Below are 248,819 nucleotides of genomic sequence, written 5' to 3'. Positions count from 1 at the left end.
CCGGACATCCGGCCGCTAGCTAGCAGGGACGCAAATGGCGGCGGCCATAGCTGCCGCCGTTTGCGTCCCTGCAGTCAGCCGTGATAGGCTAGGTAAATGTTTACGTAGCCTATCACGGCTGACTTAAAAAAACACAAAAAAACAACGCACATACGCAAATGGCGGCGGCCACAGCCGCCACCATTTGTGTTCCTTATTTTGGCACGTCTTAGTCTATGTAAACATTTACGTAGACTAAGTCGGCGAAAATAAGGGGAACGCAAATAGCGTAGCATCTATGCTATTTGCATTCCCCTTATTTTCGCCATCTTAGTCTACGTAAATGTTTACGTAGACTAAGACGTGCCAAAATAAGGAACGCAAATGGCGGCGGCCGTGGCCGCCGCCATTTGCGTACGCACTTTCTTTTTTTTTCTTTTTTTTAAAGTCATCCATGATAGGCTACGTAAAGATTTACGTAGCCTATCACGGGTTTTTTTTTTAAACCTAGCCGTGATAGGCTACATAAATCTTTACGTAGCCTATCACGTTTTTGTTTTTGTTTTTAAACTGGAAATGATGGCGGTGGCAGCCGGTCGGAAGACCTGCCACCGAACCGCCGCCAGGAAGATCCGCCCAAGGTAAGTCTTGCCCGGGGGGGGGCGGGGGGCGGGCCGTTCCGCCACCGATTTTGGGGGGCCGAATGCGCTGGCATTCGGCCTCCCCGAGATCCATGGCGGAATTTTCATACATCCCTAGTTTGTTTATTAAATGTGGGCTGAAGCCTCTGTGCCTGCAAAGATTCAAAGGGCAAATAGTTGGTACTTTGATATTCGTAGTCAGTTGCATTACAGCACATTACGGGTGTCTTGCCATTCAAGCCTGATATGGTATTCATGGATTACCTCTATTTACATATTGGCCCAGCCAATATATACATATGTAATATACATTTGATTGTGTTGATTTAGTGTAAAGGGCATCCCTAATTCCAAATGGATTTGTACTCTCAACAACCCAGAATGTTTATGGTATCTCTTGTGTATAAAGATTTGCTCATGGCACTTATCCTTCCAATTTATGAGGAGGAGGGGTCCTAGGATTTGCTTCTAGCTTCTACTTAAATAGAAAGATACCAGGCTTGGAGGTTGACTCCACATGGATCAGTATTATTTCTAACGGGTTGGATCCAGACTTTGCATTCCACAAAGAAAAGGGCCTTTAAATCCATGGAAAATGTTTCTCCTTTTTTCAGAAGGTTTAGGTGGCTGCAGAAGGAGGAAGAGGAGAAATTTGCAAACATTGCTACCACCACCCTCTTCTAGCAGGATCATAATCTAGATCCAATCTGATGACTAGAATGTACCTTATTCAGATCTCTATCCACTTTTAGGAAACTCGATAAGTTTTCTATATCTGTGCAAAATAGATTTTGCAACAGGTTTTCAGGTTGAAAGCAGGTTTTTCTAGATTGTTTTTGTACTTGCCTACTGAGGTCTCAGTGGATTCTCAACACTTCGAAAGAGCATTTTGTTCCTTGAGGTTATATAGTATCCATAAGGATTCAAGGCAATTCAAACAGTTTTAATGCAGGCTTTTTATTGCAGGCTTTTAGGAAGGCCCTGAAAACACTACTTTACTCTGGCATTCTCCTGGTTGTGTTTTATCAGATTGTCACGTTCCCTTAGGGCCGCGGTGGCTTAGTGGTTAAGACACTGAACTGCAGACTGGAAGGTCGGCAGGACAGGAGTTCGAGACCTGAGTGCTGCGTGACGGAGTGAGCTCCCGTCTTCAGTCCCAGCTCCTGCCAACCTAGCAGTTCGAAAGCAAGAAATTGCAAGTAGATAAATAGGTACCGCTTCAGCGGGAAAGGTAACAGCGTACCGTGCACCTTGGTGTTCAGTCATGCCGGCCACATGACCACGGAAGCGTCTTCGGACAGCGCTGGCTCTTCAGCTTAGAAACGGGGATGAGCACCGCACCCTAGAGTCGGACACGACTGGTTGGGGACACCTTTTTACACGTTCCCTTGGCCCCCTCCTTCCTCATGCACACACACACACACACAAGAAGAGAGGCTTCAGTCTCATGCCTTTAATTCACTATCAACAGGTTCATTACAGATGCAAATCCTCGAAGACTGTCAGGCTACAGAGGAATACAGCTGCTTCATACATTTACGAATGGCAACAGGTAATCCAAATGGGAGCTACAATGTTGCCAGCAGTTAGAAACAAGAACTTGCTGGCTGGAATAATTTAGGGAGGGATGCCCCTCCCTTCCAGTGACGCTCCCCTATGTCGACTCTCAAGCATAGCCAACCGGGTCGAACGTCTGAGCTCTGTCTCTAACTTTTCCCTCTTCGCTCTGTGCCGCAGTCTAACATCCCTCAGGTCACACCCCACACTCTCCTCCTCCTCCTGGGTTCTCACGGAGGAGGGAAAGCTGGGGGCTTCAGGCCCAGCCATCTGTGTGTTAGTATCCTGAGAAGCATGCCTATCCATATCTGAACTCGCTTGGGAAGATGCCTTCCCCGGTTCTGGCTGTTCCCCTTCTGAGTCTGAACTACTAACTATCTCCATATGCTCAGAATAAATCCTGACACAGACTGGGTTTATTTATTCACAATATTTATATACCGCTCCACATGAAAAGATTTTGGAGAGATGAACAGCAAAGATAAAAGAATAAAACACCATGTTAAAACAGTTTAAAAAGAAACAAGTTCTGATAAGACCAAATTTAATAAACCACAGCTGGTCACTCAAGGAAAGCTTCCTGAAATAACAATGTCTTCAGGAGGAACCAGAAGCAACACAACATTGGTGCCTCCCTCCGAAGACAGGGAGTTCCACAAGAAGAGGGCCACCACACTGAAGGCTCTTTTCCTGGTGGACTCCAGCGAGGCCATGGGTCCATGTGGAACCACCAGGAGCATGCCCTCTGATGACCTCAGTGACTGGGCAGGTTGGTAAGGAAGAAGGTGCTGTCTCAGGTATCCTGGTCCCAAGTTGTTTAAGCCTTTGTACACTACTCGTACCTTGAAGCTGGCCTAGTAGCGAACAGGTAACCAGTTCAGTTCCCTTAGCAAAGGAGTTACGTGCTGAAAAGGGGCAGCTCCTGACAACAGCCAAGCTGCTGCATTCTGCACTAGCTCCAGTTTCCAGACCAGCCTTAAGGGCAGCCCCACATTGCAGTAATCCAGTCTTGAGGTTACTAATGCCTGTACCACCATGGCCAAGCTATCCCTGTCCTTGAGAGGCCGTAGCTGGCAAACAGGCCAAAGCTGGGAAAAGGCACTCTGAGCCGCTGCAGCCACTTGGGCCTCCAGCAACAATGATGGATCTAGGAGTACCCCCAGACTATGGACCTGATCTTTCAGACGGAGTGCAACCCCATCCAGAACAGGCAATGTGCCTATCTCCCGGACCCAGGAACCACTCACCCACAGGGCTTCCATCTTGCCAGGACTCAGCTTCAGTTTATTGGCCCTTGTCCAGCCCATTACTGAGTCTAGGCACTGATCTAGGACTTGCACAGCCTCTCCTGATTCCAATGTCACAGGGAGATAAGAGCTGCATGTCATCAGCATACCGACGGCATTTAGCTCCAAATTGCCTAATGACCACTCTCAGCGGCTTCATATAGATGTTAAACAACACTGGGGACAAGATGGTGCCCAGCAGAACCCTATAGCTCAATTGCCAAGGGGCCAAGGAAAAGTCACTGAAAGTTATTCTCAGCATAGTGCCCCTGATACCCATTCCACAGAGGCAACCCAGGAGGATACTATGGTTGATGGTATCAAAAGCCAATGAGAGGTCAAGCAGAATTAACAGGGTTGCACTCCCCCTGTTCCTCCCTCGATAAAGGTCATCCCTCAGGACGACCAAGGCTGATTCAGTCCCATAACCAGTTCAGAACCCAGACTGAAATACATCTAGAAATTCAGTATCCTCCAAGAGTACCTGCAATTGCTCTGCCACAACTCTCTCAAGTACCTTCCCTAACGGGTTTTAGCTGCAGTTGTGTGTTGTAGATTTCTTTTTATGCTGTTGTTTGTTGTTTTTTAGAACGTTTGCTGCTATTGGTGTTTCTAATGTTTTTATTATCAAATTGGTTTTTATTATGTGAGTTGTATTGCTGTACACCGCCTTGGGAGAACTCCTGTCTTGAAAGGCAGCCAGGAAATATTTTTAATTAAATAAATCTTTACATAGAACAGAGTAAAGTATTATATTTAGAAAAAATTAAACGGCATGATTTAAAATTCATCCTGCATATTCCCTATTTAAAAATGCTTGTTCATATCTGGAAGTTGTTTGTTCTTTCTCTTTCTCAACCTCCTCCCCGCCCCCTGAAACTGAGGAATACTCAGCAGGACACTTCTATGGGTCTGGGGCAAATATACATTTCTCAACACTAAATGCACACTACCCAGGGTCTAGTAATTAGGAGGGTGCGATGGGATCATATACTCCTGATCTCCCTGTGCATTTTCTCTGGTACTGAAATTTACCTCATTTTCCTTAATTGTGGTGTGCCATTATATCTGACCACCTGATCATCTTAATTATGGTTATGGATGCTCTTAAACCTCTGTTTGGAAACAAGCTTTAAAACCTGCTTTGTAAGTGATTGGATATATTGGGTGGGTTCACACAACACAACAACCCACCCTATGAATAAGCTATGCAGTGTGATGCACCCAACAGACATTCAGGCTCACTGTGGGTTGTTCTCCCACTCCTTCCCCCTTGGTCCTCCACTCGGTATCCCAGTATTCTGTGCGGAAGAGCCTGTCTTGTCTGCCCGTCCTGTCCCCCTCCCTGCTCCAATCATGACCCCTTTTCATTCCCCAGCTTTTATTTATTTGTTTTTTTGGACCCAGAAATTTGCGCAAATGAGGCCATAATTTTTTAATTGTTTTTAATAAAATAACCTATATGAAGTCATACCTTGTCAATTTCCTTGTATGTTTCCCAGTACATTTTGCTTCCACAGCTGAAGCATACAAGGACATTGACAAGCCAAGGCTATATATATTGGACAGCCATAAGTGCACATTTTCGCCTCTCCGAAAGACTGACACCCCCCCCAACAATTACAGCCCTATTTGCGCAAATTTGGGGGGCTGGACATTTTAAAAAGGGAGCTGGTGAACAAGTGACAGCTGCTCCAAAGTGCTGTTTGGGCATCATTGGAAGGGCAGTCACTGGTGAGGGAGGCTTGAGGCAGCAGAGGCGGGTGCAATCAGGAAGAGCGGCTCTGTGCCTGATTGCTGCAACCCATGATGGGTTGGCTCTGCTGGGTTCAGATGACCTGCCAACCCATTGTGGGTTGAACAACCCCAAGAACAAGCCATGGGTTGTCAGCGTGGCTCGTTGCTGAAAAAGAAGCCACTCTGTGGGAGGCAGTCTGAGCCTGCACACCATGACAACCCTACTTACCCATGATGGGTTGTTAGATAGGTAATTTATAACTATCCTTGAAGAAGAACATGTAGACAAATGTTATAAAATACATTATTAAAGTAATCCTTTTAGAATGGTGACTCAACAAAACTGTATTAATATATAATGATACCCATCCAAGCAGCAAGAAACTCCCATCTCCTTTTCCACTTATTTTTTCATGAACATAAAATAGCCCACTGTTAAATTATTGGCTTCAGCATTATAATTGCTGATTATAAATCATACATCAAAGCATTCAGGAACATGAACCTCCCTATGGATTTTTCTAAATAATTTTGCACCTGCTCTGTAGCTGCAATAGTTCTCTTGTCTCAACCAAATGGAAAAAGCTACATTGGCATCAACTGTTCACAGAGATAACAAAAATACAGATTTGCTTTCCAATGAGGTTTTAAATACCTCTGTTCAAAAAACCTAATTATCTCTATAGCAGTGCCTTTCAGTAAGATTGCGGGTCTTTTGTGAGATGTAATAAAACAGTTATTTTAGTAATGTTTAAATTGTTTGTAACTCTAGATGGTGTCTACTGTAATGGGGAAGGGTTATTGCATTCCGAGCATGTTTTTATTTCCTACTATTCATTGAATCTCTCCACTGAGGTATTCATTTCACTGGAATAAAAGAGGAGGAGGGAAGGGAATAAAGAGGCTGATTAAGGTTTAACTAAAGACTTCGTTCTCTCCCTTATTAGAGAATGTGTGTTTATAAACCAGAGCATATCAGATCATATAAAAAGTGAAATGATCCTAGCATATTATTCCCAGTATGTGTTGTTACGGTTTCAATTAGACATTTTCCTCATTTTGTAAATCTCTTCATATACCTAGAAAAAAGTGTTTTTTATGATTTAGCACTAAACCAGAAGTAGTGGAAAGCAATATCTGAACACTGCTGTTGCACAACTATTTGTAAGCAGTATTGTTTTTTCTCAGCTTCTGTCTGCCTTTGAACTAGAGGTAATCAGCACAGCTTGCAGGTGTCAATATACAGAATCAGCATGCCTGAAACAATGAAAATACTTCTTTCTTCAAGCATAAAGAAGTGTTTAATTACAAAGAGAGCAATCCTATGGCCCCTAGACAGCATCTGGGGGGCCATAGTATAGTTCAGATTCCTGGATCCAGGGCTGGAGGCAGCGCTCCACACCTCGGACCCAGGAGTTCGAGCTCCCCACCCCTTCCCCCTCCCTACCGGTGCAGAGACAACCATGCTGGCTACCTCTCTGAGGTTGCAAAAGTGAAGGGGGAGTTCCTGTAGGCAGGGAGGGGACTGAGGAGGCCAGCTTACAAGGAACCCTCCGGCCTCCCCAGCCTCCTCCCCTCCCCCTCCCCGACGCCTCAGCTAGACGGGCGAAAATGCCTGTCTAGCAGAAATGCAGAGGGGGAGGAGAGTAAAGGTGAAGATTGCCTCTGTGCTCCTGCTGCTCTGCATTGGATGCCCATCAGTCTAAGAGTTTGGAGGCTGATGGGCATCCAGATAGGATTGCACCTTAAAGAGGGGCTGAGCCTGAAGTCAGCTGGAAGAAAACCAGACCATAAAACCAGTAATTTTTGGCAGGCTTGTATTTTGCTTCACAACCATAGTAAGATTAGAGTAGTGGTGGTGATTGTGTCACAAGCAGAGTGGGCCTTCCAGATGTTTTGGCCTACAACTCCCATCACCCCTAGCCGGCATAGCCAACGGTGAGGGACAATGGGAGGTCAAAAAATTGGGGGGTTCCAAAGTTGCCCATCCCTGGTATAATGCGTGCTTCAGATTAGACACCTATAGTCTACAGCAGGGCAAGGCAACCTGATGCCTTCAAGATGTTTTGGGCTACAACTCCCAGAATCCCTTACAATTGGTTCTGCTGGCTGGGACTTATGAAAGCCGCACTTTAAAACATCTGGAGGGTGCAGGTTGCTACCCCTGTTCTAGAGCACCTTTCCCCAACCTGGTGCCCTCCAGATTTGTCAGGCTGCAATTCCCATCATCCTAGCCAGGATGGCCATTGCTAGGGAGTTGTAGTCAAACACAGTTGGAAGGTACCAGGTTGGGGAAGGCTGGTCTAGAACAAATTATATGTCTGGTATTACTGTTGAAGTAAGTCACTATGGATGCTACAAACAGGCATTTCTCCATTTGTTAAGAGGATTTTTTTAGCATTCACACATTATCTTTAGCCTATGGAAAATGATAAACCACTGTTTATGCATTGAGACTTGAGTCTTTTGCCCCGAACTTGTCACATTACCTGTGCATATTGATATTGCAAAACATATTGTCACCACCAACTGCATTCACTTAATGATTTGAATTCACTGGCATATAGAAACTTGATCACATTGCTGTGCCCTTTAAATATTGACTCTGCTGGTTTATGTGCCATATTTCAGAATGTTCCTTCCAATATGATCAAAGGAAAAAGCAGAAAAGTTATATCAATTGTGCATGCATGTTCATGTTTTCATGCAATATAGTATCTCTTTCTCTTCTTTTTTTTCTGGAAGAATGTCCCCATTTTCTGACCTTTTTGCCAGTGCTAGACTAGCCTAGCAGCAGAAGTAAAAATAGCCGGTGTAGTCCCGAGATGACAAAAGAGATTTCCTTGCATAAACCCTGCATACACACTAGGCCTAAAGCAGATGAAGTGCATTGTGTCTGCAGTCAAAGAAGATTATTTCTACCAGATTGAGTTCATACCATTTATAGCCATTACCCAACAGATAGCTGGAACTCTGCAGTTTGTTTAACATACATTTATATTCCAGGTTTTGGCTGCATTATACATTTATGCCAAAATTTGAGCAGTAGTATCATTAACCATAGATTAAACATGTTATCTATAATGTCTTGCAACAAAAATATATTAAGAACTTGACAGTAATTATAGCACACCTTTCCTGGTCTACCTGGTGGACTAGGCTAATGGCGATTTCATTGAACTAACACTTCTTTCCTGATTTTGAGGGTGAGTTAAGTGATCTTCCCTCAGGCGACAGAGAAATGCTTCTGCCACATACGTGGGGAAACTACACGAACCAAAATCCTCCCTTGGTTCAGAGGAATTTTGTCATCAGCAATAACTTCCCCATAAATTTGCTTGATTTTTAAGACAGTTATTATTATAAGAAGCCTATTAGCTCCAACCGTTCTGTAATTTTTTTCTTGATCTTCAGTTGTCACAGTCCAACTGAAAAGTTCTTCCCCACGTAATTATCTCAGCAGCCAGAGGAGGCTGTTGTGGGGAAATGGGAGTTTCTCTGGGTATCTGTATATGACAAATGTAATAATTCACATATGTTCTTTTAACTTCTTGGGCAGAACCCAACGGGGTGGTTACACTCCTGCTGATTCTCTTATGCCCTGCCAATTCCGTTGAGCAAGCGACCCCCACAGCTTGCACAACAGCAATATAGTGCTTCTGAAGCAACCCAAAATGTTTCTGAAAGGAGGCAGGTCAGCGGAGATCGCGTAAAGAAGCTCCACCAACCCCCCCCCCTTCCAGAAATGACCATTTTTTCCACTCCTTTCGGAGCTTCCCCTAAGACGCACTAAATCTGCCATGCGTTAGCAGTGGGTCCTGCTTATACAACAGAATCAGTGGGACACACTGCTTACAGATGGAATCGGCAGGGCGTAAAGGAATCGGCTGGGTTGTAAATGCCCTGCTGGATTCTGCCCTTTGAGTTTGTTTATTATTTTACACTAATAGAACATAATGAATAAATTCAATACAAACAGGAAGAACCAGGGAAGAAATGTGTGTCAAAGGGTAGAGTAAAGAAACGAGAAGTTTAAGTGTCATGGCTTCCACAAAGGATCTTGGGAACTGTTGAAGATTTCCCCTCACAGAACTTTCATTCTTAGGTTTATCCATGAAGATGAGGGAATAATTATTAAACCAGTAATGCAGGGCAGATATAGGCTGCCTTCACATTAAAGAAAAAACATGCAGCCCTACCGTTGTGGAGCATTTCTGCATTTACAGCAGGTTCCCAGACAGCGACCACAAGAGAGGGGAAGCTTTTACTTTTCAAGGTTCCATAGAACTCAATGAAACAGCGCCAACCAGTGGCTGTTTTAATTGAGAAACATTCTGGCTTTAAAAAAATAGTTCATATGTTCTGGATCTTTTTGAGATGGAATAAGCAGGAAAAACCTCTGGATGTGCCCTGGAGGTTAACAACATCATAAAAAGGATTGCAGCTTGAGATCGATAGGCATATGGTCAAGGAACACCTAATTACTTTGAATGAGTTCAAATCTCCAGGGCCAGATGAACTGCATCCTAGAGTAATAAAGGAACTGGCAGAAGAACTCTCAGAACCACTGTCTAGTCTCTTTGAGAAATCATGGAGGATGGGTGAAGTGCCAGATGACTGGAGGAGGGCTGATGTTGTCCCTATCTTCAAAAAAGGGTAAAAAGGAGGAACCTGGGAACTACAGACTAGTCAGTCTGACATCAATCCCTGGGAAAATTCTGAAGCAGATTAAAAGCAATCCATCTGGAAGTACCTTGAAAACAATGCAGTGATTACTCGAAGCCAATATGGATTTGTCAAGAACAAATCCTGCCAGACGAATCTGATCTCATTTTTTGATTAAGTAACCTCCCTTGCGGACTGTGGGAATGCTGTAGACATAATATACCTCAACTTCAGCAAAAGCTTTCAGCAAAGTGCCCCATGATATCCTGATAAGCAAACTAGCTCAAAGTGGGCTACATGAAAGAACGATCAGGTGGATCCACAGTTGGCTACAGAATCGGACTCAAAGAGTGCTTATCAATGGGATCTTCCCAAACTGGGGAGAGGTAACGAGTGGGGTAACGCAAGGCTCAGTCCTGGGCCCAGCGCTCTTCAACATTTTTATTAATGACTTGGAGGAGGAGGTGCAGGGAATGCTGATCAAATTTGCAGATGACACAAAATTGGGCGGGCTAGATAATACTTTGGAAGACAGAAACAAAATTCAAAGTGATCTGGAGCGTTGGGCAGAAAACAACAGAATGACATTTAATAGGGATAAACACCAAGTTCTGCACCTACGAAAAAGAAACCAAATGTACAGTTACAAGATGGGGGATACGTGGCTCAACAACACTACAAGCGAGAAGGATCTTGGAATTGTTGTCGATCACAATCTGAAGATGAGCCAACAATGTGATGTGGCTGCAAAAAAGGCAAATGCTATTTTGGGCTGCATTAATAGAAGCATAGCTTCCAAATCTCAGGAAATACTAGTTCCCCTCTACTCAGCACTGGTTAGGCCTCATCTGGAGTACTGTGTCCAGTTTTGGGCACCACATTTTAAGAAGTATGCAGACAAGCTGGAGAGGGTTCAGAGGAGGGCAACAAAGATGATGAGGAGACTGGAAACAAAGCCCTATGAAGAGATAATGAAAGAACTGGTTATGTTTAGCCTTGAGAAGAGAAGACTAAGGGGAGATAGGATAGCGCTCTTCAAGTCCTTGAAAGGTTGTCACAGAGAGGAAGGCCAGCATCTCTTCTCTATCATGCCAGAGTGCAGGACATGGAATAATGGGCTCAAGTGACAGGAAGCCAGATTCCGGCTGAACTTCAGAGAAACCTCCTGACTGTTAGAGCAATATAACAATGGAACCAATTACCTAGGGAGGTGGTGGGCTCTCCCATACTGGAGATAGTCAAAATGAGGCTGGACAGCCATCTTGTCAGGGATGCTCTGACTTGGATTCCTGCATTGAGCAGGGGGTTGGACTCAGTGGCCTTGTAGGCCCCTTCCAACCCTACTATTCTATGATTCTATGTCCCGTAAACTTCCATGAGTGAGCAATCTCAATAGCAGGATAAAAGCTTCATGTGAAGGAACCCATACTGTCAGGGTTCATCAAAGAAGATACCCCTTGCCTTAGGGGCAAATAAAATTTATAGTGCAATCCTATACATCAGGGTAGGAAAGCTCAGGACTGGGGGCCAAATCCAGTTCTCCCAGATGTCTGAGCCCCCTTCCACTGTCCCCACCCTTTCCCCCCAACCACCAATCTTTTGGTGATTTCCTGGCTTTTGTGCTTCCTGGCCCAACTCCCTTGCCTTTGACACCACTCACTACTGGAATGCGGCCCCTGAGAGCTTCTCCATAATGGAATTTTGCCCTCAGGCTGAAAGAGGATCCCTCTTACTTCTGTTTACTCAGAAGTAAGAGGCAGTGTGTTCAAAGAAGTTACCTAGTAAGTGTGTTTAGGACTGCTGCCTTTGGCTGCAATCCTATTCCTACTTACCTGTAAGTCTTACAGTAGGACTTACTTCTGTGTAGACATGTATAGAATTGCACTGTTAAATGTTTTCAGTTCTAGGAAACATCTTCCTGAAGGAAGACGTCAATTTTTAGGAAGGTATTTGGTATCTTGGTGGCAATTGGATTTTTTTTTTTTTTTTCATTTCTCTACCGCCCAATAGCCGAAGCTCTCTGGGCGGTTCACAAAAATTAGATGTCAAATGCAGATGTGAATGTTTGATGCTGAGCTTGTTTTGTGCATGTGAAAGGCCTCTGTGAGCTTGCCTTCTACACAGGGTATGATTCAGCCCCATTTTCTTAGTACCCATCAGTGGGCGGATGCTGTGTCTGAGTAATTGTTTTACACAGAACATGTTGCTGTCACAGCTGAAGGCAGTGACCTTACTGCTCAGCTGCAGTGATGTGAGAACATAACGACAGAGGACACAGATGTCGAACAAAGGGGGAGATGAGAAACAAACACACACAAAATGGTGTGAGGAGGTCCTGCTCTAGGTTTACACCAGAATGCAACTGTAATTTTCCATTTTTATGCATGCAGAAAGAAGAAAAATGGGGTGGGGGGAAGAGACAATAAATTCTCCTGATATTAGTTATGAGATATGGGTATTGTAATATAAGAATCCCCTTCAAAGAGGTGGCATATGCACCTGCAGTCTTTGCCAGCATCCCAGAGGGATGAAGCCTCTCCTGCTTTGCCTGCATGTAATATGGTAATGAGTCAGCAACATTTACCCGCAGGATTGATGATAAGCTAGTCTGTGTAATAAAAACCAGAGGTTGGGATGGATAGAGAACATATGTAAGTCGTAGCAAGAGCATATTCAGGGACTTGTGAAGGACACCAAGGTATGCTCATATGAACTAATCTGGGTACCCTCTTTCAGCTGTTTAATTTCTCTCCACCACCCCATTCCCACCACATTTTGGAATACAGCGTGTGAGGAGTCCTTTCTTTCTTGTCAGAAATGTTGGCTTCAGAGAGGTTTCATTTTGTTGGCTGTTTGCTAGAATAAACTGTGTGTTGTCTGCAGAATTATATCCTCACTGAGTCTACTGTTATGAGCCCTAAATGCTTTTTGATCCAGGATCTTTAAAAAAAAAAAAAAGCAACTTCCTCTAAAAATGGAACTTACTTTATTATTTAGTTCTTCAATTTACAGAACACTATAGAGTGCAGTTTATTTTGGACATTTCTGCTTCCTTGGTGTATTGCTGTTCCTCTGTCTTTCGTGTTTGTAGCAATCCCAAGTTCACCTTCCAAGGCAACGGTAAAATAGTCCCTTGTGGATCTCAGGTTGCTTGTAGGTTACAGTACCAGCCACTTTGGCAGGCAGGTGCTAGCTAAAGCCCACAAATGACTTTAAGAGAGTAGAAGGATAGCAAGCAATTGGTTGATGTCTTGTTTAAAAACATTATGAATAGGGCAAGACTTCTAAATTTCTTATAAAGCAGGGCTCTTTAGCAGGGCCCCATCTACATGGCACCGCTTTCACCCCCCCCCCATCCCATCGCAACTGCACAACAATGTGGCTTCAAACTAGCATCCCCTATGATACACTTGCAATTTACTGCAGGCTTCCCTAACAGACTCGCAATGCCCTTTTTTCCGCCATTATACTTTACCGCGCAGCTGTGCAGTCCCGTGAGCGTGTAGGTCAAACACTTCATTGGCTGTTTTGTATTTTAGGGGTTCTGTTGTGTCTTTCCCTCCCTCTTTAGTTAAAAATTGGTTGTTCTGTGCTCCTTCATTTCCATGCCATCTGTTTGTCAGTTCCCCAGCCTGAGACTCTCGCGATGGTTCGCGCTCACAAGCATGAGCGGTACGTGCCTACCCATCGCTCTGGCCCAGACAAACGTGGTGGTGAGAAGGAGGAGAAGATGCCACTGTCTACTTACTCACTGGCTCTCTGCCTGTCAAGTAAGCGAGTGGTAGCAATGATGGGAAAGAGGAGATGAGGAGCAATAGTAGCTGGAGACAATGAGAACAGAATTCACCGAGGGAGGAGGCCCATTGAGGGTGTCTTGCCCAAGAGCTCTGAAAAACCTGGAGCCAGCACTATTTAGAGTTTCAGTGTTTAGCTGATGAATCAGCTAGACTGATACATTTGTTAAACGTTGCTTAAAAAGCTCCCTGCTCAATTAACCTGGCAGTATATTTTAATGTTACAACAATCAATTTGAAAAATAATTTTAAAAACAAGTACTTACGTTGATGTCAGATGTCATTTTAGAAGGGGCATCCCCCCTTTCTCTCATACCTGGGGAGGAATGGCTCTTCTAAGATGGTGCCAGCTACAACATGAGCATGCATAATTAAACATGTTCTTTCTTCTTCAGAACAGTTTTTATTCATATGCAAATGTATTCACATTTTATTACTCAATTAACTCAAAGTCAAAACTGATTTCAGTACAAAGCCAATTCTACACATGTGTCTGGAGAAGAAACATATCCTTCAGAAAGTCTGTGTCTGTGTGAGGCTACTTGGTCCCAGTAGCCTCTTTCCTCTACCATTTAAAACAGTCTTCCTGACCTGGTGCCTTCCAGACATTTTGGACTACAACTCCCAGCATTCCTGACAATTGGTTATCCTGGCTGAGGCTGAGTTGAATCCCAAAACAACTGGAGGGCTCCAGGTTGGGGAAGGGGGTTTTAGTTCTTTGCCCCCTACGCAGAACCCAGGCCTGACCTCTACCTCTAACCAGACCTTCCTTCCTTCCTTCCTTCCTTCCTTCCTTCCTTCCTTCCCTGCCCAACAGCCAAAATTTCTTTACTTTACTTACTTTATTTAGTAATGAGAACTTACTACTGCATCGCCTCTAATTTGGCTTCAAATGGCATCTGAAACATGAGGCCTGATTAGAATCAGTTGTGTACCAAGCCCTCTGGATCCGGGCTGAACCCAGGGACAGCACTGGAGGGAGGCTATACTTGCTTGGTGAGCACCTGAGGGCCCCAGACATTGAGAACTAAGACTGCTCCTATTTATATAGCCCCAATCTGGGTTTTAGTAGTTGGAACCACCACCACCACCCCATGCCTAGCCTGAACCCTATTATCATGGGGAAATCAAATTGAGGCTAAATTGTAAATTTTGTTTGAGGATACTTATGGAAACTTATTTTCCTGTAGGTGTGAAACTATTGTCCAGATCCTGTGGGATTGGCTCCAGCAAATCAGAGAAGCATTGTGGGAGCAGAACAAGAAACATTCTGAACAAGCAGTTGCTGGCCCAGGCCAGTCTGAGAGTATGTGCTTGTGTTGTTTAAGGAGTGTGTAAAAATAACTTCACATTCATAACTGGCCCTGCAGATAGCAATCTCCTCTGTTATGCTGAGAATTAGACAGGAAAAAGACTCCTCTTTCAGGCTCTCCTTTTTTGTAGTAAATCAGAACTCAGTTGGCCAAAAATTAGAGGGATTTTGTTGTTGTTCAGTCGTTCAGTCGTGTCCGACTCTTCGTGACCCCATGGACCATAGCACGCCAGGCCTTCCTGTCCTGCGCTCTCTCCTGGAGCGTGCTCAAGTCCATATTCATTGCATCAGTGATGCTATCTAGCCATCTCATCCTCTGCTGTCCCCTTCTCCTTTTGCCTTCAGTCTTTCCCAGCATCAGGGTCTTTTCCAGAGAGTTTTCTCTTCGCATTAGGTGGCCAAAATATTTGAGCTTCAGCTTCAGTATCTGTCCTTCCAATGAGCACTCAGGGTTGATTTCCTTTAGGATGGACTGATTGGACCTCCTTGCAGTCCAGGGGACTCGTAAGAGTCTTCTCCAGCACCACAGTTCGAAAGCATCAATTATTCGGCACTCAGCCTTCCTTATAGTCCAGCTCTCACAGCCATACGTTACTACTGGGAAAACCATAGCTTTGATTAGACGGACCTTTGTTGGCAAGGTGATGTCTCTGCTTCTTACTATGCTGTCTAGGTTTGCCATAGCTTTCCTCCCAAGGAGCAAGCGTCTTTTAATTTCATGGCTACAGTCACCATCTGTGGTGCTCTTGGAGCCCAAGAAAATAAAATCTGTCACTGCTTCCATTTCTTCCCCTTCCATATGCCAAGAAGTGAAGGGGCCAGATGCCATGATCTTAGTTTTTTTAATGTTGAGTTTCAAACCAGCTTTTGCACTCTCCTCTTTCACCCTCAACAAGAGGCTCTTTAGATCCTCTTCGCTTTCTGCTACTAGGGTGGTATCATCTGCATACCTGAGGTTGTTGATAATTCTCCCGGCAATCTTAATTCCGACCTGTGATTCATCCAACCCAGCGTTTCTCATGATGTACTCTGCATATAAGTTAAATAAGCAGGGTGACAATATGCAGCCTTGTCGTACTCCTTTCCCAATTTTGAACCAATCGGTTGTTCCATGTGTGGTTCTTACTGTTGCTTCTTGACCCTCGTACAGGTTTCTCAGGAGACAGGTAAGGTGGTCTGGTACCCCCATCTCTTTCAGAATTTGCCAGAGTTTGTTGTGATCCACATAATCAAAGGCTTTAGCATAGTCAATGAAGCAGAAATAGACGTTTTTCTGGAATTCTCTTGCTTTCTCCATGATCCAGCGAAAGTTGGCAATTTGATCTCTAGTTCCTCTGCCTCTTCGAAACCCAGCTTGCACTTCCGGTAGTTCTCGGTTTGCATACTGCTGAAGCCTAGCTTGTAGGATTTTGAGCATCACCTTGCTGGCATGTGAAATTAGCGCAATTGTACGGTAGTTTGAACACTCTTTGGCGTTGCCCTTCTTTGGAATTGGAATGTAAACTGACCTTTTCCAGTCTTGTGGCCACTGTTGAGTGTTCCAGATTTGTTGGCATATTGAATGCAGCACTTTAACAGCATCATCTTTTAGGATTTTAAATAGCTCGGCTGGAATACTGTCATCTCCGCTAGCTTTGTTGTTACTAATGCTTCCTAAGGCCCACTTGACTTCACTCTCGAGGATGTCCGGCTCAAGTTCAGTGAGCGCACTATCATGGCTATCAGGGACATTCAGATCTTTCCTGTATAGTTCTTCTGTGTATTCTTGCCACCTCTTCTTAATCTCGTCTGGTTCTGTTAGGTCCCTGCCTTCTTTGTCCTTTATCATGCCCATCTTTGCACAAAACGTTCCCTTGAGATCTCCGATTTTCTTGAAGAGATCTCTAGTCTTTCCCATTCTGTTGTTTTCCTCCATTTCTTTGCATTGTTCATTTAAGAAGGCCGTCTTGTCTCTCCTTGCTATTCTCTGGAACTCTGCATTCAGCTGGATATATCTTCCCCTTTCTCCCTTGCTTTTCGCTTCCATTCTTTTCTCAGCTACTTGTAAAGCCTCATCAGACAGCCACTTTGCTTTCTTGCGTTTCTTTTTCTTTGGGATGGATTTCGTTGCTGCCTCCTGAACAATGTGATGGACCTCCGTCCATAGTTCCTCAGGCACTCTGTCTATCAGGTCTAATCCCTTAAATCTATTCCTCACCTCCACTGTATATTCATAAGGGATATGATTGAGGTCACACCTGAATGGTTTAGTGGTTTTCCCTACGTTCTTCAATTTAAGCTGAAATTTTGCAACAAGAAGCTCATGATCTGAGCCACAGTCAGCTCCAGGTCTTGTTTTGACTGACTGTATAGAGCTTCTCCATCTTTGACTGCAAAGGACATAATCCATCTGATTTCGATATTGACCATCTGGTGATGTCCATGTGTAGAGTCGCCTCTTGTGCTGTTGGAAAAGAGTGTTTGCTATGATCAGCGTGTTCTTTTGGCAAAACTGTATGAGCCTTTGTCCTGCTTCATTTTGTACACCAAGGCCATGCCTGCCTGTTATCCCGGTGATTTCTTGACTTCCTACTTTAGCATTCCAATCCCCTATGATAAAGAGGACATCTTTTTTTGGTGTTAGTTTTAGAAGGTGTTGTAGGTCTTCATTGAACCGATCAACCTCAGCTTCTTCGGCATCAGTGGTTGGGGCATAGACTTGAATTACTGTGATGTTGAATGGTTTGCCTTGGATTCGTACTGAGATCATTCTATCGTTTTTGAGATTGTACCCCAGGACTGCTTTTCCCACCCTTTTGTTGACTATGAGTGCTACTCCATTTCTTCTAAGGGATTCTTGCCCACAGTAGTAGACATAATGGTCACCTGAATTAAATTCGCCCTTGCTTGTCCATTTTAGTTCGCTGATTCCCAAGATGTCGATGTTCAATCTTGCCATCTCATGTTTGACCACCTCCAGCTTACCTTGATTCATTGATCTGACATTCCAGGTTCCTAAACAATATTGTTCTTTACAGCATCGGATTTTCTTTTCACCACCAGACACATCCACAGCTGAGTGTCCTTTCGGCTTTGGCCCAGCCACTTCACTCTTTCTGGCGCTACTTGGAAATACCCCCTGCTCTTCCCCTGTAGTATATTGGACACCTTCTGACCTGAGGGGCTCATCTTCCAGCGTCATATCTTTTAGCCTTGTGATATGTTCCATGGGGTTTTCTTGGCAAGAATACTGGAGTGGGTTGCCATTTCCTTCTCCAGTGGACCACATTTTGTCAGAACTCTCTGCCATGACCTGTCCGTCTTGGGTGGCCCTGCACGGCATAGCTTACGGCTTCACTGAGTTACGCAAGCCCCTTCGCCACAACAAGGCAGTGATCCATGAAGGGGATTAGCGGGGTACATTTTATTAAATGTATTTATAATTTATTACATTTACATTTTTTTGACAGTAGAATCAAAACTTTCTAGTATGGCCTAAGTCAGATATCACAGCCAAATCATAGCTGGATGATCAGGAATGTGGTCTGGAGTTGGTTGCCTCAATTCCCTCCAGTACCTCCCAGTTACTGTGAACCTTACTTCAGTGTTTCTCAAACTGTGGGTTGGGACCCACCAGTGGGTCTTCAAGTGGGTCTCAGTGCTTCAGGCTGTCCAGTGCTGTCCAGTTAGAGAGCAAGGCTAATATTTTTAATAATTTTAATATTTTTTTAAACTGGGAATAAAGAGGAAGGGGATAATAGAAGAAATGAATGTAAAACCAGTAGGAGAGAGGGATGAACAAAACTGACAGTTGGGCATAGGGTACAAGTTAAGCATGAAAGAAAAGGAGGAGAAAAAGTGACAGGAGATGGATAAGAAGACTTTGAGGGGCGTGTGGGAGGAGGAGGAAAACAATATAAAAGAAACAGTTTTCTCTACTTAGAGCAGGAGTCTTCAACCTTTTTGGGTTGGTGGGCATATTTGGAATTTTGAGAGTGTTACAGGCACTCTCATAGGGTGGCTCCTAAAGAGGGGCTTGCTCTCATTTATAAAATGGCTGCCATGGTGGACATGGCTAGTTACAGAAGGCTAATCGGCGAGACTAATAGAAAGTAACTAGTCCAAGAAATGAAACTAAGTACAAGGCAGAGGTGGGAGTCTGAGCTCCAAATACAAAATCACTCTTTTGAACCCAAATAAATATTTTGAACCTAAATAAAGGGCAGCAATTTGCTTTGCAGCATAGCAATCTTCCAGTTAAAATAATTTATATAATCTTAAGAAACCAAATTAAAATCAGGAGAGGCAGGGAGTCTGGTGGGCACAAACAGAGGTGTCCGTGGGCACACTGGTGCCCACAGGCACCACACTGGAAATCCAAAGTTAGAGCCTCTAGATCAGCAAATTCTTTTTGAAGAATAGAGCCAGGGCCTGCAGGGGAAAGTACCATCACCACTGGGGAAGAGGCGGGCCTGCTGCTGCTGAGCCTGCTGCTGCTGCTGCCGCCGCCGCCACTACCACCGCCGCCACTACCACCAGGCCTTCCCTGTAAACTTCTGCCTGGCAGACTGCCAGTCCCTGCAGGACCAGGCCCCCAGGTACCGAGCCAGCTGTGCTGGTCCACCTGCCCCTCCCTGGAGGGGCTACATAAGCTGGCTGGCTGAGGTGGCCTGGGAGAGCCAGGGCCTGCAGGAGAAGCTGCCACCACCACCACCGGGGAAGAGGCGTGCCTGCTGCTGCTGGGCCTGCTGCTGCTGCTGCTGCTGCTGCTGCCGCCGCTGCCGCCACCAGGCCTTCCCTGTGGACTCCTGCCTGGCATTTTAAAGGGGATTTTTAATTGTGTTTTGTTGTTTTGTTTTGTTTTTCTGGGGGATTCTGTTGTGTTTTTAGGGGTGGGTACCCTGCCTGATAGGCAGGAGCGAGGGGGCATGTGTCCACCTGATGGAGGCAGTGGGGGGAGTGTTGGGGGCCAGAACATACCGAGGCTGGGCGGCAGGCGCTGGCGGAGCGCTAGGGGCAGGCCATGCCAGGTAAGGGGAACAAGGGAGAGATGTGTAGTATCTGTCCCCTGCTCCGGGCCTGTCCAGGGCCAAAGGATGGCTGGGGGAGGCGTGACCCCATCTTCTGGCCTTCGTTCGCTGCTCTGCAATGCCAGGTCTGTTACCCAGAAAACCTCCCTCACCCATGACATGATCCTGGATGAGGGTGCAGACCTGGCATGTATTACGGAGACCTGGCTGGCCGAGGCTGCTGCTCCAACCCTTGCAGCCATGTGTCCAGCCGGATTTTCGTATGCACAGCAGCCGAGGGCTGGGATCGGGGAGGGGGAGTGGCTGTTATCTACCGAGAGCCCTTGGTCTTCACCAGACCCCCTCTCCGGGAGACCAAGGTTGCTGAGTGCATGTACTGGAGGTTGGGCCCGAAGGGCAGTCTGGGGATTCTGCTCATGTACCGTCCACCCCGCTGCACGACTGACTCCCTGGCCGAGGTGCCTGAGGCGGTCTCTGATGTGCGTGTGCAGTCCCCTAACTTATTGGTATTGGGGGACTTCAACGTACATTCGGAGGCCATCCTCACAGGAGCACCTCGGGACTTCATGGAGACCATGGCCTCCTGGGAGCTGCACCATATTCTAACTGGGCCCACCCATGTAGCCGGTCATGCACTAGACCTTGTGTTTGTTTCTGGAGAAGCGGGGAGTGATCTGGAAGTCGGGGGTATATCCCCCACCCCCTTGTCATGGTCAGATCACTATCTGGTGACGTTGGACTTCTCGGTTCCACAACCCCTCCGCAGGGGTGGAGGACCCATTAAAATGGTCCGCCCCAGGCGTCTTATGGATCCAAATGGATTCCTGAACGCGCTTGGGGATTCTCTGGGGCATGCCAACAGCCACTCGGTCGAGACCCTGGTGGGTGGCTGGAATGCCGCAATCACTGGGGCATTAGATCAGGTGGCTCCGAAACGCCCTCTCCCCCTGAACAGGGCTTGGACTGCACCATGGTTCAATCTGTGGTTACGAGCCCTGAAACAGGAGGTGAGACGGCTAGAGCGCGGGTGGCGGAAGTCTCGCTCCAAAGATGATCAGACACGGGCTAGAGCTATATCTTCAGCCTATCACATGGCGGTGAGGGCAGCAAAAAAGGAATATTATGCTGCCTCTATCGCGTCTGCAGAGTGCTGTCCCAGGAGGCTGCTCCAAGTGGTCCGGAGCCTGGTCGGTCCTGTGGCTCCGGAACCACTGGAGCATTCTAAGGCCTCCTGTGAGGCCTTGGCAAGGCACTTTGCAGATAAAATTGATCAGATTAGGTGTGTTACTCTGCACGCTGTGGATACAGTTAGTGAGCAAGAGGCGGCCTGTGGCAAACCGGTTTTGTGGGATTGGTTCCAGCTTCTTCCTCCTGATGAAGTGGACAAGGTGCTTTCATCTGTATGGCCGACCACCTGCTTACTTGATCCTTGTCCATCTTGGCTCCTTATGGGCTGCAGAGAGAGAGTGGGTGAGGGAATCAGGGCGGTGTTGAACGCCTCCCTTGAGGAGGGAGTGATGCCATCAGCCCTCAAGGAGGCAGTGATAAGACCGCTCTTAAAGAAGCCCTCCTTGGATCTTCAAGTTCTGAACAACTTTCGCCCAGTCTCAAATCTGCCATTTTGGGGCAAGGTGATTGAGCGGGTGGTGGCGGTGCAGTTGAAGGCACACTTGGAAGAAACTGATTATCTAGACCCATTTCAGTTGGGCTTCAGGCTTGGGCATGGGACAGAAACGGCCTTGGTCGCCTTGGTAGATGATATGAGGGGGGCTCTGGATAGGGGTGAATGCTCCTTCCTTGTTCTCCTCGACCTCTCAGCGGCTTTTGATACCGTTGACCACGGTATCCTCCTGGACCGCCTGGAGGGGTTGGGCATTGGAGACACCGTATTGCGGTGGTTCCGGTCCTTCCTCTCCAGCAGGTACCAGAGGGTAGCACTGCGAGAGGAGGTTTCGGACCCGTGGCCACTCACTTGTGGGGTGCCACAGGGTTCCATCCTCTCCCCGATGCTATTTAACATCTATGTGAAGCTGCTGGGGGCTATCATCAGGAGGTTTGGGGTGTAGTGTCATCAATATGCGGATGACACGCAGCTCTACCTCTCATTCAAATCTTCACCAAGGTTGGCCGTAGAATCCCTATCCAAATGTCTGGAGACGGTGAGTGGCTGGATGGGGAGGAATAAGCTGAAGCTCAACCCTGACAAGACTGAGGTACTTTTGGTGGGAGACAAGAGGAGGCTGGGGGATGTTGACCTGGTGTTGAATGGGGTACGGCTACCCTTGAAAGACCAGGTCCGCAGCCTGGGGGTCATTTTGGACTCCCAGCTGTCCATGGAGGCTCAGGTGTCAGCTGTGAGCCGGACAGCGCTGTATCAACTCCATCTGATACGGCGGCTGCGCCCCTTCCTTCCCGACCATCTGCTCCCATCGGTAGTACATGCCCTGGTCTCCTCTCGTTTAGACTACTGTAATGCGCTCTACGTGGGGTTACCCTTGAAGAAGGTTCGGAAACTGCAGCTGGTACAGAACGCGGCGGCTCGCCTGATTAAAGGCAGCCGCCGGCGAGATCACATCACTCCAGTGCTGAAGGAGTTGCACTGGTTACCAGTTGTTTTCCGGGCCAAATTCAAGGTGTTGGTTTTGACCTTTAAAACCCTATATGGTTCCGGCCCAGCCTATCTTAAGGAGCGCCTCCAGCAGCACCAGACAGGCCGCTTAACAAGATCAGCCTCGGATGGCCTTCTCTCTGTCCCATCAGCCAGGACAGCTAGACTGGTGGGGACAAGGGAGAGGGCCTTTTCTGTGGTGGCCCCCACTCTGTGGAACCCCCTCCCTAGGGAACTCCGTCATGCCCCCTCTTTAATGAGCTTCCGTCATGCATTAAAAACGTGGTTGTTCAGGCAGGCATTTGGGGTGGGTTAGGGTATTTTAGAAAATGTTTTTATTGTAGAATTTTATTGTTTTAAACTGTTTTATTGTATGTTGTACATCACCCAGAGTGGCTGGGTGACCAGCCAGATGGGCGATTAATAAATTTAATAATAATAATAATAATAATAATAATAATTCTTTCCAAAATGAGGAGGCTGAGTAATGATACCTGCAGAGCCACTGTCTGTACTTAACTTGAGGAAAGATGAATTATGGAACTGCTGCAAGGAAATAGCTGTGACAAAGAATTTAGTAATTTTCAAAGAGGGATTAGATATCAGTATAAAATATCAGCAATTGCTAGCTGATTATGCCAAACTCAACCTCCATCTGTCACCATTTTGTGTCTGGTATGCCCCAGTCATTTTTCGCTCTCTCAAACGGGCCCTGGAGGTAGAATGTTTGAGAACCCCTGCGTTACTTGCTTCCAAACTGGAACTGAAAATTAACCAGGAAGCACAGAGGGATATCAGATCATGTGATGAGAAGAAGTGTGAGACCCTGAAGCATGAGATCTTAATGATATAGATACAAATGTTTTAAATAAATAAAATGTTCCAGATGGCCAAGCAACATGTCTATATTTCCTAGTGCTCCAGAGTTTACACCAGCTCCTTATTGCTTTCTGGGCTCAGTTCGAAGTGCTGGTGGTGACCATAAAGCTCCAAACAACCTGGCTCCAGCATATTACAAGACTGCATCTTGTCTGTGTTCCACCACAACCTTTAAACTAGCTTTGAATAGTATCTTAAGCACACCATCTATTAGGGGGGCACAGATAGATGCTCTTAATAGCTGCCCTTCAGCTTTGGAAAGTTGGTTGGTTGGTTGGTTACATTTTTGTACCACCTTTTCTCCACGGAGCCCAAGGCTGTGTACATGATCCTCTTTGTGTCCATTTTATCCTCACAACAACCCTGTGAGGTAGGCTAGGCTGAGAGTTAGTATCTAGACCAAAGTCACCCAGTGAGCTTCATGGTTGAGTAGGGATTTGAATCTGGGTCTCCCCAGCCCAACACTCTACTACAGCACACTGGCCCTCCAAATATTGTTGGACTATAACTCCCATCATCCCTCACCGTTGGCTATGCTGGCTAGAGCTGATGAGAATTGCAGTCTAACAACATCTGGAGGGCCACAAGCTGCCCACCCCTGTCCTAGAGTCTCACGAAAGCCTAAGTCTATGGGCCAGAGCAGACACTACTTTAAACCCATATCTAGCAGCTATGTCTCTCTCCCCCACATTTTTACTCTAGAGTAGGTGCAGATCGCCTGATCAGGGTCTTTACCCCACCCCCACTCCCATGCTTGCATCCTGACTGTGCCCCATCCACCTACTCTAGAGTAAAAATGAAAACAACAAAGCTGCTAGATATGGATTTAAAGTCATGTCTGTTTTGGCCCTCAGTGACTTCTGAAGTGGTGTAAGATGTTATTTGAACTAGCTTTTGGTGGCCAGGGATATTGTATCATAATTAACACACTGTTACCAGACCTGGAGATTGAGAAGTAAATATCAATGTGCAAATTAAATTATTTAAAAGTTAATATTGACTTTAAGGAAGAATTTTCTTTTAAGTCTTCTACCATTGTGAAAATCTGTTCTTGTCAATAACGTTGGTCACTATCATCAGACAAGGATTCTCTGGTAGACTAATACTGTTTTCCTCTTCCCAGGGTCATGACCTCAGTGGAACCAGTGAAGCTTTAGGTATAACTGGGGACATATAAATCAAAAGTAGAGAGGGTTGAGGGGGTGGGAAAGTCTGAACTGAATAGCAAAGCTTCAAACTTGTGGGTGTTTCCCTCTGCCCTTCTCTGTGAAATAGCAATAACTTCCATAGTTGGCAAGAAAATGCAGTCAATACAATTGACAAGAATGTGAAGAGTTGCCAACTTAGTGTCTGGTCTGATCAAGAAATAAAAATTGAGTAGACAGCTGCATCTGGCTTTTAGGGAACCAGTGTGGTGGGGCATTCCTAATCAGCTGCAGTTATTCACTGCTGAGTAAAGATATTCTTCTTCAGTCCCAGTGAGCAGCTTAAAGTATGTAAAAATATAGCAACCTCTTGGTTTTAAACACTCTATGTTTGCTAGCTATCCAGAGGGCACTCTTTTCATTGGGGATATTGTCATCTCCTGGTTGGAAGACAGATTCAGGGCTTCTCCACATGGAGCTTTTATTCTGTTATTGAGATTGGTACTCACAGAAGTTTGCGGGTCCTTTAGATGACATTGTCAACCTCCAGGGTGTCTCCCTCACTAAATGACCTTTATTCCGTTTTTTTAAAGATCAGAGATAATGAGCTATCAGATTACAGTGCTTGAATTCCCTCCGAAAAGACGATAAGCGGCAATATGAGGAGCTAGACCACAGCACCATCTAGCTGCTGTATAATGAAACAGATCGAAGACTCAGATAAGGGAGAAAAGGAGGGGGAAAACATGGGGAGAGGAAGTGTGTGTAAAGGGAGCCCATCGTGATCCTGCATTTAAAATGGAAGCAGAAAGCCCCGTTTTAAATGCGGGATATTAGGCTGGTGCAGAGATGCTCTTCAGTCTCTTGATTTTTTATTGGGGTGGGGGTCTTTACCCTCCCAAATGGCCACTATCTTTAAGGTAGAAACTAGGGTTCCTCTGCAGTATCCAATATTCTGTCCTCAGCAGACTTTCTACAACTCCTCACATGTAGGCAAGGTGAGATAAAAGAGGCTGCCCAAAATCTACCCAAACGGTCTCTCCCATCAGCTCCTCCACAGTTTCCCGCCTAGGGGGAAGGACCAGCTTCTTCTGGTTAATCCTCCCCCTTTTTTGTGGTGTTTTGGACTCCAACCCCAAACTACGGTGATGGGGAAGGGGAAAATTAAAGGAACACAAGTAATTTAAGGACAAGGTTAAAGGTCTGTTGAAGACAGAGCTCTACAAGACCCTACATCAGTGTCTCCCAACCTGGTGCCTTCCAGATGTGTTGGACTGCAATGCCACCATCATTCCTAGCCTTCCCTGGCTGGGAATAATGGGATTTGTGGTCCAACACATCTGGAGGACACCAGGTTGGGGAAGGCTGCCCTGTTTCCTGCCCAAAAGATGGGGCTAGTTTGGGAAGGTGGGGAGCACCTCCTCCTATAAAGAGGATTGATCTGAAATATAAATATTGTTCTCTGGCCACCCAGGAGAATGGGAATTTACGTTAGCTAAAAAGATTCCTTTTTAAGCCTTCTCCAAGGACGAGATGGTATCTGGCCCTGCTCCCAATGCATCCTGGCTGCTACATCTGGAATAGTTGACACTGGCCTCCTGAACAACCTCTGAAAAGGAAGAGAAAGCAAGTTAACCTCAGAGGTGCTAGACAGTACTGTTTTCCTGATCCTAGCTGCTTTGCCTCAGAGCACTATCATTTCTTGCCTTGCCTAAACTGGGAGGTCTACTTCTTGGTCTGAATTCCAGTTCCTGGCAGAACTGGGCCCAAATCTGGTTATGATTTGTCTGTTTAGGGTCCCTTTCTGAAGACAAAGGATCACCTTTCGCCTTGGGGCAATAGAAGTACTGAAGATCTCTCCCAAGAACCATCTTTGAGTCCAGACAGGTGCATTGATTAAGACAATTTGGAAATGGGCCCCAAACTTTTTGCAGCAAAGTACTACTGAGGGCTACTCCTGCTGGTGTAACACCCATAAACTGGTTGGTTTAGCCCAGTAGAGGCAGAGTCATTCAGTGGAGAGCAAGGAGGAAGGAGATAAAGCTTGTTCTGCTGGGGGGAGCTGAATAATATTTCTGGGTTCTAATAACTTTTTATAAGGCAAACTGCAAGTATGTGAATAGCATAGTGAATTAGCAAGGGAATATATATATATCTGGTATTATTTGTTATATCTGTATTGCAGGGCTATATCCTTCAAGCTGCAATTTATAAATTTGTCAATTGCTATTGTTGTCCTTGGGATTCATAGTACAACCCTATGCATGTCTACTCAGAAGTAAGACCCATTGAATTCAATGGGACTTACTCCCAAGCAAGAAGATATTCTACCTTAAAGCTATCTTCAGAATAGTATCTCTGGAATGTTCAGCACTTTGGTGAACTTGGGGAACATTTGGATTGGCTGACTGAAAAGTTTGCAAGCAAAAATCACTATTTCCCCCCTTTGAATTCAAACAGATTGTAGGTTGCATTGTTCTTGCTTTAAAGAGATTAAGTATGCATTTACCTTTTTGTGAGCAATTGCTGTATTCTCTATAATTGTAGTTCCAGCTAAAGACATTTTGTTCAATTCAGATCTTTGCAAGCTTATCCCTTTTAATCTTCATATGGCCCACAAAGCTGAGGTTATACTAGCTTCCCAAACATTGCCACTGTGTCAAGAAATTAGTTCAGAAGATTCACATAACAGGAGTAGGTTATTGATTATAAATCAACCTCCCCAAGAGGTGGCTCTAAGGAGAAGTGCTAATTTAGCAGATCAGGAGCTGCCTCTTAAAAACAACAACATTTATTAGCTGTAAGTCCTGGAGCTGTGGCAGCATCACAGCCTATTTTTAGCCATCATAAGGCTGTTCTGGGAAAGGGTGGAGTCTGATGGTATTTAAATCTTCAGTTGGGAACCAGAAGTTACCACTGCAACAAGCCTTAATCTCTAGACCGTCTCCTACATCTCCTCTTAGCCTAGGGAGCTGCTGTTGTTGATGGGTGCATCTAGGGTTCCTCTGCAAGGAAGGGACCCAGGGAGTAAGGAAATATACTATACAGAGTGGCCCAAAAGTAGGTATACAGTATAGTTTATTTGCATTTTATTACATTGTTTATTAAATTTACATTTGTTTAACACTGTTTAATCTCGTAAGTGCTCGAAATGTATTCCATCAACGTTGCAACATTCCTTGAACCTGTCCAGAACACTGTGACACACAGTACGACACAAATTCCAGTCCGCAACAGTGTCCATAAATGCTTCTGAGATGAACTCTTTTAATTCATCCACTGTCCGAGGATTCCTCTCAAAAACCTTATTCTTTACTATGCCCCCTAAAAAGAAGTCCATTGGTGTTAAGTTGGGTGAACGTGGCGGCCATTCAATGCTGCCACATCGTCCGATCCAGTGCTGTGGGAAGGTGTTGTCAAGATAGTCCCTTACTGCAAAAGCATAATGAGGAGGTGCCCCATCTTGTTGGAAGAGCAGTTCGGTGAAGTTAGCCCTGGTTCTGAGTTGTGGCACTACCACAGCACGTAACATGTTTAGGTAACTGTTACTATCCACAGTTGTATCGAAGAAAACTGGTCCTACAACACCTTCGCTGGACAGTGCACCCCACACTGTGACGCCTGGCTGGTTCAGTTGAGATGTGATAGTCAAATGAGGATTTTCATCTGCCCAATACACACAGTTATGCCTGTTCACGTGGCCTGACAACTTGAAAGAAGCCTCATCTGACCAGATGATCTTATCAAGAAGGTCTGGTTCGTCAGAGATTTGGTTACGCATCATCTCACAGAATTGCAACCAACGGTCTGGGTTGTCGTCCAGAAGACCATGTAACAGTCGTGGACGGTACAGCTTCAATTTCAATTTACGCATTAAGCGTTCCAAGGATGTTCTAGGTATGGATAGCTGCTTAGACGCACATTATGTGGACTTTTTCGGACTGTTCACAAATGTCAGAGCGACTCTCATCTCATCATAGATGTTCTAGGACGTCCAGATTTCGGTGCATTAGCCACCGCACCTGTTGCTTCAAATTTATCTCTAAGACAATAAATTGTCAGACGTGTTGGTGGAGGAGTGTCAGATGCTTCTTGCCACACTGTGCGCACCCGCTTGGCATTTTCAGTCTTCCAGTACTGATTTAGAATCCACTTTTTTTGTTCTTGACTCAAATTCGCTGCCATCATTCACAATATCAGTAAAAAAACCCTAAACAACTAAACAACTAAACCTACTTAAGGGCCTAACTCCCCTCACTCTCTACACTTAACTGATTTAACTGTCACTCCCTGTTCCCAACTGTCATTCTGACTCCACCCACACATCTTCTACTCACACATTTTCTCCCCCTCCCATCAACATTCTAAACAACTGTATACCTACTTTTGGGCCACCTGGTATATACACTGTTTACTACTTCTCCCTGCCTTTTCTTTTCTTTGGCCCCCTACCTGGACAATTTGGACCCGGCTACTCCTGATCTTGGAAGCTAAGCAGGGTCAGCCCTGGTTAGTACTTGGATGGGGGATCGCCTGGGAATCAGGCTTCCTGCATTAAGCAGGGGGTTAGACTCAATGGTCTTGTAGGCCCCTTCCAACCCTATGATTCTATGACCTACACATACCAGCTATAGCAATATCTTGATCCCGCAACACAGAGCACCACTTCTTACCTCCTTGATTTATTTGTAAGTGAGTGGATTAATAGATTAAGGGCGCAATCCTATTGGGATAGGCGGCTGCCTCCGAACTCGGAGGCGACTGCCTATCCCATGCAGAGCGTGTGGAGCGCGGAGGGGATCGTCCCTTTCATGCCTCAGCCACCCTGCATTCGCAGCTAGACAGCCAATTTCAGCTGTCTAGCTGCGGGAAGTTGGAGTGGGGGGGCGGACACCGGATGACGCATAGGAAGTGTCAGAATGGCACTTCCGCCCTCCCCACCCTGGCGCACCCACAGGAACGCCCCGTTTTCGCTGCTCTGTGCTCCCATTCCAAGCGTGAAGCCATTCTGCGCTGCCTAAGAAGCAGCATAGGAGGGGGTGGAGGTTGGTTCCAGGGAACCAACGTATCCTATAGCCATCTAGCCACTGACTAGCGGCCATAGGATTGCACCCTAAGAAACTTGCATGTATAAATATTCAACTATATGAGCAGATATTGGACAGATACAACATTACATGAACACACACTGGTCAACACTGAGCAGATGCCAAATGACATGGGCAGAGATGGAACAGACATAAAGGGACACCAGGTCACACTGAGCATACACCAAGTGGATACCAGATGACACTGGCAGATACTGACACACAACAGATGCCATACCAGATGACAAAGAACAGACCCAAGAGGGCACTGAGCAGAATCACAGAATTGGAAGGGACCTCAAAGGTCATTTAGTCTGGGATTGGTTGTAGTCTGTTAGGAACAAAAGAAGCTGCCTTATACTGAAGCAAACCACAGGTCCATCTAGCCCAGTATTGTCAACAGTGACTGACAGTGGATCTCCAGGCTTTCAGGCAGGAATTTTTCCAGTTCTACCTGGTGATGCCAGGGACTGAATCCGGGATGTTCTCCATGCAAAGCATGTGCTGTACATCTGAGCCATGGCCCTTTCCTGGATGGGGTTGCGCTCCCTCTGAAGGATCAAGTAGCAGCTTGCAATTCAAGGTGCTGGTGCTTACCTATAAAGCCCTAATGGCTTGGGGCCAGGCTATCTGAATGGCCTCCTCATTTTAGATGAACCTGGTTGTAGTTTAAGATCTGTTTTGAAGGCCCACCAAAGGTTGGTGGGAACATGGGACAAGGAAGCATCCTGATTGTGGAACACTCCTCCTTAAGGAAGTTAGACTGGCCCTTTCTTTGTTCAGTTTTAGGTGGGCTGTTAACTTTTTAAAATTCTGAATGGCTTTCGAGTGATTATAACTGTATTAGCTCAGCTCTGTTTTTAAAATTGTTTTCTCCTCTTAGTTTTGCTGTGTGTGGCATTTTAGAGTTTTAAATTGTAAGTCACCTTTGAGGCCCTTTCTGGGGTGAAAGGTGACTCACAAGTATTTTATAGATAAATACAATAAACCCCTTTCTAAGGCAGGAAATCCCTGATACAACATCCCAGATAGATGCCCGTCCAGTCTCTGCTTAAAAACCTCTAACAAAAGAGAATCCATCACCATTTGAGGCAACCTGTTCCACTATTAAATGGCTCATATGGTCAGGAAGTTCTTAAAGTTTACTCAAAATCCGTTTTCTTGCAATTTTAACTTTTTAGTTTGGATCCTATGCTTTGGAGCAAAAAAATAATAAACTTGCGCATCATCTATGGGACAGATGATTACTTAAAATAGTAATAATTAATTATTTAATATATTAATAATTATTTTATTTAATAATTTATAGAAATGTACTTATTACATTTCTATACTGCCCAACAGCCAAAGCTCTCCAGGCGGTTCACAACAATTAAAACTATAGAATGCAATATGATAAAAACATAATATAAGTTAAAAGTAGCATGTAAAACCAAAGTAAAATCCAACAGCAGTTACAACCCAAGGAAAGCCTGGGTAAAATGGTGCAATCTTAGAAGCTGTTTGAAAATTGCCACATTTTCTGCCTCCTGAATTGCACGGGGGAGGGTTTTCCAGAGGGTGGATGCCTCTTCAGCAAAGGCCTGCTGTCAGGATTCTTCATGGCAACATTCCTTTTTCTTTGGAATGATGAGCAAGGCCTCCTCTGATGATGTTAAATGTCACTTGGGTATATATAAAGGAAGGCGACCAGCTTAGTATTCTGGTCCCAGGTTGTTTAGGGCTTTATATGATAACATAACCTTGTACATGGCTCGGTAGCTGATAGGCAGCCAGTGCAGTTCTTTTAACACAGGTGTAATGTGAGCATACCTGGGTGTCCCAGTGAGCACCCTAGTTGCTGCATTCTGCACTAGCTGCAGCTTCTGAACCACGTAAAAAGGGAGCCTCACCTAGAGTGCATTGCAGTAGTCTAATCATGAGGTTATGGACCACTGTGGCTAGGCTATCCCTATCTGGGGACGGGCATAGCTGGCATATCAACTGGAGTTGGCAATGGGCACTTCAGGCCACCTGGGCCTCCAGTGACAAAGATGGATCCAGGAGCACCTCCAAACTATGGACCTGCTCCTTCAGAGGGAGTGCAACCCCATCCAGAACAGGCAAACACCCCAATTCCCAGTCCTGGGAACTGCCAACACATAGGGTCTCTCTTATTGGGGTTCAGCTTCAGTTTATTGGCCCTCATCCAAACCATGACTGCATCCAGGCACTGGTTCAGAACGTGCACGGCCTTTCTTGATTCAGATGTCACAGAGAAGTAGAGCTGGGTGTCGTCAGCATACTGGTGACACTTTGCCCCAAATCTCCTGATGACTGCTCCCAACAGCTTCATATAGATATTAAATAACATTGGGGACAGGATAGCGATCATATATTGCCTTTTAATTGTCTCTTCTCCAAGCTAAACATACCCAGCCCCTTGAACCTTTCCCCATAGGAACAGACACAAGACAACACTGAGCAGACCATTCACCATTTTTGTCCCTTCTGCTGGCAGTGTCAAGTGGGCACAGCATTTATACTGGTCTAAATCAACTATACTGGCATATTTTTGTGTCCATTGTATACAAGGAGACTTCTTATTTCTAAAGAGCCATCTATGTCCATGTTGCTCTACAAAGAACAGGTTTGACAGGTCCCTACCCCATGGGGCTTACATCAGAAAAATAGACACAAGGAGCACAAGGGGAAGGAAATGGAGACAGGGTTTAAATGGGAAGAATGTGCAATTATTTACAGCACAATCCTATGCATGTTTAGACAGAAAAAAAGTCCTACAACTCCCAGCATTCCCCAGACACGCTGGGAGTTGTAGGACTTTTTCTGTCTAAACATGCATAGGATTGCACCCTTAGTTACATGTACTTCAGCTTACTTAGTAGTGATCCTATCTTCCTCCAGCAGGTGTAATTTAGGGATTAAGGGAGCAATCCTATGGCTGCTAGACAGCAGCTAGACAGCTATATAGGATATATTGTTTTCCGGAACCAACCTTGGAGACTGCACTCCGAGGACGGTTCCTGGAGAACTGACCTCCCCCCACTTCCACGCTGCCTCCGAGGCAATGCGGAACAGCCCCGTTCTCCACACTTGCAAGAGGAGTGCGGAGCAGCCAAAAAGGGGCGTGGCTGGGGCATTCTGGGGCAGAACTGCCTGTATGACACATCCTATGTGTCATACAGCAGCATCCTTCCCCACTCCGTCCTCCCTGCTCTGTCCTCCATCCTACCACGGCTAGACAGCTGCAATTGACTGTCTAGCTGAAAAAGCAGGGCAGGACAAGTGCGGAGGGAACAATCCCCTCCATGCTTCTCCTGCCCTGCTTTGAATAGGTGGTCGCCTCCGAGTTCAAAGGTGGCTGCCTATCTGGATAGGATCGCTCCCTAATTAAGGGATTGGATTGCACAATTCGTGATATATCAGCTTGACGTTTGGTTATATAGGGCAGTATAGAATGCCGCCAGTACACCCCACTGCGCTTCCTAAAGCAACTGGAAATGAGCTAAAATTAGGGATGTAGGAAACTCCCCTTACCTGGCTCCACCGGGTTCTGCTGGGGGGGGGAGGCGCTCCGTCCCTCCCCCCGGAATCCTCACTGTGGGGGAGGCGCTCTGCGCCTCCCCCCCAGAATCCTGGCCGGCTGGCTCCGCGGGGATTCTGCGGAGCCGCTGGCTCCGACAGCAGCCGGACATCCAGCCACTGGCTAGTAGGGACGCAAATGGTGGCAGCCATAGCCGCTGTTTGCGTCCCTGTAGTCAGCCGTGATAGGCTACGTAAAGACTTACATAGCCTATCACGTCTAGCTTAAAAAAACCAAACAAACGCGCGTACGCAAATTGCAGTGGCTATGGCCGCCACCATTTGCATTCCTTATTTTTGGCCGTCTTAGTCTACGTAAATATTTACGTAGACTAAAATGGTGAAAATAAGGGGGAAGGCAAATAGAGTCCGCTACGCTATTTGTGTTCCCCTTATTTTCGCCGTCTTAGTCTACATAAATATTTATGTAGACTAAGATGGCCAAAAATAAAGAACACCACCGCCATTTGCGTACGCATTTTTTTTTTTTAAGCCAGACGTGATAGGCTACGCAAGTCTTTACGTAGCCTATCACGTCTTGTAAAAAAAAACAAAACACCCTGACAAGGCTGCAAATGGTGACAGCGGCAGCAGCCGCAGCCGCCCGGAAGATCCGCCCCAGGTAAGTCTCATCCCGGGGAGGATCCGCGGGGTGGCAGGGGGTGGCAGGCTGTTCCGCCACAGATTTCGGGGGGCCGAATGCACTGGCATTCGGCCTCACCGAGATCCGTGGCAGAATTCTCTGCCATCCCTAGCTAAAATGCTCTTTTCCAGAACAGAACAGGCCAGTAGAACTAAGAGAAGGGGAGCTCCTCTGACTTTTCCTGTTCTGGAAATTAGCGGTTTGTTTTGTTTCTAGGGATACTTCAGCTAGCAGTGGGTCCTGCAGGTGAAGATATTTAGTGGAGGTGCAGCAGCAGCAAAGGATACTGCTCATATATTTTTATCCATCTAACTTTTATGGTTTTTTAGTACTTATCTATGCACGATTTATAGACTTAGGTTCATTTTAATGCTAAATGTATTTTAATTTTCTTCCTAAATGAAGTAGATATTGGCTCAAAATGCCTAGGGATCTGGTGTTTTCTACTAAAAAGATAGTTGATAACTCAGATCATTTGATACTGTCACCTTTTTTTCTGGAAGAGCTCCTGCATCTCCTCATGACACTCAGAAACTCCACAGGCAAAGCTTTCCCCAAGATGCGGGGAGCAATGGAAAACCCTTCACCTGCTAAATTCTCCACTAGGAAAGTGTTTGGAGGTGGAGTTGGGGGAATCTGATAGGCTAAAAAGGGGGCAGACTGGAAAACAAACCTCTTGCGATATTCTCCCCAAAGGAAGAAAGGGAAAACCTAGTGGGCATATCCATTCACTTCAATGGGTCTACTCTGTGTAGGAGTACCATTGGACACTGCCCAGTATATCCCAAAGTTCTGGCACCAAAGGCACATTTTAAAATTTGATGTATATCCTGCTCTTCCTCAAGAGTCCAGGGTGGCTAGCAACCTATATAAAACACAATACACCACATACGCAACATCAAAATCACGACTTTAACCTCACAAATATATCAGAAAATACAATAAGGCTATCTATTTGTTTCTGAACCAAAACTGTAAGCTGGCATTTCTTTGCCACGCAAGACAGTTCTTTTTCAAAGATAATTTCTGAAAAACTTTGAATCCGAGGCTGCTCTCTCTGTTTTGCTTCTTGTAGTGTTGATTTAAACAGTTATTTACCGGTTGTCCCGTATATCTTGTTTCAATATTTAATGGTTAGTACTACTAGCCGCCTTGTAGTTTGGTTTTGATTTAAAAAAGGCGGACTTCAAATATCTTAGCTAGGGGGTGGAAAACGTGTGGCCCTCCAGGTTTTTTGGGCCTACAGCTCCCATCATCCGTCACCACTGGCTATGAGGGGTGGGGCTGACGGGAATTGTAGCCCACTCCCCCCCCCAAAAAAAAATATCTGGAGGGCACAAGTTGCCCGCCCCTGCCCTAAATAAATCTATATAGTCGTCCGTGAGGCGAAGGACGTCACGGGGCCTCCGCCGGGCGGCGAGCTCGCCTCGCGGCCACCTGGCTCAGCGCATGCGCCACTTGAGAAAGCCCTCGCGCCCTCTCCCCTTTTCCTTCTCCCTCCGCCCGCACGACCCCCCTGCCGGCCTCGGACAGCAGTGACATCATGTCTTTGGGCGCGCGGAGGATTGTGGGCCGGGAGGGGCCGCCATTTTCGGTGAGGGGCGGGGCGAAGGCCGCTCAGTCAGGCTTGGGAAGGACCTCCCTCCCGGGCTGTAGCGGCCGGCGCAACTGCAGCGGTGGCGGTGGCTCTGCGGAGTCCAGCCTCCGTCCCGCGACTGACAGCCGGCTGTTCCGGCCAGGGCGGAGAAGTCAGAGCTGGGGTGAGCATTGGCAGGGGCCTCTGTCGCGCTCCTGGCCTCGCTGCTCTTCCTTCCCTCATAGACCTCCCTTTCTCCCGCGCCGCCCCGCCGCCGCGAGGCCAGCGGCCTGCCGCCCACCGACACCCCCTCTCCCCCGCTCAGAGATACCGGCTCTTTAAGGCTGACTGACGAAGGGAGGTGGGCGGCGCGGGGTGCTGTGCGGAAGGGCGCCCCCCATAGGAAGGCGCGCCCGCGCATCTTCGGGGAGGGGGCGTGCATTGGGGCGCAGTGCTGGATCTGAGGGGGTGAGTGGGGCGATGAGGGGCCGCTGGCTAACAGCAGCTCAGAAGATGGGAAGCCTCTGGGGGAGGGGGAGGCACTATGCGGGTGGGTGTGGATGGGCTCTGGGTGGCTAATGGAGGCGGGGGCGTAATACTGCCTCAGTGGATCAGCTCAGAAGGTGGAGCACAGGCAGGTGTGGAGAAAGGGGGCCGATATCGGCGGAGGAAGAAGTAACACGAGGTTGACAGCAACGGGGTTGTAGCCCTTGTGCTAAGCGTGTGTGTCCTCCCTTCCGCTCAGTCTCCTTTTCCCATCACCGATTACTCATCCAGAACAAAAGGCTGAGCCAGGCTCCTGCTACCAAGTCCCGGGGTTGGTCCCTGATTGACAACAGCCAGTCCCATTACGCTGCTGATGTTCGATCGTGGATCCGTCCTGAGGAGCAAGTGGCCAACACGACTCTCGGGAAAAGGATGCAAGAGAGGAAGGAATCACTCTGCGTGGAGGGGATGTGCTTCTCTAACACCCACCCGACCCCTTTTCCTTCCTCATAGTTGCCTCTCACCCCTCTGGCTTTTCAGACTTGTGTTGCGGGTTGGGGCCTGACAACACCCAGAGTGAGAAAATCTGTGTAGAGTAATAGGGGATGTGTCTTGCCCCTGTTTTCTTTGCTACGGTTTTAGTTACAGGGTGGATAAATATTTCTGGCTTGTGTGTCTTTGTTTTCTAAGGAAGGAAGACGGGGTAGTTCTCTTCCCATTTTTGTATGTGGTTTGAGACTGTAAAGGCAGGGTCATCAGCCTGGTGCCTGTCTTGCCAATCTTCTTAACAGCTTACAATGTTTTGGTCAGTGAAAACGTTTATTTTTGTAAATAAACTGGATAACCCTGATACAGGGCTTCAATTCAATTCGTATTTCATTTATATTGTTTGTTTTTGTAGGCAAAATTACATGTAGAGATGTTTTGGACTATTAATGTATACATTTTAATGGGTCTTGGAGAAGTTTTGTTGTAGACATATGAGACCAACCCTTATTTATTAATGGGATGTATGCCAAATAGTCTGGATAGGAAACTTAAAAAGAAACTAGGAAGTTCTTCATCTCATTTTTGTATCTTAACTTAAACACTTCTCACATGTTGCTTGCAATTCAAATATAAGAGTATGATAGTCAAATGAAATAAAAACTAACTTAAGACTGCAGTACTATACCTGTTTACCTGAGAGTAAGTCCCATTGAAGTCAGTGAATATTACTTCTCAGTAGACATGTAGAAGATTGTGCTTTAAAATTAAATATTGCCTTGCAAACTAAATAATACAGAAAGCAGGTGAACCACCTACTTATTGAATAGATGCTAGAACTGTGTTCTAATTTTCCTCAAAGTGCAGTAAACTTTTTTATTTTTAAATATCTCACTTGGAAGCTAAATCTTTTCCTAATAATTGTCAAAACTAGACTGCACAATGACTAAAGATATTACAGTCATAGGACTTAAATGCTCTAGAATAATAAATCCAACATTCATCAACAGTGAAGTTAAAGCCGGTCCATTAGGCAAGCCATAATATGCTGTGAGCCAGCATAACTATGTTACAGCAAGCATATTGCTAAACAGGAAACTGTTCTGAAATGATTTCAGACTTGAAGCCTAGAACTGTGTGGCAACAATGCAGACCAATTTAGAAATGCTTAGAAGCCCAAAATTTAAATGGTCAATTTTTTCAAAGTCAGAAATTCAATAACACTTCGGTATCATGCTGCAGTAGTCTGCCGATGTGCCTGTGAATATGAAAATAGAACTAATCTATACAGTTACTGTGACATTGTTAAAGTTATGTACTTGTTTACAAATTCATGTTGTATAATAGCATTAAAATAAAGGAAACTGTAAAGTAATTGAGAGATGTATTAACACTTTACAGTATCCATGCCTGCTTCCTTAGTAAGGCAGAGTGAAAAGCAAAAATGGTTTAAGATGAGCAGGTTAAAAGAGAAATCTAGGTCACTGCCATATGAGTAATAGCATTTGCAACCTCAAAGGAAGCCTTTAAATATTTAACAAGAACATAGAACAATATCTGAACATTAAAAAATGATGATGTGCATTACAATATAAAAATCAGGATAAAGTGCACACATTTTTTTAAATAAGAGAACACTCCCTATTAATGTTATGTTTGAGGAGTTTTCCATATGGTTCTGACAAAATCCTCACCTGCCTCACTCCCTTTGTGCTTTATGGGTTTCTCTTATTCAGTTGGGTGCCCTTGGGATGTTTCATTGTACCCTCTAATGCAGTTCCTGGCTTTTTACTGCAGGCTAAATTCCCTTTGGATATGAGGATTAGTGCAGCTACCCTTCAGTCTCCACCTTTATGATCTGCCTATGAGATATGATTAGCTTAGAATATGTTTTCACTATGAATCCTCACTATATAACCCTGCTACTGTGGCAACATGACTCCTCCATATTGTAGGATTATTTTAACATTCAAAATAACCACTTTAGTATATGAAGCAATATGAATCAAAGCTGTCTGATAGTAATTGCACTTTCATGAAATGGACCCCCCATTTAATTATCCTTAGGGGCATGTCTTGTTTATAAGCTTGTGTGTCAAGCTACATAGGAAATGAAATCCCCTAAGGAAGTTTGACCTTATTACCAGACTGCATTTTCCATGCCTTGTTGCTGATGTGCATGTAAAATCTATTGATCTTTAAAAAAATTTAATGAGACTTTATTTTCAGATGACAAATTAGAGAGGAAATAAGGAATAGTTTTGGAAAACATCTCTAAATAACAGTGTTCATTGTTACAATGAAGGTGGTCTCTTGGAAAATTATATTAAAATTATGTCATCATAGCTGCTATTGTCTACCTTGGAAAATAGTCTCTTGTCACCACAGATAAGATACTGTAGGTTTTTTCAAATCAATGTTGAAATTGTAACTAGATAAAAGTTGAAGCTATTGTAGTGATTAGGATTGTGACATGGGAAGCTTCTGGTTCAAATGCTACTGCAATCATGTACTTGGGCCTAAGGCAAGCAACTATTCTCTCAGCCTCAGCTCCCATTGGTAACACTAAGATATTACTGGCCTATCTTACAGGCCTATTGTAATATTTATTGGGAATATATTTGGAGCACTTTTTAACACTGAAAATGCATGTGTATAAAGGCTAAGAAGAGCATTCTGTGTATATTTTTACTTGAATATTGCCATTCCCTGGGCAAAATAACCAAGTGCCTGCATATTGTCTTTATCGTAATTTTTGCAGTATGCAGACATGTGGAATAACTCAACACAGCATCAGTTTTAAAGGAGAAAAATGGCAAATTAGGGTACCAATATGCATGCTATCTGAAGTTACTGAGGGCACAGTCCTATACATGTTTAGACTGAAAAAGTCCTACAACTCCCAGTATTTCTTAGCCAGCATGTGCTTTAAAGTGCACTAACAAAGTTCTAAGGCAAGTGCTTTCAGGTTATAAAACAACCTTTTACAAGTCCACAAAAATGCTGATGACTTTTAAAACTAAGCTACCCTGAAGAGTCAGAGATTTTAAAATCCGCAAGAGTACTTATGATGTATTCCTTACCCAAATCAAAACTATGTGGATATTCTTGAAAATTTCCTTTATATTACTGTTTTGTTGCATTATTCAGGGAGAATGGGCAGAAGTAAATAGATGAGAATTTATTAGTAGACAGTCACGAAGGTCATTAGCTACATGGATGGCAGTTTGACGCACTGAAGTTGGCCAAATTGAAAACTTGTGTGAAAATCTTATTTTTTAAAAGCTAGCTAGCCCTGAAGGTTAGCCAGACAGACAAATGCAAACATTCATGAAAATCATTTCAATTCTAATACAAGCATTAGAACTGGCAGGGGTATTCTCATTGGAGTATGGGCCTTTAAAAGAGTTTTAACTACTTGAATATCCAAGATAATGCCTGTATCTTAACCCTTTACCATGGTGCCTAACTCTCAAGTCACAGCAATCACCTCTTAGTTTTATAGTGTTTATAATTAAAAATGATGTACATAGATAAACCCTCACCACTAATACTTAAGCTGCAATCCTATACCCATTTTATATGGGAGTAAACCCCATTGAACACAACGGTATTTATTCCTGAGTAGACATGTATAGGATTGCACTGTTAGATATTAAATGGTATTGACCTAAAATGGCTGGTTGTTATATTGAGCAAAACAAAAACTCTTCTAGACTAGTGTGGATACTGACCTATCGTGTTTGTGTGTGTTTTTTTAAAAATAATCGTGTGTGTTTGTGTGTGTTTTTTTAAAGCTTTACTTTATGTGGAATAATTCTAAACAGGTGAAATCTTAACTTGAACACTTGTTTGTGTGCTCCCAATACATATACACAGCTCACTGACTTCATTGGGATATAGATGTATGGCATTTACACCCTGTTCCAGGAAAGGAGAGTCCCATGTAGACGGAGCCTTGCATGTCCGCAGTTGATGAAGATGTGTACTCCCATTCACAAGGCTGTGCTCATTTAGGCCCCATTGAACTGGCCAGATGCATCTTGTGATAGGGAAGTGCATTCTCACCTGGGACCGAGACTAAATATGGATTGGGGCTGTAGGGTTGTTGTTAATTAGCCATACAAACTATATACTGCCTATTTTCTGTAGGTTAATTATAATGGGAACAGGTGGGGTAAAAAATAATCATTGCATGATGCAAAATATTAGTTGCTGGTACATATAACAACATAAGAAGAGCCATGCTGGATCAGACCGAAGGTCCATCTAGTCCAGCATTCTGTTCACACAGTGGCCAACCAGCTCCTCATGGGAAACCCATAAGCAGGACATGAGTGCAGCAACACCATCCTGTATGATATGGAATCACCCATATTCAGAAGCTAGCCTATTCAGCATGAGCAAGGTCTTTAAATGTTAGTGTGAACTTAGTGTTATTGTTCTGCCTGTTCCATAAGATCTGATGGAGAGGCCCTTCTGCCTATTGTGGAGGAATGGCTAGATAGGACAAGAGAGAGAACCTTCTACATGGCTGCACACAGATTGTGGAACACCTTGCTCTGTGAAGTACAGTTAGCTCCCTTCCTTATTATTGAAGACCTGTTTATTTCTGCAGGCCTCTGCATTTTGAGGCAGACTGTTCTTGTGATTTGATTTTAACAGTTGACCCTGTCTCTTGGCTGTTTTATAGCTTATGAAATTGTAACTGGCCTGTTGTAAGCCACCCAGAGTAGTGCATTTGCAGTAGCAAGATGAGAGAAATGCTCAGATAAAGAAGTAAAAATATCCTCTTTTAAAAAGAGGCAGTTTCTCAGATCCTTGGACATATATAGCTTTTGATAATGTGTTGAGTTGTTGGAATATTAGTAATAAACTAGTTCAGATAATGTGATCGGTGGAACGATTTCACAAAATCAAAGTGTCAGACTATCTGCTTCTTCCAATCCTACTTAGTGAAGATGTGCTCAAAATATTCCTTAAACAAGAACTTAGAAAAACAGCTGTGTGTTAGCCTACAATAATGTGCTAGGTACTTTTGTTATTTCTGACTGGTGTGCACTTTGTCAGATTTGGGGATGGCAAGCCTGACCCAGTGTTTAGAAATATGCTATGAGCAGGAAGGGCTGTTGCTGGGATTTATTTATTTACTAATTTATTTTGCATATTTGTATATTGCCCTTCAGCCAAATGGCTGTCTGGGTGGTTCACAATAAAATGCAGACAACAATAAAATCAATACAACACAGCAAAACAAATTGGTCATAATAAAACCAGCAACAAAGCAATAGTTAAAATAGATCATAGGATTGCACCCTAAGGTACAGAACTTTAAAAGCCTGAGAGAAATCTTTCTCTAGCTCTGAACAGGTAAGAGTGGATACCAGGCAGGGCTCCCAAGGCAAGCAATTCCATAAACAGCATGGAGGATTTTGCGTACCTTAAAGCACAGAATTGGCAACTATGGTGTGTATCAGCTGGTTGAAATGAGGGATTCCTGTAACACATGTGCTCAGTTTTTGGTGTGAAATTCAAGCAGCAGTCCGGTAGCCTAATGGATGTATGCTGTGTTAATTTGTGTTTTGCTGTACCTTTTCAAAATTCAGCTGCAGAACACCGCCCCCCCATGTGTGCTTGACTCTGTGGCTTGTGTGAGGATTTATTTTCAGGAATTGCAGGTTAGAAAATGTGACAAGTCTCTCAACTGTTCTTTTGCTTTCAGACTGTTGAGTGCAACGAAGTATCTTGGTATTGCTAATCAAAACTTTTCAGTTCTGTTCCTTCCTCTAGCTGCTACTAAACAAAAGGACCAGAACCAGTTTTTTTTAATTAATTCTACGCAGAGATAATCCCTGTGAAGATGCTGCTTAGAAAATACTGCACAGTCCTATAAACCATAGCTGTTGCTTCATTATTTATTTCCACTTGTGTGTTGCGTTTGTACCTGGTATTGAGTCAAGGAGATAATTGTACTGGTCACCCTGCTGCCCATCAGTCTTCCTGCTGAAGCTGGTTGAGGTGGTCTTGTAAGGGAAAAACCGGAAGCTAAAATTTCAGGGTCCCTGGTACTGAATACCTAGGCACACCTACTTTAAACAGCCTCAGCTTGGCCCTGATGTTGTAGGTGAGGTTCCTTTGGGGACTGAGATAGTGTTCACATTCACTCAGATTTGCTGAAATTCTACAAATAAGGACTAAAACAAAGGCATAAGCTAAATGTGTTTATTAAAGAAAAATAAAGAAAAAGTTTAACAAGCACATAAACCTTTCACTCAGCAACAAAGCAAAGATAAGGCATACTCATACATCCTACCATTCACACTTGTACTTTACCAGCAAGGGGGTCCTCCTTTTTCTGGCAAAGATTTGGAATTTTCTTCACAATACAGAAGCAGTCCCCAACCTTTTTGGGACCAAGGACCGGTCTTGTGGAAGACAATTTTTCCATGGACTGCGGGGGGATGGGACTGGGCCGCAGTAGGGGTGTGGGAACCCCCCTTACCTTGGGTCCACGGGAGGGGAGGTGATCTGTCCCCCTCCTCTGGAATCCTCTCCGGCCCTGGCTGGCTCCGCTCCGCGGAGAGTCTGCAGAGCTGCCGGCCGGCTCCGGCCGCTGGAGGACTTCCAGCCGCTGGAACACAAATGATGTCCGCATTCTTTGCAGTAATAGGCTATGTAAATCTTTACGTAGCCTATTACTGCAAAGAACAGGGACGCAAATGGTGTCCGCTATGTGGACGCCGTTTGTGTCCCAGTGGCCGGAAGTCTGCCAGCGGCTGGAGCCAGCCGGCAGTTCTGTGGACTCGCTGCGGAGTGGAGCCGGCCAGGGCCGGCGAGGATTCCGGGCGGGGGGAGGGACAGATCGCCCCCCCCCCACGGACCCAAGGTAAGGAGGGTTCCCACACCGCTACTACGGCCCGGTTCCTAACAGGCTGCGGACGGGTCCCAGTCCGCAGACCGGGGGTTGGGGACCCCTGCAATACAGAACTTTGGAGAGGCCCTGCATCCAGGAGAAAGGCACCCTTGTCTCATTATGCATGAACATAAATACTCATTCAAACTTGGTGAGCTCTTTCTTATTACATATTCTAAAATCTTTACAACTATTGGTTTATGTCACAGTATAGGTCATCCTGTTCCCAGAAAATCTGTCCTTTTGTCCCCAATATCACATCTCTCCTTGACATAAGATGTTTACTCCTTTCTGAGCCTTAGTTCTCCTTTTATGTGGCCAACAGCCCCTCTTTATCTCCAGACAGGGGAATCCCAAACCACAACATGTTCTTATCTGTGACCCCTTACTTTTTACTCAGTTTCCTTATAAGGAAGACACAGTTGATAAGAGATGTTTTGACAACCTTCCAACCTTATCAGCATCTAGGAAGCTTCTAATACAGTGGATCTTACCCCATTAAACAATTACAAGCACCATCTCTTACCCCGTAAACTCTGTAAATTCCCCATACCCCATATTGTACCCAAATGCAAATGGCAAAGCTCATGAAAATCCTTACAGTCTCTGGCGTGGTGTTGGTTACAACATTTGGGACTGTTTAGCTTAGAAAAGCGGCGAGTAAGGGGAGACATGATAGTGGTGTACAAAATTATGCATGATGTGGGGAAAGTGGATAGGGAGACATTTTTTCCCCTCTCTCATAATACTAGAATCCAACCTGGGGTCATCCCATGAAGCTGGTTGGTGGGAGATTCAGGACAGATAAGAGGAAGTACTTCTTCACAAAGTGCATAGTCAAACTATGGAATTCACTTCCACGTGGCTTTAAAAGGGGATGTCAGGGTTCCCCTTATTGCTGGATCCCCTGAGTGACTCCATAAGGATCTCTTCCCTCCTTAAGAGTCCCCTCTTCCTTCTTTTGAACTTTCCTCTTCCCAATAATATGGAGTTTAGGCTGTAGACGTGGGGTGATTGACACTCCAGACACCTGGGTGTTAACCACATCAGTTTACTGGTAAATTAAGGAAAGCAAATTACAACTAAAGATATTTATAGAATAAAGCTGAGTGATACAAAAGGAATTTAAAAAAAGAAAGGTTGTAAAAATTCAACCTCCTCTACCCTAGCTGCACTTAGACTTCTCCAGGCTGCTTCTTCATGCTTTGGTCTTCCTCCCCCCTGCCCCGCCTCTGGTCTCCCCCTCCCCTCTGGTCTTCCTCTGTCATTGGCTGTCTCTCCCTTTATATCCCCTCCTTCCCCAAACTGGAAGTACTGTTTCAAACTTGAAGAAACTACTCTCAGGGATACCACCTCCCAACAACCCCCCCGCCCCCCAGGCCTCTAGACTTGACCTTTTTACTTTGCCTCTGTAGGCCTCAAGACTTCACAGGGGATTAGACAAACCCATGTTCCCCAGCAACTGGTGTACACAAGCTCATTGCCTCTGGTAATGGAGGTAGCACATAGCCATCAGGGCTATTAGCCATTGATGAAATATTGCCACTCTTGTGTTCAGTGTAGTTCCTATGATCATGGTACAAAGAACTGTGAGCATGTAGATTTACTATAGCCAACCATGAGAAGAGTTGGATTTAGGTTTGTGGATGATGGTTATGGGAAATGCACTTGCTTGCAATCATTAACTGTATTTAGTGATAAATATAAAATTAGTTCCATTTAATCTGGAATAGCTTCAGTGACATCCAAGAATACATTAGTGAAGACTGTTGGAGGTTGCAAACTGATGTAAACTAGTTAATTATTCAGATCAATAGTATTTGCATACCATGCAATAGAACTAGCTTTGACACTATGTGGGTTTGCAGCCTTCCATAGAGTAACAAACAGGGCCTTATTAGGAGGTAACATGTATTGAAACTTGGCGTTAGTAAACTGAAATGTCTCTGCTTCAAATGACAGGCAATGGGGTGGTGATGGCTTCAATTGATTTAATTCTGGAGATAAAAAATGGCTGTCCTGATACAGGCAAAATAAGGTCTTGTGAAGGCAAAATAACCCCCAGTCTAGATCAGTCTCATTCCCATTATTTTTTGAGATGCACTTCATAAAAGCACATCACATGCTATTTGACCCCCCCCCCCCCGAAAGGCTAGATGCTTCTGATGAAGTATCAGCACATCAAGGTAGCTGTTTCATAGTGCTTTAACAAATATACTTCCCTGATTATTAAGGAAACCTGTTACAGCAATTATGTATTTTATTATGTATTTTATTGCTGTGAACCGTCTTGGGAGGGCTTCTGCCCTGACAGGCAGTGAAGAATTTTTAAAAATAAATAAATACATCACTACATCTAAGGCAGGGATGGGGAACCTCTGGCCTGCAGATGTTCCCCATCTGACCCATGGATTTCCCTTGAATTCCTCTAGGGGGTAGGGCTTGATCTCCAAGCCCTGCCTGCTGGAGGGATTCCTTTTACCTTTGGTCAGCAGTAAGTGAGGTTTCCCCTGTGCCCTGTTCATCCTCCCAGCACAGAATTCCTGCTGTTATCTCCAATCATTGACCGAAGATAACAATGAGGATTTGGCTTCAAGTGCTGCATGCGAAGTTGTGGAATCAGATGGCACTTGGAGGAGCCACTTGTTCAAGCACCAGCTGAGTTCTTTTCTCTGTGCAGAGAGAGGCATGGAACTGGAGGACAGGACTGGATGATGTCAGGTATGGGGTGGGGCTTTGGGACAGATCCACGCCTCCTGATGTCATCCAGCCCGCGGGAGGGTAATCTAGACCCCAACAAGTTTGACACCCCTGATCTAAGGAGAACTGGTTTTATTATGGTTATAGAATTGTCATTGGAAGCTTAACAACTTCCTTTGATATTCACTAATGTGAACTAATCACTACTGTAGTCTGTAAGTTGTATCCCACCACCATCTGCTTACCCAATATACACAGTTCTCTCACCTTTGAATGAAGTAAGGCCTCTAGTGTGGTAAAGTAGTTGTCTAAGCTAATACAAGTGAAAAGAGAGTTGAACAAAGAATGGGAGCTTTTCACATAGTGCTTGCTTTTATCATCTTGAGAGAAAACTTGTTGAAGGAACAGGGCCACGTAGGGCCAGAGCACATTTCAAGGTCCAAAAGAAAACAAAGTTTCTTAAAGATTAAAGACTTGGTTTTAATGCTAGTTGTCACATGAAGGGATAAAGTCCTTTGCACTGCAGTGTTTGGGCACAGTTTTATTGACCTTTTGAGTTAGACTGTTAATAGTGTGTGAGCTTTTTCACCATGACAATTCCATGCTGTTGCGGTAAGCATCTGTATTCAGGAACTGTATGGGCAGGGTTGTCCTTCTTAGTCATTTATTGCCTTTCTGTCAAAGCTTATGATGATAGCATATGATAGCCCTATGGGCAGCTGGCTTATAGGCTGTTAGCAGTAAATGAATGGGGCCCCAGTCAAGAGACACTCTGAGGAAGATGCCTGAGAAAATTTCCTGCGAACCTAGAAGAGTTTGTGTCACACGCTATTGATCTATGTTGTTGCATGTGCTGGATAACTTCTGTTCTCTTCCTTTTCCGCTACTTCTACTTCTGAGTTTGACTTGACTATTTGATCAGAACTGTACCCTAATTTCTTCAGTCATTATTTATTTATTACATTTCTATATTGCTCAACAGCCAAAGCACTCTGGGCAGTTCACAATAATTAAAACCTTGAAATACAACATAATAAAATACAATATAAAAGTTTAAAACTACAGTATAAATTAAAAATAACCCCCAAAAACCCCTAGTAGCAGTATAAAGATTTAAAATACGTTAGCAGATTTGAAATAACAGACACCGAAAGACTAAAGTGCCTGGAAAATAAAAAGGTCTTCACCTAGTGCTGAAAAGAGCACAGGTGCAACCCTTTTATTAGGCCTTTTGAAACACGTGAACTGTATTGACCAAAAACATTATGTGGAAACATCCTTGGAAAATCCTTTGGACTCCTAGCTTTATTTAAGTGGAAGAAGTGTTCTATAAAGCATCTTGCTGGCATGTGATACACAGTAGAATCCTATATGTGTTGACTCAGAATTAAGTCCCACCAAGTTCAGTGGGAATTACTCCCAGGTTTGCAGGCGTAGATGTTAAGAATATCTCTGTGTAGGGCCATGCATGTATGTATTGTTTTCCTATTAACTAGAAATGTTATAGTTGAAGCCTACCTGTCATCATCTTAACCTTTAGGTATGCAAAATTTCATTTGCTGCTTAGCTTCTTTGTGTTACAGATGTTTACTTCCAGCAATACTTTATTGCATGAATTTGTAACAGTATACAAGTAAGAAATTAATTGGAGTATTGCTTTCATACTGTGAGCAGTACTGGCCTTTATTTTGAGTAGAAAGTTGCTCAGGAGTTATTGTAAACATCTGCATTCACAGTCTAGGTATATGTGTGATAAAGATTAAATAAAGGTAAATAAGATTTCATATGCCACTTTGGCATGTTACTGTGTTCTACTGCATGGTTTCCCAAATAAGGCCAAGGTGGCTACACATGGGAACAAGAAGTGGGAAGTGGCCAGGCAATAGGAGCAAAGAATAGCTATGAAGGAACAGAACACCTCCCCCCCGCCCCCCGTTACGCTTAAGAAAAATGGGTGTGGTAGGACTGGCTTTCTCTGCACTAGTTTACATTGCTGATTCTTTCCCCTTCTCCATATAGTAATAGAACAAGTCCTGCTTCACTGACTTAGAATCATAGAATAGTAGGGCTGGAAGGGGCCTACAAGGCCATCGAGTCCAACCCCCTGCTCAATGCAGGAATCCAAGTCAGAGCATCCCTGACAGATGGCTGTCCAGCCTCATCTTGAATGCCTTCAGTGTGGGAGAGCCCACCACCTCCCTAGGTAATTGGTTCCATTGTCGTATTGCTCTAACAGTCAGGAAGTTTTTCCTGATGTTCAGCCGGAATCTGGCTTCCTGTAACTTGAGCCCATTATTCCGTGTCCTGCAGACTTGTATGGAGACAGGGGAAGAGTCTGCCATCAGGTGAACTGCTGATGAGAAGGGGACATCCATGCTTGCTGCCACAGCTAAATATCAACCTGAGAATCATTGGGGATTGGCATTACAGAATGTATATGACGGTTGCGTATTTTAAACCCTCTGAAAATACGTGATACTTAGCCTTGGGCTAAAAAACTTAACTGAGCTAGTCATTCTAGTATTGGAGCAAAATTTGACATTGTTTCAATGGCAAGACTGAGTAGTTGTGGTTTGGTGCTGCATGCTGGTACTACATTTACCATGTCAGCATGTAGAGTTGTATTTACTAGTTCATGCCAGGCTTTGCAATATATTATTGCTTACCTTTTTAGATACTTGGAGATCAAGCATTTGTCCTCCTTTATTACTGGGAGGAGTGGGGAGACAGAGGATTCACGTGGTGGTTGCTTTTAGTGGTTTGTGTTCAAGCTATAAATTCCACTTATCCTTAGAAAGTGTGAAATGATAGAACTGTTGGATATGAAATGTGTCCTGATACACTGAAACTAGCTGTCACTCCAATCCTGGGAATCTGAAGCATTTAAGGAACAAGTTTCTAGTGCCTGTGATTCTCCAATACAATGCTCAGTGTGTGTGAGCAGGTTTCCTGAGTACTTAAGGATTTGAGGATCAATATGGACTTCCAGTAGCTGGAAGATGGTGTTTCAGAGATGTACCATTAATTATGGGTTCATCTATTGAGCACTTTATACTGGTGTACTCTGATTTATCATGTACTTACAATACTTGTCAACTAGAATCCTTTGAAATACTGTTTGTATATTCTCTGATGCAATATTTGCAGATGTGGAATAGCCTCCCTAGAGGGACTTGCCTGGCGCCACCTTGATGGTCTCTTCTGTGCCAGCTGAAGACCTTCTTATTCACCCAGGCCTTTTAAATAATGTAATGTTAAGATCTGGGCTCTCAAATGCCTGGTTTGAAATTTATTATATATTTTTGCTGCTGAGCTGATTTTTATTTTTGCTGTCAATATTTTTATGCTCCTGTTTTATGATACTGTATTTTAATATTGCATTTTTGTTTTGGGTTTTTTTTGTGAGCTGCCCAGAGAACATATGCTCTGACTTGGATTCCTGCATTGAGCAGGGGGTTGGACTCAATGGCCTTTTAGGCCCCTTCCAACCCTACTATTCTATGATATGTTGTTTAAATATAACATATACAGTTTAAATACACAAATACATTGCATTAAATTAAATTACATTGGTTTTATTGGCACTTTGTTTTTAAAGAGTAATTTTAATATCATGTTTCATTTTATCTTTTGTTCATTTTATCTCTCGTTGTTCACTGCTCCAGAATCTGTTTAGATGTGGAGTGGTATACAAATATTGTAAATAAATAAATAAATAAAATATGAGTTTGAATACTGAAATAATGGATTTCTTGTAAAATATTTTGTGTTTTCCCAGAATGTATGACAACATGTCCACAATGGTGTATCTAAAGGAAGAGAAGTTGGAGAAACTCACTCAAGATGAAATTATTTCTAAGACTAAGCAAGTGATTCAAGGACTAGAAGCACTGAAGAATGAGCATAATTCCATCCTACAGAGTTTACTGGAGACACTGAAATGTCTGAAGAAAGATGATGAGACCAATTTGGTGGAAGAAAAATCAAATATGATTCGCAAATCTTTGGAAATGCTGGAACTCGGACTCAGTGAAGCACAGGTAAAAATTGTGGATAAAAGCAAGCCTTATTTTGTTGTTGTTGTTCAGTCGTTCAGTCGTGTCCGACTCTTCGTGACCCCATGGACCATAGCACGCCAGGCCTTCCTGTCCTGCACTCTCTCCCGGAGTGTGCTCAAGTTCATATTCATTGCATCGGTGATGCTATCTAGCCATCTCATCCTCTGCCGCCCCCTTCTCCTTTTGCCTTCAGTCTTTCCCAGCATCAGGGTCTTTTCCAGAGAGTTTTCTCTTTGCATTAGGTGGCCAAAATATTTGAGCTTCAGCTTCAGTATCTGTCCTTCCAATGAGCACTCAGGGTTGATTTCCTTTAGAATGGACTGATTGGACCTCCTTGTAGTCCAGGGGACTCGTCAGAGTCTTCTCCAGCACCACAGTTCGAAAGCATCAATTCTTTGGCGCTCAGCCTTCCTTATAGTCCAGCTCTCACAGCCATACGTTACTACTGGGAAAACCATAGCTTTGATTAGATGGACCTTTGTCGGCAAGGTGATGTCTCTGCTTCTTACTATGCTTTCTAGGTTTGCCATAGCTTTCCTCCCAAGGAGCAAGCGTCTTTTAATTTCATGGCTACAGTCACCATCTGCGGTGATCTTGGAGCCCAAGAAAGTAAAATCTGTCACTGCTTCCATTTCTTCCCCTTCTATATGCCAGGAAGTGATGGGGCCAGATGCCATGATCTTAGTTTTTTTAATGTTGAGTTTCAAACTAGCTTTTGCACTCTCCTCTTTCACCCTCAACAAGAGGCTCTTGAGATCCTCTTCGCTTTCTGCCATTAGGGTGGTATCATCTGCATATCGGAGGTTGTTGATAATTCTCCCGGCAATCTTAATTCCGACCTGTGATTCATCCAACCCGGCGTTTCTCATGATGTACTCTGCATATAAGTTAAATAAGCAGGGTGACAATATGCAGCTTTGTCATACTCCTTTCCCAATTTTGAATCCCTCGGTTGTTCCATGTCTGGTTCTTACTGTTGCTTCTTGACCCTCATACAGGTTTCTCAGGAGACAGGTAAGGTGGTCTGGTACTCCCATCACTTTAAGAATTTGCCACAGTTTGTTGTGATCCACACAATCAAAGGCTTTAACATAGTCAATGAAGCAGAAATAGACGTTTTTCTGGAATTCTCTTTCTTTCTCCATGATCCAGCGAAAGTTGGTGATTTGATCTCTAGTTCCTCTGTCTCTTCAAAACCCCGCTTGTACTTCCGGTAGTTCTCGGTTTGCATACTGCTGAAGCCTAGTTTGTAGGATTTGGAGCATTACCTTGCTGGCATGTTGAAATGAGCGCAATTGTGCGGTAGTTTGAACACTCTTTGGCGTTGCCCTTCTTTGGAATTGGAATGTAAACTGACCTTTTCCAGTCTTGTGGCCACTGTTGAGTGTTCCAAATTTGTTGGCATATTGAGTGCAGCACTTTAACAGCATCATCTTTTAGGATTTTAAATAGCTCGGCTGGAATACTGTCATCTCCGCTAGCTTTGTTGTTAGTAATGCTTGCTAAGGCCCACTTGACTTCACTCTCGAGGATGTCCGGCTCAAGTTCAGTGACCACACTATCATGGCTCTCAGGGACATTCAGATCTTTCCTGTATAGTTCTTCTGTGTATTCTTTCCACCTCTTCTTAATCTCATCTGCTTCTGTTAGGTCCCTGCCTTCTTTGTCCTTTATCATGCCTGTCTTTGCACAAAACGTTCCCTTGAGATCTCCGAATTTCTTGAAGAGATCTCTAGTCTTTCCCATTCTATTGCTTTCCTCCATTTCTTTGCATTGTTCATTTAAGAAGGCCGTCTTGTCTCTCCTTGCTATTGTCTGGAACTCTGCATTCAGTTGGATATATCTTCCCCTTTCTTCCTTGCTTTTCACTTCCCTTCTTTTGACCATGTTTGACCACCTCCAGCTTACCTTGATTCATTGATCTGACATTCCAGGTTCCTAAACAATATTGTTCTTTACAGCATCGGATTTTCTTTTCACCACCAGACACATCCACAGCTGAGTGTCCTTTCGGCTTTGGCCCAGCCGCTTCACTCTTTCTGGCGCTACTTGGAAATACCCTCTGCTCTTCCCCAGTAGTATATTGGACACCTCCGACCTGAGGGGCTGATCTTCTGGCAGCATATCTTTTAGCCTTGTGATACGTTCCATGGGGTTTTCTTGGCAAGAATACTGGAGTGGGTTGCCATTTCCTTCTCCAGTGGACCACATTTTGTCAGAACTCTGCCATGACCTGTCTGTCTTGGGTGGCCCTGCACGGCATAACTTATGGCTTCACTGAGTTACGCAAGCCCCTTCGCCACAACAAGGCAGTGATCCATGAAGGGGAAGCCTTATTTACTTTGTGTTAAAATGTTCCCTTTCTTTGATGCAGGATTTTAACAATAAAAACTGTGTAAATCTTGTAAAGCAGTGAGGTAATTGATGTTGACCCTCATATACAGTCAAGTACCATGAGTTCAACAGACAGAATACTTGTAATCTTTGGTGCTTTCTAGGTAATGATGGCATTGTCGAATCACTTAAATGCAGTGGAATCGGAGAAGCAGAAACTACGTGCTCAGGTGCGCAGGTTATGCCAGGAAAATCAGTGGCTAAGGGATGAGCTAGCCAATACCCAGCAGAAATTACAGAAGAGTGAACAATCCGTGGCTCAGCTGGAGGAAGAAAAGAAGCACCTAGAATTTATGAATCAGTTGAAAAAATATGATGATGATATATCACCGTCAGTAAGTAGTTGTACATCAAAATGCATTTTATTCTTTTTAATTTCCCTTCTGTTTGCTAAGGAATGTTGCGATGTAAATATTTGTAATACTTGAGGCAGACTTAATTTTTTATATTTATAGGTATGTGTAAAGGCTGCAGCACATAATGGGAGTACTGCTTATCCCAGTACTTAGTTCCAGGAAAATATATGGTATTTATAGTGACATGATAATCTCGCAAAATGGCTAGATTTTTACTGTGCGTATTTGGCTTTATTCTGGAGTAATCTAGAACTGACCTTGCATGATCACAGCACTATGGTATACTAGTATATTCTGGTACTACTTTTCACATTTACATTTTCCAATCAAAAATTTTGGTTCTTGAAACAGTTTACATAAAAATACACAAAGAAATTTTTAAAAATCGTATCACCTTTCCCAAGTATGCCTGTCAGCTTAGAACCACTATATAGCAGTAAAGCAGTAATAAGTGTCTGTGGCAGTTCTGAAGGATACCATAGTAAATGACATTTTATTTATTACATTTCTATACCACCCAATAGCCAAAGTTCTCTGAGCAAAAACAAAACTTAAAACCATAAGATACAGTAGCACAATAAAATAAAACATAACATACAAATATAAAAGTTTAAAATATAAAACTCGAGTAAAAAACCAAAGTGAAAGACAGCAACAGTGCAAGGATCTTAAAACGCTAACACATTTTTTTAAAACTAAAAAATTAAAAATCATGGCTGTCTGGGGCATGCTGGGAGTTGTAGGCTTTTGTGCCACCACTGAAAAGGGATTGAAAGCTGCTGAGAATTCCAGGTATATCAATAGGAAGTGACACATTGCCAATCTGTCTCCTGGTGCCAGCGTCAAACAGGATGATCAAGGTAGCTTCAGGCCCAAAGTAGGCCAGGAGCCAGATGGAAATGAGTCAAGATAACCCACTTCATCCAAGATAACATGAAACTGACCTCTACTTTGTCATCTTACCCATGAGTGGAATATTCAGGTCTGGAGTGTAGTGCTCCAGACCAGGTGGATTTAAGGAAAGCTTTTTCAAAACGGGCATCCCTATTGCAAGACCTCCGTGCTTGCTTAAGGAGGTGTTGATTGTATAAGAGCTATCAGTTGCCATAGGGCTGTCCCTTATCAAATCCGCTAGGCTATACTTGCACACTAGAATTAGCCAGATTAGGCAAGGATCCAATACATGGTACCAAGCTGCAACAACTGAAACTCATTAAACAAGATGAGGCCATGGAACATCAATCGACTACTGCAAACAACATGGAATTTTAGGTTGGGATGTATGTAAGCAATTACAAAAAATATCTGCAGAATGTCTCACAAACAAGTTGCAGGAGGCTGCTGAAAGACCCCTTCTCCCTAGACCTGGTTTTATAATGTTTTAGACCACATGGGAAAGAACTGCTAATTGATACCGTAGATAATAATGGTGGCAGAGAAGTAAAATGCTTTGATGCCATTATTGCCACTGAGTAGCCTCTCTAAAAATGTATTTCTAGCCAGTGTTTGGTTGGATTTGTCCCGGGTTCTCCTCTACCTACAGCTGTCATGTCTGCTACTTTATTGCGCACCTTCCTATTATGCCATGGGGTGGAACAAGCTCTAGTCAATAGAAAGTACCTTAGAACTATCACACTGACTTCCTGGGTTATCCTCTCTTCCAGGAGTGACCTGAGCTTTCACAGAACAGCTAGAGGAGAGGCAGTTGTAAAATCTCCAGAGGCAGTCTGAAAACCAGTTGGATCCTTAGGGATGGACCATTGAAATAGTTTTCATTTTTTCCCTTCCCCTTTTGGGGATTGATGGAAGTTCAGAGTTCCAGAAACTTCCAAGTAATGGTCTTTTCATAACAAAGGAGTTACACTTATCTTCCTCACTCCCGGATCAATCCTCTTATAAACCTGTAGCGTGAATGAACACAAAAGAAGTATTGAGATTGTTTCATGGCTGCCATAGAGTTTGGAGCTGAATGAGCAAAAATTTTAATTAATTTAATAGATTTATATACAGCTTGCCATATCTAAATAATATCTTTAAAGTAGGGGTCCCCAACCTTTTTGGACCTGTGGGCACATTTGGGAATCTGAGAAACTTCTGTGGGTGCCAGCACCAAATGGCTTCCACGATGGGTGTGGCTAGTCACATAATGGCTGCTGTGGGGGTCTGGCTAGTCAAAAGTGAGTTAGAGGTGTTGGGGAGGGGAAAAAGTAGCAAGCCTAGAGGCTGGGAGGGAAGGGGAAATAGCAAGGCAAATGGGTACAGGGGAAAGAAAGAGCAAGGCTAGAAGCTAGAAAGAGAGAGAAAGAAGACTGCCCTACCATTTTTTAAGGTTTTTGTTAAAACATTTTTTTAAGGGAGCAGGGGGGGGGGAGCTCTGTGGGCGCTGCCGTGCCCACGGGCGCTGCATTGTGGACCCCTGCTCTAAATAGTTCTAAGAATAGCCTCTGCATGCATGTTGAAGGCCCCAGTAACCTTACCCAGATGATTCAATACCAGATTTGAGACTATCTCCACCAGCTCAGTTAGGAAATCTTTCAGGCAATGAGGACTGTACAGATGCAAAATTCCCAGCCTATTCCTAGAACTTCCAAGCCAGGTAAACATGAACTCTGCGGATAGATAGGAAGCCTAGTGAGAGAAACAATCCCTGTATATCCAGGTGATTCCACTAGCCCCACCCATCAGTTCTTTATTGGTGATACTCTAGGAAATTGGATGGATATAATTGAGAGGCCACATAATGAGAAGACAGGATACCCTGGAGAAGATGCTCATGCTAGGGAAAGTGGAAGGCAAAAGGAAGAGGGGCTGACCAAGGGCAAGGTGGATGGATGATATTCTGGAGGTGACGGGCTCGACCTTGGGGGAGCTGGGGGTGGTGACGGCGACAGGAAGCTCTGGCGTAGGCTGGTCCATGAAGTCACGAAGAGTCAGAAGCGACTGACCGAATAAACAAATAATTGAGAGAGGGTAGCAGGTCTCCGTGATGCGCTCCAGGTTGGTGTATTTCATTCAGGATTAAATCCTGGCTAAGTCCAGGTTTGTGAGTTACGCTGGCATTAAACAACAGCCCCTTAAGGGAAGGGAAGTAGTTGATGCATCACCCTAGTTCTGCTGACTAGAGAGGGGCACATGTTCAGTATAACAAGTTCAAATATATATTCACTAAGGCTGCAATCCTGTGTACATTTACTTGGGAGTATGTCCCACTGTATTCAGTGGAATGTACTTCTGAGTAAACATGCATAGGAGTGCACTGTGACATAATGGCATCCCTGTCCATAATTATTAGTGCTGTTTCACTGCTGCTAAAGCAGAATGACTGGGTTCAGACAACACAATAACCCTCAATGGGTTAAATAACCCATGAAGGGTTATTAAAACCATTGTGGGTTATGGTGTTGTCTGCCAGGAATTTTTTGACCCACCGTTCCTTATTTGCCCAAAATAACCGATGCTGATAACCCACGGTCTGCAGTAGGGGTTATTTAACCCACTGTGGCTTATGTCATCTGTCATGCACAGTGGGTTATTTTGATCACCTACTGTTAGGGCTGTTTCTGAGTGCAGGGAGTGGGATAGCAGTTCATATTCTGAAGGAGAACCGCCAGACATGGGGGAGGTGTTTTCCCAGGCTGGACTGCAAGGCAGACAAATCAGTCAATCCTAAGGGAAATCAACCCTGACTGCTCATTGGAAGGACAGATACTGAAGCTGAAGCTCAAATATTTTGGCCACCTAATGCGAAGAGAAAAGTCACTGGAAAAGACCCTGATGCTAGGAAAGATTGAGGGCAAAAGGAGAAGGGGGCGGCAGAGGATGAGATGGCTAGATAGCATCACCGATGCAATGAATATGAACTTGAGCACAGTCCGGGAGAGAGCGCAGGACAGGAAGGCCTGGCGTGCTATGGTCCATGGGGTCACGAAGAGTTGGACACGACTTAGCGACTGAACAACAATAAAGTCCAGATATGAGTAGGCCGGCTTCCCAGGTTACAAACATCCAGCTGGCTGAGGATGAGGGTCTCTCTTCACCCCCCCGTGAGATGCAGCAAACAGGAGGAGGCATGGTCTGGGGAGTATGACCTAATAGATGCCAGATGCAGGTGCAGAGCAAAGAGAGAGATGGCAGGGGCGGAACTACCCAATTGGCCTTGCGTGAAAAGCTGCATTTAGAGGCCTCACGAGAAGAGAGGGACCTCCCCTCTTAAGTTAGGCAAGTCAGACCGCCTCCCTCTTCGAATGGTGGGCAACTCTCTTAACTTCCTTTTGAATCCCCTGAAGGCATTCCTTGGTAGACTGAGAGTCACTGAGAATTTGCATCTGTATGACCCTGTGAAGTAATGGATCAAAAGCTGTAGACTGAAGCCTCTTATCTGTGTATGTTTGGGCTTCGAAGTAAAGTGGGGGGGCTAAAGGAATCCTGACACCTACAGAGTTGCTCAGCAAGAGCAGCTCACTGCCCTTGCTATGATTTTCGTGGGAGTTCTCTGTTTAATGGAGACTCTCTGACAGTTTGCTGTGATGGGGCAAAAAGTGAGCATGTTTCCCCCAATTCCCCCATTTTCCGCATTTTCCTCTCCCTACCATTTAGCGCAATCCTGCTTTTCTGGGAAAGCGCTATATTGCTTTACTGAATGAACGATCTTTCAAATCCTCAGCATTTTACAGCCACCATCCCCTTTGTGCACTTGGGATTTTTGCTCCTCTAGGGTAATTGTGTGGGGTTTCTTGGTGGGATCAGGTGCCTCCTCAGTGTGGGAGGGTGTGTGTGAAGCTTTCTCCCAATTCTGCAGCCCCTCCCCAGCTTTTATTGCCACAACCCCCTTTTTTCTGCACTTGGGATCTTCGCTCCTGGGTGATTGATAGTGTGGGGTTTGGCTGGCAGATCGGGTGCTTCCTCAGTGGGGGAGGCTGGATGTGGCGTTTTCTCCTGATCCTGCAGCACCCCCCCTCGATTTTATTGCCACAGCCCCCTTTTTTGCACACTTGGGATCTTCACTGCTGGATGAGTGATCACACCGGGTTTGGCTGGTGGATCGGTACTTCTAGACTGCAAACATCCAGTGCTTTAGGTGTGAAACAGTGCCATTGCTCGGGTGGGAGGACTGCATCAGGACAGGGGGCGGATGTGTATGTGTGTGAGTCAGATTACGCACTGTAGCTTAATAAACTACTCACAGTAGTTTATTAGCCCATTCGTTTGGTGGGGGATTGTGGACTAATTCACAAATAACCTACTGCAAGTAGCTTATTAACCTACCATGGGCTATTGTGACATGTTAACGCGGCCTATGTATCAGGTAGATGAAAAATAAGACTTAATGGTTCAAGACCTCTGTCAATTAATTAATTAATTTGCGCCTTGGATTTCTACCAAGAAAAATAGCACTCAAAGTTGATTAAACTTGATTAAAACAATAATAAAACAAATGCATTAAAACACAATTAAAAACATAGCATTAAAAGAATAAAAAGAACATCCAACCCAACAGACCTGCTTACATGCTAAAGGCCTGCTTCAGTAAAAAGATCTTTGCCTACTGGCAGAAGGGCAACAGAGAGGAAGCAAACCTAGTCTCCCTGGGCAGGGAATTTAGAATTAGTTCTTTATATCCTTTTAAAGATTGTTCAGTTGATAACAATTTTTGGTATTGGTTTCACAAGTGGAGAAGGGAAGTAGAGAGACTAAAAGCGTTCTTTGCAATTTGTGGGTATGCATGATGTACATATCTATATTGATTCAGTAACTGTAACAATCTGATTTTCTGGGGACTTGTTTAGGAGGATAAAGACACAGATTCTATCAAAGAACCACTCGATGATTTATTCCCCAATGATGAAGATGACCAAGGGCAGGGAAGTAAGTGAAATTAAACACATGTCTTTTTGTGTTCATATATTGAGGGCACCAGCTGATCTTTAATTCCTAGACTGCTGTAGGCCATTAGTACACAGCATCAAAGCCTGGTAGCTGACTTGACCAAAACAGTCTAACTACAGACAGGGGATTGACTTGTAGAAACTTATGACAGACAAGCAATCAAAAGCCCTAAATCATTGTGAAGATTTAGAGTTCCTGGGGGTGTAACCTTTCCTGGTTAGCGATAACTGTGGCTTACCACAATGTCTGAACAGGTGTAACCATAGTTACTACTAACCTTACTTGATACTCAGACAAAATATTGAAGCTGGAATCCACTTCTGAAGCTGAGTACATTACGAATGAGCCTCCCCCGCCCCCCAGGTCAGAGATTGGGAGGAGACCCCCCCATATATTGGCTTGCCAGATGAGAGCAAAACACTTGCTATGGCAACCATAGTGGGTGAATTTTAGAATTCCTGATTTTTCCATGGATTGCTCTACATCCGATATCATTCTCCTGGAAGCCCAGATAGTTTCAAGGCTAACAATAATAAAACAAATATAATATTTCTTAGAAATCATGTGCCAGAATATATTTGAAGTGGCGCATCTGAAACAAGTAGAATCGTTAGATATAATAGCCTCATGGAACTCAACCATATTGAGTTAAAACATTTGGGTGTGTGGTCTTAATGAAGTTCAATTCCTCCAAACTAATTACATACAAATTTAATGCACTTTTTCTCATTGTGGCTTTTCTCCTCCTAGTTCAACAGCCACATAGCAGTGCAGCAGCTGCTGCCCAACAGGGTGGCTATGAGATTCCAGCAAGATTAAGGACCCTTCATAATCTTGTCATTCAGTACGCTTCCCAAGGTAGATATGAGGTTGCTGTACCCCTTTGTAAACAAGCACTTGAAGACCTGGAGAAGACTTCGGGTCATGATCACCCTGATGTTGCCACTATGTTGAACATACTTGCATTGGTATACAGGTTGGTATTTTTAACAGCCTTTTAAAGAGTTTTCTGAAGACTGTTGATGTTACAAGTACAGTTAAATACAGCATTGTGTTTTTTGAGGAGTTATGTTACAAAGTAACAGTGATACCAGATATGCATTGTTCTATAGGATTTCAGTTTCAATACCTGTTGTCCCTTTTTGAAAGTCCTCTCATCTTAGCCTTTTGAGGGAGGTAGTCAACTTCTCCTTGAATTATATTTACAATTATTTGGAACTGGATAACACGAAGTCTTGCTTAAGCCTTGGTTGGCAACTAGCGGCCTAGTAACTGAATCCAACTTTTGGTTTGGCACTGGCTGGTGCCTGTGGTGGCTCCAGATTAGCTTTGGTGCTTTTTTAACTGGTGGAGAGAGGAAGCAGAGCAGGACAAGATTATATATGCTGCCCCATAGTATTCTGTATTAATGCTTCATATGGATGTGGAGGTCAGCTTGGCCCATTACACGTGGCTGCCTTCTAGATTTGGTGCTCTCTTCATTCATGCTCAGCCCTCACCTCTCTTTATTAATGCTCTTCATTAATGCTCAGTATTGTAGGTTCTGCTTCCTGGAACAAACATAAAAAGAGCAGAATCTGCATTGAATACTGACACTTAATGCTTACCAAGATTCCGAAGCCAGTTCTTGCTATTGGCGCTGACTTTAATGACCAAATGCTTAAATAATACATTTATGAATAGGGTGTGTTGATCATGGCTCTTTCCTAATTTAGGGACCAGAATAAATACAAAGATGCAGCAAATTTACTGAATGATGCCTTGGCTATTCGTGAAAAGACCTTGGGGAAAGATCATCCAGCGGTTTGTATATAGGACAGAGTTTTTTGTTTTCCCCTTCCCTGTTTTTCCTTTCTCTGTAAGTACCAAGTCTTTTTCTTTGAAACTCATCTTAATATTAAACTCAACAGGAAGGTTTTTAAATCCTGGCTTATCGTTAACATCATTCAGGTAGGAGATCCTCAATAAAACATTTTGCTCTTTAAATAGTTAAGCACAAATCTCTTTAACAATGTTCCAGTTAAATTACTTTCATGACATACGTGTCTGATTCTGAATCAGTTTGCATGATTTGAATGTACCCCAGGCTCTGAAGGAATATTTCAAAGGTGCTTCTGGATTCCTATTGGAGCTATGCTTATTCATAAGAAATAGTAAAAACATTGGTTCAGTATAAGTGGTTTATTAAGTTGTCTCAAATGTAATGAAGAATAGCTTCACATTATAGAAAGGAAATCTGAAATTACTTGATCTGCTTTCTATTTATGTCTCTTCTGCAAGTAGCATTTTGCTTCACATAAAGCAAATTTGTGAATTTCCTAATATTTTAAGATTCTAGCCCAGTGCTTCCCTTCCTGTATCTTGCAGCTAATCAGTTGTCAAGAAGTCTGTCCCAGTAAGGCTTTCAGCTTCTGGGCCAGGGCTTAAAGAAAAACCTAGTCCTAGTCCTTTGGAAAGACTTATTCCATGCTTGCTGAAGGACTATCACCTCTGGATATATTTCAATTTCTGTGCCTTTAATAAATAGGTACCTGTTGCAGGGTATGGTAGCTATTTATTAGGTTGGTGAATGGAACCAATTAACTAGTATTAATTGTCGCATCCAAAGGCTGGGCATCACTGTGCTACTTAAACATATTCTGTTTCTTGCCTGTAACTTAATTTTTTTCTTTCTGGAATAAACAATTAATGAGTAGTTGTGCATCTGAGCGTCAAACAAATTAATGCACTATTCATGTACGGGCTGCTTATATTTTTCACAAGCATTTCAGCAAGTGTAGTAGTACACATAGTGCTTCTCCTCTTTTACAGGTTGCAGCAACTTTAAATAACCTTGCAGTGCTTTATGGGAAAAGAGGAAAATACAAGGAAGCTGAGCCTTTATGCAAGAGAGCTTTGGAAATCAGAGAGAAGGTAACGCAACTATATTTTTTCTTTTTGCTGACTTTCACTTTCTAAAAAATACCCCTCCGAATTTTCATGATACTGGCAGTGTGTGCATGTGCTGACTAAAGTAGAGATTGTGTGCAAAATTGTTCAATATTTAGGGTTTTATTGAAATGATTTATCTTAAATTAAAGAAATGCCTTAGGTGTACTTTGAAGATGTGCCACAACTTGCTGTCAAAAAACAGGAAAAACTATCTTTGAAACATGACGGGGAGGTTGGGTAACAAGAAATATCTCGTGGCTCCAGATTAGATTTCCTTTTCCCGCAGTGTTGTAAAGCAACTGCAACATATAAAAATAATATCTGAAGACATTAGCATATCCTGCCAGAAAAATTGTCCAAAGCTTTAATACTTAAAAAAAATAGTTGTCGCATAAATACTTCAAACATGTCTATCTAGTGCCATGGTCCCCAACCTTTTTGGGTTGGTGAGCACATATGGAATTTTTAGACAGTGTCATGGGCATTCTTACAAAATGGCTGCCATTGGGGACTTGCCCATCCATAAAATGGCTGCCATGGTGGGAATGGCTAATCACAAAACATTTCCCAGAAGGCAAACTTGTGAGACTACAAGAAAAGTAACTTCCCCAAGAACTTTGGTACAAGGCTTAGATAGGGTCTGTGCTTCAAAACACAAAACCACTCTTTTGAACCCAAATAGGGCAGCACTTCACTTTGAAACATGCTAGCCTCTCAGTTTAAAAAAATATAATTTAAAAAATCTTAAATAAAATGAAAAGGGGGAGCAGAGTCTGGCAGGTGCCAAGAGAGGTGTCCACGGGCACCATGTTGGAGACCCCATGTCTAGTGAATAAGCAGCAATACATTGTAATTCTTGGGAAACTTCCCTTAAGCACAGAATATGCAACTGAAGAGATGAAAGGGGGTTGGTGTTGGGGAGCATTTCCATTTTTGTAAGGCCTTCAGATATAGGATTGGGGTCCATGAGAGTATGGGAGGGGAGTCATGGGGGAAACAGTTACCATGCCATGATGGTGGGCGGCCATGAGGGAGGGGAAGGGATCCTCCTGCAAGTGTTCCCAAAACTATTTCTTTGACCCAGAGTGAGACCCCCTCATAACTGTGGGCGAGGAAGCCAAGAAATGAGCATTGCTAGAGAGCCTTAAATAAAATAAAAGGCAAAGGAAGGGGGAGGCTAAGGATATCTGTGACTTTACATGATCAGGGAGGGAACCAGAAGACTTCATGTAAAAAGAACTGGATGAAATCTTCTGTTCAGTACTCTTGATGGGATGAGATTAGTGTAAATCGCATCGTCTGGGGCCAACCTCTTTTGGTCTGGGGGCTGACTTGCCCCCTGGATTGTACCCCAGACCAAGCCCAGAGGACCAGATGATGTTGAGGAGTTGGGGCCCTGCTGCAAAGCCCCTCCCATGACATTAGCAGCACTCTCACTCATGTTTTTTTCATGCAGAGAGAGACATGGGGTTCTGTGCCTCTCTCTGCATGGAAAGTGACTCAGCTGGTGCTTGAACAATTCCTTCCTGCTCCGCTTGCATTGCGAACAGAGCAGGAAGGGACTCAGTCGGCGCTTGCAGGACGTGGTCCTGCAAGCCCAGCTGAGCACAGGGGTATCCACTTATCTCCAATCAGAGATTGGAGTCTCCTCCCCTTAGGCCATGGGGCAGGGATTGGGGAGTGGACAGGGCTTGGGGATGAGGAGAGGGGCCTCCCCAGGCTGAAATGGGCAACGATGCAGGCTTGATGTTGTCCTCCCCTGGCATAGTTTAACCACTTCAAGTTTGTGCATTACAAATGCACTAGACTGAATTGCTATGTTCAAGTATTCGTTAGTTGCCATAATCCTATAACTATTGGGATGACATGGACACTAATATTCAATAACACATTGCACACCTGTGCTAGGAAATTGTCTAGGGTCTCCACTTAGGTATTTGGTAAACATAAGCACAGAAGCTCCATCTAAGAATCTTACAGAGCCTGCCCAGAATTTCCAAACTGAGGCTGTGTTTGTCAGCCTGCACAATTCTGGGTTTTATGGAGGTATTTTTTTTAAAAATAAGCAATCGTGTTTTTATAAGCACTTGTGTGAAGTTGTGTGTGACAGTCGTAAGGCTTTATAAAAGGAAAGTTTTTACTTGGAGTATCTCCCAGATACCTGTATCATGTGTAATTAATTCTAGCTGACTTTGATTAATTTGTTTGGGCTTGGGATATAAGTAGGTGCTTGAATCTAGTTGAATGAATCCTAGTGTGAATAGTATGGCTGGATGTTTTTTTTTAAATGTAAGAGAAAGGTGTCAATGTAGTCTGCCTTTATTTTTAGGTACTGGGAAAAGACCATCCTGATGTTGCCAAACAGTTAAATAATCTGGCTTTACTATGTCAGAACCAGGGTAAATATGAAGAAGTGGAGTACTACTACCAGCGAGCACTTGAGATCTACCAAACTAAACTGGGGCCAGATGATCCAAATGTAGCAAAGACGAAGAATAATTTGGTACGTCTGAACAGTGGAGTAAACAATAATGAGAAATGAGCTCCTGTATTTCCTACTGGCTGAAAATATGAGATTGGATTCAAAGAACTGGGAGCAGAATGAACATAGTTGCTATACTATCCCACAGGCACCACTGCATGTGCTGGAGCAAGAGCTGGTGCAGTGGTGTTCTAGATGATATTACAGTTTTCGTGCGTCCGCTTGCACAGGTGGAAAGTACATCTTCGGATCTAATTTCACTTCTCTCACACAATCCTCTAGTGCAGAGATGTTGAACCTCAGCCCTGCGAGCCAAATTTAGCCTGCCTCGGATCCCAGTCCAGCCCTCTGGGATTCCCTGGATGACCCATCCCCTTTCCCCAAACCATCCCGTTTTGTTGTTTTCTAGCTTTTGATCTGTTTTTTCTCATTCTAAAACGTTGAAATGTCTCTCCTAAGGCTGGCAGTAAGAGCTTTAAGCTAAAGTACTTTGATATTTCTGGCCCCGTCCCTTTGCCTTTGCCTCTGCGCACCGTTGGAGGGTGGCCCCCAAGAGCTTCTCTGAAATTGAATTCAGCCCTTGGGCTGACAGCGGTTTGACTCCCTTGATGTAGCGTGATGTGTAATGCAGGCCTATAGTGCTGCCAGTCACCGTAGACGATACTGAGCTGGGTGGATTGATGGTCTGACTCTGTGCAAGGGTCTGACTCTGTGCAAGGCAGCTTCCTGGGAGTGGAAGACGCTTTCTGCAAGCAGAAAAGCACATTTGGCTCCAACCCACTTTTTATGTGTTGTGCAAGTGACCATCAGCTATTAAATACATCTGAATACTGAGATGTTCATTTAAAATTTAATACTCTTTTATCATCTCTTTCAGGCCTCCTGCTATCTGAAACAAGGCAAATTTAAGCAAGCAGAAACGTTATACAAAGAGATTCTTACTCGTGCCCATGAAAGGGAATTTGGCTCTGTGGATGGTAAATGTTTGTATTATGAAGGAAAACTGGTTAGAACTGGAGCTAATGAAGATTATGGATTTTTTCTTCAAGTGATGGGATGGATGGCATGCAAGTAATCATTTCTAAAATGATTTTTAGAAATCATTTTAGAAATTCTTGTATGAAGTGCTTAGTTATTTAGCTAGTAAGTAAGTAAGCTAGCTAGCTAGTAAGTTATTTAGCTAGACAATGAAGAATGATTAAAGGCAGCCGCCGGCAAGATCACATCACTCCAGTGCTGAAGGAGTTGCACTGGTTACCAGTTGTTTTCCGGGCCAAATTCAAGGTGTTGGTTTTGACCTATAAAATGCTATATGGTTCCGGCCCAGCCTATCTTAAGGAGTGCCTCCAGCAGCACCAGACAGGCCGCTTAACAAGTTCAGCCTCGGATGGCCTTCTCTCTGTCCCATCAGCCAGGACAGCTAGACTGGTGGGGACGAGGGAGAGGGGCTTTTCTGTGGTGGCCCCCACTCTGTGGAACTCCCTCCCTAGGGAACTCCGCCATGCCCCCTCTTTAATGAGCTTCCATCGAGCATTAAAAACGTGGTTGTTCAGGCAGGCATTTGGGGTGGGTTAGGGTATTTTAGAAAATGTTTTTACTGTAGAATTTTATTGTTTTAAACTGTTTTATTGTATGTTGTACATCGCCCAGAGTGGCTGGGTGACCGGCCAGATGGGCGATTAATAAATTTAATAAATTTAATAATAATAATAATTTGGGGTGCTCATTTACCCAGTGGAACATGGTTTGCAAGCAGTAGTTGTAGTACAGTGGCTTCCTTGCAATGAGTTCATCATGTAAGCAGCATGCATGAGGTGTCAGAGGTATCATTGTGATTAAAACAAGTCTGCATATGTCCTAGCAAACAGCTATGCTTCTGTCAGCATGTGTTACTTGCAATTTGGTTCAAAGCTGACATCAAAGCCTCCTTGAAAGAACATTTTAACAATTTTGTAGCTCGGATTTCTAGTTTCTGTTCCACAGTCTGTACAAATCAAGACACTTCTTTGTAGTATGTCTTAGTTCTGACACAGAAATCCTGTTTGCACGTCACACAGCAGTTCTTGGGTTGTTTAACAACAATTTCCCATGGTTTGTTGTTGGGTTAATTGGGTTGTTTAACCCATGAACAACCCAGAGTTTCCAGGTTCACATATCATGAAACATCCCAGGAATGGGGTGTTCATGGGTTGTTCGTTGAAAATGGAAATGACGAATGCATTGCTTCACTTGTCTCTGGACATTCCTGGGCTAAACAACTCAGGAATTGTAGTGTGTCGTGCAAACCAGCTTGGGGGTATAAGATGACCTTCTGCTGTGTTAAGCTTATTTCAGAAAATTAAGGCTTGCCTAATCCATTAACAAAGAATAGGACTGTAAGTAGCTACTGATGAGTAGGCATGGTGCCTTAGAACTGAGAACAGTGGGGGTGAGTAGGGTGTATGTCCCTATAACTCTCCATAATATCTCCTTAAGCATTCTTCTAGAATGCTGTTCTGGCAAAATGTAGTGGTAACTTTATTTCACATGGTATCCAATATCTCATTTTTACATAGATGAAAACAAACCCATCTGGATGCATGCTGAAGAGAGAGAAGAATGCAAAGTAAGTAGAAATCTGGAGCAGAAATTTTATTCAGTTCTTACAGTACTAAAGATATTTAACATAATGTTCTCAATTTAGGGAAAGCAAAAAGTTGGCACAACCTTTGGTGAATATGGAAGCTGGTACAAGGCTTGCAAGGTTGATAGGTAGGTACATTTTTCTGAAAGCAATGGAAGTGTTAAAAAAATCAAGCTGAATGGGCAATGAATTCTGAATTTTAGGAGAAATCCCCATAGTGAGGAAAATTCATAATTTAACAGTGTAATGTCACAATATTATAGTCTCCGCTTTCTTGTGGAACCTGATGTAGACATGTAATAGGGAATCATGTATCAGATTCAAGAGTCTTGCATACCAGAGAGTTTTCTAACCTTTCTAGGCTGGAAAACTCAGCAAGGCTGATAAGGAGAAATAGAATATGTGGTTTGCATCTTTATCAAGGTTACTGCTTTAGAACTGACCTAGTTATGAAATGGATGGGAATAGCTGTGAAAAGACTTGGTATCTTCTCACAAATTCCTTGTCAAAAAGAACTGTAAACTGGTTGTTGTCATGGACATTTCATCAGCATGCAAATGTTTAACTGACAGTAATAGTATAGTGTTACCAGAAACTAGATGTGAAGTATGCAGCTATCTAGCCTTGTGGCTTTGTGCAGTGTCTTTGTAGGGAGTAACTTGTATATTTGCAGAGCTATTAGGAACTTTTTGTGAGCAATAAATGCCCATTGGCATTGGCTTGTAATGGAATATTCTGCAGTAGTATTTAACAAGATTGTTTCAAGTAGAGGTTGCCACGGCCTGCTGTTAGAAACTAATTGTACTTTATAATTTTATAGTCCAACAGTCACAACTACCTTAAAGAATCTTGGGGCACTTTACAGACGCCAAGGCAAATTTGAAGCTGCTGAAACACTAGAAGAGGCAGCGATGAGGTCCCGTAAACAGGCAAGTGCTTATTCTTCTGTATTTTTCCATTCTTTTTTCATCAAACGTTTCACTTTTAGAAATGATCAAAGAGTTAGAGTGTCTTCCCTACAAAGGCTGGTGAATAATCCTGGTTTGCAGGGCAAATACAAACCATAGTTTGCTGGTTCCAGTGTAATGGCAGATTGTAGTTTGCTGCAAACCAAGGAAGTAACTATGTGCAAGGGAAGGAGGCTGAGGGAAGGAGAGAGCATGCGCGCACAGGGCTCATTCCCGTAGAACCAAACTACATTTTGGTGTGTTTTGTTTGAACTGATCCGAAAGGATATCTTTAGTCTTTAATAAAGTTCGAAACTTTTGAAAAAATATCATCACAAAAATGTTCTTAATTTAAGATAGATAGATAGATAATATTGGATAATCATATGTCTAAAGCAGCATGGGAACAAAACCTGGGAAAACAATTTACAGATCATGTATGGTAATATATCTATTTAGCTACATCACGCATGATTGCAATCAATTTAAAACAATTGTTATAAGGTTCTTTATTGATGGCATCTTACTCTAATGCAGCTGCTTTGTGCCTGCCGTGAAGGGAGAAGCAAACAAACCAGGAAGTCTTTAATTAAATATAGTTTCCTGTTTCATCTGAACTGGAAAACTGTGGTGAACAGCTCTGGAACAAGCCAGGGTATTAAACAAGCTTCAAACCATGGCTTCATATCCTTTTTTGTTTTGAAGCTGTTTCCTCTTTCATCCAGCCAAGATTCCTGGTTCATTTGCTTTGCACGACTGCTCCCTTGTTCATATCTCAGCTTATTAACTGGATATATGATTGCCAAAATACAGTCTATATTGCCCTTCCTGGCCTAGACTTAAAAAGTTTCAAACTTGGCTAGAGTAGGCTGCCAGAGAATGCTATTTTCTTCTTGAATGTATATTATCATTCTCAGTCACGGTACTGACCTCCCTGTTGCAAAGTAAGATGTCTGTTTTCCCTTTACTTGGCTCATAGGGGCTTGACAATGTTCACAAACAGAGAGTTGCTGAAGTGCTTAATGACCCAGAAAGTATAGAGAGAAGGCGAAGCCGTGAGAGCCTCAATGTTGACGTGGTAAAGTATGAGAGTGGCCCTGATGGAGGAGAGGAAGTGAGTATGAGCGTAGAATGGAATGGGGTAAGTACAGTACACAGTGTAAGAAAATAACCTTGATTGGTATACCACCGTAGCAGTTAAGTCGTCATTCTGTTCAGGGATACTTGGCTCATATGCAATAGCAGATTTGAATGAAAGCAAAAGAAATAAGAATTTGTGGGGTTTTTTGTAAGTTCTGACCAATTGGATAACATTCAGCTTAAGTGAGGAGAAATTCCTAGGAATTAAAATTTGGATTTAGGTATGAGCACTTGAATGCTGATTGAATGTCCTGGTTAATGTCTAGGACCTAATCCTAACCAGTGGCTTGTTTCTTTGTGGATGTGATAGGATGGCAATTGGTTTACCTTGCTTGTTCTCTTTATATTTCCCTTTATCTCAAAAGGTTTCCTTTTCTCTGTTTCAGTAGCAAGCACTGCTGTGCAATTAAATGGAATTAGTATGGAAAAATAAATGAAAAGCTCTAAATTTAAGAAGAAAATTACTTCTGTGTAAGAGATACAACCCCACCTGTGCTCCCACCTCAACCTTTGTCCCAGGTGTCATGAGCCATGCAGCAAAGCCTGACTTCTGTATGCAGCATTCATGCTGTTCCATGGCATCGTGATGATGTAAAAATAAAATCCACCCATCTACAGATGATAAATTATTGCTTTCAGTTACCAAAAAAAGCCTGCCAGATACTTGATTAAAGCCAGACCTTTTATACCTTGTTCTACTGCTTAATATAAAATTTGTGCCAGACCACATATAACAAAACATATCTAAAACTGCCATCACTGTTAGCATATAACTGAACCTGCTTTTCTGTTTGTGTCTTCTAAGTGGAGCCAGTTCAAGCTTTTAGTAGTTTACTACTCTTGATGTTACACTGGGCACAAGCATTAGCTCCTCATGACATGCATTTTGCCTATGTCTGCCTTATGATGATTTAGTTCTGTGAAACATTTATTCACATCGCAGTAGCCATTGGTTTTTCTAAGTTCCTCTTGCTTTTGGATGTTTAGGTTACCTTCCATACTAGGGTACTTCTCACATTTCCCTTGCTGTAGCTAGAATTCTATTGTCACTTGGCAGAGCTTTAGGATTCTAAAGGCTCCTGTAGCTGTGCCTTTTTTGTTTTTATGTGGGAAATTCTTCTGTCTCTCTCTGCTTTATCAGATTGGCTTTGGTGTTAGCAGTGCTAAGACAGTCAATCAGCATATAATGCAAATACTACTGCCTTAATTTGTCCCCTTGCCATTAGAACTGTGTACTGTACTCTTCCCTGATTTTTTTTTCTTCTATACTTGGCATGCCTTCAAATTTTCAAGTGGGGGAAGAATTTTTTTCAACTGTCTTTTAACTAAGAAGCATGCAGGTTTGGGATTGACATGGGTACTGACTAAACAGTATTTCTAGGTCAGTGACAGTCCTATTTAATCAAACACTCAAATCTAGTAATCTTTTCTGGAGTGGAATTTGTTTACTTCGAGAAGTATGTGGCATTCATCTTTTTTTTTTCTAGTCCACTTAGGGGGTTGATGTTAGTCTTTTTTCCTTTTGGATTAGTTTGTGTTGTGTTCATGTTTTAAACTGCAGTTGATTTGCTTTCTTCCAGTTTTCCATTCATGCTGGCATTCCTATTTGCTAATTCTGCATGTGCTCATTCTGCTCATCTGTCCGACAGGTTCTACCCTTAAAGGCGGCCTAGAAATAATTTTAGATGGATCTTTGCCACAATAGTAATCTACTTAATACTGAGTAAAATGTAATGCATTTTGTATTCTGCCCTTTCTCCAAGGACCATATGGGAGTTATCCAGTTTTATCCTTTGCAATAACCTTGTGAGGTAGGTTAGGCTTCATGTGTGTGATTGGCTCAATTGCCAGGTGAACTCCTTGGCTGAATGGGGATTTGATCTCAGGCCTCCCCATTCCAAGGCTGGGTTTGGATGATCACAGCAAGGGAAGAAGCCATCGTGGTTGCTCCCCCCCACTCCAATGTGTGTCGTGCGCGTGACCGCCATTTGTATTATTCCCCGTACTGTAGCGCGGGTTGGCATGTCATCTAAACTTGGCGTATGGGGGGTGTGGGCATTGTACCCACCCTACAACCCATGTCATGGAGTAGAGATTGTAGGGTGGGTAAGAACCCCCCTCCGCGTGCTGCACGCTGGGTTCGGACAACATGCCAACCTGCGCTGCAGCGTGGGGAATAATGCAAATGGGGTTGCGTGCACAGCACACACAGGGGCAGGGTGAGCAGCCATGATGGCTTCTTTCCCTGCTGTGATCATCAGACTGTGCCCCAAGCCTGTTACTCTATCCACTACCCCACATGAAAACTCATCCAGGCAACACTGCTTTTCGGAGACAGTATTACTGAGTCTAAGGACAAGCAAGTTCAATGAGATCTGGTTCTAAGCAGGTATGATTGAGGATCAGGATATATATATACCTGGTGCATTAAAATCAATGGGAGTTTTGCAGTTCACTTTGATTCATTCTGGTTTCTCCAGCCACGCTTTGCGGTGGGAGCCATTCAACATGGGTGAAATTGGTAGTTATAGACAATGGGATTAGCTATCCTGGGCACTCTCACCCATTGATGTTTTGATTTTTGAAGCTTTCGATCAGCCTAGTAATCAAGGTTATAACACTTACTCACTGCCCTATCGATTCATAGCAATGTAAGTCATTTGGTTCGAGGGCATGTTCTGAAAGCACAAGATGCAGCAACCTTGTTGAAGCTAAGTCTGTCTGGGTCTAGGCAGTGTTTGAATGGAAGACTGCCTGGGAACCTTATGAATGCTAGCATGAGCTCCATGGAGGAGAAACCGGATATAAAAAAAATATTGTGGCACATCAGGCTGGGGGTGGGGGGAAATTACAAGATATTCTTATCCAAGCTACAAAAAATTGCCCACTTGCTCACTTGTAAGCAATCCTTACTTGCCATGGGTGAGTGGCTATTTACATTTCTGGTTTATATGAGTAGAAATTCCAAGGAAGATGTTAAACTTCATGAATTTTCACAGATCTTCTTGCTGTTTCTAACCATGCAGAGCAGTCTACTTCTTTGGTTGCCTGGGAAAATATTCTAGAGGATATGCAGCCTAAAATACGGCTTCAAATCAGTGACTTGAGTTAGACATTAGGTGAATTATTTAATTGGAAACTGCTATATAATTTTAAAACACTGTTTTCTTAGGGGAGGTGTGGTTCTGCACATCTTTGCCCTTTTCAACATTCTGCTTACCATAAATTGCCTTCTCATTCCCGGGGTTGGAATGAGCTGCTGAAGATGGGGTTTCTTCCCATCTTGTTTCTCTCATACAATTTGATCACCAAACCAGAACTGAAGATTCAAAATGTGAAATTAGGGAAAGCAAGTAACACTTCTTTAGATGGTCTTAAAATGTGACATAAAATGAAACATGTAGAGCAGTGTCATGTGCACTGGGGAGACCTGCCCCACCCCTGGGAACATCTGACATAGCTTCTTGCAAAGGTCTGCCAGACTTCACACCAATAGCCTCTATTAAGCATTGCATCCAAAGCATGGGTTTTCAGTGGGAACACTTCACCCAGTGAACATGGTTGGTGAGATCCTGCTTCCCCACAGGGAATAGGCTGTACCTACGTAAAGCCTTGTCAAAATCAGCCCAAAAGGTATTGGTATAAACTTTTAGATCTGTTTGTTCAGTGCATTCATCATATTATTGTCAAACATACTTTGATGAAGCATGGAGACATCTGTCAATTTGGAAATGAACTAGTCAGTAATACTGTGGTCTCTTAAAATGGTACCTTTGCCTGAAAACATGAAGTAAACTTTAAAATACACATCAAGGTCTGTGTGTTTGTGTCTCCTAAATATAAAGGGTTGTATCCAAAGAAGTGTTTGTGCATGGAGGCACATACAGTTTCTAGCCCCTCTTCCCCACTACAGCACCGCCCCCCCCCCCCCACACATCCAGTCCTCTCCTGAGGGATTCCCGAGGAGGGTCTTTGAGGGATGTGCAGGGAATTGCATTGGGGAGGAATGAGCAGAAATTTCTCTTGCATTTCTTTGGGTACAATCTACAAATACTTGGTGCACACATTCAGAATCCGAAGCACAACTACTATTAGATTTTAAAAAAACACATCCAAAATTCCAAGAAGTGTTTAGTTATTCTACGTAATACCTCTTTTCTCCTTTCACTGGGGGCCTTTCACTGTTTAACATATAGCACCAGTGCTTTGATGGCCACTGTATAGAACCCTCTGTATGTAGGTGAAAGTGCCTTAGCTGCATGCAAAGAGCTCTTGGGATCCTCTCCATGGATAACAATTCTTTCCTCATTAGTAGCAATCATTGCTTTACAATCTTGGATCATCTCAGTAGTCCATTTACATCCTCTAAATTCAATGGTTTTTTTTAAAATCATTACCTTCAAGAAACACTTTTTGTAAGCTCTTCTGTATTAAGGAACCCATGAGCATTAGATGACTCTGTGGTATGTTTTAGGCCTAGGGCACATACTCACTTGATTAGGGGCAGTGGGCAGGCCCACTGAACCTCTGATTCATATGAGCTTTGAATACACTCAGTACTCTTTTGTATCTGCACAACACAGGGCTGGTAGTGATGAGCAAGCTGCCCTTCATGGAAGCTTGTCTGCAGTTACTGATCTCATTAAGGAACCCCTAATCAGCTTCTAAGGAACCAGAAGCGTCTTGGGAACACAGTTTTAAACCCCCTGCTCTAATGAAAAGCTAGAGCTTTGTTATGCAAGTCGGTTTGACAGTGTTTTTATTATGGGTACAACTTCTCACTTACTGGTATATTTCATAAAGCTTAAATTAATGCACCTTGTTATTGATTTCCTTTTATCACTTTTTATTTTGGCTTGTTTACTTTTAAAATTAGTAATTCACTTTCCATAATATGGATCTTTGTTTTAAATCAAAATGTATCTGCCTGTCTTTATTATGCAGAGGAAGACTTTTTTTAAAAAGATTGTTATTAAAGGAAATATACTGATTCTTTAAACTATCTAAAAACAAAGTGCTGTGCAAAATAGAGCACAGAGCAAAAGACAACAGAGCCTTGGGAAGGCTTGCGCTCTAAAATGCCTCATTGGATTTCTTAAGCTGATGTCTCTGCTAATTTATACATAGGCAGTTCACAGAATTAGAGACCCAACATAATGGTGTGATCTAGAAATACTGTTTAAGATTAACAAGCTCAAAATTGAAAACTGTTGAACATCTCCCCACAACAGTTTCATTCAGTTTTTTCTCTCTCCATTTCTGTCCGACAGGCCTAGATGCCTTTTCTGATTCTTACACTGTCTCCTGCATGGCGGGCGTGCAACATCTTCAAGCTCTAACTTCTCTCCACTTCTGACTGCTGTGTATTTAGCAATCCCCTAAGATCCTTGTCAGAGCTACACTGCTTGTAAAAAAAAAAAAAAAGGCCACTTCTCCAGTGTCGGTGTCTCTTTCATTTGGGATAGGGGTTCCTCTTTTTCCTGTACATGTGTAGCTTTGCCAGATATGTATCTAGTCTTACAAATGTGGTGTTAATAACCATTTGCTGTGTAACAGACGAGAGTTAACAAAACTAGGAATGAAGTTTATAAGTAGATGTTTCACTATGATGAAAGATAGTTAAAAGTATTTCGCAAGGTATTAAAATGGCATGGTGGTGACCTTTACATAATAAACCGTTAAAAAAAACAAGTAAGGCATGTGCTCTCAAGTGCTTTAAATTGTATTTAGAGACCTATATCATGGGTTAACATCAATATGGAACTCTGAGTGTCTTCACTTAAGCTTATACTAAAGTAGCAGTGCTGTTTAGTCTTCATGTGAAACTTCAGCAGTTATGCTTTTCTCTGCTAATCTTGGTGTTGGGTGACTTTGTGTATTTGTCTTTCTAACTTCTAATAAACTCACTCCAACTGATGTCTGTCTCTGTCTTCTGAGTAGTACTTTCTTCCTTTCTACATAGTTGCTGTAGGAAAGGAGGTTTTCTAGAAACAGCAAGGCATTATTAACTTGCAATTAAGCATACATGGGTTTTTCAAAGAATGTATACATCAAGCCTTCATGGCCGAAGACCTGTTATCTGGAAAAATAAGAACTAAAACAAATCTATCTTCAATTACATAAATATATATTGATATAACAACTGTAGACTCTCACTGTATCTTTCTGGAAAACAGTTAAGGGTAAAGTTTATGAACCTCAATACAGAATTCTTCAGGCAAGCATATGCTTCTGTTACTGAATAACATATGCATGTTTGCTGCATAGTGGCTAGGTTAGATTGAACAATTTCAGTACATTGAACATTGTTTACTTAGCTCTTTATGGAATGCTACAGCTTGGTGGTGGGCTCTTTGTTGCTATGATTGCATCATGTTTAGCATGGAGTGGTATGGCAGTCTTTGAATTTCTATCTTGCTAATGGAAATGTTAGATATTCTTCAAGAAACTGCACCTATCCATAAAGTTTTGATACACATTTGTTAATTGCACACTTAACTTTAATTTGCAGTTGACTGTGTATTCAGATTTCTGTAATGGCTGGGGTGGATCCAGATTTACACATTTTGTTTCATTTATTACATTTCTTTACCACCCAACAGCAAAAACTCTTGGGGCGGTGTGCAAAGATTAAACCTTTAGAAATAAAATACAATATAAAACCAGTTATGTAGTCATATGGAATAGACCCATTAAAATCAGTGGGACTTACATTAGACTAATTTCAGTTCCATTTGTTTCAATGGGTCTACTCTAAAATATGACTAAATTTGGGTCCAACTCTTCATTTCTTAAAGGTAGGGGGGCACAATCCACCAGGTGCTTCACCTGAGCAAGCTTCATTGAAATGTATGGGAATGGTATAACTTCTCACTGAAGCTGGCACAGGAATAGATCACGTTGGACTGTGTTAAGTAGAATGTTGTGAACAACCTTGGTAAATAATACATTATGCTTTTTATTGATTTCTAGGCTGCTCAGCTCAGAGCCGTTAGGGAGGGCAACAACAGACTAAACAAACACTTCATTAAATTTTGTTTGAAATGAAGTGAAATAATTTTGCCTTTAATCACTTAATGGTTGCAAAACACAAGTACTTGGTCTGTAGTTGTAGTAATTGCTCTACTGTGACATAAGGGCAAAAGCTTTTGCAGTTTTAAATGTGCTCATTTTTTTCAGGATGGCACTGGATCTCTAAAACGCAGTGGTTCCTTTAGCAAACTTCGTGCTTCAATTAGACGCAGCAGTGAGAAGCTGGTTAGAAAGCTGAAGGGAGGAAGTTCACGAGAGAGTGAACCAAAGAATCCTGGGTAATTATTTATTTCTAGATGTGCTGGAACGCGTGGGAATTGAGTTGTGGCAATCATTGTGTGAAATCGCTTTTTATGCTGTATCTGGTGTATGAATTGTGAAACACATTAATCTGACAGCAGTTCTCACAGAAATGTAATACAGTGGATGCAGTGGACACTGAAAGTTGGTCCTAACAGCTGGAAATTTTGATCTCTGTACTTAACAATTTGTAAACAGTATTATGGCTTTGTAAAAGCAAAATTGTTGACATTAAGTAAATTCTAGGGAATTGTCCCAGAAATACCTATTATATATCACCACAAAGGAGAATTGCTGATGCACTTGGCTGCATTTCAGAAATTTCCCCCTACCAATACAATATGAGCATATTAATTTATTCTGAGAATAGAATTAGGATGTATTTGGTTCAAGAGAAATTACATACATTAACAAATATGTATGTCTAAAATGTAATCGTAATAGATTATTGAAATTCTACCGATGTATGTAATTGGATACGTATTCACACTTCTTTCATTAAACATGGTTTAATATACTAATAACAGGCATTCTACGTTCTGCCTAGAATACTTACGAATAAATTTTTTCATGGAAATTCATTAGCCAGTCCTTGCAGTACACAATAGGTGTCCTTGGTACTAGTACCGATCAGACCTCTTTTTGAGTCCTCCGCTCATTCATTCATGGATCACACAAGTGGATTTGTTATGCAAACACATGAACTATACCTGTTCTGTTGTCCATGAATGTGAATATGCAGAGTAAAACTGTGGTAACAGATAAATAACCAATATTCTCTCAAGTTGGCTTTTAAATGTAAACTCATCAGTGTTAACATAGAGTGTTCAACTTCATTGTGTTAGACAAGCATCAAAGATATCACTGGTATACAAGTAGCAAGTCAACACGATCAGTAAAATAACTGATGCGGACAAACTGATGGTCACAATGCAGTGTATGAGCTTTAGTCTTACATAGAACTCCTTCTGTAAACGAAATGTCCAAGAAAAGTCTTCTGAGAAGGAACAATAGTTGTATGAGTTGGGTTGTGGTATTAGGTCCTGATCTGTAGGTTGTTTCAGATTCAATAGTAATGGAAGAAGTTCTTGCAGAATTCATTAGGTTAGAAAGTTGAGCGTTAAGGTTTTAGGTTACACAGAGGCATGCTGGGACAAGAGAAGTGGAGGCACCCCCTTTTGAAAATATAAAAAAACAGAATCCTTTTGACCTCTAGTACTGAATAGAGTGCACATCCCTTATAAGGCAGATAATGGCAATAAAGAAAAAACATAGCCCTTATATTATAAAAAATGGATATTAGTTTTATAATACTCAGAAGTTAGAAAGCCAGTAGAAAACATATTTGGTGGTGGTACTCAGTGGCTGGAGCATTGGATGTGATGTCCCTTTAGACTAGACTGGGGTGGGCAACATGTTGCTTGCTGCCCCTAGTGCACCCCCTGTTGTCCTATTATTTCTTTTTTAAAAAGGAGAAAAAGTTGCAATTTGGCACTGAAATTCAGCAGCAAAGCATTCCAGAAGCTTAGCATGGACAAATGTAGCTTGTTTCTCCTCTCCCTTGCTTTTTTGCAGTGTGGATGTGGATGCATGGGGAGTATGGCCTACACTGGGACTGGGGAGGGCGCACTCCCTCCCACTACACCTGGATTACACTAAGATTTACATCCAGCATTGTATAAGCTGACATCTGTTTACACAACAGAACATTTCCTTTCTCTCCTCCCCTGTACAGCCCTCATTTCTGTCCCACCCCCCAATATGCTCTGCAAGGTCCTCTAGCCCTCAGGAGCAGATGGGGGGGCATGGGGGTGGAAGGTGGAATAGGTTCTGCTGAGGAATGCCATTTCTTTGGCAGATGGGCACTACTGGATACAACTGCAGCCCCATATCTCTAGTCAAGTTTGAAGTGACACTTGTTTTAATAACAAAAAAGTTTTTCTTTAACTTCTCTACTTTGGAACAATACTTTTTCTTCCGTTTTAGTAATTGGGTTAAGCTTTTTTGATAGTACTTCACTTCCAGAGTTTGTCAGTGGACATGTATCTGAATCTACTCTTCCCTATCCTCCTTACCTTTTGATGGGGTTGTTTCCTTTTTCAAATGTTTTTGCTTTTCAAATTGTAGTTTTTTTCCTATTAGTATACTATTAATTAGACTGAGTTGTTTTCAGAGGTCTTCTAAATGTTTGCATCCTTTTTTTCGAACATTTTTATGTTCGTGTTCTAATCAATGAATCTGCATTAGTCATCTGCATTTTCATTTTTTTTAAAGATGAGCTGCTTTTTGACTAAAATCCTCTTGCATAATAGTTTTCGATGCTTCCCAGATAGTAAACCCATTTGTTTCCACAGAGATATTAACTGAAAAAATTACACCAAACTTCTAGTTACTTCCTGAACTATATATCCTCCCTGTGTAACAATAGGTTATTTAAGGTGCAACCCTGTGAAGATAGTCAGCAGCCTCCCACCTCAGAGGCTGCCAAGTATCCAATGCAGGGCAGCTGGAGTGCTGAGGCAATCTTCTCTGCTCTCCAGCCACTCTGCATTTCTGCTAGATGGGCAAATTCGCCTGTCTAGCAGCAGCACTTTGCCAGGGGAGGGAAGGAGGCTGGGGTGGCCACTGGAAATGTCATATGTCCACTGCAGTCTCCTCCCTGGCCCCAGGAACGCCCCATTTCCCCAGCGTGGAGACATAGCCAGAACTGCACTGGCTACAAAGGGGAAGGGAGTGTGGTTTCTGGGTTCTGAGATCAGAGTCCTGTCTGACCTCGGAGCCCAGAAACCAAACAGTCCTGTCCCCCCACAGATGCTGACACAATTGTCTAAAGATGTCTAAACTTGCACAGGATTGCACCCTAACTATAGGTAATCTAAGTACAGTGGTTTTCTTTGAAGTATATTATGGCCACTTACCCAAATCACTTCTGTTGGGGAGTGAAATTCTGTGGAAGCTGTATTATCTTTAGAATAAATGGTTTATCGTAGCGGAGATTACTCAGTTAAACTCTCTTTCTAAAGTCATATCATATTGCCCATAATCTTCCAAAATTGTATTTATCAAAGATGAGCTTTTTACTTGTGTTTGGGGTACCCAAATTTTCTTTAAAATTACATGCTTGATTTTGAGACTGAAATTTCACAAATATATCTCTTTGCAGGTCTTCTTTCATAACACATAAATAATTCATAATTTCATAATTCTCAGTTATGATCTAGACCTAAAAGTGTTTTCAAATGATCTTCCAAAAATCTTACAAGGTCTGTGCTCTGACTCCTCCTGTACTTTTAATATTAGATTACATTTCTTAATCTCTAAATCAATCACTTCAATCCTTTTTAAAACTTTAGTTACATTACCTCTTTGTATGCAGTGGTCTGTTTATTTCTTGCAAATCTACTTTGGGGAACACCCAACATAACATCAGTGGACAAATTTGGAAGAGTGTTGGAACTCTGTTACCGGCTTCTGTTGTGCAAGGAGTTGTGAAAGCATTAGTGGAACACAGGTACAACTGCTGTTAGTGCAGCACTCAGGTTCTGCATGCATGCACACAGCAGTACCTGGAGGAGCATGTTTATATGTATATACGTGCATACATGAACTCCAGCCAAAAGCAAGACAAAGACAGAAAACATGTAAAGGTTTTTAAAATGCCATACTTAACTATACTGTAATAAAATATATAATATAACAAAACATGATAAACATATTCAGACGTGGAACTCTGTGATGGCCAAAGCCATAAGAGCCAAGCTGAATGAAATAACAGCACACGAGGGAGCAAGTGGACTGCGAGGGCAGAGCTGCAGCAGGCGTTGCACATGCTGTGCGCAATGCAACAAGCTCCTTGCTACCCCATTATGCACATGCAACCCTTACTGCAGCACTGGCTGTCCAGTGGTGATGGGCAATGTGTTACACAGCTGTGCCCTTTGCAGTGGCACACTGCTTCGGCAGTCTAGTCCACCTGAGCATGAGTGTTTCTCCTATACCTTTAGCTGTGGTCCTGACCTCTGGCTCTTTCCTCTTCTCTCTGCTCTGCCCTCTCAGACTTTTGATAATTCATGGACCTTGGCTGTCAAGTGACCCATGCATCTTGTTGTCTAGCAGGGCACTTTTTATCACCCTCCTACCTCCCAGTTTGCAGCAAGGGCTCTGCTTCTGTGGGCAGCACAGCTAGGGAATAGCCAACTGACAGAACTAGCAATCCTGCTCCTGCCTGGATCTCTCTTACCCTCCTGTCATTATTGTTCTGGTTAATGAAAGTTCTTTTAAAAATATGGATAGGGGAAGAAACTTTGAATGGCTGTGTTCTTGTATTATCCAATGTGTAACTTGAAGTCTCACATTCTGCATTGTGAACATTAATTTGTCCTAATAAAGGTGGCATTGCACTTGTCCTTTACTAATGTATAGAATTCTATTGTCTGAACATGTTGCTCTGAGGAATTGTAATTAAGTATTTTTGAGGGCACTCCCCACCCCATGGGAGATGCTAAGCCTGTGCAGTCTGCAGCTTTCACAGTTTCCTAAATAAGCTCAATATGTTGGGATCCAAAGAGCTACTTTATGTATACCTAAGGATTTGGGCAACCCCAGTGGGAGTTTTGACTTTCCCTGAGCCATAGCACAGCCTACTTTTGAAATACCTGTCTGTCTTGAGAGGTTTGCCATTTAGTATTGGGAGTTGCTGTTTGAGAAACACAAGTCCAAAGGTGCATGGACCTAGTTGTGTGGTTCTTTGGGAAAGTCTACATATTACCGCATGGGGAAATCAACCCAAGTTGAGGAGTAACCGGAGTAGCAGACTCTGCCCATACCAACACATCTATAATCAGCTATTACTCACTTCATTTTTAATTAGTAGCCCAGTTGTAGTAGTGGTATGATTTTCTGATTAACCACTAATCCTTAAACTTGAAAGCTGTAAGCTGCTTCCCAATTAAGATTTGGACTGCTGCTTTGCTGAACTTGCTTAAGGAAATCAAACTGACTCTTTTTCCATCTAGTGGGCTTAGTGCTATTATCAGACAAGTCTCCTAAAGAAATTCTTTCCTACCTCATTGGTATCTCCTTGAAGGGGATTTCAGATGTGTTGTAAGAATAGTAGTGCTGTTAACCAGTTGTAGATTCTAATGCAAAGGGAAATGCACAGGTAAACTAGTTCACTACAGTCTTGCCTCAAACTTGAAAATGTCCAAGCACACTCGCCAAATTTTGGATGGTCTCATGTATGTGTGTGTGTGTGTGTGTGTGTATATGTATATGTGTATATATATATATATATATATATATGAGAGAAATATTTTTCTAAGAAAAAACGTGGGCATAGTGAAACACTGGGGGGTGGCGGTGGTCATTTTTATTTATTTATTTAGAACATGAGTTTTGTGTGTATGTTCTTTGTCTTGTTCTATGTATTTTTAGTTTAACATGTGTATGCTTTACTGTATTTTTTTGTATAAATAAATAACTCAAGAGGTGTCAACATTGCATGGCTTACTGCTTCTTTGTCCTGCTAACACTTGTGCTGCATTTTAATATATGTGCATTGTAGTTCTTGGAGGCTTTAAATTGTATTGCTTAAATGGAAGCAAAAAGGCACTGATTAGGTAGTCATAAAGATTATGCCCAGTTATACAAGTATGTATGTTTGTTCATAATCTTTACTTTGATTTCCAAATTCCTGACTTATAGTAAAATGTTTGCATAATATTTGAGTATGAAAGATCTTCCTGAGTTCAGTGTTGTGTATACTGTTGGGCTGGGATCCAAAATGCTACTGTAGGCATGCCCACTGGGTTTTTTAAAAACTAGAGCAGCAGACCACCATCACCGCCTCCCCCCCCCACACACAAACACACTTGTGAGTCTCAGTTTAAAGAGCAGTTAGAGAACTGTGGCTTTACATCCTGCACCTGTAGGTGAAGGTTTGTTGTTGGAACTGGCCCTTACCTTTTGGCTAGCCCAGACCAAAGGGACATGCTGTGCCCATCTTCTCTGGATCTACATGTTTCCTTCTTCCCATTTGTCTGTAAGATGAAGTAATTTGGATCACCACACTTTAACTCTGTTAATCCATGGGGGAAAGAGGAAGGGTGCTGCAGGCTAGGTTTTTCAGTAAGTTTCGCTGTCGTACAGCTTACAAAATGACCAGTCAGTGCAAAAACAGTGTAGTGGATAATGAGGTCCAACTGCCTGGAGTTGTTCACCATGGAGATCAGGTTAATGGGACAGCTGCCTTTGCTGTCCTAGACACACAGGGGGAATAGTTGGTTCTATGTGTCTAAAGGTCTGCCTGCAATTATTACATTTCAGGATTATTAAAACACATACTTGCACTAAATAACTGAGCGTTATGATAAAGAAATTGAACCTAATGGTGTAGAGAAATAGTAATTCATGTGTTCCTCCACACTATAGTTAGTGGTTACTATATATTAACCTCAGTCTAGATATTTTTGAGCTTTTTCTAAATTATTATAGATGTGGTTAATGTTGGGTAACTTTTTAAAAATCTTGGAAACCACAGTGGAAATCTCATGTCTCTGTAAAAAATGTGCAGCTGAAACATTCTGTTACTACAGTGACATATAAATGATTAATAATGTCCTCTGAGGATTGAAAGCTTTGATGGACTTCTGTTAAAATATCAGGGCAGAGCTTTCTCTGCCTTGTACATATTGTATCCCACAATCCAGGCATGAGATAAATGGTATTATCTGGTTCATGATCCCTTATACTGTTGAGAATCATGTAATCATACAAAAACTTGCAAAATCAAAACCTCAATTCTATGGAAACTTGCTAAAGTTAAATACTGCTTTTGGTGAGTGTGGTGATCCTATGTAAACAGCTATATCTGGGTAGATATAGCTTTTTTAGAAGCTACAGACCTCTCAGGAGAGGATCACATGTTTTAATTAACTGTTAACACTGATGCAGAATTTGTGTTCTGCAAATTGAATTGCATTTAAAGCTTCCTAGGCGAGTACAATCAAACGCTGCATGTCTTGGTGGCTTAGTGTGAGATACTTTACACATAGGAAAATGCATATATAGTAATTTTTATTATCTAAAAAGAATTTGTTCTTAAAAGATAGTAGGAGTTATATTACAATAAAAGTCTTGTATACGTCATATGTGTTCAAAGCTCTCCGTTTTCAGCCCTTCTGATTGGTTTATCCTTGCATGTTCGCTGTCCAGCATGAAGCGTGCCAGTTCACTGAATGTTCTTAACATGGGTGGCAAGGCAACTGAAGATCACTTTCAAGTAAGAAGCCCTACAATATTCTTACACAAGTAGACGGCGCTAGCAGGGCTTGGAGTGAAGAGCTGTGTATCTGTCAGTAAAATGGTGGTAGTTCTGGGTACTTCTTGGGTCCAACTTCAAACATGCAATCAACTGTGTGGAGGCAGGTCCATATTTTATTTTAGCGATTTATATACTGTTTACTATATCTAAAAAAAAAAAAATCGTAAGTGGTTTACCACAAGCCGTTTGATAAGTTAAACTGTTTGCCACAACACTGTGGCAAACTGCTTTGCACAGTCTCTGCGTGAGGTGAGCTCAATTTTTTAAAGTGGCCACCAACAACTGCTTGCATTTGTGAGACGGTCCTGTTATGTACTGATATGTGCAGGTAATTCAGAGCTGCTCCTGCTCACCTCTGTGTATTATGTTCTAAAGTCCCGGATCAGTCAGCAGGAACAGTACACATCTGTTTGCTAAGGCCTCGTTCATGCAGACAGCAGATGAGATGTTAAAAATGCTCCTGAACAGTACACTTCAGCCTACAGGTGGGGATTGCATGGTTGAATGCTTCCATGTGAAATGCTTCTTATCCTCTACTAGTCCTGTTCATGTTACCATCCGGTGGATATGCATTTCTTGCATATGTCATTTTTGTAGGGGAAAAGCAGGGGATGCATTTTTGTATAAATGGGAATCAGTCTGAAAAGACTCCCATGGAGGTGAACAGCTATGTCTGTACTGTCTGTTGGCTTTGCCTTCGTTCCTTCAGGGCAATACTGCCCTAATGTGCTCATCATAAAGCTGCCCTTAATAAAGGATCAGCGACTGATGTGGGCATGGAATATAGCTACCTGCCTCCTCACAAGTAGGGCTAGGTGGGGCACACCATGCCAGTGTTGCTGTCCAGTGACTTGTATATTAAAAGTGTTAACAAAGACCCATAAAGGTCTTGAAAGCTCGAACCGCATTGCCTGACAGACCACCATTGCTCACTTTATACTGGGCTTTTCAGGACTGTCAAAATGCCTGCTCCAGAATACCATTCTGGTCATCAGCTTTGAATATTAAAGGCAGGTAGAAAAACTGTTCTTGGATCTCCGTCTTCCAATTTGTGAAAAGCTTGAGCCTTTACAACTTCCCAAAGTGTTCTGAGATTGACTTAACTGGGCAGATATTGATGCTTCACTTGGTTATATGCCTTCAATTGGGCCTTTCAGGACTGTCAAAATGCCTGCACCAGAATACCATTCTGGTCCTCGGCTCTTGCCTCCACCTAAAAGGTGTTCCTGAAAGTTGAGGGGACCATTCAGAGCACTGCTTAATCCATCCCAAGGAGCTATAGATGAAAGGGAATACCAACTTCGTCCTTGAGTGAATGCAGAAAACGACACTGGCAAAAGCCTCGTCAGAAGCCAGGCAGTGATTTTAACAAGGATTTCTTTTAAAAGTTCACTTACAGAGAAGTGTGGATGAAAAGAATATTGGGGGTGGGGTTAGGGCACCCTGTAGGACAAGCTGACACCTCAAAACAGCAGCCCTTACATATTGTTCATGTGAAAATATACTCCATGTGCAGTGATCTTTGCCTAGACTTCATGTAACAGCTTTACCTAAAATACCAGCGTTTCATGTTGTGCCTGTTAACTAACGTGTTACTGCAACTAACTCATGTGGAGAAGTAGCAAATGCTTCGGTACTAACCTGCTGTACTTGTTAAAAGGTATAGAGGCATTTCCAGTTTTCTGAAATGTTCTTGCATTAATATAACCCCCCCCCCAATCCACCAAGGTAACCCTTAACTCTACAGTTTTAAAATTTGACATGTTTATAAACACAGCCCAAACATTTTGAGAAATACAAAAATATTTTCTTCTTTGGGTAATCCTCTAGGATTAACAGAGAAATGGCAATAGAATAGCGTAAGGGGTAAAGCCTGAAGATCAGGGGTGGGCAGATCCTTTGGCCTACAGCTCCCATTATCCCCCACCATTGGGGATGCTGGCTAAGCCTGATGGGAGTTGTAGGCCAAAACAGTTGGAGAGCCATAAGTTGCGCACCCCTGCTGTAGATCATGAGAAGGTTTTCTTAACAGTGGGGTTGTAAGCAATAAATTTATAGAAGGCCAGAGCATGGCATAAGAGGGAGAAAGTGTCCACTGTGGCAGCCTGTTCTAGTGCACTCATGGCATGAATGCATTTCACATGTTCCAGTAAGCATACAACTTTCTACACTGAGATGATCTGACTAGAAAACTGTAATGTATGAAATTGCCATCAATGGGAGAAATATTTCACCTCTTGGATCTAATACACAATATATATATATTACTGCTTTAACATTATTTGAGTGACAGCTGTTACCACTTTCAGAATGCAGCACTTTGAATTTTCTGACTTGGCCAAGGTTGCTCTAACTTCATCAATTGCAAGGCATCCGTTTCCCAAGGCAGAGTTATTTCTTTTTATGTATTTATTTATTACATTTTAAAACCACCCATTAGCCAAAGCTCTCTGGGCAGCTTACGAGACAAAGCTTAAAACCATAAAATACAATAACACTTTGCACTGGGACTTTTCTGCCCTCCTCTCCGTCTGCCTGCCCTGCCCTGCCCTGCCCTGTTATGACCCTGAAACAATTCTGAAGACAATTCTCATGCACGTGCGCACACAGACGCGCACGCGCACACACACAGCCTTGGGCTCGTACACTCTCCTCTCACCTCTCCTCTGCTCCAGCGTAACCATGAGGAGATTGTAAGCATCAATTTTGCATTTTGCTTCATTCAAATCTAGACAAACAGTGGTTAGCTTTAACTCTGGTTTGTCCAAACAAGCCAACTTGAAACTCTAGCTTCTGATCCTGACTGGTTCAGATAATCATAGTTAAAACCACCCAGAGTTCATGGTTCAAATGAAGCAACAAACTGGAGTTAGTTGAAAATGGTGTGGGAGGAAGGAAGAATGGATTTGTGTATGTAATGCTAAACTAAACCAGGCCTGGGGAGCTTCTTTTCATGTGTAGGGTTCTTTGGATTCCAGCTTAAATAATGCAACATAGGCATTGATAGAGATGGTAGGAAATTTTCCCACTTTGAAGTGAAACAAGGCCTTTTAAGATGTATAAACTATGTTAATTTTTAGGAACCATCTTGAAACTCAGTTTAAACTACTAAAACTAATTGCAGTTGAGCAGGACTAGTCTCTGTTTTACTTTTATTTTTAATATTTACTTCTTTTTCAATCTGAATTTGTATTTTTAAATGACTGGAATGATTTGGAGTATGCATAAACTCTTTCCATTCTCTTTCCCCATGCAGGGACGAACTAATTGTCTGACAGACTCAAGAGCTCTGAGTGCCAGTCACACTGATTTGGCCCACTGAGGTTCTGGGACAGATGCTAGCTAAAAAAACTCCCTTGTGAATTACGAAGCACTGAGGTTCACAGTTTTGGGGTCCCCCATTACTCCTCTTTCTAGAACCGTCTAGGGTAGAGACGTCGTTGAATGGACTGCTGTTCCTAGGCCTTCTGAAAATAAGTGGCATTTTTAAGAGTGAGTGACTAGCTTCTTTGTGAGACATACAGAGATCATTGCATCACGGCTAGTTATATGGAATTGTGTTACATATCCCCATATCCAAAAGCAAGTGGGGCAGGGGAACTCACAAAATAGAAAATGTACTGAAATTTTAAAAAGTGCAAAAGCATCTTTGGACATACTGTTTTAAAAACTGTTATTAAGAGGGTATGTTAGTAACTGTTTATAAAGTTGGTGGAATGAGATAGATCTACATTAAGTTTATCACTGTATAAAACCAGGATTGTGTACAGTTAAAGGCTTACATTGTTGGCTATCAGAATTTGCACAGAGCTTGTCTGACTAGTGACTGGGCTTCATGGTTTTTATAACCAGTAAACCAATATGCTAATACACTAGAATGGAGCAGCTTAGACACCACTTCAGAGTGTGGCACTTGATGGCTGATTTCTTCTTGCCCTCTTGGGCCCAAAAATCAATGGAAGCAGTGAAATTAATTGTAAACTGGAAGGGAGGGACACAAGGAATAGGCTTAAAAGCCAACCAGCTTTTAAGTCTTTTATCTTTTGTCAGTCACCTGGAGCACTCCATCTTCTCTTCAAGACGGAAATACTGTTACTATTGTCTCTTGAGTTTCAACTTCTGCCTCTGTTCAGAATGGGAACAGGAGAAAAATAAAGTATACTGGATTCTAGCTGCTGTGTCAAAGTGAAAGCATGGTATTGGCAGGCTGTTTGTTTGGGGGTTGGACTCGATGGTCTTGTAGGCCCCTTCCATCCCCACTATTCTATGATTCTTAATCATTCATTTGCTTAGTATACACTTGGGTGATGCACTGTCTATTCTCAGGGGACCAGGTGGGGGAGGGTAAATGTTTCAGCATTTAGGTTTACAGTCGACATTCTAATGAAACATATATAATTTTCAAGGCTGTCCGTTTTGCCAAGCTGTTATTTGTAAACAGGATGAAGAGTGTGTATGTCATAGTTATACAGTAGCAAAAATTAACACTCTGGTCTGTAGGAATGATCAGACAACTAAAAGTGCTTACCTATTTTTTAAAAGTAAGATACTTAAGTTGCATACGAAATGCACCTGATAAGGTTTGTGTGTTGAGGTATATCAGTTGAATCTTGAAATGACAATAGCTGTGGTAATTCTCTGGGACCCAGTGCTGTTAAATGGGTAGAGCTTTTGGGCAGAGCTTTTGGGCAGAATACTGAAGGCTGTTTGTGAACTTGAGAGGATTATACTTGCATATACATAATAGAGATTCTTATGTTCTTAACCATCTTTTGTTAAACTCAGAAGTTTTGCATACAGTCTAAACTGGCTTTGGAAGGTTGGTGGAATGAGAAAAACAAAATGTATTTACTGTCTAAGGTACACAAACACTCCATCCCTAAGATGAAAGTAAGCCTAGGGATGAACAGATGTAACGAACATGGAGTATTATCCCATATTTTTTCTTGATGATGTCTCCATTCAGCATTCCTGCCGCAGACTTTTCCTGCCAGTCTATTCTTTCCCCTAGCTGAGGCCTTTTGGTCCTTTTATGCAGTGATAGGAATTTCACATATCTGAAAAACCTTGTAGAAATATAAAGTAAACGCTGAAAAAAATATGTGGTTGTGACCTGGATGTGGCAGTGACATAGATTCGGATTAGAATTTTACACTATTTCCAGATGCTAAAAGTTTTGTTGATGACAACTAGTAAATAGGCATTACTAAACATATTTTAGAAAGTAGGACTGAATAAACTCTTCAAAATGAAATTCTAGTAGGCTAATGATAGGGTAGTCTATTCTGTATTTGCAGATGGGTATGTAATGGAGGAATAGAGAAAATCTTTCATTGGTCTTTCCACTTGCCTGTCTCCTTACTCCTTACCAGTTAATTGGTTGTTTTGTTTTAAGTTGAGGAGAAGAAGTTGCAGTAACATAGTTTCAAGTGACATACTTAAGGAGGCTTGTCTTTGCTTGTTAACATAGTTGGGAATTACATTGTTGCACATCTTTAGATGCCATTTTGTTTTCAAACGGAATATTCACGCTGTATCTTTTAAATTGGTATAGGATTACAGTCGATACTTGCCATATACCATAAGAACTAAATAAGCTTGGAGTGAATTGAAGATCTGTGTGCTAGCCACAGAGCTGTGTGCGGGGAAACTCCTTAGTGCCTTCTCTTTTGATCCTATAGATATGCCAAACATAACAGAAAACACAATGGTGTATACAGATGTAGTTGCAGCAACATCCTTTAGAAGGAAGGTCCATTCTGTTAAGGTTGCAGTTTGAAAATATTCCTGTCTCATCTCAAGCATTTAAGACTGTGACAATGGCTTATAAAATAATTTGCTACAGGGTGGCAAAAACTGCCTTTTAGGGTGATCTGTAGGAAATACGCTGTGGTGCTGTGCAACAGCTTTGCTTAATATAGGGCTGGCCAGCCTTGCAGATACATCTGCAAATGACTGGGGTGGAGCTTTTCTGCTTTATTGCCTAAAGGCAGCTTACTCACCACAGGCTGCTATTTACAAAGCCTGTGGATGGCTGCTGCTGCTGTGTGGACAGCTTACTACAGGTGAGCTTAGTAAACTATCACACTAAGGTGATGATTTTGAATGCATCATGGATAAATTGCCCCCCATGTGCAGCATAGTGTTCTAGAAACAGCAGGCACTGGTTGTTCACATCACTTTAATCCGTGATACATGCTCTAAAAGAAATAGGCTTCAGTTCAGCATTTTCATTTGTACAAGTGGCCATAGTTGGAATATAATTATGCCATATGTCAAGCACTCCTTTCACTTCACTTGCGGTGGGTGCCTAAGTACCCTCCATTTCAACTTGTACAGCTGTGGTGGACTGTGATCCCTGCCCATCTGCAAATGCTTTCCCATAACAGGCCACAGTGCTTTGTCAGTTGCAGAAGCAGCCTTGAGCAACAACCTTCATCGTTCCACATGAACTCCAAAGCATGATTACTTTTCTCTCTCCAGTGGGCTTCTTCATTGGATAGCCTTTATTTATAATGTATTAAATCACATCTCCTAGAAATATTGTTGAATTACTATTCCCAGTGAGAACAATGGGAGAAATCCAGCTAAATAAGCCAAGTTGCATTGCTAATCTGTCTACCCTCTGCGCAATAAGCATATTCACTACCACAAATACCTATCATGATGGTATATAACTTCTTAGATAGTATTGTGAATGCCCAACTCACAATATTAAATACAGTCATTTCTTTAGTCAGTGTCCTTTATCACCTGTCCCTATGCCCCTTTAGGATGTCCGATCAACACCCTAAGCCCTGCACTTGTGAAAAAAATCTTGAAAAGGAATTGTGTGCGGGATGGAACACTTGCCTCATGTCTTTGGGAACAACTCTGTGGATTCATGCACAATGAAATGTTTGGAACTGGTCACCAACATAGAGTTGTGGAACAGCTTCTTAAGCAAGAGTTAGCAAGAATCTGCTGTCTTGTTGCAGGATCTTCCTAAAACAAGACAACTCTCATGGATGAATAATCTGACAAGCTTTTCCACAAGCATACATTTACAAGAGCGATTCTGTGGAGGCAGACATTAAATCTGGAAAAAAACAAACCCAAGTGTTGTTCCAGTGCAAGTCCCAGTTATGTACAAACACTGAAGCCAATAGGGCTGAAATGTGCCTAAGATGTACTGAACTTTTGTTAACGTCTGCAAGACATTAGAACATACCAGTAGTCAGCAGAGGGAAATGAGATGAATGCAAACTATCATGTTGGAGAAATTTGGGGGATATATGGAGTTAAAACTAAGATTCCATGGACTTTGGGCTATGAAGTATAGTTATATTGTACATATGAGCGGAAAACAAAATGTGCAGTGGTTTACTGAAATTGTTTATAATGTTAAGTTGAAATGTACAAATTTGTTAACCAGGCCACTTGAAGGTTTTTTCTTCCTGAGAGCTGTTGTGCTCAAGTAATATGAATTGTATGCTTGCTGTAAAGCAAGCACCTGGCCACATGGTCATGTGTATACTTTAGTAAAGCCCATTTAAAAAGTCCTTCCCATTTCCGGCACTTGTGTGTGTGTATGTGGGGGGTGGGATGGGGCGGAGATGTCCAAGGGGTGAAAATGGCCCCTGGACCTGCCAAAGCTGCCCGCCCCTGCCATAAATACTGCCCTGTAAGAATATGGAACTTTATTTCATGTGATTTTGTACTACAGAGTTATGTGAGTTCAGAAGCAGTTTATTTTCAAAGAAGTGGAGTAGTTAATTATTTTATTTTTGGGATGCTCAGAGTAAACAAACATAGCCGCAATTCACTTGAAAGCACCGAGGCTCCCTTAGTCAATGAAGGGTTGCCAAGGTAATGAGTTTTTAAAAAGAGAAGTCTTTGATTGGATATAATTACCCTTTGGCTTTAAATTGGAAACATCCTAAAAAAATGGAAATGGGATACATTTGTTTAAATTCATCAAGAATAACAAGATTTTACATGTTGATTTTAGTCAAATTAGAGTTAATTGCTAAAAAAAACAACAGCAACCAAATTTTGAATTCCACTCTTACAGGAAGTAAACATTGTTTTCAGTTTTCTAGAAGAGAGGTCAGTATATGTCATTAACTACTGGAAAAGAAACACACCTCAAGTTCTTGATTTTTAACTAGAATTGTGTGTTCAAATTGCCACGTTAGTTCCCGAAATACATTTTTATTCATAAAGCACCATTCGAATGTAGAACAAAAAATAAACAATGTGTTATGCTACTTTTTAAAACAGCAACCTTTCCCTAGACGTGCATAGCATGTTTCCATTAAATGATTCATGATCTTTTTTTATTTAAACCTGTTACAGAGTTGTGGTCCATTATGAAACTGTTTAACATATAAAGCTTTCTTGGCATTTTCAAATTGTAAAAATAAAATATTGGAACAAACATACAGCTGTGTAATTGTGGCTTCTTTATGTATTTGTGCATGTTTGTGAGTGTAAGGGAGCAATCCTACCGGGATAGGCAGCCGCCTCCAAACTCAGAGGCGACCGCCCATCCAATGCAGGACAGGGGAAGCGCGGAGGAGATTGTCCCCTCTGCACTTAAGTCACCCTGCATTTGTGGCTAGACAGCTGATTTCGGCTGTCTAGCCACGGGAAAGTAGAGTGGGGAAAGTGGCTGCTGGACGACACATTGGATGTGTTGTACCGGCATTTCTGCCTTCCCCACCCCAGCATGCCCCTAGGAACAGCCCATTTCACCGCTACGTACTCCTCTTCCTCTACGAGGCAGCTGGGGGGGGGGGTCTGTTCTCGGGGAACCGACCTTGGAGCACGGGCTCTGAGGTTGGTTCCCGGAAACTGACATATCCTATGGCTGTCTAGCTGCTAACTAGTGGCGATAGGATTGTGCCCTAAGTAAAGCAATTAATCCTTGGGTCATAGTTGTGTTTAAAATCAAACTTAAGGAAACCTAAATCAGTGTGTAAAAAACAAGACTTAAGAGGTTTATTTTGTAAGTGAGACTTCTGAACATTGAAGGAACCTACAAAAAGGGCTAGTTAGTGTAATATAACTCCAAAGCTAATGAAACGTAAGTTGAAATAAAACAGTGGCTTCTCTTCTTGCACAGATTTATGGTCAGGCACAACAGATGAGTCCAGAAACTGTAAAAACTGATTTACAAGATTTAAGCTAAACCTCACCATATATAGGTATAATACCTGGTAATCTTACTGTAAGTTTTAGGATTATTTTTTTAGGGGCACAATTCAGCCAATGTTAAGCATTTGATTTCAATGGGAAATACGCACTCAGCTTTTCCCATTTGAAAGCAATGGGACTCAAAAGTGCTTAACTTTGACTGGATTGTAATTCAGCTTCATGATGATCAGAAAGTTCTGAAGTCCCACGTGACTACTACCAGTCTAGCTGAGCTGCCTTTTTCTTGATTTTCCAGCATATACTTCTGAACCTTTTTGTTGTTGTTGACAGAATAAAACTATAAATGTGTAAATGTAAGCTTAGTCAATCTCAGAACACAATTATGCATCTAATGATGCTGCTTTGCTTACATGATGCTGTCCCAAAATACTGAGTCCTGGTACAGGCATAATGGTATCTGATCATTTAACAATGTTTAGCCCAGGGCAACCTTCATGAGCACCTTTCCCATTTGCATTCTTCTCCCCTTTCAATCTTAACACTGCAGTTAGTGTTCGATTGGCACCTGTTTTTGCTAACCATGGTTATTGCCAGGCCATGGCTTGAAACAGACTTGCAAATAGTGGTACCAGTGTTAACAAAAATGCCACTGAAGACTTAACACAAACCACAGTGCCAAGACTAAGGGAGGAGAGAATGCGCACAGGCCAAGTCCATAGGGGGAAAAGAGCTTCATTTAGAGTGCTCCCAATCAACTAAAGCAGGGACAGGCAACCAAGTCTTACAGGTATTTTGGAATACAATTCCCATAAGCCCAGCTAGCATGGCCAATGGTCAGGGAGTGTGGGAGTTGTAGTCCAAAGCATCTGGAGGGTGCCAGGTTGCCTAACCCTGAATGAAACCCATAGTTTAGCAATCAGTATTTCATTTACACAAGAGCCTAACTAGTGCCTTATAGCTGGCAAAAGTAATAGCTATCCTTACACTGAAACTAGTGTTTGTGGATTTAAACTTGTAGCTGAGCTCTAAGAAAATACTGGAACAGTAGGAAAAGGTTTTGGATTTTCATGTGAGGTGATAAGTGTAATAACCTTACCTGAAGTATCTATTCAAAAGCCTGATAAAGCAGCGTGTTAGACCTTGGCTTTTCTGCAGTCGCCTGTGAAGATGATGCTGGTTCGAAATTAACAATGCATTTTGGGGGGAAATGGTACATTTAAATGTGGTCCTTGCAGTTGCAACACATGACTCATGGGAGATGTGACAATGATGTTGGATATGGTTGTAAAATAACACCCTGACACCTACCAGAGGTGGTAGAAGCACTTTCTTTCAGATGACTTGTATTCCTATTTTCCCACTAACCCATTTTTCATGGTTGGGAAAAGACGTGATGCTCCATTCTTATTCTATAATCAATGCAGAGAATCTAAAAACTCTGTGGTAAATGTTATTTAAAATGTGTAAAATTTATAAATGGGTGTGTTCTCTAATGTATTATGATAAAAGATTATTGGGGAGAAGTGAAAAGGTTACATCTGAGGCTACTTAGTTTGTGACAGGCCTGCTGCGTGCAGCCTGCCAATTGCCAGTAAAAATTGCTATTACAAAGCAGCTCTTATGGCCTTAGTGGTTCACAGTTAGACCTGTCTAATCTGTAAGCTGACAGGATTCAAAAGGTCAAGTTTTGATAGGTCACTTACAAATGTCCTATTGATTCTCATTGGCTTTAGTCATAGGCCAATGAGCTGGCAGCTACTGATGAATTGTAAGTCATTGGTCAGAGGGCCCTAACTGTAAAAAAACTGACAGCTCCAAACTGTCAGGTCAGTTGGAGGGGTGTGGCATGGTGGCCACTGGAGACAGTAGCCAGAGGAGGAGAGGCAGGAGTTTAGCTGAGATAACTGAAGGTGGAAGCGGCAAGAGCTAGCCAAGCTCCTGCTGTGATTCTCCAGGACAGCTTCTGGCTAGAGTGATGGCAGAAAGCAGTTGGTCTTGAGAAGCAGAATGACTTCAAAGGAGGCAACTGTGACACCATTTTGAGGATGACCTGGCCAAGTAACTGACCAGAAGGAAGACTTCAGGAGATGCTGAAGTAAGCCTGATAGAGAAAGAGCATCAGTCTAAATAGCTGAGCAACTGTTCAACCTAGTATCATTTCAGTGAATCCAGGACAGGAGGGTTGACTCCGTATCTTCTCTGTATTGCCCTAGGAAAGCTAACTGAAGGAGCAGTTAAGAAAAGGGTAATTGGCATATGAGTTTTATTTAGGAAAGTGAACGTAGGGTGCAATCCTATGCATGTTTAAACAGAAAAAAAGCCCTACAACTCCCAGCATTCCCCAGACAGCATGGCTGGCTAGGGAATGCTGGGAGTTGTAGGACTATTTTTGTCTAAACATGCATAGGGTTATTCTCTTAGTTAAGAATATAACTGCTTCCTTAAAGTGACAGTCATATCAATAACATATCATAAGCAACATAACAATAACACCTAATCTTATAATATTAGTATACATTATAAGTAAATAAGGTAAATAAGAAATAAGAAAAAATGTTTTAGATAATTCTCCAGTCTGTCCATTGCATGCACAAGGCTTAATGCTCTGGTAATGTAAAATTGCTAGTGTATTAAGAGGAAGTTTTATTAGGGTTTTATGGCAGCAGCAGCAGAATGTAAAGGATAATTTCCTCAGTCTGAATTTATAATCCAGGCTGAGGAAGAATGGGTATTCAGATCCAGTTTGGGAAATGTTTGGTAGGATAGAAACCCACTGATAGGTGGGCATGTTTGCCACATTTGGTTCTGTAGTGGTGGGATTTAAGAAAACAAACGTTCTCCATTTGGTGGTACAAATTGGATATAAGGGTCCAAATTTCCACATTTTGTGGCAGAGATGGGGTAAATGCCATAGTTTCCTACAAGCACAAAAGCAGATAAATAGCAAAAATACAGAAAAGTATTAAAAAGCTGGTGGATGGCATCGAAAATGTAATAGTATGAATACCAGGTGCATCTCCCCAGGCAGTGAACTCCCCAAGGAGCAGTGCTGTGGTAGATAATTAACCACCCACCTAACATCTAAAGGCAGGAGCACTCTTGGACCGGATGGTGTTCAGACCTTGTGGACAAGCTCACATAGGCCTCTACTAAAATATCACTTCAGATGAATTAGATAGTGCCTATTTTCCATACTACTGGGTATTGTAAACACAGAAACCTAACTCATGTGTCACAGTGGCAATTCCTGGGTTGTTTAACCCAGGAATTGCTAGGGACATGTGCCACGTGTAAGCTATTTCCAATTTTAATCAACAACCTAGGAATGCCTCTTTCCTGGGTTGTCATGATGTCTGAACCTGGAAAAAATGGGTGTTTATGGCTAAACAACCCAGACTTAACAATTGCCCATGGTTTGTTATGGGTTAGGTCTGGGTTGTTTAACCCCTTAACCCAGAGTTTCCAGATTTAGACATCACAAAACAACCCAAGAATGGGACATTCTTGGGTCATTAAGTGAAAGTGGCGAGCACCCGCCCTTGGCAATTCCTGGGTTAAACAACCCAGGAATCGCTGCCGTGATCTATGAACCAGGTTAGTGGTTTGGATCCAGATTTATGCTAGATCATCTGCACTGATGGAAGTGGCCTTCCCCAGCCCTCTGAAAATGCTAAAGTCGAGAGACTTCACTGAATGGGGTGAGCTGTGATGTCGGGGGGGGGATCCCCCAAAACCAGGCAGCAGAAACAGAGCCCTTCTTGCAGAAGGCAGATGGTGAGCCAACCTCAAGTGTCTAGTGCAGAGTTAAGTACATTTAATTGCACTGCTCTGATCTAAGAACTATATTTTGAGAAAGTTGTCATGTCTGGCTTCAAAGAGTACTCAATTTAGAAGGGTTTTTCCTGTCAAAATGCTTGTTTAACATATATATGAGTAAACGTGTAACAAAGGGAATTCTTTATTTTACTTCACTGTCCAACCAAGAAATACAAAAGGCATATATATTAACTTCATACTGCTGTTCCACAGGGCTCCCCTCAACAAAATGTTAATGGCCCTGTTCAGACATCACACTAAGCCATGAGGGTTAGGAGTTTTGAGCTAACCATGTTGGCTTAGCGTGATGTCTGAACAGGCACCTGTCCCAACCATGGTGGTTTATTAACCATGGACTAACCACGTTCACTAGCACTTGCTGCAAGATGGTTAGTGGGCTCTACCACGGGTAAGTGTGATGTCTGAACAGCCCCCGTGGTTAATTAACAGCTGCCATAGAGCTCCATGGCAAGCGTGGCCAAAGGAGGAGTAGCTGCTGAACACCAAAATGGCCAGCAGTGCAAAGGCTGCTGGGATGAATGGCTGCCCATCTGGGGGATCGCGAGTTCCTGTGGGAGGAGGGTGGTTAGAGAATGCCTAGTCTGTTTACCTGCACGTGTGGCAGTAGCACTCACATTGCTTAGCAGTAACCACCATGCACCATGGTTAGCCTAACCACCCTTCCACAATGTGTGTCTGAACAGGGCCAATGTGTTAGCTCTCTGAAGGATTCTGATTACCAGCACAGCACTGGTACAACCTATTTGTTTGAAGTTTAAAACAACTCTGCAGTCAGTTTAAAACTGCACTGGTTCTGCTATACTTATTCTTTGTTCTGCTTTCATAGCCTGTGTTGGACTTCAACCTATTCTCTGCTGACGTTTTCCAACTTTTCACCAAGGATGCAGCCCAGATTGAGTAACACGATGGGAGGTTTGCCACTGATTCCACTACAGCGGTGCAGTGGCGATACAGTAGTTAAAAGGGAGAGTTATTGTGGCACAAGTAGTTCCAGGTTTATTTTGTTTAATGATGGCTCTCCTGTTTTTATAAGAAGCAGAAGACTTGTTGCAGACAGGCTTCTTCAGAATCATGTTGGCGTTTCCTCCTTTATGCCTTTCACACCTTCTAAGTTTACTGTGTAGTGGCAAAAAGACTGGGGCAGATGAGGAGCAAAAACAACCCTCATCGTCCGCAGGACACTTCTGATGTGGTGCGATGAATCTCCGGCAGCCTGTGCTCGGCCAACTGCGCGGCTGACCATCAGTCTCATCAACAGCTGATTAGCCCATGTTATTCCAAGCGCTGGAGCAACACTCCTAGTTGTGCAGCTGAAACAAAAGCTTGCATTTACAAAACGGTCTGCAAAATCTGAAGTCGTTGCATTCATCAACTAACGTTTGGGTTTCCTGGCGGGGGGTGCCAAGGCAAACTCCTTTGTTTTTTCAGGCTGTTTTTGTTCTAGGCAATGAAAAAACAAGTTTCAAAAATGGCATTTTCTTATAGCGATGGGTCAATTTACCATGTAACAAGCGCCCTTTCCAACCTGCCCAGACACGGAGGTCATCAGAGGGCATGCTCCTGTCAGCTCCACATAAACCTATGGCCCGATTGGAGTCCACCTGGAGAAGAACCTCCAGTGTGGTGGCCCCCTTCCTGTTGAACTCCCTGCCTTTGGAAGTCAGGCAGGCGCCAACACTGTGTTGTTTCTGGAGCCTCCTGAAAACGTCTTTATTTGAGGAAGGCTCCCTTGACTGAGCAGCCATGATTTAATCAGATTTCTGTTTCTTTTAAAAAAAATAGTAATAATTTTAACGTGGTGTTTTATTCTTTTATGCTATTTTGTATTTTTTATTGTTCACTGCTCCGGAATCTGGTCTAGATGTGGAGCAGTATATAAATGCAAGCAAATAAATAAAGTAAGAAACCATCTGTATTCAACTTCTGCAAGAATGTACATTTGTTTGCACTGAATTGGTTTGTCTGCCTTAGCCAAGGAGAGGCAGGACACAGGCTTTGCGTACAGAAGGGTCAAGGTTCAATCTCCAGCTAAAAGGACCAAGTAGGAAAGGGAAAGGGCTACGGCCACTCAGAAAAGACAATATTGGGCTTGATGGACAATGTGTGGCCTTCCAGATGTTTTGTCCTAAAACTCCCTGCAAAGCCAGTGGTGAGGGATGATGGGAGTTGGAGGCCAAAACATCTGGATGGCCACAAGTTGTCCACCCCTGATACAGTAATTAAACTAAGGGTGCAATCCTGTCCAGAGAGCTGGCAGCCACTGAACTTGGAAGTTGCCAAGTATCCAATGCAGGGTGTGAGGAGAGCGGAGGCTCCACCCTCCAGCCGCCCTGCATTTCTGCCAGACAGGCGATGATGCCCGTCTAGCCGTGGTGCTTTGGAGGGGGCAGGAAGGAGACTGGGGCAGCCACAGGAAACCGCATAAGGCAGCTGCTCGGTCTCCTCCCCACCCTGCCCCCAGGAATGCCCCCTACCAGAGATTGCTGGCACAGTTCTCTTCGCGCTAGCTATGAGGGGGAGGGGGTGGGGAGTGCTGTTTCCTGGCTCCCAGGATGGAGCCCTGTGTCCGACCTTGTAGCCAGGAAACTGAACAATCCTATGGCCCCCCAGACACTGTCTAGGGACCACAGGATTGCTCTCTACATTCTTTAAAGACTGGCACTGCAGCCCTAATTCATATTAACCACTGTTCATACCAAGTTTACACACAGGTCTTGACAAAGTCCTTTGGCAGCAGATGTTACAATCAGCAGACATTAGACACTGTCTTTTAAACCAGCATAATCTTAAAGAAGTAGCACAACTTATTCTTGTGCTTAATATTGCTGAGAGGGGCCACAGCTCAGTGAGACAGAGCACATGCTTGGAATGCAGAAGGTTTGATCCACAGAATCTCCAGGCAGGGCGAGGAAAGAATCCTGCCTGAAACCTTGGAGAGCTCCTGCTCGTCAGTGTTGACAGCACTGCACTAGATGGACCAACTTTGGAGGGGTCTGGGGGCTGTTTTTGTTCCCACAGGCCACACTCCTGTGGTGATGGCAAAAAGAGAGAGCTTGGCAACTGAAATTCAGTGGCAAAGTGCTATGGAGCAATAAATAGGCTTTTTCTTAAGCTAAAGTTGATCTATTTTCTGCTCTGCAGTGGTAAACTGCTGGGAGTTTTGCCACCGTGAATTTCAGCGGTGCGGTAGGTGCTGCGTGCAGCCCAGGTATTGCCTATTCTTGATCTAGTAGCAGCTGTCTACAACACACTCTCAAAGTAGGATGTCACTCCAAATCAGGAAGATCCCCCAAATACACACACACACACACACACACACACACACAGAGGATGAGAAGGGCTATCAAGGGCCCAATCAGGATTCCACCCTCCCTTGTGTGCAGGAACTCTGCATGTGTACATCAGTGTATGCACAGAACCCCTCCACGTGTGGTTGGCAGGGGTGGGGCCACTAGACACATCAGGAGGGCAGCGCTAGCCCGCACAGCCCCCCTCATGCATTTTTTGAATGCGTGACTGGGGGTGGGGGGTGTTGTCTGACTCCCCACCCTTACTGTGTGTGTGTGTTGCATTTCCTCTTGTACTCACCCAGGATTCCTTTGAACAGCACCCCCTCTCTCATCCATTGTGTCCGTTACCTGGATTGCAAAAGAGGGATCACACAAAAGTTCACGTGGTACACTTCGCCAGAGGGAAGTAATGGGGAACAAAACATTTCACTTGAAATAATGGATTTTGGATAAGCTGTACAAGGTTTTGATCCCCATCCACAAACCAAGTTGTAGTTTTTAGTTATTATTTAATAGATTTATAGCCCACTTTCCAGGGCAAAAGCCCTCACAAAGCAGATTACAACAGAACTGAATGCAAAATACATCATCAACCCCTAAAAAAATGCATTCAGTGAACAGATGGTTAAAATAACAAATAGGATATAACATTAGTCTGATGCCACATTTAAAAGCAAATGCTTGGGTTGTATCAGGGATGATGAGCAGAGTATAGCAGGCAGCCCGAGCGCTGAAACAAGATGCAGAAGAGGAGTCCTCCCCCACACCCGGATGCCCCGTTTGGTCGTGAAGGGGCAGTCTCCCTCTACTGTGAAAGGGATCCTTTGGCAGGAAATGAACGGCAAGACACCCTGAAGGCTGGTGCTGCAGTATGCATCCACTCTCAGCACAACAGTGGCTTGCACTGGCCAACACCAAGTGAACCCCAGCCAGCACAATTTAAGCCTCCCATTTTTGCAGGGAGGTGGGGTGCTTCATAAGAATGTAAGAAGAGCCCTGCTGGATAAGACTAAAGGTCCATCTGGAGGTAGCAGATGATGATACTGGAGGTAGCAGATGGCCCTCAGGCCTAGTAGCCATTGATAGCCTTCTCCTCCAGGAATTTATCTAACCCCTTTTAAAGCCATCTAAATTGGTGGCCATCACTACTTCTTGTGGTAGCGAAGTATAAGTTTAACTATGCACTGTGTGAAGAAGTCCTTGCTTTTCTCTGTCCTGAATCTCCCACCAATCAACTTCATGGGATGACCCAAGTTCTAGTATTATGAGAGAGGGAGAAAAAAGTCTCCTTATCCACATTCTCCACACCAAGCATAATTTTGTACACCTCTATCATGTCTCCCCTTACCCACCATTTTTCCAAGCTAAACAATCCCAGTTGTTGTAACCTTCTCTCATAGGAGAGATGCTTCAGCCCCTCGATCATTTTAGTTGCCCTTTTCTCAGCAATATAATATTTTTAGGTGCAGTGACCAGCACCCTATTATTTTCTCACAAGCATAGGGCTAGTAGTTTGCTCTCTCCTCATTAAGTTGCCATATGGGCATTGGTCTGGTTCACACGTCACAACTGCCCATGGCTTGTTTAAACCATGAATAGTTGAGAGCAAGCAAGCATGTCAGGTCCTGCCTGCCCAGTCTCGCTGAGCTCAACAGCCCAGTGATGCTCTGACCTTAGGGTGTTGACTATCTGAACCCAGAGTTGTGATTTGTTGGGGGAGAGGCAACCCAGAGCTGTAACCCAAGAACCATGGGTTACAGCTCTGGGTTCTCTCCCCCCCAATTCAGAATAGCTGGTTTGAATGTCACGATCAACAACCCAAGGACAGGGCATTTCTGGATTGCTTAGCTCTACCCAGCTGCAGTCCCCCCCCCACCATTCTAAAAGTTTGAAATCCTTCTCCTACATCTCCGTTATGGTGTAATGCTCAGACCGAGTCAATTCTGCCACCTTACCTGATTAATGCATACTATTGGGATCCGGAACTTGCTGCTTAATCTGTGAAGTTTGGCTCCGAACATCTGCAAATATTTGGCTTTCAGGACAGAATCCTTCAAGCCAAATTCACATCTGAATAAGGCAGCAATGGAATCGATGACCACTAGCCGCACCATGCCTCTCGAGGCCAGCACGTTAATCCTCTTCGTAATGCACTCATGGAAAGTGTCCTGCAATAAGAAGGCACCTTCAGGCAGTGGCCAAGAGCTACAGAGAGATTCGCCTGTCATCTCCTTTGATCCATTGTACTGGAGCAATCTCGACCCTAAGCATTTTGTGACTGCATTTGTCTGTGACGTCAGCAAAACAACACACTGGTACAGTGACCAAGCAGCGACTTATTGGCTTATCAAATGGAGTGGGGATTAGACTGTAATGCTGCAAATCCGTGCATATTAACTTGGGACTGAACCCCACAGCACCCCACGGAATGCATAATAGGATTGCACTGCACAATGCACACTCGTTACTCAGCTGGTCTGTGTTGAAGCCACTTGAATATATTCCAAGAATACATTAGGTATCTTTTCTGAATTGGAGGGGTGTGGCCTGAGTACTCCCAGCAGCTGACTGGGCGGGAAGCTTCAGTCTGTTTCCCGCCTCCCAGCTGAGCAGAGCAGAGCAAGCTGCTCCAGCTGGTCCAGGGACTACAGAAGCAGGCGAGCTCCCAGAGAGAGAGCGAACAGGGGGAGCAAACAGGAGTTGGCCAGGGGAGTTCGGCAGGGGAGGTCAAGGGGGAGGCCCCTAACATTTTTTTTTTTTTTAACTAACTTTTTCCCATTTATTTGTCTTGTAACACACACTTCCACACCAGTGGGACTCTGCTTTTAACCTCTACTGAGTAGAGGAGCAGGCACAGGCTAGTCTAGAACAATCACAAAGCTAGACACAAAAAGGGAAAAGGGGCTATGGAAGGACAAGACTCTCCAGTGGTGGTGACCTGCAAGGTGTGTGCAATGTTTGTTTTCTTGCCTGAGAACAACATGGCCTACACCTGCAACAAGTGCAAGTTGATCACGCTGCTGGAGGAAAAAGTAAGTGGACTGGAGCGGCGACTGTCAACCCTCCGGGGAATAAGAGAACACGAAGAGTTCTTGGACAGAATGGGGGAACTACAGCAGCAAAGGGCAGACCAGAAGCTTGAAGAGCAACAGCAAGATGAGGCAGAAGTGGGAAATGCTGAGGAGAAGAAAAATGGAGTAGAGGATACTCCTTGGAAAACGGTGACAGTTAGGAGAAGAAGAACTAGACGCCACTCTGCACCAGTGGAAGCGGTGGAGCTGTGGAACCGATTCCAGGTACTTGCAGATGAGACTGGAGGACAGCCTGCAGAGGAAGAATCACAGGGGAACCTGCATGAGAGTGAGCAAGAGGCTAAAGGTCAGTCAAACAGAGGCGATGAAACCCAGGCCTACAAGAAGAAGAAGAGAAGAGTGGTAGTAGTGGGAGACTCCTTGCTGCGTGGGATCGAGACCCAAGTATGACGCGAAGACCCGTGGACTCACCAGGTATGTTGTCTCCCGGGAGGACAGATTAGAGACGTGACTGAAAGGTTGCCTGCACTCATAAAGCCCACTGACAGGTATCCCTTTCTTCTCATCCATGTGGGAACAAATGATACCGCCAAGCGGAGCTACGAAGAGATCACGTCAGACTTTGAAGCTTTGGGAAGGAAACTCAAGAACTTTGGGGCCCAGATAGTTTTCTCATCCATCCTTCCAGTAGTTAGAAGAGGGATAGAAAGGGAACGAAAAATACTCCGGGTGAATGACTGGCTACGAAGGTGGTGCCGACGAGAGAGATTTGGATTCTGGGACCACGGGCTATACTTCCTGGAAGATGGGCTGTTGGCTAGGGATGGGTTGCACCTCACAAAGGCTGGGAAGAATGTGTTTGGCCACAGCATGAAGAACTTCATCAGGAGGGCTTTAAACTGAATCCTACGGGGAAGGGAGATGTAATGTTGGGGGTAACAATGGACGTAGGCGCATGCACTGCAATGGAAAGAACAGCGCTGATAGCGCCCAATAATAGTCTTCAGACACATGTGGGAAGAAAGCCAGACTATGAAGCACATGGTCTTCGATGTCTATATACTAATGCCCAGAGTATGGGAAACAAACAGAACGAACTTGAAGTCTTAATACAGGAGGGAAATTATGACTTGATAGGTATAACTGAGACTTGGTGGGATGACTCTCATGACTGGAATACAGCAGTTGAAGGATATAACTTGTTCAAAAAGAACAGGAGGAACAGAAAGGGAGGCGGGGTTGCACTGTATGTGAAAAATACATATCTCTGCACAGAAATACAGGAGGAGGAGCTTGGTAGCCCCATCGAGAGCATCTGGGTTGAAATAAATGGAGCAAAGAATAAAAGGAACCTGGTGGTCGGAGTCTACTACCGGCCACCCAATCAAGGAGAAGCCAAGGATGAAACTTTTGAAAAGCAAATAGCCAATGTTTTAAGGAAGCATGATGTAGTAGTAATGGGGGACTTCAATTTCCCCGATATTTGTTGGGAGACAAATTCTGCAAAACATGGCCCCTCCAGGAAATTCCTGACTTGTGTGGCGGATAACTTCCTCCTACAGAAAGTAGAGGAAGGAACTAGAGGATCGGCTATCCTTGACTTGATCCTAACCAACAGAGATGACTTAGTGGATAAAGTAGCAGTTAAAGGAACTCTGGGGGAAAGTGACCATGTTGTACTTGAGTTCTTGGTTCTAAGGGAAGCAAAAGCCGAGTGTACTCAAACGCATACCCTGGATTTTAGGAAAGCTGATTTTAATAAACTCAGAACAATGATCAGTAAGGTCCCATGGCAAACAATGCTAGAGAGAAAAGGAGTCCAAGATGGGTGGGAACTTTTAAAAAAGGAAATTCTCAAGGCACAATCACAAACAATTCCAACAAGAAGAAAAGGTGGAAGACAACAGAAGAAGCCAATGTGGCTTCACAAAAAGCTTAGGGATGACCTGAAAACAAAAAAGGACACATATAGGAAGTGGAAAGAAGGCCAAGTAACAAAGGAAGAGTACAGGCAGGTAGCACAGAATTGCAGGGATGGCGTCAGGAAGGCTAAAGCGGAGAACGAGGTGAGGTTAGCGAGGGATGCTAAAAACAACAAAAAGGCTTTCTTCAGCTACGTGCATAGTAAAAGGCAGAGGAAAGAAATGGTTGTTCAGCTATTAAATAAGGATGGCAAAATGATAACAGATGACAAAGAAAAGGCAGAGGTGCTCAATTCCTACTTTGGCTCAGTCTTCTCCCAAAAGAGGGTCTATGACCCCCCTGGCAAAGGCGAAGTACAGGCTGAAGGGGCAGGATTGCAGCTTGAGATCGACAGGCATATGGTCAAGGAACACCTCATTACTTGGAATGAGTTCAAATCTCCAGGGCCAGATGAACTGCATCCTAGAGTAATAAAGGAACTGGCAGAAGAACTCTCAGAACCGCTGTCTATTCTCTTTGAGAAATCATGGAGGACCGGGGAAGTGCCAGATGACTGGAGGAGGGCTAACGTTGTCCCTATCTTCAAAAAGGGTAAAAAGGAGGAACCTGGGAACTACAGACCAGTCAGTCTGACATCAATCCCTGGGAAAATTCTGGAGCAGATCATAAAGCAATCCATCTGGAAGCACCTTGACAACAATGCCGTGATTACTCGAAGCCAACATGGATTTGTCAAAAACAAGTCCTGCCAGACAAATCTGATCTCATTTTTTGATCAAGTCACCTCCCTTGTAGACCGTGGGAATGCTGTAGACATCATATACCTCGACTTCAGCAAAGCTTTCGACAAAGTGCCCCATGATATCCTGATGAGCAAACTTGCTCGAAGTGGGCTAAATGAAACAACGATCCGGTGGATCCACAGTTGGCTCCAGAATCGGACTCAAAGAGTGCTTATCAATGGGACCTCCTCAAGCTGGGGAGAGGTAACGAGTGGGGTACCGCAGGGCTCAGTCCTGGGCCCAGTGCTCTTCAACATTTTTATTAATGACTTGGAGGAGGAGGTGCAGGGAATGCTGATCAAATTTGCAGATGACACAAAATTGGGAGGGATAGCTAATACTTTGGAAGACAGAAACAAAATTCAAAGTGATCTGGATAGACTGGAGTGCTGGGCAGAAAACAACAGAATGGCATTTAATAGGGACAAATGCCAAGTTCTGCACCTAGGAAAAAGAAACCAAATGCACAGTTACAAGATGGGGGATACGTGGCTCAACCACACTACGAGCGAGAAGGATCTTGGAATTGTCGTCGATCACAAGCTGAATATGAGCCAACAATGTGATGTGGCTGCAAAAAAGGCAAATGCTATTTTGGGCTGCATTAATAGAAGCATCGCTTCCAAATCCCGGGAAGTACTAGTTCCCCTCTACTCAGCACTGGTTAGGCCTCATCTGGAGTACTGTGTCCAGTTCTGGGCACCACACTTTAAGAAGGATGCAGACAAGCTGGAGAGGGTTCAAAGGAGGGCAACAAAGATGATCAGGGGACTGGAAACAAAGCCCTATGAAGAGAGACTGAAAGAACTGGGCATGTTTAGCCTTGAGAAGAGAAGACTGAGGGGAGATATGATAGCACTCTTCAAGTACTTGAAAGGTTGTCACAGAGAAGAAGGCCAGGATCTCTTCTTGATCATCCCAGAGTGCAGGACACGGAATAATGGGCTCAAGTTACAGGAAGCCAGATTCCGGCTGAACATCAGGAAAAACTTCCTGACTGTAAGAGCAATACGACAATGGAACCAATTACCTGGGGAGGTGGTGGGCTCTCCCACACTGGAGGCCTTTAAGACGAGGCTGGACAGCCATTTGTCAGGGATGCTCTGACTTGGATTCCTGCATTGAGCAGGGGGTTGGACTCGATGGCCTTGTAGGCCCCTTCCAACCCTACTATTCTATGATTCTATGATTCTGATATTTGGAAAAATGAACATAAGACACTGTTGCAGACCAAACTGGACCACTGATTTGTCTAGCACAGCACAGTCTTCTCTGGGTCCGATTGGCCACATCTCCCCAGTGTCCCAGGCAGGGGTCATACCTTGCCCTGCTGCACTTGGGGATGCCAGGGATTGAACCTAGGACCTTTTGCAGGCACAGTATATGCTCCACTACTGAGCTACAGCCCTTTTCCAAAATAGTTCTGAATGCACCACTCAGCTCCAGAAGATGGATTAAATTGTTTTCTCTTTTGTTGGGAATGTACTCTACCTACCTACCTACCTACAGCATTTGTATCCTGCCCTTCAGCCAAAAAGGCTCCTGAAGCAACTGATTTAAGATCTATAATGAACAAGACAGACCCTGTACACAGAGTTACAATCTGAAAGGCACAACACAAAAGAAAAGTTGGACAGTGGTACACTAAAGGTGGTAACTACATGCCCTCAGCACTTGAAGTTTTTAAAGTTAAACCTTTAGCTCAATTATTATATGGGGTTGTGATTTAGGTTGATGCTTGTTCTAGACCAGTTAGAATTGTTCAGTCTACATTTTTAAGACAATATTTTCTGTTTCATGCTGTGTCCCCGCTGCCTCCTTGCGCTTGGAAGCTGATCTTCCCTCTATCAGTTTACAGGACTGGTGCAGACTTCAGCTGAACTTCACTCTCACTGGTTTGCTCCCCTTGGCTCTGCAGGATCCCCACGGGAGCGTTTGGATGAAGACCAGCACTTCAAAGCTTTATTCTTTTGGCCCATCACAACACTTATTAATTCTGGGGTTTAGTAAAGCAAAAGATCTAATCAGACAATGCCTCCATGATACTGAACAACAGAACAGTTTAGCTACTATAAGAAAACTCTGTCCATGATACGATCGCTTCCCATCTGGTCTCCCAGTATTTTATTTCCAAACTTTACTGTTTTAAAATACAGACAACTGTTTACTAATACAAGACTGAATACGCTGCCATCAGCTGTACTTGTTTTAAAAGAATCCCAGTACAAAATCATGTAAGCCCATGTGGAGATGGCAGTATTGAAACAGTGGCTCATGTATTATTATTTTGTTCTTTTTATAGAGATTTGAGGAGAGAGGTGATTACTCCACTACTGTTATCTGTTCCAGGGCAGTCCATTAATGCTTCTGTGTCTTTTCTTCTCGCAGATCAAGATAAGCTGCGATAAGACTGAATTTTTTTTAGCGGGTGCTATTAAAATAACATCAATCATTTTATCTGAGTCTTAATTTTACACAATTCCTTTGACTTGACTGGCAGTTTATCTGTTTAATTCTTTTATGTGAAAAGGACTGTGTATTAATGTTGGCCTTTGTGTTTGATGAAAATGTTTAGAATTGAACCTGGGTAACTTTAATCAGTTGTAATCCTGCTTTTATTCCTTGTACATTATATTTTAAATGCAACGGCCTGCGGCTGATGCAAAGAAAGGAATCTGAATCTGAGAAGGGAAGGGAAGGGAAGAGAAGATAAAAACAAGCAAACTCCAGCACCAGTTCTTAAGTTACAGAATTCTTAGAATGACCACCATTAGAGTCCTAAAAATCAAAACTATCAGTTTGAAAAAAAGCTTCCAGTCCTCATTGATAGATGTGTAAGTTGAAAAGGTAAAGACAGTATTTGCTTTCCAGAACTTTGCTGTGAATCTGGGCACTGCTGTACTTCAATTCAGCTAAGATTTGTCATGACTAACACTAAAGCAATGGGAGCTGAAGTCAACCAAAAAATTGTTGTGAACTGCCCAGAGAGCTTTGGCTATTGGGCGGTATAGAAATGAAATTAAAAATAATAATAATTCTAGTAAGACCAAAAGAAAAAAAATTAGTTGTTGGAACAAAAGCCACAAGTAACGTGATCTGAATTAGGGCTGAAAGCCATACAATACAAACTAAGTCAAGGGAACACCAGTCTGTCTCTTGGCATTGCATACCTCCTCCTCAAGACTGGTGTGATTTATGATTTCTTTCCTTAACAGAATAATTAATTTGCTCTTGGCAGAATGAAAAGTGAACAATCTTTAGGGTGCAATCCTATGCATGTTTAGATAGAAAAAAGTCCTATAATTCCCAGCATTCCCCAGCCAGCATGGGAGTTGTACGACTTTTTTCTGTCTAAGCATGCATAGGATTATACCCTTAAAGACACAATTTGGGGTGGGGGTGGGGCAGATCATCAATCCACATGTAGCAGATTTTGTACTACAAATGTGACCAATAAAAATCAAAATGGAGCTTAAGAAGGGTAACCAAATGAGAACAAAAGCAAATGAGCTTTAGCAAAAGGAAAATGAAATGTATCCCTCTGTTGTAACACATGCACGTAACGCATGAGCAAGACTAAACCAGCCTTCTCCAAACTGGTGCCCTCCAGATGTTTTAGACTATAACTCCCAGCATTCCTGACCATCGGCCATGCTGGCTGGGGCTAATGGGAGTTGAAGTCCAAAACATCTGGAGGGCTCCAGGATGGGGAAGGCTGGATTAGACCCTCCTTGTTGTGCTCAAGAAGAGAGAATACATGACACAAGGACAGCCTTTTTTTGCCCAGCAATTGACGAAGCAACACTGATTTCTCTTTAAAAGCAGAACCATGCAGCAATACAACAGATATGGTTGGAAAGAAACTACATTATTACCATTGTACAGGGCTGTATGTATGCAGCATCACTATACAACTCAGTCCCCATCCTCTCGGCCCCCTGTGCCATCTTTGAAACATCTGATCTCTTTCTTGTCTTATTCCCATTATGCCCCAAGTCTGTGCATCTATCCTCAGCTGATGGATGCTCTGCCACCCACTAGCCTCTGGCAAACAGACTGATGGAAGCCTGTAGACTTGCACAGTCACAACTCATGACAACCAATGCTGTCCTAGTCCCAGTATGATGTCAGAACTGACAGCTTGTTCTGACATCATAGTGGGACTAGGAAGGCTGCCTGTGGCTTATTGGTCTGATCTCAGAAGGAGAGAGAAAGAGACTGGACAGCTCAGTGCTAAGTAGGACTAGGCAGATCGTAGAATTTGAGGTCTAATATCCGGAGCTTCTTTCAAACTAAAATTGAAGACAACATATACCACATTTGGAAAAAAAATTAAAGTCCTGCAGTCCAAAATTATGCAACTTGGATAAATTATGCATAATTTTATTCTTAGAATGCAATTTTGTATAATTTATTCTTATCATAGGGGGAGGCAAAGAGTCATGCAGGACACTGTAAATCTTGTTCATCCTATCTTTACTCAGAAGAACAATTGCCCATGAGGAAAATGGGTGTAGAACTACACTTCTCTGGCTTGAGATTGCTGGCAAACTTTCAAGCATATCTTCATAGTCCTGTGGTCTAGAAACTTGACTTTTGAAAAGACAAGAACATTCATGAAAGTTCTGGTTCTCAGGAAGCTAAATTCTGCATCCAATGCTGCATCTTAAAGTTTTCCAGCCCTGCCACAATTGCAGCACGCTCAGCTCCCTGGCTGAGTAACCTGAAGTATGAGCGCTGCAGCTCTGGGCTTTCAAGTGCCACCGCGTTGTGTTGTGCACTGAGTTTAACACACTGTTGACGTTCCATGTGTGCTGCTGCCCTTTAAACAACAGAACAATTTTAGTGAAAATTGAGGAAGAGGCTAACTTGATACATTTTGTAAAGTTCTCCTGGCCTTTCCCACCGGCATGTGCTGCAAGACTGTATCTATGGAGACAGATCAGCCAGTGTTAGGAAACCGGAGGTTAAACGTGAATACTCGTTCTTTTAGTTTATTCACTGCCTGCAAAAGTCTCCGCCATTTATGCATATCTCTGTACACTGGAATCAACATTTCCACCTAACTCCGCCCAGGAAGTCACTCTGCCCTCACCAGGTCTGCTGCGTGCTCAACAAAAATACCATTTCCAAATCTTATCTTCTGCACCACATCCAGTGGAACATCACCCCTCAGCCTGGGCTGCTGCCCGATCAGTTGCTGCAGGCGTTTATTTGGGAAAACGTCTTCTGTACAAATGTAAGCAGCCCCTGCAATAAAGGAGAGAATATCCGGAATAACAGGCGTCTCTTCATCGCAGTCAGTCTGGACGATACAGCTACAACGTTGGTTTTCACAGGGTACCTGCAGAGAGACTCCACAGCAGGACTAGGGCGGGCCAGGAAAGGGACCATGATTCCCTCTCCATCTACGAGGCTGCAATGGCCACTGATGGGGAGCGACCACAGCTCAGTGGTGGGGCACATGCTTTTGCTTCCAGGCAGAAGGGTCTAAGTTCAATCCCCAGCACCTCCAGTTAAAAGTACTTCAGGGTGCAATCCTATCAGGATGCCCATCAGCCTCCAACCACGGAGGCTGATGGGCATCCTATGCAGAGTGGGAGGAGTGTGGTGATTGTTGCCTCCGCAATTCCCCCACTCTGCATTTTTCCTAGACGGCCGTTTTTCCCATCTTGCCTGGGCTCTGCGGAGAGGGAGGGAAGGGGGCTGGGAATAACTCATATCCCCACTTTCCCAGTCCCCTCCCCACCCACAGAACTGCCCAGCTTTCTGTCCTCTCCGAGGTCACTTTTACAAACTCAGCCGGCGTGGTTCTCTCCACGCAAATAGCGTTGCCCTTATTTTCGCCGTAGTCTACGTAAATCTTTACGTAGACTACAGGGACCAAAGAAGGAACGCGAATGGCGGCTCCCTATGGGGGCCGCCATTTGCATACGCGTTTTTTTTTCCCCCAAAGTCACCCGTGATAGGCTACGTGATGATTAACGTAGCCTATCCCGGCTGACTTTGCAGATCTAGCCGTGATAGGCTACGTTAATCGTTACGTAGCCTATCACAGGGGCATTTTTTTTTTCTTTTGAAGTTCGCGGCCGGGGAGACGGGGCACTTCTCCCCGGCCTGAACTTCGGGGGGAGCAGCGAAGCGCCTCCCCCCCACCGCAAAGCAAGCTGCGAGACCAGGTAAGTGACTTTCGTGCACCCCTAGAATCCGAACTATCCTATGCCCCCCACTCTGTCTAGGGGGCTATAGGATTGCTCTCCCCGATATGTAAATATTGTATTGAATGCTTTTCCATTATGGTTTTAGTGTCTACACTTTTTACGTTTTTATGGTGTTTTTATTTTAAATAAATTGTGGTTAGACCCCTTTTAAACCTTTTGAGGAAAAGCAGGATAAAAACGTTTTAAATAAATAATTATCAGGAAGCAGATTATAGGAACACCCTCTCTCAGCCTGAGGGCTTGGAACGCTGCTGCCAGAATGAACGGTCCTGAGCTTTCTAGACTTTCAGCTTTGCTGTTTTAAATCTGCATTTTAAATTCCTGCACTGCTGCTAGGTTTTATTGTGGTTGTATTGTTATATTGTGGTTTTAATGTTCTATATATTTTAAATTGTTTTATTGTGTGCTGTTTGGTTTTAATTTTTGTGAACCGCCCAGAGAGCTTCGGCTATTGGGCGGTATAGAAATGAAATAAATAAATAATAAAAAATAGACTGCCAAATTGCCTAAGCTTTATAAGGCAGCTTCCTATGTATCCATCAGTTTTCTTTGGTTTCAATTTTTGTTGTTGTTGTTCAGTCGTGTCCAACTCTTCGTGACCCCATGGACCATAGCACGCCAGGCCTTCCTGTCCTGCGCTCTCTCCCGGGGGAAAAGTCCCGGAGCGTGCTCAAGTCCATATTCATTGCATCAGTGATGCTATCTAGCCATCTCATCCTCTGCCCTTAAATATTATTGTGGAACTGAACTCAGGGCCACATGCATGCCACAATCTTTTGGGACCATAGAAAAAAGCACAAACTGTGGTACTGGATACAGAATCCAGCTTCCTGATAACCCCAGCTTTTTCTTTTTTTTTTAAAGACAAGTTTCTAGCCTTCATGAATATAAAGACAGGCTTGAAAATGTGTGGGCAATGCCCACTTAAATCTCACCCGCTGTCCCTCAAAATGAGTGGAAAAGTTTTCCAAGGTTTGGTTGTAAGGCTTCAGTACATTTGCACAGCCCTTTGATCTTCCCAATGATGAACAAATTCCAAATAAAATTACACAACAGCAAGAAATGCACAATTATGCGACACTGCAGTTGCCGCAGAATTATTCTCAGACCCTCCAGGTACACATGCAGGCGGATATTTCTTACCAGATTCTAGTCCACCGTAGTTGTACGGATATTGCACAGAAAGGCACAGCTGCAAACCAATCTGAGTCTTCCCTGCTGAGCTCTCACCAGCAATTTCAGTAATTCCTGTAAGGGGAACCCCACCTCGGAGCAAGCTGTCTAGAACAGGGCAGCCCAAGGTTAACCTCTGGTGCTGGGTAGTGCTGTGATTTTTGTCTTGGAATAGCTGAAGTGCTAAAAAAATTATTCAGATGAGAAAAAACAGCCTTAACAGCTTATCTAAAAGAAAGCAAAGAACCTGAATTTCTAGTCTTTTTTGGAAATGAAGACATGCAACATTTCTCCACTTTCCCCTCCAAAGAGTGTTGCATTTCATGCAACAGATCCACAAAGAGGACAAGCACAGATTGTATCCAAAGTGAAATCCCCAACGGAGTTGCAAGAGCAATGGTGACCCCTTCCTCAGTTCACTCCAAGGCTAGGCGAAGTTCAGGCCAGTCTAAATGGCTCTACAGCTACATAAACAAGGTGAGGCTTTACTTCTGTTTCAGGGCTGTTATCCTGAGATACCTACACTGGTCTACACAGAACAACACATTCGAGGTTGTTTGTTTATTTCAATATTTATATCCCACCTTTTTATACCTGGGTACACTCGGAAGTGTACAAAGTTTTAAAAGATACAACATGCTAAGCTACTGTATGATCTTAAATAGCAGCAACCCAACCATAAAATACACCAACATTAAGCCATGACACCCAGTAGTCCGAACAAAAAAATGCCCGCCAGAATACAATAGTTTTAAGCGCATGCTTAAAAGCAGCAGAGAAGGGAGAAGATGAGCTTCTCCTTAAAGGATATTCCATCATTTAAGAGCCACATCATTTAAGGTCCTCTCTTTTTGTCCCTCCCAGACCCAGCTCTGCTGGCAGGAGAGAGTAAGGACTTCAGAAACTGAATAAAGTTTGTGTGTAGGTTTATATAAGAGGGGTACGCTGGTCCCAGGCTGTTTAGCTTTTTAAAGATCAGTGCAAGCACCTTGAATTGAGCCCAGAAACAAACCATAAGCCCACAAAGCTGGTACAAGATGGGTGTAATATGGTCTGTCCTGCCCAGACAGAACACTGGCCTCAGCATTCTGAACCAGCTGAAATTTCTGGACTGTCTTCAAGGGCAAGTTAAATGGCTTTTATCGCAGCCAATTTTAACTGATTGTGTGATCGAGTCTTATAACAAAAGGCTGGAAAACCACATTCCACCTCACCTCCACACTACAAGTGCACAGCACAATTTTTAAGGCTTCAACAAAAAACCAACCAACCAGCAACCAGTGGAACTATTTACCTGTAAGGGCAGCATTTTTTCTCAGTGCACCAGAAATTGTTCTTAGCAGGTGCTGTACATCTGGACTGGACAGTTTGGTCAGCCTCTGCAAATCTGCTCCCGAAAACCTGAAGATCTCTTTGATTGATTTTATGTTTGCTGAAATAAGAAAAGTGATTAACTATAACCAGCCTAGATTTGTTCCCCCCTGCGTGAAAAACAGTATTTGCAGAATACAGGGCTTGGGCAGAGATTGTTAGTTTAGTTTCTCAGGCTGCAAACCTACATCTAACATAAATGGGAGTAAGCCCCATTGAACTCAATGGGACTTACTTCTAAGTAGATGCATATGGGAGTTGCCAGTTACTGTTCTGAGATGAAGCTGGTGTATTTACACCTTGGTATCTTCTTCTACACACATTAATTAGAATTACAGCACACTCTTATGCCTATTTACCCAGAAGCAAGTTTCACTATGTTCAGTGGGGCTTCCTCTGTGAAACGCCATGGGATTGCAGCCTTATTCCTTTACAGAGAAGTCTATATGGATCTAGATACACCAAAGCCTGTTGAAATCTATAGGTTCGGGCTACAAGGCTGTAATTATATGCACACCCTGTTGAAATCAGCACAGCAGTTTTGAGTAACCATTAATAGGATTGGGCTGTATGTGCCCAAAACATATATAAGTGTGCATATATCCAGGGGAAACAGCAGCTTATCCGGTCCGAGGACATCTCCCACAAGCCAAATGCAGCAAGAGAAAGTTCGTACGCCCAGTTAACAGTGCTTGCGTGGTGTGCAAATATGAGAACAGGGATATCCACAGAGATCCATTACCTTTCTTAAGAGCTGCAATCACTCTAGGGTTCATGTCAAGCTGATCCCAGTCCATTTCTCGACAGACAATATTCTGTAACATGGCAGACACAGCAAGCATAAATAAGAGAGGAACATGAATCAGGGATAACTTCAGAAAGAAGCTACCAGAAAGTATGTGTGTGGTGGTGATTGGGGGGGGGTAACTTCGCTCACCAGCCTTCCTCCCAGACCTGAGCATCACTACCCCGTTTCTCTTTAAGGTGATGTTCTATACACATGTACCTGGGAATAAACAGGACTGGGTTGCATGTCTCTTGCATCATGCTCCCCTTAGTACAGACTCCTGGTAACCTACCTCTAGTTTCTGGTTAAGGCCGTTTCACATTAAAGTGTTATTTCCCATAGCAAGTACATGGGAAAAGCAGGCAAGATTCCTTAAACATACAGCACACATTTAGCTGCTGTTTACCCTTGTCAAGCACGACATGGCTTTGTGTCTGAACCCTCTATGAGTCAGTGTCAGAAGCTGGAGCTTGTATGACATGTCTGCAGACTCCAGGCCAGGACTAGTCACATTTCCTGCCTGAATGTGAAAATGGTAAATAATACCAGTTATCAGAGGAGTAGCCATGTTAGTCTGTTGCAGCACAAACACTTTAGGGCACAATCCTATCCACGTTTAGAGAGAAAAAAGTCCTACAAATAGCACAATTTGCTATTTATCCTGCCACATCATTTCAAGGGTTTGCAGACTTGCTTATTCTAAGTACTGGAGGTTGAATAACTTGTAGGCTACAATCTTAAAAGACACACTTACTAGGAAGTTAAGCGCCCCGTTGCACTCCAGTGGGTCTTCCTCTATAATAATAAAGGAGGATGTCTGTCTGTCTCTGCCTGTCAGTGCCATAGTGCCAAGACAAGGTTGGGGGTAAAGCAGATGTTTTGGACTTCAACTCCCATCACCCCAACCAGCATGGCCGACGGTCAGGAGTGCCGGGGCTTGTAGTTTGGAGGGCGCCAAACTGCTGGGGTACAGGATTTCAGCCACAGTTAACAAAACTTGCCAATCAGGACAGCTGAAGCAGCTCTCCCACCAATAGAAACCCAAGATGCCCACAGTTACCTGAAGCTATTTTCTGCGCCTACAGAACAACCACGGTGCAGCCAAGCCAATACAGAGGAAGGGAGCCTCCGCGTTCGCAGCCAACTGCGGGCGGAACGCCGTGGCCAGGAGTCATCTGAGCCCGCGCCAGGCGTGAGCCAATCGCAGACCGCTTAGGAGAGTTCATAACCAATCAGAGCCGGGAAGGTGATATACCGAAGCCAATCCCAGGGAGCCTCTCCCGTCCCGTCCCCCCTCAAGAAGAAACGTTCTTTCTTTCTTTCTTTCCCTTTCTGGGCCTGAGGGCCGACGTAAGCCGCGCGCGCGCAGTCCCCTCCCCCTTTCACTTTCCCGTCTGCGCCAGACAAGCCTTAGAGGGATTGGTTGAGGAGCCTACGTCGACGGAGGGGTGGGGAGAACAAAGCCCGGCCCCGTTATCGGGCTGAAAACAACAGGCCCCGCTCCAGAAGGGGAACGTTCGCCGCCTTTCAGTGGCTGGTAGGAACGTCTATCTTTCCTGGAAGCGACGCCGATTGGGGGGCTGCGGGGCGGCCATTGGCTTCCGATTGGAGGGCTGGGGCAGGCTGGGGGTTTGGGCGCGTCGCCGTGTGGCGGCGGCGGCGGCTCTGAGGGGAAGATGTCGGGCCGCGAGGCCCCCGATGGCAAGAAGTTGGTTCGCTCGCCCAGCGGGCTCCGGATGGTGCCCGAGAGCCGGGCCGCGCGGAGCCCCTTCGGGCTGGAAGAGCCGCCGTGGGTGCCCGATAAGGAGGTAACGGCGGCGGGCAGCTCCCCTTCCCTCGCCCCCTCAGTCTCCGGCTGGCCTCCTTCGAAGCCCTCCCCAGGAGCGCCCGGAGCCGTGCCTTCGCCTCGGGATCTGGCGGGCGGGCGGGCGGCGGCCTCGGCCTCCTCCGAACCTGGCTAGACTGGCCTCTCCGCCTCAGCTCGGGCCTTCCGCCTCCGAGTCTCTCCCCTGCCCAGGGCGCCCTTCCCTCTCGGGCTGGCACCGAAGGCCCGCGCAGATCTCTCGAACAGGACGGAACAAAAAGTGCCGTTAATCGCTGTCTCCGTAAAACCTCCCCGCGCGTAGAAAACCAGCACAGCAGGCCGAGGGTGGTGCTAGAACCTGATGTGCTGGTTTTTTGTTGGCAGGGAGGGTCACTGCGGGTCTTTTCTAAAGGTGGCGTTCCAAAGGTGCATATCCTCACTGTAACCTGAGTTTACAGAATAAACTTTTCCAGCCTTCTCTTCTTCCTCCCCCGCTCCGCCTCAATTTGGCGCTGTCCGGATGGGCTTGACTACAAGGCTAGTCCCCAGCCAGCAAGGCCGTTGGCCAACACGTTTGGAGGGCCCCGGGTTGGGGAAGGCTGGCCTATTCCCTTCCACTGCCTCATTCTGCAATGTATACCGAGCCCCCCCATCAGCATGAGCGCTGAAGTTACACCACCAACTGGTCCCAACTGTGCCTCTTCTCCTCATCCTCCCTGTTCAACACGTGCCTGTACTACCTTCATTTGAGGATTGCTCATTTAGCACCCGTTCCCCCTCCCCTCAGATTTGGAATATGCTGAGGAAAGTTGTGAAGTGCTAGAAATAATAATAAAGCATCATTGGTGTTCATGATTCTCTGCAGAGTAACAAACAAAAAAGCAGGCCCCTATGGCAGAGAAATAGCTCTGTGGATAAAGAAACTTGGGCTGAAATGCCAAATACACTTGGGGCACAATCCTATGCATATTTAGGCAGAAAAAAGTTCTACAACTCCTCTAGCAGGGAGTTGTAGGGCTTTTTTGCTTAAACATGTATAGGAGTATGTCCTTAATTATAAATTCTACGCATTTTTAATTCATCCTTTACCTGCTCTTCTCACCGGGATATTGAGATGCTACATTATTTGTAACTCCAGAGACATCAGAAAAGGCAGAGATGATGATTTGTTGGTTTTCCGTCAACAAAAAGCCCTACAACTCCCAGCTTTCCCCAGGCAGCCATGCTGGCTGGTGGTTGCTGGGAGTTGTAGGACTTTTTTTCAGTCTAAACAGGCATAGGATTGTGCCCTTACTTCCTGGGCAGTTAGTGTGTTGCTGTTTTCTTGCTACAGTGGGAGTGCGAGAGAGGGGTAGTGTGTCCAGAGAGGGGTAGCAGACTGGGCAGGGGGATGCCTCTGCCATCACCAATAGCTGAGCTAGCAAAAAACTCAGGAAGACCACCATTTCAAATTCCTCATGTGCACTCACATAATCTACCTGGGACCTCCCACCCAAAGGGTGTTTTTCAAAATTAAGCAGGAAGTCTCTTCTGCAGATAAGTGGTCACTTTATACTTCTCTCTATGGCTAACTGTTGATCATAGCTGTGACTTCACTTATTGGCTAAGGTGGTATCAAGCTCATTTCTAACAAATGATTGTCCATTTCTCATAAAGCTATTGGAATGTGCCTGAACGTTTTGTTTCTTATCTTGGGTTCTACAAGGGCTAAAGACTTGTTCTTTTTTTATTTGAAAGCTGGGAATCTGGGTTAGCTAGCAGGCCCTCCTCAAGAGCATGGGCCAAGGGCTGCAGCCCCCTTAGCCCTGTGGTTAATCCTGCTATGCCAGTTGCTGGGGAATACAAATCAGAGGGTGCTAACATACTCCTGCCCTATTTGTGGGCTTCTCATTGGGGCATTTGGTTGGCCACTTTTCGAACAGAATGCTGGTCTAGATAGGCCTTTGGTCTGATCCAGCACATCTCTGATGTTTGATTGCCTGGTGTCCAGGATGTGATGGTTCATCATCAGGAAATTGTCTTGATATGAGAGAGCTGAAGAGTTGGTCTGAAGTAGCCTGCACATTACTAGCAGTGGCAGCTGCTTTGTTATTGGGTTGACCTCCTTGAGAACGGACTTCTGGAGCCTACTGTATATTGACCTGGAGCAGGACTAATCAATCAGATTCCATTTCTATAGCCAAGCTCATTCCACAACCAGGCTTCTCTTTCAGAAATCCACTTGAACTTGGGACACTTGCTGAGAAGCCCATCCAAGTCAGATGGCCACAGAAATGAGGCTGAGGCTTGTTTAAGTGCTAATATGAGTTATGAGATAATTAAAAGGGACTAATTCACCTGAAGTTTTGGCTTTTGCCATCTGTTAGTGTTTCCCTGTATTTAAACCTGTAATCATGATCTGCTAACTTTCAGTGTTGTACCGAGGAATTAAAGTGCTAAATACTAGTGAAAGTGGTGGTGTTGCATATGCTGCAATTACTATGTGACTGGCAAACAATTTGTATTCAGCCTATATTAGAGACCGCCTTATCAAGTGCTGGAACATTGAGAGGACATTGAGTTGAGAAAGACACAGGATTTATCTCCCATCATGGTCTATGTACTGTGAAACTTTCTGTCTGAAAAATCATGGACAGAAGAGTGTTTATGTAAATATGTTTCAGCAATGTAAGTTCTAACTCCAGTATATTTTGGCTTTGCAAAAGAGGTCAAAGGGATGTCAAAACAGCAGGTAATATCTGGCCAGGTTAGATTGATGCCACTTGTAGCTCAGATTTATTTTATTTATTACGTTTCTATACTGCGCAATAGCTGGAAAGTTCATAACAATTAAACCATAAAATACAGTTAGTCTAGTGTATTTTCCCAGTGTCAAACTTGTTAACTGTCATCACTCCCAACTAGGTAATTGTAATATAGGGCTCTTGAACATTGACTTCCTATCTGCCTTCTTCAAGACCCTGGTTAAATAAAGTTTGAGAGAGATGCATAGCAGCTACACATATTCACTTAGTGTTCCTGTGAGAGAATAAGCTGGAAAGTTCTTGGTGGTATATTGTCTCAGTGTATGTAGATGAAGACAACTTTGTGACCAAGAATCCAGTAAAATGTATTCCTTTGAGTTTGTGTAGTATTACAGCGAAAAGACTGCCTTTTTTCTCTTACTCTATACAGTTGGTGGGTGCATGACTTAATGTATTAACTATCCTCTGCAAACATTCGGTGAGGTAGAGTTATAAGACGGAAAATATTTTGTACTAATTTTAGTCCTTTCCTCTTGCAGTATCTCTTAGTACTGACCCTTTAGCACTATATCTCCCCCTCCCCTGCACACATGTGATGCACATTGCCCTCCCATGCCCCAGTACCTTACTGCTGCTTTGTGGACTTACTCTTGGTAAAGTGATCCTTTGAGTAGTGTTGTGGAAAATGTACTGTAAACGTTAAGAAAAAATGTTTTCATGAAGAACGTTTTGGGTGGGTTGAATGGTTTTTTTAGGAAGCTGACAAAGTACAAATCCTAGGGTTCATTGTAGAAAGCCATAACCATAGAAACTGATTTCAAATAGCTTTAGATTTGTGTTTTAGATGTTCCCCAAGAGAGCAGTTCTTTAGCTGGAACATATTCATTGTGCTTGAATTAGAACTTTGGATTATCTCCCAAACCCTTTCCCCCCCTACCAGTTCCTTTGTTAGAGGTATTACTGTACATGATTTTCTACAGAAAAGAAAAACTACCTAGAAGAAGGAACTGTAGCTTGAAAAGAAAAGTGTATAAATATGCTTATTAAGTGTCTTAAGCGAGAGTTGCATCTTGTAGTTATACAATGCATTCTTTCAGTATTTGGCACAGCCTGTCAAAGCATTACATCTTTTACATTCTTCTAGTGTCCCAGATGCATGCAGTGCAGTACAAAGTTTGACTTCATAACTAGAAAGGTAAGAGGTTGAATAACTGAAATATTAACTTTTTTTTCTGAAGGAACTAAAATGTTCTAAGCAAAGTCACTGGCTGTGACCCAGGGAGTTGTCCATATAAAATTTAACTTTGGGACTGGTTGGGCTTTTGTTGGGGGGTAGTTTTTACTGTGTACTCTTAATACCTAGTGATGCAAGCCTCTTTTTAATTTAAATATGACTTGCCTACCTTGTTTTCAGAGCTGCTGCAGTAAAAACTATTGAAGGCTTTGGATGCATGCATCCTCTATCATAAAATATCAGACTCCTACCTAAGTCAAGTGCCTGAATGTCTGAATTTCACCTTGTTGAAACTTGAAGCGTGCTGATTGCTCCATGCTTTGTAAAAAGGGGGAAGCAGTTTATTGTGCTTGTACTATCACTTACAATGTCTAGGAAGTTTAATTGATCATTAGACATCCAAGAGAAGTAGAGGCGAGGGAGTAGTGCATTATCATCTGCAAATGTAGAGCTTTAAGCCATGTGGAGGTATTGCCTAAATAGAAATTCTTTTTCTCTAGGGTTTTCATTTTGACAATCTGACACTACATTTATCTCTCATCTGTGTTTCAGCTCTGTTCCATGGCACTAGCCATATGCCAGAAGCATCCATTTTAACACAAAGCTCCAACTTTGCTGAGTTGCTTTTTCTTTGTTTGTCTTTTCCTCTTCCCAGCACCACTGCAGGAGATGTGGAAAGTGCTTTTGTGACAAATGCTGCAGCAAGAAAGTGCCTCTGCCTCGTATGTGCTTTGTTGACCCTGTACGCCAGTGCGCCGAATGTGCTCTCATTTCTCAGAAAGAAACAGAGTTCTATGACAAGCAGCTCAAAGTGCTTATGAATGGTAAGTGTTGAGCATGGGGTACCTATAGATCAGGTTTTTACCATTGTTAGTAGACATCTAGAAGGCTAACTTGACTTTAGACTTCTTCATTAAATCTGGCATGAGAAGTGAGAATGTGCTTTACTATTTGATTCTCTGGGATTTTTGTTTGGCTATCTAAAAATGTATGAAACTCTGATTTGGGGTAGTAATACTTAATAAGAGACCAAATAATTTAGAAGACTAAATAATTAAAAATGTGCTAGATATAAATATATGCCTTCACTTAGGAAATCTGCCTATAGTGCCAGATTATGAAAATTAAATAGCAAACCTCAGTCTTTTGGTAGTGGGAAGTTGCCATGATATGTCAAGATTTTTTTTGTGTGGGGATGTTCTTTGATACTTTCTTTTATTTCTGTTCTGTGTGTTCAGCTTAATTTGACTTTCAGAGAGCTATACACGGTCAGTAATCGAGAGCCAGTGTGGCATAGTTGTTAGAGTGTTGGACTGGGATGCGGGAGATCTGGGTTCTAGTTCCCACTTGGCCGTGAAGCTCGCTAGATGACTTTGGGCCAGTCACTGACTCTCAGCCTAACCTACCTCACAGGGCTGTTGTGAGAATAAAATGGAGAGGAGGACTGTGTAAGCCACCTTGGGTTTTTTGTAAGATGAAAAAAAGCGGGATATAAATGTAATAATAAATAGATGTACAACAGACATCTATGACATTTTGTTCTATAATGGGAAGTTTGAATGATTTTTTTTTAATAATACCCCTTCCTGTACCCAGCATGCACAATTCTTGCCCAAATCCTAAAATATACAATAGTGTTTAAAAGTCAGTGTGAGAGAGCTGGTATGGTGTAGTGGGTAGTGTGTTGGACTGGGGCTCAGGAGATCTGGGTTCAAGTCCTCACTCAGCCATGAAGCTCACTGGATGACTTTGGGTCAGTCACTGACTCTCAGCCTAATGTACCTCACAGGATTGTTGTGAGGGTAAAATGGAGAGGAGGATCATCTAAGCTGCCTTGGGTTCCGTGGAGAAAAAATGGTGGAATATAAATGTAATAATAAAGAAAAAAAAGCACTATCAAATTTGGAAAACTTTTGCACAGGATTTTGTTTCAGCTGTTTAAGAATATTTAACTAAATTTTCAGCTTAAATAGCTGAAAGATTTCTTGTTCCTGGACAATGCCTTCCAGAAGAATTTTAATTCTTTTTATTACAAAAGTGCAAATGCTTTCTTAACTTAATTCAGCCAGAAACCTCCTGGTTCTTTTGCTTGATTGATTAAACTCCTAAATGGCTTCATAACAGCATGATGAATTGACTAATCAAACCTGGGAGATAAAATTTGAGTAAGGAGGCTGCAAGGCAGATATCAGTGGGGAGACCAATATAGCTGGGGTTGAAATGTTAGGACACAAAAGGAAAGTGCATGCTGGTGACTAAGTGTGGCAACAATGTAGAAATTCATACTATGTTGGTGCCTTTTTCAGAAAATTTCTACTACCTTGAGAGAGTTTCACGTGTATCATAGTGTATAGTGTTACTTGGATAACCATGTCCTTGTACACAGTATTATGTGAGAGTGGTTTGCTTCCCATTGGTGCACAAGACCAGTCTCCCCCCCCCCCCCCCGAGTTACTGCTGTTTGTGTGCTCAACCCTTGATCTTGAAAGTTGCTTCCTGGGGTGGTGTTTGGGATTCATTGTGAACTCACACCTGTTCTGTGTTGTACCAAAATCTGTTTTAGGGCTAAACCAAACTTTCAAGAAATACCACCAAAACCTACAGATCACCTCTATAACGGGCAGCCAATGCAGTGGGGTGGGGAAATCAAAAGTGTGATGGTATTATAGATGAGAGATACAGGTTTTGGTGGCATCCACGTGTCTCCACCATCATTTTCTTTGAAATCTTTGTCTTGTGCCAGCATTGCAAATCTTCTCTATAGAGAAAGTTGCCAAAAAGTTTTCTCCACTGCTCACAGTGATTTTTCTGATTACTCTTAACTGGAACGTAAGGACAGCAGCTTTCACATTTTGTCTGGCAATTAGGTTGAAGAGCTAGTATTGGTCTATTGCAGCATCCTTTTCTTTTAATGGAACAAACATGGGTGTTCTACAGTGCCACCCTATGCACGTATAGACAGAAAGAAGTCCTACAACTCCCAACATTCCCCAGCCATGGAGTTGTAGGACTTTTCTTTCTAAACATGTGTAGGATTGTGCCCTTAGTCTGCTTTATCATTATAGGCCATGGCATTGTGTCTTTCCCACTTAATGAAAATAGGATTGAGAGAACTTTATTTCTAGGTAGTAAGAAAAGTTTGGGGCCAGATTTTTTCAAGGTTGCAATCTTAGGGTGCAATCTTATGCATGTTTAGACAGAAAAAAAAGTCATGCGACTCCTAGCATTCCCCAGCTAGCATGGCTGGCTGGGGAACACTGGGAATTGTAGGACGTTTTTTCTGTTTAAACATACATAGGATTATGCACTAATAAATTTTTATTTATTTTTTATTATTAAATGTATTAATCGCCCTTCTGGCTGGTCACCCAGCCACTCTGGGCGATGTACAGCATACAATAAAACAGTTTAAAACAATACAATTCTACAATAAAAACATTTTCTAAAATACCCTAACCCACCCCAGATGCCTGCATTTTAATTCTAGGCATTCTAGGCATTTTAATGCATCTTTTTCCTGTTCTTCTCTCCTTCCCTGGATATCGAGGTGCTACATTCTTTGTAACTCCAGGGACATCAGAAAAGGCAGAGATGATGGTTTGTCGGCTTTCCAACAACCAGAGGTAAGAAGTGCGCTGTGTGTTGGCTGCTGGGACTTGCCCATCAGTTTTCCAAAATGTTACAGCTGCTACAGGACTGCAAGTTGTAGTCCATTTCTTATTACTATTTTGATGAATTGCTTCTGCCAGTCTAGTGTTCCAGCTGTTATAACAACCTGATGCCTGGGCTTTTAAAAGTCTTGCCTTGCAGAACATCTCAGTTTGACCTGAGATGTTCTCAGGTTATTATGCTATTTACTGCATAATAGCTTTCTCTACCCATCCAACTGTTATAGGGGTTTTGCAGGTACGACTTTTATGTGCTACCCCACTTTGGACACTGTTCTTTCTGCCTAGAAGATAAACTTACAGCACTGATCAAGTGTAGTATATATGCTAGGTCCTTGTGACAAGAATGTATTTCTGTTTATGGCAGTGTTAATAATTTGAAGGATTTTCCTTACAAAGTAAACAACCAAATAACAAATCTCAAGATACAAACAAATAGAACAGAATAGCATTAATCATTAATGTCTAAGTTCTGACATCAGCATTTGAATATAAAAAAGATGCGATCACAGGTAAAGTTTGCTAATTCATATTTTTTTTTATATTGATTGAGTTGGGTCCTTTGACCTGACAAATCTATTGAAACCTAGAAGTGGATTTCATAGAAATAGATAATTGAACTAGTTTCAGGTTCTCCCGTATCTTCAGTATCCATCCTTTTTTGAAGAATTTGACTGCATCTTTCCCGTGTCTCCCATATACTGTTCTAGCTGTAGTTAATGAGTGCAATGCCACCTCCTAAAACTCTTAATAGTATAGATTGTTCTACATAATTAAATAAGAACATTAATGTATTAGTGGATCAAACATTTCAGAGGTGGTCTGAATGACTAGTGACCAACATTTTATAACTCTTGGGTGCTCCCACCAAATGAAGCCACCTTTGAAATGGTACCAAAGCAGCATTTTGTTCAGTGGTTTATAAATCTTCAAGGAGATTATTGGTGTGACAACTTCAAAAATTTAGTTGTAAGAATTTGTTTCAAGTGTGGGATTTTTGTGGGGAAACTGGGCAGATTGTTCTTGACTGTTCTTAGAAATGCTTTAAAAAACTTTGCTGGGGAGAGAATAGTGAAATAACAGAGCTATATAGAGCTTTGAGGAAAAATTACTTTTGTTTTGGGCAATGGATTTTTTCCATGCTTCTAGATATTTTGGAAAGAAGAATTTAGAAGAATTTCTAGCAATAAGTGATATTATTGGCAAAAATTCTGTGTCTTCCCCCCTTGAAGAAATAGTTGATGGGAGCTTGGCTATGTTTCAGGCTTTCCATCCATCTTTAACCAATGATCAGGTTTCAAATACAGAGTCGGAAGCACAGCACCTTGCGAGTTCTGTGTTGTAACTGATCAGGTTGTTGCTGATATCTGGGCAATACCAGTTTATGCTACAAGTGGGGCTTGTCTGACAAGATTTACCGCTCCTCTATATAAACACATTTCACTGCATATAGCCTTCTCCCTGGTATGCTAGCTTGCTAAGCTAGGACCTTGCTCTGTGACATCTAGTTTTTATATGCAAGATTTCACTCATGAGTCCCCACCTGTACTCTGAAGTGCTACAGCCCAAACACACAGGTTAACCACCTAAGTAACAGCTAGGCCTAAATCTAATGAGCTTTTTGCACACCTTGTCATTATAAAAAGTCAAAACAAGTTATTTTTCTTTCCAGAGTGAATCTTGGTATTACAAGACTTACAAATTGACATATGTGAAAGAAGCAGTTTTCTCCTTCTGTATAGGTACCTATTTCTTGATGGAGAGAGCCATTATGAAATTGAAATTGCACAGATTTCAACTGTCCAGATACTCACAGAGGGATTTACTCCTGGAGGTAAAGTTGCAGTTAAATCAATTGCTCTGTATGTAGCAGCTGGTACTTTTTTGATCTGCAGTGGAGATAAGGATGTCTGTTTCTCAGTGGGCCTGCTAGCACATCACGACATCCAACCATGGTTTACTTTACCCAAGGAGGCTGTTGCATTGTGCTGGGCACCTGGAGGCACCATTTTTGCATGGTGTCTGTGGGCACCCAGCTTGCCATGTCGTACGAATCCAGGTGGCAGGGGTTGTTTGAAGGTTACAGAACCCTCAAATAATCCTAAAACAAGCCATGGCTCATTTGAGGGTTGTCTAGCCTTCAAACAACCCCTCCTCCCTGGGTTTGATGACATGGTAAGCTAGGCGCCTGTGGGTGCCCAGCACTACGCAACAGCTCTTGCAGGTAAATTAAGCCACAGTGCACTGTCATGTTGTGTGAACTGATGTGCTTTTTGGTCCTCCTTGTCCCGTAGGGATGCTGGGTCATAATGCTCCAGTGACAGTAGAAGCCACAACTGGCATAATTCACCTGTCAGGGTCTGGACTCCAGGCCGAGCAACACCGTGTTCCATTGGCTCCCTTTTTTGCTTGCTTCTTTCCAGTTGTATATGTCTCCCTCCTACTTTCTTATTGGCTCCTCCTTTCTTTCAACTCCATGTCTCTATTGCCCCCCTTTTTTTCCAAGCCACTGCTTGCTTTGTCCCACTTTCTTTAGCTATCCTCTCATTTGATTAGCCTTTCTAGGCATCTTTTCCGCTAACATCAATAGTGTACAGCCCTCTTGATGCACTGTGCAGTTTCTGCAGAGCCCCTTCTTGTCTTGATTCCCTGTCTTATCTGCAGCTCCTCAAGCCTCTTTCTCTACCTTCCCTTCCTTTAGGTTCTTTCTCAGTCCATTCCCTAGCTTTCAGTCTTCAGTGTAACACCCTTACCTCTTGAGTTCCATGTCCCTTAGCTTCTAAGACTTCCTCCCAGTCCCCAGCCTGCCTCTGTGTGAAGCTTGAATCCTAGCCGAACTGACAACTCTCCTTTCCTTCACATAATCTGGACTTCAAACTGCTTTGAAGTCCTTCAACCAAAGATTCCAAGCCATCATACCAGCTCAGCCAATCAGTGTTAGAGGCTTCACTGGCACGACGGCAACATGATATAGATAGCATGTATTCTGGCTGTTTCTTTTCTGAAAGCACTTACCTCAGTATTGTGAGGAAGTTGGGAAGAACTGTTGGCCCTCTTAATGGGGATAATAATCCTGAAACAACCGCTCTTAGAAGTATGAGATGTGATTAACTGGTGGTGGTTAGTTCAATAGTGGCTAAATATAGGGCCACCGAGAGCACATGTGACTACAAGGCATTTATCTGCAGCCTGTGACTGCTAGAAACCTAATTTTCATTTAATTTAGAAATTCGTTTCTAGCCCTCATGGTTACAGATTAATTTGATGGAATTTTTCATCAGCTCTTGTGAGTTGTCTGCATATCAGGGTATGTTCAACTGTTAACGTGCGTGTTTTTCTTATTCATGGGAAGGTAGTATTATTGAATAAATGTGTTATCTCCAAGATTATGTTTGATATCTGCCATGTTCAGTTTTGCAAATAAGTTCACAAAAGTTACAAGCCCACAAAATATATGTAAGTTGCCTGCCTGTTTGAATTGTAGAACTACACTTTTGAAAGGAAAATACCCCTCCAGATCTTCTTTGTTTTTCCAAGGCAAAACACACATTCTGTTCATTGAAACAGTTACCTGTTTACAACAAAACTGCACAGCTTGGACAGTGAACATTATATCTCCTCAACTTCAACTCCCTTTCATTTGCATGAGAATTTGCTAGCCATCCAGCCAAAACTTGTCTTTTTTTTTATTCGCGAAGTAATCAAAAGCAGTTTTGCATAGCCCTCATAGAAACACCTTACAAAAATGGCTGCTTTTAAGCGGGGGCAGCTTCAGCAGCAAATGCAAGCCACTTATTACAGTTCACATTTCACTATTATTTGGCCTCGGAAAGGTTGACAACAAGTGCTCCTTCTAAAGTCCACTTTCACAAAGCACAGAGTTCCTCTTCATGTGTTCTCCAGAACTTGGGGCATGTATACTGGCTCCATCCCCACCCACAATGCAGCCTGAAACCAGACTACCTGAAAGACTGCCTTCTCTTAAAATCTTCAGGGGAGGCCCTTCTTCCTGTACCATCACCTTCAGAGCTGCTTTTGGGGTTGATGCATGTGAGGGCCTTCTCGGTGGCTGCTCCCAGGCTCTGGAGCTCCCTCTCTGCTGCCGGGAAGCAGAGGTGTTTTTATTCAAGCAGGTCTTTGGTGTGTATGTTGGTCTGTTGGGTTGAGTTTTAATTTTGTGTTTTTAATTGTCTTCTTAATGTATTTGTTGTTTAAGTCAAGTTTTTCTTTACAATCTTTAATAGTTCCTATGATGTAAGCCACCTTGAATGCCATTTTCTTTGTAGAAGGACAGGGTACAAATCAAGTAAATAAATGTACCCCTGTGCACTGCCCTCCACCCTCTCAGATCCCTGACCTTGCTGCATGGGCAGCAAGGTCTGCAGGGGAGTTCTACTTGCATTCGCTTGGCCCTGCAGGTCCCCAGTTGCATGGGGATTTCTATTTATGTTCAAGTGAATGTGAGTAGAACTGCCCTGCAGGCCTTGCAGCTGAACATGGCGAAGCTGGAGATCTGAGGGGGTGGGGCCCAGCATGCAGGGCCTTGTCTCAGTTTTGGCCTTCCTGCATTCCAAAAAACTTGTGAAGACAGCTAAGCAGTTCAGTGATTGCAAATCATCTTAATTTACTGCGTCTCAGTCTTTGTTTAATGGGAAGAAAGGTAAAAATAGCTATTTGAAAAATAAGGCTGGAGGCTTCTGGTATGGAAGTACTGGCTTGATTATCAGCAATGAACTGAGCATGTCCAATGGGTTTAAAGAAAAACTACAGGGCTGGACTCGTGCTGGGGACTGTGCTGCAAGCCAGGGGCTTTGGGTGCCTAGGGCCAATGTCTAGTTGTCAATAGCAACCAGGTGACTTGCTAATGACAAGCCTGGCAATGTTAATGAAAGCATGTTACACTTAAAACCTCTGGCGCTCCGCCTCACAAAATACTTCCATTTTGGTAGCTGTTGGGCTAATGTAATGGAGATCGAATCAGAACATTATTAAAACTAATTAAATGTTTTTAGCAAGCTCTAAATTGTAACTGGGTCTTTTTAAAAGATGTATGAAAGCCTCAAGTGTGACTGAATGCCACTAAATGAGGGCAGTTTCCATTAACTCAAAACTCTGAAAAATGCAGGTAGCCAGGAAACATTTCAGACTTCTTTGGGGCCTGGTTGAACCTCTGAGGGAGCAATCCTATGGCCGCTAGACAGCAGCTAAATGGCCATAAGATATCTTGCTTTCTGGGAACTGACGTCAGAGCCTGCGCTCCGAGGTCGGTTCACGGAGAACCGATCTCCCCCCACTTCCGCGCTGCCTTGGAGGCAGTGTGGAACAGCCTCGTCCTCCACGCTCGCAAAAGGAGCACGGAGCGGCTGAAAAGGGGCATTCTGGGAGGCGTTCCGGGGCAGGGAGGGTGGAAATGGCTGTACGACACATCCAATGTGTCATGCAGCAGCCTCCTCCCCTGCTCAGCCCTCCCATGGCTAGACAGCCGCAATCGGCTGTCTAGCTGAAAATGCAGGGCAGGAGGAGCATGGAGGTAACAATCCCCTCCGTGCTTCTCCTGCCCTGCATTGATAGGTGGTCTCCTCCAAGCTTGGAGGTGGCTGCCTATCTGAATAGGATTGCGCCCTAAACTGTGGAAGCCTGGTTACATAAAACCAAAGTAGGGTGGAGGATGAAGGAATAAATGTATACTAAAATTTGGGACCAGAGCTTCAAGCAGTGCCTTTCTCACTGGATTTTGCTGGCTTCGTGCACATGTCTGACCTGTGTCTTTCAAATCCTATCTGTTATGAAGTCCTGTAATGCTTCAGTGGCTGTATACTGAATCTTGATTTTAAAATGGAGCACTTTCTTATTCATTTCTTTTGATTGCTCTTTCTCCTCACTGCTTGCCTGCCTCCTTGATGTAGAAAAAGACATTCATACTTACACCAGCCTCTTGGAAAGCGAACACATTACGGAAGGTCAGCACTGCAGCTCAGTTCTCCTAAGCATGCTTTTTGTGGCTCCTGTTCAGTGCATGTTGCCTCTTGCAGACTTCAGTGCAAACTTACTTTGGTTGGGAAATTTTTGCTTAGTGGCTAGATGTTATGATCCATGCATTGTCTGTAACATTACCACGGAAGGCTACACCTGATTTATATTCATCTTGAATGTGCTATAACAAGCACTCTGGTCCAGCTAGCAGTCCAAAGGCTATGTCCAGCCAATCCTCTTTCTTCTCCCTTCTCAGCCAGGCTTGGACTGAGAAGTGATCCTAAGAATCAAAAGGTAGTGATTGGAAGGGAACAGTTATGGCTTAAGTTGGATGGAGTGGGGCACAGTGTCCTCGTTCCCATTAGAAGGGGTCACAAACACCATGCATATCAAGAAACTTTGGACCTCCCCAGTGTCAGAGAACCTGTGCTTTTCCCAGAGTTCCTCTAAAGTTTCATGCTTACTTGTTGGTGTCAATTTGAGATAATTGTTTTTCCTATCTGTTCTGAGAGGGGGGCTATGCAGGATATCTTTTCTTTGGTTGCTTCTCTTTAGCTGAGAAAAGAGGTTATGCCATTGTATAGTTCCAAGTGAGATGGAATGGTGTGGAGAAAAGAACTGGCGAGAACACTGCTGAAAGCTTGTGCCACACAGCAGGGCAGGCTCTTTCTGTTGAATGACACAGGCCCTACAGAGGACAGCTGCTGTGGTAGCTACCACTCTTGTTGGTAGCTTGAAATCTGACCTACTAGAGAAGAGGAGAGAGATGTAGTGGGCTACTTAGTGACACCTCCATTAGGGTGTCCTATGGCTGCCACTACCTATATGAGGAATAGTAAATGGAAAATCTGACGGTCCTGGAGCCATGTTTCTAGATAACTCTTAAGATGTATTGCTTTTAACACAGTGGGTCAAGATAAATAACTTCCCTTTATACAGGGGATGCAGGAGTTGGGAAGGTATACCCAAGCTAGTAAGAGTGTTGAGTAATTTTTAAAAGTGATTGTTTCATAATGTTCAAGAAATGCTGTTTGAAAACAGTAGAGCTTCTGGCTCAGCAAGCAGTGATATCTGACCTGTTGCTCACTGCTGTTTTCTTCAAATGTAGCACTGTGAACTAAGCTGCACTTCCAAGCTTCTGCTAGAGACACTGAGCATTATTTGCATATGAGAATTTCTTTAAGAAACCTCCTCCAGAGTGTAATACATACAGATCAGGGGTGGGCAACTTGTGGCCTTCCAGATGTTCTGGCCTACTCCCATTGTCACTCAACTTGGTTGTGCGGGCTCATAGGAATTGTAGTCCAAAACATCTGGAGGCCCTCAAGTTGTCTATCATGACTAGATTTTCCCTGGTTCTTCTCAATAGGCTAAATCCATCATTATGCAAGTAGATTTCTGCTCACTCAGTTAGAGTTTCCTCCTCGCTCTGCAGCTCCCCGAATATGGAAAAGATTGGGAAGGGCACATAGGGCTACAGCGGAAATTCCATCTGACATTGGTGCCTGTTCTGCTGGCAGAAGGACACCATTGGAAACAACCTGTTATCAATTATGTCGGTCTTCTGGAAAATATTCAATTGCCTTAAATTGGCTATCTGATTTTAGCATATTGATTTGACTTCCAATTAGTAAACAAAATTGAAAACTACACCATGTTCATTTTCCATGCTGTATAAATCTCAAAACTATTTGAATTGAAATGCTACTAAATATTATTTAATTAGGAAAACATCCTGTAAAATACATTTAATGTGGTTCAAAGGTTTACTTAGAACTTAAGAGAATGACCTGGTTCGGATGACACAACCGCTCACTGTGGGCTAACTAGCCCTTGGGCTGCAGCAACACATACCATCTGCCATTATGAATATGCAAAGCCCAGCTGGGGGTTGCTGTGGCTTGTTGTGTCATGCTAACCCAGCTGGTGGGAGTTATTTGAGGGGTAAACAACCTTTGCAGGATCCATGGTTTGTTTTAGGTTTATCAGAGTGTTGTTTAACTCTCAAATAACCCCTGCCGGCCTGTTTCACATGACACAATAAGTGACTGCAACCCCCAGCCAGGGCTTGCGTATTCATAATGGTGGCTGGCACATGCCACAGCTCCTCACAGGTAAATTAACGCATGGTGGGCTGTCATGTCATGTGAACTGGCCCACTAAAAGTTATTAACGCACTGATCTTAGCATGGCCGAAGAGCTGCGCATTAGTTATTGAGAGAGATTTCTTAGCCTTAGTAATCTGAAAAAAGTTAATTACTGTTTTGAAAATGTTCTACATGATTGGTGTTATATCCATTCATTGACCTGGTTCACAAATTGCAACTATCCATGGGTTGTTTAAACCATGGGTAGTTGTGACTGTGTGGGAGTGAGCTGGCTCCTGACCACTTGGCCATTTCCACTTTGTTAAACAGCCCAGGAACCATTCTTCGGTTGTTTGTCGTGATGTCCAAACCTGGAACTCTGGGTTGTTTCTCCCTCAACCCAGCATGCTGGGGTTGGACATTGTTGTGAACAACTCAGCTAAGTTCTGTTTAGCAAAGCAGAAGTGGGCAAGAGCTGGCACACTTTCTTGCTCCCGCGTGGTTATGAGTACCCATAGTTTAAACAACCCATGGGTAATCGTGACATGTGAACTGGGTTATTATATTACTAACCAGTGTTATGAAACACTGCATTAAAAAAATATAGCAGTAGAAAGTTTCTCACCTCGCATCACCACTCATTGCTAAGCAAAAGAACCAGCGGTAACACCATCTCCTCATTCCTGCTAGTTCTTTCTTTTGTTCGCTTGGTTCAGTGTGGATTATGTAATGTGCTGCTGATTTTGCTTAGTTGCTCTCAAATCAGGTGAAACACTATGTTCTGCAACAGTCAGAAACAAGTCAAGCCCTCAAAACTGGATGTGATTTGGTTTCCAGAAGCTGGATATTAATCCAAGCAGGAAAGTTTCTTGTTGGTTCTCTTTAAAATAAGAATCAAATAAGACCAAGAAAGTATAACTTTATCTTGTTTTGGACTGGATCTTTGCTTTGTGGTGACTCTGGTGGTACCAAACAGCCCGTTGAAGTGTAGAATTCAGCAGGTTCAGTCAAATTCTGAAAACGTAAACTTGTCAATGCCAGCCTCCCAAAAAAGGTACAACCCTGAATTAAGAATGCCAAAATATACCCTCTGAAATGCATTTGGTCAACTTTAATAATACCTACTGCCAAATCCATGGTGTGGTTGGGAAGTGTGTGTGTGTGTGTGGGGGGGGTAGTGCTTTTGTACTGTGAGTCAGAGCCATTAGGCTCCTGTTTTTTGTTAAAGCTCTACTGTCTTTGAAATGCAAAAAACAAAATAAAAATGAGCATAGAGTATAACTGGTCTAACCATTATGGTCAGGGTCAGCTCTGCAGTTTATTTATATTTATTTATTATTAATTTTTTTAATTGCCCATCTGGCTGGTCACCCAGCCACTCTGGGCGATGTACAACATACAATAAAACAGTTTAAAACAATACAATTCTACAATAAAAACATTTTCTAAAATACCCCAGCCCACCCCAAATGCCTGCCTGAACAACCATGTTTTTAATGCACGACGGAAGCTCATTAAAGAGGGGGCATGGAGGAGTTCCCTAGGGAGGGAGTTCCACAGAGTGGGGGCCACCACAGAGAAGGCCCTCTCCCTTGTCCCCACCAGTCTAGCTGTCCTGGCTGATGGGACAGAGAGAAGGCCATCCGAGGCTGATCTTGTTAAGCGGCCTGTCTGGTGTTGCTGGAGGCGCTCCTTAAGATAGGCTGGGCCGGAACCATATAGGGTTTTAAAGGTCAAAACCAACACCTTGAATTTGGCCCGGAAAACAACTGGTAACCAGTGCAACTCCTTCAGCACTGGAGTGATGTGATCTCGCTGGCGGCTGCCTTTAATCAGGCGAGCCGCCATGTTCTGTACCAGCTGCAGTTTCCGAACCGTCTTCAAGGGTAACCCCACGTAGAGCGCATTGCAGTAGTCTAAATGAGAGGAGACCAGGGCATGTACTACCGATGGGAGCAGATGGTCGGGAAGGAAGGGGCGCAGCCGCCGTATCAGATGGAGTTGATACAGCGCTGTCCGGCTCACAGCTGACACCTGAGCCTCCATGGACAGCTGGGAGTCCAAAATGACCCCCAGGCTGCGGACCTGGTCTTTCAAGGGTAGCCGTACCCCATTCAACACCAGGTCAACATCCCCTAGCCTCCTCTTGTCTCCCACCAAAAGTACCTCGGTCTTGTCAGGGTTCAGCTTATTCCTCCCCATCCAGCCACTCACCGTCTCCAGACATTTGGACAGGGATTCTACGGCCAACCTTGGTGAAGATTTGAATGAGAGGTAGAGCTGCGTGTCATCCGCATATTGATGACACTGCACCCCAAACCTCCTGATGATAGCCCCCAGCGGCTTCACATAGATGTTAAATAGCATCGGGGAGAGGATGGAACCCTGTGGCACCCCACAAGTAAGTGGCCACGGGTCCAAAACCTCCTCTCCCAGTGCTACCCTCTGGTACCTGCTGGAGAGGAAGGACCGGAACCACCGCAATACGGTGTCTCCAGTGCCCAACCCCTCCAGGCGGTCCAGGAGGATGCCGTGGTCAGCGGTATCAAAAGCCACTGAGAGGTTGAGGAGAACAAGGAAGGAGCATTCACCCCTATCCAGAGCCCTCCTCATATCATCTACCAAGGCGACCAAGGCCGTTTCTGTCCCATGCCCAAGCCTGAAGCCCGACTGAAATGGGTCTAGATAATCAGTTTCTTCCAAGTGTGCCTTCAACTGCACCGCCACCACCCGCTCAATCACCTTGCCCAAAAATGGCAGATTTGAGACTGGGCGAAAGTTGTTCAGAACTTGAAGATCCAAGGAGGGCTTCTTTAAGAGCGGTCTTATCACTGCCTCCTTGAGGGCTGATGGCATCACTCCCTCCTCAAGGGAGGCGTTCACCACCGCCCTGATCCCCTCACCCAGTCTCTCTCTGCAGCCCATAATGAGCCAAGATGGGCAAGGATCAAGTAAGCAGGTGGTCGGCCGTACAGATGAAAGCACCTTGTCCACTTCATCAGGAGGAAGAAGCTGGAACCGATCCCACAAAACCGGTTTGCCACAGGTCGCCTCTTGCTCACTAACTGTATCCACAGCGTGCAGAGTAACACACCTAATCTGATCAATTTTATCTGCAAAGTGCCTTGCCAAGGCCTCACGGGAGGCCTTAGAATGCTCCAGTGGTTCCAGAGCCACAGGACCGACCAGGCTCCGGACCACTTGGAACAGCCTCCTGGGACAGCACTCTGCAGACGCGATAGAGGCAGCATAATATTCCTTTTTTGCTGCCCTCACCGCCACGTGATAGGCTGAAGATACAGCTGTAGCCCGTGTCTGATCATCTTTGGAGCGAGACTTCCGCCACCGGTGCTGTAGCCGTCTCACCTCCTGTTTCAGGGCTCGTAACTTCGGATTGAACCATGGTGCAGTCCGAGCCCTGTTCAGGGGGAGAGGGCGTTTTGGAGCCACCCGATCTAATGCCCCAGTGATTGCGGCATTCCAGCCACCCACCAGGGTCTCGACCGAGTGGCCGTTGGCATGCCCCAGAGAATCCCCAAGCGCGTTCAGGAATCCATTTGGATCCATAAGACGCCTGGGGCGGACCATTTTAATGGGTCCTCCACCCCTGCGGAGGGGTTGTGGAACCGAGAAGTCCAACGTCACCAGATAGTGATCTGACTATGACAAGGGGGTGGGGGATATACCCCCGACTTCCAGATCACTCCCTGCTTCTCCAGAAACAAACACAAGGTCTAGTGCAAGGTCTAGCACGGCTACATGGGTGGGCCCAGTTAGAATATGGTGCAGCTCCCAGGAGGCCATGGTCTCCATGAAGTCCCGAGGTGCTCCTGTGAGGATGGCCTCCGAATGTACGTTGAAGTCCCCCAACACCAATAAGTTAGGGGACTGCACACGCACATCAGAGACTGCCTCAAGCACCTCGGCCAGGGAGTCAGTCGTGCAGCGGGGTGGACGGTACACGAGCAGAATCCCCAGACTGCCCTTCGGGCCCAACCTCCAGTACATGCACTCAGCAACCTTGGTCTCCCGGAGAGGGGGTCTGGTGAAGACCAAGGGCTCTCGGTAGATAACAGCCACTCCCCCTCCCCGATCCCCAGCCCTCGGCTGCTGTGCATATGAAAATCCAGCTGGACAGGCCCAGAGCAGGGGACAGATATTACACATCTCTCCCTTGTTCCCCTTACCTGGCATAGCCTGCCCTTAGCGCTCCGCCAGCGCCTGCCGCCCAGCCTCGGTATGTTCTGGCCCCCAACACTCCCCCCACTGCCTCCATCAGGTGGACACATGCCCCCTCGCTCCCGGCTATCAGGCAGGCTACCCACCCCTAAAAACACAACAAAATCCCCCAGAAAAAAAAAACAAAAAAAAAACCAATTAAAAATCCCCTTAAAAATAATGCCAGGCAGGAGTCCACAGGGAAGGCCGGGTGGTGGTGGTGGTGGTGGTGGTGGCGGCGGCGGCGGCGGCGGCGGCAGCAGCAGCAGGCACGCCTCTTCCCCGGTGGTGGCTTCTCCTGCAGGCCCTGGTTCTCCCAGGCCACCCCAGCCAGCCAGCTTATGTAGCCCCTCCAGGGAGGGGCAGGTGGAACAGCACAGCTGGCTCGGTACCTGGGGGCCTGGTCCTGCAGGGACTGGCGGTCTGCCAGGCAGAAGTCTACAGGGAAGGCCTGGTGGCGGTGGCGGCGGCAGCAGCAGCAGGCCCAGCAGCAGCAGCAGCAGGGCCGCCTCTTCCCCTGTGGTAGTGGTGGTGGTGGCTTCTCCTGCAGGCCCTGGCTCTCCAGGCAGTTCAGTGCTACTTGCAAAAAGTATTTTTAAAAACCCTAAAGATCATGGAATCTGTATGCCAAAGGATAGCAAGATCTGGGATTTCATTTTTGTACTATCCTGTAGTAGGGGATGGGAGAAGCTTGAGCACAAGGCCACATCTTTTAAAACCAGAGTGTTTGGGGGAAACTTCCAGTGGCACATAGTTGGGACTGTTTCACTCCGCACCCCTCATTGTCCATGCTAAGGCCTCGCGAGTCTATCCTTCTACCTTTCTGCTCCTCTGTGATAAACAACATCTTACTGAAAAAGTTGCCACCTGCTTTACAAATTATGGCACATTAGTCCTGTGGAGTGAGGTTAGTTGTACAACAGTTTTGTGCAAAATTCTAGGCTCCTTGAGCATACATCTTTAAAACCAATGTTCTGTATTGTGTATAATCTCACCACCATGTACTCTCCACGATATACTGCCAGGGCACTGGAAATCCAGAATATCCTATCTGTTGGGCATTAATCTTCTTAACTAAAACCCTCAGGTAACAGAATGTGTAACCCTAGAGCTGGGGGATCTGGATATTTGCTCAACCACAGGCCTTCTGCTTGTAGCTTTGCTAATGTCACTACTTCTCAGCCCTACTACCTTAGGGGTTAACACAACATTCTTTGCTATGTATCTGATTAGGGACAGGAAGAGATGTGGGGTTTAACTAGATATTGAAAGCGTCATAGCACCCTTGCATTGCAGTGTAGAGCTAGGGTGTGCACTAAAACAACTTTTTTCTTCAATTGTTACTTTTTTTCTTTAGGAGGCAATACACGTGCTACAGGTATGCTCCTTCAGTACAAGGTACCAGGGTTGGAGGAACTTAAACAGATTAAATTTACTGCCGGTGAAGATTTCAATTCCAACAAGAAGCTACCTGCTACTTGGTTAGCAGCCATGCATAAGGTAACCAGGTGAAAAGTTAAAGCTAGTCCCAGAGATCCTCAGTTATTGGGCGGTCTAGAAATGTAATAAATAAATAAAGCTAGTGTTCTGTGTCTCAAGCCTCTCTTAAGAAGTGCCCTGCCGGATCAGACCAAAGGCCTGTTCGGCAGCCAACCAGGTGCCTATGGGAAACCCACAAGCAGGACATGAGGGCAATAGCCTTCTGCTGCTGCTGTCCCCAGCAGCTGGTGTTCAGAGTCATGCTGTTCTGATCTTGGAAGTAGCACATAGCCATCATAGACTGTTAACCTTGCCCTCCATGAATTTGTCTGTCAATGGCTAACGCCTTCTCGAGAATATGAAGTGAATTGTCCTGTCATGTGGTTAATGTTTACGTTGTCCAACTGCAGTAAGATCAGCAGCAGAAAGAACAGTATGAAGTTAACATGTGCCTGAAAGCAGAAGGTGGGTAGGTGTGTCAGACTGTTAGTGCAGTTTGTTTCTTTGTTGATTGTTAAAAAGGCATATAAGAGCAAGGTAACGAGGGAGAACTGTTTTAGAAGTGTTCATTTCCCCTGTGCTTTCTTGTGAATGGTGAAATCTTGTATTTAACATATATTGATTCTAATTATCTTGATTCCATATCTTGGCAATTTTAACACATTGAGAAATACTCAATACGGCTTCAGTGTGTTCAACACCAGGAGGTTCCAGAAAAAGACCTGGCTTTGAGGATTTAGTTAAAATTAAGCAACTTATTTGATTAGCAATGTTTCTTTGTCTTCTTGCAGGCAGCAAAACTTCTTTATGAATCTCGGGACCAATAACAGCTTCTCTGACTAGAGGGGAAAAGATCAGCTCTAAGAATAAGCTTTTTACTACTTGCTAGGTGACACATGGTAATAAGTACTTGGTAATAGGGATTCTCCCTGCCCTTTTCCTATTCTAAATGTGGTTCATCATGTGAGCACTGGCCAATTACAATGTGAGTATTTGACCTATAAGTATTCACTTATTTAGTGTGCAATATGTATACAGTTTATTAATGCTTTAAATAGAGCCATGCATCTATGACTTTATTTTGTTAAATCTTGTCTGCACTTAACATGTAAAATGAAGTGTGATCTGCACTACTGCTAAATGTATAGCACAACTTTTGTAGTACAGATTATGTATACTGTGTAATTGGTTAAAAAAAAAAAAGGAAACAAACTTCGTTTGATGCTCCAGAAAATAGCTTTTCAGGTGTGTAGATCTCAGGTTTTTTTCTCCTCATATCCAAGTGATCTACGAAATCTGCCTTGGGTATCACTTTATAGGAGCCACTGTTTCTTGTGGTGGGGGTTTGTATCATGAGATTAAACACTTTTTTGTAAAATAAGGTTTACCAAATACCACAAATTGTCCTGTGTTAGTCTATCTTTTTGAATGACGCTTTCAGCAAGACTGACTTTTGAAGTTTTATATTCATGCTTTGTGGTAATTCTAGCTTTGGCTAATAAAAACTTATTAAATACAATATACATCTGTCTGGTGGCACTGATGTTAGCTGGCTGGAATATTGAGCAAACTGGTGCTGCACTAGGTTTCATGTGAGGCTCAAATTGGCAACAGTGTAGACTATCAAAGCCAAGGCAAGCACAAGCGCTTTTCCTACTGCAGGAGGGTATGGTGTTCTGTTAGATTAATTTGGAGGAAAAGCTATGGGCAAAGTTACACACAAGCCACAGTTGGCTAAAATAATTGGTTTTCAAACCCTCCACAAACCCTGTTCCCCATCAACTTGTCTGCTGGCACCCCTGCATAATGCACAGTGTGTTATGGCACATGCTCCATTCAATGTCTGGAGGGCCTCGTTGCTCTACATGAGCCAAGGGCACAATCTAGACCTCTTTCACCATTACTGCAGCACTGAGTAAGCTGTCATTATGGGAAACTTGTCCATGACTATTGATTCCCTCATTAAGGAACTTCCTACATTTCCAAGGGACTTCCAAGGTTCCTGGAGACACCGTTTTGAAAAGCACCATGCTATAAGAAGCAGATCTGATTGTGTAAGCCTGCTGCTGCTGTATCTTGAGACTTCGTATTTAAGTACCACTGATGACAGCCTCAGTTCTGTAGAACACTAATAAGAACTTCTGAATGTAACAAGACAGCCACTTTAAACTGAGTATACCCTACTTTTAGGAAATGTGTAGCATACAGAATAGTATTAATACAGAACATGTTACATTAGATATGCGTAATAAATGCCCCTGATGGCTTAAAGACTTTCAGAGTTCTTTCAGGAAAGAAATACCTGCAAATACAGCCATAGCTTAGCAGTAGTTTATTGTGCACACTGGATTAGCAGTGTATCATAGGCTTTTAACTCACATTCATTTAGCAAATATTCTTTTACAATACCCTTTCACTTCTCATCACCACAATATATACAATTAATGCTAAACAGTAGTAAAAGCAAGTTACAGCACTGCATCAATGGATATAAATTATGCACAACGTGTACATGAATAAAGCCAACTGGCCTACAGTTTACTGGGAGGAAATTATAAAACATGTATGGCTACAACATAATGGAAGTTCAAAATAGACTTCTGTATATAAAATCATGTACAATTAATATTCCAGTGAAGTGCTTCTTTGTGTGAAACTAGAGAGTGGAATAAGTTATTGCATAACTCACCCTGGCACAAGTTGCAGGGCTGCCAAGAACCACAGACACTGTCCCAGCCCAAACAACAAATCATCTTTTCCCTAAGTCTTTTTCTCCCCTTCACTCTCCACAACCAGCTTGGCCTTTTTATTCAGTCCTTCTGTCACCCTCCTACTTTCACAGATAAAATTTAAAGGTTCTTAAAGTGAACCCTTAACTTTTTATAACCTGACTCTTACCCTTCTCAACTATTGCACTTTTCTTCCATATAGACATACAAATCCCTTAAATCTGAATGCAGGTTTGTCCAGAACATGGAATTCAGGGTGTGTGTTCAAGAAAGCGTAATGGAATGTGGGGAAGCTAAACTGGTGCTGTAAGCAGAATATCAAGAAAAAACATCAAGTGAAGGAACAAGTGCAGTTTTGAGAAGTGTGCAAAATTCATTCAGCATTGATGCTTCCCTATTGCGTCAGTAATACCTTTTATACCAGAAGACTGTTGGTAACTCCCAGATGTCAACTGTTGCCAAGATCTTTAAGGATTTACACAGTAAACTCAACACTTGGTTGACAATTTTAATAGTAAAGGTTGTCAGGATAGTTATTGTGGACTAGAACTGATCAGACAGCTTATCTGCATTTTGCAAAGCTTTTAACAGCTAGCACAAGATGTTTTTATATTCAGTTGGCAAAAAATACTGTAGGCTATGTTTGAGCACCTCCCAATGATTGGGCAGGTTAACATGGAACAGACCTCACAAATTGCAGACTGAAAATCTCAAATGCTGTCCATCATATTAAACAAGAGCACCATTTAAAACAAGTATAGCTTTACTTCTGGTGAAATGTAATTGAAAAGGTTTCCAGTGTATACTTTCACCTTCCAGTTGCCAGCAAGATATTGTATTGCCAAATGATGGGATTCAGGCAAGAGTTCGTTGCCTAGGTTTTATTCTTGGGTATAACTGCAATAAAATGAAATCAAGATGAAACACAGGCTTTTAGAGTTGCTAGAGACCTACTCCTAGGTTTGTACAATTAAACAAGTGTGTTCAAAAGCAGCTTTTATGATGAACAATTGTATAGTATCATGCATAGTTCTTGTTGCCTTGACTTCTGCTAGCATCTCTTATTTTCAAACTCCGGAATCTTGGACTTGTTAGAATACAAAGACTCAGTTCGCACATCACTACGATGGTGGGTTCTTTAAACCATGGGTTGTGACCAAGTGGGAGCAAGCAAGTGTGCTGCCTCCCAAGCACTTGCCACTTTGTTTCCACTTGCATGATTTGTTGATGGGTTATAACTGGGTTTTCTCTTTCTCAATAACCCAGAGTGCTGGGTTTGAACATGGCAGCAAATAACATAACAATGGGTCATTCCTGGGTTGTTTAACAAAGCGGAAATGGTGAGCTGTTGGGAGGCAGCATGCTCGCTCCTGTGCAGTCATGAATAAAGCATGGGTTAAACAACCCACCATCGTCATGACGTACAAACTGGGTCTTATAGCTGCTGTACTATGGCATGACACTCTAGTTAAAATTATCTTGAACAACAGCAATACCCAGTCTCCAATAGGACTGTTAAGAATTTTAACTGCAAATCCATGCATTAGAAAATGTTTCACTTAAAGAAAAATTTTCCACGACTATGCTAGTAGTGGAAATACTGAGGATATCTGGGATGGGCAGCAATGCTCTGGATGTTAGAACAGCATACTTGAGGTGAGAAGCAGTGAGCCAAACGAGACCCCCCCCCCCCCGTCTTTAAACTTTAATGCAACCATAGGAGATTACCAATTCTTAATGGAGCAGCAACTGTTTTTCCAATCAGTTTTCTCCACCCCCCCCCCCCCTGCTGCTTTCCTCCCTAGAATGGGAAAAAGCAGTTGGGGGAGGATACCATTCTGACGGGGCAAATGGCCTTTAAGGAAACTCCTCCCTCCTCCCATCAAATTCAGAGCCGGTAGGAAACACTCCATGTGTGTCCAGAATCAAGTCTGTTTGATGTGGAGAATCACCAATGGATCTAGTCTTGAGTGATGCAATCTAGGACCTGCTAACCTAGCCACCTCCATAATGTACAATGTTTTCCCTGTGCTGAAATCAAATAGGTAATTCTCTAATCTGCAGTCTAATGTGGTACAGTCCTGCATTCTATTGGTTCCTATTTGAATGATTCTGAAGATTTCTGCAAAGCATTATATTCATCTTGTCCCAGCACAAGACGAGACATCTGCCAAACTTACCCCAAAGAGATTTTTAGGCACATAGCCTTCCTTATCACTGAGACGAGCCCACCACCAGTCTGTCTCGTTATCATCTTTGCGCCTCAGAATGGTAATTGCATCTCCTTCATGGAATGACAACTCATCATTGTTCTGAGCTTCATAATCCCACAATGCATATACTACACCTTTGTTCATGACTCCCAGCTTCTCCTGTACACCTGTTACCATGAAGCAAATGGGTTTACATGAGATGAACAAATGGTAACCAACATCTGGAAAATAAATCCCGCTCTCACGTGAGATGGAGACCTAATACAGCTTGCCACTGTACTAAGGTGCCTGTTCCTTATCAAATTTCAGCAGTGGATTTGACATGGGGAAAAAGGCAAGAATAGTTCCCTTCCTCACTCAAGACTGTACAAGAAGATTATGCCATTCAGTATATGCATTATGCTCAATTATAAACCTGACCTGAGTTCTCTGCTTTACTAGCACAATGTGAGGCAGGCCAGTTTGAAGAATGTAGAAACAGATGTCCCATGAGAAACGAACTGGCAAAGCCAACCCTGCCTCCTGTAGGCACATAGCTCTGTGCATCCCGATCAGGATCTCGTGGCCCAATTCTATGAATTAATTTAAGCTACACTGGCACAAGCAATAATTTTCATTGCACTAGATGATGCATGATCAAAAGATAACTACTATCCTTTCTGGCAAGTGCACATTTGCATTGTTCACTATAGCTTCTGTGGTCAGGAAAGGCTTTGGGAGGCCACTCCAATAAACTGAATAGGATTCTAGCAGAGCAGCCTGACATCCTTTTGTGGCACAGCTATTTCTGCTCCAGAGAAGTTTAAAAATGAATCCCAGTGATGATGGCAAGGAAAGCAATCATCCCCCAAAGCCATCGGGTGCGTATCTCATTCAAGTGTGGGTGCTTCCAGACAGACAGCTACTAGCACTACCAAAAGGCACTGTGCAGCAATTCAGTCTTTTTTTCCTTAGTTGATTTTTTGTGGAAAAACTGGAGGGTTAAAAAGGAAGATGGCGATGTCTGGACACCTTGTAAATTTCTGTATTCCAGGCAGGGTGATTGCATAATGAAAGGCTACTCTAGAAGCACCCTAAGAAAAAGGTACAAATGAAGACGGGGAAATTTGCAGATGTGTCTCGTAACTTCTCCACTCCTCCCCTCTCACATTGATATACCACTTCTATACACACCAATGTTTTTTCCTAACGGCACATAGTCCCATCTGTCCCTAGTGCTGAAAGATTTTTTTAAACTTCTGAGCAGTTGGGATATTAAACATTTCAGCAGCTGAGATAAGGGACAAAGATTGGTACATTTCAATCAACTGTTGCCAAAGATCTCCCAACCAATGGCTATCAACCTTCGAGGCTTTTCTCCTCCCCCTTTATCTGATTCAAAACATTGTTTCTGCAAATTTGTATGCTCTCCACTTTAATTTTATAGGCTCACTTGTCTCTCTACAATCATGCTAAGTGTCCTAAAAGATTATCCAAAGCTGTTTTATTTTACTAATATATGTGTGGCTGATTCTGTTGTGCTTTGATATTTTTGCAGTCTTCGAAGATTATTTGATAATTGTCATAATAGAAAAGTGGGGTATAAATCTTCACAATAAATAAAATACCCAGGGTTTTGTTTTTGGTAATGTAAGCACTAACACAAATGTAGATCCTGAATTGAATTAAGAAAGGCAGATTCAAACAAAACTCAAACTTCACGTTAATAGATAACATTCTCATAACCTACCATAGAGGAACTGGGAACACTGAATGTAACCCTCTTCCATTTCCTCACACTTATCTGCTGCAGTTTCTATGTCACTTATAGTTGAAGCAAAAATTGCTGCTCCAGATTCAACAAGTAACTTACAGAGGTGAACACTATTGCAAGAGGCAGCACAGTGCAAAGGAGTCCTGAAACAAAGCAGACACAGAAGACTCATCATAAGGCAAAACAAAGCATGTGATCATATGTGCCAAGATGCCAAGTTGCATGAGTAATTGGTTACTAGTTTTTGTTCTGTACCTACTGTAAGAGTGTCCTCTACTTTGTATCTCTTACCATCCATCACTGTCTGCTGCATTCACATTGACACCAAAATCCAACAGGAACTTAACTATATGGTGATGTCCGGCACACACTGCATTATGCAGAGGGGTGATTCCTTCATCATTAGGTTTGCTAGGATCATCCACCTAAGTTAGAGGGAAACAGGAACTGATTGCATGAACTTAAACGGTTTCCATCATTAAAACAGCAGGAGGGTCTAATATTTCTAAGTTTACCTCGTATATGATCCTTTGCACCAGGTCAAACTCTCCCTCAAGTGAAGCATCCAACAACAGGGCCAATGGATTGAACTTGACCCTCAAGCTGTGACCAGTTCTTTCTGAGTTGGGTTTCTTCAGGTTGGTCCTTTTGGTCTGAGTAAAAAGGGGATAGTTATTTTCAAACTGCATCAATATGACAAGATTTTGAGCTGCATTTTACCCAAGGGAAATTTATTCTGAAGCTAATTAAGGCTAACTGTTTTCATTCTAAACCTATCTTCTGAAACTAAGTAATAAGAGGAAACATGAAAACGGTCCTATCTTGGTCTCTGATTTTTCTTTAGTGCACGTAACATGAAAGGAACTCTTATTTGGGCTATTCCAGTACCATAAGACAGTAGTCTTCAATCTTTTCTGACTCAACTCAACATTTGCCAATCCTGCTGGTATGACTAATCTAGGTCATAACCCACCAACTGAAGATCTTCAAGGAAGGCTTTCAGCATCGTGGATCACAAGCTGTGCAGGCCTAGTTAAAAAGTGTGCCTCGCCAAAAAGGATACGTACTGAAACGCATCTTAAATCTTACTTTTGGACCTGCAGACCTGCTATGAGTGACATTTTTGTCCAACGTCAAATACGTATTTCAGATGCACTGGCAATTTCTGTTTAAAATAAAATGAGTATATAGTAAAACGAAAGCATCCAGGGGAGGGGCCTGTTGCTGTAGGAAGTACTAAGACATATAGCCTAAAGTGTATATAAGCACTGACCGATTCCATGATGTACAGACACATTTACACAGAAGCATCACCTAAAAAACAACAACCCCCAAATCACACTTGTTCTGCCACCACAACTTACTACAGGAAGTGGAGGAGGAGGAGGAGGAAGAGCAGGTGGCAGCTGCACTTCTTTTTCTTCTAGCAAATTGCCCTCTGGTGTCGGACTAGGTGGCCGTTCAACAGAAGAGACTACAGCAGGGTTGTTGTTGTTATCATCCTCAGTTGTCTCAGGTGTTTGATTTGTGGTTTCTACACTGATCAACTCCTCAGTTGCAGGAGAAGGTAGTTCGTTATCATTGGCATCTGATGAAGGTTCATCAGGAAGAGCAGTTGTGGGGGACACAGAAATGGGTTCCTCGATATTGCCATTGGTGTTTGTGTTCCCATTATCAACATCTGCCAAGGTGCCTATAAAGTCTTGTGAGTTGCTTGGTTGATAAAAAGGGGCACCTTCTATTCCACCTGCCAGTGTATTAAAGCGCTGGTACAATAGCTTCTGAATGTTTGGTCCACTGGGGCCTTCCGGTTCAGTGATAGAACTTCGCTTCTTCAAGGGCCTGGGAGCGTTGGCAAGTTTCCTGCGAAGAGCCTCTAGATCGGCATCACTTTGGTAGCGAAGGGGCGAATGGACGATGGGCGTGAGCTTGGTGGGACTGAGGGGGCGAGGAATGTTTTCTACATTGCTGTTATCGCCAGAGGGTGTGGTGTTTTCCAGCTCTTGATCTTTCTCGCTATAGTCATTTGGAGGCTGAGGCTGTGATGTATTGGCAGGCAAAGATCCATGAAGGAAGGGCAATGGCGAAGGAGAAGTCGAACCAGACTGTACAACAGGCTTCCCATAAACTGAGAGGAAAAAGTAGTATAGTGAGGAATAGTTCTAAAGTAACACAAAATAACTTGGTTTCAGTGATGCTGTTTCTTTTAAAAATCGTGTAACAATAATGACAATTGTTTTTGTAACTTCTAATGCATGAGGGAAACTACAAAAAAGCAAGTAATCTTTTAAGAAATTGTAATGATTTTGATAGTTGTATCAGTTCTGATCATAGTATAAACGATTCAGGAGGCCATGGTTCTTTAGAGGTCTATGCCAGGAAATGCAGAGATACCTGCAAAAGGAGAGATCACACAGCCAAAAAGCCTAACCATTTTCCCTGTGTGGGATTCTTTGCATTTCAGTCCCCTGCAAATTACCATTTAGAATATATATGTGTTATAAACAGGGAACAGAATAGAACAAGGGGTATCACACCAAAGATGTCCATGAAACACAGCACCAGATAACACCTTGTTGGAAATTAAAGGAATACAATTCTATAATAGTCTCTCTAATGCAATCGAGGAAACAAAGAACCTAGCAGTTATAAGACAGATTTGGAGACTGAACAAAATGTATTTTATAACTTCGTTGCATTCATCCATTTTCAATTTCCAACATGAATTTATTAGTGGTGAATTGATAGCCTTAGTTCTTTTACCCAGAGCCATTTTCAGCTTAATTACCTCACTGGCTCTCTGTAATATATTTGCAGAGTGCAATCGTATTCCTTCTTTCTTGGAGGCTGAACAGGTCAGGCGAGGTTTAATCCTATAATCATTCTAGTTCTTCCTCTTTGTGCCTGTTCTGCTTTGAAAGTAACTGTTTAATCTCACCAGTGCCTTTTATCACATATTAATACTTCCATCTCTCTTCTAGGAATACACAAACGCACCCCATGTTAATTGCTTTCCTCCTCACCATCACTCATGAAAATAGTGACTAAAACAGGTTCAAAAATTAGTCCCCAAGGTGGTGCGAATGTTTCTCCATTTGTATGTGTGTGTGAGTTTAACCACTTATTCATCACCACCTCAGACTATTGGGGTAGGATGAGGAGGAGGAGACACAAGTTTCCAGATCACAAACACTAATATTAAATTTGTAACAAAGCATAACCCAATTTAATACTCCTTCCTAATTTGATGCAATGCTGCAAACTTGTATTGTACTTAGTCATTTACTGATGATTTCTAGGTTAGCAGAATGCCCAAGTTCTTTTTGACCATCTGAAATAAACGGCACCTCTACAGGAAAAGCCTAGTTCATATCAAACTTAATTTAATTCTTGTAAATATCAAGCAGCTCTTAAAACATTTTCAGAAGAGAAAGACAACATCAAGTTATTCTACCTGCTTTAACGGACTTATTTAGGGTATTATACACAGCCTGTTGGTAGTTCTTTGGTGGTGTTGCTTGCTGAAGGTACATTGAATAGATGGAACTGGAGTTCACAGTTTGAGGCCCTTTCCTAGGTGACTGTGGCCTTGAGCCTTTATCAGCTAAGAAAGGCCTAATGGCCACGGTTAAGGGGAGATCAGGCCGGCCATCTCCACCTGGAAATAATGGGGCACCAGAAGGTTGATATGTGGGACTTGGAGGCACAGATATTCTTTGCTGTATTTGTTGTGAGGAGCTAGGCTGATGAATGCTGCTTGCTGGTGGCAACGGAACAGGTCTTTGCCGGTTTGCTGCTGTGGAGCCAGGTCTTGGTAGGCTGCCATCCTTTCGTCTCTCCAGGGAATTGGTAGAGCCTGTTCCTAAAGGAACGGAGCTTGGATAGGTCCCATAGTTTTGAGGCAGCTGCTTACTTACACCAGAGATGGTTGATGGTACTTTCCCCATATCAAGACTCTGAAAAACAACAACAGGAGTGTCTGAAAAGCTGAGTAGGCTGCTCTTCTATCTGATAGAGAAAACAAGATACCTTCAAACATAAATCTAATGATGAGATAGACAAAATCTTGCCTGAGAGGCCCACAACATTATCAGAAATTTTAGCAGGTAACATCTACAAAGACACTGTACCCAAACTATGAAAGCAATGAACAAGAAAGGGGGGGGAGCAGGGGATGAAAACCCACCAGCTTATCAGTGCTTCCTAATACTGATGATGACAAAGGCTGACTGGATATAGTTCCTTGCTTTAAAGCACCATCCATGTTTGAATCCTTCCAGTCTGCACTGCAGATTTGTGGAGGCTTTACCATAGGAGCAGAGCTCTGTTTAAATGCTGGCCAGGTTCCATCATTAGCTTGAAATGAAGGAAAATGAAGGGTTACTGATGCTCAATCTTGTGAAAAGAAAACAAATTTTAAAATAAAACATGAGGCAGAATTAATTATTCAGATTAATTAAAATCAACGTAAGATTAGAGATGCCAAAAATCAGTTCAATGTGTGTTTAATCTACAGAGTTTATTATTGACTTATTTTGTAATTTACATTTCTATCCTACCCCTGTGCACTAGGCCCCCACAAGGGTGCTTCCAGATGAGGCTTTTATTGTACAATTGCACAGTATTAATAAACTTAATCTCTTATTAATCTGAGATATGCCCAAGCCATGTGCCCATGTGCTCCATCCTCACACTGCCCCTTCTTGGTATGACACAATTCAGCACTTCCATGGTTCATTAACTATAGCTTCTCATGATGAAACTAGAGTCTTGAACTTGGAAACTATGATTACCAGGATCAGAAGAAGCCAGGATCTTAAACCAACTTCAAACTATGGCTTAAGATCCTAGCTTGTTCTGATCCTGGTAATGATAGTTTCTTAGTATAGACATCAAAGGAAACTATTGTTAATTAATCAAAGAAATGTTGAATCACACTGCACTAAGAAGGGAGGAGGGGAAGGGGCAATACAAGCAGGCAGGCACAAGACTCATGTATATTGTGGCTTAATTAACCTTTTTTTTAATCTTAAAACACGCTACCAAGGTGACCAATCATTCACCTTAATAATAAAAACATTATATGACAACCACATTCTGAAAAAGATTCCAGTGAAGATGAAACTCAAAAAATGAGCCACATTGCTTATATTTAATTTATTGGAAATTTAAGAATGCTTTTACTAGAGCTTTTACTTAACAAACAATATGTAACAGTCTTTTTTAAAAGAGAAATCATAGACCACTAAAAAACAAAAAATATTTTCTAATAGTTATAAATAATTTCATAGCCAAGTAGCAAGGTTTGGCAAGTCCACTTCATGCACAAACCACAAGCCTCAAATCTGCATGCTTGATTACGCCTACTTTTTACAATCCTCTGCTCATTTGTAAGTTATTCCCTCGGTATATATGCAATCTTAGAAATTAATGCTGAATGCTCTTTTATTTTAATTAAATCTCCCTCAGAAAGACATATATTTCTATAAGCTGAACTGAGCCCACAGGATAGCATTATCAAAACAAAATATAAATACATTAAAATCAATTAAATATTAAATTTCAATTTTATCTGGATTCTATAGATTGATTGTGCTGAAAGATAATTAGTTTAGAATAAAATGACTTGATTTCTGATTGGAGAGTTAGAATCATTGTGAATATGTTGTGGTTTGTGCAACATACAGCTCAGAAACTGCTGTTTTTTGTTTCCCGAATGCCACGAAGAGCCGCGTCCAGGCCCGACATCAAGGTCTGACACTGTCCATGACCTTCTCCTACCATCATCTAGGGTAGTACAAAGAATCAGAAAGTCAAGTGAAAACTTCCTCTTCCCACCCCCCACCCAACTTCCTGCCCACCTGGTAAATAAGAGGAAAATGTCTAAATATGAATTTTGCTCTAGATTATATCAAAAGCACCCCAATCCAATAAATGCACTCCAGACAGGTTTCCACACATGGATCTGTTGTTTGTGTGGTTCTATGAATCACCCAGAAATCCATTTCGGATGAAAGTACAGTTTATAACTTCTTAAAATAAATGTAAACAAGGTTGTTTTAAGCTGGGGCACTCATCTAAAAGATTCACTTTGAACATCTAGCTCACAAATCTAGAATGTTTCACAGCAAAGTTTAATAACAGAAAGCATATTCGGTTTAGAGTTGGGGTGGGCAGATTTCAGACTTGTGGGACTTTGTATTTTACTGAAACCCCAAGTCTACCAGCCACAGCCAGGAGCAAAGTAGAGGCAGGGGGGAGGAGCCTGATGAAAAATGATGAATGAGGTGATGGAGCCAGTTACATATTGCCCCTCATAAATCAGCCTTTCCCAACCCAGTGCCCTCCAGATGTTCTGGACTACAACTCCTACCATCCCCTAGCCAGTATGACAGACCGGAGAAGGTTGCCATTAAAGTCATAGATTAGGATGACCTGGTACGCACGTAATGACAACCAAGAGTTGTTGTTAAATGTGAACCCTGCACTATGGTTTAACTATGGGTTGTTAATCACAAACAATCCAAGAAGAGAATCCATATCAGGGATTCTAAGAAAAAACAAAAACTGGCCAGCAGAGCTGTACAAAGAGTTTTGCTCAAAGGCAACCATTGATATTTTATTGATATTTTGATATTAATATTTTATAGGTAAGGAACAAAGAGGCTAAGAGTTAAGCAATTTGCACAAGGTCAGCCATGGCAGATCATTTTATGCTGTTGTTAACCTCTTGGGAATCAGGAAAACTTGACAATCTACTGCAAATCACACAGATCTACCAGTAGATCCTAATTTATTTTCTGCTTGCTCGCAGTTTAGATTTCTGTTATCTTCCTAGTTTTGGTGTGGGGAGAGGTGGTAAAGGGGGCTGTGAAAATAATGGTAGTTTGTATGTATCCATACTTTATGTATCCTCTTCAAGGGAGACGGTGCCACAAAAACTGCCCTGTATAGATGCAGGCTGAGCATTTACAAATTCAAAAGCCAAACCTTTCTGCAGATTATTGCACAGGGTTTAAGGATATTGTAGGACAAACCCAGAAGCTCAGAAAAACAAACATTTTCTTTTCTGAAGCAAAACGGTCCCTGAAGAAGACTGCCAACTTCTTGAAGAATTAACTTTTTATCAAATCTCTGTTTAAAATAATGGTTAATCATATAAATACATATTTGTTTAAGTTATATATGTAAAAGAAGAGCTTCTTTCATGACTGCTTTGCCCATTTGAACCTCTCCATTTCTATAATTTTAAACAGCTAAGAACTCAGTATTATATAAAAGTTATACCGGAGTAAAGATATCACATTGGATTCACTTGGTAGTGTTAGTTGCAAACAGAACGAGTTTCTTCTGAACACAAACATCTGAGACTCATGCACAAACATGCACACACAGAGCTGCAATACTGTGTCACAAAGTCCTTTAAGTTTCAAAAGCAGTTTGCCATCTGGCTTGGGAGTCTGCTGTTCATGAAACACAAGATCAAAGCCACCTTGGGCTTGCAGAACGCTTTGTACAGCTCTTGGAATCCAGACTGATAAATGCACACTTCCTTTTATTCCTGTTTCCGTTTCAAAAACTTTCAAACTGCTCTTTAAACTACTGTGAATTCAACAGCTTAGGGAACAGTCCAGGAATGAGACACAACAGCAGTTTACAGAGAAACCCTCAAAACCATTTTTTTTGTACTCAGCAGAATTTAAAGAGCAGTTTGAAGGTTCTGGTAACAGATTTTGAAAGGAAAACTACGGGGGCGGGGGGACTGGGGTGAATAAAACCATGTCCCCATGTCCCTCTGGAACCAGGTTCAGATTCAGTGATCTATCAGTTTAAGAATCATATGGGCAGCCAGGAATGTGTTTTACAGCAACACAATCTATCAGACTTTAAACACACAGGAATCTAAAATGTCAATGTTCATTTGACAGAACAAGTAGCTCCCAATAACTACCAGATGCAAGTGCAGCCAGTTTCAATGAAGTAGGGTTTCAGGCATTTTTCTTTCAAATGAAAGGCAAATTTTGTAATATAGGTAATTAATTTCATGAATGTTATTAAACTTGGGATTGTTTGTTAACAGACTACTAAGCACTTGAAAACTGCATGGCACTGAATTTCCATTTCCTTTTGGAAAAATTTAGATCAGAGGTAAATAATGATCCTATGCATAACTACTCATAAGTAGCCCCACGGTGTTCCTTAAGATTTACTCATTAGTGTTTAGAACTGCAGCCTGTCAGTGCTATCCTAGACATGTTCACTCATAAGTAAGCACCATTGAGTTCAGTGGGATTTACTGCCAGATAAGTGGGTATAGGATTGCACCCTAAGGCTGCAAGCAAACTACCTGAAAAACAGGCCTAGATATTGCCTACAAACAATAAGCCAAAATGCATACAATGTTCTGGATCCACGATGTCCACAACCTGGTAGTTTGTGAGCTTTGTAGACTCAAAGTACCAGGATAGCTAATATTAGCTAACTATTCAACTCTGTCTAGATATATGAAAGAGAGTAGTAAGATCTGCCTACTTGCTGAAATTCCCAGAATACCTCTCACCACACGCACACGTATCTACAATATATAGCAAGACATGGCACAATTTCTAAAAATTCCTGTTTCATATGCATCTGTATGCCAGAGCTCAGATGACCACATTAAAAATGGGATTTCTTAGCTTGTCAAAGATCTTCTACGGACTCACAGTGCAGGATCTCAGAAAGAGTAGATGCTGAATGGATGATATTGTGAACAGCAGTTTGAAGAGAGGGAGGTGACAGAATAGGATCCACTATAATGTCTAAATCAGAAATCTTCCAGGGACCTGGAGATTTTTTCACACACCCATAGTCTGTATGTACAGGAGACGACCAGATCCAGTCACACAGAAAAACAAAAAAGAAAAAAAGTATGTGGAAAAAAACTCACAACACAAATGACGAGAGATCAAAAGGTAACAGGAAAATACAGGGATAGAAGCATGATACTTGACATATTAAAAAAGAGCCTTCACATTAAGTGTCATATGGAATTTGAGCAGAAATTGTTTTCAAGTTATGTTCCTAGAGAAAAAAGGTCAGTTTTTTAAAAGACGTGCACATGTGATTATCCTATGTACGACTAAAATACATTCTGCAAATAAGTGTATTGATGGTATGAACATTTGCTGAAAAAATTAAACAAAAATGAATAGCCAAATCTCTACAAAGTTATACAAGACTGAAGTCAACAAGCTTTTAACTTATCTGGAGTGAGTTTATGTTGCAGAAACCAGTCTGTTTTGACTAGTTAAGTACTAAATGTCCATTTAAAAAGATAAACTGCATGAAAGGAAAACAGCAGATTGCAGGTATATGTTAAACTATTTTTACATCTTCAGAAATAGCACCCACATGAGAACTGTTCTTATTCTACACTCCTTGCAACTCTATATGAACTTTTAACAATAAATATGGTTTTGCTGAACAGCTGCAATATGGTACTACAGGTTATCTGGCAAACTCACAGACACATCTAATAGTAAATATGAGGCAAAGGAGAAAGCACCCTGGCTCACGTTTTTGTCAAATAACTAAAGAACTGAATTTAGTACATGTGAAAGGGAGCAACGTGGATCCTAATTCATTCTAGTTTGACTGAGAGCCATCTCCAAGGACGACTCTTTTGTCACCCCCACTGCACAAAACAGTAGTATCTGTTATGGTGAACTGCTTACTGGATTTGGACCTTCCATGAGTTGTGCTAGTAGTAATGCTGAGGGACTGTGGTTTCACTGGGTCGACTGGCACAGCATAACTGCTGGAACTAGGAACTTGAATGTATGGTCCCACTGCTGCAACTCTGCCTGAAGCATTCAATGATGACTGAGGTGAGGATGTTCCATTTATCCGATTTAACTAAAAATTGTAAATCAAAAGTTGTGTTAACATTTGGCTATCCATCTACACATCTGCAGACTTAAAAAAAAGTTAGGTAGAATTACAGAACTGCAACTCAAAACTGGCTAGCTAGCCCTTTCTCCCCCCCCCCCTTTTGTGCATTTATGTTTCTAGACATTTGCTTTTTTCAAATGATGTTTATGAAGGTCTCTTTTCTGATGTCTACTCTCCAACTACTCTGACATCTTGATTGTCAGAAAGCATGAACTACTGAGGGTTGCTTTCATCTCAGGAGGTATCCAGAAGCATTCTCTCAAATACCACCTTCTACGTACTGACTCCACTCATGAGATTACAAGGCCAGGAAGGACATTTCTACTCTCAGTATAAGCTAGCAACTTTAGCAAAAATCAGTTCATCACAATTTCTGGCAATAACAGTATTCTTGTGCAAGAACAAATATTTTAGCATTACATTTCAACTTACATGAGACTCACTGTATGGCTCCACATTAATTTTACTGTTATATTATTGCAGCTGTTGCAATATTTTATAAAAAGCTGAACAAAAATGCCAGAAGATTTTGGCAATATGTAAGTAATGCATTTTAGTTTAAAATGTCTATAGAAATTCTGAAAAGCCTTAAATTTCTAGATTAGTTTCAGAGGCGTAAATATGCGCAACTATTAGCATTTGGAGTAAGAGGAAATGGAAACTTTATCAAGTTTTATGGGCTTTGTAGAAGTCACTGAAATGTGGCCCTTTTAATAGTTTATCTTACAGGGATGTTTTCTTTTTGACGTGCCTCAACTTTTTTCTTGTATAGGCGCTCGCGTAGCTCATTGATGCGCTTGTCCATCATGGCCACCTCCATGTTACGTTTGTTCAAAAGTTCTTTCTGTTGCTGAAGTTTGGTGTTCTGCTCCTGGTTAAGCCTGTTACGGATCTATGAGAAACATAGTGGGTATCATTTAAAGTTGATACGACTTCACTTGCAGGTTTTTTATTTGTTTTTAAAGGGGAGAAACATAAAAATCTGCAGTCAAGGTCCAAAGAACAACTTTAGGTGGGCCCAAAAATTTGTCTATGCTCTATGGATCCCCACCCACCCATCCCCACACAGTTTTTTCATTTTAATGGCATACTTTCATGCTGTATCTCAAACTCCCTTTTGAATTTCAGTGGGACTGCTGTTTGAGAAACACAAACACAAAGCTACCTTGGGCGTATAGAATTAGTTGCAGTTCTTTGGAGCCAAGCCTTTGTAGTTTTTAACACATATCTAAAGCCCAAATGCATCTACTTGGAAGCAAGTCCAATCTATTTCAATCAGATATATGTCTACGGAAGTGCTCAGGGTCAGAACTTATATCTATATACTTTGTGTATCCCCTCAGACATACTGCTGTGTATCCTTTCAGAAATATTTCCTTTTCCTAGGAAGCACCTGTACAGTCATGAATAAATGTAGCATGCGATCAAATAACAGCAGCTAAGTAAAACATCTTAGCAAAAAGTTATTTCATAAAGAACATTGAAAAGAAAACCAATCATATAAACCTTTTTAAAATTCTTTTATCAGAATAAAATGGATAAGGATCATTTCTAATACTGAAGTCATGGTTCTCTTCTGCTCCCTAATTTAGGCTGTAATCTTATATCCACATACCTGGGAGTAAGCCCCACTGAACTGTCTTACTGCTGAATAAACTTGCACAGGATTGCATTGTAAACTCTTAATATGTGAACAAAGAATAATAGATCATGGAATAGTAGGGTTGGAAGGGGCCTACAAGGCCATCGAGTCCAACCCCCTGATCAAGGCAGGAATCCAAGTCAGAGCATCCCTGACAGATGGCTGTCCAGCCTCGTCTTGAATGCCTCCAGTGTGGGAGACCCCACTGCCTCCCTAGGTCATTGGTTCCATTGTACTATTGCTCTAACAGTCAGGAAGTTTCTCCTGACGTTCAGCCGGAATCTGGCTTCCTGTCACTTGAGCCCATGATTCCGTGTCCTGCACTCTGGCATGATCGACAAGAGATCCTGGCCTTCCTCTCTGTGACAACCTTTCAAGTACTTGAAGAGCGCTATCCTATCTCCCCTCAGTCTTCTCTTCTCAAGGCTAAACATGCCCAGTTCTTTCAGTCTCTCTTCATAGGGCTTTGTTTCCAGTCCCCTGATCATCTTTGTTACCTTCCTCTGAACCCTCTCCAGTTTGTCTGCATCTTTCTTAAAATGTGGTGCCCAGAACTGGACACAGTACTCCAGATGAGGCCTAACCAGTGCTGAGTAGATGGGAACTAGTACTTCCCGGGATTTGGATGCAATGCTTCTATGAATGCAGCCCAAAAGAGCATTGGCCTTTTTTGCAGCCACATCACATTGTTGGCTCATATTCAGCTTGTAATCGACAACAATTCCAAGATCCTTCTCGCTTGTAGTGTGGTTGAGCCACGTATCCCCCATCTTGTAACTGTGCATTTGGTTTCTTTTTCCTAGGTGCAGAACTTGGCATTTATCGGTGTTTTCTGTCCAGCGCTCCAGTCTACCAAGATCCCTTTGAATTTTGTTTCTGTCTTCCAAAGTATTAGCTATCCCACCCAATTTTGTGTCATCTGCAAATCTGATCAGCATTCCCTGCACCTCCTCCTCCAAGTCATTAATAAAAATGTTGAACAGCACTGGGCCCAGGACTGAGCTCTGCGGTACCCCGCTCGTTACCTTTCTCCAGTTTGAGAAGATCCCATTGATAAGCACTCTTTGAGTCTGATTCTGTAGCCAATTGTGGATCCACCGGATCATTGTTTCATCTAGCCCACTGTGAGCTAGTTTGCCCCTCAGGATATCATGGGGCACTTTGTTGAAAGGTTTGCTGAAGTCGAGCTATATTATGTCCACAGCCTTCCCACAGTCCACAAGGGAAATTACTTGATCAAAACATAAGATCAGATTCGTCTAGCAGGATTTGTTCTTGACAAATCCATGTTGGCTTTGAGTAATCACTGCATTGTTTTCAAGGTGCTTACAGATGGATTGCTTTATCATCTGCTCCAGAATTTTCCCAGGGATTGATGTCAGACTGACTGGTCTGTAGTTCCCAGGTTCCTCCTTTTTACCCTTTTTGAAGATAGGGACAACAGTAGCCCTCCTCCAGTCATCTGCCACTTCCCCCATCTTCCATGATTTCTCAAAGAGTATAGGCAGTGGTTCTGAGAGTTCTTCTGCCAGTTCTTTTATTACTCTAGGGTGCAGTTCATCTGGCCCTGGAGATTTGAACTCACTCCAAGTAATTAGGTGTTCCTTGACCATATGCCTATCAATCTCAAGCTGCAATCCTGCCCCTTCAGCTTGTACTTCGCCTTTGCCAGGGGGGGTCATAGTCCCTCTTTTGGGAGAAGACTGAGCCAAAGTAGGAATTGAGCACCTCTGCCTTTTCTTTGTCATCTGTTATCATTTCGCCATCCTTATTTAATAGCTGAACCACCATTTCTTTCCTCTGTCTTTTACTATGCACGTAGCTGAAGAAAGCTTTTTTGTTGCTTTTAGCCTCCCTCACTAACCTCAGCTAGTTCTCAGCATTCGCCTTCCTGACGCTATCCCTGCAATTCTGTGCTACCTGCCTGTACTCTTCCTTTGTAGCTTGGCCTTCCTTCCACTTCCTATATGTGTCCTTTTTTGTTTTCAGGTCATCTCTAAGCTTTTTGTGAAGCCACATTGGCTTCTTCTTCCACCTTTTCTTCTTGTTGGAATTGTTTGTAATTGTGGCTTGATAATTTCCTTTTTTAAAAGCTCCCACCCATCCTGGACTCCTTTTCTTGTTAGAATTGCTTGCCATGGGACCTTACTTATCATTGTTCTGAGTTTATTAAAATCAGCTTACCTAAAATCAAGGGTATGCGTTTGACGACACTCGACTTTTGCTTCCCTTAGAACCAAGAACTCAAGTATAACATGGTCGCTTTCGCCCAGAGTTCCTGTAACTGCCACTTTATCCTGTAACTGCTACTGCTTCACTAACCAAAATGTCCTACTTTTCTTTCTTGTAATAGGGAGGAAGAGGAAATCTTTGTTTGGTGGCTTTTAATGGTTATGGAGAGGGATAGTGAACTGGCAGCCTGCAGCATGGATGTGGCCCTGAAACAATTTTATCTGGCCTCTGGAAAACCCTGCTAATTTTTAATTGAGATATGGGAGAAAGTTCATCCACTGTAAATCCTAAACGTTAGGTTAATTTGTACATTGTACTTTTTTGTTTTTTTTAATTTGGGGAAAAATTATATTATTTTTAAAATTCATTCTCTAAAACAAACAAAATGAAAATAACCCACATTTGAAATCTTATATCTGCATTTACAAATATAAAGCTCAGATAAATATAATGCATACTTCCATTTATTTATAATAAATTTATCTAAGACAAAAACAAAAGAAACAGTGGCTGAACTTTCAGGAAAAGCAACATTTCCACTGGACATTATGATTTGAGTTAATGTATTAAGAGTTTACAGTGCAATCTTGTACAAGTTTATTCAGCAGTATATAATATTGAGTTCAGCAAGGCTTACGGTATGTGGATATAAAATTATTTTCTTGCTCAAGGCCTAGCACAACAATTATTAGGTACTGGATTTAAAGCTTCTGAAACCCGTATGTGTCCCAACATATCAATATGGATTCACTGGCATACATGACTCATCATTATACATCTCAGGCCTATGCAACTGTGTTCCACGAAGCCAAATATTGGCCTGCTTCATACATAAAGACAACCCATCAGTTTAAAAATGTCTTTGTTGGGTTAACAACTGGGTTATTTAGCTCCTAACCCAGTGGTTTACACTTCATGCTCCACAATCTACAAAGGAGCCATTTGTGGGTTGTAGGGTAAAAGCAGAAGAGGTGGGCACCTGCTTGGCCTCAACAACCTGATTTTTAAACTGATGTGTTGTCATTACATGCAAACAGGCCCACTGTCTACCAGCCATGTCTGGTGGTCCACTAGGGGCTTGTTTTTAACTACCTGTCTGGGAGCACAACCATCGAAGACACCGTTAAGCATATAGCAGCCTACAACAAATGGCTGGTGGGCTGTGTTCACAGCTTGGTGGGCCCTACCTTAGCCCTGGAGAAATGATTGGGACTTCAAAAAGACCAAAGGTACCAGTGGTGCTAAGTACAGGAAAACCTCATTTTTGTTAATAAGCACCATGTAAATAAATGTCTTAATTATTTACTTGTAGCTCTTGGTACAATTTTTTTAATTCTACAGCTGCTGGCCCTGTCATCTGGCCATTATAAGACTGGAAACCATTCAGTTTCCCTTTCCTCAGGTCCTCTAGCTGCTGAGTAAGCTGGTCCACTTTCAACACTGCAGCTTGTAACTCTTGCTGCTTTTCCTGGAACATGGTACTGATATGTTCAATTTCAGTAGCTGCAATTAAAATACAAAATGAAAAACAACACACACATGTAAATTAGTATAAGCAATAAGCAATGCTGTTCAAGCATTTTCTCCCAGCCCCTGCACGGCAAGTCTATGAACAAAAGAATAGGGGATGGGTGAGGCTACAGGTGGCCACACCTAAATCTGGACTTCGGTGGTGTGTTCCCCAGCCTAGGCTCCCTGAGATCAGCTGCTGGAATATGAAGTGGAGGAGGCAGAAGGAACTGCTCTGCTAATCAGACTTGGCACAATGAACCAACTGCAGAGGCCAATGTTGAATACACATATCTGAGGCCAAAACTCACACAATTCCAAGGAGCTTACTAGGGTAGGTTCAAGCCATGAGCTTCCTAGTCCCTGAAAGACTGGGCCAACTAATTTCTCCTCCCTATAGTCAGCACATTATATAAGCAATTCAGATAAGGGGCAAACATGGGAGGCTGAGGAATTTGAACTGGCAAATGAAACACTATAGAACTGCACCTTTCTGCTCCACGTGCCTTGCGCAGGATGCTTGCTATGCTGCAGCTTACAAAAACCTGTTTGTACTGAAAGGACTCCAGAGTATTGGCTTGCACTTTTGTAAGTAAGTCTTTAAGACATGCAGCAAATGCTTTCTAACTTCCAAAGCTTTCCTAAAAATTGCAAAATTTCAGCTTATTAATAGATTACAATTTGGACAGTTCACACCACCAGTTTTACCTACACATGGACAGCCATAACCCTCTCTCGGCCAAGTGTGTGTTCACAATGACATGGGGAAATGTTAGTGTGAACTAAGCTATATATGGATACAACTGCAGCTGCTTCCTTTGTCATGGCAGATGGAAAAAATGGAGTCATGACAGCGGAAATGACTCCATGTTCAGAATAGTTTATGTTAATGTAACTGCGTGCCCTGGCCCTGAATCAACTACTGGACCAAGAAGATCAAATGATAGGAGTTAAGGAAATGGGAAGAAACCACCCATACACAAATTGCCGTTCATAATCTTGCTGTAATCCACCTGCCCTCTCATGGCTCGGATTTTTTTCAGCTTTGTCTCCTGTGTCTCTACTCGCTCTTTAAGTTTCTGAAGCTTTTCACTCTCAGACACAGACAGCTGCTGACGGCGTTCTTGCTGCTTGAGATAACGTAAACGTTGTTCCTATCAAAACAAGTAGAACATGTAATCATGTTGTCTTATTTTTAGAAAAGCATTACCAGTCACTTCCCTATTACCGAAAAAAAAATCACCCAGAGATAACCAGCCTTTAAATTAGGTAACAGTTTCTTGCCTGCTCATTTTTTTTCATTCTGGAAACAAATATATTTAACAATAGCATCTAATGAATTTTTAAAGAACCTACTATGTAAAGATTTTTTTTTGTCTGTCTAGGCTGTATCCGCCAAAAGATACTAGACATTTCACTTCTGAAGCTAGAAGATCATCTAGTGTACTTAAAAAAAAATCCATCTGAAACATTCATTCCAACACATCTGTGAAGTTTCCTGCTACTTCCTGTTCCCCAAACATGCTTCCTCCCACAGCAAAATGGGTCCCAACCCTCCATTACACAATTTCCCAAAGGAAACAATGACCAGCAGAGGACTACAAACAGGCAAAGATAAGCAGATCTGGAGCAAGATAAATGCCACTTCTTTAGAATGGCAGCCTATGGACTGAACAAATACGGGAAATGCTTTCTTTCTTTCCGCAAAATAACAAATATAACTTAAAAGCTATTAAATTCACTTCTGTCCTCTCATTCAGCACAAACTTCACCTTGTATATATTGTTGTTTCCATTAAAGTTTGTTAAGTGCTGAACTGGAAAAAATTAATTTATATTACAACTTCAGGGGAAGTAGGGGTGGGGAGATTCTTGTATGTAAGAGCAGTGCTGGATCAGACAAAAGGCCCATATAATCCAGCATTCTGTTCGCACAGTGGCCAACCTGATGCTTATGGCAAGCCCACAAGCAGGACATGAGAACCACAGCACCCTCCCCTCTCGTGCTCCCCAACAACTCATATTCAGAGGCATACTGCTTCCAATATTTGAGGTAGTATATAGCAATCATGACTAGTAGCCAGTGATAGTTTATCCTCCATGAATTTGTTTAATCCCTGTTTGAAAGCCATCCAAGTTGGCAGCCATCACTACAGCTTTCAGTAGCAAATTCCACTGTTTATGCGTTGGGTGAAGAAGTACTTCCTTTTAACTGTCCTGAATCTCTTACCATTTCACTTCATTGGATGGGCCTGGGTTCTAGCATTATGGGAGAAGATAAATCACCCTACCCAGTTTCTTCACATCATGCATAATTTTATATACCTTGGTCATATCCCCCCTTACTCACCATTTTTCTAAGCTAAAATCCCCCCAATACTGTAACCTTTCCTTATAGGGGAGATGCTCCAGCCCCTTGATCATTTTGTTTGCCCTTTTCTGCACTTTCTCCAGCTATACAATATCCTTTTTGAGGTGCGATGATCAGAACTGTACAAAGTATTCCAAGTGTGGTTGCACCATAGATGTGTATAAAGACAGTATGATTTTGGCAGTTTTATTTTCGTTTCCTAATAATCCCCAATTTGGAATTCACCTTTTTCACAGCAACCACACCCTGAGTCGATATCTTCATTAAGCTATCCATCACAATCTCAAGTGCTTCTCTACACAGAGACTTTTTATCCTGCGATTTTACTGGGGCTTCTGCTTCCAGATTCTTTAGGGGATTAATATCGGCCCTTTACATGTACTTCCCTTCCTGCCCCTTTCCCCCCTTTATCTGCCAGTTCTATGTTTCATTATACAGCTACTAGATGGCGCTGTTGTTACGGCACCACTTCCTCTTTACACTGACAAATTCAAACCAATTCAAACCGGTTATTTTTATTAGCTCGTTATTTCCATTTCAAATTAAGCTGCGGAAATGGTTGGAAACCACAGGAGAGGTGCTGGAGGTTGATGGTGTCATGTAAAGGACCTGCAAACTTCCATGAGTAACCAATCTCAACCGCAGGATAGAAGTGCCATGTGGAGAAGCCCCAAGACTCCTTTCCTGGTCAGTCACCAGTCACTAGCTCAGACATCATCAGCATATATGTGAAGTGGGATGTTTTTGCCTCAATGTGCATAACTTTAATATTTGCTTATATTGAACCACATTTGCCGTTTTCATGCCCATTTACCCAATTTCCAGAGATCCTTTTACAGCCCTTCACTGTCCCTCTTTGTTTTAGCCACCCTAAATCATTTCAACAAAGAGTCTTCTGGCACCTTAATGAGTAACCAATTTATTCTGGCAGTAGCTGTTGTGGACACTGCCCATTTCACATCAGATGCAAGTGGACAGTGACCACAACAGCTTATGCCAGATTAAATTTGCTAGTCCTTAACATGCCACAAGACTCTTTTTTGTTTTTGCTGCAACAGACTAATATGGCTACCACTCCCTAAATATTTCGGTGCTGTCAGTAAGCATAGCCACCTCAGTGCTCACCCTTAACTCATTTATAAATGAGTTAAAAAGCACTGCGCCCAATACAGTTCCTTGGGGGGCTCCGCTGTTTACATCCTTCCGTTGCAGGAACTGTCCATTTATTCTTTCTCTCTGTTTCTTGTTCTTTAACCAGTTACCAATCCATAGGATTAACTCTCCCCTTATTTCATGACTGCTAAATTTCCTCAAGAAATTTTGGAGAGGGCCTTTTGAAAGTCCAAGTAAACTACGTCTACTAGTTCACTCCTATCCACATGCTTCTTGACACTCCCAAACAACTCCAAATGGTTAGTGAGGGGAAAAAACCCTCTTGCACATTTCCTTATTATGGAAGAGTTAAAGACATCTGCACTTAAATTTTTGACTCTGCTCAAGTCACTGGGTGGAACTTTGTTGATAGCAATGAAGTCTGGCCCACTATGGGTAATGTGAGCCTAGATCTGATACCTCTTGATTTTATATATGTAAAAGCATAGATATGAATGAAAAATCATGTGGGCAGTCCAGTCCTATAGGTTCCTATAAAGGACTGCAGCTGCCGCTGCACCAAAAAGGTAACTACAATATGCTTGTGGTGCATCAGGGTAACATTCTGGATGCTTTGCTGCATTCATGCAATGCTACAAACCATGGTATTCCACTGATGCTAGTGTTTACCATGGATCCTGTCCAATGTATGTTTTGAACTGTGTGACATAAAATGAGGTTGTATTTTTATATTAAAAAGAGGTACCCACCCAAGACTGAATCAAACTCTGGCTCTTTTTGAAGCAAATCTAGAGCAATACAGAATCACACACAGGACGCATCACCACCACAGGATTAATCAGGGAATAGGGATTCATTCTGTGCTGGATGGGGTTACACCCCCACTGAAGACCTGGGCTTGCACTTTGGGTGTACTCGTGGACTCGCCCTGAACCTAGATACTCAGGTCTCGGTAGCGGCCAGGAGTGCATTTGCATAGGTGAGGCTAGTGTGCCAACTATGCCCGTTACTAGAGATGTCTGATCTGGCCACGGTTGCGCATGCCTTAGTTTCATCCTGTTTTGACTACTGTAACATGCTCTACATGACACCGCCTTCAAATGCTGTTCAGAAATTGCAGCTGGTCCAGAATGTTGTGGCCAGACTGTTGACCAGGGCCGGTTACAGGGAACATGCAACTCCCTTGTTACAGCAGCTTCACTGGCTACTGGTCTATTTCTGGGAAGAATTCAAGGTGCTGGTTATGACCTATAAAGCCCTATACCACTTGGGGCCAGGCTACCTGAAAGACTGCCTTCTTCCATATCAGCCTGCCTGGTTCTTAAGATCTTCTGAGACAACCTTTCTTTTCAGACTGCTGCCTTCAGAGATGAAATTGGTGTCGACCCAAAAAAGGGCCTTTTTGATGGCCGCTCCCAGGCTCTGGGACTTCCTCCCAAGTCCCTCTCTGCTGTCTTTCTGCCAGCAGGCAAAGACTGCTTTATTCAAGAAGGCCTTTGGTCTGTAAATGGATTTGTTGGGTTGGGTTCTCTGTAATGGTTATGTTTTTATTGTATTTTAATGTATTGTTTTATTGTTTAAATCAATTTTAATTATGTCTGTAAGCCACCTTGAGCACCAGTTTGGGTAGAAAGGTGGGATACAAATCACACAAACAATTAAATAAATATCACTTCTCAGTTATCATGCTTTCTGCATTCCGGGTTTTAGAGCCTTTTTAGAGACAGCACATTTTCAGTTGTTTCCTTCTTCTTGTTACTGGATGTATAGTTTACCTTGGCAACCAACATTTGCTGCTGATTTTCAATTTGCTGCTGTTGCCTGGCAGCCATATCCTGAAGTTCTGAAAGTGTGAGTTCAACACGTGGATTCCCAACCTGAAGAGAATAAAGAAGAGCAACATGATACTGTAATTACACCATGAACACTCAACTTTTTTCACATTTGAGATACCCCTCATTAACAGTTGACCATGTTCTGTAATACACTTCCCTTAATACGATTTGGAAAGCAGTATATTCTCTGCTCCCCTTTCATATTTTCAGGTCCCAAACTGTATGCTGTGGCAACTACGATGCTGCCGGAGAGGCTGAAGCATGCCTTCATGTGGATGCTTCAGCCTCTCCTGTAGTACAGGAGTTTGCCCCAGCACACAGAGCAGGAAGGTCTCATGAAGCACTGAACTCACCTTCTCTGGCAATATATGGGCACAGGCATCACCCTGAGGAATTCTCTGCACTGGAATTCCCAGTGATTAACATTCAATATATAGTGTCTTCTCAGAACCCCTAGAAAGGACACAGAAACTTCTAGACATCCAAAGTTCCTCAGGTGGGGAAGAGTTTTGGCTATTGGGCGGTATAGAAATGAAATGAATGAATGAATGAATGAATGAATGAATAAATAAAATCTCTTACTGATCTGATTCCGCCAGACAGTCACTGGGGCTTTTACAGATAGTGTCCCAACAACTGTGAGCTTCTTTACAAGCTGTTATAGACTGTGTGCTACTGAGTACTTTAAATTCAAATACAGCTTTAATGAGGACCAAAGCAAAGCTAATTATCCTAGAAAAACTATAGATCCTTTAGAAGGCATTGCTTCCCTCAACCCCCTCCAAGAAATCCCTAGCAAAAGGAATGGAAACTTGTTAGGAGAAGTGAGAAGAGAACGTGCCAGTACAAAATGGAAGAGCAATTAAACAATTTAAATAGAACGAAACAGTGACAATTGTATCCAGTGGTGTCCCTCCACTGACAGAAGGCTCTTTGATCCAGGGCATCTCTACATCAGCCTAAAATCCTGCATTGAAAACAGGGCTTTCTGCCTCCATTTTAAATGCAGGATCACAACTGACTCCCTTTACATGCGATCCCTTTCGCCCCTCCCCTTCCCCCCTCCTTCTCCTCGTATCTGAGTCTTCCATTATCTTTCATTGATCTCGCTCCTTTTCTTGCCGCTTTTCCTCATTTCACGGAGGGAACTCAAGTGGAACACAGCGGGGTAATTTCATAGCTCATTATCTGTGATCTACTTAAAAACGGAACAAAGGGCATTTAGTGCAGGGGACGCCCTGGAGGTTCATGGCGTCATGTAAAGAGCCCACAAACTTTCATGAAGAAGCAATCTCAATCACAGGATAAAAGCTCCGTGTGAAGAAAGCCCCAGTGGAGGCTTCTGTTAACAAAACAGAAAAGGAGACTATTTTCACAGATTCCTCCTGCACCATGCAGCTCTCTGCACACACATACACCTAAATCTGCTTCAGAGGGTTAGGGGACCCTTCAGAACAGCATGAAAAGTGATGCAGGGGCCTGCAGGGGAGAGGGAAAATTAATGAAATTGCCTCCCTCCCCATTCTGCTGATGGAAGCTTCCACTGGATCAAAGTGCCTTTTGTCAGTGGAGGGACACCACTGGATACAACCATGAGTGAATAGACAAAAAGAAAGATAAAAATATGGGGTAGATTAAAGCAAATACAAAAGAAGAAATAAACTACACATGACATTATGGAGACTTAATTTACTTGTAAGATTTCTATACTCTTTCTAAAAAAATACTCAGGATGATGTGATTACACAAGACAGATCATTTTTGTAGTTTTATTGACATTTCTACACTTTCTATCATAACACATTAGTAGAATAGCAGCAGTTAAACAGATTAAAAGCAATAAATCACTTATTTGTAGACCTCAAGACATGTTTCTGACAAAAGCAAATTTCAGAAATGAAAAGTGTACAGTGGGTAAGGAGCATGCTGGGAAACGTAATTTCCTGAAAGCAGATGTACCTTGTAAACGGTTTCCTGTATAAAGGCAATCTATAATTATTGTAAATACATACATAAAATGGGAACTGGAATTTCAGTACAAGCACTACAGTCATTGGCAAGACTTGGAAATGCATAAACAGATACTATGAGCAGAAAAGTCCACCAAAGAAAGACGTAGAGAAAGCTGATTTTTTTAGTCTACAAGATCTGCTGGAACTTTGTGTTGTCGGAAGAGAATGAAGATGAAAAAGTAAAGCAGCATGAGAAAACAAGGCAAGGATTGAGGAGGAGAGACCAAACCAAAGTGTACCAACATGAACTTCCTGGGGAGACTGTACTGTTACTTGGGACTTTTATCTGGTGCATAAGTCAGCTCCACCAGCAATCAGGAGTGTAGTCCAGGAACTTTCAAGAATTAAGAAACCTTCTCATTTGAACGTAAACCAAGAACTGAGTTGGGATTAAGACTAATAAAAACATATCATTTGGTCTTGGACTATTTGCTTATTATGGATTATCAAATAGAAATAATGCTGTAGAATAACAACACCTTCCCAGAGAGGGAGGAAAACTTATATAAATTAATGGAGTTCCAAATCATCACTTCCAGAATCCCCTAATCTACTAGTATCCTATTATCATGTATGCACCACATAAATATATGGGATACTTCATGTTTTCCAAGCACAGCATGGGAGCGTATGCTTGGGACATGTTGCTCTATGCTGAAATGACTTTCCTATGTTAAAAAAGAAGCAAAAGTGGGGAGAGGAATTAACTACAAAGACAGTTTCCATCTGAGCTGGCTGCTCACTCTCCCACTCAGATGATGCTCATAAGGCTGTTGACAGTGGCATGAGCCAAAAGTCTTGGCTGGATCAACGTCCCTTCCATGGATGGAAGGAGTGCTTTCATTCATAGAAGAGAACTTAGGATGCTTGTTAATGGAACAGTTTTCTTGTTCTGAGGTACTGAATTGAACATTTACTTTTATTGTTACAAATTCAAATTTAAATCTGATAAACATCTCTCATTTCCATTCTAAATCTGACATAAAAAGAGAAATTAACACATTTCTATTCTGTATTTGTTCATCCTGCTGCTCAAATGTATTTCATAGCTATGTTTGAACTTCTCTCATAAGATCTTTGCTTCAGCAACATCAGACTTTTCCTTACTTCCATATTGTTGATGTTTGAAATAACAGGAGATTTAACTAGAGGCATTGTTGCATTCTATTGAAATTAAATGGCCATGATACAAAGCCACAATTGTGAGGCTTGTTGTGAAGGTCCTGAATGATTATTCTCTTCGTTTTTATACTAAGTCTTATGCGGTAGTCTACATGTTTTGTCTGGCCTTGGTATCCATGCCAGGATTTGTGGCTGCCGGGAACCTCCCCTTCCGCTTGTCCCCAACCTAATGATGCATCTCGGCATGAGGTCAAGGACAATCCCATGGTTGGTTAAGCAGAATTGTGGACCTTTGGTGTTATGTCCAGCGCTGAGTGTTTACTTGATTGTAAATCTCACTGAATTCAATGGAGGTTACTTCAAAGTAAGTGTGCATAGGATTGCAGCCTTAGACTTGTAGGCTTCTCATAAGCATCTGGCTGTAGGAAACAGGATACTGCACTAGGTAGGCCTTTAGTCTGATCCAGCAGGGCTTTCCTTATGTTTAAAGTAAGCATGAAGTCTCCACAGTTGTTTCAGGTTTTATTTTGAATTTTTCACATGGAGTGTTTTGTACAAGAGGCTACCCACATGAAAATGTTGCACAGTGGACTTTACCACCTTATTTCCACATGGAGAGCACTTTGTGTGAGATACCTCCATTCAATATTAAAAGTTAGGATGTGGAGAAAATGCTTGGATGCATCTTCATTGACACGGTAATTGTGGAGCTTCTCTCATAGTGCCTATTGCACACAAATAGCTCTCCACATGACAGTGTGGTGAGAAAGGTACTGCATGTAGAACTGTCACCCCAATAATAAACAAATGAATCAGGACTTGGAGCAGAATTAGCAGGCTGGACTACTAAATCTGTTCAGGCTAACACCACTGTTGCATCTTTTCTTTTCATTTTGTCCCAGAACTGTCAATATCAAGCCAGGGCAGTGGGAAGCAATGCTCAAACCCTAGATCTTCCAGCTCAGAGTCAGTGATTTGAGCTGGAACCTGAAGTCTGAGATACAAACAAGGTTCTGCTCTGTTTGAACAGGCAAAGACAAAAGCACAGGCAGGTTCCTAGTATTTATATCAGGTCCGGCTAATCCTGAGGCTTCACATTACCACCTAGTCACAGGAGTTGTTGTTGCATTCTTCTATGCCTGAAGAGGGCTCAGAGACAGAAGCATACATGATCTACAGTTGCTCACTAGGCTAGGCATGAGCCTCAAGACATTAAAGTTGCCAGGTCACACCCCGGTGAACCCGACAAGACTACATTTCAATATTTCACATACATTATGCTCTCTTTTCTCATAAAACTGAAGGCTCGCTTTTTTGTTCTCTCTATTAATAATGCTGAATTTTTCGCAAGTGTATTCAGGCACCACAACAAATTTGATGTGGTATGCCAGAATTAAAGGGATAGGGAATCTGAAGGACAGATTCTAAACTAGCCAGGGGTCGCTTCTGCAACACAAAATTAGCAGACAACATTATGAGGTATCAAAGTGAATGGCTGCACATACAAATTTATTTTTATTTAAGAAATGTGATTGTTACTTTTCAGAACTAAAAAGTTCTCTCAAAGCAGCTTACAATCAAGATGTTATAAACAATTCATTTCTATCCAGTTTAAAAGTAGCCCATAGCTCTAACAGCTGGAAAAGCAGCACAAAACACATCAAATATCAGCCTACCCTCCTATTTCTCCAAAACAAGGAATGGTACAAATACACAGCTTTACAACAAGAAGAAAAATGCTCAGGAGGAAGAAAGGTAGCAGCCAGGAAGAAGAAAATGTGATATTTCCATTCAGACCTATTGCACCAGACCCTGAACCTCTTTAATGAGGAATATGCTGCACCAACCTCTTAGTGAATAGAGCAAAAACAGTGACAGGGATGAGGTGTGGACAACATCCACTCCTCACATAAAAATCAGTAGCAGATTGTGTGAACAGCCAGTCTGCACCCATCCTGCAAAAAAGTACAGGATAATGACACAGTAATCTCTCCGTTCCCCTGCGCAAAGAAACCGTACAGTAAAGAACAGTAACACTCTACCTAGAATGTGGTGGTAGATACCTAGTCATTCGCAGTTTGCTTTAATTTGTAAGTTATGTGTAATGAAAGCTTTCCCCATTTATTCCTACAGTTTTCATTTTACACAGAACTCACATAGCTGCTCCTCACTAGTACATGAAACTTCTTATAAATTTATATGGTAAGCAAACTTGAATTGCTGCTTTTTTTCAAAAGCAAACCCATGGAGCTTTTGCAAATTCTACACATGAAAAACAAGATATTCTTCCGAGAGATACCAAAAGAACAAAACAGTTCATAGCACCTTGTGCTGTCTATCAAAATCAGGCATTCATATTCTGATGCAGTACTCAAGTTGGCCTATCTATAGGACTTAGATGCTCTCAGGGCTCTGTTGCTTTTTTTCGTGGGACTCTGATAATATCTGAGTGTTCATTATGCCCTTACCCCTTACAGTCAGATTTGGAAACAATGATGGAATTCTACCAAAATGGGATTCAGTAGAAGGAGCATCATGGTACATACACTGAAAGTGAAAAATAGTGGCTTTTAAAATGAGTATCATTCTGTTTCAAAAATTAATCTAAATCATTGAACTAGTCTCATATCTATATCAAAGTATCTCATTCAGCAAGTTCTCAATGGATCAAGTTATTCTCTTTCATTCTTACAGCATAGCAAAGATAGCACTAAAATATTAATTGCACTGGGCTGGATCCAGACTTCGCCATAGTAAAGTAGACCACTGGAAATCACTGGGACTTATATTAATGGCTAACCTAAGTCCCACTGATTTAAATGGGTCTATTCTATGTATGGCTAAGTCTGGATCCAACCCATTATATTTAAAAAAATTAAGACTTATACCTTTAAATAATTGACCTTTACAAGAAAGGACTGGCCTACAGAGCAGTCTTAAGTCAAACAATCTGGTAATATAAGCTAACCTGGGAGCCAGTGTGGGGTAGTGGTTAGAGTGTTGAGTTTGGACTTGGGAGATCAGGATTCTAGTCCCCACTAGGCCATTAAGCTCACTGGCTGATTTTGTGTCAGGGTGGAAACTGAGCCAATAGAGCCCCAGAGCAGTTCTGATTCTGAGGAGGAACAGCAATCCGTGGGAGAGGAGCTCGCTCATCTCTCACAAGCACAGCAGCTGGCAGAGATTCCTCCTGCCAGCATTCCTGGGATAGATAGTGACCCTGGCAGTGAGACAGCTTGCTGGATGCTCGGCGCAGATGCAGGGAGCAACGACAGATGGAGGGCATAGAAAGGAGGCGTAGCGCTTGCTTGGCGTGCAAACAATGGTCGCGTCCTGAGGACCCAAGGCAAAGAGGGAGGATCTCTCCCTAGCCCATAAGTTCAGGGTCTTCCCGTGGTTCTCCTTCAAACGGGGACCAACTGCCTTACCTGGAGCTTAGGCTACTCTACTATCTTTCCCCAGTGCTGTTCCTTGCTTTGTCACTAGTGATTAGTATCTGAAAGAGTCATAAAGTAATAAAGGAATAAAGTCTCGGAAAGAATTCCTCATCGTCTGTGTCCTGAGTTGGCTATTGGTGGGGACTGCAAGAGGCAGCTAGGGCGCTCCTGACACTTTGGGCCAATCACTGACTCTTAGCCTAAACTATCCCACAGAGTTGTTGTGGGGGTAAAATAGAGTGGAGGAGTTCTATGTAAGCCGCTTTGGGTTCCTTGCAATAAGAAAAAAGCTGGGATGTACATAATAATAAACCATTGATGTTGCACATTATTATGACTGAAAAATATCATATAAACCTAGGTATTAACATTATATCTTTCATTATATGCACCAGGACTGCAGGTTTAAAACTCAATAGCATTTACCTAAACATATATTCAAGTTATCTGCATATGAATTAATAGTACTCTGTAAAATACTCTTCAATACAAAGTAGATAAAAATAACTGAACAATCTCCAAAGAACACAATTTCATACTCTTTCCAAAGCAGATCCAAACAGTAAACCACGACAATTATCTGCTAGTTAAAACATACATGTATAAAATAATTTACTTTGGAGACAAATCTTTACCACCTGTGCCTTCCACAATAACTGTTTAGTACTGGGGAAAGGAGGGGGGAAACCCATACTACAACAACAACAAAAGATTTCAACCTGTAGTTTTACGCATGGCTGCTTTCTTTTCATCCACATGGCAAAATGATGGTTGAGGGATGACAAACGAGATTCCTCTTCAGCTTCAGAACTGTGATTTTCAGGGATCAGACTCAATGGGTTAGGTCTCCAAAGTGGGGCAGGCCAGCCTTTGAACATCAGAGAACTTACTATAAAAGCACCCTCCAGCAGACAGCACTTTCTTGAAAGGACTAGTTAATCACTGAGGTTCAAGCTTTTAATCTCAGTCATTATAATTCACAGTTAAACTTCAGACAAAATGGTTGATAAAATTCAGTAAAGTTGCAATCCTGCTAATCCAAACAAAGCTCTCTATTAGAAGACTGCGCTCAGGGAGAAGAGCTCTAAACATTCCTAAATGTTGTTAGTGTCTAAGAGCTCTGGTAACTAGCTCTGCACATACTAGCTATTAGTAGCTCCCCAAATGACATCACTCACCTTTCACAACAAACCTGAGCCTATTACATTTCAGACATAAAACATCCTCCTTGCTCTCACCAACAGGAAAAAGTGCACCTCCTCATTTTAAAAATATACTCAGAACAAACAAAAAGCCTTTTGCAAAAATATCTACTCCTACAGATTCCACAAATTCACTCCGGGCTTAACATTCTGATGACTTATACATTTCTTCATATGAATCCTGAGGAATTCAGAACACCTAAAATTGCATTTGCTTTCTATGAATGGAAACTTTTTCTAAAAATGTTTATGCCTACCACTTTCTTACATCTGGGCAACATTCTTAAGCAATGTATACCTCATCTGCTCAGAATGTAGCCCATTAAATCTCACTCTTTTTTTTAGTTCTATGATATCAATGACAAACAACTGCAAAACACTTTATACCATGAAAAGTGCTCTGTTGTTGTTCAGTTGTTAAGTCGTGTCTGACTCTTCGTGACCCCATGGACCACAGCACGCCAGGCCTTCCTGTCCTCCGCTCTCTCCCGGAGTGTGCCGTCCCCTTCTCCTTTTGCCTTCAATCCTTCCCAGCATCAGGGCCTTTTCCAGTGACTTTTCTCTTCGCACAACGCTGTCATCCAGTCTAATAACTTTGCCCCATGTGTTTAGACCAGGGGTAGGCAACCTGGTGCCCTCCAGATGTTTTGAACTTCAACATTTGTAAGCCTCAGCTGGTATGGCTAATGGGCAGGGATTATAGGAGTTGTAGTCCAAACATCTGGAGGGTACCAGGTTGCCTACCCCTGTGTTACTATTGAGTCAATAGAGGGCTGCCACTGAACTTCCTGCACATTTTATTACTGTCATTTTCTTAGAACAACCACTAAGTGGTGAGCTCTACACTTTACTTGTCAAGAGTATTTGCCATGCATACACACCAATGCTTGAAGCAGGAAACAACAGAAATGATGAAGCGAAAATGTGGATTTATAAACACATAGTTCCATAGCATGTGCCGATGTTGTTTGTAAATATGTACTTCTGCTTTATAGCATTTACTATTCCAGACACTGGTGTATATGCGGCAAACAAAGTGTGAATTGGAACAAATTCTTAGTCCATCATAATTGTTTTGCAGGCTGTGTTTTCCATCTGCAGCTGTGCTGGTTTTGATGTAACCCATGTATCCATTCGCAGAGAATGCCCTGTCAGCCAACCAAATGACAGCATAGCTCCTGGCCAAGTGCAGACAGAAATATCAAATTCATATCACTTACAGTGCAGATCATACGGGGCTATTCACCTGACCCACATACTAGATGTGCATCATTGCACAAGCAATGTGCCACGGATTTCTGGATTTGTGGTAGAGCAGACAGAGTCCTAAAAACAAGGTGAATTAGTTGGCTAACATCATTCTTTGCATTTTAATTTAGGAACAGGGAACGGGTGGGGGGAGAGCCACCAACACAGCCTTAAGAGCACCTTTGTCCTGGTGAATGTATGTCAAGGAAAAGAATTTATGTCAAGGAAAAGATGGAACCTCTTCAAAGTTAATGAAGGCTTAGGAAAGAGGGTTACTAAACTAGCAACTGACACTGGCTCATCCCAAAGTCCAGAAACCGGAAGGCTGTGCTACTACTATGCGGGCCCACAGCATACTTCTAAGACAAGGACAGGGAGTTCACAGAAAAACCAAGCGCACAAAAAAGGCATTTCTGCAACAAGCCCCAGTATCCCTCATTAATAGGTTTGATTTATTATTTTCTTAAAATAAATAATGGTTGGCAGAGAGCAGGCAGGGAAGGAATGATAACAGAGTGGAAGCAAATGTACAGGCCCACTAGTAACGCGGGAGGGATAGCATACTGAGCAATACAAGATACTGAAGCCCTATCCATTGGACACTCCACTCTTCTCTGATTCTCTGAGCCTTCAGGAGACATTGGCCACAGAGTTCCAAGCAATTCTCTGCTATCATGATTGTGCAAAATCTATTTTCTAGAAACAAAATATCAGAAATTGGTTTTTCAGGACATCAAATCCGTAAAATGATAGTAAGCTCTGCATTTATGCAATGGCATAAGTTGCTTTTTTGAGCCCTATATAAAAGCTACTTCCAACACTTTTAAGACCTTTGACACGTTAATAACAAGCCACTGTTCAACAAGACTGTAAAAGTATTACTAATTGCTAGATGTCAAGTGACTGGTCAACCAAAATGTATGAGATACTTTCAGTAGAAGAATAACCTGAAATGGCTGGTGGCTGGAAACTTCAGAAACTCACACCTGCTTGTTTTACTCCTTAGGGATCATGAAACAATAACTAAACAGCCAGCCATCCCAGACATTCTGTCCAGGACCTCCATCTTATGCCAGTGTTGCAGAGCCAGATTCAAGCTCCCAACTGGGAGATGCAAGTAGTTTCTTCTCTATGAGCAAAATAAGAATGTGAAACAGATGAGCCTGCCTTCAAATATTTGTTGCCCTAAGATGCTTTGCCCTAAAAGATGTTTTTAATTCCTTATGTTTTCTGAAATACCTGCTGCAGCACCATGTAATTACTAGCTTGGATCCTAAGCATCATGAGAAGAATTCTGGTTGTGGAATGGGTCTTTTCCATCTCCTCCTTCCTGCTAAATAATGGTACTCAAAACAGATCAAGCTCTGACACAAATTAAACCCTGATCCTCAGATTGGAAGGTATGAACCACACCAAGTAAAAGACAATAAGCCTTTTCCACGGTCTGAACTAGAATGTCATTTTCTGCAATTCCCCAGCTGCCATTTCTTATAGCAAGTGGACTGCTACTGTGTGACGCTGATCCATGTTTAAATCTTATGGAAGGAATACCTAATTCTGTGAAAACTAGAACACTATCTGGTCTTAGTCTACATGACATTATTGCCAGTTCAGTGGTTTCATCCACAGCACTGGCTTGCATTTTTTAATTAGGTCAGAAAATGCCAGCAGCAGAATCCATTTGGAAAACCAGTGATAACACCAATGGCCTTTTAAAGCTTCATGGAAAAGAACAGGCTGATCAAGTCCAGATCAAGCAGTTTTTGAAATTCAATGTCAAAATAATAAATGAACAGCTCACAATCTAATGAACTACTGTCACATGCTAACACAGTACATCATGACTGGTCACTTTATCTCAGAGACAATAATAAAAAGGCAATTACTTAACTAGTAGCAGTTAAGTGGGACACATTTCTATTCAGAAAAGCATTGTCCCGTTTCTGCTTATATCAGAATTCATCTGCAGACAAAGGAATACTTGTCTATATGAATTCAGCCACAAAATGTCCTTAAAAGTGGTCGCCCTATTAGCATTACCCACCACATGCTGACACAATTAGATCAGTATTTTACATAATAAAGGCTTAGAGCTACTGAGAGTAAGCTGAAGGCTTCAGATGCCAGCTACCAGATATCTAACCATTTACATCTTTTCCTTCTATGCAGTTTCTTTCCTCTTTTGGAAGGGGGAGCTGTAGCTGCTAGGGCACTGGAAAGTACTACCTTTAAAAAAGCAAAAACTAGAAATTGGCTTCTAGAGCTTGTGGGAGAAAAGGCCTTTTGTCTCTTGATAATTATCCATTGCACAGACAAAGCAAAATCACTGGTAATCAGTTCCAACAGCAGAAAGAAATTTAAACAAATTGGTTCTAAAGCAGCTAAAGAAAGAACATCTACAGACCACACATGTGCTCTCTTTATACAAGAGATATTTACAAAAGTTACTGAGAAGTGAACACTGGTAAATAAAGATGTGCTTTTCATTCTCCATTTATCAGATTTAAGAAAAACTGCAGACCAAAAGACATGAGTGTTCTGACTTGTTTATCATAATCCTTTACTCAAGAGCAGTTATGAGTAATAGATGTGCCTCATTAAGTGTTATAAACAGACACAGTTCCTTTAAATAGCAACCTTTGAAACTGGCTTTTTCTGGATATTAAGAGGGAAAAAAACCACACCATCTATTTTGATATGCTCTAGCATACTATGATTAAGATTCACTACAAGATTCTTAAATAACATAGTTATTACTTTGTGTTTTTCCTGACATAGTGGTTAAGGCAATGTTTACCAAGGTGATGCAATAACTGAAAACAAAGACTTTGAGAACAGCCTGCACTCAAAGCTGATGCTGTAAAGCACCAAAAAACATTTATGTCCCCCATGCATCCCCAACACAGCTTTTTTATAAGTTTAGCTGGGAAATTAATATAGGAAGTTCTATAATTTGCAGCACTCATCTTGTATACAGTTACTATGCTTCAACTCCTGTATTTCACCATATATTCTCAGAGCTATTTTTAGATTATTAAAACAATTTGTTTCTCTACCATTAAATTCAATGAGAAACAACATAATGACTGCAAAATAATATGTCAAGCATTAAAAAGAAATGATTTCTTTAAAAGAGTAATTACCTGTTGGCAACATTCCCATGCAATGCTAAAAGACCACACTTTTATTTTGCTGTATTGCCCATCAGCTGTAAACTGTTGCATTACTTCAACGTGCTTCAACTCCATTTTTCCCCCTGGGTTTCCCAACTACAACAACTATGTTAACTGCTGTGCCAAGTGGGCAAATAGCTCCCTAAATCTTACAGTAGATAAACCCTCATTATCCATTTGTAAAGAAGTAATCAGTACAAGGGAAGTCTGTACCTTTTTTCTAACATGCACAGTAGTCCCCCTCCGGTCATCCCCCTCCCCCCACAAAATCCTTTATCAATATGGAAAGCTGTGTCTCTGCACTCATCAGCAATCAGTGAATGGAAAAGGCTAGTGGATTTTGCCAGCAGTGAAAGACCCAATCATGACAAGATCAAGCCAGCTGTCAGGTCTAATCAGCTTGATGCACTGCACTTTTCATATTCAATGGAGAATGTTGAGGAAGTTCTTCTTTAGCAGTTGATTATAGATTTAGGTTCAAAATACAAACACTTTGCATTCAATCCAGAATAGAAAGTTTTAAATTTGTCTTTTTGCAGTATTAACTAGTTGAGTAAAACTACATGTCAAAACAAAGTGGAAAGCCATTACTACCTCCCCTTCTCATACTACAGCAGACTTTGCTGTTCAGAGTAACAAGGTGCCAAGTTGACTGGCATGCACCAAAACCTGCTATCTTATCAGAGGAAGCACACTGTACAAGACAAGATAGATATAACATACAGAAAATGGATGTTAACAGTCCAACTGAAGCTCTTTGCTACATTTGCAGACTAAAATGGAACAACATACAAACCAGCTTAACAATATCGCATACAAGCAATCATATTAAAGCCAAGGTGAGGTGTCATACTGAAATGCAATGAATCCAAAAGCACCAGTTAGATTTAATACATTTATTTTCTATCCATATTAACTTTAAATCAAAACAGTAAAATGCACTTGCTCATCCTTTCAGAATAATCTGCTTTTAAACAACAAGAGAAAAACAAAAGGCTTTGGTAGATTTTATAACATCCAGGAATGACTCATAATGCTTTTGTCCTCTCAAAAAAAAAAAACAAAAAAATCAAGCACAGCACTGGTTGTCCAACAAACTAGCAAAAAGGAGCTCCACATACACTCAGGTGAAAAAGGAAGTACACCCTCTTTGAGTTTTATGGTTTTACATATCAGGACATAATAAAAATCATCTGGTCCTTAGCAGGTCTTAAAATTAGGTAAATACAACCTCAGATGAACAACAACACATGACATATTACACCGTGTCATTATTTATTTTACAGAAATAAAGCCAAAATGGAGACACCATGTGTGAAAACCTAAGTACACCCTTACTGCTTCCATAGGTATGAAGAGGCTAAGTAGCAGCCAGGTGCTGCTAATCAAATGCCCTTGATTAATTGATCATCAGCAAGTGTGACCACCTCTATAAAAGCCGAAGTCGCAGGAGTTCGCTGGTCTCGAGCATCCAGGTGTGTGTTAACACAATGCCAAAGAGTAAAGACATCAGCAATGATCTTACAGAAGCAATTGTTGCTGCCCATCAATCTGGGAAGGGTTATAAGGCCACTTCCAAGCAATTTAAAGTCCATCATTCTACAGAGAGGAAGATTACTCACAAGTGGAAAATGTTCAAGATAGTTGACAATCTTCCCAGGAGTGGATGTCCCAGCAAATTCACCCCGAGGGCAGACCCATACAATGCTCAGAGAAATTGCAAAACATCCAAGAGTTACATCTCGGACTCTACAGGCCTCAGTTAGCATGTTAAATGTTGAAGTTCATGACAGTACAATTAGAAAAAGACTGAACAAGTATGGTTTGTTTGGAAGGGTTGCCAGGAGAAACCCTCTTCTCTCTAAAAAGAACATGGCAGCATGGCTTAAGTTTGTAAAGTTGCATCTGAACAAATCACAAGACTTCTGGAACAATGTCGTTTGGACAGATAAGACCAAAGTGGAGATGTTTGGCCATAATGCACAGCTCCACGTTTGGTGAAAACCGAACACAGCATATCAGCACAAACATCTCATACCAACTGTCAAGCACGTTGGTGGAGGGGTGATGATTTGGGCTTGTTTTGCAGTCACAGGACCTGGGCACCTTGCAGTCATTGAGTCGACCATGACCTTCTCTGTATACCAAAGTATTCTAGAGTCAAATGTGAGGCCATCTGTCCGACAGCTAAAGCTTGGCCGAAATTGGGTCATGCAACAGGACAATGATCCCAAGCACACCAGCAAATCTACAACAGAATGGCTGAAAAAGAAAAGAATCAAGGTGTTGCAATGGCCTGGTCAAAGTCCAGACCTCAACCTGATTGAAATGCTGCGGTGGCACCTTAAGAGAGCTGTGCATAAACAAATGCCCGCAAACCTCAATGAACTGAAGCAATGTTGTAAAGAGTGGGCCAAAATTCCTTCACAACGATGTGAGAGACTGATAAAGTCTCACATGGCTAGATAGCATCACCGATGCAATGAACATGAACTTGAGCACACTCCGGGAGAGAGTGGAGGACAGGAAGGCCTGGCGTGCTATGGTCCATGGGGTCACGAAGAGTCGGACATGACTTAACAACTGAACAACAACAATTGCTGCTAAAGGTGGTTCTACAAGCTATTGAATCATAAGGAGTACTTAGTTTTTCACACATGGCTTCTCCATTTTGGCTTTATTTCTGTAAAATATGTCATGTGTTGTTGTTCATCTGAGGTTGTATTTACCTAATTTTAAGACCTGCTAAGGACCAGATGATTTTTATTATGTTCTGATATGTAAAACCTTAGAACTCAAAGAGGGTGTACTTTCTTTTTCACATGACTGTAGATATTTTCTAGCTGTGCTCAAAAGCAGATTTGGGGACATAGCAAAAGTGATGCAGCTGGAATAGCAGTTCTGATTTTTTTTTTTAACACACATTCATTTCTAAAATACGCTATTTGACATACACTACTTTTTATTTAATTTAATTTAAAAAACCACCTTCCTCTCCAGCAGCATAATGGGATCGCAACATTTATTTATTTATTTCATTTCTATACCGCCCAATAGCCGAAGCTCTCTGAGAGGTTCACAAAAATTAAAACCAAAGAGCACGCAGTAAAACAATATAAAATATATAAGACATTAAAACCACAGTATAACAATTTGTTGTTGTCGTTCAGTCGTGTCCGACTCTTCGTGACCCCATGGACCATAGCACGCCAGGCCTTCCTGTCCTGCGCTCTCTCCCGGAGTGTGCTCAAGTTCATATTCATTGCATCCGTGATGCTATCTAGCCATCTCATCCTCTGCCGTCCCCTTCTCCTTTGGCCTTCAGTCTTTCCCAGCATCAGGGTCTTTTCCAGAGAGTTTTCTCTTCGCATTAGGTGGCCAAAATATTTGAGCTTCAGCTTCAGTATCTGTCCTTCCAATGAGCAGTCAGGGTTGATTTCCTTTAGGATGGACTGATTTGACCTCCTTGCAGTCCAGGGGACTCCTAAGAGTCTTCTCCAGCACCACAGTTCGAAAGCATCAGTTCTTCGGCGCTCAGCCTTCCTTATAGTCCAGCTCTCACAGCCATACATTACTACTGGGAAAAATATAGCTTTGATTATGCGGACCTTTGTTGGCAAGGTGATGTCTCTGCTTCTTACTATGCTGTCTAAGTTTGCCATACCTTTCCTCCCAAGGAGCAAGTGTCTTTTAATTTCACGGCTACAGTCACCGTCTGCGGTGATCTTGGAACCCAAGAAAATAAAATTGGTCACTGCTTCCATTTCTTCCCCTTCTATATGCCAGGAAGTGATGGGGCCAGATGCCATGACCTTAGTTTTTTTTTAATGTTGAGTTTCAAACCAGCTTTTGCACTCTCCACTTTCACCCTCAACAAGAGGCTCTTTAGAGCCTCTTCGCTTTCTGCCATTAGGGTGGTATCGTCTGCGTATCTGAGGTTGTTGATAATTCTCCCGGCAATCTTAATTCCGACCTGTGATTCATCCAACCTGGCATTTCTCATGGTGTACTCTGCATATAAGTTAAATAAGCAGGGTGACAATACGCAGCCTTGTCGTACTCCTTTCCCAATTTTGAACCAATCGGTTGTTCCATGTCTGGTTCTTACTGTTGCTTCTTGACCCTCGTACAGGTTTCTCAGGAGACAGGTAAGGTGGTCTGGTACTCCCATCTCTTTCAGAATTTGCCACAATTTGTTGTGATCCACACAATCAAAGGCTTTAGCGTAGTCAATGAAGCAGAAATAGACGTTTTTCTGCAATTCTCTGGCTTTCTCCATGATCCAGCAAACGTTGGCGATTTGATCTCTAGTTCCTCTGCCTCTTTGGAACCCAGCTTGTACTTCCGGTAGTTCTCGGTTCGCATACTGCTGAAGCCTAGCTTGTAGGATTTTGAGCATAACCTTGCTGGCATGTGAAATGAGCGCAATTGTATGGTAGTTTGAACACTCTTTGGCATTGCCCTTCTTTGGAATTGGAATGTAAACTGACCTTTTCCAGTCTTGTGGCCACTGTTGAGTGTTCCAAATTTGTTGGCATATTGAGTGCAGCACTTCAACAGCATCATCTTTTAGGATTTCAAACAGCTCAGCTGGAATACTGTCATCTCCGCTAGCTTTGTTGTTACTAATGCTTCCAAAGGCCCACTTGACTTCACTCTCGAGGATGTCCGGCTCAAGTTCAGTGAGCGCACTATCATGGCTATCAGGGACATTCAGATCTTTCCTGTATAGTTCTTCTGTGTATTCCTTCCACCTCTTCTTCATCTCATCTGCTTCTGTTAGGTCCCTGCCTTCTTTGTCCTTTATCATGCCCGTCTTTGCACAAAATGTTCCCTTGATATCTCCGATTTTCTTGAAAAGATCTCTAGTCTTTCCCATTCTATTGTTTTCCTCGATTTCTTTGCACTGTTCATTTAAGAAGGCCTTCTTGTCTCTCCTTGCTATTCTCTGGAACTCTGCATTCAGTTGGATATATCTTCCCCTTTCTCCTTTGCTTTTTGCTTCCCTTCTTTCCTCAGCTACTTGTAAAGCCTCATCAGACAGCCACTGTGCTTTCTTGCATTTCTTTTTGTTTGGGATTACAATTTACGGCTTGCATTCAAACGGGGCTTTCAATCTCATCCTTCCCTCTCCAACTCCCCAGAATCTACTCCTTAAGATTAGGAGAACTGTTGGGAATGGTGTGAAATATGGGGTGTTCTATCCTAGGCTAAAACATATTTGACAAACAGCCCGATTCTATGAATATTTTGTCAGAAGCAAGTCCTGTTAATTCAGTCATGTGGATTTTCTGGAAAAAGTTGCATTGGAAAATTCTCTGGAAATTTTTCTACACAAATTAAGCTAATATGCAGTGTCATTTGCATCGGCAAATTTTCAGTTTGCATCAGAAAATCACTAGAGACTGATGTAATTTAGCATATTTACTAAATACAAGTAAAATAAACAACAAAGCTAGTGTTGTTTATTCCAATACACCACAATATTTAATCTGAAATGTTTGAGGGGGGAAATTAAAGCTCACTTAATGTGATTAAAATGTTATATTATGTAGACATTTTATTGGAATACATGTAAAAATTAAATACAAGAGCATGTACTTCCTTTATGTTGTTTAAGGAAGAAACAAAGTTACTGAACACTGTTGACACACTAATTCAGCCTTCCCCAACCTGCTGCCCTCCAGATATGTTGGATTACAACTCCCAGCATCTTTCAGTCAGCATGGCTGGCTGGGGATCCTGGGAGTTGTAGTCCAATGCATCTGGAGGCCCCAGGTTGGAGAAGGCTGCACTCATTAATCTTAGCAACCCAAACAACTTTGTATGATATGCTGACAACCACTAATCTATTTCAAAAAAGTTCAGCTCTCTTCTACTACGATTGTTGGGGCAAACTTCAGTTTCGCTGTCAATACTTATTAGTTTCCCTTTACAGTGAGACATATATATTTCAATAGCAAATATGTATTCTCTCATATACTTGCTATGGGTAATCACTTGCAAAACATTTATCATAGCTTTGCAACTGCCCATTGTTAGTAACATACCTATGAAATGAAAAATTTTCTGTGGAGAAATACAGCACTGGAAAATGTTCTGCCCCACATCACTAACTTAATCGCAGGATTGCAACCCACGTTTCTAAGATGTCTTCTTCTATGTAATACCTCAATGTCTTTACTATTATGCCTTAAGGCTTACTCCTTCACCTCTCACAGAATCAAGTTGGAAGGTGCCATTTAGGCCACTGAGCCTAACCACCTACTCAGTGCAGAAATCTCATTTAGACCATCCCTGATAGATTGCTGTCCAGTCTCTGCTTGAATACCTCTAGCAACGGAGAGCCCACCACCTCCTGCCTTTGATGATGAGAAAGTTTTTCCTGATGTTCAACCAAAATTTACCTTCCTGTAACTTAAGCTCACTTTTCATGTCCTATAGTCTTGGATGAGAGAGAACAGGTAGCAGCCCTCTTCTGTGTGACAACCCTTAATATGCTTGAAAAGTGCTATCATATCCCTCTCAGGCTTCTCAAGGCTAAACATACCAGCTCCTTCAATCTTTCATCAAATAACTTAGTTTCTAGTTCCCTGATTATCTTTGTTGCCCTTCTCTGAACTTTTTCCAATTTGTCTGAATCCTTCTAAAAATGTGGTGTCCAGGACACAGTATTCAAGGTGAGATCTGACCAGCACAGAGTAGAGTGGCACCATTCTTTCCTGTGATTTTGAACCTATACTATGGATGCAACTAAAGTTGGATTTGCCTTTTTTGCAGCCACTTTCTGTTGACTCGTATTCAGCTTGTGATTGACTGTAACTCGAAGATCCTTTTCACACGTACTGCTGCCAAGCCAGGTATCTATCTCCTCCAATCTATTTTCTTGGCTTGCTTTTCCTGACACCTTTGTGGCTGCCCTATGTCATCTTTATCCCAATCTGTTCAATGCCAAGTTCTTGAGTATTTTTCCTCTTGAAGGCTTTGCTTACTTTCAGTTTTTACGTCATCAGCATTTCCCTAACCTTTCAGATGCTGTTGTCATCTTTGTGCCAGGCTCTTCACTTGTTTAAAAGGCAAAATAAATTATTCCCTCAGCCTTCAATACCCATGAGTAAGTTACCTCCATTAGTTTTATTTGAACCAGAATGTTATGGACTTTTGATGTTGCTTCTCCTAATATACTTAGAGAGAAATCCTATGGTCCTGGGAGACACTGCTATGACCTTGGAAGGGGGACTTCGGAATCTGACCCCTCCCTCCCCCTTGTAGCCACCATGGAAAGAACTATGCCAGCTACTTCCTGAGGTCACAAATGTGGCCTTGGAGGAAGGGAAAACGCGATGGGGAGGGGAGGGAGAGGCCAGGAAACAAGGAATCCCATGGCCTCTCCAGCCCCAGCCCAGCCCCTAGCAGCTTAAAGGCCTGTCTAGAGGAAAAAATGTAAAAAGGAAGACAGAGAGGCGAAGATTGCCTCCATCCTCCTCCTACCCTGCTGGCAACAGCCCTGCAGGGCACTGGATACTTGGAAGCCTCTGAGATCAAAGGTCCTGTATAACAAGAGCGCAACCCATAGGACTGCATCCTTAAGTTAAAATACTGTAATTTGGGTTCAGACTCACAGCTCTCTGTAATAATTCAGGGCATTATGCTATCAAATAACTTGTAATACTACAGAGTATAGTATACACAGGATCAAAATAGTTTGAACTGTATACTATACCCTATGATCAACAATGTAAATATATTTACTGTTACTTCTCGATCTCTTATTGACTTTTGATACTGGGAGTTGGGTTATTTACCTATTCTGAATGGGGTTGCACTCCCCCTGAGGGAACAGGTATGTAGTTCGAGGGTCCTCCTGGATCCATCCTTTTTACTAGAGGTCCAAGTGACTGCAGTGGCCTGAACTGCCCATTATGAACTTTGGTGGGTGCCAGCTATGCCTGTTCCTGGATAGAGATACCCTAACCACTGTAATCAAAGCACTGGAAACCTTACAACTAGACTACTGTAATTCACGCTATGCGGGGCTACCCTTGTGCCTGGCTGAGGAGCTGCAGCTAGTGCAGAATGCAGCAGCTAGGATGCTTAGTGGGGTTCCTAGCCATATATACATTACAGCTGTTTTAAAAGAACTGCACCAGCTGCTTATTGGCTACCCACAGAACCCACTTTGAGCCAGCTCTAATCCTTCATCTGTATATTCCTCCCTTGTGAATTGGCTTTTTACATATATATATTTGTTTTGTTTTTTATTATCTGAAGACTGGGTTCCTCCTCCTATAGTACTTTAAAACAGTAAAGAAAAATACAGCTTCCCCCTAACAATAAGCCTGTCCCTTGTTCCACAATGTAGTGACATGGTATCATGATACTCGGTGTGGTTCCATGCTAGCAAAAATATAGTATTAAAAGACAGACAGCAGTTTTTATAGTCTAGAAATGCCCTTGGATGTCAAACAGTGAAGGTAAAAGTATACTTTCATTTCAACTCGCTAAAAATAGAAGCCATTTTCCTCATATCTCCACGTAGCTTTAAACAAACACTTCATCTGTTTATATCATTTCCATCGGAATGATGGGTTACAGGCAGATTGTTTTCAGAGTTATGTCATCAGGACAGGGATGGGGAGTACAGATACTGAATGGGCTTTCCATGTACAGGGCCAAAGGTTCAATTCCCAAAATCTCTCTCTTGAGAGCCAGTGCATGTAGACAGCAGAATCAAGTGAAAAGGCTTTTCCTGGACTGTGCTACTTGAGGCTGGTGGGTGCGTGGCAGAGTTAAATTGTTTATCAATGAACAAAAATCCCTGCATACAGAAAAGCATGTCAAACAGAACAGCTTAGCCTACTGTTCTTCCTAAGGTGCTGTTTTCTTACATCAAAGGACATTTTGGAGAAGGGCTCTGGCCCCTACCCCCTCAGCCCAAAATTGTAATGATCCAAGCTTTACCACTTGATTCAGTTGATTGTAGAAAGTGGGCCACAAAACAAAACTGAGCAAGAAGTCCAGCCTGAGGGCTTGACAGTACTGGACAGGTTTGACCATTTTGGGTTGGTGAGATCAGGGATGCTTGAGGAATTTGATCTTAGTGAATTCCAATACAAACTGAGGTGATCCACACCTCCTGGATTAAGGTATTGATCAGAATGTAGCTATTCATCTGATTTCACACTTCCTCAAATGCTGCAATGCGATTTCTGGCTTAAAAAAATCAAAATGCATTTTAAACTGTGCATTTTGAGAGAAAATACATTCAAAAATATGCATTTAAATGGAAGTTTTCATGCAGATTTTTTAAAAAATGTGTAGATTCATGCAGAAAAGAGATGGAACACATCTTATGAGTGAATACATGTGAAAGTAACATGGAGAGGCAATAGATGGACTTGTCCAGCCCTAGGAGAGAGATGCGGTTTGAATAAACGCAGTTCAAGTTCGCTGTCCTCTGGGCATTTGGAAGTGTGACCCAAATGCTTTTTTTCACTGGACAAACACATTTTACCATAACAATTCTCATTTCAAAGCTTTGCAGTGGTGCAATAAATTGGGATCCGGGAGCAAGGTAAACCAGTTTCATGAGCATGTGCAAAGGTATGGGAGGGAAAAGGGGGAAATGAAATCCAAGTCAAGAGGTTTCAACCTGCGTCATGTCTCCTAAAAATGATCATATAAATCCATTCCCAGTGGAAAGTAACAATTTATAACATTTCAAGTATTTTTCATTTTACTGTTAGCACTGTAAGGAACATTATATATCTTGGAGGATATTTTTGTGCCAGTTCACACAATACCGCTCAATGTAGATATAATATTCAATGGCTTGTGCATATTTGCGCTAATGGTAAAATGACCTGAGTTTCATTGCTCTGCTAAATGCCTCAAGCACAACACATATTCCACAATTTATACAAATAGCTCAATAAACAATGCAACAAAGTAAGTAGAATTAATCAGCCTCCACTATAATAATGAAAGCAAGCACTGGGGCATTCATCCAGCTCTATTTATTCTAAAAAAGAAAAGAAATTATGATGAACCCCCTCCTCAAAAAATGAAACTTTTTATTTTATGAGTAGATGAACCCAATTATATTACAACATAAATAATTTTATAAATGTTTTTGTATTTTATATAATGCATTTTAATGTTTTTTTATTTTTGTGAACTGCCCAGAGAGCTTCGGCTATGGGGCAGTATAGAAATATAATAAATGAAATGAATGAATGAATGGATGAATGAATGAATGAATGAATGAATTTGTATCATAATAATTAATACAACCTATTATATTATGGATTATTCTTTTTATTATGTACTTTATTAAAAAGCTCAAAAATTATAATTTAAAATTGACAACAGAATGACTGCAGAAAGGCTACAAGACTACAGATGCATTAGAATAAGTATGGGAGGCCTTCCTAGAATGCTTTGCATCTAGTCTTTGAACCATCCTCCATCACCACAACCCCTTCCTCTTTTGCTTCATTTTCTTTCTGTGCACTAATATACTTAAGATCTTCTTAATATCTACTGATTTCAGTCACCTTTACTGAGAAATGGGGACAAACATTTGTTTCTCTGACCTTATGATTATGGTAACTGCCAATTCTATGGGCATTGTAAAAGGCCATGCACATAGATAAGAGCAAAGAACAAGTACAAGAGATCCCTATCCCAAGGGGCCTACAGTATAAATTAAGACACAGAGAAGCAACTGAGGAAGAATGGAAATGGAAGCATGGGTAAGCAGGGAACAAATATGAGATTTCAATTACGTATACTTTGGCTTAGTTACAAGATTCCTCTGCCTGATTTCAGGAGATTCCCTCTTCAATTTCAGCCCATGTAACATAGCCTACACTGCCCAGGAAGAGCGCCCAACCCTCTGGAGAGGCTTTTCTCGGGTCGGGGTACAGGGGCTGCAGAGGGGGAGGAGAACAGTCTGTTTCCCGCCTCCCAGCTGAGCAGAGCAGAGCAGAGCAAGCTGCTCCAGCTGGTCCAGGGACTACAGAAGCAGGCAAGCTCCCAGAGAGCGAGCGAACAGAGCGAGCGAACAGGGGGAGCAAACAGGAGTTGGCCAGGGGAGTTGCAGTGGTTGAAGAGACAAAGGAGACAAAGGAGACAGAGGCTAAGAGGTAAGTGGGTTGCAGGAAGCCCAGGGCGCTGCCCTTTATCCTTCTGACTGGCTGTGAGCTCACCAGGAGCTTCTGAGAGCTCCAACTGAATTGGAGGGGTGTGGCCTGAGTACTCCCAGCAGCTGACTGGGCGGGAAGCTTCAGTCTGTTTCCCGCCTCCCAGCTGAGCAGAGCAGAGCAGAGCAGAGCAGAGCAGAGCAGAGCAAGCTGCTCCAGCTGGTCCAGGGACTACAGAAGCAGGCAAGCTCCCAGAGAGCGAGCGACCAGAGCGAGCGGACAGGGGGAGCAAACAGGAGTTGGCCAGGGGAGTTCGGCAGGGGAGGTCAAGGGGGAGGCCCCTAACATTTTTTTTATTTTTTTTTACTAACTTTTTTTCATTTATTTGTCTTGTAGCACACACTTCCACACCAGTGGGACTCTGCTTTTAACCTCTACTGAGTAGAGGAGCAGGCACAGGCTAGTCTAGAACAATCACAAAGCTAGACACAAAAAGGGAAAAGAGGCTATGGAAGGACAAGACTCTCCAGTGGTGGTGACCTGCAAGGTGTGTGCCATGTTTGTTTTCTTGCCTGAGAACAACATGGCCTACACCTGCAACAAGTGCAAGTTGATCACGCTGCTGGAGGAAAAAGTAAGTGGACTGGAGCGGCGACTGTCGACCCTCCGGGGAATAAGAGAACACGAAGAGTTCTTGGACAGAATGGGGGAACTACAGCAGCAAAGGGCAGACCAGAAGCTTGAAGAGCAACAGCAAGATGAGGCAGTGGGAAATGCTGAGGTGAAGAAAAATGGAGTAGAGGATACTCCTTGGAAAACGGTGACAGTTAGGAGAAGAAGAACTAGACGCCACTCTGCACCAGTGGAAGCGGTGGAGCTGTGGAACCGATTCCAGGTACTTGCAGATGAGACTGGAGGACAGCCTGCAGAGGAAGAATCACAGGGGAACCTGCATGAGAGTGAGCAAGAGGCTAAAGGTCAGTCCAACAGAGGCGATGAAACCCAGGCCTACAAGAAGAAGAAGAGAAGAGTGGTAGTAGTGGGAGACTCCTTGCTGCGTGGGATCGAGACCCAAGTATGTCGCGAAGACCTGTGGACTCGCCAGGTATGTTGTCTCCCAGGAGGACAGATTAGAGACATGACTGAAAGGTTGCCTGCACTCATAAAGCCCACTGACAGGTATCCCTTTCTTCTCATCCATGTGGGAACAAATGATACCGCCAAGCGGAGCTACGAAGAGATCACGTCAGACTTTGAAGCTTTGGGAAGGAAACTCAAGAACTTTGGGGCCCAGATAGTTTTCTCATCCATCCTTCCAGTAGTTAGAAGAGGGATAGAAAGGGAACGAAAAATACTCCGGGTGAATGACTGGCTACGAAGGTGGTGCCGACGAGAGAGATTTGGATTCTGGGACCACGGGCTATACTTCCTGGAAGATGGGCTGTTGGCTAGGGATGGGTTGCACCTCACAAAGGCTGGGAAGAATGTGTTTGGCCACAGCATGAAGAACTTCATCAGGAGGGCTTTAAACTGAATCCTACGGGGAAGGGAGATGTAATGTTGGGGGTAACAATGGACGTAGGCGCATGCACTGCAATGGAGAGAACAGCTCTGATAGCGCCCAATAATAGTCTTCAGACACAGGTAGGAAGAAAGCCAGACTATGAAGCACATGGTCTTCGATGTCTATATACTAATGCCCAGAGTATGGGAAACAAACAGAACGAACTTGAACTCTTAATACAGGAGGGAAATTATGACTTGATAGGTATAACTGAGACTTGGTGGGATGACTCTCATGACTGGAATACAGCAGTTGAAGGATATAACTTGTTCAAAAAGAACAGGAGGAACAGAAAGGGAGGCGGGGTTGCACTGTATGTGAAAAATACATATCTCTGCACAGAAATACAGGAGGAGGAGCTTGGTAGCCCCATCGAGAGCATCTGGGTTGAAATAAATGGAGCAAAGAATAAAAGGAACCTGGTGGTCGGAGTCTACTACCGGCCACCCAATCAAGGAGAAGCCAAGGATGAAACTTTTGAAAAGCAAATAGCCAATGTTTTAAGGAAGCATGATGTAGTAGTAATGGGGGACTTCAATTTCCCCGATATTTGTTGGGAGACAAATTCTGCAAAACATGGCCCCTCCAGGAAATTCCTGACTTGTGTGGCGGATAACTTCCTCCTACAGAAAGTAGAGGAAGGAACTAGAGGATCGGCTATCCTTGACTTGATCCTAACCAACAGAGATGATTTAGTGGATAAAGTAGCAGTTACAGGAACTCTGGGGGAAAGCGACCATGTTGTACTTGAGTTCTTGGTTCTAAGGGAAGCAAAAGCCGAGTGTACTCAAACGCGTACCCTGGATTTTAGGAAAGCTGATTTTAATAAACTCAGAACAATGATCAGTAAGGTCCCATGGCAAGCAATGCTAGCGAGAAAAGGAGTCCAAGATGGGTGGGAACTTTTAAAAAAGGAAATTCTCAAGGCACAATCACAAACAATTCCAACAAGAAGAAAAGGTGGAAGACAACAGAAGAAGCCAATGTGGCTTCACAAAAAGCTTAGGGATGACCTGAAAACAAAAAAGGACACATATAGGAAGTGGAAAGAAGGCCAAGTAACAAAGGAAGAGTACAGGCAGGTAGCACAGAATTGCAGGGATGGCGTCAGGAAGGCTAAAGCGGAGAACGAGGTGAGGTTAGCGAGGGATGCTAAAAACAACAAAAAGGCTTTCTTCAGCTACGTGCATAGTAAAAGGCAGAGGAAAGAAATGGTTGTTCAGCTATTAAATAAGGATGGCAAAATGATAACAGAGGACAAAGAAAAGGCAGAGGTGCTCAATTCCTACTTTGGCTCAGTCTTCTCCCAAAAGAGGGTCTATGACCCCCCTGGCAAAGGCGAAGTACAGGCTGAAGGGGCAGGATTGCAGCTTGAGATCGACAGGCATATGGTCAAGGAACACCTCATTACTTTGAATGAGTTCAAATCTCCAGGGCCAGATGAACTGCATCCTAGAGTCATAAAGGAACTGGCAGAAGAACTCTCAGAACCGCTGTCTATTCTCTTTGAGAAATCATGGAGGACGGGGGAAGTGCCAGATGACTGGAGGAGGGCTAACGTTGTCCCTATCTTCAAAAAGGGTAAAAAGGAGGAACCTGGGAACTACAGACCAGTCAGTCTGACATCAATCCCTGGGAAAATTCTGGAGCAGATCATAAAGCAATCCATCTGGAAGCACCTTGACAACAATGCCGTGATTACTCGAAGCCAACATGGATTTGTCAAAAACAAGTCCTGCCAGACAAATCTGATCTCATTTTTTGATCAAGTCACCTCCCTTGTAGACCGTGGGAATGCTGTAGACATCATATACCTCGACTTCAGCAAAGCTTTCGACAAAGTGCCCCATGATATCCTGATGAGCAAACTAGCTCGAAGTGGGCTAGATGAAACAACGATCATGTGGATCCACAGTTGGCTACAGAATCGGACTCAAAGAGTGCTTATCAATGGGACCTTCTCAAGCTGGGGAGAGGTAACGAGTGGGGTACCGCAGGGCTCAGTCCTGGGCCCAGTGCTCTTCAATATTTTTATTAATGACTTGGAGGAGGAGGTGCAGGGAATGCTGATCAAATTTGCAGATGACACAAAATTGGGAGGGATAGCTAATACTTTGGAAGACAGAAACAAAATTCAAAGTGATCTGGATAGACTGGAGTGCTGGGCAGAAAACAACAGAATGGCATTTAATAGGGACAAATGCCAAGTTCTGCACCTAGGAAAAAGAAACCAAATGCACAGTTACAAGATGGGGGATACGTGGCTCAACCACACTACGAGCGAGAAGGATCTTGGAATTGTCATCGATCACAAGCTGAATATGAGCCAACAATGTGATGTGGCTGCAAAAAAGGCAAATGCTATTTTGGGCTGCATTCATAGAAGCATCGCTTCCAAATCCCGGGAAGTACTAGTTCCCCTCTACTCAGCACTGGTTAGGCCTCATCTGGAGTACTGTGTCCAGTTCTGGGCACCACACTTTAAGAAGGATGCAGACAAGCTGGAGAGGGTTCAAAGGAGGGCAACAAAGATGATCAGGGGACTGGAAACAAAGCCCTATGAAGAGAGACTGAAAGAACTGGGCATGTTTAGCCTTGAGAAGAGAAGACTGAGGGGAGATAGGATAGCACTCTTCAAGTACTTGAAAGGTTGTCACAGAGAAGAAGGCCAGGATCTCTTCTTGTTCATCCCAGAGTGCAGGACACGGAATAATGGGCTCAAGTTACAGGAAGCCAGATTCCGGCTGAACATCAGGAAAAACTTCCTGAGTGTCAGAGCAATACGGCAATGGAACCAATTACCTGGGGAGGTGGTGGGCTCTCCCACACTGGAGGCCTTCAAGACGAGGCTGGACAGCCATTTGTCAGGGATGCTCTGACTTGGATTCCTGCATTGAGCAGGGGGTTGGACTCGATGGCCTTGTAGGCCCCTTCCAACCCTACTATTCTATGATTAACAGAAACATCACTTCTGCAACGAATGGATACAACCCAACAAATTTTCTCTTGAATAATCCAATATTCTAAGTGATGCATTTATCGCTTACAAGTAATGACTATGCAGAGGCAGATAGTATATATTTTAATTTCACAGAACACAAGAGGCTCATGGGGCCATAGCCCATTGGTAGAACAAATGTTTTGCAAAAAGAAGGTCCCAGGTTCAATGCCTGGCATCTCCAGTTAAAAAGAGGAGATAGCTGTTGATAGGAAAGACCTGTGTTTGAGACCCTGAAGAACTATTGCCAGTTAGAGCAGACAATACTGGACAAGAGAGAGAAACAGACTGATCTGGTATAAGGCAGCTTCCCATTTTCCTATGACCTTGTAAATTTAACCAATGCTTAAGAGACTTACAAGTACTGGAATGGAACAGAAGCATCATAAATTAAAGCTTAAATTTATGTTGAATGAAAGCAGGCATGTCTCTATCACCATATACACATACATATATCACACAAACACAGGATTATAAAATAATTTTTAATACTTATGCTAGAAAAAAAACTATATTCATATCTATTCTAGAGCTAGCAAAATATTCAGCCTTTCAATAAGAATAAATATGCTTACTGAATTATGTAACAGCAAGCACTTGAACCTGTAAAATCCACTTTTGCCTTCTGGCCAGAAATGGGGCACAAACTTATTAGATTGTCATTGTTCAGATAATTAATATGAGCTTGTCTACTTTTTGGTACACTACTGCAATTTAATACGGCTATACAAATGGGCTGCTTTTCATATTGCACAAGAATCTATTAAAGATGTAGAGTCAAACCATGAGCATGTTTACTCAGGCCATTTTGTTCAATGGTACTTATACTCAAGTAAGTCTGCCCTCTTCTTCCCCTTAAAATCACCAGCAAGGGAGGACTATTGCCCACATATCCTGCTTATGGGCTTCCCAAGTGGAATCTGGTTAACCACTGTGGGAAGCAGGTCTGTGCTAGACAGGCATTTGGTATGATTCAGCAGGTCTCTTCTTATGTTAATCTAAAAGGTATATAGCAGGAACATTTGGTATTTCCAAGGCAGCATATACAAAAGGCTATAGGAAATTCTGTAATCTGCTTTCAAATCACAGAAAAAAAATAGGTTAGTTAATGGGGCCTACCAGACAGAAAATTTTTACTTCAGTGTTTTCATGTAAATGGTGGTTGCTCTATACCTGTGGAACTTGCTTCCCCTAGAACAGGGATTGGCAATACACAGCCTGCATGTGGCCCCCACCACTGTGCCAAAATTGGTGGTGGCGGTTAAAAAATTGACAGTTTGGTTTACCGTCAAAATTTGGCAACAAACTGCTGATATTACTGGCTGCTGCCAGGAGCGTGGGGAGATCCAGGGAGTCAAATATGGCCCCCAGGCCCAATGAAGTTGCCCACCCCGCCATAGAGGTATATCAGCAATCCAAGCATGTATAATATCCTCTGGAAGCACTGTAAGGCTTTGTTATTCAAGCTGGCATTCAGCAATAAAAAAGCAGGTGCATGCTGTTTTCATGGTATTCTTCTTCTTAACTGTTGGTGACCATGCTGAGCCCATACAGAACAGTAGCATAGAAACAGAATTAAACGAAAGTATTACCAAGATACAAATTCATAAAACAGGGATAACAGGATAACAAATCAGCAGACAAACAACCTACTTCATTGCCCCATGCTATTGCAATGCTATGGGCATCTCTACACCAGCCTAAAATCTTGCATTTAAAACGGGGCTTTCTGCTTCCATTTTAAATGCAGGATCACAACTGACTCCCTTTACACGCGCTTCCTTTCCCCCCTCCCCTTCCCCTCTCCTTCTCCCCGTATCTGAGTCTTCCATTATCTTTCATTGATCTCGTTCCTCCTCTTGCCACTTTAACTCTTTTCACTGAGGAAACTCAAGTGGAACACAACAGGGTAATTTGTTTGCGCAGCTCATTATCTGTGATCTATTTAAAAATGGACCAAAGGGCATTTAGTGCAGGAGATGCCATGGAGGATCACAGCAGGGTCACAGCGTCATGTAAAGAGCCCGCAAAATTCCATGAGGGAGCAATCTCAATCGCAGGATAAAAACTCCATGTGAAGGAGCCCTCTATGATCTGACCTTCTTACAATGATGAAGGTTATCAGCAATAGTAAGTAATTTGGGTTAAGACAGAATGTTCCAAGTTTCATAAAAGAAGTTAATTAATTCAATTTCCTAAGAAAAAATTCTTTCTATTGATGAAAACATTATTAAATGTTCTGGTTCAGAATGACAAATATTTCAAAAATGTTTAGATATATATTCAGAGATACAAATAAATGGAAATAACCATAAAAATATTTCATTTGCCACATACCCCATTTTCAGTACGTTTCTCCACAGGTATATTGATTCCATTCCTTTGATTCTGAGTCTGACGGCCTGGGAAGAATACAGATACAGTATGCAAATACATTTGTTTCCAATTAAATAGCTACTTAAGGCATCAATAAAGGTTAGACCAACATAAATATATATTCTCTCAAAACAAGATCAACCTCATATTTTGATTTTATCAAAACAGTTTATGATGTTGAAAAGCAGATGAGTAAATGTTTTCCATCTTTCTGGTAGTACAGGTGTTTGTTTTTTCTAAATCTATTTGAAACCCAGTTAATAGCAACACAATAACCACTATGTAATGTGAACAGTTCTACTCTCGTGTAAACATCTAGTAATTATCCTGTTGATTTTCACAGGGATATAGAAGGGGTAGCTATGCTGGTGAAACTTCACCCAGCCCTCTCCTCAAAAATCCACAACCACTGCTCCTGGGGGAGGACTTCAACCAGCACTTCTTCTCGTGTAAAAAGGCCCTACCACCATCACTGCTGGTGTTCCAGGGAAGGGATCCCACCAGCCATTGGAGGAACTTTGCGAGTCCACCCATTTCCTTGATGGTGAGGTTGCCCGCTTTTCATACACTGAGACATAAAGTCTCCAGTTCTGGGTGCCTGATCTTCCCATTGCTCACTGTGAGATCAAGGAGGCAAGGGAGACGGAGTAAAGGGTGGTTGGACAGAAGAAGTGTCGCTAACCATATTTGCCTCAGCCACCATGAGATTATCAAGATGCAGTGTGCTCCCACCATCCTGCATCTTGTTCACCACTCGTGAGACTAAAGAGAAAGGGAGGGGGGAACACACAGGTTAGAGTGCCTCGCCAGTGAAGAAGGAAAGTGTCTTCCAGAGAGTCCAGGTCTTGCCCAGCTCTGCTGTGGAAAACTGGCATTTCAGATTTAGTGCTGTAGCAAAGAGGGTGATAGCTGGGATGCCCCACAAGTCGAAGAGTTCAAGTGTGACTGTCTAAGTTCCCACTCGTGAGGGGTTGTTCCTGACCTGCTGAGCGAGTTGGCAAGAGTGCTGGACATTGCTACGAGATGTATGGCAATGGGGGCAATGTGGCAATGTACACACCAGACCCAGAAATTGAGGCCGAGTCAAAGGAGGGGAAGGGATCTCATCCTGCCATACTTGTTTATATAGAAGACAACTGTGTTATTGTCTGTTGCAATTTGGATGGATCGCACTTTGACGTAAGATTTGAATGCCCACAGGACTTTCACAACAGCAAGAAGTTTTGAGTTGGTTGATGTGTAGGATTCTCTCCCAATGGGACCACAGTCCTCTGATTGTGTGACCCACTCTGGGCTCCTCAGCCATGAAGGGAAGTGTCCATGGTGACTGTTAGGGAAGGACGGGGAGTCTGGGAGTTGACCCCCATAAGGAAAGTGGGCCGGAAGTATCCACCAGTGGAGGGAACATCAGACTGAATTGGGAAGAGATAACAGATGAGTCCGGGGGTGGAGGCCATGAGCCTGAGAAGACATTGAATGCTGGTTGCTCAGCATTGGCAGGCAGCCTCTAGTTCCAATGTGAGCTGTTGCTGGGTGTCTGCTCTGTCCTCTGGTAGGTACGTGCAAGCCTGAGTGGAGTCGAGAAGGGGCCCTATGAATTGTCATGTTCGAGATGGGATGAGACAGGATTTTTCTTTGTTGGCATGTAGGCCAAGGGATTCCAGAAGCGACAGAGCAATGTTGATGTTGGCACTGAGCCAATGGTGAGAGGGGGCTACAAAGAGCCAGTATTCTACGTGTGGAAAAACAACGATCTCTTGAAGTCTCAGATGTGCCACCACTACTGCCATACACTTCATAAAGCTAAGCTGAAAGATAGAACCTTGAACTGGAAGAGGTGTTGCCCAAGGCAGATCTGAGAAAAGGGTGAGAAACAGGGTGTATAGCAATGTGAAAGTAAGCACCACAAAAATCTATTGTTGTGATCCAGTCTCCGTGATGCAGGAGAGGAAGAATGGAGGAGAGTGTAGTCATCGTGAATTTGGAGGGGGGGGCAGATGAAGCAGTTTACCTCCGGAGGGTCAAGTATAAGTTGCACACCGCCATCTTTTTTGAGCACTGTAAAGAACCAGAGGAGAAACCAGTGATCCTTTGAGCAGGGGAAAGTTTTTCTATCCCCCCACCCCCCTGCTCAAGGGGATAACAATTTCTTCTCTTTGAATCCAAGTAGAGTGGAAGATCTCTGTAAGGTGGTGGGGGGGGGGAATCTTTAAATTCAATGGAATAGCTTTGGGCGATAAAAGAAAGTGCCCACTTGTCCGTGGTGATGTACCTCCAGGTGTGGAGAAAGGGTGTGAGTCTGTTCTGGTGGAAAACAGCCAGTGGGTTGGCTTCCTTTGTAGGAGTCAAAAATGCCATTTGGTTTGGTAAAGGTGTTTTCCATGAATGGGTTGGTGGTATTTGTTCTAAAATGGCCTCTTTGAGTTAAAAGAGGAGTACGAACCTTGTTTGGAAGCTCAGCTTGGGCCTGAGTCGGGTTGGCGTTGAGGTGGCCACTGCCATTGCCAGTACAGACATGGTCAGTTGGCGGAGTTCACCAAGGATTGGGATCCCATTCCCATCTTCTGGGCGGATGTCTTCATTTTGTCTACAAAAGGCCTTGGTTGTCTGATGGGAGGTCCTCCACTCTCAATCTAACTTCCTGGTGGAGTCTAGCAGTACAGAACCAGGCGTGATGTCACAAAAAAATAGTGGCTGCCATAGTCTTTTTGCTGCAATCAGCTATGTGATGGGCTGTATTGATCTGTTGGCCTGCTAGCCTGTGGGCTTCAGCATGGAATAACATCGCCAGGTTTTTGACGTCTTCTGGGTGACAGTTGAAGAAGGTTGCTGCTTTTTCCCATAAGAACTCTTGGTAGGCTGCCATGCATGCCTCATAATTTGCCATGCAGAGTGACAGAGCTGCAGTAAAGTAGATTCTGCATACCACTGAGTCTAATTTTCTTTCCTCTGAATCCACAGGAGCAGAGTGAGGCTTTTGGTTTGTTTTTGATTGGGATGCTTCTACTATTATTGGCATGGGGCGTTTGAAGAGGAGGGAGCAATCTTCTTCTTCAATCCTATATAGATTCTCTATTTTTCTAGCTGTGGGTGGAAGAGGATTTTGCCCAGGATTGTTTGATTGCATGCAGTAATGTTGGAAGCATCGGGATGGGAACCAGTGGAGCTAAGTCTGATGTCATCCAACAGGGAAAGACAGTTTTCATCCCTACAGCAGTGTCTGGTGAGGAGGTTGTAGTCCAAACAGAAGAAGTGGAAGACAAGTCTGAGCAATAGTGGTTCTGCACTGAAGAGGGGTCATTAGTCAATGTTTGTGTGTTAGGGGCCGGAGATGGCTGGATAAATTGTACTGTCAGCAGTGACAGCATGGCAGCTCCATGAGTTTTTTCAGGGTGTAGTGAGTTGGTTAATAAGTAAAAAACTGAACTTCACAGAGTTCTTGTATGCTGGTGGGATTTGGCTTAAGACCAGGCCTTAATCGATTCCAAGCAAATACAGCTCTATATGTCAGCATTTGGACACTGCTAGGCCTTTGCCCAGTTAAAGAGGTAAGGTATGCTGCCCTGGTTCTCACGGGGGAGCTGGAAACTCCCCACTCCCAACAGCTAAAATGTTGGGGCCTCTTTCCTTTAAGAGAGGCAATTAGTTTCCCAAGCTGGATGCTTCAAGCACCTTCAGGGGGAGCCCCCTCTGCTTCTTCAGAGAGGGGAAAAGGGCACTGCCTGTCAGCTCTTGAGCTTAGAGAGAAAACTATAAAATCGAGCAAGCTAGTTCTGAGCTTTGGTCTCGCCTCAAGGGGCAATACGCACATTACCGGCATGGAAGACTTTTGTGGCTCTAGAAACGGCTTCTGTCTATTGTGGGGACTCCGACAGGCACCCAGCTATGGCAGCTTGATTAGCTGGAAAGAGGTGTGAGCTTTCTTTGCATATTTATTTTGCATCCATTTTCTATCAATATACTGTCATCTTTTTGCTCAAGTTGCTTCATTTCATCTTGGTAATCAAAAGAATCTACTTTGGCTAGAACCTGACAGAATCAGGCCTCCAGATCAATACACAGGGTTACATCCTCTGTTTAGCTCTAGAATGTTCTGAATGACTGTTTTGCACAGGTGCATAACCCATATGTGTGAATCACAGAGGCCACAAAGAAGAAGCAGAGATTCACAAGCCAACTTCAAACCATGGTTTCAGCTCATGGTTTGATAGCCAAAAACCACAGTTAGCTAGCCAGGGTGGGTTCAGGCATACAAACAACAGTTAAGCTAAACAAACTGTGGCTTAGTGTTATGTCCCAATGGAGCCTCTGTGGCAAACTCAAAATAGAACTTGCTTCCAAAGAAGAGTGCTTGGGATCATTTCTTTCACTAGATATCAGGCACTTAAGGGAAGAGCTTGTACATTATATATTCAAGCTCAGGAATAGCCTGCGTAGACATTTGGGCAAATAGGTTTAAGTAGTAACTTTATATACTTTATACACTTTCTACCAACCTTAGCTTGTGAATCCCCATTTATAGTTAAGCTTGGAAAAGTTAAATCATCACCATTATGGATGCGAATGAGACCTGACTTGATTAGCTGCTGCTGCCACATACTGGCAGCCAACCTATTTTGTGTTGCAGCTGCAGCTTTATTCTATAACAACAATGGGACTGACTGACCTAGTAGTACATTGGAAGGAGAGGTGGACGTGGGAGAAGACGCATGCATTTTAGAGATGACCAAGTAGCAAGAGAGACCAAGAACACAGAACTTAAAAGCCCAGCCCAAGTATAGCGTGGTTATATAGGTAAGAATACATAAGGTATTTGGAAGGAAGGGAACAAGAAAAATAATGGGTAATAGACTGGTTCAAGGAAAAGCTGAAGGGTGGCTTTCAGTATTATACAAGTGCCAACAAGCTGATAAAGTAAGTGATTCATACACTTGTGTTCTGTGCTTTTGGTGTAATGTTCAAACAGAAAATGTTTGCATTTCCTCTGTAGGGTGATACACAAGCTATACATGCATACTGGCTTTGCCTTTAGAGAAGAACAAACAAGCAGTAGACTGAAAGAAGTCACTGATGACCAAGCATTATTTTCCTCAGCCAAAACAGATGTTATTCTTTGTTTTAAAACTTTTATGTAAAAATAAATTCATCTCTAAAAGGACTGAAACCCCAGCAGCTTCAAAGAGGAAAACAAAATGAACAAGCTTCCAGGTAGGCACACTTAGGACTGTACACTAAATAGGTTTAAATGTAAGGTTATGTGAAGTGTTTGAGACCTATAATTACATTGTGGGTAAAAAGCATTAGGTAGCAAAAAGGAAAGAAAGAAAAAAGATTTCTATGAATAGCAAGGAGTGCGTATGAAAGCTGAAGTATTCAGTGCCAAAGCTGAGAAAAGGTAAAAACAACTGTAAGGAATAGTGAGATTTGCTTGGAAGAGGAAACATACTAGGGATGTATGAGAATTTTGTTTCAGTTCGCAAACCACTAAAATATGCCCCGTTCACAACACCAAATGCAAGTGAGAGCACATGTTCTCTGAAAATGTTCACAAATTCCTGAACATGTTCACAAAATGTGATCTTTTAAAAATGCACAATTTTTGAAAAATGCATGACTTTTCCCATTCAAATGAACTGAAAAACAGGTCACAAACAAAAAGGGGAGTGAGCCAAACTGAGCTTTGAGGTAGAATTCAGAGAATTTCAGCATCTCTGGCTCTCCCATCCCTAAAACATACCGAAGGGGGGGAAGGAAAGGGGCACACAGTTTTAGGATACATTTTTGAGCAGATTGTCTGCAGACCCAAATATTTTAAACAGCATTGTCAAGCCCCAGCAAAATCCTGAGATTTTAAAAATGGTCAACACAGGGTGGATATTTTGTTTAGTCTGAAACACATGTGCTACAAGAGTTTGCAAAATGTACTCAGTAACCATGATACCTAGCAGCTTGCTTGTAAGAATTAAAGCTGAGATTATAATCGAGGGCAGGATTTGGGAAGAAAAGGAGCTGGCAGAGTGATCTGATCTGTGGTACCCCAGGATAATTCATGACCCTGGTGGGTGGGTAGATAGAAGGAAGAGGTGAGAAAAAGAGGTGCATCTCTAAGGACTCAGGTGATAATGAAGGAAGAACTCTGGTGGTAATGAAGGGGAAAAGAAACAAGGGGCTGGGATAATTACCAGGCAAAAGCAAATAGCAATGGTAAGAATAGGCAAAATAATGCTGGAGAAAGTTGGGCAGTCAGTGCAGAGGGATAAACAGCAGTGGAAGTGGCCTCTGTAGGGGGCTACTGCCCTATAGAAATGCTTATATGTGGTTTTAGCCATCATACTATAGAGACAACTATATAATATTGCTACTTCTTCATCATATCGGCATGTTTTAACTGATTATCTCTTGGAGTAGCAACAAACACTTTAAGAATAAAAGTACACACACCCTGTTCACTACTTTCTGTTGGAGATTCTTCATGCCGAAGAAAAAATTTCACCTCCTCCCTACGAGGGCCCCACTTCTGTAGATGGTCATACATCATATGATCAGAGGGAATATGCCGTTCTGAATAAAGAAAAATTAGATGTTTCTTATCAGAGCAACTTATTGGACATCTTACAAAATCACAATGTTAGGAGAGTCCAAATGGATAATCTAGTCTGCTCCTCCGCACAACCCCAGAATTGCTTAAAGTCTCTCAAAAACTTGCTTTTCCAACTTTATTGGTGGGGGGGGATCTCCAAAGAATGAGATTTCCTATCCTTCTAAAGCAGTCCTCAAAACAATCAGCTGGTTCACATGATCAACCGACCCACGGTCAACTAATCATGGGTTGTTTGTGAGTGCACAGAAATGAGCAAGCGAGCTGGCTCCTGAACATTTGCTTCTGCTTTGCTAAGCAACCCAGGAACATTCCTGGATTGTTCCATGTGCCGTTTGAACCTAGAATTCTGGGTTGTTGAGGGCAAAACAGAGAATTTTAACCCAACAACAAACTCTGGGTTGTTTCTCCCTCAACAACCTAGAATTCTGGGCTCAGATGTCACAGAGTACAACCCAAGAATGGTTCCTGCATTATTTAGCAAAGCGGAAGTGGGTGAGTACTTGGGAACCAGCATGCTTGCTTGTTCCTGACCACTCACAAGCAACCCATGGTTAACAACCATGGGTTGTTTAAGTGTCTAAACTGGCTCAATGTCTTACTAGTGCTGAGTAGGACCGTATCTTTGACAGGACACAGGCTTTCCCACCCTGAGTAATTTGCTTATAACCATGTTTTATTTACATTTTAATTATGTAGTCTTAAAGAGTAAAAGTAGGACTCAGGTTACCAGGGCAGAACAACCTGTGAGCCACCAAACTCAACACAGCCCATCAGCCTAGAACGACAGCCTACCAGGGGCTCATCAAGTCTCCTGTTTTTGCTGCCTGATGAGGCAAGCTTCTGGCAGGCCACAATACATGGCAGGTGTTTGCCATGATGGATTACATGAATGCTGGCCTGAACAGTAAGCTTATTACTATGTCATCCAAATCACTGATGAAGATATAAAATAACACCAATAATAATACTAAACTAAGCAGTGACTTGCCGAATGATGCCAATCCATTAATTACTGCCCCCTGACCAAGTATGATTTCCTACAACATATGCATACCCATATGTTAAATTGCATATTAACATATGTATACCCATATGTTAAATTCCTTCTAGTTCCTGTTTCTCCCAGCTTTCTTAAGAGGGTGCAATATAGCAATAGGTCAAAAGCTTTAATAAAGTCAAGGTGTATTGTATCAAACCTCTTTGTCTATCAAAACTACTTACTTTTACCAGAGAAGGCAACTATGCTGGTCTAACTTATCATAGAATCATAGAATAGTAGGGTTGGAAGGGGCCAATAAGACCATACAGTCCAACACATACCGCTTAAGTGATTCTTTATCATTGATTGATAGCAATCATTCTGGGTTGCTGTAGTTGTAACAAATGAGAAGCACTTTCAACCCCTTCAGTCTCCCAAGCTATTCTTTCCTCTCTACTTAACTATAGTTTACAGATACATAAGCACTGGCATTAACCATAGTTAGGGCTAATCAGGTCCTCCATTTAACTAGGGTTTTAAACAAGAATTTGACTCTGAACCTAGAATTCTGGTTAACTAGAGACTAGGTTAGCCTGGATCATGTTTAATATCAATGCCAACATATCCCTTAAGTGCAATTAAGGGCAATGGGGGAATTCTGTTCCAGGAGGGAGTATGCAATCCGACAGCCTGCTCTCAGTCTCTTAAACTTGGTTAAGAAAGGCTCTTTGTTATATTTGCTTTCTAATTGCTTCAGTACCTGCTCTCATATCTCCCCAGGTATACTGGTCCTTAATCCCTGAATCTCTTTCTTTTTATCTGCTCTTCACCAGTTTTCTGGGATTATGTCAATCCATGTGCATTCCCACAGCTAGTGCTAATTTATGGTAATTAAGGCAATCATATGAGCTTTTCATCTTGTGCCAAAAGTAAGTGGGTGGGCAATGTCTTCTATTCTGAGAATCTCATCATAACTATATTATGAGCCACAGGTTCAAGGCTAAATGTGCACATTTAACTATGTGCAAATACATGTTATTTGCATACAATCTTCACAAACAGATGCTATTAAATTAGTTTACAATTAAACTAGTTTATCTTTTCCAGTGACAATTTAGAGAGGAAGAGGTAACTGGTGGGTTACTGCAAGCTTTGTCCCCCATGCGATTTAACATCTGTATCAGGGTTAGGCAACCTGGTGCCCTTCAGAAGTTTTGGACTACAACTCCCATAACCCCTGGCCATTAGCCAAGCTATCTGGGGCTAATGGGAGTTGTACTCCAAAACATCTGAAAGGCACCATGTTGCCTACCGGGACGTAGATGTTAAATTGCTGATCTACACGAAACCTCTGGGGAAAGTCATCTGGAGGTTTGGGTTGCAGTGTCACCAATATGCAGATGATATGCAGTTCTGTTTTTGAATTCCACCTACTAATCCAAGGGAAGCTGTGAAAATTGTGAATAGGTGCTTGGTGTCAGTTTTAAGCTGGAGAAGGGTGAACAAGCTGAAATTTAATGCAGACAGGATGGAAGTACTTTGGATAGGGAAATCTGCAGATCTAGGCACAGGGATTCAACTAATATTGGATGGGGTTGCATTCGTCCTGAAGAACCAGGTTCATAGCTTAAAGGTTCTTCTAGATTTGATGCCTGTGGAAGCACAATGGCAATAGTAGCCAGAAGTGCCTTTTGTCAACGTCTGTTAGTATCTCAGGTGTGACCCTATCTAGGGAAAGTGGACCTGGATCTGGGTATCATGCTCTAGTTACATCCAGACTGGATTACTGTAATGTGCTCTATGTGTGGCTGCCTTTGGATATGACTCAGAAACTTCAGCTGCTACAGGATATGGTTGCTTGAGTCCTTGCAGAGGCTTAACAGTCAGATCCAATTACACCAATCCTGTACCAGCTGCACTGGTTGCCAGTATATTTCCAGGCCCAAATCAAAGTGCTGTTTTTGACCATTAAAGCGTTAAATGGTTTTAGTCCAGATTATCTGAAGGATTGCCTAAGCCCATATGAGCCTGCCTGTGTCTTAAGAACAACTTCAGAGGCCTTACTAGTTTGCCCATCGCTAATATCAATAAGGTATTAATAAGATAGGGCCTTCTCAGTAGCGGCCCCTGCAGCGTGGAATTCCTTCGTAAGAGATATATGGCTGTCACAATTTGTGATCACTTTTAAGAGGGTTTTTAATAACAAATTAATCTATTCTCCTTAACTTTTAGCTATGGTCTTGAAAGGCAGCTCAAAGATAACATAATATAATATATAACAACAGGAGAAAAAGCTCAATATCCTCATATAATACCCATATATCTGAAACTCCTATTTTTATTAATTTGGTAATTTTCATATTACCAAGAATCTCCCTGCATTCTGGAAGTAACTCCTCATTTTAAACCTAAGGAAGGTGCACATGTGAAGCATAAGGGAGTGTTTCCCTAAGTTGAAAGGTTTCTGCAGTTGATGGAAACCAAAAGGAACGCAATTATCTCTAGTGAGAATGAAATGATAAACCTGGTATAATACTGCATGAATAATACTTCTCCAGCAACAGTAAAAACTACAGCATAATACAACTTGTTCAGGATACCAAGAGACAGTTTACCATTTCCACGCCACACTTCAGAAAGATGGCAACTGCCTTCCCCAGGTTCTTTGCAAAATTCCACCACATCTCGACAGGTTGTTTCAGGTGTAATTGGCACTTCAGTCAAAATCTGTTCATTGTTGCTGAGGAACACAGTTAATATCATCTGAAAAACAAGACAGCATCATGAAGAGCCAACTTTTAAAGAGGCACAGGTTTGGGTTTGCATAAGGTATTACAGGTTGATAAATACCATTTGGGACATTACCTTTACACAATGGTTTTTAATCAACATGAAGAACTTTATAAAACTAAGCAAACATCCCATTAGAAATACAAAAGAATGAAGATTGGCCCTGAGACCATTAGAACCAACAGAAGAAATAATATTTCCTACTGGTTTCGCAAATAGGGGTTTTATTTCTTTTATTGTTTAGAGTATTTTTATCCTGCTCTTCATCCAAAAAGTCTCATGAAGCAGTTTATATATAATCAGTAAAACAGTAAAAAATGCAATCAGTAAAAGAGTACAGTCCCTGCCCACAGGCTTACAATCTAAAAAGATGACACACAAGGAAAAAGGAATGGTGAGGGAAGAGGAAAGAATAGCCTTGCTTCCCACTCTCATCTCCCTCAGCCCAGTGTGCTGGACTTGCTGGTGGTAGTGACAGCGGAGGAAGGAGGAGCCTTCAGCAGGGTGGTTTTCAGCGAGTATGGATCCAATGGTGTCCTGCTACCTGAAGAGAAATTGCTAGAGGATAGGATGGGTAAGTCCTGTTGCATGAGCAGAAGTCCTATTGGATCCAAACCATCATTTATAAATACCCACATACTGGCAAAATTTCATAATCTAGGCTTCGATATTTCATGGATAAAGTGGGGAAAGTATTTTCTTGCCACCATCTCAGTGAACTACAAATAACAAGGGAAGATTATCTTCATATGCTGACAATCAGAGTTCAAGGGAGTGAAAAGGCCCCACTGTCTGGGCCTTCAACTACACTGCAACTTAAATGGAAAACACCTTTTCAAACGTTAGCGGTTTTATTTTTATGTTCACAACTTTACAGTTCAAGGAACCTTAATAAAAAATATAGACTTTATGATAGCTTCTTAAATGTACAGCATTCCAGAAAGCAGGACCCTAACAAAATTAAGGGCTCCCGGGCCCAGTGCTCTTCAACATTTTTATTAAAGACCTGGATGACGAGGTGCAGAGAATGCTTATCAAATCTGCAGATGACACAAAATTGGGTGGGATAGCCAATACCCTGGAAGACGGACACAAAATTCAATGTGATCTTGATAGGCTGGAGCTCTGGGTAGAAAACGACAGAATGAAATGTAATAAGGATAAATGCCAAGTTCCGCTGTAGCAGCCATATCGGAGGTCAGACTAAGTAGCCTCATGCAGTCTCATGCTTCATGTTCTTGCTGAGCTCTTGCTCTCTGAAATATATGTTTGTAAGCTGACGAGACACAGGAATTTCTTAACTTGTCACCAAGGCTAAGGTCATAGTGATATGTATATCATGTTCTCTGCTGTTCTCTGCTTATCATGGCTACCCTATAACCCATTTCTTGTATTATAAACAATGGTGCTAGGAGAGGAAATGCTGAATACTGCAAACCCACACAGAAAGGGGCGGGAGAGATTTTGCATATGTGTCATAATGTCTATAAAAACAATTTGCTGATGTAAATCGGGGCTTTTGGCTCTTTGGAAGTGATTCCAGCCTTAAGCCTGCGCGTTAAATAAAGAAAAACTCTTTTTCCCTCACTCCGTGGTCTCTCTGACTCTGAGTTCTGCAACACTGCACCTAGGAAGAAACTAAATGCACAGTTACAAGATTGGGGTACTTGGCTCAACAATTCTACAAGCGAGAAGGATCTTGGAATTGTTATAGATCACAAGCTGAATATGAGCCAACAATGTGATGCGGCTGCAAAAAAAGGCAAATGATCTTTTGGGCTGCATTACTAGAAGCATAGCTTCCACATCACCTGAAGTACTAGTGCAGCACTGGTTAGGCCTTATCTGGAGTACTGTGTCCAGTTCTGGGCACCACACTTTAAGAAGGATTAAGACAAGATGGAGAGGGTTCAGACAGGGCAATGAAGATGATCAGGGGACTGGAAACAAAGCCCTGTGAGGAGAGACGTAAAGAACTGGGCATGTTTAGCACTGAGAAGAGAAGACTGAGGGAAGATATGAGAGCGCTCTTCAAGTACTTGAAAGGTTGTCACAGAGAGGAAGGCCAGCGTCTCTTCTCGATCATCCCAGAGTGCAGTACATGGAATAATGGGCTCAAATTACGAAGCCAGATTCTGGCTGAACATCAGGAAAAACTTCCTGACTGTTAGAGCAATACGTCAATGGAACCAATGACCTAGGGAGGTGGTGGGCTTTCCCACACTGGAGGCATTCTAGACGAGGCTGGACAGCCATCTGTTGAGGATGCTCTGACTTGGATTCCTGCATTGAGCAGGGGGATGGACTCAATGGTCTTATGAAATAACAGGCTGGATCAAAAGAAAATGTTCATTCATTATCAATGTTCTGCCAACAGTTATGCAAACACTAGTGGAAGAAAATCCCAAATCCTGCATTACCTCCTAGTGACTAACACATTCAGTCTGCAATCTCCATTTTGCGCCTGAGTCTATACTGCAGACCTCATGGCCACAACATATGGCCTAATTTTTGGACTTCTCTGTTTTTTCCACCATCCCCTGGTTTTTCATTTTATTTCATTCCTAACAGCCAAAGCTCTCTGGGCAGTTTACAAACAATAAACCCTAAAAATACAATATAACAACATAAAAAATACAATATAACAACATAACTATTTGCATAAAAAAATTAAACAATTTTGCACAATCAACAATAAAATCACAAGACCCATTAAAAATGTTATAATATGCTATCAAATGCCTGGGAGTAAAGCAAGGTCTTAACCTGGCACTGGAAATAAGACAATATTGGCACCAGGTGGACCTCATTGGGGAGAGCATTCCATAATCAGCAGAGGAGGTGGTGGCACTGGTCCTGAGTAATATAAACCAGCACCTAGGTCAAAACCAGCACTATGAATTGGGCTTGGAAACGTACAGGAAGCCAGTGCAAGCAGACCAGGATCACTGTTATATGTTTAGACCTTTTGGTCCCTGCTATTAATATGGCCACCGCATTTTGCACAAGCTGCAGCTTCTGAAGCATCTTCAAAGGCAAGCCCATGTAGAGCTCATTGCAGTAATCTAACTTAGAAGACACCAGAGCATAGACCACTGAAGCCATGTTATCCCTGTTCAGATACGGGTGTAGCTGGGCCATGAACTGAAGCTGGTAGAAGGTACTCCGTGCCACTGATGCCACCTGAGCCTGAAGTGTACCACCATATGGCCTGATGAAAAGTTCTGGAGAACTCAAAAGCTTGCACAATTTTTTGTAACATTTTGGTTAGTACTAATAAAAGTATTGCCCAACTGTGGATTTTGTATCTCCCCCCCCCCCCACTCCCTATGGGCCAACACAGCTATCTTTGTTTTTTTAATGTGCTTTGGAAAATACTAGTGGAAGAGTTTGTGTAACAATGTATCTGGAGCAGCATCACAGTATGCAAAGGGAACCTGCAATTTGGAAAGCAAGCCATTATGCCTGAAGCTCAAATAGCTTCCCATTGCTAAGCACTTGCAGCGGCAGCTTGCAAGTGCACCACTTTAAATTCTCAAGTACAAAGCAAGCACTATCAGCTGGAGTGCAAACAGTTCCCCATTGGAAAGCAAGGATTGCTTTGCACTCAGGGTTTGGGATTTAAACCAGCAGGCATTTTCCAGTGATGTTTTTTAAAAAGCCCTCATGACTAGAGCGCAATGGGGAACTGCATGCATTCCAGCCATGAGGGCTTGTTTTGCACAGAGAAAACAGTAACAATCTTGTGCAAACTGCTGCACATCTCTGCAGTTCATTTTTCTAGCTCACCATTTGGAAGCGGAAGAGACTTTCCATCCATGGATTTAGATCCAAGCATAGGGTGTAGCACTACCTTCTGAAACCAAAGCTTATCTGAGATCTAAGTCACAGAACTTACTATCCACCAAGCCAAATGTAGCCAACCAGCCATGTACTGTGGCCTTTGTTGTTGTTTTTCAGTCGTTAAGTCATGTTGGACTCTTCGTGACCCCATGGACCATAGCACACCAGGCCTTCCTGTCCTCTGCTCTCTCCCGGAGTGTGCTCAAGTTCATATTCACTGCATCGGTGATGCTATCTAGCCATCTCATCCTCTGCTGTCCCCTTCTCCTTTTGCCTTCAATCTGTACTGTGGCCTATCTGGTGATTATTTGTTCAGTCTCCGGTAGACAGAAAAATTAGAGGTTTATCAAGCCCTTGGTGGGTTGAAGTAGATTAGGTGGCTCAACAGCTGTGGAGCTTGAGCTAGGGAGCCGTATCTAAGAGCTACTTTTAGTCTGTAATACTGGCAGCAGAATTAATTCTCTACTATACTGATAAGGTACTGCAGAGGGTACTACAGAAATAAATTGTGAGGCAAACATGTTTATACACAGATGACTCCATGGAAAGAAAGCCAATGCCATGTCAAAAGTACAGCTTCCAACACGGAGAATTAAGTATTTGTTGTTAGAATAGCATAGCTGATGCCCACAGCTAATTTTACATCCTAATGAAAAATCTACCTAACGAAGCGGTTGAATATGGAGGAAGGATTAATTCTAGTACTAATAATAACCCTTTATATCTCACAGTGGCAAAGTGTGTGTATATAAAGTGTGTATATATCTAAAGAGAAGTTTGTTTTTGTTGACGATTGTGACCTATACTAAAGCTATGGAAATTATCATTATGAATTTGTGGGAATATTATCCTACTCTGAACTTGTACTTCTTTCATTTTAATGAACAGTTTAGGTTTCTAATCCAGGGAATATAGCTAGCTACCCCACTATATAGAAAAGGCTAATTTCAAGATGTGGAGTATGGCAGGGTTTGGAATGGTGGAGAGGCAATTGGCTGTCCAACAATCCAAGAAACAAGCTTCTCATAACTGGGACAGATACAAGTTGCTTTGGGGAAAAGAAGTCCACCCCTACCTCCACACAGGTACCATTTATTTCTGCAAGCCAAATTATAAGCCAAGCCCTAACCCTGTCCAAATTTGGGGCCTGGCCTTTTCCTATCCAAATTTACCAGGCAACTAAAGCAGGAAAAACTGGGAGGTTAACAAACCACTGTGGCTTATCAACCTACCTCATGTCATGCAACCCCGATCAAAGACTCAACATTTCCAAACCTATGCAACGGAGGGCATGAATGCTATGCAAAAAATGAGAGCAACTGCACAAAACAATGATCACATGAAATGATCTTAAGGGTGTTTTCATATGTGATGCCAAGTGTTTTTCACCTTGAAATATGTCACTTATGACTGTTAATATAACATAAAAAATTTAAACATTGAATGAGTATTCTAGACAATATATGTTTTTTATTCCATTTACAGAGACAGGAAATACAAAAACTGTATGAAAGCAGCCTAAGGCACGACCTTGCAAATCACCCCTGCAAGGTCAGACTATGCAAAACAACCTTCCAAATGTTTACTGCAACACCGTGCATTGCTTTTCCAACTGACAAATAATTGTCAAGAAATACAAAGCTAATAGTGGTCTCTTGGGCCTTCCCTTATTTGTAAAGTACCATAACACAATCTGAGAAGATTTACATTGGGACGCAGCTCCTAAGGTCATTACTGAATTCTCAAGTTAAGCATCCATTTCAGTGCAGAAAATGAAGGTCCCTCTGAACTAATAACCTGCATTTCCCCCAAAATGTTTATTCACAGATATTAATAAGGATTAAAACAGCAAAAATTTATTTTTATAAACAGCTGCAAAAGCCTAAGATACTATCACCCATTAGTAGAATACTTTTGCTTTGGAGAAACATATATAGATATATGTTGAGAACAGCGACTTTTGACAAAACTCTGGTAGCAATTATTATTAATATCAGGAATATAATTCTCTAAGATGCAAGCTAAGATATATGAGAAAGATATGATTCTAAGCAAATTCTGAAATAATGCTGTTTAAAAGAATTCAAACACGCACAATGTAAATATGTAAACAAAACAACTTTTCAGAACAAGTACACATACAAATATAGTATCAGAGTACAGATGTAAACCTCTAAAGATGAAAGCAGTGTTGCTCACTTTAAAGCTCAAAATCACAAATTAATGTTAACACGTATAAAAATTCTTTAAAGCAACACAGTAAAAGCAAGAGTTCACTCTCACCTTTCTTTTCATTATATTGCCTATTTTCCGATTTCTCTGCTTCACATCACTCCTCCCCAGTTGCCAAGTATTCTCTTTTGATGTGTTTAAGATACTTTCAAGAATCATTCTTAAAATGTTCCTCATATGTAAATCACACAAAAAAAGATTTTTTAAAAAATATTGAAAAGTGAAAGCTGGAATCTAAAATAGTTTCTGTGCACAGTGAGAATCTACTTAAATGGATATTCCTCTGGTCTGCTGGTATATGAATACAAGAGGTAATGACATGCCAAGATTAAGACTGCCTAATGAAACAAGACAGAGCATAGTTGTGACAGCAAGAAGATATGGTGGATCGAGTTTCACCTAATTAGGTAAGCTTGCATGAGGAGTTCACTTTATCAATTGTGTAGCACTAACCGCCACCTCAGTTTAGGAAATGGCAGATCTAAACTATGGGTAATTTTAGAGTGATTGTTGCATTACATAAGTAGAAAAACTAAAATGTTTCCCTCGTCCTTCTCTGAAACCTGTTTTTGCCTGGTTTGATAATGCCATGCACATGGCAGTTTTGGCTGCTGGTTATAAAGTCAACTCATGGCCAAACAGTCACAGCTATTTTTAGTGGCAATCATTGCTGTGGCATATAAGAGTGTATCTCCATGATCAAAGATGCTAACATTTTCCAGTGATAAGGGAAAAATAACAGTGATAAGCATTTATATGAGGGTCAGGAAATCTCAGGTTCAGTGTACACATTTACTCCTTTCTTTACTTCCATACAGTTCCAAGCAACCCCCGCCCCCTGCCCATGCACAGTACCTATTAAATTGATCAGCCTGCTTTTAGCATGAAACCAACCTCATTTATATGACTCAACAAAGAATGGAACATAGGTAGAGGCTCCTAGGTTACGCTCCAGTCCTGGAAGATTACCATATATTGGTCACAGAGCCCACCAGACCCTGGAGCTCATGCCAGCAACTGGTAATCCTCTTCTGATTTGCTCAGGAAGAAGCTGCTCCTTCAAGTTAAATACTATCGAACATGACAATCCAGCTTGATCAAGGAAAACTGCATAGTTAGTACAGGTATACCCCACTTATCTATTCATATCCATAATCTGCAGAATTTTAGACTTGTTGGCACAAGCCTCTCTTCCTTGTTAGTCTAAAAGTACATTCTGAGCACTTTATATAGTACTCAGCAAGACATTACAGGCATGTAGTAAAGGAGGACAGAACTGGAAGACCCAGATTTAAGCTCCAACTTAGCCACAATCTCACTTGGCAAAAGCAGGCCACCTCATAATTCTCTTGCCCCACAAGCTCTATTTGGAAAACATGGAACCAATTTACTTCACAGAATGAGGATGAATGGGAAATTAAAGTTGACTATGGATCAAAATAACATGAGGCGATGGCAGGAGCGTAGCCGGGGGAGGGGGCAAAAATGGCCCCTGGACCTCTCAAGATTGCCCATCCCTGCTTTACAGTTTGAGGGTTTCCAAAAAAAGATGCACTTATCCCCCTACATTCTTTGCAGGCAACTGTTATGAAAATAGCATACAGTGTAGAAGTGGCCCTAGTTAAGAAACCTGCAAAACTTCAGAAGGATAGGTGCACCTCTTTTGTGGAAGGGAAGTCTTCACATTTGGGTGGGGGAGAAAGCGTGAGTTGTTTCTTCTCCCCCCCCCCCCATTTTTGGAAGGGTTGACAATTTGTATGAAAATGGCATAAATCATAGCAGCTGTCCCTAGGCAGCAAACCTGCAAAATTTCAGAAAGACAGGTGCAGGGCTTAGGGAGTTACGATGAATGAAAAGCAGTTCAAGTTTTTGTTCTGTTTTCTGCTCAACTGACACCAAGGTAAAAGAAAGTGCAATAGGATGGGTTTGACACAGAACATACAGTGGCAGAGGCAAAAGGACTTTAATATCCAGCATTTTGCAAGCAAGCACCCACTATTACAACCTCCCAGGTCCCACAGACTCTACACAAACTCTTCTAACATTCCTGCTCCTGGAGGAGAGAACTAGCAAACAGGACTGAACAGAGAAACAGTCCCGCAATATATTACTTTAATTTTCCTGCCCCAAAGCACTGGGATTGGAGAGCCTTGTTCAAATCACTCACTGTGATTAGAAGCTAGAGCTGTCAGTCACAAAGCACTGCCCCTTCCTCTCCCTTCCCTCCTCTCCCCACCATGGCATTTTCCTTACATGGAGGGCTTAGGGAGAAATGTACAGATTTTCACAGACACACTGTCTGGGTCTTCGTTCCTCCAAATTGCCAATGAAATTTCAGGAAGGTTCAGATTTGAATTCAGTCTGCTTTGGAGGAGTCCCCCTTCAATTTGGACATCTCCCAAATCTTTCGAAATAAACCCCATTTGGTTTGGGATTTGGCCAAATCCAAAGCACATCCCTAGTAAGAAGCCTGGTAGTAGTTTCTATAGTAGGCAGAGGCTTTCCAGGATTAGACGCTGTGATACCAGGAATGGAAAAGATGAGCTGCCTAGAAAAATTAACTGATAGAAGACTCACAAATACCTTAGCAATGTTAACTCTTGCCTTGCCTCAAGGAAAGTAGAGAATGACAAAGTTCCACAGCATGGTTTAATATTTGTGAAAAGTACCGAAGGGAAACAAACAAAATATTATGAAGGATAGTATGCTGCCTCGCTGACTACAGGTATTTCAAATCAATACACCGGATGGGGGCATATTACACTAAGAGGGAATGGCATGTCTCCTGATTCAGTAAAGAAACACTCTCTGAGAGGGTCTAAGTTACAGGAACTAGCACCTCCCCTGGGAACTGTCTGCACAGCACTTTGAGAATCATTTGTCTCTAGCTAAGGTGTTCATACCTGGCCACATTTTCCCAGTATGTGACATTATGGGCACAATCCTATGGCCGCTAGACAGCGGCTAGGTGGCCATAGGATTTTTCTATCAGCACTCCACGGTTGGTTCCCAGAAAACCAACTCCCCGCCGCTCTTAGTTGGTGCGGTTGGTACCCGGCAGCGCACTCATAACAGCAGCGTAAAAGGCAGCGTTCCTGGGGTGAGGAGGGGAAGGGACGGCAGAAGCTGTTAACGATGCTTCCTATGCACCGTCCGGCCCACCCTGCCCCCTGAGGCACACTGGCTAGAAAACCAAAATCGGCCGACTAGCCACAAATGAAGGGCAGCCGGAGCGCGGAGGAGAGGTCTCTGCCCACCCTGCATTGGATAGTCGGTCACCTTCGAGTTTGGAGGTGGCCAACTATTCCCATAGGATTGCGCCCTAAGTTACTATGATTTAATATTTACTTAGTATTTATTTAATATTTACCATAAGTGATACTGACCATCCCATGGGCTTACAGTCCACATTTTGCATTCCAGATCCTTAAGAAGCTCAAGCAAGTTTTCCAAAATGTAATGTTTTAGAAGCACTTTAGTGTACCTTTTCTTATTTTGGCTTGCAGTGCCCATAGGTCTCACTTAAAAACAGACCTATACCAAGGCTACCATATATTGGACACACAGCCCACCAGACCCCAGAAAATGAAAGACTGAACAACATAATCTGTAGAGCATTTCCTTTCATTTAAACTGATGGCAAGTTCTACTTATTTTACACAAGCACTAAAAAAATATATTTTAGTTTTCTCCACACTTTTAGACATGAAATGTAGTGAGTTATACTTAGATTGCAATCTCACACACACTTACATGGGAGTAAACCCCACTGGATTTAATGGGACTTACTTCAGAGCAAACATATATAAGATTTTACTGTTAATTTATCACTAAGATTTAAGGTTGTGAGGTAAGTACAAAATATTTTCATACAACATAGGAAAGACAGTTCTAGGAAGGTACACAAATTTATCTATCGACATCTGAGAGAAACAAGTCCAGAAAATGCTTCCTCCCACGTCCTAAAATGAAAGTATACAATGGCCCTGTTCAGACATAACACTAAGCCATGATGGTTAAGCATTTTGAGCTATGATGGCTTAGCATGTTGTCTGTGGGTGTTTTTCGTAACCACGGTGGCTACATAACCACGGTGTAACCATGCTCACTAAGCATGCGCTGCTGTAGGGTTAGCAGCCCCTACCGTGGCTTAGTGTGTTGTCATTCAGGCCCCTGTGATTAACCGAGCACTACCATAGAGTTCCTTGGCAAGAGTGGCCGAAAATGGCCCTGCAGCTCCTGCCAGCATACAAGATCCCCATGGTCAAAATCTGTCTAGTAACACATGATACAGCAGCCGAGAAGGAGCCTCCTCGCTCTCCATACCCGCCCGCAGTACAAAACTGGAGAAGCGCACAGGGAACAATGATGTTTTCAATCCCACACTGCTGCCGTCAGCACAGCGACCTTAAGTGCTCCACACTCTCAGGTACAAACGCCTGTGGCTGCTACGGAAAGCGAAAACATCGCCACCTGCCCAGACAATGGCCAAGGAGAGGCATCCTTGCCTCAAGCCCTCCCCCGCCTCCAAAGCTGCAGACCTCCAGCCCCCACGGCCAGTAAGGCCAAGCCCTAGTATGTGATTGGGCCCTGTGCACCGCAACCCAGCGGGGAGGCGGCGGCTGCAGTGCCAGCCCAAAGATGGCTGCCCATGGCAGCCACAAGATAGCCACTTGCTTCACTGAGGTTGCTAGGATGCGCGGTGGCCCAGCCAGAGGACTGCTGGGTTTTGCAAGATAGGGGGTGGTTTGGGAGTGGTTGGGCTAACCATGCTGCAGACCATGGTTCCGTCATGTGCAGCAGGAGCATGCAACCTTGTCAGTAGTAACCACCATGCACTGTGGTTAGCCTAACCACACATCCTTAAGTTACTTCTGAACAGGGCCGATGTATAGCAGTCAGTGATGTGGGTTTTCCATAAAAACTTGAATTGGACTATTTTCCATAAACGTTTCCAATGCAATCAAGGTTCACCTGTAGAGTAATCTGCATAGCAAAATCTAAAGTCAGTTTGTTGCTTTAAGACAGCCTTCCCCAACCTGGTACCCTTCAGATATTTTGGACTTCAGCTCCCATCAGCCTCAGGCAGCATGGTCAATGGTCAGGAATGCTGGGCACTGTAGTCCAAAACATCTAGAGGGCCCCAGGTTGGGGTGGACTGCTTAAGGAACATAAAGCAGCCTTTCTATTCCTAAAGTTATTTTATATATAACTTAGTTATACATAAAAATTATCATTACATTTTAAAACATTTAAAAGTAAACTCAGCGAGCAATCCTGTGTCCCCTACACAGCGTCTGGGGGACATAGGATTTTTCAGTTTCCTGGCTCCATGCTCGAAGACAGGGCTCGGAGCCAGGACACCGTGTCCCCCCCCGGGTAACAATACATAAATACTTTGTCTTAAATTCCAAAAGAAAATATTTTATAATCCAAAGTTGTTCAATCTTTTGGGAAAAAACCAAAAAAAGTCCTCAGAAAAAAAAGTTTTTTCCCCCGAATCTGGGTTTTTTCTGGGCCTTCACATCTCTACTCTAATCACACATAAACAATCTGTATATATGCAGCTGGTTGCACAAGAGTTGGATGTGCATACCATTCAAGCAATGCAGTATGGATATACTGCATCATCACTTGGATACATATTTAAGGCTACAATCCTATAACACTTAACTGAAAATCAGTTCTATTGAAATAAAAATGGAGCTTCCTTCTGAATATATATGTATAGAACTGCACTTTCAGTGGACATAGGATGTATGCTCGTGGTTCCCAGTCCAACAAATGATATGCACACAGTTCTCTTTAGCTGTGCTATATAATACACACACACACACACACACACACACACACACACATCCCACAAACTAGGTCCCTTGCTACAGTTCTTTTCTGCATCAAGGAATCGAAAATGTTTTACTTACAGATAAAGTCTCCATAAACTATAAAGACAAAGGAAGCTTCAAATCTGCTAAGACATTCAGAGATGCATGTTAAGATGGATTTAATGGTTTATTCAAGCAATACGAGAAACTTACATTAGTGCCTTCAACACCGCATGGCAGCACATCACACTAAATGAAAAATGTTATTGATTTTGAGTTCAAATGCTAGTTACCGCACACATGGCTGAAACAGTCTACAGAATTAGAACTGAGGGCTGGTAACCATGGAGAGGGATATTTTAAACATAATGCTTTCATATAGTGGCGTCACAGCTCCAACTCCATTTTTATGTCATTCTCTAAATATAAGTATGCTACATATAAGTATGCAACATATAAGTTCTGGATGTCCTTCAATACTCTTAGATAAGTATAGAAAGCATCTATCCATTGTGCTTTTACTTAGCAGTAAAGAGGTATTGGAGAACACTTTTTAAAATTACTTCTGTTAAAATTAACCATAGGAAGCACTCTCCAATTCTAAAGGCTTGTTTACATAAACAGGGATATCTTATGATGTTTCAATGGCCAGGACTGTTACTGTGAATCAGCAATCCTTGCCTAACAAGGCAGGAGATTTTCAGCTGTTCAGCCTTGCTTGCTATCTCACTCCTAGATCATTTGAATTCCATCCACCTCTGAATACCTAAGATAATGGTGCAGTTCACACATAATGACAATCCACATTTAAAAAAAAAAAGGGGGGGGGAACCCTGCTGGTTGAATGCTCCCACTGTGAACAGGAACAGCTTAACAATCCTGGGTTAAACCCTGGGTTCCAACTCTGGCTTGGAGGAGAGACAAGCCAGAGTTCCTGGTTTGCACGTCATGGTATCCTTCTAGGCTGCATGGTGATGCCCCTTGCAATTGGCTACTCAAGGTTATAGAGCGGAGGGCTAAAGAAGTACTATCCCCTTCAGACTGCAGCATGGCCTCACCCTTAGACAGACCATTTGAGCCAATCTAGCTATAAATGCTTTCAGGTCACACCAGGTCAGACAGTCTCAAATTGTGTCTGTGAACCATGGGTGGACTGCAAGCTCCATTCAGGTGGCCCACGTTGTGGAACAGTTGAGAACACATGTACTTGACTTATTTTTTTTCTGTTCTGACAACCATCTTTTTGTGCTATGCCCTGACTCCCAGATCAAGGACTGCTTGAGCTGCCTGGCAATGCTAGCTTCTGAGCCTAGGAGTAGTTAGGTTTAGCTCTGCCTTGGCTTCCTACATTCCAGTGCTGACAGAATGCTTCCCTGTAATTATATGAATAGGTGTCCTAAATCAAACCAGAGATTCACGCCTTAATAATTACATCTATCATTAGCCAGACTGATCAGAGATACAATTTTCCAGCTTGTGCACCTACTTTTCCTCTCTGGCAGATCATAAGATTACTAATCACCTCCATACTACAAAAAAAAAATCTTGCAAAATCTTATAATTTGTTATTTTTCTAAGAGGTCTGTGGGCCTATTTTTCAAATGTGATTGTAGAGTTACAAACCTTCCCGCCTGCCACTGTAGCCACACCTTTCACAACAGCTTGACATAAAGATTACGTTCATCCCTTATGTTCAGGAGACAAAGGAGACAGAGGCTAAGAGGTAAGTGGGTTGCAGGAAGCCCAGGGCGCTGCCCTTTATCCTTCTGACTGGCTGTGAGCTCACCAGGAGCTTCTGAGAGCTCCAACTGAATTGGAGGGGTGTGGCCTGAGTACTCCCAGCAGCTGACTGGGCGGGAAGCTTCAGTCTGTTTCCCGCCTCCCAGCTGAGCAGAGCAGAGCAGAGCAGAGCAAGCTGCTCCAGCTGGTCCAGGGACTACAGAAGCAGGCAAGCTCCCAGAGAGCGAGCGAACAGAGCGAGCGAACAGGGGGAGCAAACAGGAGTTGGCCAGGGGAGTTGCAGTGGTTGAAGAGACAAAGGAGACAAAGGAGACAGAGGCTAAGAGGTAAGTGGGTTGCAGGAAGCCCAGGGCGCTGCCCTTTATCCTTCTGACTGGCTGTGAGCTCACCAGGAGCTTCTGAGAGCTCCAACTGAATTGGAGGGGTGTGGCCTGAGTACTCCCAGCAGCTGACTGGGCGGGAAGCTTCAGTCTGTTTCCCGCCTCCCAGCTGAGCAGAGCAGAGCAGAGCAGAGCAAGCTGCTCCAGCTGGTCCAGGGACTACAGAAGCAGGCAAGCTCCCAGAGAGCGAGCGAACAGAGCGAGCGAACAGGGGGAGCAAACAGGAGTTGGCCAGGGGAGTTGCAGTGGTTGAAGAGACAAAGGAGACAAAGGAGACAGAGGCTAAGAGGTAAGTGGGTTGCAGGAAGCCCAGGGCGCTGCCCTTTATCCTTCTGACTGGCTGTGAGCTCACCAGGAGCTTCTGAGAGCTCCAACTGAATTGGAGGGGTGTGGCCTGAGTACTCCCAGCAGCTGACTGGGCGGGAAGCTTCAGTCTGTTTCCCGCCTCCCAGCTGAGCAGAGCAGAGCAGAGCAAGCTGCTCCAGCTGGTCCAGGGACTACAGAAGCAGGCAAGCTCCCAGAGAGCGAGCGAACAGAGCGAGCGAACAGGGGGAGCAAACAGGAGTTGGCCAGGGGAGTTGCAGTGGTTGAAGAGACAAAGGAGACAAAGGAGACAGAGGCTAAGAGGTAAGTGGGTTGCAGGAAGCCCAGGGCGCTGCCCTTTATCCTTCTGACTGGCTGTGAGCTCACCAGGAGCTTCTGAGAGCTCCAACTGAATTGGAGGGGTGTGGCCTGAGTACTCCCAGCAGCTGACTGGGCGGGAAGCTTCAGTCTGTTTCCCGCCTCCCAGCTGAGCAGAGCAGAGCAGAGCAAGCTGCTCCAGCTGGTCCAGGGACTACAGAAGCAGGCAAGCTCCCAGAGAGCGAGCGAACAGAGCGAGCGGTCAGGGGGAGCAAACAGGAGTTGGCCAGGGGAGTTCGGCAGGGGAGGTCAAGGGGGAGGCCCCTAACATTTTTTTTTTTATTTTTCTTTACTAACTTTTTTCCATTTATTTGTCTTGTAACACACACTTCCACACCAGTGGGACTCTGCTTTTAACCTCTACTGAGTAGAGGAGCAGGCACAGGCTAGTCTAGAACAATCACAAAGCTAGACACAAAAAGGGAAAAGAGGCAATGGAAGGACAAGACTCTCCAGTGGTGGTGACCTGCAAGGTGTGTGCAATGTTTGTTTTCTTGCCTGAGAACAACATGGCCTACACCTGCAACAAGTGCAAGTTGATCACGCTGCTGGAGGAAAAAGTAAGTGGACTGGAGCGGCGACTGTCAACCCTCCGGGGAATAAGAGAACACGAAGAGTTCTTGAACAGAATGGGGGAACTACAGCAGCAAAGGGCAGACCAGAAGCTTGAAGAGCAACAGCAAGATGAGGCAGTGGGAAATGCTGAGGTGAAGAAAAATGGAGTAGAGGATACTCCTTGGAAAACGGTGACAGTTAGGAGAAGAAGAACTAGACGCCACTCTGCACCAGTGGAAGCGGTGGAGCTGTGGAACCGATTCCAGGTACTTGCAGATGAGACTGGAGGACAGCCTGCAGAGGAAGAATCACAGGGGAACCTGCATGAGAGTGAGCAAGAGGCTAAAGGTCAGTCAAACAGAGGCGATGAAACCCAGGCCTACAAGAAGAAGAAGAGAAGAGTGGTAGTAGTGGGAGACTCCTTGCTGCGTGGGATCGAGACCCAAGTATGTCGCGAAGACCCATGGACTCGCCAGGTATGTTGTCTCCCGGGAGGACAGATTAGAGACGTGACTGAAAGGTTGCCTGCACTCATAAAGCCCACTGACAGGTATCCCTTTCTTCTCATCCATGTGGGAACAAATGATACCGCCAAGCGGAGCTACGAAGAGATCACGTCAGACTTTGAAGCTTTGGGAAGGAAACTCAAGAACTTTGGGGCCCAGATAGTTTTCTCATCCATCCTTCCAGTAGTTAGAAGAGGGATAGAAAGGGAACGAAAAATACTCCGGGTGAATGACTGGCTACGAAGGTGGTGCCGACAAGAGAGATTTGGATTCTGGGACCACGGGCTATACTTCCTGGAAGATGGGCTGTTGGCTAGGGATGGGTTGCACCTCACAAAGGCTGGGAAGAACGTGTTTGGCCACAGCATGAAGAACTTCATCAGGAGGGCTTTAAACTGAATCCTACGGGGAAGGGAGATGTAATGTTGGGGGTAACAATGGACGTAGGCGCATGCACTGCAATGGAGAGAACAGCGCTGATAGCGCCCAATAATAGTCTTCAGACACATGTAGGAAGAAAGCCAGACTATGAAGCACATAGTCTTCGATGTCTATATACTAATGCCCAGAGTATGGGAAACAAACAGAACGAACTTGAACTCTTAATACAGGAGGGAAATTATGACTTGATAGGTATAACTGAGACTTGGTGGGATGACTCTCATGACTGGAATACAGCAGTTGAAGGATATAACTTGTTCAAAAAGAACAGGAGGAACAGAAAGGGAGGCGGGGTTGCACTGTATGTGAAAAATACATATCTCTGCACAGAAATACAGGAGGAGGAGCTTGGTAGCCCCATCGAGAGCATCTGGGTTGAAATAAATGGAGCAAAGAATAAAAGGAACCTGGTGGTCGGAGTCTACTACCGGCCACCCAATCAAGGAGAAGCCAAGGATGAAACTTTTGAAAAGCAAATAGCCAATGTTTTAAGGAAGCATGATGTAGTAGTAATGGGGGACTTCAATTTCCCCGATATTTGTTGGGAGACAAATTCTGCAAAACATGGCCCCTCCAGGAAATTCCTGACTTGTGTGGCGGATAACTTCCTCCTACAGAAAGTAGAGGAAGGAACTAGAGGATCGGCTATCCTTGACTTGATCCTAACCAACAGAGATGACTTAGTGGATAAAGTAGCAGTTACAGGAACTCTGGGGGAAAGCGACCATGTTGTACTTGAGTTCTTGGTTCTAAGGGAAGCAAAAGCCGAGTGTACTCAAACGCGTACCCTGGATTTTAGGAAAGCTGATTTTAATAAACTCAGAACAATGATCAGTAAGGTCCCATGGCAAGCAATGCTAGCGAGAAAAGGAGTCCAAGATGGGTGGGAACTTTTAAAAAAGGAAATTCTCAAGGCACAATCACAAACAATTCCAACAAGAAGAAAAGGTGGAAGACAACAGAAGAAGCCAATGTGGCTTCACAAAAAGCTTAGGGATGACCTGAAAACAAAAAAGGACACATATAGGAAGTGGAAAGAAGGCCAAGTAACAAAGGAAGAGTACAGGCAGGTAGCACAGAATTGCAGGGATGGCGTCAGGAAGGCTAAAGCGGAGAACGAGGTGAGGTTAGCGAGGGATGCTAAAAACAACAAAAAGGCTTTCTTCAGCTACGTGCATAGTAAAAGGCAGAGGAAAGAAATGGTTGTTCAGCTATTAAATAAGGATGGCAAAATGATAACAGAGGACAAAGAAAAGGCAGAGGTGCTCAATTCCTACTTTGGCTCAGTCTTCTCCCAAAAGAGGGTCTATGACCCCCCTGGCAAAGGCGAAGTACAGGCTGAAGGGGCAGGATTGCAGCTTGAGATCGACAGGCATATGGTCAAGGAACACCTCATTACTTTGAATGAGTTCAAATCTCCAGGGCCAGATGAACTGCATCCTAGAGTCATAAAGGAACTGGCAGAAGAGCTCTCAGAACCGCTGTCTATTCTCTTTGAGAAATCATGGAGGACCGGGGAAGTGCCAGATGACTGGAGGAGGGCTAACGTTGTCCCTATCTTCAAAAAGGGTAAAAAGGAGGAACCTGGGAACTACAGACCAGTCAGTCTGACATCAATCCCTGGGAAAATTCTGGAGCAGATCATAAAGCAATCCATCTGGAAGCACCTTGACAACAATGCAGTGATTACTCGAAGCCAACATGGATTTGTCAAAAACAAGTCCTGCCAGACAAATCTGATCTCATTTTTTGATCAAGTCACCTCCCTTGTAGACCGTGGGAATGCTGTAGACATCATATACCTCGACTTCAGCAAAGCTTTCGACAAAGTGCCCCATGATATCCTGATGAGCAAACTAGCTCGAAGTGGGCTAGATGAAACAACGATCCAGTGGATCCACAGTTGGCTACAGAATCGGACTCAAAGAGTGCTTATCAATGGGACCTTCTCAAGCTGGGGAGAGGTAACGAGTGGGGTACCGCAGGGCTCAGTCCTGGGCCCAGTGCTCTTCAATATTTTTATTAATGACTTGGAGGAGGAGGTGCAGGGAATGCTGATCAAATTTGCAGATGACACAAAATTGGGAGGGATAGCTAATACTTTGGAAGACAGAAACAAAATTCAAAGTGATCTGGATAGACTGGAGTGCTGGGCAGAAAACAACAGAATGGCATTTAATAGGGACAAATGCCAAGTTCTGCACCTAGGAAAAAGAAACCAAATGCACAGTTACAAGATGGGGGATACGTGGCTCAACCACACTACGAGCGAGAAGGATCTTGGAATTGTCGTCGATCACAAGCTGAATATGAGCCAACAATGTGATGTGGCTGCAAAAAAGGCAAATGCTATTTTGGGCTGCATTCATAGAAGCATCGCTTCCAAATCCCGGGAAGTACTAGTTCCCCTCTACTCAGCACTGGTTAGGCCTCATCTGGAGTACTGTGTCCAGTTCTGGGCACCACACTTTAAGAAGGATGCAGACAAGCTGGAGAGGGTTCAAAGGAGGGCAACAAAGATGATCAGGGGACTGGAAACAAAGCCCTATGAAGAGAGACTGAAAGAACTGGGCATGTTTAGCCTTGAGAAGAGAAGACTGAGGGGAGATATGATAGCGCTCTTCAAGTACTTGAAAGGTTGTCACAGAGAAGAAGGCCAGGATCTCTTCTTGATCATCCCAGAGTGCAGGACACGGAATAATGGGCTCAAGTTACAGGAAGCCAGATTCCGACTGAACATCAGGAAAAACTTCCTGAGTGTCAGAGCAATACGGCAATGGAACCAATTACCTGGGGAGGTGGTGGGCTCTCCCACACTGGAGGCCTTCAAGACGAGGCTGGACAGCCATTTGTCAGGGATGCTCTGACTTGGATTCCTGCATTGAGCAGGGGGTTGGACTCGATGGCCTTGTAGGCCCCTTCCAACCCTACTATTCTATGATTCTATGATTCTATGATCCCGATTCTATGAAAAGCGTCACCTGCCTATGTCTGCACATCAAGTTGTTAAAAGAACAGGAGACCAGGCTCAGCTGGCAACCCTATCTGCAAAAACTGGTAGCCTACACCCAAGCACTGGAATTGCCAAAATGTCTTCCATTCCCTCCCTATTTTAGGATGCCAAGTGAGCGAGGAAACAGTATGCCAATACTACTCACCTTTTTCCATTAGTGTAATGCAATTAAATAAAAGAGATGGGGACACACTGAGGCAGCCTCTTATTTTATTGGCATCTGTACTTATGTCAGAACCTTCAAACAAACCTCGATAGCCAACTCTGATTATTTTACTTCAAAGTGTCTATGCAAGTATGCATGGCTAACTGAATTACTGAGAAATATTTGGGTTGTTTTTGATATCTTTAAAGATGTTTGCGCAATTTTTTGGAGGAGTCAACTAACATATGTTTACAAATTATAGATCTGTATGGAAATGTCAGAAGACCAAACCAACCTGCATTTTATCTTACTCTTCTGACAATATTTATTTAGGAAATATACCCCATATTTTAATCAAATTAATATCAAAGTAGTTTTATGTTGCAAAACAATACCAAACAAAATGACCTCACTCTGAATTTTTTTCCTTTTTCCATTAGAAATACTTTACCAATAGTTTCATTACATTTAGGAACGAACTATTAATTTTATAGAATTGGCCAAAAGCACTTTTAGACTTTTTGTTTGGGCTATATTATTTATCCATCAAAATAATCCATGATAAATCAACTTATTTCTTATAGCCAGTCAGCTAGTCCAGCTGCAATGGGTGATGACATCAGGAAAGGATTCTCACACTATGTAACCCCATGAATGTCGGGGGGGGGGGGAACTCCTACAGTACTGCTCACCCATTTTTTTCCTGAAAGAGTAAAAATGCTTAAAATTCCACTGTACATTGTCAAAATATGCCTCTTGCACGCATGTACAAGAGCCTGTTTTCTCCCTTTCCCCTCACAGCTGCCAATTTCCCCCTGTAACTCTCCCCCCCCCCGCCCCCACACAAAGGAAACACAAGGTCAGGAAACAGGAATGAAACCAGGTGTTACCATAAAATTTAGTTCTACCTGTAGCTTGCATTAGCCATCATTAACATTGGTACTGACAATCACTTAACTGTGGTTTATGCTTAACCCAGGTAGAGGATGGGGATTTGGGGATGAAAAGGACTGGGAAGGGGGAATACATGATCCTGTGGCCTACTCCTGATCTCTTAACCAGGCTTAAGATATCTGCAGTGTTACGTCTGCACTGTCCATCCCTCCCTGTTTCAAATTTCATGGACTGCACCCCACAGACTCACACAAACTCAGCCTTCCAAACAAACTTACGTATTTTATTCAAACAGAGCCTTTCCACCGAGCTCTCTCAGGCTGTGGCCTCTCTCTCCTCAGGCCAGAAGTATTGCCCTTAACTATTTCCTGGTTTCTTCCAGGAAGCGCAACCCACTCCGGCTGAATCCAGTAGTTCTTTCATATTGTTACACACCCACTCCTCGCCCCAACTCTCTTCCATGGCTACTGCTCTCTGACTTGCTTCATGAGTTTGCGGCCTTTAAAAACCCTTCACCTTCATCCTTGCCCTCTGCCACTACAAATGGCACCAAAAAAGTTGATTTGAAAGCCCAAACAGAAGTATTACAATCTCTCATGTACCTTGCAAGGCTAATCCAATTATCTCTGCAAAACTCTTCCTGAATTCCAATTAAGGTTGTTATACACTCCCAGCTTTTTCTCCCCTCCCCCATTTTGTTTAACATCCTGCCTGATGGAAGCATTCTGGAAAGAAGCTTACTCACTATTTTGTGCCACTTTAGTTGGGCTTAACAAAGATAGTGCCCTACTGTGAATTTAGGATTTGCAGATGTTTGCATAATTACAAGAACATAATCTAGAGTTCTTTGGGATCAATTTTGGTAGAGAGGAATACACAGCCCTGCCTAGTTGGTAACGTAGTCCAAATGCCTGAACTAGTATTATACACTGAATAACTCTGATACAAATGTTTCTGATCTCTTTTTAAACCTTAACATTTAAGGGAATACTCCAATGAAGGACATTCATATCTTCCCTGAGCAACTAGTTTCATTGTCCATGATCTTATCTTGCCCTAGAATAAGGTGATGCCACCATGAGACTGCTGAGCAAGATGTGGTAGAAGGTGATGAAAGGGAAGTTGATAAATATAGGAAAGATCTGACTTTAATTAATTATAACAAATAGATACAGAAAGTTAAAAGAGATCTAACAATATGGGCATAATTAAACAATCTCCTGCATGGAAAGGGTATTGATAATCAAGGTGAAGATTTTGCCACATATTCTTTTTTGTTCCTAAATAGCCTCTTCAAGTAAGCAATACACCAATTACAAAATGGCAAAAATGTACATTAGATTTTCTGTGGGTGGGAGGAAAAACCCAGGAGTTACGGTTAACCACTTTAGCAGTATCTTCTGCTGATGGTTTAGCATTTCTTTGTATGGAATTGTATTATACTACAGCTATGCTGCACCATTGGGTTGAGCAGTGTAACAATATTAAAACAAGAAAATTTGTCAACACACCATTAAAACATTATTTCATATTGCAGTAAAGATCTACCCATCATTAAAATAAACCCATGTATTAAGGAACTTATTCTCAGTTTGGCAAAAACTTTAAGGGCGCAATCCTATGCAGATAGGCGGCCACCTCCGAACTCAGAGGCCTATCCAATGGAGGGCAGGGGAAGCACAGAGGGGATAGTTCCTTCTGTGCTTCTCCTGCCCTGCATTTTTGGCTAGACAGCCTATTTCAGCTGTCTAGCTGCGAGAGGGCGGAGCGGGGGAGGAGGCTGTCGGATGACATATAGGATGTGTCGTACCGGCATTTCTGCCCTCCCTGCCCCAGAACACCCCCTGGAACGCCCCGTTTTGGCCGCTCCATGCTCCTCTTGTGAGTGCAGCGCACAGGGCTCTTCTGCACTGCCTGCAAGGCAGCGTGGAAGCGGGGGAAGGTCGGTTCTCCGGGAACCGACCTCGAAGCGCAGGCTCCAAGGTCAGTTCCTGGAAAACCAGATATCCTATGGCCATCTAGCCACTGACTAGTGGCCATAGGATTGCTCCCTCCATCAAGTTAAGCCCAGGGCTATCACCTCTCGCAGCTATACTACAATGAAGAATTTGAAAAGAAAGATTTGTTTGGAAATATGAGACCTTGAGAGGATTTCAGATTAACAGAACTTTAAAAGTGTTTAAAAATGGGATAATAAAAACATATAAATGAAGCAAGTACAGCTTCCATTTCTTCAATATCCTCAAGTTAAGCATATTGTTGACCAGCTGCTGTTTAAACATGGAGCTTTGAGAGATTGTTTAGACTTTGAGGTTACTGATATCCTCTACTCCAGGGGTCTACAAGGTGATGCCCATAGGCACCCAATTTTTATTTTTTTTCATTTTTTAAATATACATACATGGATTTGTATGAAATGCATAAAACTTTCTAACAATTATACATGGGCTGCAACAAAAGTGGACCAAATATCCAAATAAGTATCCATTTGAAGGTGACGTCTATACGCCACCCATTCAAATATTGAAAGTGTTGTAAAGTCCTCTGTCCATTGCATTATAGGTGGTGAGTGTTTATCCTTCCAATGTTGTAATATTAGTATTTTAGCTATCAAAAAGCTGCAGAGAATCCATTTGTTAATTTCCATGAAGCAGGTAAATAATTTAAGAGCATGTACATCACTGAATATGAAAGACTGTAATAGTACAATTTTTCTCTGTGTAATAACCTCCCTGCAAATTGAAGCAACTCCTGGACATTGCCAAAACATATGTTTAAAAGAAGCATTTGCTGTATTGCACTGCCAGCAATTAGCTGAATTAGACAATTTCTTATTAAAAAAGACATTGTGGTGTCCAATAGACACGAAGCAAAAGTTTTTGCTGAATAAGAGACAGCCTAAGATCCATAGATGTGAAAGGTAGATGCCAAGTGAAAACCCACTGACTGGGAATTTTGTGGTGGTGTCCACAGCAGTATCTCAAATTCCCAAATGCACCCATGGGTACAAAAAGTTTGGGGACTGCTGCTCTACTCAACTGACGGGAATACTGAGTTGTATATAAAATTACTGCCGAATTTGAATAATCAAGAAACCAATTATTAGAATAAATGGGAAATGGATCTTTCAAAAGAAATACTGTTGGAAGTTTGGAAATGGATTTGGAAATATTTCTCACAATCAACATTGTGAATTTCAAAGCAAGTTTTTACAAACAACTATGCAGGTGGAATTTGACTCCAACAATATGAAATAGAACCAACACAGAAGTGATTATTGTTAGTGACGTGGATCTGCCAGATATTCAACATATATAGATCATATTCTTTTGCCCATGTATTAAAATTAAAAGTTACTGCATCTTGAGTGTGGAAGAAATGAAAAACATAATTGTGTATGAATTACCACTGGATCTGTTAATGGTCTTGTTTCTTTATTTTCTTATAGAAAATGCTGAAATGGCTGTGCATTTGCTACCTGTAGTCTACATGGCTATTACTTGTAATTGAGAAAAAACTAAAATTCCCCTTGATGGATGAATGGATCGATAGAATTTGGGATATGGCCTATATGATCAAGTTAACAAATATGGTGGTGAGAGAGGAGCAAGTCAGCAAGCGAGGTTTATAGGAAAGTGGAGTCTTTTGTTTCATTTTGGAACAATGAAGTTTGGGATACTATAAACCCTTACACATTACTGGGTACCATTTAAATTGTTTGGGGTTAACATAATTCCAAATAAGCTGTAGGGAAAACTTAGAAATAAGAGGTGGGTTATCTATTTACTTACTTTGGGCAGTATTCAATGCCTTCACAGAACTAGCAGAAACTGTAACACTAGTGCAACATCATTAGCGCTTGCTAGGAAACACTTTGCCACTGCATGTCATCAGCACTAGTGCTTTGACAACACTGGATGCTGCCTTTATTTCTTTCTCTGATTACTGTAATTTTCTAATTGTAAAAACTGGTTTAATATTTTATATTGTTAAGACACTGTTGCTGAATATACAAATATAGAAATTTAAATTTGAAAAACTTTTTAAAATGGGGAAAAGAAAAGGGAGGGAGGTAAGCTCTGTGAGTGTGGGTGTTCTATATAGAGTTGCAGCAGATCTGTGTCATAATCTAACATGACAAAAGTGGAAATGCTGATGTGTGACAAAAACAGTGAAGTGGCTTATACAGACACATATAATAACCAGTTCTCCAAACTAATGAGATGCCTGTCATTATACTAGCTGAGGTAGTATATCTACCATGTGGTGGCAGGGCCTGTCCAGTGCAGACTCTTGTTGGGACAGTGCCAAAAGTACTGGTTCCCCCCACCCCCCCGCACAGTATTCTTCCAAGTTAAGGGCTTTGATTTTCTGTAATAGGAACAAACCCATTTGCTTAAATGGAGAAAATAAGGAAACAATTAGAAGTCCTACTGGGATGCAGGCTAATCCTGCCAGCACCCCAGCAACTCCAGTGTCTGTACCCAGAGGCAGGTTTTCCCCACACAGCAGCGCCCCAAATGATAGGCTGTTGATTTTCTCCCACAGAATACTGAGCACAGCCCCACCCTTCGACTACATATCTGGACTCCAGGTTCCGTTGTTGGCATGATACTACAGTGGGAAGTGACATTGATGTTTTCTCTAATGCAGATTCTGTATAAGTACAAATCAATAAAACACAAATACAGGAACCTGCACGAGGGGTAAGCAACCTATTCGGACCTGCAGACACATCTGGCATATTTTGGGGGGGTCCACAGACACATTTTCACTTGTGTCCCCCACTTCCTCTCTGGCTTTTCCCTATTCTCTCCCACACACTTTCCTCACTTACCCAGTATTCCCCCCTTTTGCTGCCTACCTCTGCACTTACCTCACCAACACCAAAGCCCTAACAAGGAAGCAGGAAGCCAGCAGATTGGGAGAAGAAGGGGCAGCAGAAGTCTCCTGATCTAGCAACTTCCTGTTTCCTAGTTAGGGCTTTGGCATTGCAGCATTAGGAACAGAAGCAGCAGAAATATGTGGTGGGGAATCCTGGGACAGGAGCTGGGGAAGGTGTGTGGGGTGAGTGAGGAAGATGACAAACACAGTTGGGAATCACAATTTGGTTCTGATAAGACTTACAAGAATTTCTTCAAAATACTTTCCCACAAAATTAAGTTATTGGATCACAGGGTTTTAGCCCTATGTTGTTTGTTCGTGTTCTGAAAGCCCTATGATTGATTGACTACAATACACAGTTTGGACCATTAGTGCTTTGAAAATGAAATAATCCAAACCCTCCTTCCCACTTCGCACTTGAATGACTGGCTTCGCTAAATTTGTAACCCTAGACAATATACCTGCAAAAAAACAGAGAGAATGGGATACAGAAAAGTCACACTCTGAACAACTGAAAATCATACACACATACCCTGAGCAGCAGCAGAACAGCAGCATATATATATCTCCCAACTGGTGCAGGAAGGGAAGGGAGGGATCAGCCAGCTCTAATACTCTCCCATTTAGCCTAAGCCCAGTAGGTGGGAAAGAATCTGGACAGGGTTGCACAATTCCTTTAGGCTTCCCTCCCCTGGAACTCTAATCCACATCTCAGTTCCCAATAGCATTTCCATTGCATTAAAGAGGTGTTGCAGCTTTGTTCTTCTCCCAGCATCACTCCAGTCCCCCATCCAACCCTATGCAAGTCCTCCAGTCCCAAAGCCTATAAGAAACAGAGTGGCAAGGGACTGGAGAGTAGAGGGGGGGGGGGGGCTGAGCTGGAAAAAGCTATGACTGGTAGGGCAGCTGAGAGTAAGGCACCTTTTAACAGAAATGAAAGCCCACCACAGCCTAAAATAAGCCTGTGGGTTCCTTGTGCAGGTGTGGGAAAGTAGAGATGCTCTGAATGGAATCTTCCTTCTAAATGGTTTGTTTTCTTCAAAATTCTATGAGATCCTAGTTGTGGAACCAGCTGGGAGACAAATGTGCATATGCGGATTAGCCCTAGGAAGTGTGGTACTTGAGGATAGTGGCCTTTTTATTACAGAAAGTAAGGGTAAGCACTTAATGAAGCTTTGCCACAGCAGCTTCAATGGGATTAAATCATTTTATGTGGTTTGTGGATTGCTGCCATAGGCTCAAAACTATTGTGGTCAAATCAAAGTAACTATAGTTATAGTCAGTTCCTCATTCACAAAGCTAGGTCATCAAACAACTGGACACATCTCTGTACATGTGCCATTCATGCTGAAGCGCAGAACTGAAGCATCATGGTACTGAAGGTCAGGACTGAGACTCACTGTAACAGTTCCAATTTTTCTATGCACAGTTTTCTGCATTATGACAGGAAAAAAGTCAAGGATATTGCTTTACCACAAGTAGCTCATGGTCTGCAAGGAAAAAATAATGTAATTTATTATTTGGATTAAACAAAATATAACTGCAAATGCAGATTCAAAAGTAATTGCATCAACTTTACTGATGCATTGCTACTGAATATTTAAGGTACTGAAGTAACAATAAAAACATTATGGATATAATTGTTGTCTCATATGACCACAAGGAAGAGTAATATCAGTATAGGAATGAAATGAAATGAAAATATAGACATTAACAAATCAATGTTATAAAACAAGGAGTAAAATAAAAACAAAACCATGATCTTATGAGTTGTGCCTAAAAAATCTCATACAATCTATTCAGTACTCAGAAGAAGCAAGAGATGGTTGCACACTATGGCTGTAAAACTGACTATGCCTGTTTTACAGCTACCTTCTAACAATATATACACCCATCTTTCATTTAGAAGATAGGGTTATATATGCTTGACAGCAAAAATCTAATATGGGCTTATTTTCAATAGAACTACATCCAATTCACACATCTTCATGGGATCCAATCCCAAGAACATTTATACTGGAATAGGGCCATTGAAGTTATCGAGATACTCTAGAGGAAGGGCTTAATGGACTGCAGCTACAGTCAGTAAGATTACATGCATGTAAATTTTCCACTTCAGAGGCCTAGGTCATAAGCAGGTTCTGTAAATCAATTAATTCTAACGTCTCTATTTTTGCCAGAAGTTTTTTTTCTGTGCTGGAAAGTAAAAGAATAGCCTATTTGACTGTTCATACTGAAAGGGGCCTTTGCTAGAGCTCCCATCTTAAACCATACATCGTTGTCTTAACATACACTCACACACCTCTTTTATGCTGCTTCCTGCATTCTTCTGAGTAAAATAAAAATACATTCTAGTTCATGGCTTACTCACATTCAAGCATTCTCTTGCTTCCATATGGTTAAGTATTACAGGGAATATCACCCCTCCCTTATTTTTAGGACAAATTATTTTGGAATTTTTAAAAATAGGCATAGAGTCCTTTCTTGGGGAACAATTCCAGAAAACAATGTTCTGAACCTCATAAATAATTCATCCACGTTAAGAAATAGTTATAAATAAGCCATATATAAACATAAACCACCACATCCTTTCCCCTCTACATTAAAATAAATTTACAACACAGAAAACATCCTGTCAGAGAAACAACCATTTTTAAATAAAAAAATCTCCTACCAATGCAACAAAAGTCAGAGTAGCAAAGCAAGACTATATCCTATTATGCTGAGATGAACACCAGAGGTGCAAGCATACATGCATCTCCAGGAGGGGGACAGATTAATACATGCATACATACAAACCCATGCAGAGAAGGAACCCTGCAGCCTGGTCTTATGCATGTTTCACTCATAGAATCATAGAATAGTAGAATAGTAGGGTTGGAAGGGGCCTACAAGGCCATCGAGTCCAACCCCCTGCTCAATGCAGGAATCCAAGTCAGAGCATCGATATAAATTCGGCCATATTCAGTGATGCTTACTCCTTAGCAAGTATATATATAAGTCTGCAAGTCCCATTGTATTCAATGGGACATTTTCACATGCGAGTAATGCATAGGATTGCAGATCGCGTGTGTCTCACTCTGGTCTGTCGTCATGCATCTCCGGGTGCCTCTTTGATGCATATTCTGAGAGACAGACTCACACATGACTATGCCTAATGAAAGGCCAGAAACCAATACACGCTCCAGTTTCGTCATCTATTTACCCCACAATAGCAACATCTTAAACAAACCAATATTTTTTTTTAAACCACAGCATTTCATTAATCACAATGACGATGAAATTAACCTTTCATTACCAAAAAGCTCAAGTCCAAGGAGCCGCCGTCAGCAATAACCACGGATTAGGGTTTTTGTTTTTACAGCAGGAGGAACTTAAACCCTCCTGCTAGGCTTACCGATCATTTCGGGGATGGAGAGAAAGAAGAAGGGGAGGGGAGAGAGAGGGGGGGGGTAGTCACCATACCCCAATTTACAAAAAAATAGGGGGGGGGGATGTAAGCTTTTCCTGCCACTAGCAAAAGCGAAGCTCCAACCCTGTCAGCTACAGGAGAAGCCCCAGCAGCCTGGCCCTGTCACATCCACCTGGGCAGGGCAGGGCAGGGCAGGGGTAAGAGAGGGAAAGGCGGCGGAGGAAGAGGTTTGACAGGATCCTTTCCTAGTATGCATTTGCGTGCGTGTTTTTATTTTTTGAGGGGGAGGGAGAGAACAGGATGTGCGACCTCCTCCCGGCCCCCCCCCCATAACCTATGCTATCGGGATCAGGACCTGTCCAAAGAGGAATGGGAGAAGACACGAGGTACCTGATCACTGCGGCGGCGGCTGCCTTCGAGCGCCCTTTTTCTCCGCCATGCACAGGACGGGAAGGATGATCCCCACCGTCCCCACCACCACACGCACACACGCACACACAAGCCGCCTACATTTTCTCTTCCCCTCCCCAGCCCGGACTCCCTCAGCGCTGCTCACCGGCATCATCTCTGGCGCTGCCGCCCGTCAAGCCAGGCCGCCCGCTCTGAGGGAACGAGGGGAAGCGGAGGGGACTGGCACGGCGGCCGCGGACGAGGCCTGGCCGGCTGCCGCTCCTTCGCGGCCGGAGAGAAGGTGCCTCTGGCGAGGGCCGCCCGGCTCCGAGGTCTCTTCCCCGCCCCGCTCCGGCAGCGGCCTCCGTCCTTTTCGTCGTCGCCACTCGGGCGGCGGCGGCGGTAGTGCCGAGGGCAGGCGAGCCGAGTCAAGCCGCGGCCTCCTCCTCCGCCTCGTCCTCCTCTTTTCTCCTCAGAGTTTTTCCACAGGCCCGGCCCGCTCAGCCCCGCCAGGGGTTAACGACGGCGCCTCCCTATTGGCCGAGGCGGGAGAGAAAAGGGGGAGGGGCATCCCGACTGCGGTCGGAATGGGGGGGAAGGGGGCGGGGGGAAGAATGTGAGGCGTACGGGCGCCCGGCCTTTGCACCCCACGTGACACATGCCTGCACTAGGCGGAGAGCAAGATTCTCTTCTCTCTCGCTCCCCCCCCCCCCCGCAAGCGGGTGCCTTGTGTGCGCGCTAGGACTGAACCATTTCATTTCTCGTGGCGGCGGCGGCGGCAGGGGGGATATTTGGGTTGTTTTGCATACATGGGGAAGGAACTGCGCCCCCTGTGCAAGCACCGGGCCGTTACTGACTCCAAGAGGGACGCCGCTTGCGCTGGCGTTTTCATGGCAGACGGTAGCGGGGTGGTTTGCCAGTGCCTTCCCCAGTCGTGACTGCCTTTCCCCCAGCAAGCTGGGTACGCATTTTACCGACCTCGGAAGGATGGAGGGCTGAGTCCACCTGAGCCTGCTACCTGGGACCCAGCTTCCGCTGGGATCGAACTCGGGTCGTGGGGAGAGTTTCGGGTGCGATGCAAATGCCCCCCCCCCACACACACACTTTTCCCGTGTTTTATTGTTTATTAGCGCACATCGCAACACACGCGCACCCCCACCCAGACCCTATGTGCCTTGAAACAAGCTCTAGCGAGGACTTGCGTTTATCTATTCTTATTAGTACCGCCTTTCAAGGCTCGCTGCCTCACACGGCAGCTTACAACGTTACAAAAATATGAACGTACAAACTGCAATTAAACACGCACGCGTGTCTATTCAGATGATGTTCGTAGGGGCTGGGAAGCCTGGAAACCAGGGCTTTTTTTTCCTGTCGAAACGCGCATAGGATCGCACCCTTGATGTTTTTTCCCTAGTAAGGGAGAGAGCGCAGGACAGGAAGGCCTGGCGTGCTATGGTCCATGGGGTCACGGAGAGTCGGACACGACTGAACAAGGGAAACTTACCTCGCAGTACCTCCAATAGTCACCGCTCAATGCGTCTCTGAGTAACATGCGACGTTGCTAATAGCAATTGTTCCTTACGTAGGCGTATTTAGGATTTGCGACCGTGTTCTCATTTTATGTATTGATTTTGCTGTTCTCTCTGGTTTTCCGATTTCGACTTGTGAATGTATCTGACATCCTGCTTACTTGCTTTTCCTTTTGCCTGGAGCATTGGTTTAATGCTCCAGGCAAAAGGCCTCCGTTGGGCTGTCAAGGGACTCCCCTGAGGATTTTCCAGGTGTTTTAAAAAACATAATTAACATAATTATGTCATGTTCTTTTACACAATTAACAAAACGTTTTTATATAATTAACTATTTTGCTGCCCACGGTGAAAGTATTTTTGGCCTCTTCCCTCTGCTTGCACCGTATATGCAGTTGGAGGGAAGAAAAATTTGTGTTTCCTCTTCGAGGATTTCCCTGACTGCTGCCCTTCTTTCTACATACATATAAGTTAATAGAGGGAAGGCACAGGGGGTGGGGTGGGGTGGGGTGGGGTGAGAGATTAATGGGATTCCTCCCAATTGCATCCTTTTTTCCTCTATTCAAGCTTTCCCTAACCTGGCACCCTCCAGATGTGCTGGACTACAACTCCCACAATCCCCAGCTAGCTGCTGGGAGTTGTCTGACGTTTTTCTGTCTAAAAATTGATAGGATTGCATCCTTAATAAAAAATAAATGAAAAACTGTTAAATTCAGAAGCTGCAACCCCGCTTTCCCTGAGTTTGGCCAAATCACCCCTTGTAACCTCGAAACAAAAACCACACCCTCCTCTACTCTCTCTACACTGAGGTTGCTGCCCCTGGAATTTTTGCTGTTCTTGCTAGCCACCTGCTTTCTGAACTGGGTCACATCTGCACATCCAAAAGCAAAACCTGAAGTCTGGTATAGCAAATCTCTCCGTGTGTATGATTTGGGATCACTTCTCCTTCTGCCAATCAACTACTTTATGATCAGACTGCAATCCTAAATATAACTGTTCCTTTATGTTGTTTTATTGATTACATGCAAACTGCTTCTGCAGCCTTTTTGGCTGAGGAACAACATAAAAATAGTTTTAGGGTGCAATCTTATGCCTGTTTAGACAGAAAAAAAGTCCTACAACTCCCAGCATTCTTCAGCCAGCCTAGGAGTTGTAGGACTTTTTTCTGTCTAAACAGGTATAGGATTGTGCCCTTAAACAAGTAATGCATTTGTTTATCTAAAACTCCCACTGATTCCAATAGGACTTAATATAGGAATAAGTCTACATAGGATTGACCATATCCTACAGGAAATCAACCCTGACTGCTCAATGGAAGGACAGATACTGAAGCTGAATCTCAAATATTTTGGCCACCTAATGCGAAGAGAAAAGTCACTGGAAAAGACCCTGATGCTGGAAAGATTGAAGGCAAAAAGAGAAGGGGACGGCAGAGGATGAGATGGCTAGATAGCATCACCAATGCAATGAATATGAACTTGAGCACGCTCTGGGAGACAGGAAGGCCTGGCGTGCTATGGTCCATGGGGTCACGAAGAGTCGGACACGACTTAATGACTGAACAACAACAGCAAGGATTGACCATAGAGATCAATAGGACAATTCTGAATAAATATGGTTGGAATTGGAAAAGATCAACTTATATCCCCATACCAAAAAAGGGAAGCACCAAAGAATGTTCAAACTATCGAACGGTGGCACTTATTTCACATGCCAGTAAGGTCATGCTCAAGATCTTGCAAGGTAGACTCCAGCAATTCATGGAACGAGAATTGCCAGATGTACAAGCTGGGTTTCGAAAAGGCAGAGGAACTAGAGACCAAATTGCCAATATCCGCTGGATAATGGAGAAAGCCAGGGAGTTTCAGAAAAACATCTATTTCTGTTTTATTGACTATTCTAAAGCCTTTGACTGTGTGGATCATCACAAATTGTGGCAAGTTCTTGGTGGTATGGGGATACCAAGTCATCTTGTCTGCCTCCTGAGGAATCTGTATAACGACCAAGTAGCAACTGTAAGAACAGATCACGGAACAACGGACTGGTTTAAGATTGGGAAAGGAGTACGGCAGGGTTGTATACTCTCACCCTACCTATTCATCCTGTATGCAGAACACACCATGCGACGTGCTGGGCTTGATGAAGCCAAGGCTGGAGTTAAAATCGCTGGAAGAAACATTAACAATCTCAGATATGCAGATGATACCACTTTGATGGCTGAAAGTGAGGAGGAGCTGGGGAACCTCATGATGAAGGTGAAAGAAGAAAGTGCAAAAGCTGGGTTGCAGTTAAACCTCAAAAAAAACCAAGATTATGGCAACCAGCTTGATTGATAACTGGCAAACAGAGGGAGAAAATGTGGAGGCAGTGACAGACTTTGTCTTTCTAGGCGCAAAGATTACTGCAGATGCTGACTGCAGCCAGGAAATCAGAAGACGTTTACTTCTTGGGAGGAGAGCAATGACAAATCTTGATAAAATAGTGAAAAGCAGAGACATCACACTGACAACAAAGGTCCGCATAGTGAAAGCAATGGTATTCCCCATAGTAACCTATTGCTGCGAGAGCTGGACCGTAAGGAAAGCTGAGCGAAGGAAAATAGATGCTTTTGAACTGTGGTGCTGGAGGAAAATTCTGAGAGTGCCTTGGACTGCAAGATCAAACCAGTCCATCCTCCAGGAAATAAAGCCAGACTGCTCACTTGAGGGAAGGATATTAAAGGCAAAACAAAACTCATGATGTGGTACTTTGGCCACATCATGAGAAGACAGGATACCCTGGACAAGATGCTGATGCTAGGGAAAGTGGAAGGCAAAAGGAAGAGGGGCCGACCAAGGGCAAGATGGATGGATGGATGATATTCTGGAGGTGACGGACTCGACCTTGGGGGAGCTGGGGGTGGCAACAGCCAACAGGAAGCTCTGGCGTGGGCTGGTCCATGAAGTCACAAAGAGTTGGAAGCGACTGACCGAATAAACAACAAAATCAGTTATGTACTTTTTCTCTGCAGTGATTCTTCCTTATTCTCTCCCCACCATCGCCCTGACATATCAAAGGCTTGTCTGTTTCCGTTGTGGTTTCCTTTTTCCGTTGCATTGCATAATTTGCTTATTTTTCATAGACCACGATCTTGGCAATGGTCGGCACAAAACCTGAACTTTAGCAGAGAAGTAGATTTGTGTGGTGGACTGGAAACCGCCTGTCAATCACTGAATGAACCAGGGCAGGCTGGGAATCGGGCAACAGAAGAACATTTACGGCTCTACATACAGCTCATGCAAAGGGTGCTAGGGAGTGTTTCCGAATGACTCGCACGCCACGCCACATGCGATTTTCAGGAGGAGCCATCTATATTTCTTGTTATATACTTAATAGTCGTGGTTACTATAAAGTATGTAAAAATAAACAGAATAGAGGCGTCTAGAGGTCCAGGGGCCATATCCAGTCCCCCAAACTTCCTATCTCGCCTCCAGCAAAAGGCCTCGTGTAAGCCGCCTTGGTTCCTTGGAGGAAAAAGGCGGGATATAAACGTAATAATACAAATAATACTTAAGAGATTTCCCTTTCCATAGTGGACGCCCTCGCCTGCTCCTTTTCCTGGTGAGATATATAATGGGGGTTTAAAAATAGACTGCTGGAGCAAGGAAGCTCTTCCTCTCCTCCTCCGTCGCCTCATTCCCCACGGGCTGTAAGCTCAAAGGGGCTGCACCGCCCCAGGCAGCGTCGCTCCCGAGTTGTGGTATGGCAGGAATGCAGATGGCGGAGGCCGCGCCTTCCCTCCCCGCGCTTCCTGCCTCCGCCTTCCCCTCCACCAGGAAAGCGTCAGGCCTCCTGCAAAGCCTTCCGCCTGGCGCTCCCTCAAGCTGCTGCTGGTTTGACAGTGACATTCAGACGGCCTAGAGGACGATAGAAAAGCGATCACGGGAAATACGCGGCGTTAATCGAAGGCCGCTCTTTAATTTTTTGTGCGGGGGAGGGCGTGTCAGGACGTGCTTTCCTTCTCCACAGACCGCGAAAGAGACTTGCAAAAATAAGGGGGGCAGTTCAGTTGCACTCCACACACACACAGAGATTTGGAAAGGGCTTCGTGTGTGTGTGTGAGAGAGAGAGAGAGAGAGAGAGAGAGAGAGAGGGAGACGGAGACGTGTTTCAGTGGAAACACTGCATGTAGTATAGCTTTAAATGGATGTTCTCCGAGTCACAGAAAAAGCAAAAGTTGCCATGTTGGTCATAACATTCCAAAATCCATATACTATTATTAATACACAATCTATCAGTATACTAACGGTATTACCCCAGTATGGATTTTAAATAGATGGAGTCATTTAAGGTTGTTTCTTTTTAAAAAGTCTTCTGTGTGTGTTTCCTGTAGCTTTTATCCCAGCATGCAGAAGTTTAACTGGTCCTCCTTGCAGGCTTCCCCACATAGGCATCTGTCTGGCCACCGTGGGAACAGAAGTTTGAACTACATACGCCTTTGGTCTGATCCAGCACAGCTCATTTCTCTGTCTTTACTTATTGAACTTCAGCCTGTCACACAGCTGTTAACACCGCAGGAGCTGTACCACAAGAAAACTGGCAGCTCAGAAAGTTATACGTGCTTAAGTAGAACTTCATGCTGTTGTGAGAGATTCCTTTCTGGGCCTTGATTCTGTTGGTTCATCCTTGCTGTACTACTTTTCCTGATCAAAGAGCAGAGGTATATTTTGCCTCAACTCTCTCTAATGAAACATCTTGTTTGCCTGTAACAAAGCAGTAGTCCAGCAGCATAATGAGAATCACATGGTTTGTGCAAGCAAAAGGCCAAGATCTGCATAGGTTCATTGCAGTTGTAGATGGCAAGTTTTTTGGTATGCTAGTTATCCTTTTGCCAGTTTTCCTGGAAGGCACACAGTTCCATATTCATCAGAGCTTTCTGTTTGTTCAGCCAGCTGCTTGAATTCCTTGTAGCCCCAGTTGAGATACATCAAAGATTCAAAGTCAACATGCTATGCATTCACGTGTATCATTCCCATGGTATGCTTTTTTTCTTTATCCGAAGGCCGCTTCAGAGGGTTGCACATTTTAGGATAGAACAACTAGAAGAGGTTGAAAAGGGATTGCCTGTAGTTCAGTGGCAGAGCACACATACATTGTGTTCGAAAGGTCCCAGGTTCAATCCTTGGCATCGCCAGGTAGGGCTGGCAAAGACTCTTGTCTGAAACACAGAGCGCCACTGCTAGTCAGTGTAGACCAGGGGTGGGTGGAAAGTAGATCTCCAGATGTTTTCTACTACAACTCCCATCATATCTCACCATTGTTCATGCTAGAAGGGGCTTCTGGAAGTTGAAGTCCAAAACATCTGGAGATCTGCCATCTGAACACCCTGGGCAGACCATGTACTCTCCAGAAGTTTTAGACTACAACTCCCATGAGCCCCAGCTAGCATGGCAAATGGTTAGGTATGGGAGCTGTAGTCCAAAACATCTGGAGGACACTAAGTTGCCTACCCATGGCTATACTGAGGTAGATCGACCAATGGTCTGGCCTAGTATAAGGCATCTTCCCCATGGCTATTTTTTTTTTTTTTGCTGAAAACTGCTTCTGTACGCTGTTTTTCTTCCCGAAAGAGGAATAGATACTGTGTGATATGGTATGAGTATAATTATTCAAAGGAAACATGTCAACAATTTCACTAGGCACACCCAATCCCTTGGGCACACCTAAAGTAGCTATTTGGATCTCATCCAACATGTTATGTGCCACAATACAAAAAATGTTCTAGAAGTTATATTTTACTACAACGTCTAGAATATACTCTCAGGAAAGGATTATCTACCAGGACACTCAAGAGTTCAAATTTACCCAAAATGTAAAGTATCAGGCACAAGGTGGAATGGAAGTATATTACTCATTTATGACAAAGATACCTTAAAACTGCCTTCCCCAACTTCACACTGTCTAGATGTGTTGGACTGAGCTTCAGTGTGTATGAGACTGCAGCCCCAAATAAGTAAGATGAATATACATACATGTAATAAATGTACATGCAGTGCTTTAACAAAAAAAAGGTGAAGTAAGTGAGACAATCGGTATTTGACTCACAAATTAATACATATGTCATTTGCATTCCAGATGCTGGAAGGATTCACCTTATTGGGGAAAAATCTGTTCTGTGTGTGCGTGTGACTGTAGTCAACCTCTCTCACTCATTGAACCCAGCAATGGGCAGGCCCTGGTTCTTGGAATCCTCCTTACAAGTGTGGCAAGGGTTGAGTGTTCCAGAGTGACCTCTTGAGTAAATCCAAACTAATGGTGAGCATTACGCAGTATCACTATAGTTCCTGTTGAGTGACTGGTGCATGTCATGCTTTCAGGGGCACAGGTAGAAAGCAGAGACCTGAGCAAGGCATCTGCTATGGTGAGGAATGAAGGTGATTCGCTATGCATGGGTGACTACAGAAGGAAGGGACAGAGCTGTTTCCTTACGTGATGGGTCTGCTGCATAGTAATGTGGGTTTTCTGGAAAACGTTCTTATGCCAATTAGGCTAATTCACATAGGGCAATTTGCATCACCAAATCTCTGATGCCTTAGAGTGATAGAATTTAGTGTGCTTATTTCACTTGTATTTAGCAAACAAAACTAAAAAAGTATCCCATATGAATTTTTTGCCCCAATATATCACAAGCATTTGACCTGAAATATTTGAGGGGTGTGTGTGGGATTAAAACAAAGTGAATGTGATTTAGGGAGCAATCCTATGGCTGCAAGACAGCGGCTAGACGGCCATAGGATATCTTATTTTCCAGGAACTGACCTTGGAGCCCGTGCTCTGAGGTCAGTTCGTGGAGAACTGGCCTCCCCTCACTTCCGTGCTTGGAGGCAGCGCGAACAGCGCCGTCCTCTGCGCTCACAAGAGGAGCGTGGAGCAGCTTAAAAGGGGCGTGTCTGAGGGCGCTCATGCCTGTACGACACATCCAGTGTGTCATACAGCAGCCTCTTTTCCTGCTCCATCCTCCTGAGGCTAGACAGCCAGAATCAGCTGTCTAGCTGAAAATGCAGGGCAGGAGAAGCGCGGAGGGAACGATCCCCTCCGTGCTTCTCCTGCCCTGCATTGGATAGGTGGTCGCCTCCAAGTTTGGAGGCAGTCACTTATCTGAATAGGATTGCGCCCTTAGTGCGCAATCCTATACACGTTTAGACAGAAAAAAAGTCCTACATCTCCCAGCATGCCCCAGCCAGCCATTGTAGGACTATTTTCTGTCTAAACATGCATAGGATTGTGCCCTTAAATGTTATATTATGTAGACATTTTTAATAGAATACTTGTAAAAAAATGAAATAGCATGTACCTCCTTACATTGCTTAAATTTAAGAAAATAACATAGGTACAGAAAACTGCTGACAAACTAATAAATTTTAGCATCCCAAAGAACTGTGAATGATATGCTAACAATGGCTCTCTTCACACCTGGCATTTTATTCCACTACAAACCATTCCTTGTTTCTGGGATTTAGACTGGCCTTGTATACAGGCATCTCTCATAGCACTTCCCTCCGCTGTATTCCTTGTCACAGCTGGGTGAAGCTGCATGGAAAAATCGGGACAGAAGGTGGCTGCTGGCCCCTGCCCCCCCCCCCGGTCATTGGTTCCTGTAACATGATTGATGCTCCGCCCATCCCTCCCGCCTGCCTTCCGTCCTTCCTGCATCCCCTCCTTCCTTATCTGTCATCAGCGGTGGCTGCTCTCCCCATGCACTGTTGTTGCTCCCACCGCAACTTATTCTGGCTACCCAACAACCCTGTAAGGTGTGCTAAAAGAGAAAGTGGCTGGCTTTCTCCCCACCCCCGGTGCTGTTGTTGCTCTTCTCCCTTATTCTGGCTTCCCAACAACCCTGCAAGGTGGGCTAGGAGAAGAGATAGTGGCTGGCTAGGTGGGAGGGAGTACTATGAAAAACCACCTCAGCATTACTGCCTTATCTAAAACAACTCCACACACAAAAAGGGAAACCATTAAAAATTACCATTCCAAGCTCTGAATTTATTCAGGGGAGGAGAAAAGTCACTTTTAATAGCCATTGAAATCCTAACTGTCAAGCCTTTCTCCTGCGTGGCTGAGAAGGGAGACTCCCCCACCCACCCTGGGAGGAAGAAAGCCCATCAATGTGGTGAGCAAAAGGGAGAAGAAGCAGTCAGTGATTTCGGGGGGGGGGGGGGTCAAAGTAAATGCATTGAAGGGGATGGGAGACCTTAAGACTGCTACTCTAAGTAGACTTACAATGCACTCCTATGCATGCCTGCTCAGAAGCAAGCCACACAGATTTCAGTGGCACTTATTCCCAGGAAAGGAAAGCCTTACAGCCAATGAGTTTACTCAGAAGTAAGCATAATTGTGCTCAGGGGGATCTCGGAGAAGCATTTGGAATGGTTAAGCACTTTACAGTTCAAGCACCCATAGTGGAATGGAAGAGAGGCAGAAATGGCCACTGGAAGCGTGGTCAGTGACCAGCCCCTCCCCCCCCCCGATTTGTTGTCATGACAATGTTATTCAACATGGCCCAGCAACACCCCCTAGCACACACCCACCAACAAAGCGGGACAAAACGCTACAAGGGAAATACACAGGGTGGAAATGGTGATTTCAATCGCAAGCACAGAAAATGCCAGGTTTCCCCCATTCTCAGATAATATGGAAAGAGGGAAGGAAAGTTGTGTGATAGCAGCAGGAGAGCATCAGCATCATCTAAAGCTCCAGCAAAAACCAGTGATTAAAGAAGAATGATCCTGCTAAAAAAACAAGGTGTGAAGAGAGCCAATCACTCATCTATTTCAAGAGTTCAACTCTTCCACTGAGGTTGTTGGGGCACCTCCAGTTTCACTGTATTAGTTCTATCTCTGAGACAGATACATATTTCAGTGACATATACGTATTCTGTCACATACTTGCTACTAGGGATAATCACCTGAAAAAGATCAATTACAACTTTGAAACTGCCAAGTTTGCCTAATATTGTACTTGCAACTGGCAGCCATTCATACTTACTGATGAACTTGTGAAATGGAAAATTTTCCATTTTGAAAATTTCCTGCCCCACATTGCTGCTGTTGGGTGGGAGAGTGAAGGAATCTCATTGTCTACCAAGGCATGTACGCTCCATAGGGCTTGTAGCGCACAAGGAGGCAGTGACGAACTGGGTTTCCCTGCCTGGCTGCTCTAGGAATTCATCTTGAGGACCGGAATTGAGTGACTCCTTTCCACTGCTACTTGTAGACTTCCTGTTCAAGTCTGGGAGGAAGAGAGAGCAGACACAAAAGCTCCTGAGAGGTCTTCAGCTGTTGCTTGTCTTCTAGCAACAGCCATGGTGGAGCTAGGGCTGGAGCTTGGGACCAAAGTCCAGGGGTTTACAATCCACCCCACCCCACCAAATGCCTACCCAGAGAGCAGCAGGAGCAAAAAAAAAAATCCATGTTATTCCTGTAGTCACGAAGGTGCTATGATTTGAGTTTAAAATGTAAAACTGCACATGCTAAGAAGTGTTTAAGAACAACCTGTTAATTGTTCTAACTTATCAGGAATGTAAAAGATGTTTTAAAGCATGGAATGGCAGTTGAAAGGGGGAAGGAGAAATAATACACATGGCCATCTAAAGCTCCCCCCCTTAAGATAATTAACTCCAGTGTCTAAAATTATCTGGCTGCACCACTGGCAACAGCTGTATATTGTTCCTAGTGACCCAGTATTTGCAGGTCTCTTGTGTCTCTCTGGGATGAAGGACACAACATATGTGCAAGGATAAAATACCTAGGTGCAACTATGAAATAACCCCCCCCCATGTATCTTTTAGGACAACACACCAGCTACAATTCTCTTTTATAATTATTGCTCTGCTTTCAGCTTTCTGGAGTCATTGGCGATGAAACGTAATTCCTATGAATAAGGTCAGTTGTGTGCATAATCCTGGGCATATGATTTTGAGAATATGCACATTTGTTGTTGTTTATTTGGTCAGTTGCTTCCGACTCTTCGCGACTTCATGGACCAGCCCACGCCAGAGCTTCCTGTCGGCCATCGCCACCCCCAGCTCCCCCAAGGTCAAGTCAGTCACCTCCAGAGTATCATCCATCTACCTTGCCCTTGGTCGGCCCCTCTTCCTTTTGCCTTCCACTTTCCCTAGCATCAGCATCTTGTCCAGGGTATCCTGTCTTCTCATGATGTGGCCAAAGTACTTCAGTTTTGCCTTTAAGATCCTTCCCTCAAGTGAGCAGTCTGGCTTTATTTCCTGGAATATGGACTGGTTTGATCTTCTTGCAGTCCAAGGCACTCTCAGTATGCACAGAATATGCACATAGAACAAAGGAAAGGCCTATATTAGATTTGCAGACTTGTAACATACTTAGCCTGGTGGAGAAATGCTGAACATATGCAGTAGGTGGTTCTTGTAAAAGGGATATAATTGGTTGTTACATAAAACTAATTTTTTGCCTTGTTTCCCCTTTTTATAAGAGGTCATTGGGGTAAAAAGGCACAGCATCACAATCCAAGAAGTAAATTTGGGGGGCCAGGGGGAGTGCAAACACTGAAAACTGCAAGCTGAATGCAGAAGTATCACTTCCATTAAAGTTAATTGGCATAGTCTCACTGATTTTAAAAGGAGGCAAAATTTCAGGGCTAGGCTGCAAGCCAAAAACAGTATTGCAATTGAAAAGAATTGTCCAAAATAAGCTTGAGTTAGAACCATAGAAAAAGGTACTCATTCAATATAAATCCCAGCAGGTGGATTTAATTCAAATGGACTAATCTCACTTTAAAACAGATTAATCAATCAGCTACATAACACATGAAGTAATTGGGCTACATCCTGAGAAGGACTATGTGCCCTGCACATACACAGAACAAGAAACCATTTACCTCTGCATCGACACAGAAACAAGCACTATGTGCATGTTCTGTATGCAGAAATGGAAGTGGAGATCAGCACTGTGGATCCATGCAAGATTCTTTCATGTGCATTAAGAACGGATCCTGGACAGGGAAGAACAGTGGATGTGTCTCTATTACCTTTTACATGTCTTCATTCTCCTGCTTCCACTTACCTGGCTACTTTTCTGTCACCCCCACACCGTTTCTTGGTCCATTAGTTCCTCTGCTGTGCGTCTCCATAAAACCAAAACTGACCCTTCTGTTGTCCAACTGCATCTTTTCTCCCTTGCCTTATGCATTTGGCTTCTTCTGTGACTGGGCTTAAATGCTTGCTTAAAAATGAATCTCTTCACTTTAGGAAACCCACCTTACCCCTCCTCTCTCCTTTTCTTGTGTGTCCAGTCTCTTAATTCAAGGTTCTAGCTTAGCATTCTCCTTATCATTCTACTGTACTGTGTGCTTGGCAGGGCCAGACCAAAGTATTTTACTAGCCGAGATGAAAAACAAGATGGCGCTCCATTCCATGTACAAAAGCCAACTGACTGGCAATTGAATCTTAACTGGGGATGCAAAAGCATCCTCCACTGCACCTGAAGGCAGCAGGGTAACCTGGGGGCACAGGCCATCCCATGTGGCACACAGCTCTCCAACAACTTGCTGCCACTTCCCAGCACTTTCTGCCTAAGGCAACTGTCTCGCTCTGCCTAATGGTAGAGCTGGCCTTTTGCTGGAGACTTCTTCAATCAGATGCGGGATGCTGCCCCAGGTGGGGTCTGGGAAGGCAGTGCAGCCCCCAACTCCCAGAAGTTGCCCACCCCTCCCATAGGATACAAATCGCCAAACACCAAAGATAGTTCACTAGAAGCAATTATTTAGGTCTGGTCAGTGCTTGGATGAGAGGCTACCTGGGCATTCCATATGCACTGATGCGAGTTCTATGATGGAAGATACATAGTATATTTTTAAATATTACAAAATATCAAATGTCTCTAGTGGTCTCTTCTTCCAAAGTAAGTCAAACCCAGAGCAGTGATGCCCCTGTAACTTACTGCTACTCAGAGAAGTGTGGAACACATAACGTTATGCTCTGAAGATAAATACAACCCAGACTCAATCTCTAGTGTCACTATTTCAAGGATTTTAGGAAGGACTGTGGGGA

General features: G+C 43.0%; 4 protein-coding genes across 18 annotated transcripts; 2 read left to right on the top strand and 2 right to left on the bottom strand.

The window, feature by feature from the left end:
• Positions 1-35,517: 35,517 nt before the first annotated feature.
• KLC1 (kinesin light chain 1) lies at positions 35,518-91,978 on the top strand. Of its 7 annotated transcripts, XR_014788225.1 has the most exons (17): positions 35,518-35,684; positions 49,864-50,125; positions 52,642-52,872; positions 58,680-58,758; positions 59,530-59,755; positions 60,495-60,582; positions 61,591-61,692; positions 64,040-64,213; positions 65,070-65,169; positions 66,748-66,797; positions 66,876-66,943; positions 67,636-67,744; positions 68,742-68,903; positions 76,082-76,212; positions 83,447-83,513; positions 86,812-87,047; positions 90,329-91,978. XR_014788225.1 is itself a non-coding variant. In XM_084837657.1 (16 exons), exons 2-16 carry the CDS (start codon positions 49,865-49,867, stop codon positions 86,875-86,877), a joined length of 1,887 nt encoding a protein of 628 aa, XP_084693783.1. In that variant the 5' UTR covers positions 35,518-35,684; position 49,864; the 3' UTR covers positions 86,878-91,978. The 7 variants fall into 7 exon arrangements, 5 of the variants coding, with proteins under 5 accessions (XP_084693783.1, XP_084693772.1, XP_084693806.1 ...); XR_014788228.1 differs by lacking the exon at positions 90,329-91,978 and having other exon boundaries at positions 83,394-83,513; positions 86,812-86,843; XM_084837657.1 differs by having other exon boundaries at positions 68,742-68,876; positions 86,812-91,978.
• A 4,656-nt stretch (positions 91,979-96,634) lies between these two features.
• Positions 96,635-116,621, bottom strand: XRCC3 (X-ray repair cross complementing 3). Of its 4 annotated transcripts, none has more exons than XM_084837731.1 (9): positions 116,170-116,507; positions 115,864-116,071; positions 115,065-115,137; positions 114,246-114,383; positions 112,922-113,134; positions 110,653-110,807; positions 101,776-101,988; positions 100,119-100,168; positions 96,635-97,970 (listed from the first exon to the last, which is right to left on the bottom strand). In XM_084837731.1, the coding sequence occupies exons 2-9, from the start codon at positions 115,951-115,953 to the stop codon at positions 97,955-97,957; spliced, it is 948 nt and encodes a 315-aa protein (XP_084693857.1). In that variant the 5' UTR covers positions 115,954-116,071; positions 116,170-116,507; the 3' UTR covers positions 96,635-97,954. The 4 variants fall into 4 exon arrangements, with proteins under 4 accessions (XP_084693857.1, XP_084693828.1, XP_084693838.1 ...); XM_084837702.1 differs by having other exon boundaries at positions 96,635-97,840; XM_084837712.1 differs by having other exon boundaries at positions 96,635-97,840; positions 115,864-116,068; positions 116,170-116,440.
• Positions 116,622-116,734: 113 nt separating this feature from the next.
• On the top strand, positions 116,735-139,837 carry ZFYVE21 (zinc finger FYVE-type containing 21). Of its 2 annotated transcripts, XM_084837743.1 has the most exons (8): positions 116,735-116,917; positions 120,802-120,852; positions 121,547-121,715; positions 124,439-124,514; positions 126,302-126,393; positions 130,466-130,519; positions 138,195-138,337; positions 139,108-139,837. In XM_084837743.1, the coding sequence occupies exons 1-8, from the start codon at positions 116,786-116,788 to the stop codon at positions 139,141-139,143; spliced, it is 753 nt and encodes a 250-aa protein (XP_084693869.1). In that variant the 5' UTR covers positions 116,735-116,785; the 3' UTR covers positions 139,144-139,837. The 2 variants fall into 2 exon arrangements, with proteins under 2 accessions (XP_084693869.1, XP_084693878.1); XM_084837752.1 differs by lacking the exon at positions 130,466-130,519.
• Positions 139,838-140,633: 796 nt separating this feature from the next.
• Positions 140,634-235,719, bottom strand: PPP1R13B (protein phosphatase 1 regulatory subunit 13B). Of its 5 annotated transcripts, XM_084837633.1 has the most exons (19): positions 212,418-212,629; positions 206,117-206,264; positions 202,363-202,482; positions 195,883-195,947; positions 165,586-165,687; positions 161,307-161,481; positions 160,125-160,321; positions 155,672-155,836; positions 154,728-154,908; positions 153,717-153,869; positions 150,697-150,798; positions 149,198-149,367; positions 148,466-148,967; positions 146,376-147,139; positions 145,527-145,664; positions 145,303-145,436; positions 144,988-145,154; positions 143,226-143,425; positions 140,634-141,942 (listed from the first exon to the last, which is right to left on the bottom strand). In XM_084837633.1, exons 1-19 carry the CDS (start codon positions 212,541-212,543, stop codon positions 141,901-141,903), a joined length of 3,651 nt encoding a protein of 1,216 aa, XP_084693759.1. In that variant the 5' UTR covers positions 212,544-212,629; the 3' UTR covers positions 140,634-141,900. The 5 variants fall into 5 exon arrangements, with proteins under 5 accessions (XP_084693759.1, XP_084693719.1, XP_084693728.1 ...); XM_084837593.1 differs by lacking the exons at positions 153,717-153,869; positions 212,418-212,629 and adding an exon at positions 235,399-235,719; XM_084837602.1 differs by lacking the exons at positions 153,717-153,869; positions 212,418-212,629 and adding an exon at positions 235,399-235,719 and having other exon boundaries at positions 155,696-155,836.
• Positions 235,720-248,819: the final 13,100 nt, after the last annotated feature.

Source organism: Heloderma suspectum, chromosome 1, assembly GCF_057233095.1.
Source record: "Heloderma suspectum isolate Gila_16-S chromosome 1, 16-S_ref, whole genome shotgun sequence".
Classification (NCBI taxonomy): Eukaryota; Metazoa; Chordata; class Lepidosauria; order Squamata; family Helodermatidae; genus Heloderma; species Heloderma suspectum.
Note: the sequence above shows the minus strand (reverse complement) of the source record. Positions and strands in the feature narration are given on the sequence as shown.

What these genes read in the sequence shown, in the direction of transcription:
- KLC1 (XM_084837646.1), top strand. Translation starts at nt 49,865, where the DNA reads ATGTATGACAACATGTCCACAATGGTGTATCTAAAGGAAGAGAAGTTG. An exon ending in AAGAGAGAGAAGAATGCAAA is followed by an intron (nt 66,798 to 66,875) that starts GTAAGTAGAAAT and finishes TTCTCAATTTAG; the next exon opens with GGAAAGCAAAAAGTTGGCAC. An exon ending in CAACTGAAGATCACTTTCAA is followed by an intron (nt 83,514 to 86,811) that starts GTAAGAAGCCCT and finishes TTCCCCATGCAG; the next exon opens with GGACGAACTAATTGTCTGAC.
- XRCC3 (XM_084837702.1), bottom strand. Translation starts at nt 115,953, where the DNA reads ATGGCACTGACAGGCAGAGACAGACAGACATCCTCCTTTATTATTATA. An exon ending in AAAAAATGCTGCCCTTACAG is followed by an intron (nt 113,135 to 114,245) that starts GTAAATAGTTCC and finishes TAATTTTTTTAG; the next exon opens with CACTTCAGCTATTCCAAGAC. An exon ending in CTACGGTGGACTAGAATCTG is followed by an intron (nt 110,808 to 112,921) that starts GTAAGAAATATC and finishes CCTTTATTGCAG; the next exon opens with GGGCTGCTTACATTTGTACA.
- ZFYVE21 (XM_084837743.1), top strand. Translation starts at nt 116,786, where the DNA reads ATGTCGGGCCGCGAGGCCCCCGATGGCAAGAAGTTGGTTCGCTCGCCC. An exon ending in TTGACTTCATAACTAGAAAG is followed by an intron (nt 120,853 to 121,546) that starts GTAAGAGGTTGA and finishes TCCTCTTCCCAG; the next exon opens with CACCACTGCAGGAGATGTGG. An exon ending in AGAGGGATTTACTCCTGGAG is followed by an intron (nt 126,394 to 130,465) that starts GTAAAGTTGCAG and finishes TCCTTGATGTAG; the next exon opens with AAAAAGACATTCATACTTAC.
- PPP1R13B (XM_084837633.1), bottom strand. Translation starts at nt 212,543, where the DNA reads ATGAGGAACATTTTAAGAATGATTCTTGAAAGTATCTTAAACACATCA. An exon ending in TGAAGTGTGGCGTGGAAATG is followed by an intron (nt 202,483 to 206,116) that starts GTAAACTGTCTC and finishes TTCTTTATTCAG; the next exon opens with AACGGCATATTCCCTCTGAT. An exon ending in TAGGAAGCACTGATAAGCTG is followed by an intron (nt 148,968 to 149,197) that starts GTGGGTTTTCAT and finishes GTTGTTTTTCAG; the next exon opens with AGTCTTGATATGGGGAAAGT.